This window comes from Athene noctua, chromosome 6 (genome assembly GCF_965140245.1).
Source record: "Athene noctua chromosome 6, bAthNoc1.hap1.1, whole genome shotgun sequence".
Lineage (NCBI taxonomy): Eukaryota > Metazoa > Chordata > Aves > Strigiformes > Strigidae > Athene > Athene noctua.
In genome coordinates, this window is record NC_134042.1 from 9,211,681 (window position 1) to 9,461,439 (window position 249,759).

The 249,759-nt window shown below is 41.9% G+C and overlaps 6 protein-coding genes across 33 annotated transcripts; 3 read left to right on the top strand and 3 right to left on the bottom strand.

Annotated features, from left to right (window-relative positions):
- The first annotated feature begins 6,811 nt into the window (after nucleotides 1-6,811).
- On the top strand, nucleotides 6,812-71,273 carry MYBPC3 (myosin binding protein C3). The gene is made up of 35 exons (XM_074909441.1): nucleotides 6,812-6,966; nucleotides 16,015-16,281; nucleotides 18,883-18,978; nucleotides 19,245-19,331; nucleotides 19,479-19,627; nucleotides 20,593-20,710; nucleotides 22,092-22,140; nucleotides 23,390-23,434; nucleotides 25,792-25,848; nucleotides 26,568-26,570; nucleotides 30,921-30,944; nucleotides 31,684-31,850; nucleotides 32,645-32,777; nucleotides 33,011-33,013; nucleotides 33,445-33,569; nucleotides 34,181-34,286; nucleotides 38,356-38,522; nucleotides 38,911-39,076; nucleotides 39,998-40,104; nucleotides 40,435-40,464; nucleotides 40,632-40,768; nucleotides 42,328-42,405; nucleotides 43,652-43,811; nucleotides 44,883-44,987; nucleotides 48,436-48,624; nucleotides 50,663-50,797; nucleotides 51,990-52,157; nucleotides 53,498-53,586; nucleotides 58,417-58,612; nucleotides 63,837-63,976; nucleotides 64,706-64,865; nucleotides 65,429-65,565; nucleotides 68,071-68,257; nucleotides 69,348-69,390; nucleotides 69,901-71,273. Exons 1-34 carry the CDS (start codon nucleotides 6,942-6,944, stop codon nucleotides 69,356-69,358), a joined length of 3,816 nt encoding a protein of 1,271 aa, XP_074765542.1. The 5' UTR covers nucleotides 6,812-6,941; the 3' UTR covers nucleotides 69,359-69,390; nucleotides 69,901-71,273.
- Nucleotides 71,274-79,530: 8,257 nt separating this feature from the next.
- Nucleotides 79,531-156,116, bottom strand: MADD (MAP kinase activating death domain). Of its 13 annotated transcripts, none has more exons than XM_074909448.1 (37): nucleotides 156,026-156,116; nucleotides 142,173-142,365; nucleotides 138,823-139,437; nucleotides 135,849-136,152; nucleotides 135,375-135,506; nucleotides 134,033-134,146; nucleotides 133,232-133,312; nucleotides 130,469-130,647; nucleotides 129,633-129,868; nucleotides 129,118-129,274; nucleotides 128,029-128,132; nucleotides 126,955-127,148; nucleotides 126,021-126,301; nucleotides 125,242-125,381; nucleotides 123,887-123,988; nucleotides 121,904-121,963; nucleotides 121,342-121,444; nucleotides 120,117-120,303; nucleotides 119,792-119,942; nucleotides 117,147-117,353; nucleotides 112,224-112,277; nucleotides 109,059-109,156; nucleotides 108,629-108,712; nucleotides 105,473-105,631; nucleotides 103,673-103,781; nucleotides 103,057-103,119; nucleotides 102,557-102,677; nucleotides 101,315-101,420; nucleotides 98,814-98,924; nucleotides 97,988-98,095; nucleotides 97,740-97,904; nucleotides 96,374-96,446; nucleotides 94,419-94,525; nucleotides 89,243-89,251; nucleotides 88,921-88,990; nucleotides 84,019-84,065; nucleotides 79,532-82,280 (listed from the first exon to the last, which is right to left on the bottom strand). In XM_074909448.1, exons 2-37 carry the CDS (start codon nucleotides 142,232-142,234, stop codon nucleotides 82,173-82,175), a joined length of 5,001 nt encoding a protein of 1,666 aa, XP_074765549.1. In that variant the 5' UTR covers nucleotides 142,235-142,365; nucleotides 156,026-156,116; the 3' UTR covers nucleotides 79,532-82,172. The 13 variants fall into 13 exon arrangements, 12 of the variants coding, with proteins under 12 accessions (XP_074765548.1, XP_074765556.1, XP_074765549.1 ...); XM_074909442.1 differs by lacking the exons at nucleotides 89,243-89,251; nucleotides 121,904-121,963 and adding exons at nucleotides 122,995-123,033; nucleotides 131,403-131,459 and having other exon boundaries at nucleotides 126,021-126,352; nucleotides 128,029-128,135; XM_074909447.1 differs by lacking the exons at nucleotides 89,243-89,251; nucleotides 103,057-103,119; nucleotides 121,904-121,963 and adding exons at nucleotides 122,995-123,033; nucleotides 131,403-131,459 and having other exon boundaries at nucleotides 79,531-82,280; nucleotides 126,021-126,352; nucleotides 128,029-128,135.
- A 2,147-nt stretch (nucleotides 156,117-158,263) lies between these two features.
- NR1H3 (nuclear receptor subfamily 1 group H member 3) lies at nucleotides 158,264-188,708 on the bottom strand. Of its 7 annotated transcripts, none has more exons than XM_074909472.1 (10): nucleotides 188,553-188,612; nucleotides 174,880-174,991; nucleotides 170,366-170,615; nucleotides 167,255-167,521; nucleotides 164,167-164,375; nucleotides 163,738-163,917; nucleotides 163,237-163,336; nucleotides 161,549-161,662; nucleotides 160,619-160,713; nucleotides 158,264-160,228 (listed from the first exon to the last, which is right to left on the bottom strand). In XM_074909472.1, the coding sequence occupies exons 3-10, from the start codon at nucleotides 170,481-170,483 to the stop codon at nucleotides 160,082-160,084; spliced, it is 1,230 nt and encodes a 409-aa protein (XP_074765573.1). In that variant the 5' UTR covers nucleotides 170,484-170,615; nucleotides 174,880-174,991; nucleotides 188,553-188,612; the 3' UTR covers nucleotides 158,264-160,081. The 7 variants fall into 7 exon arrangements, with proteins under 7 accessions (XP_074765573.1, XP_074765575.1, XP_074765576.1 ...); XM_074909474.1 differs by lacking the exon at nucleotides 188,553-188,612 and adding an exon at nucleotides 188,193-188,358; XM_074909475.1 differs by lacking the exon at nucleotides 174,880-174,991 and having other exon boundaries at nucleotides 188,557-188,708.
- Nucleotides 188,709-188,799: 91 nt separating this feature from the next.
- Nucleotides 188,800-198,258, top strand: ACP2 (acid phosphatase 2, lysosomal). Of its 4 annotated transcripts, XM_074909465.1 has the most exons (11): nucleotides 188,800-189,027; nucleotides 189,107-189,202; nucleotides 189,280-189,366; nucleotides 191,686-191,838; nucleotides 192,194-192,292; nucleotides 192,450-192,539; nucleotides 194,807-194,939; nucleotides 195,016-195,104; nucleotides 195,709-195,815; nucleotides 196,032-196,207; nucleotides 196,290-198,258. In XM_074909465.1, the coding sequence occupies exons 1-11, from the start codon at nucleotides 188,926-188,928 to the stop codon at nucleotides 196,424-196,426; spliced, it is 1,269 nt and encodes a 422-aa protein (XP_074765566.1). In that variant the 5' UTR covers nucleotides 188,800-188,925; the 3' UTR covers nucleotides 196,427-198,258. The 4 variants fall into 4 exon arrangements, with proteins under 4 accessions (XP_074765566.1, XP_074765567.1, XP_074765568.1 ...); XM_074909466.1 differs by lacking the exon at nucleotides 192,450-192,539; XM_074909467.1 differs by lacking the exon at nucleotides 189,107-189,202.
- A 109-nt stretch (nucleotides 198,259-198,367) lies between these two features.
- On the bottom strand, nucleotides 198,368-218,240 carry DDB2 (damage specific DNA binding protein 2). Of its 3 annotated transcripts, none has more exons than XM_074909458.1 (11): nucleotides 218,161-218,240; nucleotides 212,630-212,813; nucleotides 209,682-209,812; nucleotides 208,399-208,590; nucleotides 207,396-207,541; nucleotides 203,641-203,740; nucleotides 202,098-202,275; nucleotides 201,290-201,435; nucleotides 200,842-201,006; nucleotides 200,471-200,516; nucleotides 198,368-199,799 (listed from the first exon to the last, which is right to left on the bottom strand). In XM_074909458.1, exons 2-11 carry the CDS (start codon nucleotides 212,799-212,801, stop codon nucleotides 199,549-199,551), a joined length of 1,527 nt encoding a protein of 508 aa, XP_074765559.1. In that variant the 5' UTR covers nucleotides 212,802-212,813; nucleotides 218,161-218,240; the 3' UTR covers nucleotides 198,368-199,548. The 3 variants fall into 3 exon arrangements, with proteins under 3 accessions (XP_074765559.1, XP_074765558.1, XP_074765557.1); XM_074909457.1 differs by lacking the exons at nucleotides 207,396-207,541; nucleotides 218,161-218,240 and adding exons at nucleotides 205,488-205,654; nucleotides 213,706-213,932; XM_074909456.1 differs by lacking the exon at nucleotides 218,161-218,240 and adding an exon at nucleotides 213,706-213,929.
- A 6-nt stretch (nucleotides 218,241-218,246) lies between these two features.
- PACSIN3 (protein kinase C and casein kinase substrate in neurons 3) lies at nucleotides 218,247-239,520 on the top strand. Of its 5 annotated transcripts, none has more exons than XM_074909459.1 (12): nucleotides 218,247-218,408; nucleotides 230,036-230,119; nucleotides 231,643-231,743; nucleotides 232,182-232,338; nucleotides 233,130-233,365; nucleotides 233,771-233,926; nucleotides 234,455-234,630; nucleotides 235,447-235,567; nucleotides 236,024-236,160; nucleotides 236,827-236,892; nucleotides 237,399-237,559; nucleotides 239,207-239,520. In XM_074909459.1, exons 3-12 carry the CDS (start codon nucleotides 231,690-231,692, stop codon nucleotides 239,320-239,322), a joined length of 1,380 nt encoding a protein of 459 aa, XP_074765560.1. In that variant the 5' UTR covers nucleotides 218,247-218,408; nucleotides 230,036-230,119; nucleotides 231,643-231,689; the 3' UTR covers nucleotides 239,323-239,520. The 5 variants fall into 5 exon arrangements, with proteins under 5 accessions (XP_074765560.1, XP_074765565.1, XP_074765562.1 ...); XM_074909460.1 differs by lacking the exon at nucleotides 218,247-218,408 and adding an exon at nucleotides 218,616-218,731; XM_074909464.1 differs by lacking the exon at nucleotides 236,827-236,892.
- The last annotated feature ends 10,239 nt before the right edge of the window (nucleotides 239,521-249,759 follow it).

Here is a 249,759-nt window from a genome sequence, read left to right on the forward strand (position 1 = left end):
GAACCCACTAATCTCGTACTACAGTCAAGTGGGCAAAGAGCTTTGCTCTTTGAAGCAAGTGTAATGTAGCTAAAACTTCACCAAGTCTCACCTTTCCTCTCTAACAAATTTGCATGTTGCAATTCAGTCGGTTCAGTTAGGCCTGTGGTATTAGGGAGGTCTGTATATAACCCAAGTCCTATTCCAGGAGCTGGGGAATGTAAACTTCTTCCAAAGAACATGAAAACAGCAGTAGGCTGCAGATATTCTTTCTCGTCTCCTCCCTCATAACTCATCTGTGTCTGCTTTCACCCCATTTGTTTCTCTCACAACACTTCACATCACCACACAGGAATAGAGTCACTTAAGCTGGAAGGGACCTCTGGAGGTCACCTCATCCAACCCCCTACTCAAAGTAGGCCAATTAGATCAGGTTTCTCAGGGCAACTTTCTTTCCATTCTCTTTCTTTCCATTCTCTCCACTCATACAGCCACATCCCCCTTCTTCATGCCTTCAGTTCCCCACAGTGTTGCTTTTTACTACTGGGGAGCCAAAGCAGTACGTGAGAATGAGCAGAGCAGTCTATGGACAGGAGGAGAATGAGGATGTGGTAGAGCAGATAAGGTTTAGCAGGAGGTGGTGGAGGAGAAGGAAGGGTGGGAGGAGGTGTTGGGGAGACCAAGGTTATGCAAAGGATTGAGGAAGCGGCTTTGTGGTAGGAAGGAATGCAGTTTCTGTGCTTTAAGGGCTCCCTCTGAGCTTTTGTTTTAACTCCCTAGCAGCAGAGCAGCAGTGCTCTTCATCTGAGAAGCTCTCTGACCACTGATGCCTTTGAGCAGAATGCACTAATTCCTCTGCCTTATGCAAAGTGAAGAATGTTTGGGTGCTGAGCTGGGCATTTACATATACAAATCAGTTTGGTTTTCTTTTAGATTTAACTAACTAATTTTCTGAGTTTTGAGTGTTTGCTTTTAGAAACATAATTCTAGAATTCTTCTTTAGACATTCACTCTTCCACTTTTTCCCACCCACCAACACTCTGTTTCTTTTTCAGCCAGTCCCAGATATCCACTCCCAGCTCTTCGTTCAGCTTTTCTCCATCTCAGCCACCAGACACCTCCGTATTTACTAGATCCCAGTTGCTTTATTCTCAATGTCAGATTTCAACTTTTGCCTGGCTAGTCTTCCTCTCAGACCAACTTTTCTCGCATGTGCCTCCAGTCAGCTTCTCTTTATGCGAATGGTTCTCAGTTCCAATATATTCGTTCAGCCATTTATAGTTTTCCCATCCCACATCCTCTTACAGTTTCAGTCTTATCACCTACTGACTCCTAGTTCTCTTCCCACCCTCTCATTTGTACCCCAGCTCCCCATTCAATGTTCTTGCCCTTTGAAGATCTATTTCAAACCCCTCCCACAACCTCTACCCTCAATTTTCTTCTTCCCACCTGTACCCTTCAATCACGTATTTTTATTTCCTTGTCCTGCTTTACTTGCTGTGTTCCCTTCTCTCTCTGAAGGTCCAATTCATTGCCCCCTCACAGCTCTCCCCTCCATTTTGTATGGACCTGAAGGAGATGCTATTTGGAGAACAGGACATACATGCTGTTTGCTCTTAGTTCAAGAGTGTGGATTCAGGCTGAGCCCTGCAGTAGCCCAGATGATAGAAATGCAGAGTAAATTCTGCTGATCCCTACACTGGACCCAACTGACACAGTCAAAACTTCTTCAGAAGATAAAATCTAGAAAGTTCTCACTGAGCATATGCAGACTGTTTTTTTTCCTGTAGTCTAGAATATGGAGCAACTCAGGTTGGTTATCATAAAGCCAGTTAAAAAGGACATCCCTAAAATGAAAGCAAGTTAACTGTCAAATGTCCAAAAAGATCTCAAATATGGGGCATAAACTGTGGGGATGCAAAATTGTTGCACAGAGGGAAGCTCAGATAAGCAGGATCAGCATTACTCAGATCTCGTAAGCTCTTGTAAACTCAAGTTCTGTCAGTGAGGCCAAGTGCATTTGCACTGTACACCCCAGAGCTCTGTGTTTCAAAAGCACGAAGGAAACAGTCTGCCTGGTTTCATGGGGTGCAGCACTTCAGTAAATGACTTGTGCTGGACCTGTGCTCTTCACTGAGTCAGCTCAGTTATCCTACCATTCACACCAGTAAATCTGCAGCCCCTGGAACTGAGAGTTAATTATACTACCTTGTCGTCAGAAACTGCTGAATCATGTAGGAGGTGATATTTTCACAAAACAAAACTAAGAGGCAGAGAGACAAATAAACAGAGACAAGAAATCAAATGGCATGACAGAAACTAAAAGCAAAAAAAAACCCAAAGTAGAAAAGTAATATATAGATTTTCCGCCTGGATAGCTACATCTGGGCAAAGTCATAACCATCTAAAAACGTAGCCTTTTAATAGGAAGTTGGATAGTCTTATTAGAAGGAGGTGCTGCTAACTTTGCCTAAAAATAATAAATCCTCAGGTTTCTCTGCATAAGCTGTGCTGCATCTATCCAAAATCAGGAAGATACATCACATGACCTGTCACTGCAGGCCACTTATTACTGTCATTTTTGAACCTGACTTTGAACTACATGATGAAAGCCACTGTCCGAGGCACAGAACAATAATTTCAGACTTGCAAGATAATTCCTCTGACAAGGAAGGACACCCTTTTCCTTCTCATTCAATTCTTTAGCAAAGCCCCAGAGACATTTATTGTTGCTTCACTGTGCTTGTACATCAGTTTCATTCTAATATAGGATGAAACTTCACACACTTTCTAAAAAATTGGGTAGTGTTGCAGTGCACTAGTTAGTAGTTAGCACAATCCACTACACATCTATTTTGGGCCAGTGTAGCCATCGCTATCATACATTTCATTTGCATAGCAGTTTTGTTATTAACAGCAGCTACATAAATAAATAAATATATAAAATGTAGAAAATGCTAGAAAAGTTTACTATTACAACAATGCTGCCACCTGGTAACCAAAAGTGTAATAGCAGAGAAAACATTCATTTCACTCTGCCTTGAAAATCCAGACACTATTTTAAATAACATTTAAAATCACAAAAGCTGCAAAGTTATAACTGGAATAGGATCGTTTCCCTGCATCAGGTTAAATGATTCTCGTGGCTCTGTTTCATTGTGGGGAAGAAATAACTCATACCCTCCCCAGATTAAACATGATTTTGAATCCTGGAAAGTATCTATGGAGAATAACCAGCTAAGGGACTGACTCACCACAGCACTTGAAATAAATATGCTTGATTCAGAGCACACAAGTAGTCAGAATTAAGTCCGCATTTAGTTATTCGTGTCCTCCAGTAGCTTGCTGAATTAAAACTATACCACTAAATGTTTACAGAAAGAATCAAATCTACAGTGACAAAGACATGGAATAGATAAAATTAAATCCTGAGAAAAGAGAACTAAAAGAAATAAGTTACCAGGTGTTGCCATGGGTGGAAAATCCACTCATGAAAAGGAAAATGCTAAACCACATTAAATAAGGAATATTTATTTAAACGAAGAAAAAATAAACACATATGAAGTTTAGGAAACATGAAAGGCATTAGGAAAAAGGTTCCCAGGCACTTATGAGAGTCAATATCTCTTCAAGTCTAAAATAGTTTCTAAGCATCTGTGATAAAAAAGCAGAAGAGAGTGCAAAACAGACTAAACTTGTTTACGTGATCCCAGCAAGCATCGCTGAGATGAATTCCTGCACACTGTACTCCCTACATTAATAAAGTGAATATATTGTCTAACTTTCCTTTCTAATACACAGTGTAAATGCTTCATTATCTTATTATTTATTTTTAGCGACCTATTATCCTAGCATATTATGGGTTTTAGATTAGCATAAATTTCTTTGAGATTCCCTAGGAAATAATGGCTCATAGACAGCCACTGGGATACTACTCTCAAGCAACACATCCTTAGAATTCAATCTAATGAATGACTGTATCTCCTTTAAGTGGCAACACGCTTTAGATCATCTCATCTATTTCCAGAGAAATTTATGAACGCAGTTATTCTGCAAGCCATGCAATGCTTTGCAGGACCCTTCCATCGCTGTCCAAGTGATGAAAGTGACCTCTTACAGACAAGTCATTGTCAGACACATGCCTGACAATTTTACAGACAAATACCTGACAATAAGAAAGAGGAAAACAAAAGATGTCCCGTATGTAATGTCAGATTTTTAAAAGTTTTAATGTAGATTTACACAGCTGTATTTTTTGTCCTACAAAGGTGGAGGTGCTGTGACAAAAGTATAGAAAACAACCAATGTTCAGACACTGACTGAATGGCAATTTCTCCCAGAACAAGAGGATATTCAAATTAATAGTTGGAAAATACAAAATCAATAATATAATTCTTATTTTTATGTGTGTTTCAACAGTGGAATCGCTACTATTGTAAATTATTGAGTCCAAAAAGTTAATGTCATTTTGGAGAGAAATGAGTATTTAGGTCAATGAATAATATTGAGAGTTCCAAAAACTTAGAAGAAATATTTAAGATTTGTTTATGCCAATATCTACTAGCATTCAGAATGAGTTCTGTGTTAGGTATGCATTATCCCATATTTAATTATTCCAAGGTTCTCAGTTCTTGCTTTGAAGCACCTCCTACTGGACACTCACTGAGAACAAATACAGTCTTGGATAAACACTATATGCCTGCATTTTAAAGAGTTTGAATGTAAGTATATATTTCCTTTAAACCCATACAAATTCCACTTACACTATTTTAGTTAATGGTAATAAAGGCCTATGGTGCTAGGTGTAAAAAAACCTTCAGAACTGAACGATCTTTTGAATCCAAATCTGACATGTCAGAATACTATGTATTTTATCAAATCAAGAACCTCGGAACATAGCTTATAGGCTTTCCCTAAAAGTAATTATTTGCTAATAGGCGAGGGAGAAAGGATAAAGTAACAAAACTAAATTATCTATGTAAAATTATTCCTGAGGAAGATTAGTACATGCTGATGGCAATTCCAAGAGGTTTATGTTTTAATTACTGCAGAATTGACTTCTAGGCAGCTAATTTTCTTTGTAAACATAATTTCAAGGACACATAATAGAGAAGCAACTAAGTTGAGAAGCAGTGTGGCTCTGATCATAGTCCACCTCTGGATAATCTGCGTAGATTTTATTTTCTTTCTCGCTATCAGCCCGTGGCAGCTCTGTCTCCTGTGGCCTCTGTTGTCTGAGGTAGCAGGGAGACAGCTCTCTTCCCAGAAGGGGTCTGGATGCCATTCCTTCAGAATGTTGCAGATCAGCTTTGGAGAGAAGAGGGAGTTAATGGCAGCTGTCTAGTAAGGAGAAATATTTAAGAAAGGAATAATGATTTTCCCTAGTTGAGTGACAGATTTTTCATACTGTGAGATGCAAGCCCCTTGAAAGAGCTCAAGCCAAAGCAAATACCCAAGATTTCCTGACTCCTGGTGAAAAGTCTCAAGCAGAGTATAGTAAGTCAAAAACATATAATGCTAACTTGTGCTCTACTGGAAACAGAGGCAATGGAAAATGTACTTAGGTGACATACTCCCATCTTCCTCACTCATATGTAAAAAAAAAATTAAAAAATTCCTTCAGAGGAAGAGGAGGAAGTATTTGGCCCAAAATGAGGAGAGGTAGCAGCAGTTGTTCTTGCATGTTCACATTTGTACTCTCAGTCTACCCAGAGAGCCACATGTGAAAGACAGACACAAAGTACAGTGACTGATGGGTTGTGTGCACGCTCATTTATTGAGTTCCCTGCCAAAAGCAGAAATTAGATATAAATTTTTACAGACTAGTAAAACTGGAAAGCCACGGGGATTTTTTTAATTAACTAGTGGTAGGTAAAAAGTGCTAAATGCTTAGCCTACAGTGTTTCTCTAATGAAGCTCAAAACTCAAAATGAGACAGAGAAAAGTGACAGAATATGAGTAAAACACCAAGTTAATAAAGAGACGATTGTCTACAGTCTACTATTTTGACATATACTTCTTAAATAATTAAGAAGCAATGACTGGAGCATGAAATTACAATACCAGAATAATTTTCTAGTGAGATTTTCCCCAGATCTTTTAAGCAAAATTAAAACCTCCAAAGGTATGAAATAGAACCTTGGAACTATTTTTCAAATGGTAAAAAAAAAACAAAAAAAAGGTTTTCCATTTTTTAAATTGAAAAAAAAAAAATACTTGCTATTTCTCAAGAAATATATGCTGTGGATCAAGTGGGTGGATGGGGAGGGAGGACTCAAACTATTTAAGTAGTGTCATGCTTTCTGGTTGTGACTGCAAATGTCAGTAATGTATAAGTGTCTCTGAAAAAGAAAGTTCTTCCCTGAAGGGGGAACATTCAGTTCTACAGTCTTTGGTAGAAGATTAAAAAGCCAAACCAAAACAAAACAAGAAAAAAGCTCTCTGAGGGGCTGTTCAGTTCTGAGACAATTATAACAATAACAAAGACTAAAATAGGTAGCAAGAATGCAAGCAGATGCACACTTAGAGTAAGTACAGAACCCGCATACAGGGGGTGTAACTATCAGATCCAGTTTGCTGAATGTGCTATAAACATGGCAATGTAGGAATCCTTAACGCAATATATACATGAAGCTGGAATATGTACTGTATGAGTGTGCGACATCAGATTGTGCTCTGGTTTTTACCAACAGATCAGTGGTAGCCAGTCTTGGGTGGTTTGAGCTCTCTGCCTCCTGGAACTTGGCTATATTTATCCCAGCTGATGTAGCCTGTCAAGCGTGTCCTGCTGTTGATAAGGTGCCATACTTGACAACAGTGAGGGATCAAGGGGGAGGAGCAGGATGGGGGCTTCCACGGAGTGTCTCTTTAGGGGGTCTCAAAAGCCCTGCAGTCTCATTCCTGTTTAGCTCGGACCCTGCTCTTTAGATACAACTGGGAGCTTCATCAGAAACAAAGTGAAGATGCCAGAGCCACTAAAGAAAACAGGTAAGGATCATCACTGACAGATAAAAACCTAAGAACAGCTTGACAGGGAAAAATGTGAGTAGCTTTTGTATGCTTGAGAAATTAGATGCCTTGGTGGAAAAAAAATAGAGAGGAAAAAGAGATGATATTTTATGAAGTTATAAATGTAAGAGATGCAGAGAAACCAGTAACTACTTTGGCAACCCTCAGCCACAGAATTTTCTCAGGACACTTTGCATGAGGAAAGAATAGAGATAAAATATGTTTAATTCTCAGATTCTTTTATTTTCTCACTTCCTTTTCCAGACACCTTTAGGATGCCGAAAAAAAGCACGTCATCTCTCTCTTGAGCAATTAATCAGTATAAACCTCTCCTGCTTTTGTTTTGGGTTTTTTTTCCCTGACAATTTTGAGAAAGCGTTATCGGCAAACTTTGATGGTATTTGTTGTTAGTGAAATCTCTGTGAAAATGAAAGCAAATGGCACCTGGTTCAGAGCTTATTCTTTTTAGTTCTTCCAGCCAGTGACAGTAGAACTCTAGGAAAAAAGAAGACACCATACTGTAAAGAATATATGTGTATTTCTTTTCACTCACTCTCCTCCATCCTTTCCCCTTGAGGGATAACTAGCAATTTTCAGAAAGCCAGGGTCACAGAGCCCAGTGCAAGTCCTGCCCCACTAGAAAAATATCAGGAAAATATTTCAGATTAAGGAAAGTTCTAATTTAAAGTTGAGAAATAAGGAATCACTCAGCAGCTGCCCACGTAAGAAAGAAGGGGAGGCCTAGCATGGGGTGTAAAGTGCAATGGATGTCTTTGAGAAGGAGGAAGAGAGCCTGGGAAGCAGAAACAGGAAGAGTTTAACTTCAGGGTACCTGTGTGTGGATAGAGGAAGATGTCTCAGGAGCACTTTGTGTCCACAATTAAGTCTGTAAAAAAAGTTGTCAAAAGCTGAAGTTACGATTCTTTGAAAAGTGTGCGCATACCAAATACACAGGGCTGGAGAAAACTGTACTAAATCTGGAATTCTTTACTTTCAGAGCTCTCACTTCACTGATGCCAGTGCATACCCAGAATCACTACTACCTAAACGTACAGCACAAGGTGCATGCTTCTTAATAACATGCAGTTTGGAGTTAGTCAATAATAGCTGTTGATATTGATGTAGGCCTTTGAGCTCTGCAAAGGACTGAACAGGCATCAGTCTCCTGTTAGGCTGGTCAACGGGAATATCTGCTGTGGTCACCACAACAACAGAAGAAGAATTTGTGAAGAACTTCCATTTTGGCCAAAATATTTAGAATCAGTCACTGCCTGAGGCAGAGCACAAATCCAGCATGTATCTCCCATTAAGAACTGCAAAGCTTGATTAATTTCAACAAGATTTTTTATGTTTCCTCTATATGATAACTCTAAAGCAACAGTTGTGTCACCAATCCTTCAATTTTATCACAGCTACACCACCATTTCATGTCCTTAAAGCTGCAATTTCTGAAAACAGATGGAAGTAAAATAGTATATAAAAAAGTAGTATATACCAGACCTTGTAATTGTAGAGAAATCCTTGAAAATATAAGATGTAAACGTTCAGCAATCACCCCCAAAATAAGATGTTCATAATCATATTCTATTTTTAAAGTCACACAATTTTTGAGATTTATTGGAATGGCTAATGCTTGTGATTGACAATGATGATAAAAAAGAAATATGAGAGAGTAGGCAAAATTTGACAGTGTGATCAACTAGGCATCGTGACTTTTGATTTCTAATGGTTTAACTGTCTTTAAAACAACATTTTCAGTCTCTGTGGGTGAGAGGCAACTTCTCTGTTGGTGAAGATGATGCCCACCTTTGCCAGTGAGTGGTAAAGAGAAATCCTATTCCATCTTATTTCTCTAAAGAAATCTAACAGGTGTCCAACATCACTAGTCCTACAGAATTCTTATGAACAAACCAGCCCAAACACTGTCATTATCACAGCAGGGGGAGGAAAAGCTCTCATCACCCACTCCGGCCAAGACAGAACCAGTCACATGCCCCATAACTTCTAGAGGGGATCTTCTCATTCTCCCATGAGACATTAATCCCTTTGGTTTTCTATTTCATGTTGTTTATATAGTTCAAACGATTTCAAGATGGGATAATGTTGAGCATAATCTCGGGAGGGATGAATAATCATCTAGCAATTTATTCTCGCACAAAGCACAATTCCTGCCTTTCACATACCATAGAGTTAGAATACTGAAGAACCCTAAGAGATCTTTAGTCTATATTACTGAAATTTGGGCATCTGGTGTATAGTTAAAGGAAAATGCTTCATGCCCCAGAATGATCAGAGATATTCTGCCTATATCTACTGTTTCAACAAACCTTTTAACATGTTAAAAAAAAAAAAAAAAAAAAAACAAAAAAACCACAAAACCTGAAACAGTGAAGTAGATTTTACAACAGACATTCTTTTACTTTAAAATAACTAAAATACTTCAGGATAAGGCACTGCCCTGTTTATTTACAGAATACCAAAAGAACTGTCGTAGTTTTCCTGAAAATCTATACACTCCTCAAGAGCAACAGAATTTAGAAATCCTGTAGCATTTTAGTGTCAGAGCAAACAATCAAACATTGAGAAGCATCACTTTTTGCAGGGTTCTGTTGCAGACACTTTATGTTCTTCTCCCTTTGATTTAAACATCTCATAGTTAATCTCTGGTCAAAGGTTTGCTTTTTTGGAAAGTTCTGATCGCTTTTTTTTTTGTTGTGAAAATTCAGAAAGGTTAAAAAAACCCCAACCATTTCCCTAACAATTATTTGTGACATTAAGAGGAAACAGCTGACCTTTTAACACCAAATTTAGCAGATAAGTGGGACTTAATGGGAAACGTGTGTATTACTATATCTGGAAAAGGAGAAGTCTGGTATTACTTACCTTCTCTGACAGTCAGTCCGTTTTTTTTCGTGTATTTTATAGATTGAGGAGTCTAGATTTGGCAGTTCAGACTAGGAAATTTTATCAAGGGTTTATAAATAACCAGGCTTTTTAAGCACACAGAGGCTTTTGGCATTAATAATCAATGTTGCAAAATGAAGAGATTGGACTGTAGAATTTTAGTTTGAATATAAGCTCATTGCTTTACATTTGCAAGCACCTAGCGCAGTAAAGTACTGCTCCATGATAATGAACGTCTGTGCACTATAGTAATGCAAAAATAAATAATATTTCATATAGATATATTTTTCTCTTTTGTAAATTAAGATTCAAAGCAAGCTGAACATTATTACCCCCATTTTACAAAAAGTATGATGGATGCATAGATAAAGAGGTGGCTCTACTTAGTGAAACTATTCCTCGCCTGTTGCTCATGTTACAGGAATTTACAATCTCAGCTGCTGAAGTAGGCAAGGAATGATAAGATTGAGTAGTTCAATAGCTTTTGGATCACGGAATGATTAAGCTTGTAATTGCAAGAAGCCACTTAGGTCCCGACTGAGGAATGCACAGCATCTTTATATAGTTCCTCAGCAAGGAATTTACAAGCTCTGTTACTGAAGTCTGCTTATCCACAGTTTGGCTTTTAACTCAATGGAAGAGCAAATGGTGTAAAAGGAAAACTAGATGCCAAGTCTAACTACTAAGGCAAAGATAAATTTTCAACATGAAGCCTTAACAAATTAAGGAATTCCAAAAGCTAATATTACTTTTGCAATATTCATTAAATACATTGACCAGATACATGTTTTAATACCAAATACACAGAGTGGGCAGTAAGATAACTCAGCTTTCCCGGAGAAAACCTGTGATTTTTTTTTCAAATTACACTCCTTACAGATTTCTGCTGGAGTCTGTAGCACATGCATTCAACCAGATACATTAGATTCTCCTAAAACATTTATAACTTTAACAGGTTTTCTTTCAGAAAGGCAGAAATATAATTTGAAAGCCTTATCTAACATGCATTCTCCTTAAGTGCTTATCTCCCTCTCCTCTATGTATATATCACAAATAATGAATGACGAAGAGCTGAAGTCAGAGCCACCACTCTGAAAAGCAGGATGAAAATAAAAATAATAATAATAAAAAACCACAACCCAACACACCAACAAGAGACTATCTCTCCTCCAACACTCTATCGAGTTAAAATCAGTCTTGTGGAATTCACACTTCTTTCTCACTTTCACATAATTCACACACTTCACATATACTTTGAAATTCAGTGATTTTAGGAAAAGGTTTTCACCTCATGATTGTGATTCTTAACAAGCCAAATTATGTAGAGAAAGTAGCTAGGAAGTTAAATTATTCCAGATATTAAACATTATTTTAATACATGTCTCTTCTCCATTTTTCTGGCAATAATCAAATAGGAATGTCTCTTCTAGCTTGTAATAGAAATTTTTATTCTTATTAGGGATACAACAGTACTTAGTAGCTACTTACTAACAATCAGATGCTGTACAAAGACAGTATGAACAGTGTCTGCTTCAAAACACTTGCAAAATAAAATCCCAGTAAATAGATAGATAGTTCAACAAAAAAAGCAAAGAAAATAATGAGTAGTACAATACATAGAAACCTGGGTAGCATCTTAGCCATTTTCTAGTTTTTTGCATAGAGGAGCATGAAAAACTTTTGAAGCAGAATAGTAAACTACATTGATGGTGGATGTTAGAAGGAGATTGCTTGAAAGCAGGTCAGAAAGTAAGGGAAAAAAGCATGACGGTGCTAGTATGAAGATTTAATAAATGGCAGCAGTAGGAAGGCAGAACACTGGTCTTAATATTTTATTTAGGTGAAAAGTGAAAGAAATTGGGCTTGGAAGTTTAATTCTTTCATTCCAGCTTAATTTGACCAAAAGCAAATGTATTTTATATTTCTTCAGCCTCCTGATTGAAAGACTTACTAATAAATTATTATCAAAATGAAATCTGATCATGGACCTCCAAATAGTGCTTTTTATTACTAACTAATGAAGCTGTAACTCATGTAAAATACAAAATTGTATGGCTGAGGTGTACATCCTCAGGTATTACAAGACTTTTAAAGGATGGGTGCTGCATGCAAGTTCCAGTAGCAGCAGCATTAGCCACTGAAAAGCTTTCTGCAAGACTACTGCAGACCACACGAAGCCTGCTTCCTCTTCTGCCTGGGGTAGAAATATGCTGGTTTACATTACTCAGAAGTTACATGAGATTCTTTGCACTATGGAAGCTAGAAGTGATTAGGAAGGGCTGGGATATGAGAAATAACATGCTGAAAAAATGGGTTAGTACTAAGTGGCCCTAGTCTCGTTTTCTTTCATTAGCTCCACATCCCTCTTCTCTCCCCATGGTAACTCCCCACAGCAATTCCAATTCCATCCCTCCAAAACACACACCCACACAGCACCTATCACTCCCCTTCAGTAATTCCTGCCCTCATCTCACTGGTAGCTCACATGCATCTCTGCTCTCTCCCCAGAATTACTATAGTATGTTAGTACTAATGTCACCTTCCCTCCCTTTGTGTGGGGTGGGTTAGAATTTACTGGGAAACAGAGAGTTAACAAAGTGGGCAGCAGAGGACATGGGCTACTTGGTCATCAGGTGCCCCAGCCTGATGGCTCCTAAGTGCATGTGTGACTGGAGTCTGGATAAACATGTGATAGTGTCTGTGATCTGACAGGCACGAGAGCTGTAAGACATTCCACAACATCACATGAGAGGTGTCACAGTCGTTGGGTTTTCCACAGCCTGATGGTTGTGGTTGTATCCAGGAGTGTTTTGAGTACGGGATGGATAGATGGAACTCAGAGGGGTGTATCTGGGTAGAAGCCAAATGTCAAAGTGAGAGAGATTGTCAAATGAGGAATGTGTTTCTGATAAAAGCAGGCAAAAACGAGGCTCTCAGGACAGACAAGAAGTTTTGAATCGTGGTGTTTAGGAACATTCCCAACGAGGAAAGAGCTGGATTAGATTGCTAAAACTGCATGAGAAAAAAAAAAAATAAAATCTGCTGGTGAACTTCGATTCACGTGTTACTTCAAGTAACAGCCACAATGAAGGAGACCAGAAATAGCTGATCTCTCACTTCTCTTTCTTCTGTTAAGCAGCCTATTTTTCCCCCAGAAGGAAAAATGATGGCATTCTCTTCACACACTCGTTCAGCAATCTCTTCTACAACACTTCCCTGTAAAATCTGCAGCTGTACATCACTACTTTTTCTTTGCAAATATGAACAGTGAAAGATTAAAAGGAATACAGAAGGATACAAAGAAACAGTAGTTTAGACACTGTCACCCACCGACTCTGAATTCTAAATGTAGGGAAATGACTTAAGAGTCTTCATTACCTGTGAAAAAGTGGGTTCTCAACAACTGTTCTTGAAGGCCTTTATCCTCATGGGACATTTTGGGCTTTTCCAATTTGATGCTTTAGTCAAAGTATTCACAATTATTTTAAGTTGGAACTGAAATGAGTCTTTTGGCAGGAAAGGAAGAGAGAGAAAGAAAAAAAAAAAAAAAGAAAAAGACAAGGAGACTTGTAAACTTCTACATATGTATTTAGATTTCCCAAACGTCAGAAATATTATGTGGTGGTGGAAATTTCTCACTGTGCTTGTAGTTCTGGTGAACAATCTGTTTTTGTTGAGTCATCTAAAGTAAATGTAAGAAACCTAATCACTTTGTAGGGTGTGCAGCAGATCAGAGAGTTATTTCCAAGTATGCATGTCTTGAAACCCTGCCATTTGTAGGCTGGAACCTTTACAGGCCACATCGTTGTTAAGTAATTAATATATTTATAGATTCTTTTGTGCTTAAATAGAAGAGTGATGATGATAGCACTCGGAGACAAAAACCATGCCTCCTGGCTGTTTTATCTCTAATGTCCTAGGGAGAGGAGCGGGATAGTAGGTATTTCAGGAGGGAGAAGTGACAGGGCTCCCCACCATGTGTTAGCCTGGCCACCTTTACATGTCTTTGGAATTCTGTACTTCAAATCTGCTTTCTACAGCAACTCTTCTGCAGTTATTCATGATACACCGCATCAAAGAATACCCTGCTTTTTTATTTACTGATGTATAAAACTACATCAGAAGATGGGCAACTGAAAACAGGCGTTTGAGTATTATGCTGTAGTATAGAGCCTTATGTTCTACACAGTACTATACTCTGTTTATGAACAATTACACCACTTACAGGTCTGAGGTTAGAAAAAAACTCCAATAAAAACATGCAGGGACATTCCGCTCCCAGAGGAAATTCCCCACACTTATACCTTAAAATGGAAGAAGAGCGTGCAGAAGAATACAACAGGAGCTCAGTAAAGGCTACCATAGGCTCAGTGCAAACCAAAACTGTTTTTTCATCAAATATATGAAATGTGGGGAAAAAAAGAACAAAGAAAGATAAAAATGTAATTTGGGGGTTTTTATACAACAAAGGCAAAACACAATCCATACTGAATTTTAAAAGTATTTGTATTTGATACTTTGATATTTAAGCAGCTTTGAATCCTTTGCAAAACAATGCAAGAAACAGGAACTGTATCATGACTAAAGTCCAAAGGCCATCACATGAAATCTTTGCAGATGTAACCCCACTGAGGTCAATTAATTTATGGAGTCTGAGGACACGCTACGGGAATGGAGATTTTGTGCAATGAACTGATGGTATTATTAGTAATATACCATTTATACTAAAGCACCTGTTCAAACAGAAGTATAAACTATTTCTTTTAAAATATTTCAATGCCACGTTCCCTTCATTTTTATACAGCAGAAACAAAAGTTTAAAGCTAATTATAACCATCCTTGTGGTGTTTGGAAGAGTTCTTGTTGCTGCCCAAACAGGAGAGCCATAGACAATTTGCCACATAGGGGACATATAATTAAATGAGATGGAATTACTAATATTTTGTAAAAGCATGGTTATGCAGGCATAAGTCAATAAAAAGATGACATAATGATGCACAAAAAACATTCAGCGTATGAATCAGAATGTTAATTACTGGTATTTTTATACATAAATATAGCTCATGGCAATTAGCAAAAAGATAACAGACTTCATTAAGACCAAAACATAAGCATAAAATGAAAACCTTGATTCAAAATAAAGTTGAAGAAATCTAAATAAATAAAGCAGGGTAAAGAAAATAGTAAAATAAGTTACCTTATTAAAATCTAATCTTGCGAAAGATTGGGATAATCATGGACCAAAATCATGATACATTGCTTGCTTCCCAAATTCCTATCTGCTGTGGTTACATACGAACTAAAACATCATTTGCTTTATGCTTGTTCACCCCATCTATTAACAGTATCATTAATTCTCATTATAAACATCATAAGTGCTTCTTGACACATAGAGGAAACATTTTGATCCAACTTGTAATGAATTAGAAAACTAGTTGTAGAGTTCTGCCTAGGCAAGTACTTTAACTTTCAATGTTGAACTAAACATTTGAATGCAAGCAACAATTGATACTGGTTTAGCTGGGATAAAATTCCAAGGGCCATCATACAAACATGTATCCCATTCCATTAAAGCCTTGATAAGTCAAAATAGAAAGACTAAAGATGAACCATTAATTCATTGTGGTATATTAGGACACAGGTTCGTGCATAGACTGCAATTTTGTTGGAGGAACAGATCATGATCCTCTTTAACAGCTGTATTAAGCAACTGTTCAGACAGAATTAATATTTCTAAATAAACTTCATGGCAAGTTAAGATAGAGAGCCTGATATGTAAGAATACATATCTTACCATCTTGTCAGAGATCAAAACATTCACTTATGAAAAACCTTATGAGAGCTCGTTATGGGGGAAAGAGGAAGATGGACAGTGAGATGAGTTTGCTATCCATTCCATTTTATTTCATGACAACATGGAGAGGATATGACATCTCAGTCGGTGACAGAACTCAACAAACACAAAGACAATTCCACAACTTCTCTGTGGAAAGTGTTGTAATTTATATCTTGCATGGGCAGATGGAAGAGAAATGAGACAGCTGTTGTGGCTGCAACAGCTGACTACACCAGATATGCCACAATTGCAAAACAGATTTTAGTGAGCCCTCTCTCTTTTTTTAGTTTCTGCATTTACCAAGAAGCCAAAGACAACAGAGGTGACAGCCGGAAGCACAGCTGTGTTTGAAGCAGAGACAGAAAAAGCCGGCATCAAGGTGAAGTGGCAGCGAGCTGGCACAGAAATTACTGGAAGTGAGAAATATGTCATCAAGGCAGAAGGAAACAAGCATTCACTGACAATCAATAATGTAGGAAAAGAAGATGATGTGACATATGCTGTAATAGCTGGAAGCTCCAAGGTCAAATTTGAACTCAAGGTCAAGGAAGCAGGTACAGCGATTCCTAAGCAATTCTATTTTCATCAGTATTTCCAGTCCCATACGCAAACTTCATGAATGGGGCCCATGGAAATTAGCCTAACTGAACACTGTAAAATTTCCCTACCAGCAATATACCTGTTTTGCCCAGTTATTTTAAGCTACTCATTAATATTAAGCTGAGGAATACATTTCCTGTGGCTGAGACACCCATTTCCAGATGTCAGAAGTCCACACAGTGGACTTCACCGAGGAAATTGCAGTGTGAGATTAAGAATTTAGAATTCTCCATCAAGATTTTCAACTTAACTATTGAAAATCAAAGCAAAGCTAGTCAAATCTAATCTGACCTAAGTCAAGATGCTGCATCTTAGGTCTGGTTTGGGTTGGGGGTTTTTTTAAATTATTTTATTTAAATAAAAAAATTGTAACAATTGACAAAAAATTTACAAGTTATGCTGTAACGTTTTTGGGAGCTCATACGTTCCCAAAAACTCTCTCAAAATCACCTGCTACAAAAATACATATTTCAGGAGGGACTTGAGTACAAAATTAGCCTTTGTACAATTTGTAGATCACCTATCATTGCTATCTCTGTATGCATTAAAGGATCAGTTAGATGGGAAATTGAAAGACTTCCCCAGGATTTTCCTAGGAAAAACTATAATGAGCCAAATTCTCTGGAATTTTCTCATGAAAAATGTCTCAAGATGCTGAGGATAGATGAAATCACTCCTTTTTTGACACATTTTGACCTTACTGATCCTTTTTTTTCCCCTCCAGAATGGTCCCAATTTACCACTTCTGGTATTTTAATTTTCCCTTTTTAGTTTGGTGAAAAGTTTTAAACTCAGATTGTTTATATCACCTCCTCTCCTTTGCCATCACTGTTTATTCTAGCAACATTGTGTTAGTGAGATCTTCTGGTCAACTGAAAAATACTGGTGAATATTTAAAAGGAGACAAGACATTCTGTTCCAGATGAAAAGACAGTGCATGACAGGTTATGAGGAAGGGGAAATTTAGCATGGATTAGGACAATTCAACAGATGTCAGAGCGCGTAAAAGTGTGATCCTTCTGACTATCTCATCCTGGAAGTAAACAGGTACATATTATACCAGTTATATCTTCCTCATTGTCTTTCAGATTAGTTGCAGGTAGAGCCTGGTACAGGCAGACAGCCTACAAATAACAGAATTACTGTATCTGAAAGTGTAATCATTACCTAAAAGCAATATACCTCTGACAAGCACACGCTGGTGATGGGGATATGAGGGTGCCAAAGGAGAGATCATTTTCCTGTATACATTAGATATTGATGCCTCAAAAGAAACCTTTTCTAAAGAGCTACACATTCAAGCTATGGAGCATCTATGCTACATTAATTAGAATAAGGTTTAGTTCTTCCCAGTAAAAATTAGTTGAAATTTATCTGGACAAGATCCAATGGGAAACCTTCTAATTAAAAAAAAAAAAAAAAAAAAAAAAAAAAAGGTAGAATTTGATACTTAAATATTAAAATAATACCAATTTAAAATCATACTGTTTTCTTTCAAGAGACAAATATAGTTTAGGATAAAAGACATACATTTTCTGAGAGTGGGATTGACTCATGTTCGTATGTTCACAGATACTCTCTTGTTTTTCAGACCTTACTAAGATTAGATTGCCAAAGAGTAACTGAATCACTCATTTTTATTTTCACAAACAATAATAATTTCAGCTCTTCCTTATCAAAAAAATGGAACCCTAACCTGCCCAGACACAACCACCTGACCCCTTTGTGACAGAGGAGCCACTCAAATTAGTTATCCCATGGCACAGCAGGGCCAGAAATCTCTGGTGGAAAAGACATTGCAAATAGCTGGGAAACTGCATGTGGCGCTCGTGTGAGAGGTAGGAAAGGCCCTTTCGAAGTGGCTCTGCTACCTATGGGAAAAAAAAAATAAATCCTTCTGCAACTGATCTGTTTCAAGAAATTCTACCTCCCTCCATCTGCCTCGGTTGCTGACTCCTACTTCCTTTTCATTCATTTCTATCTTCTCCATTGTGCCAAATGCATTTGCCTGGATTTGGCTCTGAGGTTATGGTTTAATTGAGATGCCAAAAACCTCCACAATCCAGAGGAAGAGATGATAGATGGATTTTTTAAATACTTTCTCCATATTAATTACTAGCAGTGCCTAGAGCTTTTCCCAAGCCACACACAACAATAGTATTTGAAACATTACATTCCAAAAGCAGAATTTAAAAAAATCTCAGGAATAAGCAAATTTTTACAAAAATAATAATTGCATAATTTTTCATTACCTTTTCTTTTTAGACCACCAAAGTTAACATCAAATAATAATGTTATTCTTCAGCTGACAAGTTTCTACACATCAAGACCATAGAATTTAAAAACCCAGACATCAATTCTTTCCAAGCTCAGCAAAAGAGCCTCATCATCCAGCTTCAGCAGGCCCCTTCCAGCACATCCTCTAAGTTCTAGAAAATCACAGCTAATTTCCCTGCATTTCCTAAGATATATTAAAAGCTGTTCTTATGCAAAACTTCTTCAGAAAGGAAGTAGAAACATGACTTTCGCTAATCTTGGCTCACATTCATTTCCAGAAAAGAGTGAGACAGTCACTCCTGCTGAAGCTGCTCCAGCTCCACCTGCCTCAGAGTCACCTGCTCCACCAGTAGAAAGCAGCCAAAACACAGAAGGTAATAGAGAATTAACGCTGTTATCAAGTCTGGTTCATCAACGGGAGGGAAGAACAGGAACAGGGAATCCTTAGAGTCAGTGAGGTAGAGACAGTAGTTGAAAGCACACCACTAGTGATGAATAACAGAAAATAAAGAATAAGGAATCTTAAAGACAGAAGAAATTTATTGAGATATTTTTAAATTACTTAACATATTCACTATATAGGCTGAAACAGAAGCTGATGCAGAAAGTTCTACCTAGTTAATTCTGATGTTTATTTTAGTTTCATCTGCTGGGACTGAACCAGAGGAGCCTCTGGACCCTATTGGGCTCTTTGTGACACGACCCCAGGATGGAGAAGTTACCGTTGGTAGGTACAAAATGTGAGTCCAGTGATGTTTGCAAACTGTACCTGTTGCTTGACTATTTAGCTCTCCATGTACAGGATGACAGCAGTGATAGAACAGATAAATTAAACACTATTCATAATCTTATCTAAAACTACTTCCCTTACAAGGTGGAAATATCACATTCACTGCCATAGTGGCAGGTGAAAGCCTGCTGAAGAAACCATCAGTGAAATGGTTCAAAGGAAAGTGGATGGACCTGGGAAGCAAAGTGGGGAAGCATCTCCAGCTGCATGACAGTTATGATCGAAATAAAAAGGTACAATGGGCAGAGTAAGGTTCTCACTCTTCTAGATACTAATCTTTAATCTTGAGGAAATAGAAGCTAATATAGGAATTTTTTGATATTAAGGTACCCAAAGCTACACACAGTGCTATAACTATGCCTAGAAATCTATGTTTTGACCATGCAGACAAGAAACAAGCCCTACATACAGATTCTTGCATACCTTATCTATAATGAAATGAGCAAATGTCTGGAGGACTAGGGGAGCGGTTTTGCACTATTTACCGCAGTATTTTTTCCATCTTCCTCTCAATTAATAGATAGTCATTATATTTAAAAGAAAACAATAAATCAGACAGATATTTAAGTATGGTCTGTCTTGGTTTATCATACATCAAGCATTCAGCTATTAACGTTGGAATTAATTCTTCTCTTGCATTGTCTAGACTACTTTAACTAGTTAAGATCCATTTTTACCACAAATGCGTTCAAAGATACCCAAACAGGAATACAAGAGTCTGTAACACGACGTCTCATCCTGTGTGGTATATGAAACACTACCACCCTCTCCTGGATGGAACAGAACAGACTTGCTCACATTAGCCACTCCTGCTGAATTTTAAAATGTACCGCATACATTCTGGGGAGAGGCTGTATTTGTTTAATGAAAGCTCTAGTCGTGTTTCCAATGTACACGCATTTAGTGTATAAGACAACTGCACACACCAGGACACCAGCATAGTCTGCTAATACAGCTTTGTATCCTCTGGAAGACCTGTACTAATACTTTTTAGCTGTTCCTACAGAACTGGGGGGATATATGCAATTTTTATGACAGTAATGAGTTCCATATTCAGGAGGTTCTTAATTCTAAAAAAACACAGCAGTGTATTTCATCCCTTGTCTATTTGTCTCCATGCCTTAATGTGCCGCATTCTCTTTCTATTTCACCATTTCATTATCTAACTTATGAATCATATCACTGGTGTCTGTTCTAGGTGTACACCTTTGAAATGGAAATCATAGAAGCAAACATGACTTTTGCAGGAGGCTACAGATGTGAGGTGTCGACCAAGGACAAGTTTGATAGTTCTAATTTCAACTTGACAGTCAATGGTAAGACGAATTCCTGCCACCTTATTTCTTCCTTTCATCGTTATTTTTTTCTTCCTGTATACCCACCAACAATTCTTTCTGGTACATAGTGGCTACTAGACAAGGATAGATCTGAACAGCTACAGGTAGACTTACAGAGCTCGCAGAGGATGACTGGGATGGGCTGGCAGAGATATAGAGCATTAGAAGTAACACTTGGATGTCACTCAATTCAGAACTGTGATGCTCTCAAAGAAAGCATACAGAAAGATGCAAAATCAGCCCAACTTTTCTCTGGCTTTATTCTGATTTCAGATCCATTCTTCAATGATATTTAATTCCACTAGAATAAAAGAGAGGTCCATTCTTACTTTGGCAAAAGTTCAGTACCAAAAATGGAGGAAAGGAAAGAGGAAAGGGGAAATAAAAAATGGAAAAATTTAGACATCTGACACTACTATCAACTCCTGTCTTCCCGATAAATACACACAGAATCACCTTGGGATATAAAATTGCTTTAAGAACAGATGACTCCTTTTACATAATAAATGGTGCCACCCTCACAACTGCTATACTGAAAAGCTTAGCAAAAATTGAAAAGGAACTACGTTTTAATATCAATTTCCCCCTAGTGTAGAAGAGTTTAGGTAAAACAGTGTAAGTATGAACCACATGAAAGATTTGAACGTTTGGACCATTTCCTGTTTCAGTGGTTCTGTTGCAGGGACGGTAGCGTGACTTTGCCTTCAGCAAACAATGAGCCTGATATGCAAAGACACAACTTTATTGAAGGTATTCAGTCAGCAGTGTTCATTTTTGAAATGTCACCATTTGGCTGTAGGACTCGTAAGACTTAGGAGCTGTGACTGACAACAGTTTTTCTCCCAGTAGCAGCAATATACCTATTAATACCAGCAGAAGCTTAGAACAGAGCAGTTAAGTTCTCTTTATGCAACATCCTCAATGCAGTTTCTGTACAGGACTTTACCTTTGCTTTCAGAGGATGGATTACAGTTAATTAGTAGTAATAATATTTGGTTTATATCCAGTGTTTTTTCTCATTAGGGTTTAAATACCCTGTGAAGCCAGTATTGAAATAATATTTACCAGCAGGACAATTGACAGGCAAGAGGTAAAAGAGTTTGTCATGCTGCAGGTTATTATGAAGCATGAGACAGAATTAAGTTATACATGAAACACTGGATGTTGAAAGCTAATTAGTGAAGGTTACACATTTAACGATGACACTTCAATCTCTCCATATGTAATTGATCACAATTTACAACATAAGGGCTTTAGAAAAAAAAAAATCTGCAAAGGGAAGGCTTTAGAAATAGCACTGTATTTCTGCATTATTTTGACTTGCTCTCCCATTCCTGTTCATCACCTTTTCTCACATCAGAAGCACCAATAACTGGAGACTTGGATATTCGTGCTGCCTTCCGACGCACGTGAGTATGTACAGTAGAAGCTTATGTAGATCAGATTACATTTCCAGGTGAAATTCGTTACTTTCCCAGACAAAACTATCTAAAAGCAAGGCTGTTGTACAAACAAGCACAAAGATAGGGATGTCTCCTAAGAAAATATTACTATTAAAATACTATGCAACTCCTAGAAATCATCTAAGAGTTCAGTCTTTATACTAGCATAAAAATCATGCTTGTCTTCAATAATGCAATTGATAATGTTTATAATTCCACCAAGAACTTCAGCACTTTTTTTCCAGACTTGTAAAGAGCACTCCAGACGTAGCCAGTAGAGAAGGAGAAGATTCTGTTTACTGTCTACTCTTGATTTGATTTGGCTTGAGGAATTACATGTACCTTAATACAAACATTTGCTAAACGAAGTGGAGTTTGATGTGAGCACTGTAAGCAGCATGTCACTGATAACATTAATAAAAGCATTTTGATTGTATTTGTTTTCATGTTCTATAATCATATGAGCTTAATGAAGACAACAATACTGTAAGTGTCTGTGTAAAATCTCAAATGTATATAGATCTTGGATATTAAAGACTGCAAGGTACTGCACTGGTGTTGAAAAGGCTGTTTGCCCCATATCTTAATACTGTCTGAACTGATATATAACTTAATGGAATAATGTTCTCCTCTATTAGTAAAATTTGCAAAATTGGTTGGTTTTTTTTTTTTTATTTAAACATTAACAACATGTGTTTTTCACTGTTGAGTATTTCTTCTCCCTTTGCGTAATCCAGTTTCTGTTTTAGTTTTTATATATTATTGCAAAGTTACTAGACCAAGAATATTCCAACAGACACAATTTCTCTAACATAGGACACAAATCATCTGTGGCAACTCCCTGAGTTTTTGCCTATAAGTGCTATTTTTATACAAGTTGGGGTTTTTTTAACATTCTATCACAAAGAACTAAAAAAGGCTTGCAGAATTTATGTACAGCCAAATCTATAGGTAGCTGACCAGCCTCGCTGTGATGCCTGTTAAATAGAGGATGCTCAGTGCATAGCTGCATTGTGTTATTTCACTGCAACAAAATTAGACTGCAAGAGTTTCTCTTCTTGCTAGCACAGTTAAAAGAATTTAGAATCAGTACAGAGGAAGCACAGTGTAAGCCACTTCAGGCTGTTCAGATTTTCAGTTTCTTCTGTAAGAATAGAGCCAAATTTTGAACTGAACTGTTTAAATCTGAAGCTTTGTCTTTGATACCCTCACTCAGGAGCCTGGCAGGAGTGGGGAGACGGATGACTTCAGCCTTTCTCAGGTAGTCACTGTGCGTGTCAGCAGACAAATTCAAGTCTGACAATGGACTGTCTCTCTGCTTAGGAAAAGGGGGGGAAAAAAAAAAAAAAAAAGAAAAACCCCCACAGAACTAGCTGCTTCTTAAATTTCTAATAAATCATCAATTATAGTATGTAGTATTTATATGAGACAAATACATACAAGTAGTAACGTAAACTGAGTATAAATAATGAAAAGGGTATTTTGATAGTTCAGTGAGAGGCAGATGGATCTAGAGAAAATGCATGTGTTGGGCAAGTGGCATCTTCTCACCATTGTTAGAATTAAAAAAAAAGTAACTTGAAATTATATGCATGTCTGCCCCCTCCGTTTTACATGTTTTCCTCTCTACTGAGCACATCCTGACTAAAACTGCCACTGCTCACTGAAACATACCAACACACACTTATATGAAAATCTGTTGTTTCCTGGCACACTCTTTATCCTAGCACCGTTACATCTCCCACCCTATCCCTTTTGGCCCCAGTGTCTTCTACCATAATGAAAATAGGAACCCTGAGATTAGATTTAATTTATGCATGTGAAAGCAATTATTAGAGTCTTATTCTTCAGAAAAGCTAAACATTGATTGCTGGGCTTTCCTGAAAATCTGATTTAAGTATCATCTGGGAAGCAATAGGGTGACTAGTTATTCTCCCAGCTGTAAACTGATTTTCTGAATATTTGATCACAAAAAGCCCTTTTCAAATATGCAATTATACTAGTGATTTTTATGTACATTTTATGCCTGCAAACATTGAAAATCTTCTGAAAGTAGGGAACAAATTGGCCAAAAATACACTTTTCTGTTGAGCATTTTACCCAGAAAATTAACCTTTCCAGTAGCATAATGTCTTGAAAGTAATCACAGAAATAAAAACAGTACTTTGTTAATAAAAAGACCTCACAACATATTAAAAATTACAGCGACTCAGAATTGTTCCATATTCTCACTAACCTTGCATTGTCCAACAGCACAAGAAGTTTGGCACTCTTCCATTTTATTAAGAGTACTGTTAAAATGCCCATCATTTATCTGTTGAGGCTGTCTTCTTACTTTTAAAAATATCTGTTCCTGCAGTACTGAGTTTTTCTGACATTCTGATTTACACTTCTACAGACAGATTGATTTTCTATGAAGCAACTAGCACTGTGTATTGACAGAGACAGCATTATGGGCTACCACTACCACCAGTACAACTGAAAAGAATAATTTCTGTGTATAAAATAATAGTGTAAGGTGTTGCTACTAGAAGAATCTGAATTCTGTGAGATGACATCACTAGATTCTTATACTCAAGACAACAGAGATGTCAAGGACCAGCTGAACATTGATGATGGGAGACTGACTGAGAGGAAGAAAACCAATTTTGACTTTCTAAACCCTATCTGAATGCAAAAAATACTTCTTTTTTTTTTTTTTTTTTTTTTTGCTAAGTTGATTATTCAATAGGCATGAAATCCAGTGTAACTCTCAATACTTTCATATCAAATCCCTGAAGTGATTTTTTAGGAATTAAACCCAAAGAAGTGATTTTAGGCTAAGATCTGTACTTCAAATGTTCAGAAGCACGGCTAAAATACATTTGATTCAGAACACCAAAAATAACCCTGTACATTCCATCTGAGGTCACCATATGTAACAGAGAGAATTACACATCAAAAAACTCATGCTTGCTGCTTCTTGTTCTCACGAACCAATTAATCACAACATTGCTTGTCATGATGCTTGTTGAACAACCGCATATTGAACCTCATCTCAGAATCAAAGTCAGACCACAGAATTCCTCCTTTAACTCTCCCAAGCACCAATGATGTGACACTCTTTTCAGCTTAATAAATTCTGGAAGCAAAAAGAGCCTTAAGAAACAATTACAGATGGAATAATACTGGGGGGGGGGGGGGGGGAATTTATTTTAGATTGTAACAAGTCCCACAAAAAGGTGGGTTAAATGCTGTCCCACACTGTAAACAATACCCACATTCCTGAAACTACAGCTTTCCAAAAGCACTAATGAGTCTAAAGGAAAGCTTCTGCATAATCTTTACAATAATGAATACATTCCAGGTTAATATGACCACCAAATTAATACCCTGTATAACTTTATCCATAATCAGTACAGAAAAAATACAAGTTAATTAAATAGATTTCTTAAACCTATATGAATACCCCTATGGACTAAGAGCCTAATTAAGTCACCTTCCATGTGAGTGTACTTTCTAAGTAATTCTAAACCCATCTACTACTCCCCTATAGAAATATATCACCTACATGATATAGACTCACAAGTTATTCCCATTCCCTTCTGAAATTAATTATACTTTTCTGTTACTATACAGTACTGAGGGACATGAAGAAGGTGGAGAGTTTAATTTCAGTGCCCTACTGAAAAAAAGGTGAGTAAAAATCCATAGACTTAGGCAAATAAAGTAACCAGCTTCTGTTGAAACTCTGAAAACACTGAAACTAGAATAAGTGGATGTTTCATAAATTCAGAATCCTTGTAGTTTTCCTAAAGCAGCTCTAACTGGAAAAAGGATGACAGGTAATTATGGCAACTTCCACAAATACTTAGCATTTGCTGCATTTCTCTGCTAGGTTTATACTGGAGGAAAAAAAAAAAAAAAAAAAAAAAAAAGAAAAAAAGATTGATCTTTCCCAAGATAGAAAAGGCTGTGATTAGGATAACTGCATGCTTCCACTAGAACTTTTCATTTAAAAAACCCAAACTACAACAACGATTTACAATACCTGTCTACAATGCTGCCTTATTAAGAATTTTCTGTCCTAAGTTTTCACAATACTTCGCATTAGAGAGCTGGGAGGACAAGCCTTTTTATTAGATATCTAAAGATTACTATTACACTATGCAACTATATATTATATAGCTGTTCATCATATATATAAAAAGATATATGTTGTACAAATATTTTATAAATATTTTCTACTGTTCTAATTCTTATTTCTTGCTTTTACTTTCACTTTTTTTGGTGGAATTTCCTCTCCCATTCTCATCCTTCCTTACCACATCTGTTTTCATAACCTGTCTACTTATGTTTTTCTCCTTTTACCACCATCTTAAACTGGATGTTTTGGATTCTGCTGTTGCCAACAGAGAGTAAGATTTCTATTTAATTTTATTATTAATGCATGGGTCAGACTGAATATAAGAACCATTTGGTTTGAAATAATGCATGGATCTTGTATCTTTCTTATGTGTAGAGCATGACAAAAATTAGATAGTATGAAAGAAAATGATCAGCCACCAATTTTTGAGACAGAAATGCTTTTAAACAATTAGTAAAAGTTAAGGGTGGACCACTCAATACAAATCAATGTATTTCTCTGAATGTCCTTTGGTTTTCACCATCACTTTCCTTTGTAAACAGTTTTAAATTGCCCTTGAATTTCCAGATTTTCTCAATAATTTACTGCTTTAAATTCCTGTTGTCATAGAAATTAGAATCAGAAAAATAATTTGCACAATATGTCTTCTCATGCCTATCAAATATGCACTGAAGTTTTGGTCCATTCATCCTTAAACATGTTAAGTGAGAGTATTACTGAAGTCACTTATTCCATAAATGTACAGGCTTATCTGTTACAAAACATTTCTTTTTATTCCAAGTTTCCATTGCTCACTATCATCCCATTACTCCAAGCACGCTTCTTTCTGTTCATGGTCTTTGGATGCTTATTCTGATTTTCCAGCTCCTGAAGATACTACAAGCACTTGTCACTAGACTCATGTTGTGCAAATCCGAACTTACCCAGTTTAAGTTTTCATAACCAACTACCTGGGTGAATACTGTTGTGAATCTGTGTTCAGTCTCTGCTCAGGTATTGATAACACTATTTATAAAAAGTGCTTTATTTTCACAAACACTACAGGATGATGTGGACATCTGAAGTAGTTTGGTTATGAAAGGCAATAAAGCCACAATAGCCCCATGTTTCACTCAGGTTAACTCACCCAAATTTCATAGGGCCAAACAAGGTACACAAGGCCCTAGATTATGCAATATGCAACGTATCCAACTAGAAGTGAATTCTGGCTTTGCAGTAGCACTAGAACCACAGCTCTCAAGGGAGCCAGCTAGACGAGACAGAAAGAGCACCTATCAAACTTTCTGTAGCTGACATTGGTATCAAAGTTTCTTGTTTCGTTATGAACCTCAGAGAAGTTTGAAACAAAAAGCGCATTAGAATTTTTTTGTAATTCTAAAGTAGGGAAAATTTGCTTTCTGAACGATGACAGTAATCAAAACTGTACTGGTTTGAGAGCTGAAATAGAGTAGCTGTGCACACTAATTTCTAGAGAAAACGTAAGGCAAAAAAGAATTGTTGATCTCCTTTTAAAAATTTCAAGTAAATGGAGGCCAACATGATAATATTTGCATAATTCTATACAGTAACTCCAGCTGGAATGAAGTGCTAAGTACTGTGAGCCCTCCTCCTAGTGCCTTTCCCTTCTGCTTTCATAATTAGTTTTGAGCAGTGATAGAATTCTAAGAAGTAGTAAAAACCTCCAGTATTTCCAGAAATGTTCAATTTCTGGGTTTAACTATTCCTTATTTGTTAGGCTAGGAATATAATTCGTTAAAAGAAGCTTATAAATTTCACTGCATTTTATCAGGTTTTGACCTTTCGTGACTTACAAATCTCTGTTTAGTAAATTCAAGCATACTGATAAATTCACTGCTGCTAGTTGTTTTTCACAGCTGCTTTAGAAGTAATTTCTGTATCCTTCGGGCTTTGCATGCCACAGGTTGAAGACCACTCCTATATTAATGAGAACTGATATGCACAAAAGCTTATCATGGAATGACAGTATTCTCCATTAAAACAGAATAGAAAAAAGGACCTCATGCTGAGGAACTCTCAAGAGCTATGCAGATTCAAATAGAATTTTAAAGATTATTCTTTTGCCACTTCTGCTTTGTCCCACCCAATTTACAAGTGCCTCTCAATCCAGAGGTAATGACCATTCCAACTATAATATAGGGAGCTTCATTTAATACTTTATCTCCTATCTGTAATTTAATTAACCGGTGTTGACATACAGATGTCATGGGCCAAGGAGAGGTCATTGGGAAGAGGAAGGGAACAGCTGTCACAGAACTATTAAACGGGATAGTGAGCAGAGACCTTGAAGGAGGTGACAGCTGACAGGGTCCAATCAGTTGACAGTAATGGGATAGGGAGGAACCATCTCTGGGATGTACAAAACTATTTTTAACCCCTCCACATATGTTTAAAACATATCAGCTGCATATTCCATTTACAGCAGGTTCACTAAGCTGCATCTTAATGCCCGCAAGTGCATAGTTAACCTATGAGGTGATCACTCTGAATAAGGGCCCCCAACATCAGGGAGAATAACATAAGGGTGGGAGAAACTTCAGGAGTCCAAGTGCTCTATTACTTTTCGTACACTGCTTAGTTCCTATGGTAGTGATAGAGTACAGCCTAACTGTGGAAACTCTGTGTTTTTATAGGATCAAAGAGAATGTTTTAACATATACAAACTGGCGAGGAGGAGTATTGGAATGGAGAAACTTGCTCAGAGGCAGAGAAACACTTTTTTTTTCTTTTTTGTTTCAGAATTCAGTTAAGCACTATACAAAGTAAAACCTTTAGCCTTTAGTACTATTTTACATGCAATTTACCAGCCTTTCCCTGGAATTAAAAAATATTAGTATTTCCAAGGCAGAAACCATACTCTTGCTTATGATCAAATTTCAGCTTGCATACACCAAAACAGTATTGCCAGATATAACAATGGGATGACACTGAGTAATGGAAAAGCTACAGCAAAAATTAAGGAAGTCTTCTCAACAGTGAGATATACTAGACTGTGGAATTGCTTCCAAATTGGAAATTTTTTCTCATGATGTATTTAAAAACAACTCACATAAAATATTTTTGAAAACTCCATGAATAATCCTAGCTGCAAGTTTTCAGGTAAACTGGTGTATACAGATGACCAGATGAGTAGGCAGATAGACAGAGGCCCCACCAATATTTATATAATACATGAGGGAAAATAATAACATTTGAATCTGTTCAGTTTTTCTTATTTTCTATGATTTTGTATTTCCTGTTGAGATACAGTTTGCTCCACAGAACATTAATTGTGCTACTACAAAGAACTCAGCACATATTAGAAATATTACATATTCCTAGTTTTATGTACTTACAAATCTATTCCAGTTTATATGTATTTAGAAATATTTTAAAGTTGCTCATTGATATGATCAGGGCAACTAGCCCTAGAGCCACTTATGTTAAAAAAAATCTTGGTCTATTTGGCAAATCAATTCAATTGTCCTGCCTTCTTTTAGGCAAAACTACAAACCATTTGTAGCTGCCCCAAACTAAACAAGCAATATACGGAGAAGAGGAATCCCGATTAAATCCGTGGGTGATGTTGATGCACTGTTATGACAAAGCAAATACCCAGTAGGCTGCACTTACTGCAAGGAATCTAAACTTCAGATCAATTCGATGAGCGCTCGTGAGGGTTTAGTGCTTAGTGAGTGCTAAACCATTCCAAAGACATAAGATATTGCATGCCATATTTCAGCTCGAACTCATTGAGCTGAAATCCTCTTCTCTTATTTCCTTTCTGTTCAAGAGCTACAAAGGTGATGGAAATCCCAAGCCTGGACTGCAGTACTTTAATAAATGTAGGGCTCTTGTTACAAGCAAGCCTTTTTGAGGCAATAAAAGGAGTACCAGAAATGTTTGGTTATACCTGCTGTCTAGACTGACAACAGCCACTCTTTCTTAAGTAGTAATATATCTCACAGGCTAATTTTTTTCCTGGGGAAAAAAAAAAAAAAAAAAAAAAAAGGGGAAAAAAAAAAAAAAAAAAAGAAGGAAATATGCCCAATCATTGTCCCCTTTTCTCTGCATTACCTGATGCATAACTCGCCTTCTTGTTGGGGTTTACCACCTTCATTATAAGGCTACATTCTGCTGCATTGGAATCTGCTTGGTCCTTGGTCTGCTTGAAATGGGAGCCATGGAAGTTCCTTTACCTAAAGAATTTTTTAAGAAATTTTAAGAAATTATTTCTTTCATCCTTTCTCTGTTTACCAAAATGCAAACTGTGACAGGCAACAACTCCATGACGACAGGGCAAAGTAGAGCTATTTGTTTCCCTGTAAGGCGACCAGCCATAATTAGGGATAAGCAGAAGTGCTTACACTTATAAATTGCATAGTGGAACTGTACAAAGTGTGGGAGTAAGTTTGGTTTCAATAGCGAACAGCATTTTTCTTAAGGCTATTTCAGAGCTTTTGCATGAGTTCCTTCATGTCTCTGGTACTGAAGCACAGGCTTGTTCTGCTAAAGGTGAAGGTGACACTCATGGCTCTTTTGTTTTAACACGATGCCCTCTTTCTTGCCCATTGGGATGCTGCATGTTTTTCCAAACGGTTCTCTGCATCATTCTGGAGTACAGCAGCTTCTTGCGCTCAGTAAATCGGTAAGGTTACATCAATCTCTTTTTCTATTCATGATCTTTTATACAAAAAATATGATGACAGAAAAAAGAATGCCTTTCCCAAAGCCAGACAACCAAATTTTCACTTGATTTTGCTAAACCAAACATTAATGCTTAGTCACTAGTTCTTTGGTTAAACTATAAAATAAGTAGTCCAATGTAAATATTGTCTTGTTTGCCACTACTCACTCTTCTATATATCCTTATGTTTTATAGATTACTATAGCCAACAACTGTCTTTACAATAGATGACAAATATTTTAATCATCTGTGGTTCATTTTAGTGAAGTCAAAAATCATCCTGAGTAGAAAAGGACTTGTTTCTTATTAATATAAACCAACCGCCTTACTTCTAAGGCATTCTCAGGATATCAGTTCAGTTCCTTGTTTTGCCACATATTTTGTGTATGACCATCATACACAATAAGTCTCCTTGTGATTCCATTACCCATTATTAAAGGAACGTTAATATTTATTTGCTGTGGCTGTTAGAAAGTAAACCCTTCGGTACAACAACTGGATTTTAATCCCTGTGTATATAAATAGAACTATAACTAGTCACCAGTTTTACTCCATTATTTGGGGTATTAATATAGCAAAAAGTTAGACTGCTACATGTTAAGAAATAGCTTAATCAAGCCAATATATAGCTTGACAAGTCTATGGCAGTTTTTAAATCCTCTCAATAGTGGCATTCAGATACTCTAATCCCTTTCTGCAGAGGTGAAGCAAAATCTGAATCACACTCTGATGTCGATGTCTGGGAAATCCTGAGGAAAGCTCCTCCTTCCGAATATGAGAAAATTGCTTTTCAGTATGGTATCACAGATTTGCGTGGGATGCTGAAACGCCTCAAACGCATAAAGAAGGAAGAGAAAAAAAGTACAGGTTGGCAAGCTGTATTTATTCCAAATATATGTGCCCATATCTTCCTCTTCAGGAGTTCTTCAAATACTAACATCAGCTGGACAGCAGTCAGATGCAAGAGCATGAGAAATAGAAGTTTCCTATTCCGATTGTTACACAGATATGCCCAAAGCTCTGAGCTACCTTGCTCTGAAACTCCAGATATTCTGAACCTGCTCATTTTACTGCTTTCTTCTGCTCTGCCCCTTATCTTTCCCTGAACACAAAACAACACCCCCCATTCCCCTCACTCCCTGAACTGGTCAGTATATCAGGCACCAGTGATACATTTAAAGAATTTCATTTCCATTGGGATGATACATTTGGAATTCTTGAGCTTTTTATGGTCTTGTGAAATATTAGTTACCTAATTTTAACTAACTTGTTTTAAAAGTCTGAAACAGAGAAGGCAAATTGCCATTCATTAGTACCAAGAAGACCAGTGTCATTTTCCAACATGGGTAGACATAGCTGTAAGTCTGTTTAGGATGTGTTGAAGCACATACTCATATCCAACTTAGAATATTCTACTTCGCTTAGTTTAGCTTATATCACATGCTATCATCCTATGTTAAGGAATAACAAAAAACAGAACAGGATGAAGAACAGACAGAAATGGTAAAAATGCAAACAGGGATGCAAAAAGTGGGGAAGGTTTAAGATGATGGTAAACAACAGGAAAGGGAATAAAGATATACTTTGCTGACAAAGAATGTAAAAGAAAAAAAAAGTTTAAAAATCAAGAATTTTTGTTTTTAAATCATTCTTCATCATAGCATTCCTCAAGAAACTGGATCCAGCTTACCAAGTGGACAAAGGGCAAAAGATTAAATTAATGGTCGAAGTTGCCAATCCAGATGCTGATGTGAAATGGCTGAAGAATGGACAGGAGATCCAAGTGAGCGGCAGGTAAACTAGAAATATGGGAAATCCATAAAAGAATGTGCTACAGCTTGGACAAAGTGGAAGAACTAGCTTTTCTTAGAAAGAAAGCAATAAAATAGGGAGAAATAGGAGCTGAGAAATAATCTACATAGTGCTTTGGCTCAGGATCAGTTTGCTGTTCTCATGACTGTTTCTTTTTCTTCCCTTTGCTCTATCAACCTACACGTGGAACTGGATGCTTACATCTGCCTACTTAGCAAGTAAGTCCTCACATTGTATTCTGATCTTTAAGTGTATATCCAGTGTTCAGAATTACTTCCTCATGATATGGGATATACTTCAGTGTAGCTTGTTTGTAAGACCAATTTCCAGTTATTTTGTGCTGAAGCCGTGACAAGGCATTTTTATCAGTCAGGTTTGTTGTACAGATAGATGTTAGAAAAGCATCCAACACCATTCACAAGAGTTTTTGTGTCTCACACTTGTATGAGGAGTTCTCCATAATTTCCTATGCTAGTTTTTCAAATGCTACTTCCATCACTGAGACAGGGATATAGGGCTTGAGTCTTAACAAACCTTGCCACTGATGCCAGAAAAAAGTAGGAATCTTTTTCTCCGCTAGGCAGGGGGAAACAGTGACTGAGCCCGAAAAAGTTACTCTCTGATTATTACATTTAGTTTCTCCTTTCAGATATATTTTTGAGGCTGTTGGAAATAAGAGAATACTGACCATAAACCACTGCTCTCTGGCTGACGATGCAGCATATGAATGTGTGGTAGGGGAGGAGAAGAGCTTCACAGAATTATTTGTAAAAGGTGAGCAATGGTAGCAAAAGGAAAGAGATCTCCCTTAACATGTAACATTGTACTACCATCACCTTCTCTACTGGCAGATTAGTTAATTTTGTAGGAAAGGAAATTCTCAAACATATGAATAAATTCTGACATCTATTGAAGTAGATATTTTTCTTATAGTTAAATGAAGGAAAATTTTCTGTGTAGCTGCGACTAAGAAAGCACAGGAAAACAGCACAGTAATAATTACCATTAATTCTCATTTGGAAAGTGATTTGCGTCTTCCCAACTACAGGGCTAGAAACTTAAAAAATTTCAAGATAAACATGTGCCTCAAGCTCTACAAGCAGATCAAGTAGCATAGAAAACTAATGCCTCCAGTTTAGAATTTCAGAATATATATATATGAAAACTAATTTTGTGTTTGTATTCTGCCTCATGAGGCAAAAACCAAAAGGTCACTTGATAACATTGATAATGTGATCTGTCATAGTAAATTTTAAGTTCCAACACAGAAAGCATCACCATGAATTTGGCATGGGGTTCTGCCCGTGGAGTGCACAGTGATGAAATCTACCTCTGGTCTTCAGTCTTTCAGGATACTGTTTTAATAAAAATCTCTTCATTTCCAGAACCTCCAATCCTGATCACTCGCCCACTGGAAGACCAGATGGTGATGGTTGGAGAGAGAGTGGAGTTTGAGTGTGAAGTGTCTGAAGAAGGAGCTACTGTGAAATGGTAAGGGAATAGAAAAGGGAAAAAAGCCCAAACAACATCAAACCATATCCTTCTATGGGGCATTCTAGGACCAGTGTTTGTGGACAAGAATTGCGGAATAAAAAGGAAGAAGGCGTCTTATGTAATTGTTTTCAGGAAAAGATTGATCCTCCTCTTATATGTCAAACATTAAGGAAGAACCGGGAGGCCAGAACATGGCAGAAAACAAATTAAGTACAGATATTTTATAGTGTCTCTAGAATTTCTTGTTCAGTGTTTATAGGATGCTACTGACTGTACCAAGCTGTTAGCTTTCAAGTTTTCTAAACACTTGACAAGTAATGTCTAGCTATTGTCCACACTAACCAGATCCGTATTGGGACTAGGTCACTATACTTAATAGAATCTTCAGGTCTTCTCAACTGCAATGAGGTTGAGGTTTCTTCAAAGTATATTTTTCTTAGGTAAAAAGTTAGTGTCTTAAGACAGAGAGGGGAAAGTCATTGACTTCTTTTAACCATCTGTTGTGGTAATCCTGCGAAGCTGGTCATTATGCATATGCAGCAGGCAGGATTAAGATGACAAACATTCAGACCATCGAATCCATTTTGTTGGGCATTCCAGCTGAACGGAAGCTGGAAGGTTCACGCTGCTTGGGCAGGCACACTAGGCAGTGCTCACATACCAGGTCTTAGACACACTTCATTTCTCTACGAGACGAAATTCTCCTCTGCTTGTTAACAGCTTTAGGCCCATGGTTATCAACTGTTCCCACAATGCCCGTTACATTCCTGGAAAGTGCCAACCACTCATCTGCTCTTGCAAAGGAAGGAACTGAGAAATTAAATAGAGCCCAAGAGCTAGTACAGCATATGCATTACACTATTAAAGCCACATGCGCAGGCATGCTATTGTTCAGGAACTGCTTACAGATGCCTGGTCACAAGAGATGGGGACAACCAAATCTGTCCCTCTCAGAGCACAGTGCAGCTGCCACACTTTGATCCTACGCCTCTGAACAACTCCCATACATCTTGCAGAGCTGGTATCTGTGGGATGGGCATTTGGTGTGACAAGGGCAAGTCAGCAGCTGTCTCAGCCTGAAATGGAGCAAGTGGTCAGAGAAACTCTTCAAATCATAGCAACAGAAAACTGAGCACTTAGACATTTACACTGTATTTCATTGGGTTTATTCTGTGAGAGTCAGTCAGTGCTCTTTGGCAAGGAAGGGAGCATTTTGGACAATGGAGACAAGTGCCCAGGGAAAACATGAAAGACAACACGGAGAGAGTTTCAGGTTTATGGCTCATTAGGGAAATGCTCAACAGTTTAAGCCAAGTAACAGGCACTAACTCAGGGCACCTGTTACAGCTCTTGCACCCTTTAGACCTGGGATATGAAATCACAAGCACATGAACAAAAGCAATTATGTGACTTGCACAAGACAGAAATAAGGCTTACAGCCTCTTAGGCATGGCCATCAGATTAGGGCCTGGAGAATTCATTATGTGGGTCTCTTCATAGTAATCAGGAAAGAATGTTCTCTTGATCACCTGGAAAGATCTCACATTATTATTATGCAGTACTATGAAACAGTTATTTCTAAACTTCAGATGGTCTTGGAAATAATATAATTCTTGAAGAAAAAGATGTAATAAAATACATATTTTTGACCCGATTTTTCCATCTCTGAATGCTGGGTGTATCATCAGCTCCAAAAGAAAAGAAACTATAGTAATGAAATAATAATAATAATAATAATAATAATAATAATAATAATAATAATAATAATAATAATAATAATAATAATATCTGTGTGTCCCCATTATTACATAGTACCTACATCAGTGATACCTCAGCAGACATTAACCAATTTATCCTTAGAATCTAAACAGAAAATAGGAAAGCCATTTCCAGACAGGGAAAAGAGGCACTGAGGGGGCAAAGTTGAGAACAGATATTTGATCTGGCAGATGTTCAGGACTCAGGCAGACTAAACCATGGCTGTCCTACCTGTTATTGCACTAGTTCTGCTTCAAGTGTGAGGCTGGACAAAATTACCTGTGGTGCTCTTTAAACCAGTACTTCTAACGGTTCTATAAAATCCTCCACTTACACTTTAATTTCAACTGATTCTTCTACTTCATTGCTCTAGTTACCAAAGGGAGGCCTCTAATATTACCTTATATTAGGTTTTTTGCTTTTCACAGCAACAGTGTATTATTTTAAGCCAAATGATATCTAGGAGTTCTTTTTTGAGGTTTACAGTTTTATCGCTCCACTATTTGTCAGTACATCCCTCTGCAAACACTCTACTCATACACAACATCAGCAATGTGCTAGTGACTAAGGCAAACACCAGTTAAATATACTATTCCCTTCCCAGAGATTTAAGACACTAGTCATTGCAAATAATCCATTTTCATTATTTAGACAAGATTTCAAGAGATATCTTTCTTACCAGCGGCTGAATAGAACATTCAGATATCTTTGATGAGCCATGTGTCAAAATACATCACTGAAAAATAAATTTTAAAATTCAGCTTTGGAACACTAGCCACAGTGCACGTGCCTGGTTTTGCCCAGCAGGCCACTGAACTTCGGGATTACAGCCCATTCTCTGCAGTTCAGCAAAGGTTTATGCATTGCACTGTAATCCTTGTTCCAGAACTAATCTGCATGAATGAGAATATCAGGTTTAGGAGAGCACCTTGCATGTGGCCTCAGACTCTCTCCACTTCGCAAGCAGAGGAAGCATTACCCTGACATAACACTAAGCACTGTGTTTTATGTCCTTGTTCCAGGCATCCTCTGTTTCCTCCCTTCTTAGTGCTGTAGTGCTGTGATCTGGAAGGGGGGAGAATGTTTTTCTAAACTAACTATAAATTCCAAGAAGCTGTGCTGCAAAGAACAGTTAGGAGAGAGTAACCTATAGGTATTCTGAAATGCAGTTGCAGCAGGTACATCTGAATCACAAGTTGTAGGATTCCTGTCTCTGCATAAAGTTTTGATTTTGTGATTTACTTCTGCAAACTCTAGAGGCAAAAGGTTATCTTGCATGCATCTACCTAAAATTTGGAAGTATATTATTTTAATGAGTCCCTAAATAGCATTTCAGTTTGCTAACCTGTAAGCTCATTTGTTAAGCTGAACAGTCACTGGTAACAAATAGAGCAAATAACACAAGACAGAAAGAAAATTCTTACTCTATTAAAAGCATAACTTCTCTATGTCTTTTTTCACATGAGTAAGTATCAAAACCATTTTCATTTACAAATTGATGCAGTATTCAAGTAGCATAATATAAATATATTCAAATAATAATGAAAATACAAAATGCTACAAAAGGAGTAAGTTGAAGAAACTAGTTATTTTCTTGCAGTCTGTTTATGTTACTTAGGATTAGGAAAAGGAAATCTTTAAAATGTCTTATGTATTTTTGTGACCTTGACTAAACAGCATGAATCCTCTCTGCTGATTTCCCTTCATGACGACTGGAAATTACAATAATTAAATTTCCTCTCAGGCTGGAGAGTGAAGCTTAATTTAGTAATGTCTTAAATATACTGAAGTGTATACTTGAATGGAAAGCACCGCAAACTCCAAAACACATCTTCATCCTTAAATTTTCTTCTTTTACTGATGCCCACAAACCATGAATTTATACAGTTATAAATCATATCTGGAAAATTAAGGCCTTCAAGTCCTTTCCCAACAAGTCCCATTTACTTTATGGCAGCATTTAAGACAGTAAAGTTCCTCCTGGTGAAGCATGTCTTCATCCCTGAATCTTCTATGGCATTTAACATACTTCCATGTTTATCTATAACATATAAACAGTAACAATCTAGTAATTCCTTGTGAGTGAACTCTCTTGAACCAGAAATCAAGTATCTAGTGAAGATTAATGGTCAAGCTAGAAGCATTCTAGTCATGGTTCCATTAACATTTGTGCAAATGGTTTCTTTTTTGCTAACTGAAATTCTACAAGGATTGGATTGATCTTGTGTCTTCCAACCTCTAGTAACATTGAGCTGACTCTTACTCTCCCAGTCACAGAAAAATGACTCAACACTATTTGGCATTGCAGGGAAAAGGATGGAATTGAGCTGACACGGGAAGAAACATTCAAATACCGATTCAAGAAAGATGGAAAAAAGCAGTATCTAATTATAAATGAGTCAACCAAGGAGGATAGTGGACATTACACCGTGAAGACCAATGGTGGGGTATCAGTTGCTGAACTAATTGTACAAGGTAGGCACAGGCAACCTCACAGAACCAAAGAAGCTGACAAATGAAAACAGGCTGAAGGTAACCTTCTCCAGGATAGTGCACAGGCGTAGCACAATCCTCACGCCAGGGAAAAGGAAGGCTTAATAAGGGGCACAAGGTTTGATAATAAAGGCCTCGGTGAGAACTCAGGCCTGTGTGCCGGATGTAACAGATACCCTGATGATAACAGGTGCTTCGCTATCAGTCCTGTTAAAGCCCTGCATGCTGTGGATTTCCCTTCGTATTTCACCTTTCCACAAACAGCTTGCTCAGCCCTAGCCTTTTCTACTCGGTAAATCCACACCAACTGTTTACTTACAGAGCTATTCCGATTTGTTGATGTCTATATCGATTATTCTCACAATATCAGAGAAAAAGCTGGAAGTTTATCAGAGCATTGCAGACCTGACAGTGAAGGCACGTGACCAGGCAGTCTTCAAGTGTGAAGTTTCTGATGAAAATGTGAAAGGAATCTGGTTAAAAAATGGAAAGGAGGTGGTCCCGGATGAAAGGATAAAGATCTCCCATATTGGCAGGTTAGTCTGTTAGTCTTGTTTCAGAAAACAGGTACAGGCTTTGGTACTGAGTTACAATCCACAGGAACTTTTATCTCAGGGGATAGGAATAAAAATCAAGACTTTGTCCTGGGTCCAGCTAAAAAGAAAAAAAGTGTAAAACCTCCTCATATGCAATTAACATTAGTCACAGACTTGCTTTGGCATGTTTGCAGTCTTTCTGTGTTGGTACGTTTTACGTGTCTGACATATAGTGGTATAACAGCAGAATTCATTCCCTGTTTTCATTAGGATTTCATGTTTCTTGGTATTCAAACAATCTAGAAAACATATTGTTGTTAACTTTAAAATTAGCAGTAATATTTAAATAGATTAAGATAGCACTTACATAGAAACCCCTTCAGAAAAACTAGTGTTAATACAAACACATACAGTTGCGCAGTTCTGTGCTTAAGTTACTCAGCAGTCTAGCTACTACTGGAACTGGAGACCAAGAAGCTTCAGAAGATGCCTAAGTAAAGATTTCTTTATACTCCCTTTCTGTATTCTGTTTTGAATTTACAATAATACAGATGTGGAGCATCAGTTTTTAGTTTGTTTCTCCAAAATTTATTGCAGTCACAGTCTGATGAAATTAAAGCAGTCAGCAGTGTTACAACTGCCTTTGTAAAGGTAGAAGACCAGACTAAAGTGGAGAAACTGCTTCCTCTATTCAGACTAGACTATGCATCTACCTTGACAAGAAAAATTCATTCATAGACAGCATGCTGACATGGATTTGCTTGAATACCAAAAGTAGAGCAGTCTACAGCCCTGATGGTAGGACAAGGGGAGAAGAAAGAGTAATGTCTGTTAATAGCCTGTACCTTGTCTCTTGAGACAGCCCTGCTTCTCCTGGAGAGGTAAGGCAAGAGAGTGCAATATATCTGTTCATGTTTCCAGAATCCATAAGCTAACTATTGAGGACGTAACACCAGGTGATGAGGCTGATTATTCCTTCATCCCTCAGGGATTTGCTTACAACCTTTCTGCCAAGCTTCAGTTCTTGGGTAAGTTATCTTCGAACACGCAATGGGCATTCAGAGGGATAAAGTGATGGCATGAATCATGGTTATACCAGGAAAGGGTATGCAAATCTCATTCCTCATACGTCAATATGAGCACGTTGCTTTTGCCTCTTATTGCGCGTTATCATTATCACATCGTTTTACAGAACTCATTTTCCAGTTTATTGCACTAGTCTGTATCTCATAAGTGTATGACTTATGAGATTTTAATGATGAATATTTTTTAAATTACTTTGTCAATGCAGATGTTATGTAAATTCTGTTTTCTGATCTATTTCTCCTACCCCCTCTCCCTGTTTTTTTTTCTCCCAGAGGTCAAGATTGATTTTGTACCAAGAGAAGGTAAGAAGAGCAGTCATTATTTATATGCAAGTAAACATGTTTTCAATAGCAAAGGAAGCAGTGTTTTCATATTTAATTTAATGTATGAATATTCACTTTTTTTTTTTTTTTCCAATACAGAAGTCTCACACTATATTTAAAACTGATTTTCTCTGCCTTTGCTATAGAACCTCCCAAAATCCACCTTGACTGTCTGGGCCAGTCCCCTGACACTATTGTCGTGGTGGCTGGGAACAAACTGAGATTGGATGTTCCCATATCAGGAGACCCAACACCCACTGTGATCTGGCAGAAAGTAAACAAGGTAATGTGTAACCTGCCACAATGTCCAAGGCCAGAAAGTCACAACAGGAATTTAATTTTCTTTCTCAAATCTTACTTTGATTTACAATTCTTAGCTACAAGTATTTTCACCTTCCTTTCATTTTTTTAAACGTCAAGAAAAAAAAAAAAAAAAAAAGAGGAAATACCCGAAATGCAACTTGGGATTTAGTTGGTTTTGTGAGAGTCATCCTGAATTCTTTTTCTGAACTGTTTGCTGTTTTTCTATCCCAAAAGAAGGGGCTGAGTATATGTGAGTAGAAATATGTACATGTAGAGAGTAGGATACCATACACGTTTATTCTCTTTCTACCTCAGACAAAAAGAAATACATGATGAGTCATCTCCATCACCTTCACCTGATAGGATGGACATGTCATAGGATTGCAGCTTCTTTTTTAATCTTTCTCAAGAATTCTACAGTCTGTGAAGAAAATGTCTTCTTAGCAGACCGCTGGGGTAAAACTGTATTTGGTATAATGAAAATAGAGGATGCTTACTACTTGCCTTACCAAAGCAGTTCCAAAACATCAAAGAAAGAATTTAGAAGCTAGACAAAATGTTAAGTGAGCTTCCTTTCTGGCTATCTCAGAACATCCCACCCCTCACCATCTGTGGGCTCTTGAGCTATAACTAGCACAAAACACAGAAATACTTTGCATAATATTCTACAGCATCATTACACTTCCCACAGGCATAGATACAGGCAAAATAATATTGCCTATTATACTAACTTCCTCAATCTCATTTCTTCGTGATTCTGCGACATTCTTTGTTCAGGTTAGTGTATTTAATAACGCTTAGGACTCTCCTCTGCAATGAAGAATTAGTATGGAAACAAACAAAAGAGCCATTTGTCTCTCTTTTGGGAATCAAGAGAAATAAACTCTCTCGTACAAAAGTTTCTCTGATAAATGATGACGGTGTATCAGAAAACCCCTATACAGTGTTAATTCCAAGGTGTGAGCTCTCAGCATATGAGTAAAAGAAGACAGCCTTGATTTGAAGGATGTGTAACATACACTTACTAAGGAAATCCTAAACAAACAGCAGCACAGCTTCAGAATACACTGATGTGTATTACAAACCTGACTGTATTTCTGAGTGTTAAAACATTTACATCAATTTACTACCTCATTGTTACAGGAAGAAGTAATCCTAATTTTAATCCTAATTTTTGTAGCTACACAAAATGAGTAACTAGTACCACAGGACAGAGATTCACAACCAGTTACAATTCTACTGCATGCATGTCATGCGGCTTTGTTTGTTAAGCTGTAAATTCAGTTTTGCTGATTTATCCTTCCCTTAATTCACTGCAGTCTGATACAAAAGTAAAAATCAGAAACGGAAATAGATGTACCAGTTGATTTCCTTCCCAGGTCTGCTTGCTGCCTTACTTTGCTCTTCGCTTATCTCAAACCTCCCTGTTCAACCCCCCTAACAAACTTACGGACTCTTGTCCTCTCTCCTGCAGAAACAGCTTTACTGCTCTGCTCAGAAAGACTTAGCTGACTTTCTGTGGTTTCTTTGCTTATCTAGAAAAGTGACCTTGTTCGCAGTAATGATGATTCCATGACTACCTCAGAAAACAGCAGTGATTTAAATACTGATAGTAAGGTAAGTCCCTATTTATGCAGACACACAAATATGCTTAGTATTTTCCAGATAAAAGGTCATATTCAGAAGGAAATAAAATTAAAGTCAGTAGATATTAAAACTGGTGAAGCAAACAGCACATCAGGCCCAACATCCTGCCTCACAACGGTAATTACAAAACACTTTGAATGGGCACAAGAGATCCAGTGAGTAATTTTAGAGTAAGATGCTGACTGAGGAAATCTCTAATCACCATCACATGGTGGCTGGATTGCAAGGAATCAAAGCAGTTGTTTGAAAACTTTTTTTAATATATTTATGAATGCTTATCCCCCTTTTTCCCGCACTAACCTGTAAGCTTCAATAACTAGAGGAAAAAAATAGGACAAAATCTTACAGGACACAGGGAAAGATGACAATGGGTCAAGAGAGTGGACTATATATGGACAAAACAGTGAAAGAGGATTTGTTTTCCACAAGTTTCCTTTTTGTCAAAATGAACGTTATTTATGATAGACCCAAAAATATTTTACATTTATTATGCAACAAGAAACCTTTCTCAGGGTTAAGATTCTACTGTACTAGTCATTATTCAGGCACATATGCTTTCTAATGGTTCCTGTTCTAAGTCTAAAGATATGCAGGCACGTGAAGAAAAAAGGAGTTATAAATGTACAACAAAGGTGTTGTCGATATGTTTAGACCTCAGCTCAGAGAAGAGTAGAAAGTTACCCCATATGACATTTTTGAGTGACAGAAATCACACGGATGCCATTAACAGTTACAAGAAACATGATAAATTTTTTAGAGGGAAATTGTTCAAATCCACATTATCTGCTGCAAAAATGTAGATACTGTTGATCAGGAATGTTTGCTCAACCATCTGAGTTTGAATTATCAAACTTTCTTGAATTTACACAGTACCCAGCTGTTATCCATGAAACTCCTTACATGGATACCAGCAGCTATCCCAAGTAGTAATTTGTGGAGGTACTTAATAACTTCTTTGAAACATCACTGGTTATGTGTAACTAACAATGAATCTCAACAACCTGCAGACTTTCAGAACCAAATGTTATCTATGTGAGCCACTTAGTCTATATTCTCTCTCTTCTACATACAAATAGAACTTGAAAAACTTTATAGCTTTTCAATAATTTTTATAATATTCAGTGATCTGAAGATTTTCACCAGCTTACGTAGAGGCTTATCAGGCCATCCCTGGCACAACTTACAATGGTTTATCTGTTACTTTCATTGCCCACAGCTTCTGTTTGAATCTGAAGGCAGAGTTCGTGTGGAGATGCATGAAGACCACTGTGTCTTCATCATTGAAGGAGCAGAAAAGGAGGACGAGGGAGTATACAGAGTTATAGTTAAGAATCCAGTAGGAGAAGATAAGGCTGATATCACAGTCAAAGTTATTGGTAAGTGAAGGAAGCAAACAGCCAGAGCATCCAAGCATCTTGAGTTCACTGAAACTCACCCTTCTCTAAAACTGAGGCAAGTTCTGACTTTATGTTTAAAAAAAACAGAAGAGGATCATAAAGGCAGGAATACTATCAATCACAAAATTTGGCAGAAGGATTCTCCACAGGTAGTTGCCTTCTGTGTGAAAAAGATAAGAGAACAACTCCCAGTAGAAATCCATATATTTCCTTTTTATATATTTCCAGTTTCAGGTGATCCTATCATTTTATAGATGACATTCCATTCTGAAGTACACACTTCATGCTTGTCTGAGATAAGAAGAACTTCTTGTCATTTTGTTGAGGTTTATATTTTTAAACAAAGATTACTTCATCCTACAAGCAGTAAATGGTTAATGGAATAAAGAGATATAATGTATCTGACATAAGATAAACAGGTTGTCACTATGAGTCACAGAAGAGCTCATGGGAATATGATTTTGAGTCAGCAATTTCTATAGAATTTTTCATAATATTTAACTTGTTTATACCCTGCCACACATATGACAGAAGCCCAAGTTATAAGCAAACATAGAAACGATGAACTAAAATTTCACCTACAGTATTAAAGTTTAGAATTCACTGCTTAGGCGAATACTAAGTCTCTTTTAATCTTTTATAAATCCTAAATTAGGATATTTACTACTAATATCTCCAAAATAATAACATGTGAGATATGCGACCATTGTATTTTATATAAAGTTTACTCTAGAGAAAATAGGAAACCCTGGAGCAAGCCTGTTCTTACAGATCTACCTTGTTTTTGCAAAAAAGTTGATTATGTCTGGAAAGAACAAAGGGAGCTGCATAATCAACAGTATTTAAAGGAAAACCAGCCTAACATAGAAGCATCAAAGAGCAGGATTCACTTTAGACTAAGATGATACATTCTCAATTGTACCTACTGTTGCTATCTGACAAAGCTGTGACAATACGATACGGAAGAAAAGTTACAAAAAAATATCCCATTGACTTGTATACAGAAATTCAAACAGTGACAGCTCTCATTCATTCTCACACTTTCTTCAGATGTTCCTGACCCTCCAGAAGCTCCCAAGATCAGCAACATTGGAGAAGATTGCTGTACTGTGCAGTGGCAACCCCCTAAATATGATGGTGGGCAACCAGTGCTTGGTAAGAAGTGCTAAAATATAGGCTCCAGCTGCCTTGCCTATCTTTTTTTTCTGCTCCTTTAAAATGGCACAGAAGGATTCTCTATGTTTATTCACTATAGGAAGGCTGACCCTCAGAAACTAATTAATATAGTGAACCCTCGTAACTGGTCTAGATTCTGGCCCTTCAATTTTAGGGAGAGAGTGCCCTCTACCCGTGCTGTTTGCATCAGAGAAATATTTCAGCAAATAGTTACCAAAGCACAAGATGATACCAAAATTAGTTAAAGCTAAACCTTGTCATTCAAGACTGAAATTTTAGGTCAGTATACAGGCCTTTGGATTTATGTAGGAATACCGAAACAGATCTGTGTCCACTTCAGTTATCAACTCCAGTCGTCTGCAACTTCAAGCACTCATGCAATACAAGTTTCTTTTAGAAAACTACTTCATAATTCTACTTCATATAGAACCACACACCACGGGTCACAAAACACTTATCATTCACTTTAATAACCTTAAAATCTGCACTAAAAACTAGAGTTATCATGCGATACAGGAAATGAGCAGAAGCAATCAAGACTATCACCAATACCTCTGCGGAGCATGGTTGTTTTTAGATGAAACTCCCTATGATCCTCAGAAGGAAAAGAAAGTAATCTGTGGTCTTGGTCAATTTTAGGGAAAGTTCCTCTGGACTCCAAATCTATCAATTTGTTTAATAAAGATCACTGAGGTTTGAGTTTCTTTTAAAAAAAAGATATACCAAAACCTACATGGACTCCCATGGGAATTCCAGGGCTAGAAACATTCTAAGAATCTTTTAACCCACTGCATAATATCTGGAAGTGAAAAGTTTGTATTTGCTTTTGGATATTTGGATTTCATTCACTTCCTCAAGAATAATCTCATTTAATTCAACAGAATTTATCTCTCCTGGAGTAAATAAGATACTACTGGGAAAGTACTTTGTGGTTTCATCTTTTCTGTCAGGAAGCAAGCAAGAAGTTAACAATTTAAACTATTATGTGCAAAGATATATACCAATAGCTGTCCTGTTAGTGTAACCAATGCCCCCTCCCCCCGCAACTATGCAAAGCCCATGATTTGGTTTTGTGGAATTTTCAGGGTACATATTCTGTAAAGTTCTTTATTTTGTTTCCACTGTCAAAGGAAGGATTCTGTTAATGGGCCACTAACAACCCTTTGCACTACATGAGGAGGTTTCTTCATCTAGCACTGGACTGTAGTACTAACAGAGCTAGAATAGAGCTAGAGTACTAATAGAGCTGGAATCCCCCTAGAGGGGAAAAAAAAAAAAATAAGCCAAGGTCCAGCACTACCCATTCAAACAGAGCTTTAAAAGCAAGTTAAAAAGGCAGGGGAAAAAGACATATGTGTTCTTATCTGTCTCCATATTGTTACAGATGGTATTGTAGGCAGTCTACTACAGTCTTTATTAGCTACATCCAACAGATATAGCAAATAAATTCACACCTCATCTTTACTGTTACACGAACGTTTCATAGGGTCTCATGTACTTTTTATATTACTAAAGCATTATCTTTATCTATCGCACATTCTGTGCATTTGGAGAAATAAACTGCTTTATGAAATGTCACCAACAGTACCGGTATTGTCTTTTTACCTCTCTTTTTTTTTAAGTTGCAATTTGGTATGCCACAGTGAAGTGTCTCAGTTCTGACAGGAAACTATGCATATCTAGAATGGCAGAAAAACAGAAAGTGAGTTGCTGAAACTTCTCTCAGTTTCATAGACCCTGCTAAAGATTTAAAAAAGCAGGAATATGTCAAAGGAACCATAGGATCTTTGCTTACAGCATTTAACCTTGTTTAAAAGCTACTGAAGAAAAGTATGCCAGGAGTAACTTTATACATTAGAAGTGATGATACAACCCATCAGCAAAAAGGTACTTCCAGCACTCATGTCCCAAAACATTCTGTAGACTCCCATGCTGCTCTTGCTATTCCACATAGACAGGAAAGGCTCCCGATGCAGGACATCTGGGCCTATAAAACAAACGTGCCTGTTGTTCTCCATCTCCCTTGAGGTGCTGTAAGTGGGAATCATACTTCCCAGTATACGAAAGGGACATCTGCATGTTTGATAGCCACAGCCCTTGTGAGTGGCAGGGACCTATACAGCTCAATTCATAATTACAATGCGTTTGCTATAGACTTAGGCTGTTGTAGCTGACCACTGTTAGAGACATATCCTCTGTAGACTGTGGGTAGAAACAGACATACAACATACAAATACCCAGGATGTGTAAATCACCATTCAGTGTATTTTCTGATTGTTCACTCCGTACTTAAAAAATGAACAGCTTTCAAAACAAAATTTGTTTACAAGAAGTCTACATGCATCACATCCAGGCATACCATCCGCAACACAGAGAAGTAGCATCCTCCATGTTAAGGATCAAGAATCACAGATTCCATTCCTAGTTTGGGGAAATGTGAAGTTTATCTTTTAATCTGATAACCCAGCCTGATTTAGTCATTTGGAAAACCAGCAGAGAAAACCAGTGTGAGAAAGGCCGGGAATGTTGAGGGGACGAGGAGATGTACTAAAGACCTGGATTCTGGGCATACAGACTACAACAGATTTGTTCTGCAGTGTATCCAGCTCTCTTGGTTCTCTGTAACCATACAGGTTCACTTTCCTTAAAAAAGGGAATCAGAGCAAGACAACTGGTACACAGCTGGGACTCACTCAATTATAGGGCTGAAGCAGAGCTGGGATCTGCACTGCCTTGAGAAGCACTGCACAGTTCCTCCACTTAGCAACAGACATAGATCTAACACCAGTTCTCTGACAAATCATATAAAAAAAAACCAAACACAAAACACAAAAAAACCCAAAAAAAACCCAAAGGGAAGTGTCAAGCTGTTGTTCCAACTGATTTTGCTTTGGGATTTATGCTGTTAGTCAAGATTACCGAATTGCAGCGGAATATAGGAGACAAATTATTTTTTTAATTCTATGTTTCTTCTTACATATTTCAAGGCAATTTCTCCTTCACTGAAAGGGCTATCTATTGAAATGCTGTTTCTCTGCCATTTAGGAGTGCATGACTGCATTGTCACCAGAAAGGATTTGCATTTAAACCAGTTCTGTTAGTATGTCTTTGCATACATCTAAATACCTTAATAGTAGCATATAGCACATAAAATGTGCTTAAAGCCTAATACCAGACATAGACAAGTCTAAATAACTTCTACTCTCAAAAGTATCATTGTTGAGGTAAGAATGTCAGATAGAAGGAAAGTAATACAAAAGGAAACTGCAGGAAAGTGTCAAAGCTTCACACAATTCAGCTATATGCAATAATTCTGAATCACATTTGCCTCTTTCACGCCATTGGAGAAAATAAAATATTTTCTTTTTTCTTTTATGTGAGATGATAATTTGCAGTTCTTTCACATCATAAGAGCTATCCTTTCCAGGCTATATTTTAGAGAGAAAGAAGAAGAAGAGCTTTCGATGGATGAGACTGAACTTTGACCTTTTAAAAGACTTAACCTATGAAGCCAAGAGAATGATTGAAGGAGTGGTTTATGAGATGCGGATCTATGCTGTGAATTCTATTGGCATGTCCCGGCCAAGCCCTGCCTCACAACCCTTCATGCCAATTGGTGAGTTTTAGCACACTCTACAGTATTTCTAGGACAAAAAACAAAGCAGGACAATTTTCGCCTCTTCAGCTGCCCTTACAGCTACAAAGAATGTGTTAGGAAAGAGGCTATCGATCATCTCTATATCCTATATTTAATCAACCTTTTCCTTTGTAATCTTCCTCTTCTCTACCTCTCATTCCCCTTCCTGTGAAGCGCAGAGGTTCCAGTTTCATGAAATTGCTGATGAATTTTTAGTTGTTATAATTAGAAGTGTGAGTGTCAAGCTGGATCTGGAAAGGAGGAGAACTAATTGACAGAGATTTCCCTGTCCCTCTCAGCTTCCACCATTCCCTTATGGGTGCAAATATCACAGTATCCCAACTAGTACTCCCTTAATCCTGACCCTCTGCACAGCTAAAAGGAGAGCTGATTAAGAAAATATTTGAGGAATGATTTCCTATAAATAATCCTTCCCAACACAGCAGTGCAGTGTCTTCTGCAGTCCCTGAGGAAGGAGCAGACTAAAGGAGTCCTCAGCCTGCCTGCTAAGAGCTTTAAAAAGAAGACCCACAAAAATACAAATAGCTGGAGATTAAAATGACCAGAGTTGCTAAATCTGCAAATATCAGCGAAGGCGGACAGCCTGCTGAAGGAGATAATGTAAAAACAGATGATGCAGTGAAGGGGTCAGAAAGAAAGGATGAACTGCAAGAAGTGTCTCTTAATTCTGGATTTCAAACACACAACGGCTGGTCTACAACAAAAGAGGGCAAACGAAAACCATCAAGAGGAGCTACTGAGAAAAAAGGTCCAAAGTTTTCATGGGATAGGCAGAGTTTTACTTGATTAAGGATAAAGTTCACACTTACTGCTTCAGAGAAGAGGTTTGGGGTCTTGATCTTGTCTGTGTGGCTATGTATGCTACCAACTGCCTTTGCCTCCTGCGTGCTGTTCACAGTCCTTTTTGCCATTTATATATGAAAAATTTTGTCACAGCTACAAAAAGGAAACTGGGTGATATTTTTTAATTTTTTATTTTTTTTTTACAGTAACTTTGGGAACCATGATCAGTTTCAGTCAGTTGCACAATTTATAAACCTGTATTTAACTTATATATAAAATATTTCTAATATGTAAAATCTGTTATGCATATTCAAATGATTTTCAGTTTAATACATCTGCACAGAGTATGACAAACATACATTTCTTTAGCATGATTGCTTTTATGTCATGTGTACTAAAATTTATGTCCAGCACTCTAAATGTTATTTTGAAAAATTTATCCTCCTGTTTGCTTTTTGGAATCAATGACTTTAGAGCAGCATTTGTGTGTATTTGGATTCTCCAGTAAGGGCTTTTTTTGGTTGTTTTTTTAATTAATAGACAACAGCCATGCTTAAGCCTGAATTTAGCTAGTGGTCTTTCTGAACTATGGATTTAAAAATAGCCATGACACTCATGTTCTGAAAAGATATAAAATAGCTATATCTAAATGAAGTTAATATTTTTCAGCCCCCAAAATATTTTTCTCTGGCATGTCTGTATTATAAATGCGCAAAGCAGAACTGGTGTTTCTGTAAATATCCAGTCGTAACTTTTGGTCATTTTCCCCACTGTTAGAGGAAAATCAGTGAAGTCAGATTTAGCCACTGATGAATTTGGTCCTCTGGCTATGTGAATTTTGTCTAATTACAAATCAGGCTGTAAGTACAGCATACAAATTATATGTATTTTTATTTCTAAACTTTTCTGCAGACTTCTGCTGACAATTTGACACCCCTCTACAGCTCTTGTTTTTTCATTGGCTTTTACCCATAAGGGAGCATATGTGAATACAAACTACTATCTTAACCTCTTGTTCCCCTCCCTATTATAGGAATCTTATGCTACACTTCTACTGAAGTATTCAGTGTTACATTTTACAACTGTGCTTCAGCTAAATTTATTTTATTAAACCAGACAGTGGTATATAATTAGGACACTAATCACTCCTTCTACAGCCTTTGAATTCTCACAGTTATATTCCCAGAATTTACTTGTACGTATTTCCTTACAGCTCCTCCAAGTGAACCAACCCACTTTACAGTGGAAGATGTTTCTGACAGCACCGTTGCCTTGAAGTGGAGACCCCCTGAGCGGATTGGAGCCGGGGGATTAGATGGTTATATTGTAGAATACTGCAAAGATGGATGTAAGTAAACACGAGTACTAGGCAGCAGCAACTGAACAATATTAAAATACTACGATTGCAAGAGCTTCACTGCAATATCCCAATAAATTAACCATATCCAGTATCATTAAATTTGAACTCTAATCTATGACTAACATCCTTGCCAACCATAACCCAGACTTACCACAACATGACTGTAAAACCACGAAAGTCACGTCAACCGTAAAGTTTATGGTGATCGTGAAGATAATGTTAATACAGAAAAGTACTACAAAAATACCAGTGCTGTTCTGTAGTCACTACTATACTTTCATAACGTTCACAAATTGTGCATTCCTTAAAACCAATATAACAACATGACGGTTACATCAAACTTTCAAGTAACTGTTCCCTTATCTCATCTAATACTTGTGATCTGATAATAAAGAGTGTAACTGCACCATTTCTACAACACACAATTTACTGTGATGCTACAACATAAATGTTATGTCATACAAATCACAAAACAAATTTAGAATCACGTCAATCATGACATTTTCTCTGACACTAACCTCAATTGCCATACAACCTAAACTAGGGTTTTGCAGGGTATCATTTATCCAGAACTAAGTCATAGTCTCTAATGAGATATCATCATGGAATTACCAGAATCCCTGCGTTATCATCATAGAAGCATGCTTGTCAATCGTACTTCTGTGTTGTTAGAATAACTAAGGAAGACCTAAGAATTCTTCTCTACAGTGTCAATTGAGAAGTTAATAATAAATTCCAAGTTACGTTCTCTAATACGGTTTTCAGCACATGTGGCTCTCACCAATCTATTTGGACACCCACAGGAGATATTCTAGGAAAAAAATTCAATTAAGGCTTCATTTTCTTGCTAAAAATTATTCCAAAATTCTCTCCACCTTGCCTATAACTAATGAAAATAAATGTAAACTCTAAGCTCTATGAAACAGAATGCCAAGGGAACTACTCAAAGATAATTCCCTTACCCTTAGCTATAAACAAAGTATATACATTCCATAACTCCATGTGTAAATAACATCTCCTAGATCCAGAGTTCTCTTTCCAGATTAGTTTATTCCCTTTTAAGTGTGGTATTGCTCATTGAATTCATTTCACTCTAACTCAAATTTACTTTCAATTGTAGACAAGGCATCAGTTTGGAAAAATAATATCTTATTACAATATGCAAATCCTGTACTTGCAGCTACAGAATGGATTCCAGCTCTTCCTGGCCTCACGGAGCGTACATCTGTGCTGATTAAAGATCTGGTCACAGGGGACAAACTTCATTTCCGTATAAAGGCTATAAACTTGGCTGGCGAGAGTGGAGCTGCAATAATCAAAGAGCCCATTACTGTTCAAGAGATCCTGCGTGAGTATATATACTGAATAAATTCTATTCATCTCTTCCCTCTGGTCAAAATTCTGATCATGTACACATCCAGGAAAACACTGGGACTGACAAGCCTGTGCCACCTTCTGACAGTAACACCCAAACAGCTTTCACTTTAATGAGGTGCCCAATATCTTCTGATTGTGAGAACATTACTATACTGTCCAGGTCTTATATTTCTAAAGCACAACTCTTAAAACAAAATCCTACTTTTTACTTTCAAAATATGGATATTTCACCTCTTGTAAGGGCACTGTCAACATTTATGAGACATTTTTTAACATTTAGCTCCCTGCTAGAAAAGCTGTTATATTACTGAAAAATGACCGCATTGGTTACAGCAAGAGATCTCTTTAAATAAAAGCAGTTATCTGTACTTGATTGTCCTAGGATATTAATTAACACCCTGCGTATCACCCGACAGCAGTAGATTATAACTCATTTGACTGGAGTCCAAAAGATATCAAGAGCTGCTAATAGTGGATTCCTCAGCCTTGACTCACACGAAGTGTCAGCCAGAGTCTCAATGACAGTAAAATGACTCACTGTAAATGAAATGAAGTTGTAATGCATCTCAAAACCAAATGGACATGAAGACAGATACTCCAACTGTACGCTAAGAAATTCTTTCTGTAAATTACTTGGAAAAGAATAAGGAGCACATGGAGAACACAGGCAGCTTTCCAGTGAGGTAGAGGAAAGCAGGGACTGGATGAAAAAACAGGCACTAAGGTCCTCTTTTTGTTAGTAAGTGAGCTGCTACAATGAGACTCCACTCCTTCCACCTCAAAGAAAACATAAAGAAAATCCCCTGAATGCTCTACCTTCTGAGTAAATCCATAAATATCTCCAAATGGCTATCTACAAGGAGCTGTGGTATCGATATAGCAATAGATTAATCGTAGTCTATAATCCTTCTTTTACTCCAGCACATCCTTTGTCCTATCCCTTCTACTGCACTGATAAAGTTCTCCAAAGAAACAAAGTCCTCATAGAAGGTTCATACTCAACCGGTCACCCAAATCTGACATATCAGATGTGACAGTTTCACAAATTCTGCTGTCACTGAAACCTGCTCAGTTGTAAATATATAACTGATATCTGCTACTAAATTTGTATTCAGTAGTCAAACACATTTGAAAGTACATAGAGAATTAGCTACTCTCTAACTGTATAAACAGTATAAACTCTTTGTGCAATTTTCTTATGCTTACAAGTATCCAAGCCTCTCCTCTTTGGTGTTTAGTCTTATTTCTGCTAGAAGTAATATTTTGAATTATCAGAAGCTTTGTATTTAATGTACTAATGCTTAACTGCAGAGCGTCCCAAAATCTGGTTGCCACGCCATCTCAGACAGACTCTGGTGAAGAAAGTGGGTGAGACAATCAATATTGTGATCCCTTTTCAGGTATGTATCAGTTTCTGTTTTGTCATGGTTGTTTATCATTACTTACCACAAGTAGTTTCCCTTATGCAAGTTCCCATTGCTTCACTGCTTAAGCAGTATTACATAAAGTATGGCTGATGATTCAAAAAACCCTCTCAAACATTAAAGAAAGGGGGAAAAAAAAAAAAAATCACTCTTCTTTCAGTCACAATTTATTTACAGTAAGAGTTCCTTCCCTCCTTTTGGGGAAGGATAAAAAGTAAGTGCTGTAAGTAACTGCAAGCCCATTTTTGCTTACTGACCATAGGATGTATCTTAAGGAGAGAAGTACACAAAAACATAAGAATTCCACTAACTGCTCTTCTGGAGCCAAGGTACATGATGTTACTGGGCAACTTCTTTGCCAAAAGTATGTATGTTCATGTCTGAAAGGCTGACCACAAAAATTAGAGTTGGTACATGAGCAGAATATCACAAATGGAGCTATATAGAAACTGTGTGTATACAAAGAATGGCTTGGGTATTACTGTACGTGAGCTTAAGGTGTAAAAAACAGAGCATGCCAAGGAGTATCAAGAGTGCGTGCATGTAACTACACATGATGCTATGGCATGCACGAAGCTGCTAAAATACACACACACACAAGCTGACCTAACCAGTTAGCCTGTCTTTGCATTTTCTACAGCCGTATGAGCAACTGTAATGATTATTTGTAAAACACCACAATCATTTTCTCAGACTCAAGGCTATAACATCAATACAGTGCAAGAAAGGAAAGAGTTTTCTGAGCGAGATGTAGGAAAAGAAATTCTACATTGCAGAGTCTGGCTCTAACAGAGAGTCTCAGAAATAATAGATATATCATTTAATCTAGTCCTCATTTATAATTTGAAGAAATTAAAATTTCTCTGCTATCCAGAGTTGACAGTTATGAAAATGTAATTACTGTTATTTGTGAAGAGTTTTGAAATTCTCATGTAAAAGATGCTGGAGATATTCAAAACATTTTTCCAGCAAGGGAGACTTATATGACACATATGCACACATTACTTATATTCTTTTATTTGGGGAGTAGCAGCAAGGAAAAAAAATAAATTATGTAAGAGTAAAAATCTATGTAAAATAAAATATAAGTGGCTTTTGCTCTGTGGTTACTGGGTTACATGAAAAGTTGCTTTTTCAGAAAGATGTATCTAATCAGTAAACAGTTGCAAACCAATACACAGAGTAACTGCCTTGAATTGCATGCTTGCACTACTCTGACATAATCACATGCTTATTCTTTTCTTTCATCTTTCTTATCTCCAAAATTGCTAAAATGGACCCTTCACTGAGGTCTAGCCACATGCAAAATTCAAGATTTTACATCTGATATTTCTGAGTTATGTAAGTCTTTAAAAAAAAAAAAAAAATTAAAGAGATATTTTTGCTGCTTTGGTGCCTGAGTTTAAGAAAATTTGCACAAACTTGACAAGCTATCCCACAAGCAGAGGAACCGATAAAGTTCCACATTTTCTAGATTTATGTCTTATTTCCCCTATATCACCATTTTCCTAGCACAATCCACCTCTTTTGCTCAGAGAAGCCTCATTGCAATATTCCCAGAAATTTGCCAGTTCCTTGCCCTACTCCCCTAGGTGACATGTCCTCAGTTCCCCAGGCCAGAGAAAGCACACGTAGCAAATAATCCAGAGCTTCACTTATCCTGGCAGATCACTCGGCTGTTGCCAAACAAAATGGATAAAGACCAAGTCTTCCCTGACTTCTTCTCAGTGGGGACTCTAACTGAAGTTTTGGTATTTCACCCTGTCATCAGTTTTCACAAAACCAAGTTTTAGCCTGAGAATAAAACCGGAGTATTTTAATTCGAGAGGTATGTTTTGAGTGAATTCAATTTGTAATAGTGTTGAATTTCAGCTATAGCTACAATTCTTAATACTGCAAAAGCTGTTTGGAATATGCAAAACTGAGAATCTTAAAAAAACCTGATCATTTCTACTGAGGAAAAAGACTTTAAGTAGACATGATTGCAATGTACAAGTTACAAGAAGTGTATAGTAGAAAATACATAGATACTGGAATTACTGTGAACACTGAGCTAGGGAGCACAAGCAGGCAAAATATTATCTAACTGAGGTGTAAGACGGTGTCTTATACTATTTACAGTTTCAGTGCAACCCTGCCAGTGATGTCTGTGGTCACTACCGTGTCATTTAACACTGAAATTCTATTAATTCTACCTTGTCAAGGTATCCTGGGCTAAATGCTATTTGTAAATCTACTCAAGTCTTTAGATTAAAATGTACAGAAAAGAACAAGTACAACCTATGTCCAACCCTTTTTCTCTCGAGTGCATTAAGCAGGTGGGACATTCTGCTGAAAGGAAGGGAATCAACACATTCTTGTTTCACAATTAACGACACCAACACACGACTGAAGGGATATTATTCATAAAATTCACAGTATCACTGAGCAGTCTTCTTGCCCATCATATATGTGTGAATATAAATATCTAAAAGCCTTTAAATTTGTTCTTCCCTGGCAGTAAAGTCCCTGAAGTTTCTCTGGTGTGCTATTTACCCACTCTGTCACTCACTGTTCTCTCTCGGGTTACCTATTACACATTGCAGCAATCCAATCCTCTGGGCTACGCATTAGGAACATGCTTTCTATCTGTTAATGATTTTCACGGTCTATAAATATAAGAGTATATGAAAACCAACACTTTGATCACTTGCAATCTTTCACTGGCACTCACAACACCTCAAAAGAAGAGGTGCTGTGAGTGAACATATCTGATCAACCACAGCAGAATACCAGCAATAGCAAAGCTTGATTTATAGCCAAGGTATTTCCTATAATAATGATAATCCTATGGTTTCTCACGCCCATTTTTGCATGGCCCATATTTAGGGCCAGATCCTTGATTCACCTCATTACACAATCCATGAAAAACTACTAAATCTTGTAATCAGTCTGAAAACCTAGCCAAAGTATTTGTCTTGACAAATCAGAAATTTATTTTGAAAGCATTCCCCTAGCCAAAATTTTCAAGCAGAATCCTCATATTTTGAAATATGCACATATGTGCAATGTAAAATACAGTCAATTCTTGTCAAGTTCACCAATTATCAGACATGGATATCGGGGGGGGGGGGGGGGGGGGGGGGATGGGACACGACAGACGGACGACGCGACGACGGGACGACACAAACACCCAAAACACATTATTTGACTTGTTCAAGAATTTCTACTATACATTCCAGTAAAGAAGGGAAGCCTCTAATAGATTTTTGTTAGTGTTCTATGAAATGAGACCAGGGTAAAGGTCTGGACAATTGGATTAAAAATAATCTTTTATCCAATATTTCAGAGCTACAGGCTTGAGGTGACTATACTCGTTGGCAGAAAGCAGTAAGAAAATCAGTTACCAGATGGGGAAAATGGAAGATCCAAAAATATTATTTATTCAAGGTTTATTATCAGCTCTAATGTAAAATCAATTACAGTAATCTGATAACTTAAATGCCAGAGAAATGAGTAGGTATTAAAGAATAGCAATTTCTAGGTATTTTAGATGTACTTTAAGTGTAATTTTGGACAGATCGTAACCTGACTCTTATAAAAGAAGTTTTTTTCTAATACCACAGAAAAATAAAATGACACTGCACAGACTTTCTGAGCAAATACCAGACAAACCTGAAACAAAGGTGTAGCAAAGCACAGACTTATTTTTATTCTGCCTACATTTAGGCACCTAAACCAAGAGTCTGACTATCCTAATCTCCCTTTGTAGCCTAAGGAAAAAGATACAGTCTTACAGAGTAAATTCCAGATACCCCATGAACTGAGGAGCCTTTTATAGGTGCTTTCTCTGCTGTTTACTAAAGGCAGAGGGCAGTATGTGTCCTAATTTCAGTGCGTTAGACTTCAGTTCCAGGGCAGCCTAAGCAGACCTGACTGCTGGCTTGGACCATCCCACTTTCCCTCCCCACTCATTTGAGCTACACCTGACATTCATCTAGCCCTGCACTGTGTTTTTTCACCATGCTAATCTGGCAGAAAATTAAAAAACCCCATTGAGTTATTTTCTTCTAGACTGACTATAAAAACAGCAAATAAATATGATACGGCCTTTTTCTGTTTTCTTGGTTTGGAGCTGTACTATGGAAGTAACAGTCAAGCAACTTTTGAAGAACTAAATATTATCTACCAATTTTCCTGGAAATAGCTGAGTGACAGTGATATAAACCACAGATATCTTACTGATTCCACAACGTCATCTTCCACGGGTGTAGCAACACTGACTGTTTAGGTTGACAGTCACCAAAACAGGTTTTGCAATGCAGAAAGAATTATACAGCAAGTTTCACATCCCAAAATTTCAGGACTACCACATTTTTTCAAAAAATCTTAAAAATGCCAGGGGATCAAGAATCAAATGTTTTAAGAAAGGGAGGAGAAGGGTAGAAAAAATTAATAAGCTACTCAGATATTAAAGACTTCTGTTACTTAATGATCAGCTCAAGCCAGATCAACTGTAGGCTTCGCAGATGTCTGGGAAAAAGTACCAGACCAGCACAGGCATATTTTTTCTGGATTTGTTCTCAATATAATTTCAGTCTCTTCTCTAAATATAATTAAATGGTATCCTCAGGGCATGGTGCCAGTAAACCACACAGACGTGAGCAAATACTTGCCCACAAGAAAACAGAAATGGTAAAATATTTAGACAGTTTACCATCTCAACTCTGCACGTTAAATTAGGGCTTCTAGACTGAGAAACGAAAGAATGAAAAATGGAAATCTATTAGAGCCTAAAAAAAAAAAAATCAATTTTTTTCTCTTCAGGGTAAACCAAGACCCAAAATCATTTGGATGAAAGATGGTCAAATTCTAGACTCCAAAGATGTGGGAATTCGGAACAGCAACACGGACACAATCCTTTTCATCAGAAAGGCAGAGCTTCATCACTCAGGAGCATATGAAGTCACTCTTCAGATAGAAAACATGACTGATAAAGTCACCATAACAATACAAATCATAGGTAAGAACCTGACAACATCAAAATTTTAAGCATATCAGACCAAACAAAATAGCGGCCATGCTGAGGCAATCCGAAGATCCAACTACCGCAGAATCCCTTCTCTGGCAATGGTTGATGGCAGATGACTAAGACAAAGAGCAGGGCTAGCATGTCACTTTATTTTCCTAGTATATTTTGAAATTGATCTGTGGACTAAATTGATTTGAAATGATCTGTGGACTAAAGACTTTCAGAGGGAGAGGGATTATCTGTGTACCCCATAGCTCTTGAGGGATTTTTTTATTGCATGATTTTATCCAGTTTTTTAGTCCAGGTCTAGTTTCGGAACGCAAATATACTTTTGTAAGGAATTTCAGTTTAAGTGCATGTACAACTATGTATTTGCTTTGTTTTGAGTTTCTCTCCTGATTTGATGTCCACACAGTTTTTATCAGAAAAAAAAAACCAAACATGGATAATCATTTATTCACCTTTTCCATGCTACTCATGATTTTATAGCCTTCAGTCATACTCTCCTCAGTTAAACTTTCTCAAGTTTTAGACTCTTTGTTTGTTTTCAGAAAGATGTCATTCCATACCTTTGATCATCTTTATCACCCTTCTTTCTACCACTCTGAGAGTGGTAGAAAAGAATTTGAGAGTTCTGGTGTTCCTGCCACATTGTCCTCAAAGAAGGAAATACGAATCCTGGAATGGATATACTCTTATTTGGTTTCTTCAGCAGATAAGGACTGTGAAGATAAAATCATTGCACTAATATACCTCTACTGCTCCAGGAATTAGAAATTACAAGATACAGTCCTGTCGCTTTGGAAAATTCACATTTAATGCCTTACTCAGTGTTAAGAGTGTCTAGTTAGCCAGAGGCTTAGTGGAGGCTTATTCTCTATCATACAATTTCTAGTCTCTTTTCTAGTGTAATTTTAAAGGACTGCATTGCCAAAGTTTCAGTAACTTCCCTTGGGATTCTGTGAGATATATTCTGGGATCTTGTGTAGTCAGATTTTATTAATGTTCAGCCAGACATCTACTTCTCCTCATTCCAGCTTTACGTAACATTCTTGATAATTGTTTTTATTTCTCATTCCTCACACTTTCACACTGTCATCCCAAATTTCCTCCAGTATATCAAGATATTTTTAGAATATGTATCTTGGCACAAAAAGAGTATTTAAACATAACTCTTAATACTTTGGAATTAAAGATATAAAGCTGACTGTATTCTGCTTGAAGTTTTATAAAATAATGTTGGAAGAACAGGTATGCAGTGGTGCAACAGCAAACAAGAAAGGCGTAACAAATTGGAGCAAATATGTCTTAATACCATCAGCTGCTTATGTTCAAGAGGATGGCTGCAGTTCGGCAACAGCAAAATAAGTAATTGGCAGCTAAAATAAAGTAACCCCAAGGGTAAAGGGGAGTGGTTCAGCCTACATACCAAAACACCTTTCTGAAGCAGGTTAGTGACTCTAGATTGTAGCACATTGCTCTTAGAGCTTCCACCCATTGTTCGCTGGTGTAGAAAGGCATAAAAACGCATACATGTACCACTGACAAAGAGTTATTTCATATAGAAAATGAATGGTTGAAAAAAGCAACTAATCTTATCAGATTAATATATGTCAGAATTGGAGGACAGGCATTAAACCTACTTCTTGGTCACCTTGCTCAAATGAAAAGGAATGAATAAATTTAATTTAATTCCTCGCCAAGAAGAGAAAAGGCTTGTAACATACACAAATACTTTGGCAACCAAGGTTCTACTTTGATTGTTGATTCTGTCACTTTTTCATCAGAACTACTTCTTTTCAATTCCGTCAACAGCACTTTTTGGTCTCCGGATTTTATATTCTCTTTCTCAGGAGTGAAATTATGGGTGATTCAGGGACTCTTTCTATACTACTAGGAATGCTCTGGGTTCTGTAGAACATCATGTTGAAAAGCCAAGCCAGCTTTCAGAGCTATAATAAATCAACCAGTGATCTTTTGAGGTGTCTGTTCATCAGTTAGCTTCCCCTAGCAAACACCTACTTGGTGGAGTAATGCTTGTAGCTTCAGCCCTCATCTTTTTTTTTTTTTCTTGAGTAAGGCAAGAATATAAGTAACTAAATGCTCTGCCTCTGTGATGAGTTACCTATCAGTTCCAAACAGGAGGAAACACTCATAGTACTGCCATCACCTGCCCTTATTGCCAAAACAATTGCTGCAGTTTACTTGAGAACTACAAAATATGGACTCAGAGAAAGGTCTTAGATAATAAAAATGTCTCCAACCTCTGAAAAATATGGTTCCTCCAACTTTCCTCCCCCTAGTGAATCAATAAATATTGCCTTCCATTATGCCTTTTATTCATCAAATCAAACCTCTGTTCTATATATTTAATTTTTTTAAACTGGATTTATTTATTGTTCTCATTATTTATTGTTTGAAATTGTAAATTATCATTGCTTTTTGAAAGATAATTCACACTTTATCTCTTCTTCCATTCCATAAAATTCATTAATATGCAAATATCCTCAGATGTGCTTGTGCTGGGAGTAACAGAATATTTCCCCAGAATATATTCATCCACTCTAACACAGTGTCCTACAAAATAAAATAATTTGCTACAGATGCATCACTAGGATTAACTTTTACCATCCTCTGTTCACCAGCTAGAGATGTACTGGTTAGTATTGAGAAAGGAATATTCTACAATTCTATGAAGGAATATTGAACATATATTCTTGCAGGTTGCATTATCCTATCAAACCACAAAGATCACGATTATAAAAATCCATTTATCAAATGTATCCATCTCTACTTTTTGTAAGATTTTAATTTAGAAAGCCTTACAAGTATTGAGGCTTTCAGTACACTCTTTTTCTTTATTCCATCTATACCAACATGGGTAGATGTCATAATTTATTAAAAATTAAAAAGGAATTATTTAATACATCGAGTTGTTATCACATTAATCTAATAGAAGGTTAAGTCTTAAAGTGTTTTTCTGTTAATAAAGTCATAATCTGAAATTGTTCCTCACCAAAACCATATCTAGATCTATGTACATACAGATATATACACACACATTCCTGAAGTCTAATCTATTCCAGTAATTCTATTACTGAATTAATGAATGACCTGCTATCCTATTGCTTTGAGTTTTGAAGGGGGCTTCCCAGATAATCGCTTTTGGGTAACTAGGAGCAATAAGGCACTGGGTTCAAAATCTTACTGTTCAGTAAGGCCTTCACTAAAAGTGGATTGTTTTTTAATTTTCTTGCACCTGAATCTATTTTTCTACCATTTATCAATCCCTTCCTATAGTATTTGAACCAACCACCATCACCAAGATGTCCCCAGTTTTTGACAAATATTGTCTAAGTATCCCTTTAAAACAAAAAACAACTCTTGCGTAGATGTACCTGTAGGTAAGAACACAGGAGAAATACTTGTAAAACTAGACAGATACTGTGGAGGGTTATAACAGTAGGTAAAATTGTAAATAATTAACAAATTTCTAAACATCACAACATCTGTCTACTACTAGATTATAATACATTTATTCAGGGATGGTAGAGCTTTGCTTACTGACGCTGTTGCAGCTTTTATACCCACACAGGTATTCATATGTGGTAACCGAAACTCTTCTCCTTAACTCAGAATAGATTAACTGATTTCTGTATAATGAAGATATGCATCTAGAAATATATATAGATTTTTTCTTTTAAGTTGTGATTCAAAAAAACAACAAATACATTTCCATATCTTCATAAGTAATGTTGTTCATTTGATGATGCATTACCATTCCCTACCTCAGAAACAGGGAAGAAAAAGAAATAAGGCTTTACTTGAAGTTGGTAGCTGTTGAAAAACACAGAAGATGGCAGCTTTTTCTCTGAAATGTTAGTGTAAGAGAGGAAGGAAGAGGATGATAAATGGAATGAGAGCAATGCATTCCATATTCCTTATCAAACTTCATACAGTGTTCTAGTTGTCTCCAGTGTTTAGCAATTTGAAGGAGGACAAAAAGGATTAAAATCTAATTATAAAGCAGACTTTGATTCCAAAGTATGCCCATCCATGAAAAGAGAATTAGTACATTATACTTTGACATAGGAAGTCATAGTTCCTCCAATAACAGTCAAGGCTGGTTTATTACTGCTTTGCATATCCTTCTTTAAGGAATTGATAAGTAATCTATAAATTACATTCATTTGTGCTTTGCTCATCTCAAACCTACATCCATCAGATAGTATTTTCTTTATTTTTCCAGTTTAGCTACAAAAAGGGAATATCATTCCCATTTGGCTGTCTAGAATGTTCCTGAACCGTCCTTCACTTACTCACAAGACCATCTACCTTAATGATCATCTCCCCAACAGACCCTGTAACTGTGAGCAACAATCTAACATATCAAAAAGGGGAACTAGCATCTTCAAGTTAAAACAGACAGACCCTGTAACTGTGAGCAACAATCTAACATAACAAAAAGGGGAACTAGCATCTTCAAGTTAAAACAGACAGGAATATTACTTAATAAATCAAATTTAAATGTTACAGCACTTGACTAAACAATATTGGTATAAATGCTAATGATCCTTAAAAGAAGGAAAAATGAAAATTGATATAATTTTATTATATATTCTTTGATATATTTCCAGGTATCTTAGAAAGGACATGGACTTCTCTACCTCTTTGCAACTACTTTTTTTTTTTTTTTTCCTAGCTATTACAGAGAAATGTCACTAGTGGGCAAACTGACAAGCACTGAGACAACAGGAAAAAGAGTCAGGTATATTACCAAATGGCCAGCCTTCCTTAGCTGAGAGGAATATATACCCAGTTGCCTTTGTTGTTTATATTACTCTCGGTGTACCTTAATGTCTGAGAAATTGCACCAAGGCTACAAAGCAAGTAATAAAACTTAATAAAAAAGTTAATCGCATCCATCCAAACAACACACACTTCTTAGGAAGAGTTTGTCTGGTTCCTATGTTACTAATTTTGCTGTGTTTCCTATTTCTCAGTAGGTTTCAGGTGTCTCAGAGAGTATTAAGAGGGTATTTGAAAGTTTCCAACATTCCTGTTTACAGTTTCAACTTCACATATATGAAGTGCATGACTATGGAACAGTTATAGATTGCTATTAATTTCTGTATTTTCCCTGCATGGGAGGAAATTACAAAGCTCTTAGATCTTGAATTAAAAGCTAAGGATTTTTTTCATGTCTCCTCCGCAGACAAGCCTGGTCCTCCTCAGAATATAAAGCTTGTAGACGTTTGGGGATTTAATGCAGCCCTGGAGTGGGCACCTCCACAGGATGATGGCAATTCACAGATCGTCGGCTACACAGTCCAGAAAGCAGACAAAAAGACAATGGTAAGAAATTGCACTGAATCAGTGACTTTGTATGGTGTTTCAACTACTACCTGCTCCAGGAACACAGAGACTTGAGCTAAACAGCTGAATTCATGACACCTTGTGTGTCCAAGGTGTCCTATGGCATATCAGATGCAGTTAAACATTGAAGAATAGAATCTAAAAAGAACCAAAAGTCTAAGTTTAGAATTGTAGAAAATGCCTGGTAGACAATGTAAAGAGAAAGACCTAGACTGTCCCATCTTTGGTGGTGACTCAGAGTAGAATTATATTTTTTATTTGGAAATATGTTTTTCATAAATGTAGGGAAAAATTGAAGGGGAGGGAGGAAGAGTTAAACTTGAGCTCAGATGCTGGGCATATATGGAAAAGTATGTATGCCAGTCAAACTGGAATACGTCTTTCTCATGGAAGTCCCCATCAAGTAGCCACGTTCTGGGGACACATCCTGTATCAGGTTCCCCAGGTATGAGTAAGTGTAAAATGTAAAGAGTTTCTTTTTCTCAAAATGCAAGTATTCATACATCTATCACATCAGCCAGAAAATAAAAGTAAGAAAAGAGATCAGCTGATCTTAATGGGAAGCAACATAACGTTCATTTCTCAGGCTAGTTTTAAATACCTGTCTACCTGTCTTTTCCTTGTAGCAAGAAGGATCTCTCCATACCAAAACTAGCACCATGTGTGACCTCTCATAGCATCTTTCTAAACAGTATAGTCTTGTTACAGGAATGGTATACTGTTTTTGATCACTATCGTCGCACAAACTGTGTAGTGTCAGACCTGATTATGGGAAATGAGTATTTTTTTCGAATCTTCAGTGAAAATTTGTGTGGATTGAGTGAAACTGCTGCAACCACCAAAAAACCTGCCTATATCCAAAAAACAGGTAACATATTCTTCAAAACAAAGATCACAAAAGCCACTAAGTACCAGAAGTAATACATTGGTAAATGGAAAATGCAATATTACTAGATGTGCCACTAGAGATATTCTAATTACTTAGTAACTAGCACTTATAAACTGCTTTAGTATCAACAGCCCTTACCTAGGTAGATCTCCTGTACTAACATGAACATCTGTTAAAAAAATATTTAATCACACAGTCTTTCTAAACGATGTTATTTTAAGAAAATAATACAACTTGGGGGTTATATTTGCATTCTAGGATTAAAAGTTTAAATGTTTGTGGTGAAGACTTCCCCTGCAGACATACGGCTTTCATATTTTTAACGGAAGCTGAAAGCCCTTGATTGCCAGGGCCTTTTACTTTAACTAAAGCATTAAACATGAGATGTGTTTTAGAATGAAGTGAATTTAAAGATTTGTGGTAAATGCCATAGCTTTGAAGCTTCTCTAAATCAGAGAGGCAAATTAAACGACAACTAGGTTGTACACAAGTCAACAGAATTGAAAACACTGTTCTTAATATTTCATTTCTTTGAATTGCAGGCACCACTTATAAGCCACCCAGTTATAAAGAACATGACTTCTCCGAGCCTCCTAAATTCACTCACCCTTTAGTAAACCGTTCTGTGATCGGAGGATACAACACCACACTCAGCTGTGCTGTAAGAGGCATCCCCAAGGTACAGGTTGCATCAACTGTCATTGATAATGTCTCAACAAGCCAAGATGCTGCCTTAGAATTCACATCATTTCAGTGTGGCTGGAGTGTAACATATATATTAAGAAAAAGTAAAGGTCACCCAGTTATCTCCCACCTCACCCCTAATTGATGCTTAACCAGAATGCATGGTACAAGCATTTGTGTGGTTGTGCACAAAACCAGTGGGGCAATACAGGAAAGGACAGTCATTGCTTATGGTAACACCACGCCATTGAAAATGTACCATGTGTACATAAAATCTACTCACTGAAGAAGGTAAACGACAACAACAAGCAGCACCTTCTCACAATGTATATTGTTCCATTCAGTCTTTCAAGAAAACAGCAGCTAAGGTAATATACTGTTCCATTAATCTAGATGATACATAGGAACACAAGTTGTCCTGTTATGTCAGTACATCCACATAACTTCTTGAGAGTCTGAGTCATTTTGCAAAATTAACGAGAATAAGACCTGCTGTAGTGTGTGATGTTTTGGGGTTGGGTTTTTTTTTTAATTTCACAGGCATATTTTCTCAGTCTAAACATATTTATTGAAGTCTTTTCAAAGAGTACAAAAAGATGTACTTCATTGTTAGTCAGGAACAAGCAGTAAAAACTGTATCAGCTAAGAGCTAAATTTAGGTTTCTCAAAAAAGGGGAATTAGGTTTTTCTCTGCAGTGAAGGAGTTTACCATATTATGACATAATCTTGTCATAAATTTAAATTAGTACAATCACTAAAAATGCTGTACCCTTTTCCCTTCCTCTTCTGCCTGCTTACTTCCAGTTCCTCTCCCTTCCTCATGCCTACACAAGGATCTGATAGCTACACAGCAAAACATGTAAGATAATTGCTCAAATTAATTAAAAAAAATATTATTAATGCAATACTTTGTTGCAGTTTACTGGATGAAGAAGGAGCTCCAGAAAAAATTCAAGTATAAAAAGGAAGCATACCCACTCAAATACCTGCAAAAGAACATTATAGAAGAAATACTAGCAACTGTTGGCATAATCTATCTTCCAGTATTTGCCTCAGCTTAGATTCATTATGAAATGACAGGGCTAGTAATGATATTTTCTCTTGGTTGACTGGCCTTTGTGTGCATCTGTATCCACTTAATTCAGCTTCCATGGTTTTAAGATGATTCTAAGAAAATCTTTGTATTTTACAGCTGTTAAATATAGTAGTCACAGGTTTTTGAATGTGAGCATGCTAGCTTCCACATTAGCCGGAAGGATACAAATAATCCTCATCCTTCAGTACACCTCATACTCTTAAAGCAGCTTTTCCAGATACTTTTCTCTACTTGCACTGCCCAAATTGACCTTAACAAAAAGTTTCTGTACCTACTGCAGAACTCTGCAACAAGTCTTTTTCACTGAGAGTAGCTGTGTTGATAGAACTTTCCAGTTCTGAATAACTACAGATTATCAAGCATACCTCAGATATGATCATGTATGACATGAAAAAGTTACCACTTCAGGCAGAGCCAATATTCCTGACCTGGTAGCAGTGATGAAATAAAAGAAATATACCAAGAAAGATGAAGAAGCTATAGAAAAGAAGCTAAAAATTTTGAGACAGAAAAAAATCCAATTGGTATCTTTAAAGAAAATTAAGCATGGCAACTGGGATGCACTGAATTGTGTATCACAGATCAAAGACACAACTGATTCCGCAGATTTGAATGCAACAGTCTTACCTTTTTATGGATGAAGAAACAGAAGATGTCAAATTCTGAAAGAAAAACAGATGAAAGCAGAGCTTGTTCTTCTACTCTTTAAAGCCTATTTCTTCATTATATGTACCAACAAGCTTGAAATAAACAAAAGCTGTTTGCTTTACAATAGATTATTCATTTTCAAAGTTTCACTTATAAAAATTGAAGGCACATTTTTAGGTACCGGAAACAAAACACAATGGCTTGAATTGGTACAGAGCCAACCACTTTATTGCTCAGCTGAAGCCAACAAGAACTTTGATTCGAAATTGCTGAAGTTGCTAAAGATATGCTAAATGGTTTGTAAAATCGTTTCCCAGCCTAAACCTTGGCATCCCAAGTTGGCCACTCAACATCCGCAGACCTTTATGGCACTTCTGCTCTAATCATCTGTGCAGTTTAATTCCCCTTCTGTGAGATACTTTAAGCATTCAAAAATATTTTAATAAGCACAATTAAATAACTCCTAACAGAATGAATTTGTAGCCAGTTTATAGGTTTTTTTAAAAGTTGTGATAAAATAGGTTACAGACCTATTCTTTACATGCTATTTGAGAATTCAATACTTGAATGTTTGAATTATCAGTTTCATGAGTTTGTACTGAATGTGGAGAGGTTCCTTGAAAAATTAACACTGCTGTGTAATATATAGCCTTCATAATTCATAGACCTTTGATGGCTAAAGTAAAGCTGTAAGATCAGCCATAAGTCTTCCATTTTCTATCTTATATTTTAAAATTCTTCTTTTGTGTTCTTCAGCCAAAGATATTCTGGTACAAAAACAAAATGGACCTCTCAGGGGATGCCAAATACCGCATGTTCAGTAAACAGGGCGTGTTGACCCTGGAGATACGGAAACCCACTCCATTCGACGGGGGCTGTTACACCTGTAAAGCTGTTAATGAATGTGGTGAAGCTGAAATAGAGTGCAGACTGGATGTCAGAGGTAATCAGATGAATTTTATAGATAACACTAATACTGCAATGAAGAAAGTAACAGCTAAAAAGAAAAAAAAAAATCATAGTTCTCTTTTATCTGAGCCTGACTTCTTTGGTGGTATATAAAAAAATCTGCTAATTACACCAGCAAGATTGTGTTCTTCATTCTAAACTGTTATGATAGAATTAGGTTACTGGTGACCACGTGATACTGGTCTAAAGGCAGACAATTATTACACTTCTAACTTAATATTTCTAGAGAAGATACTTAGCACTGGAATGGATGTCTATCTATAGACACTGCATTGTGGATAATTTTATTATCCTTTGTGCCATACTCTGCAATTGAAATTAAGTCACTGGCCATTAGACATATGTAAAAGATTATCCATGTGACTTCACAAACGTTTTTCAAACATTGATAATTTTGCTTGTTAAAAGGGCTGGGGGCGGGGGGGAAGTCACATGCTTATAACACCGTAAGAAATACTGACTAGATATTTTTCGTAAAGCTGCTTAATCATGTATCTATTTGTCAATATGAACCTATGTAGCACCACTTTAAATGCACATCAAACCCAGAAAAAGCTAGGAAAGCGACCTGCATAGCAGCCATTGATGGAGACCCATCTTCAGCACGGCAAGCCTGAAGGTGTTTCCACACAGCACAGAGTTCAATATTTTACTCAGTGCTAAGTCAGGAAAGTGTGCAGAGTGCACCTTGCAGTACTGAGCATCAACATCCTCATGGGGGTCTTGGCAGCCAGCAATATAGCTGCATTAGTATGGTGATGAACTCGGACTAAGAACTCTGAGACGTCTGGCTAATCTATGTGGTGGCTTATTAAGACACACTAGTTGCAGTGGAATGGCTAACTCAAGTGTGTCCATGCTATACCGTACAGCACAGATGGCTCAAAGCTTAATATTGTCATCTTCTGAGGCTTGCTTTAGGAACATTAAATCTCTTTGGAATCATCACATAAAGGCAACTACTATAAAGCTTCTATATTTCACCTTCTGCACCAAGTTGCAATTTAAAATTAACATCAGATAATAGCTTCAAATCTTTTTTTTTTTTTTTTTTAATTCTCCAGCACCTCAGTAAAACTTTGAATCTCAACTCCTCTGCAAGTCAAGGTATGAATCAAAATAACTCGGCTGGATAAAGGCACAATGGTTGTTTGGTTAGAGAGAAGATTAAACAGTTGTTAGATATTCATGTTAAAGATTTTATGAAATTTTTATGTTGGCGGGGGATGCGTGTACTTGTTTTGACTTCTGTTTGTTTCTTAAATAATCATACTAAGATCACGCTCCCGCAAGGTAATTGATTTGGTTTATTTTAGAGTTGGGGTTTCATGGGTCTCAACCTTTACACTGGCACAGCGTATTAAAAACCTGTAAGAATAACTGAACACTTTAACTTTTTTCCTTAACTCACTACAAGCCCTCCCTCTAGGAGACTATTATTGAGCTAACTAGTAGCACTAATCTGTGTGCATTACTTCAGCCAAGCAGAGTTAAAATTACAATGCATCTGGAAGTGTAATGTACATTTTAGACTTTAAAAGAAAAAAAAACAGAATAGCTATAATAAACTATAAGGTAATGCATTTGACAAATTCTTCTCCCCATTCTCTGTCTCAGCATTGGACTGGAACTTGAAAAGAAGAAAACTGAAGAAGTTAATGAAGGATAAGTTCAGTTACATTTAGGAGTCCTGTTCATCTTAGAAGCCATTTAATATATGTGTACTAGGAGGTGGCAGTGTATTGTAGTGTCCTGCTTACTCAACATATTTTCAGACAATATTTCCTCTTTTCATGCATCTGTTTTAGTTACATTGCCCCTATCTCCATGTGAAGAAATTCAGGAAAATCAAAATAAACCTTTGCCCCCATTACATACATGATATGTCTGAAAAAACCCTAAATATTCCAGTTACGTGCAAACCCAGACTATTCCTAATGTCTGAAATAAATTTCCTACTTCTACAGTTCGCTCCATTTTTTCTCCTCAGAATTCTGACATTCTTCATAAGAAGCAAGTAGCTCAGAATAATGAAACAAATAACTTATTTGCCATATTTAACCACTTTTCATTATACTGGTTTCTGCACACTAGAAAGTAACCTTCATTTCTACTGCTTATCCTGTCAGGGCTTGAAATAGCCACTTCTGCGCTCTTTAGGGGATCTTTGCAGAACCACGTCCAAAACACACCATTTGGGAATCTCTGGCTAAAGCTACTGTTCTACTTTATATAGATAATAGTTTATTTCATAATCACTCACTACTGGTTTTCGAGCTTTTTAAAAAGACACCAACATAGAAGTCCAGTCATTAGACATTTCTGCAACCAATCATAGACATTACACTAATCTACGGAGATAATTTTGTACATCAGATGAAATAGCTAAAGATGTAGCAAGGCACATAAATAAAAAATTTCTAAACAAAAAAGCTTGTGATGAATGCAGTAAACTCACTGCCATCAAATATTATGGGAGGCTTTTAAAAATATGAATGGTATGTATGTATTTTTGCAGATAAATTTGTCTAATTGAATGACACAATAGCATTTCTGACTTCTCACCTACTAGTTTGAATAGTATTTGGGGTGAGGTTTTTTTTGAACCTACAGTAGTTGTTAGTAGTTTCTCACTGGAAAGTACTTTTTAATGATCACAGTACACGAGAAGGTGGGAAGATGAAATTAATCCAGGAAGCATTGCCTTTCGGAAGAATCAACACAAAGGAACTGAAGTAATACTACTCCCCTGCCTCCACATGCCAGCTGAGATGGGAAAGCGTGTCTGACACAGTGTGTTAGTTATACTAAACAAGCAAATACACCTTCACAATAAACATCTCGTTATCATCAGTGTTTTTATTTTGATTGTTTTATTACGGTATCAGAACAAAGAAGGGTATTCCTCTAAAACCAAAGTCCGTTTATCCAAGGTTAACATTTGTTGCACATTGTTATTATTCAACAAATAAAAAATTATGGAAGAGCAAGTTTACATTGTTTTGTACTTTTGTTTTATGACCAACACAATTATTTAAAAAAATACCACACATGAAAGTTGGAGATTTTCTATAATATAGAGAACCTATGATGAGAACTCAGTGGACTCAGAGGATCTCCAGCATCTGTGGGACAACATCTATTGAAAAGCAGAGACTGAAAGTGCTTAGATTACAAAGGACAGTTTACCCTAAGGAACATTAGGTGATCTATCAAATATAGTCTATTATCAGTAAGGTGTTTCACAAAGAGAGCAGATTTTCATGCTATAATAGGGTACGATATTGAAAGAGTGTAAATTAAGTCAAGAATCACTAAGCAATTAGCATTTTTTGCTCAATTCTTAGCTATACAACATGAGTACAATGTTTTTGTGAACATTTATTTCACCTCCCAGCTGTGAAAAGCAGTATATTGCAAACTGATGCCTTCACTAGATGTTAGTCAATCATTTTTTCATGAAATGTCATTGTTCAAATAGTCTTCAAGTATGAAATTCTACCATATAGATAAATAAAACCACTCTGTTTCCCGTGCTCACAAATTTGCTTTCTACTGTTTTGAAGTTCTCAAACTAAAGACAATCAAAGAAACGCCTCTTCAAAAAAACTGGTCAAGATGCTACTTCTGGAAGTACTTCATGCAGGGTAGTGCCAAGTAGAATCTAACTCTATAGGGCCTTCTAAGATAATGCTGTGCTTCTACATGAAAAATACAAATTAGTTTTAACTTCTAAAACCTTCAATGACAAGGAGTGAACCAAATCCAAACCTGAATAGTTACAAAAAAGCAGCACACACACTAGTTAGGTTTCTAAAAATCATTACTAAAAAGGTGAATTCTGAAAATTCAAAATGCTAACTGCTTCTCATACACTGAAAAGAGGAAAAGAGTGAAGGTGCACCTGCAAGATCTGAAAATCCTGTGATTAGTTCTAGAAAGGTCTTTATAAAACTGTAGGTGTTTATTGATATTTTGCAACATATAGTATTGCCATTTATTTGTTCCATGACTGATACTGAATGTATAGTTCACTAGTTGCCCAATAATTATGTATTGTTAAGAAATAAATAAATTACTTTCATCCCAATCTGATTAAAACTACATAAATTGAGTAGTTTCTCCCAAACCTAGCTGGCTAAGAACAACAAAGTACCTCCCAATTTTTTCCCATCACATCTAAAAGACTACTTGAAAAAAGATGCTTTTGACTCTCTCTACCTATGTGGTATCTCCTCTGATGAAAAAAAAAACAATAATCTCATGGACTTATCCCAAAATGTCATGGTAAATGTTCTTACCTTGTAGTTGTTAAATTCTGTTAGAAAGAAGGGTGCATGGTAAGATCAACAGTAAAAAAATTATTAAAACAAGCCATAAAGATAAAAAATTCTTACCGACTAGCATTCTCTTTTGACATATAAAGTGCCTTTCACAGCTGAGAGCAACTATCAAAGACAACATTCCTAATGAGGTCCTTTCAGTAGTTTTCCCAAGACAAAACACTGTTATCAATCAAGTAAAAGATCCTTCCATGTGAAACTATTTGTAACAGACAAAGATGCCTCTTCAGGCATATTATTTCAATGCAGTTGGATGTGAAATTAACTTTTGATGCTACCACAATTTCAATTTAAAACCTATCGATTCAGCCTGCTTGCTGGCAGTTCAATGCACATGCCTATCCTTCAAAGGAATTATTATTAGCTCTATACCAGGGATGGAGATACTTAAGTGCTTTAAATTAACATACGTAAGACTTAACTGAAGTGCAGGGGCACTGCAGAGCATTACTAAGACACAGTATCATGTAAGTTAGCCCAGTGTTTCACTTGAGCTAGGATACCACTTACAAGAAACATCAACTTACCAACTAACCCAAAACCCACGAGGCAGCAAATAGCACTGCTGGTACTCCTGCTAGCCCACTTCTCTCAGTGCGGCAATGCCTGCTAGCCAAACAAACCCTCAGCTGACAGTTTAGCCCAGGGTAACACATACTTCACACCACAGCATCCGTTCTTCTGTGTTTCATCCTGTATTTCTACAACATTGTGTAAATACTGTAAGTAAACAATGCTTACTTGCTCCTAGCAATGGAAAGCTTCACTTAATACTCTTTATAAAAGCCACAAGATAGAATTAAACTGCTAAATGCAAGGAAACCTCACCAGAACACTTCCTTTGGTTACCTGAGATTGCCTTAGTGCTCAAATCCTGACCATTATTCTATGGGCAAAAAATAATAAAATGAGTTAGTGGTTGATCAATATCTCATAAAGTAACAGTAAAATTAAAAAACAGCATATGAAAACCAGAAGGAAAAAAACCTCAAAAGCCAAAGCATACCATAAATTTTAAAAACTATCTTTTTCTTCAGATATAATTCTGAAATTGAGTAAACTTCTTAAAGATGAAAAATCAGCTCCTTCAAGGCTGTATCAACTATTCCCTTACTAATCTGATTTTAAAGCACCTCCCAAATCTTACTTAAAAGCACAGCATGCTCACAGACTGAACCTCAAAACAGAAATGAGGTTTTTGTGCCTTAGACACCAGTACCTGAATTTTGGGTAGTGGCTGTAGCAGGATTTGAGGAGGATTTAAAATCCACCCCTCCAGGCCCACAGATGAGAGTAGTTTAGGATGTTTTGGCAACATTAGTTGTCCCTCAGCACCTGGAGCTGCTGCTTCTCCCACTCGTCCCTGCTTGAGCCCAGACATTATTGCCCAGGTCTGTAAAACCTGAAGAAAATCACTTTAAATTATGGTGTGAGTGTTGAGGATTAAGGCAAAGCGTGCTGGTTTTCGTCCTGTTCCTCTTCTAGTTCTAACTCAGCGGGTTTAAACAGAAGCTGTCAAAGGTTGTATGTGAATTAACTGATGGTCCCTCACAGAGATAATTAATTCTTCAAATGAGAAGTGCATCAGTTAGAGCTGAAGGAGGAAATAATACCCATGTCCACACTGAAGCCATGACAGTGTCTGTGTTTGGTGGAGTTTCTCAGGTTGCAGCCTATTTTGTATTCTGCTATCATAAATACATGACTGTTAGTTTAAAACTAGCAGGAATATCCATGGTAACGGCTGCAGGATCAACATGCTCATGGTTTCTTTCTTTCCTGAGCATTAGATTTTTGACTGGTTAATAAAAATGCAGGTAGTATTTCATCCCCAATCCACTGTAAATCCAGGTACACCCTCTAGTACTAGAGCAATTCTTGTAGAAAGGGTGCCAACTACTAAATATATTTTTATAGTATCCTCAATGCAGGTGGATCCTTGTGTGACCGAGGAAAGGTAACCTGCGTAGTAAACTATGTTTCATCAATGTGAGTATGTTGTTGCAGATCAGGTATGATGCATTTTTAGATATTCTGGTTAGGATTAACTACACCAATCAATGGTCATTGCTGTAATTTAAGGTGCACTAGCATAATTATACAAATATTGTAAAATGAAAAAGTCCTAAATTTTCACACATTCACATGTTTGCTAATAAATCATTGCTTGGAAGATAATTCTAATGTTAGGCAGAAATCAAAGTAACACAAAGAAAACTACTTGCCTTCAGTAACATGTTTAGAAAAATCTCGCTTTTCTTAGTAGCTTGTATATTCTAAATGTTGTCCTTGATGGATTGTTTCTGTTTAGATGATCGCTTCAGTCAGTGCATGACCAGATTTTAGTACAAACTGTCTGTGCCCCTGCTTTGCTGCTTGAATTACAACACTGAAGTGATACAGTGGGGTGAAGTGAAATTAAACACATTGAGCTCAAATTGTCCCAAAAGAACATTTAAAACAGTATAAAGTGCCTTACGTGTCATGAGTTTATCTTCCTGTTGAATGGCTAGCTTTATTGACCTTTTCAGATTTGTCTAAGCTTATTATATAAAATGATATATAAAAATTAAATTCTACTTGTTGAAAATCTCAGTGAGACGTCAAGAAGTTCCCAGGTATTACTGCAACAAAGCTTTTCAAAGCAGGGCAAGACACATATTTAAGATTGCTTCAGCACACCTCACCTGTGGGTTTCATTCCTTCTAAGAAAGGATTATTGTGCTGGCTTTTCCAAGGGAGATCTACAATTGAGTAGAATGAATAAAACCACAAGAAAATACTTGTTGATAGCATTTTTTTTCCCTTAATTTAATCATACAGTGGCTATTCAAATGATACCAGCAAGAGAAAAGACGTTTCTGGAAGTCAGAAGTCATTCATGTTGCTTTTATCACAATTTCTTTGAACTAAAATCCTTACGTCTGTTTAGGAGAGGTTTGTCACTAGCATATCATCTTGGAGCAGGTTTAGAACTACAAGCCATTCTTGTCTCCTGAGAAATGAATTTTGTAAGAACAGTCTGCTGAGATTAAAAATAGCCCCACTGATACCTTTCAAGTGCTTTCCAACCGCAGAACTCTATTTTAGGGAAACAAAAGCTGTCAGGGAGATATCCTCTACTTGTCTTTGCGCAGGGTCCCCACATCAGTCTGCATAAACACCTCTTAAAACAGGTTGAACTGATGAAAGTTTAAAAGAAACAGATAAAAACAGCTTCATTTATTAGGTCCTCATATGGAAAAAATAGTCGAGCATCTGCTTTCTGTGCCAGACAGAAATGTTGACAATAAGCAGCCCTAAAAGCACAGATAACTGTCACAGCTATGAACACATTTCCGCTGTAATTCTGTACTAGGATAGCTTTGCAGGGACAAATAATCCAAAAAACTGACTAATCCGATATGTATAAAATATCAGTGGATATGAAAATGCATGGAAATTGAAGTAAGGTGTTAAAATTACGTGGCAAATGTTCCCCCTTTTTCTTCTTCACCATAGATAATCATCTGAACTTGATTTTACATTCATTATGGTTTTAAAAAAACATAAAGAATATCATACTTAGTTTTCACTGTTTTGCTTGGAAGTATAAACTGTGGGATTCAAAGATATGAACCCGGATTGTGGATGAATGTAATTTAACCTTCATTAAGGTTGCATTTTCTTAGTATCTCTCATAATGCTAATAATTGCCCCTGTAATCCAGACCTGTTCCAGGAAAAGTAAGATCACAAAAAGGCTAATTACTAATATAACTCAAATACAGTTTTGTTGTTTACATATACCACATCCCACACACCCCCCAAAAAAATGGCCAAAAAAATCCAAGATTTTCTTCTGCTTTGTAGGTCAGTTCATGTATATGTTGCCTTAGAAAAACCCAAGTATGGTAGATTTTGATCATAGGAAAGTCCTCAAAAATTTCTACCTGGAAGCAGGACTTGTTCTTCCTCACTGGTAATAAGTGGGGGCTAACAGTACTACATATTTACAAAGCATGATGTTTCCTCTTACGCTTTTCCTATAGCACCAAGAAACTTGAACAATTTAGACAATTTGTTAGGTCACAAGTCTGTTTTAGACAAATCTATTTATTTTTAATATCAGATTAAATGGTTGAGCCATTTCTAACAAGGAGCGTAGGGAAGAGCTGCTGGGAGCTATCAGAGAATGGCAGAACTAAGGGTGAAAATCTTCTCTGTTCCCTCTGTAGTACTCTTCAGCCCTCCACAAAAAAAAATGTTTTATTGAAACTCAAAGGGAGTAAGAGTGGAATGAGGCTGAGGGATGAAAGAAGATGACAGACTGTTTGGTAAGAACAGAAGAGAGGAAGATGACTATGACTGGAAGCTGGAAAGGGGCAGAGACTGGTTGAGCAGGAGACCAGGGAAGAGTATAGGTCTCAATTGTTTGGGCAAAAAGGATGGAAGATGATGATGGTCAGAGAGGCAAGAACGTATGAAAAAACACTAAGAAAAACAGATAGAGATATCTGATGGGAAATTGAAGTGCAGAACTGAGCCTGACTGACTGAAGAGAGTGTCAGAAACTGTGAGGAATCCAAGCAGGGAGACAGGTCAAAAGGGAAGAGAACACTTTGATACCCAGAGCTGTGGGTAGACTGACACTCACTGGAGTTAATAAGAGAAACTGAAAAGGCAGAAAAGAGGAATTTTCTGGCAAGAAGGCAGAGGCAGGAAGGAATGGAAATACAAAACTGGAGTTTTCATATACTTGAAGGAAGCAACTGTTTAGAGTTTTACTGGTGTTTTTCCTGCCACCGTTTGTTCCTTTTTATGTATAGCTATTTTGGGAGAAGGGGATTTCTATGTCTATGTAGGTTCCTAAACCACGTTTATCGCTATAGTAACTGTTGCAAATAGAAGCAGGACTGTTTGCCCTTGGCTGTTGTATGGATGATTCTTTGTTGGACTGATGCTCTAAACCAAAATTAGTCAATGCTAGAATTACTATGCTGCAGAAGTTTCAAAACACTGTATGCCCGTAAACAGAAAATTAACTTATAACTTACTGAAAATTAACTTTTGACGTTACTAACATTGGTATAAATGTTGAGCTGATTTTTATCACATCTGATCACAGAATCTGCCTGAAAGAGGTCCTAAATCTGGTTTGTACTCAACTGCACTCAAACCTCATTTGTCACCAACATCAAGCTTTTAAATCTTCAGATACCATGCTGGAAAAAGGGGTCACACACCCACTATTATTAAAGCATCATCACATTTCTACTAATTTAGTGAAATAGCCACACTGGGCACGGCTGTAGGAACTCAAAGCTTTTGCTCACACTGAACCACTTCCAAGAGTGTTACAGGGTAGGGCTGTACGTGAAACCATTGTTGCTAGCAGAAGCAAAGTAATAGCACGCATCTGTTGGGAAATGTCCTGCCTTTGTGAGAAGCAGATGGCTCTGGCTTAATTGTGACTTCTGGAAGAAGAAGATGCTCTTTCACATTGCCTTTTGTGTGGCAAGGTCCTTTGCACAAAGCTGCTGCTTCTCGGTCTAATTCTCACTTCTTTAGGGGCTAGATGTTGTCTTTCACCAAAACCTGGCTTGTCTAAGAGCAGTGACTTGGAACTCCTATATACCACTGGACTCAGGGCTGAACAGAAGCCTTTTTTTCTCACAGAAGGAAGATCTCACCACAGAGGCAACATTTTCTGGCCTTCACCCATTTGACAATCAAGGGGAACTGGGATGTAAATACTGCTCTTTGTGAGAAGCTTTGCTTCTATGTTCTGTCTAGTTCTGAATTCAGTGGTAACAGGAGCCGGTGGCTGACACAGGGGCAAGCAACCGGTCTGTTCCCATTCTAGGCAACTGCTTCCTTATTAAAAATACACTCAGTGGGAGCCAGAAGCCCTCCTCTGGCATAGGCACCATGATTTTAGAAATATCTTCAATACCTTTGCAACATAAAAGTTTCTAATAAGGCTTAGAATCATAGCCACATTTTTCCATCCACTTTGATCACTAAGATAGAACTTTAGTTGGAGTCAAAATGCTTCAAGATTTGCATTTACTAGCAATTTAGATTTTTGAATACCTGGATGAACATTTTATCTTACAAACTCTGCTATCCTGAAAGCGTCAAAGTAGGAGGGTAGGGGTTATCTGAAGCTAGGAATCAGGGTGTAGGAAAATTTTACAATGGTTTTCTTAAAGTAATGAACTTTGAAATGTTCCTTCAACAGACATATTCAAAGTTTTTTCCCAGAAAGTTATCTTTGTTGTGACACTTACTGATGTTAAAATTTTCAGCCTTTAAAATGTGGACTCACCCATATTAGAAACTGACACTGCACTCACAAACAGAACAAGGGTGTTCTTTTGAAACATCACAATGAAGATATGCAATCCAGAAGGTAGATCATTTAGTAACCTTGGTTCCACTTTGAAAACTGCCAGGAAGACTACTCGCAAACCCCAGTGCTTGCAGAGAATGCTTAACAGTCATTTTAAAAAACAAATTCTACAAAAAAGGAATTGTAATAGAAAAAGAAGCTTGTTCAGGATAAGCAAATACCTTAAGTTTTAAGGCAAGTTCATGAATCTTTGTCACGTTTGTGTAAGTGCCTTAGAAATACCGCAAGTGTTAAAATGAAAAGGTCATCTTGGAATACTCAAAAACTAAGACACAGGCTCCTCCTGGTGGTAAAAACGGAAGGATTAGTCATTTTGTCTAAAGCTTCTAGCACTGTTTATTATTACCAATTCTTCTCAGTTAGTCTTTCATCTGATTCCGGAAGGTTTAGAAGCCTCAAAGTTCTTACTGCTGCTAAGGAATTCTTACCTAAAGACCAAGATAAGTGGGACATGACAAAACACTTGCAAATCGCTTTATTTTTCTCCCCAAAAGTAAAGTTCACATACCTCTCAATGCTTAGGAGTGATGAAGTAAAGATGGAAAGGATGAAAGACTACAATCCAAAAGACCGAAACTTTTATACCAAATTTTAAATCCAGCCTGCGTTTGTGTCCAGAGAACAGCACTGTGTATTTTGTAGTGGAAACGCTGCATGGTCTTTGTCTCAGATGAATATGCTCCATTCCCACAGTCAGCAGAGCACCTGCCAAATCACCATCATCAAGTACGAGAAAGATTTTGTACATTTCAAAAAATTCTTCCATTTTGAAGCCAAGGCAGTTGCTTTCACCTAAAGAGCAGAAGTCCGATGTCAATTCACTTGCTGAGGTTGTTATTCTTCCTTGGCATCGAACAGCAAGGGCTGTAACTACTTAGCCACACCTGTTCTTTAAAAAAATTTTGTCAAAAGGGACAGAGGGCCATTTTTTTTATCAGGCCCTTTAAGTCTTATTCTGGACTGAAGTGGCTCAGCAGTCTAGAACGTACAGTAGTTTATGTAATTTATTACTTTAAGTCCCAGAAAAATACAGCTTCTATGGGAATAAAAAAGGAGCTGTATATAATAAGTGATGCTGTGCATTGAATTATTTTAAACTCTAATCTTCCCCTTAAAAGTTAATGGTTTGAATATGTTAATAGGCTTGTTAACATAATTACAATTTTTAAATTAAAAGTGTCTATCTAAGTGGGACTCAGTACTGCAGTAAATGGAACATCTATTGTAGACCAAAGTGATTTCAGTCTTAACTGTACTTGTAATATAGTAGTGTCAAGAATGCTGCAATTGCTAAAAATTCAGATAGTCTCTAAGAAAATTTACAGTGTCATTAGACAAAGAAAATAAATTAAATGCAAAACAGGCTAATTTTAAGGTTTGCCAACTTCAGTTTTGCCTTTATACTAGGAAAGGATGAACTCTTTACGTGTTGCTTCCATTTGCATGTGTGCCAAAAAAAAAAGTATTTTAGATGTGCCTGTTTTCCCAATTCATGGTTTTTTAGACTTTTTTTAAAGACAAATTTCATGGATGTTATGATAGAAGGAAAAAAAATACTTCAACAGCTTATGTGCAAAGAAATTCAGATCTTCCATTTACAGTCTTCTCTTTTTCATTATTTCAAATATGTATATGATGTATTTGGTACATAATTACATTAATTTCAGAATAACTTGTATCAATAGAGAAGCACAGGAGGATGAAAACCAGTTGCTGGTTGAATGACATTTTATTTTCACATTCAGACAGCTGTACAGTTTCTATAAATAGATGTGGTACTATATTATTTACATTATCTCCTCACCCGTTACTAGTGTATTCCATTCAAAACAGTAGATACCCTGACCAAGCCAAAACAGGGTTATTTCTGGGTGCATTTACTCAGAATTCTATGTCAAAACATACAATACATCAGTTTGCATCAGAGCATTTTTTTCAGGTATTTTACATGTAACATTATTTTCTCTAGACAGTCTCTCCTTTCAGCATCCTAAGAGCTTTCCAGACAAGTGCAGTACAGTTCAAGAACAAAAACAGGATGCAAAAAACATTCATATTCTGCCTACTTAAAACAAGGAATGTGATGGATAGTTTTAACTGCGGGAGTTTCATTATACAGTAAAACACAGTATTTGCAAGATTCCTTGATATACAGGTACAGATTGAAAAAAAAAAAAAAAAAGCAACAGCTTAAAAAAAACTGGAGACAGCATAACCCTTTAGGGTCCTGAACATGTTCTGCAGATTGCTACAGAAATATCTTGTGTAGAGTACAGTTACAAACCCAGACATACATGGGTCTGCCATGTGCTTCTTCCAATAATGTTTCCAAGTTTTACATTTCCTTATTCATTTTCTAATCCCTGTGATTAACTGCTTTAGGTAGTGCTTACATGCATCTGTTAACTCCACTGTTGGGATATCTACAAACGTTACCTAAACTCCCATTTGAAAATCCACACAATCCATGAGGAGTCAGGGTTTTTCACAATACACTGCCTTCAAAGTTTCTCTCTCCGCTTCTTTTCCCACTTGAGAAGCAGTCATCTCTACAGTTGGACCAATTTAATAGCCAAACTTCAATTGTCACATGGTATTTTAAGACTACGGTAGCTAAATTGTTCACCTCTACCAAAAGGCTCTGAAGAACTATCTGCCAAGAACTACATGTTGGTGGGTAAAAATTAACAACACAGAAGGAAAACAATAAAAACACTACATTTAAACAATATGCAGGACCAGACTGCTTCCACTGTGCACATACCAGAGAATCTGAAAGCAGAAGCCTGCAGTTGTAAAGTGATTAATCTGTAACAAGTACCACTAGAAACAAAAAAACAACCGAACTGAAGCTGTTAGTCATCTTAAGAGGAAAGGAATTCCAAAGGAATGGCCAGAGTGGGTCACTCACAGCCGGATGCTGATGCTCAAAACTGTCTGCTTAACAGCTCATATAAAAACTCCATTAAGGATGAATTCAGAAGGAGACTGAGCAGTGAAGTCCTAGGTTTTTCTATGGGGAAAGACTTGCAGGGTCATACATAAATAATCAAGTTCTCATAAAAGACAGTAAAGAGAGCTCCAGTAACTGCAGTAAAAATGGGAGTACTGCATGTCAACGTGCCAAAGGGTAGGTACTGCCCAATATCGTGATCAACTAGAAACCGGTCGAGGTGGTTTGCTTTTGTTTTCTGCCTCTTTTCCACGAATGGCAGCCACGTAAGAGAAGAGACACAGCACGGAGTAGCAGATCTCATGAGCCTGCAAGAATTTTAAAAAGGAGATAATGAAATTCAGATGATTTAATGTTTTACAAAATCCACTCCACATTTTGTATTTTGCTGCATGTCCTTCATGGGACAACTACTCTGGCTAAAGACAAAATCAGGAAAAAGTGTCTCATACTACCTTCTACCTGAGACAGATAGAGAAGAAAAGCCTTGTAACAAATTTACAAACCTCTTTTGGGATAAAAACATGAGTTGCTTGACAGTATGATTCTAATCATTTTTAAGAACAGTACGCTAAACTAGAAAGTTGGTCAGCTGGCATTAGAAAAAATATCCTACATATTTGGTTTTGGCCTGTTGTATGAAGTTACAAGAAATTTTCTGGGAGGGGCTAAAAGAGCTAAACCGACCAACTAAAACTAAACATCCAATACTGTACCTTGACTCATGAGATGGTGGGATTCTTCCTCATTCACAACTATCTTTTTATGCTCAAAAGTACAAGGACTGATAATCCTTGTAATTTTTAACCAATGCTAGTGAATCCATGGATAAGATTTTTTTTTTAAATTAAAAAAACCCACAACCTAACATTGCATGTTTCATATGAAGAATACCAAGTAATTTTGTCACTACATTAAAGCAGAGGATTTCACATAGCATTAGCAAGATTTACAATTATTGCTTTTAACCAATTAAGTGTGCTATTATTTAACAGAAAATACTCTTTTAACATGCAGCTGGCAGCACAATTCAGTGAAGGTAAGACTTAGACTTGGTTTATATCTTAGTTCTAATACTGGCTATTCTGGTGATCTTAAAATTTCTTGTCCTGTAAATTGACATTTATAATCTTTGTAAAGGTAATAAGCATAACAACGTGTTTTGTTGTACTATAGCACAAGCTAAAACACTTGTGTAAAATATAATTAATTTTCATTAAACTGGCTTTTCTTATTAAAAGATACAGCCTGTCTGCTTCTTGAATTACATATGTTCTAAGCATTTTGTTTCTAAAACATTTCTAGCTTCTTCAGGTGATTTTTCTCTGTCTCCTCTTGAAGGACTTTGAGTTTCCATGCATTCACCAAATGTACACACTGCACTTCAGACAAAATAACTGAAGAAATTACAGTTCTGAGCATAATCACTGGCTTCAATTCCTTCCTCAAAAGTGCATATAAGCCTGATAGAGCTAATATGTGTAAAAGTGCCAAGTATCATTATCAACTGCTGGTGCTCAAAAAATGTTATAAAAACTGAACACTAAGCCACAGCAATAACTCACCTACATGGCAGGAATCAATACTTCTACTGTTCTCTTGCATCTCACTGCTTACTTTCATGAGGAAACGGGAAATTTACATAAATTCAGTTAGCAATCGTTTTTTGCCCAGGAACTAGTCTCCCTTTCCATCTATTCTGTGGATTAACGACTGTGTTCTGCACAATCTTAAATTTAACAGTTTCAGTAGCTCTTATTGTGCTAAAATTCATGTCAAACCAGCCACCTTGCACCTTTATCTATCTTAACAAAAGAGATTGCGCTTTCTGCAGTACTACCTGTGCGTTCCTCTAATTTCATAGAAATACCATTCACCGAGTTTTGTTGTCTTCCCTTAAGGAAAACTATCATACAAGAGCAACTGGTGCTTCACTGCAGTATTAGCATTGCAAATCCTGCAATCTCAATGTAATTCTTTTCGCCACATGAAAATGTAAAGATATATCCTCTAAAGAACTACCAGAAGGCATCACAGTTGACTCACCATTGGCGTCTTGTACTTGTGGCTCACCACTTCTTTAGTTTCAGGAACTAAAACCGGACGGGCAAGAGACAAAACAAAAAGTTCAAAAAACGAGAGGAAAAGGGGAAAGAAATAGCACAATGTTCCCATAGGAAAAGGAAGGGATGCACACAGACAGCAGGTGCAGGTACAGGGCACCTTACTATCCCTCACTTCTAGATACACTTCCTTCTCTTCATTTACATTACATATGTCCTCGAAGATACTGCTACGGTCATAATAAATTACACAGGTTGGCAAAAATATTTCACTGCCTCTGTTTGGAAAACCACAGTAGATATTTGACGGTTCTTACACTCTGGCTTTTCTCGTACCACTTATTCCTGCTAGACAGCAGAATTAATGACAAAATACACTTAATGACAAAATATGCCTAATATCTAGTACAATAAAACATAAACTAACAATTCCATAGGAATTTGTCAGTATACAATTCCTAAAATTTTATCCTTTAGATGTTTGAATCCTTCTCTGCTGAGTAACAGATCTGAAAAGAACTGTTGGACACTCTGTAGTAGTTACTGAAATCCAGAAAAGAAAAAAAAAAAAGGAGCTGAGGAAGAAAATTTTCTAAACTGGAAGACCGTTTCCCAGCTCTGTTTAAAGTTTCTCAAGACGTTCTTTCTCCTGTCTAGGATGTGTGTGATGGTATTTACCTGACATACTCACTGAAAAGAGTAATTGCTTTTGAACAAGTTGCCTTAAAATAAAATACTGATTTCAGTTACACATATTCTTAAAATACCAGGGTTGTTGATTTCTAGAAGACTTTATATATAGAAGGATTAGGACACTGATGAAAAAAAAAGTATTATTCAGAAACTGCTCCCTTGCACTGCCTCAAAGTAACAGAAAGGAAACAAGCATAACATAGCTAAAGAAAATTTGCCTTTTGTTTTTATTGCAGAATGCATAAAAAGCAAGCTGTAACCATCCCATTAGCGTGCATTGCATCTGAACTGTGCCTTTGACCCACACTTGGTCTACAAATATTGTTGTGAACAGATACCATGGGAAATCATCAGGAGAGAACAAAGACCACACTAAGAACACACAAATGGCAAATTTAAAATGTTAAGATCAGTGAAATACCAAAACCAACTTTGAATACTTCCCTTTCCAGAATAACTGAAATTTGCCATGGAATTTCTGTGTCACAACAAAAAAATTTAGAAGAAGCAATACAGAAATTATGCGAAACCAAATCATACCAGGTTCACAGAGGAAGGGTAAATGTTTTATTACACATAGTACTAGTGACAAGAAAAGAAACAGAGGCAGATGAGTTCAGTATGAGTAACTAGGAAAAGTCCACAACAAAACCTATCCATGCAGATGTCATCTTTTCAACTATGATGTGACACAGCTAAATGCTGGAGAGGGAGACGGATCACACTCTAAGGGGCCAAAAGTAGGCAGTGCAGACTGGGTTTGAGAGAGTACTCTAAATATAAACCAGTGCCTCCTAATTCTTGTATGTCACGGTATTGTCATTCTTGAAGAAAATCTAGTGAAAAGTAGAGAGTATGATTGTAAAAAGTAATGTAAATTTTTTGTTTAATTTTTCAATTCTCTTTTCTTGGAGTTGGCAGTTACATTAAGGACTGAGAAACAGGGCAAGTGCATACCCAGGCTGCACTGCCACAGTGATACCAGCAAGTAGAACTGGGGAGATAAGGAGGTGCACATCCAAGCTACCTTACCCGTTGGCACCAGATGTTCCAAATTAACTCCATGTCACCAGGGAAAAAAGGTGGGAGTGAGGCTGGTGCACAGCCAAATAGGGTAGGACTTTTACAGCTGTGTAAGCCTCACTGCCCACTGGATAACATAAAACTGTTCATATACTCTTCAAAAAGCAGGAAGGGAAAGCTGTAAGGACCTTGTGCCACGAGGGAAGGAGAGGAGGGAAGCTGTAAATCCTGTATCATAATTGAGAATAGGAAGAGAAGGAACAGGAGACCACCTAGGCAAGGTACTGTCTCCCCACTTCACAGTCAGTAAGTTGCCTTGTCTTTAAGAAAAGTATTCCTTCATAGTCCTTCCAATGGGGAAAATTCTCCTGAGAGGACTGAGTTAGGGAAAGTAAAAAGAGTGGGTTTGGATTTACACTCAGAAAAGTAAAGGTACTACTGCTGCAGAATACAAAGAAAAAAACAATAATAAAAAAAAAAAAAAAGACCCAAGCCTCAAATTAAGAGATTAGCAGAAGCACTCTTCTTCTAATATTAGAAATTATTCCTGATGCTGTTGAACTAAGTGGTTGAAGGGAGTAAATTATTAAGCACCATCCTGCAGCCTTTGGTCCTGTGAATGAAAATATGGCGCTAGCATAGCATGAGTTTAGGGGACAACACTTTACCTGCTGGAGAATGAAGGTTTTCATAGCAGCGGCGGTGAAGGGGCCACAAGAAAGTAAAGCACAAGTACGCAGCAGTAACTCAAATTCCAGAGGGAAGAGCCTTACATTTCCTCACTTACTTAAATCTCCAATTCCATTTGTGGGCAACAATTCCTGAACTTCTTGCATCCTGCTCTGAAATCACAATTCCAACTTTCATGCTGCCATCTAAAGCCAGCATTAACACAAACAGACCTGTAATTTCCTGACACAGTACTACTAAACTCAGAGCACTCATGCTTGGCAAAACCAGACAAACACATCTTGCACTGAAGTACTTCCCACCAGACTGGAGTATGCACGCTTACCACTCTACTTTTCTAAGAGGAGATAGTACTTCAGTACATTCCTGCTGAGTGAATCTGACTGCAAGGTTCATGATGTTTAGCACAGCTAAATAACTTTGTTCTTAAGTCCAAACAAGTTCTTGCTGAATGCCATTAGTTTACTATTAATATGATAATTTCTCTTGAACAGGACAGATTGGCATATCTTCTCATCTTTATAACAAAAAAGCAGCTCTGAGGCAGTCTCTCTTCTCTGCACAAGAAGAAAGGTTAGCTCCCCTGCAACATCCTTCTTCCTTTATTCTTTTTCTTTAGTAGCTGGATGGGCAAATTATAAATCTCATTTGGTACATTCAAATTGGTTCTTATCTGTGACCTCTATTTTGGGAGGAGGGTATTTTTAATTCAATTGGTTTAATTTCTCAGTTTTTGCTTGTAGTGTCCAACTCCCAGTTTATTTTTAATTACTTCTTAAAATTACCCTTTCACAAGTTCCACATCACAATTCTAGATTTGCAATAGGCCCTTGATTACAAAATTGTCTGTAAAAAAGAAGTTCTTTTTCTTACAGTTATTTCAGTCATTAGGGGCTAAACGCAGTATGAGAGAGTCATCAACAGAAGCTGACTGGAAATACTAAGTCCAACACTGTCTTTCTTCTTGTGCAATATAAACGAACTATTAAAAGAATTACTTTGAGTTAAAACCTCTCAAAAAATGATCCAAAATTCATGTCTGATCCAAGTAATTTCTTTTAAGTTAAGGATTTCAGAAGCTGAAGCCATTCTTTAAGCTAATTCTATGGCTTCTGAACTCTCACCTTTGTGAAACACATCAATAATCTTTTACAGCCTTAAGCAATTTCTTTAAGTAGTAAAATGAATTATGCCTGTCAGGGTGAAAACATGGTATGAAAGGAATATGCAACCATAAAGTGCAGACAACTTCTGAACATCTAAACTATTATAAATTTTTCAAGGTTTAAATACACTGATCCAACCATTTGAACCATGAACACTATTTTCAGAAAAGAGGAAAAAATTGTTCACAAATTCAAATCCCAGACTTCTGGGAGATTAATTTGTGGCAAACTGCAACAGTCAGAAAGGCTTTATCATCTGAATACCTTATGACTTTTTATCACCAAAAGGAAACAACACATTATTATGGACAAAGACATTAATTTCAACAATCTCATATTAACTGTTTTTTTATACTCTAAAAGAGAATCCCTCAGCCAGAACATTCTATTCACAGCACCAAAGAACAATGACAGTCATAGTAAAGGGGGCTGCTGATTTAGATTTTGATTAACGGCCAAAGTATGGATGCTGATCTACCACGGAAAGAATGTTGTAAATTTTATCTTCTTTTTAAATGGCTCATGCATGCACCTAAGCCCTAGACAAATGTCTCACAGATGGGTGGAAGAATAAACCAATACGGGTTTGGGGACTATTTCAAGAGAAGTATGTGATTCACTCTTCTGGAGACCTGCATCTGAAGTCACTCATTTTTTCAGACACTAGTTAAGAACAGCAAGACTGACACTAACACTGAATAGTAACCCAGATTTTCTCCCATACTAGACTGTAGGCAGATTATATGTAATAACTGACCAAAGTAGCATAAATTCTCTATTCTCCTTAACCTTTGCTTTTCCACTCTTTACCAGTCATGCTCTGAAACCAAAACCATAGAATAAATAAAGTGGAACCTGACAAAACATCTTCTGCTCCATACAACAAAAATGAAATTCTGCATAGAGCAAAGAGGAAACTTTGCAATTAACAGCAATTCTTTGTCATGAACGCATAGTGTGTTGAGAAAGATCAACTCTAAGTCCTGCTTAAAAATGTGGTTTCTCAGACGAAAAAGGAACAAACCAAAGAAAATTCCTACACACATCCAAGTTTAAGTGTTGTTTTGTTTGCTTCAGAAGACTCAGAACATCTTCTCTGTCTATTAATAAAAAGCACCTAGGACACAAAACTTAATATGATGAAAATTGATGTTTAAATTTTTATGTTAAGTCACTCATCTTGGGTGACTTCTCACATGCAATCTATCTTTCTCTCCCATCTTTGAAACTGCAGTGCAACTCTGAATCTGAAGACTGGAAATTTGAGTTACTGCCATGTGAGTACGGACCTAATATCAAAATAATGTAATTACCAAATTCCTCCAGGACAAAGACTCCTCGCACAGTATTGCACTTTTTAATGTGATTCAGCTCTATGAAAACCTACAAAAACAGGAGGAAAAGTAACATAAAATTAGTCAGATTTGGGTTTTTTAAACTAAAAAGCCAAAATTAAACAAAAACATCACAGCAGATACAACCTGAAGTGTTATAGCATACACTACCAGTTCATTTACAGTTTAATATATAAATAAAGGGTGAAATAAATATTCAAAAGACAAACTTGCCACAATGCTAGAAATCAACAAATAACTTAAAAGTGCTAAGAAGCGAAGACAGCAGAAGATGAAGTACCTTCCGCTCCTTGCAGGAGGAGAAAGCATGGAAGAGAAACGAAGGAGTTAGTAACTCTGACATATCCAACATTGCTACCCCTTCAGGCACTCAAATGAGTTATTGCAAAAAGAATACCAACACACCTGAAATACAACAGAAGAGGGGGACGAGAAAAAAGCTGGCTCCCAAATTTAGCACGATTTGTAGCCTCTGATCCATCCCAGTCAGTTTCTGCCCCTCCATGCATCCTCCTCCAGCACAGAGGGCAGGTAAGGGGCACTATACTTCCCACCCTGACACTGATCCTCCTAACCTATCCAGTAGTCAGATTTAATCTAATGAGGAACCATTAATCTTCCTTCTCCCCGAGAGCCTTGCTGTTTAAGATTTTGCTACAGTTTATGAAGCAGTTATTTAGCTACAATTTATTTAGCTACACTTTACAGTTTATTTAGCTACAGTTTACCTGCATACTTACTCTTGGAACTGTCTCCTTTATCAGTCAGTACCAGTTTTCTGCTTTAAGCAGGATGGGAGAGTTTGGACCCTTCTCTATTGTTTGCTCACTTCACATATGGCTGCTGCCAGCTGAACAGTCACTTAGAAAACAAACCCGCTTTGAACTTACATTTTACATAGGTGAACCCCAAAAGACAAAACCAGTTGAACTACATGACTAGGTTTTTCAGTCCAGAACCTAGATGCCAAGACTGCAGGAATAAACAAGTTCTCTGAGCATAATGAGTTTGTCGAACATCCAATCTATTTCAAGATACAAAACAGTCCCTTCTTACATGCACATCTCCAAAAGGGTCAGAGTCCATACACAGACATAAGAAGCTGCAGAAAGTGCTGTGAGGAATCAGTTCCATATTCCAGTTTCTAATGTACTTGCTTTTTCAAGGCAAGAGAAACACTGAGAGCAACAATTGCCCTAACATTCAGAGTAAGTCTATGTCCGGTACCTTGGAGAGACCTCCGCAAGACCATATTACAATGGTCTGGACTGATACGTTCAGTGCCTATAAAATTTACAACACCATGATTTCAGGACCCTTTTAAAAAAATGTTACGAGAGAAACTTCATTGCCTTGGAAAGAAGAAAAGAGAAAACTCTGCAACCCCTCTTGAATCCAGTATTAGCAACACCCATGTAATCACAGACGACATGCTACCCAAGAAAGGCAAAGGAAGTCAAGACCAGAAAGTGTTGTGGTTTTTTTAAGAAACAGGCTTTCTGTATCAATAGAGATCAGTAAATGCACTGCTGGTTGATTTTTCAAGTCAAAGTGGTTTTATTGTTATTGTTATTAGCAGAGAATAGAATTAACAGACTGAGGATATTTTTTGCTCAATTGAAAAAAACCTGAAGTTCCACTTACTTAATCAGAAAATCTGAAGCTTGCTTTCTGCTTACATTCAAGCACTCAAGGGAAAGGAGACTTAATCCCATCTTTTTTGTTTGCCTGTTTTCGCCCATGTTCTGCATCAGTTTAGTCGGTCAAAAACATTTTCTTTTTCGAGGAACAGTTACAGAGTAAACAAGTCAGTAACAGAACACTTTCTTCATTGCACTTAGTTTCCTTTTTCTGTAATATTTTCTGTGAAAAGTTTTTGCTAGTAGTCTAAAGTATAAAAGTCAGAACTTCTATAGAAAATCTCAGGTGAAACATTTGTTGTTTTATCCAGTAACAGTAAAGTTGCCTAGAAGACTTGACTGCCCCAGGTGCTCATGACCTGAGTATAATGTTAAGGAGTGAAGCATTTCCACAAGAGCTATGAGCAAGATGAGAATTTATCAAGTTTGTCACAATTACAGTAAGTTATCCATTTTCAGAAGACGTATGAGTTGATGGGCAAGTTCTTGCTATATTGTTTAAGGGACAGAGATGCTCTCCTCTCACCCAATCAGAAAACAAGCGTAAAGGAAATAACAGTTACTTACCCTAGGGAAACTGTGGTTCTTCAAGACAGAGCATTCAGTGTGGATCCTACTGTAGACGGGCATGTGCCTGCTGCATTTTATTAAATTTCCATCTATGTTTGACACAGATGAATTCATAATGGGGACAGAGTTACCAAGTCCCAATATTGTAACATAATTTTTAGACATAAACTCAGAATAATTTGCCAATGCCACAGGTATGTTTGATTCCCTCCCTATTCCAAAGGATCTGCTAGACACAGATAAACTTGAACATTTTTTCTTCTTAAGCCTATGGGTGCTGTTCGCATGGTGAGACAATCTGTGAACACTAAAGACAACTATCACGTGTGAACAGGCTGGCCCACTATGCATCTACAACATTTCCTGAGGAATTCACAAGGTTGTAAGAAAATATACACGTTGCAAATCAAGAGCCTTAAAAAACAGATTCATGAAAGCAAGCATCATTCTAACACTGAAGCAGTATGTTCAGTCTTCTCAGGTAGGACAGAATAGACTCCATTATTTATCTATTTTTTAAAAGCAGAAACACCTCATCCTATGTTCTAAATTAATTACTTCTATGACATCCAACCAAGCTGAGCAACAGAAATCCCTCCTTTTAGTAAGTTGCATTGCTGAAAAGAATACTTGGAAAGAGGGCCAAGAACAGGGTCTGTATGTGGAGTAAGGAGAGGAAGATGAAGAGAAAGCTGTGCCCAATAAGGTCCTGTAGGCATTTTTTGGTCAGTGTCCTCATCCAAACTCAACAGAAACAGACAAAGCCATTTTCAACACAGAGAAACGGCTGTAGGATCCTGGGTTTAAGTATGCTCATAGACATATTCTGAAATCAACTGCCATAGGGAGCAATTTATATAATTTATGTGAAAACTGGAAAGGACAATTCTTCTAGAATAGCAGACCTTTTAAGGAAGCAGACTGGCTGATGAGTGTTAGAATAAGAATGCAAACATCCTTTAGCTCCACAGAATATGAAATTCAAGGGGATTTTTTTTTTTGTATGGTGCAAGTAGTAGGAGTCCTTTACGTAACTGTTACAGTCGTCCACTCCATACAGAGCCTTCAATGGTAGACTTTCAATATCTGTCTAGACACTTTGTTCTGAAAAGGGAAACAAGGATATGTCTTAGGTCCACTAAATGGTACTGAATGCCCTTACCAGCTGGCAACGTAAATCTAAGAGACCAAGAATTAAACATGTCAAATAAATTGTGTATTTTCTAGAACTGTACTTGTTTCAATATCCATCAAGTAATGGAAACTCATCTGACTACAGCCTCATTGGAACGTGATGAAGAGGAGGAATAATGTGATGAAGAAGGGGAGACAGCTGGCATGCTTCCTGGGTCTGACCTGCACAGACTGCCTTCCAGAAAAGATGCAGTAATTGTCATCACAGACAGCAAATCAGAACACCCTTCTCTGTAAGGAAAGATATGATAAAGTTAGTACTCTAGGAGTGCTGGTGGTAGCAGAGGACTCAGCATTTCTGATAAGAAATTCAACTGTTGATGATCCTGACATTCATATAACAACCAGTGACGATTCCCCCTTCAGAATGTCATGCCGATCTTTCAGGGGAAAAAAAAAAAAAAAAAAAAAAAAAAAGGCTTTGAATTTAAGGACAAGTGTAAATTCTAGGATTTGGAGTTTTTCTTTTGGACAGCAGTATGTGTGTTCACTATGTGCTTAACACTGAATGTCTTTGTCTTGTGAAGATGCCTGTTACACTTAAGAAATCTTGATGATGATGATGATGTGGCCATCTTCTTATACATCTTTTCTCACTGCAAATGCATATATGCCTGGCTGTTCATTTATGAAACAGTCATCTCCATAGACTGTTCAAGAGATTAGGAGCTTGAAGCCAACATAATTTTTGACTTCTGTCAAAAGAACAAAAAGGAGAAGCAAACAAAACATTCCCTATGGTGCGTCTTTACCTTAGGACAAAGTAGTTTCTATTACATCCAACTATTATGACATCAAACTGTTGCTTCCAGACCAGGGTTTAATTTTCAAATACTTTAGACCTGCCACTTCCAGTAACTATGAAAATCCATTCCGTACTACTGATGAGTTCCTCTTGTGGTTGTTCATATTCTGGCATATCGAATAAAAGGTTATAATCTGTAACTAAACCAGGTAGACTGTTTCATCACAGAGTAGGTTTGAAATACTACAGCAGGTCAGCTGTAGTCCAGATCTACTCCGGTAATAGATAGGAAGAAAACTGAAGGAGGTTGACAACTCTCTACTCTCTATATTGGCAAATACGAACTCAGAGGCACATAGTGCTGCTGTGACCTTGGGAGAAGTATTAAAGATTCTGAGCATGTGTGTTTGAGATGCACGTGCACTTCCAGTGGGATCTACACTGATGTATCCTCAAAGGAAGAACAAAGCTTGCGTGGGGAGAAAAGTCTAGTCAGGAGGAAAGGAAAAAACACTCCACAGAGGACTGACAGAAGCTTTTCTTTCTCTCTCTCACACGCACACACACACACTCTCCCCTAAAAACTGATTCTACTGTCTAGCATAGCATGCATTTAATATCATATGCAAAACAAAAAAACACAAAGCAAAATAAAAAACAAGGATCAAAGGAAGCAACAGAAACAACATCCAGAGAAAGAAAGAAATGGCAATTCTAGTTGTGTTTCCTCTATGCCCACAAGATCTGCTATTTGGAAGGAAAAAAGAATTAGTAATTTTTTCTTATTTTTGTGAACTACAGCAAGAGCCACTTTCCTATTTTATTTTCATACTAAATACTCCAGATGATTTCTCAAATTTTAAAACAAGACAGATTAAATATGACACAGCAGGTTGCCTTCTGTACCTGCAATATTCAAACACTGTATCTATAAGGTTGACTGCTTATGCCATCAGGATATGTTCAGTGTGATGCATTATGGCAGTTTAGATTACTACTGATCACTTTTTCTGTCCCTTAATATACTGGCTACCATTTGTTTTGTGCTTAGACAATTCAGACCACCAGAAACAAGAAGCTGAAACCTGTATCAACATTTTTCTTCAGTTGATTATAGTTTTCCTGAGGATATTTAATTTCAGTGTATTTTTACATACACATATATATTTATATAAGTGAGTCTGTCCGTGTGTAAATATACATATGCTTTTTTTGTCCTCGTTAATACTCCGGGAAGAGGAAACACATATACAAGCGTGCTGCAAAAAGCTTCATGCTCGCAGTCTCCTCACAGATTTCCCTCATACCTGACTGTGCATAAATTTCAGGTTAATTCCTTCCAGTGTGACCTGAAGAAGACCTCCTTCACCGGTTTTCATATCCTGCACAGGGAATTCACCACCCAACTCAGGACCTGTGATATGTTAATTAAAAAAAGAAAACATCAAAGAAAAACAAACAAAAACATCCAGAGAAAGTGAGTGAAAGAACAGAGAGCCATCAGCCACGTCATGATGTGCGGAAGGGAAATATAAAACGATAAAAACATAATCTCCATTTGATGTGCATAGCAAGAGGACACTACTAAGAATAGTAGGGAGCGTTCCAATAGAGTCCACTCACTAATGACAGCCTTCTGAGAACCACCAGTCTTTCAAATATCGTAACAAATTTCATCCTGGTTACATGAAGGGACATTGATGTCAGCTCAGTCTGTATTTATTGTCGTTCATATTGTGATTTTGTTCATTTGTTTTTAATTCCACGTTTCATTTCTGCATGGTAAGACACTGCAATCACATAATACCATAGACAGCCCAGTCTTAAGTACAGACACATAAGCAAGCACAAACTAGGCTTGCATTTTGAGCTTGATGATTTTTGTAGGGCACTGTTTTATGCTTTCAGAAATGAAAAAGTCAACATGGTTATAACAATGAAAATTTAATAGAGGACATTAATAGAAAACAATCCAGGTATTTTCATCTAGTTTCTTCTGCATCATTCAGTTCAGCTAGAAAATGCTTTCTTATAGTGATTTTTTTAAAATTATCATTTGTAGAGAACCAGTGAATTCTGGAGAATGGCTTTCAAACACATTTTTAATACTGCATTATTGCCCAATTCTTAAAATAGCTTTCGTAGACACTTTAGTCTCCTCTACCCTCAGTGATAGTTCAGTCCTTCCTCTCCTTCCTCAGATTAAACTGGACTAATGGCAGGAGGAAGAAAATGGTGGCTGCTCCAAGCTCCTACAGCTGGCTGAGGGTTGAACACCTTACAACGCTAGATTTAAACATAAGTCATTTTCTCATGCCAGTTACGAGTATAAAATGTAAATCCCTTAGATATGGCATTGAGACACACCTAAAATAGGTTCGTGCCTCAAAGCATGGCTCCCAGAGTCCTAGGATCCACTTGAAAAAAAATAGTTGCCACAAAAATCAAACTTTGAAAACATAAAACCACAGTGAACCTGCAAACAGACTCCAGCAAGGCAGAAACCACCACCTTATGAAGGTATAAAATAAGCCACCTTCATGTTTGTTACCCAGGTACACAAAGCACATGCTGCTCTCTGGAGAGTAAGCAAAATGGAAAATTCCCTTCCAAGATCTCAGTCTCCCAAAACTGCAAATCCACTTTTCTAGAGTTTTCGACTCAACAGGAAAAGGAAAGGGTGTTTGCCAAGAAAAATTCCACCAGTGTAACTATACTAACCTGTCCCAGATTATGATGTGAAACTAAGAAGAATGTCTACACCGGAGAAGTTGTACTGATAGGAGGACTGCACCAGCACAAGATCTTGCAACACAGAAAAGGTTTGTGCACTGAAAGTCTGCAGAAAGCTGCAGATTCATCACGGTAGATTCACTAACACAAACAAGCATATTTATTAACCTCCATTCTGAACACAAAGTGGACAACAGAGTTCTGTGACTCAATCAGGAATATAAGGAGCAGCTTGCCAATCACAAAGTGAAGCTGAAGTCTCATCCTCTTTCCTACTTATTATTTTACTAGCAGCTAGTCCTTATATGTAACACTTCTTTATATGGGTGTTTGAGGTTAGTTTGTAATTAGAGTGAGGTATATGGGTGCAAGCTAATGGTAACACTAAGTCTGCTACACACACACAGATGTACAAAGCTACCCTAAGATTTCCAAGGAAAAGGAGATTTTGTTCAAAGATGTTATTAATAAAAAATTTTTATTGATTGCAGGTTAAACAACAAATGTTCCCAACAAGCAAAATTTGTACCTGGTTTAATGCTTTGCTGTCTTGCTGCTGCTCGCTCCATACTGTCTTTTACACAGTAGTATAATTCCCGACACTAACATACAAAATAAAGAGTAATACAGTGTTATTTTTTCCAAATTACTAAGGGAAAAGAACTGCAAGATTCTAAGATTATGCAAAAGGAACAAGCCCCATGTGGTACATAATGACAAAAAGCCTATAAAATTCAACCACAGCTAATTACTAGATGGTATTTATATTGCTTTTGCAAGTTGACAGAGAAATTATTTCATATAATTTCATAGCACAATCTAGTGAAGAGTTCACGGCTTGGCGCACGCTCATGACCAATCTAACCAAGTTTACCCAGTCTCCTAGTATAGAAAAAGCCTCAAAACAATATCACAATCCCCCTCTTTCTTTCAGCTTCCAGCAATCAATGTTCCCGGTCAGAATCATATCTGTCATTTTGTTATTCCTATCTATTTCCTTATGCCATATTCTTCCATTCATCTTCCTCCAACTCCCCTGTCTAGTATCAAATCATGGTTAAGCCATAATCTCAGAGTAAAATTTAAGAAAATTTTCTATCCAAAGTCCAAGATACATGCAATTAACTTTCCAAGTAACTTCTGCTGCACACTTCTTTTGTCCTCCTTTCTTTTGTATTCACACCTTCATTATGACACCCTGATCTATGTAAAATCAATTTTTTGAAGCAGAAATGTAATCCCTTTATATATCTCAAAGATAATAACCTTTCAATATATTACTACTTGCATTTACAAATCTTTACCTTTTGTTTGCTGGTCATTGTGTAGGAGTTACCGGAGTTTTCCTGGTAGGTTTAAGCAATTTCTTTATATTTGCAATTAACCATAAGAAGAAAAGGGCTTTCACATTAGTGGAGAATGTAGGAATATGTGAAATAAAAATCAAACACAGGCCCATGGAGAAAAATTTTTACCTATTTTGTCAGTTTGGGTTTGCCATTAAAAATGCCACAATTAACTCAATTACTAAAGACATAGTTTTATTTAGCTTTTTCCCCATAAATCTGCCACAGTATTTTTACTATCTTTATAAGCCTGCAAGCTCATGCAATATTTAGTAATACTGATGTTTTCCTTCTTCTAACTATAAAAAACAGGTAGAAGCTACCCACATAATTTCTTAAATTGCATCCCGCTGTACTACTGACTTCAGGTAAATGACAAGGCATAATGCCAGCTTCAGATGTCAGTGCTGCTAAACAGCTATTGCAATTCAGTGACCAGTGCTGGAGAGGGGATGTTATTTTTTGATTAAAACCAGAAAATGACACAGGAAGGATTTGTTTGTTTTCTTCAGTTTGACCTCAGTATTGTGTATGAAACAAGATGCATACCTTCTTGGTGTAGAACTTGTTCAGTTGTGTCTCCTGGCCATTCCTCCGCCAGAGGCACAGCACTTTTGTTTTGGGACAGTAAGTCATGTTGATGAGTTTCTCATACCACCAACGTTCATACACAGTTCCAATGTTGCTTCTCAGCACAATGCAGTCATCACATACCTGGGAGCACAAAATATTACATAAGATTTCTAACATTCTTTATGGAATGCTACTGGTTGCATTAATATTATTCTTGTCCCTACCTCCATGAAAAATATGTCTCCTGTCGTGTCTGTCCCAGCATGTACTACAAAGGTCTGCTTCTTGATGTGGCGGCTGCCACTGGGTCTCACAGGTAGTTCCCGTCCATTCTAGAACAAAAAATATGCAATCATTAATGAACTTTGAAACCAATTTCTCCTGATCTATTGAAAAAAAGTCCACTGGGTGACATGAGAAGCATTTTCAGCAAACGAAAGAAAAAAGAAGTTTTTAGCACAGCTGATGAGAGGCAATTTTGGTCAAAGCCTTAAGCAAGATACTCTAGTAAGTTTAGTTTCAACTAGAATGACAAGTTTGGTTTCAGCAAGTGTGACTGTGAGAATTATCACACCCTACAACAACATTCATGCTGGTACCACAGTATGAGATAGTGAGGTGTCTGGGTTCCAGTAACACTGCAGTAAACTGGTCTGCTTTTTCCCAATTAACTCTAAGATAATTTTGTGTCCTTTCTGTGCATAAAACCACATTCCAAATGTAAAAATACTTCAAAAAATTAGCTTTCCAAGGGCCTAACTTGCATCCACCTTGCTGATGGCTGGGTTAAAAGCTGGCTAGTTTTAGTTACATAGGTGTTAGCCTATAATCTTAATGAGGATTACAGGATGTAAGGTTTATTCTGCATAAACAGTCACATAATCACAAGATTTATTTTATACGTGTGAAAGCAGAATTTAGTAATTAAATTTAATTATTTTTAATATTTTAAAATTAGTGTTGCAGAGCATTTATAGAAGAATTTTCAGATAGTTTTTTTTCCTGCACTGTAGCTCCCACAGATACACCACTCATCAGTGTTTTACTTACCAGATTGGCAAGTTTGTCTAGAATATCATTTATTTGCTGGCTGTGCACCAATCCAATATGTGATTTTCCCATCAGACGACGCACTTTTTTCCTAATATCATTCTTGTTCACCTAGAAGGCAAACATAATGACAGTTACATACTCTATTTGCAGGTGGCTACTCCTATCTCTCAAAATCAACATATCTTGGTTTCCATTGCTAAGACAGCAAAACAACTGATCAGTCATGCTAGGGCCTCTTTAGCCCAGCAGTACAAGCAGAAGTTGCACATACACCACTTTTCCCAGCTACTGGGCAAGGGATACTGTGCACAACAGATTTCCTGCCTACTCTTGCACAAGAGCAGCAATTCCACTACCAACCGCTTCCAACTAGTTTATAAGCCTCGGTTCTCCATATTGCCACTTAGGTGATGAGTCTTATCTGCCAGGCTAGTTTCTCCACCTCTTCCTCTGAAAAGCATTGATTTTGTCAGCTGTGGAGCCCTCAACACAAGAACTATTAACACAAAGGCATGATCTCTCTCAGAATTCTCACTCTTTCATGATCTGTTTCCTGGTCACTGGGCCAGGGCTCTAACAAACATTTCCAGACAGTCCTCAAACAGCAGCAGGTTCCTCCTGAAGATGAGCTGCAGGGAAGCTCAGAAGCAAAACATTTTAGGTGCCTCAGGTGCCATTTTAAAAGGCTATTATGAATGCCAGGCATGATACTAAAGGATTCACGATACTAAAGGCTTCAAGACGGTACACCCATGCTTGAATGCTGACTTCAAGCTAGACTGGAATTTCTTTTTAATCATATTGTGATTATGACTTTAATGCTAGGGAGCATACAAACCAAACTCAACCCACTTCCTTCCTTTGACAAGAATTCTTTGCACTTGAAAGAAAGAACTGTATTTTTCAAGAATTTTTTAGGTAAGAACTACCGGGCTCTGCTATCCCAAACCAAGAAAATAAATTAAAATACCAGGGTGTTGGGTTTATGTTTCCCTTGATAGCTCAGAAGAATTCACCTCTCTAGTAATAGAAGGCCTTCCAACTTTGCAGTTTCTACTAGAAGCTGGTCTAGGATGAGACACATTGATACAGTCTTTAGTCTCTTAAAGCCTTCACTCTAACTGCTTGGAAAAAAACTTACGTACAAATAATATATACCAAATTCTAGATCCACCACCTTTTATCCCAAAACTGGTAACTGAGGCAGGGGGAAAAAAGTAACCACCACAATAATGAAAAAAACCCCACCACCACTCCACAACCCTTCTCTTGCCCAGTTCTTCATCCCATCCTCACTTTTGAGCATCTGAAGATGCACTGAAAAAAACAATGTTTTTATCACAACTCTCAGATCCCCTGTATTCCCTTTTCATCTATAAACCAATAGGCCCAGAGTGATATAATTACAAAGGCTTAACATCCCGTTTGTCTCTTTATCTCTACATTCTTTCCCTCTGGGACTAACTCTATCAACATCTCTCATGAGACAGTCTTTTGAAACCAGTATTATTTACTCTCCTCTTTTACATCCTATGATGAAAGTAGCTGCACTGGTTATCATTAGTTCTACTGTAAGTTGCAGCAATGCAAGTCCTAACAGCTAAATTGCAGTGTCTTCTGCCGAAATAAAACTCATTCCAAATATACTCAAATCCCCTCTTAAAACTTACTGTCATATTCCATTTCTGTCAGGAAAAATCAGTATCTTCTTTCTTTCTCCCCACTCCACCCCACCCCAAAAAATAAATGACATACAATAACTTCTTCCACTGTTTGGGTATCACATATATCCCTTTATCTAGGGAATGAAATTTCATCTCCTCATTTAAACAGTGAAAACTATCAAACTATCATCTGTGTACAGCTATTCTTACTGCCAAGCTGTTGCACTGGATAGCACAATTCATCAAATCTGTTACAGGCAAAACCACACACCTAAGCTGGTTCTAAACGTGACAAGAAATTTTAAAAGACTGATTCTTCCACTGACTTTGAGGGAGTATTTGGACTACCTAAGAAATTATTTAGACTAAAAGATACTGCTCATAGCCGCCTGCAGCATTAAGGTGCATTTAGACAGCCAGTGAATGAGAAAACAGGGTTGCTTACTAGTAACTGAAAATTTTATGTTAAGTTATCGATACACATATTCACAATCTGCCCATGTTCGGAATTTGCAGCTGTGAGGAGATCAGATTAGAAGATGCTCTCTACTAATGTCCTCTAAAGTTACTAGCAGAAATAGTAAATTTCTATTTCAAATGGCAATTTATATCATACCCACGGCATAGAACTGCATAAACTCTGACAACATATCTCAAAAAATCTCCAGGTACCAAAGCAATATTTTCATTAAGATCAGGAGATGTTTTATAACATTCTTTTATACTTCACTGTTCTGGGATCTATGAACAGAAATGTATAGTTTCAAGACAACACCAACAAATTACACGGCTTAAATCTGAGCAGCAATCTGTTAAAAAGAAAAAAGAAGTCACCTTTATCATCAGCATATAAGAAATCATATTATGCAGCAGTGTAGCCAACAAGCGGTCCTCATCATCCTCCAAACGCTTTCGATCATGTTCTCCCAGGGAAAGATACCTGCAAGAAGAGCCAGATATGAAGCAGACTGACAGACATTCTTCATCCAACACACCAAAGCACTGGCACAGAACAGTTTGTTTGTAAAGTATGTGGCAAATAAAACCTCTGAAAACACTAAGCCAAACGGGCATTTTCCAGTAAAACACTGTGATCACTAACTAAACATTTCCATTAGTAACTAGTTAAAGTAAATAACATGCTTGGTGGGAAGGTTCTCAGCGGTCTGCTGGGCTTAGCCATTTCCTCTTTTCTGCAGCCACAGCTCCATGACAATGACAACTGCCAGAAGAGGAACACATAGCTCAGTACAAGAGCTACTCGCCTTGAGAGCTTAAATGTGGCTGCAAGGCAGAAGTAAACTGATGAAGGAAGTGCACAGGCACTCTTTTTCTAGCAAGGCAGGTAGTTTGTGGAAAAAGAAACAGCTTTCAAACTAGCACCCCACAAACTACTACTTATTTTGGTTACCAGATCCCACATTACATGATAGCAAGGGTGTGGGTGGTACAGCTGCAGGTGGCAGAGCAGAGAATAATTGGGTATTAGCGGAGCTGAGGGGCTAAAAAAAAAAAGTGAGCAGGTAGTGAATTCTGACATCTTAGAAGTAGTCTAGCTTCAAGCAGCCAGGCAGGTATTTCTAGAAAGTGGCTCCCTCCTGGTTTTTTTGTTTGTTTCTTTTAACACCAAATTGTAAAGCTAAAACACCTGTTGAGAAGGCTCAAAATGCAGTTTCTGAAGACATTTAATTCTTTTGCTTTACGTCAACACATTGATATCTTCCTTTATTCAAAAATATAGTCAACTTGCCACACAAATCTTTTGCTTTACTACTGATCTAGTCTATTCCATCTATTCATACTGTGATTATGTTTACATTACCCATTTCTCTGGAAATATCAACTTTCCACAAGAGTTAAAAACGGTATATGTCACAACTGCAGATAGTATTTCAGTATCAAGAGATACTACTGGCCAGCACAGAGACAAAAGGCTCACTTTGGAACAGTCAGGTATAGTACCAAGGTTTACAAAGTGACAACAGCATGTTCAGCAGAAGTAAAATGAATTTTTTTTACTATTTCACCCCCAGATAAAACAATGAGGAGGAAAGATGTCTACTGAAAGAACTTTACCTGTCAATCATCTCCTGAGGTCCCTGGTCCATCCCCATTCCTTCTCTCTCTAACATCACAGCATCCAAAAAAGCATCTTCCCAGAACTGCATCTGGTCCCACAAAGTTGAACGCTCTTTGCCTATGCAATGTATACAAAAATTGAGCATCTATTCTGTTTAGTCCAGCCAACTACTTTAATTCCTGTTCCTTCCCACTCCTTGAAAATACCATAAGCCAACACACAATTAATCCGTATTTTTTTAAAAAAAGTTACTTTTAAACCACAAGCAGTATCACAACTGAAGAAAAGTGTAAAAGAGAACACAAGAGATATCTCTCATTCTAATTCATGGCATAATCTTTACAAACTCTTACACAAAAGTACCTCTCATCTCTATTCTTTAAGGAGGCATATACTGTTCCATATACTGTTAACACTGCCTGAAAGAGACAGGAAGATCTCACACAAACACAGATCATGGCAAACACAGAGAAAAGTGGAAAGAATAGATTATTACTCATAGAGAAGGTTTCCATTGCAGCATCCTCTAACTGGTCCCAGACAGATCCTTTATCCCTACCTGCACCATTCCAAGCAGGTAGGAACGATAAATGGAAAGGATGAAAAACACAGGAAGAGAGAGCTCTTGATTAACAGCAAGTCCAGACGAAATACGTTTCAAAAAAGCCAACATACTCCTAATTCAAGAAAACACTTGAAGGCCATTGGTATTCTGAGTTTAGTAGCCCCCTGTTCAATGACTTAAGCTGAAGGATCTTTTTTCAAGATCAGTGATATATTTTAGCCATAATGCATGCTTAGCTAAGTAAGTTCCTTCTCCCCTTTTTGTCAATAGTTTAAGGAATTCATATTCAAGAATGGCAAAAGAATTGGACAAACTACATTTTATACTAACTACACCACTCACACCCATCTCCTCTTACTCAATTTCCCCAGCAAATCTTTGGCTTTCTCTGAATGGCTTGATGGCTGTCCTATTCTACCACTATGGACAACAGTTAAGTGGCTTTAAAAACAGCCTCTGGAAATGTAAAAATTCCAGTCTGCCCCAGACATGACCCCACCTGAACTTCAGTCAGAAAGATCCTATCCCCACAAAAAAAATAGATTACCCAAGAGTCCTTCATAGAGATAGACACGTTGGTTCCCATCCTCTGGACCCCTCCCTGGAGTGCTGCCTTTACTGTCCTTCACACTCTGCTTCAGGTTGTGAGACTTTGCCTGAAAATAATACAAGATGTGTCAGACAATTTAACTCTGTGCCCTGCAGGGCTGCTTCTTGCAGTCCACCGTTGTGCTTAACAGATGCAGTTTGCAAGCTATACTTCATAGATGCTTCTCCCACAGATGTTCCCAAAACAAATAAACTACTCTGTTCAAAGACCTGAAAAGTCCAGAGTCAGACAAAGAAAAACCAAAGAGAGGGATAAATCAAAACAGAGGAAGCAAAATGCTTCCCTGAAGGAAAACTGAGACCAAAGAAAAAAAAAAAAAAGTAAATCTGAGACTAAGGGAAGTTAAAGACCTTCTGTTGTCCCCCATATTTCATGCTTATGCAGTAAGTTTGCCCAAATTCTAATAGTATATCTTTCCCAGTGTTTAGGAAATAGCTAAAAATCACTCTCATTGTACATACTGTGAGAAACAGAACAAATACCCAGTCTTCTAAGGACTACACAGAAAATGAAGATTCACAAGCGGAATAAGATTACCTGAGCTTTCTCTCACATTCAAACATTACAGGTTTTTCTTTCATTTACCATTCATTCATAAAGGTCTGACATTAAGCAAACGATTACATATCATCTGGTCTGAAAAAGTGTGTGCTGGGACTATCAGCCAGCAGGAATTGTGACAATAAAGCTGGTCCATCTATTTCTCTACAACCAGGCAAACTATGATGAAATACTTGATGTTCATCATGCATCATGTACACCCATCATCTTTGTTCTAAATCTGTGGCAAAGGTTCTACTTAGTTTCATTAATCAAGTAGAAAAATGCAGAAAACAAAGTGTTTACAAAAAAAGTCTAACTCTTCAGTAACTGAGAAGACACCCTCTTGCTTGCTAAGTAAGCCAACATGGTCACATCACTTTCAAGCTTTTAGAAGAAATCTGCAATGAAAAACAACGATTTTGCTTGTTGATTAAAATTTGAAGCCCTGTAAAGGCTTTTACAGTCTTATCAGGATTATAAAATAATGAACACAGTGAGATCAATCTTAAGGCATTGCAAGCTGTTTTCATATTTGGCTAACAGCTTGATTTAGCCAAATTGAGTATATCATTATTTTCTTGGTCAGATTTATGTTAGAGGTTATACCCAATAATCAAGGACTTTAAAAAACAAAATTAACAAAGAAGCGCTCTCAGATAATCTGAATTTTACTGCATACAGATCTTCCAACTAGGAAAATATATTTAAAAGTTAGGATTATACTTCAGATAGAAATAAAGTAATGTTTTAAAGAAACAGAAAGGCTGCTAAACCTGCGATGGGTCATCCTTCTCCTGCATCAAACAGCTGCTCCTAACCAACTGGGAATCTGTTCCTCTTAGGTAGAACAATGCCTAAGCTGTTTTGCCTCTGAAGGGCAATGAAATGTCCATTTAATTGAGAGAAATATTGAACAAGGGGAAATTAAATATTGCTAGAGCCTGTAACACGGTATGAAATGTGAATCTACTATTCTCAAAGAACAATATCTTGTACAGGAAATGAAGGAAGGCACGTGGATCCATACAAAACTACATTTTTAATATTTTAATATTGTAAGTTACTGCTGATTAACCCTTAGAATCAGAGATACTCTATCACACATGCACACACATTGAAACTGCTACTGTACAAGATTTAATGATTAAAAAAAACCCAAATAAATAAAAAAAGGGAAGTCTGCAATGCCCTTACAAAGATAGAGCTAGTAGCAGAGTTTGTCTCAATTTCACTGTCTGACACAGTGCCTCTGGATCCTGTCAAATTGCCACCATTTTCCACACTCGGGCCATCGCCAGCATTGCTACTCAAGTCACTGTCTGCTCCTAATGTCTCTCCGGAACTGTTACTAACCTGTGGAGACAAATAAAGCCGTTACATTCAATAGACAAAGACACTGTGGAGAGAAAAGTTGTAAATGTTTCTTCTTAAGGCACAAAATAAAAAGCCGTACATCTGAAGGCCACATTTGCCTTTTCCCCTTCAGTCTTTTCCTCTAATCCTACTCTGCAGAAAAAGATGAAGAGAGACAAAAAGCCCTTCAGAAAAATCACAGAACTGTTTAGGTTGAAAGGGATCTGTTAAGATCATCTATAGATGAGCGCCCCTGCTCAAGCAGCGTTAGCTAGAGTACATTGCTGAGTACCATGTTCAGTCAAGTTTTTACAAATCTCCACAGAATCTACAACTTCTCTGGGCAAACTACTCCAGTGTTTGACTGATCTCAAACTAGAAAAGTGTTTTCTTGCATTAAGATGGAATTTCCTGTGCTTTAAATTTTGAGTTGACTGCCTCTCGTCCTGCCAGCGGGTACTACTGAGAAGAGTATGGCTCCCTTGCCTTCATTCCCTTCCATCAGGTATTTATACCCATTGATAAGATCCCCCTTGAGCCTTTTCTTCTCCAGGCTGAAGAGTCCTACCTCTCTCAGCCTCTCCTCTCATGAAAGATCTTCCAGTCTCTCAATCGTCTTTGTGGCCCTGAGCTGGACTCACTCCAGCAAGTCCTTATCTTTCTTGTACTGGGGAGCCTAGAACTGGACATAATGCTTCAGATACAGCCTGACCAATGGTGAGTAAAGTGGAGGGATCACCTCCCTCGATATCCTGACAATGCTCTTCCTAATACAGCCCAGAATACTGCTGGCCTTTTCTGCTATGAGGGTGCATTGCTGGCTCACACTCAGCTTGTTGTCCACCAGGATCCCAAGGTCCTTCTCAGCAAAACAGCTTTCCATCCCGTCAGCCCCCAGTGTGTACTGGTGCCTGGGGTTATTCCTCCCCAGATGTAGGCCTTGGCATCTTCCCCTTGTTGAACTTCATAGATTTCTCTCTCACCAGTTCTCCAGCCTGTTGAGGCCCCTCTGAATGGTGGCACAACCATCTCCTGTGTCGGCCACTCCTCCCAGTTTTATATCATCTGCAAACTTGCTTTGTACCAGCACCCAAGTCATCAGTGAAGATGTTCAACCGTACTGGCCCCAGTACGGACCCTGGGGGTACACCACTTGTCTCCAGCTGGACTTTGTGCCACTGATCACAACTCTCTAGGTCCAGTCATTCAGCCAATTTTCAGTCCACTTCAGTGTTCACTTATCTAACCCATACTTTGTCAGTGTGTCTGTTATGTTACAGGACTGTCTATGTTGCAGGAGACTGTCAAAAGCTTCACAGATGTTGAGGTAAACATCTGCTGCTCTCTCCTCATCCACCAAACTAGTCATCTCATTGTAGAAGGCTATCAGGTTGGTTTAGCAGGCCTGACCCTTTGTAAACCCAGGATGACTAGTCCCATTCACCTTCTTGTCTTTCATGCATTTGGATATGTTTTCCAGGAAGACTTTGTCCATCACCTTTCCCAAGGACTGAGGTGAGGCTGGCCAGCATGCAGCTCCCCAGATCTTTCTTGTTGCCCTTCTTGAAAATAAGAGTGGTATTTGCTGCCTTCAAGTCTTCAGGAACCTCTCCTAACCACCATGACTGTTCAGAGACAATGAAGAGCAGCCTCGCAATGGCATCAGCCAGCTCCCTCAGCACTTGTGGCTGCAACCCCTCAGGAAACACAGATTTACATATATCCAGTTTGTTGAAGTGCTCCCTAGCCTGGTCATCCTCCACCAAACATGCTTCTCATTCCAGACTTTTCGTCTGGTCTCGGGAGCCTGGGATTCCTGGAGGTCAGTCTGACTGGTAAAGAGTGAGGCAAAGAATGCCCCAAGTACCTCAGCCTTTTCTACCTGTCACCAGTTCCCCTGCCCCATTCAGCAGCAGGGCCACATTCTTCCTAGTCCTTTCTCTTGCTGCTTATGTACTTGTAGAATCCTTTCTGTTTCCATTCATATTCCTTGCCAGATTCAACTCCAGGTCCAGGTCATATCGGCTTTCCTAACCCTATCCCTGCAAGATGAGACAGCAAATGTGACCTCCTAGGTCACCTGCTCCTGCTTCCACCTCTTGTATACTTCCTTTTTATGCCGGAGTTCAGTTAGGAGCTCTTTGATCATCCATGCAGCCTTCCTGCTGCCTTCGCTTGGCTTCCTACTTGTCAGGATGGACCTTTCTGGAGCTTGGAGGAGGACATACTTGAATATCAACCTGCTCCTCTAGACTCCTATCTGGGGCAGAATCCCACAGAATACAATTTCTGGGTCCATTAGCAAAAGACAGAGTATTATTCTTCTTACAGGCTGGGTAAAAATCATGGAAAGCCAGATATTCACAGCTATACAGCAGTTTAGAGAGAAGAAAAATCAACAACAACAAAAAGGAAAGTTCATTGGGTTCTACCCCTGGAATATACCATATCAGATAACATGTGCTGGGGAGAAGGCTCATTATTTTTTTACTGAATTCATTCCTGCTGCCTTTTCCCCCTAGGCCCTATATTTGCTCTGAAAGCAAGCAGACATATTTTGATACGATTCAAGTGCTTTATGGCAATATATCAGAAAGTTTGTTTTTGTTTTTAATACATCAAATGATCTGCCTTTTTGGCTCTCGGGTTACATTTTTAAACTTGTCTTCTTTATAGATGTTTTATACACAGCTAAGGCTTATTTATAAAATTACTGCAATTCACCAGTTCCATAAACACACCAATATGGAGGAATACATAACAGCAACAAGCACCATATATGAAGGCTGCAATCTGCCTATAAAGCACTATGTATGTATGTTCTGTCACACACACATGCTTGCCACCCACTCAGAGGCTCTGGAGAGAGAACTCAGACATACATTATGCATGTGTGACAGTATGTGGCCATACCACACAAAATGTAGGCACAAAATGCCCTCCCCCACTTTATCAAGCAGTGAATCACATCAAGATCTCACTCTGGGCATATCCTACCACTGTGCTAACTTCAGAATCCTGGCTTGTACTTCGAACCATAACTGCTGGTCCTCCACTGGGAACAGAGTCGAAATCACTCTTCTGCAATCAAAACATATAAAGGACAAGAAGAAAGGTCACATTAGTTTTTATTTTAAGGAGAGAACATCACTTCCCGTTCCTTTGGAGTCTTGAATCACTTGTCTTACACTTCCCTGGTTTATTTAGCCAGCCAAACAGAAACTGCTGCCTGCATGTCAAAAAGATTATAGGGTCATACAATTGAGAAGTTTGCAAAGATTAGTCCCATGCAGGAAGGAGGGAAGAAATTTTACTGAACTAGCCTTTCAAGAATGCTCAAACCCCAGAATTCTTGCCACAGTTAAGAAGTGAATAGAAGAATCCTCTCTCTTACCACACAAATAAAGCAAGCATAGGAGCCACTGACCTGAGAACCTGAGGCCAAACTGAGGCCACTGTCTGCACTGATTTGGGATTTTTTTTCATCCGTTTCTCCCAAATCAAAGTGTTTCACAGCTTCTGGCCCTGAACAAAGGAAAAAGTAAATCATTACTGTACCAAGAAAAAAAAGAATGGCAGAAAGCAGATGACAGACTGAAAGCAGGAACAGTACCAAGAAAACAAATTTGCTTTCTCATTCCTTTGATTGTTTTTTATTCCTTGGTACTGTAAACAACAAGGCCAGCAGGACACATCTGCCATTCTTCAAACATTAGTTTGAAACTCAAATACTCCGAAGGCATAGTCCAGGAGTGACTATCACTAAACAGTACCTTTGTTAGCCATTCAAGAGAGAAAAGAGGACAGACAAAGATCAAGTAGCTTCCAGTTACACTAACACATGCAGAGCAGTTGCCATTCAACTCTAGGAAGCCACTTCCTTTATTCCTGGTAAAATAAAGGATACCTATTTACTTAAAGTCAGAATCCTTTTTTAACAGCTAATTTGATCAAAGTCTTGGACTGAGTTTGTTCAGTTGCCCGCAGCAGCTATCTAGGCAAAAATCAGGCAACACAAGAACATGAACAGCAACAATTGGTGTTACACCAGTAAGAATTTCAAGGAAGCAGCCTGTATGATGCTGTACTTTACAACATTCCCCAATTACATTAACAAATGGCTCTCCAGAGTTGGCAATCACATAGGTCAGTAGTGAGGGAGGAATCAGCAAGCTTTAAGTCATGCATTCATTAATCCGCCAATCCGAAAACAAAAAAGGGGGGGGGGGGGGGGGGGGGGGGGGGGGAAAGGATAAAGAACTTTATGTTCAATTTCCCATGCAGTTCTAGAATCATATCATCTATTATCCTCTGACGGGATGGTAGAAGGAAAAGAGAATGATAGGGAGGTAGAGCCTGAAAAGAAACTTGGATAAGCACTGAACGAGGTAAATTACGAGGCAAGAAAAGAATGTGTTATAAACTACATAGAATGTCACTACTCTCAGAACAGGGAAGAGACTGAGTGCAACACTTCTGCCATATCCATATCTGCCAACTATTCAGTAACAGGAAGACATGATCAGCAGCTGGAATATTTGTATTATATACCCATGACTATATCCAGTATCTCTAAGTAAACAATGCCACTATCTCTTATAACTGCTGACCACAACCACCTGGAAATTATGAACATGTTTGTACTATATGTAATATTAGAGAGGGTAAGACAGTGAAAAGGAAGGAAAAAGGGAAGGGAGGAGAGAGAGAGAGAAGGATAATATACAAAGATTTGTGGGAGTGAGTTTGAGATGGTATGTAAACTCATGAATAGCAAAGCCATAAGCTGTGCAGACCATAGCTCACTACTCAACCACCAATTCTCCACGTGAAGTGTTTTACAGGAAGTGTTCTTCATTTGTTATAGTATTCTGCCTCTAAATCCATATGCCTTAGTTATTGTAAATCAAATCATCAAAGATTCTAACACAGCATAAACAAAATTTACAAAAAAGAAAAATAACTAAAAATATCCTAAGAATTTGGAATCTTATTTTCCACATTGCTCACTTCTGGAGGTCTATTTCCACTCGTTCAAATGGCCACCATTTCTAGTTCTGAATAACGATGCAGTGAAAAGGTTGTAACTCATTGTTACAGCAAGAATGCTAAATTTCAGCTATTTTGTTTTAAACAATTTAAGAGTTCCCTGTCCCAACACATAATGCAGATATATTTCTGGCAATTTGACTTTTAAAACAAGTGAAACTGATTGAAGCAGTTCAGTATCTGACAGCTGTGGGCAATACTGGTACCTCAGTTCAAGGAGCACAATAACCACAATCACATTGTTGTCGGTATCAATTTACAGACACTTACAAACCTCCCTTTCCCTTCTTTATGGAGTTCTATGTCTAATATACAAAAACCACAGAAACCTCAATTTATCCCTCCCAACGCAGGCACCTACGTGAAAGGCCTGGTTTGGGAGAGTAGGTGTGTGCATGTGCTATGAGTCTGTCTCACACACACTCCTACCTCAGCAGAAAGCAATTCAGATCTTAAATGTAGGAAGCTGTACTGCGGAGGTGCCCCATTTGCCCCATTCTCTCTGAACTAACTCCAGATGCTCACTTGCACTTAACTGAAGTATTTAACTCAACAGCCTAAAATTAATGTGGCAAATCCAGGCCTAGTCAGAATGTCAGGAATGTTCACCCATTCATCTCTGCTATTAGTCCTCCCCGACTTTCAGTCTGTATAAGGGGCATCAGCTCTACAAAGTAGAAACTACACTTATGGTTAGGAAACACCTACCATATCACGGTTATTACAAACTAGCTATTGTCCTTATGTCATATGACCTTATTTACAACAGTGATAACCAAAAGAACAAAACCTTGTACTATACCTGCAGATAATACGTATTCAATATTATATTCAACATCGTATTTCAATAAATTTTAAGATTTGTGTAGATTTAGACTACTATTTAGGCTTTGCAAACAGCCTCAGACCACTTCACTCCTCCTTCAACATGGGATATAAAAAACAAAATTAGGTTGATTCCTTCTTATGAGGCTAATCTCTAACAGCCATCACTAAATACAATTCTTCACATATACCTTCTCTCTCCCCCTCAAAAGTATTTCTTGTTGCAGCCTGACTGTGGTCATAAACTGTTCATGGTTGATGACAGGTAACAAAATTTGCCATCCTGTGGCTTCAAAGAATAGAGAATTCTTCTTTCCAGTAACATTCAATCAACCAATCAAGCTATTCATGTCAAAGACTTGTTAAGCAAAACTGGTCTTTTAACTTTTAAGAAAGGAGATGGAGTATCTTGAAATCCTTCCATATATATCTGATACAGTGAGGATGCAGAATATCTGCTTCCCCTTTTGAAGAAGGCAACATTCAGTGGAGGAAAAAAAGACAGGAAAAAAAAAAAAAAAGAAGAGACATTTGAACAGAATTTCCCCAGGGCAAACTGATCTGTTTGGTCTCCTCTAACGTAGCTTTCTTGACAGACCTTTGTTCTTGTGGGTATAAAAAACTGTGTGCCATAGATGCAAGCTCACCCTGCACCTGGGGAGTTGGCAGTTATGGGGAGGCTGGAGGAGTCAGTTTCTACGTTTTTTAATTTCCTTACTCGTTTTTTCCAAAGATTTTTGCTTTTTCACTTCCTGGTGCTTGTTCCACAATTCTACCCAAGATGCATTGAAAGCAGGAGAGAAAGAGAAAGAGTCAGCGGCTGGTCAGACAGGTGAAAATGGGGAAAAATTTTGAAACAAAAAAACCCACCCCTTCATCTCAAAAAAAAAAAAAAAAAAAGGCAGAAATTTATGACAACTATTGAGTGAAGGGTTAACACCATTTTACAAGAAATCCATGTTAGGAATCCAGCACTGCATCATCTCTCATTTACAGAATTCAAATGTTAGAGATGACTTCAAACAGTGACCCAACTAAGGAAAAACAGCTATTATGAACACGTATAACACAGTTAATCACCTTTCCTGAGCCTTTAAGACTGTCAGATATTTATTCCTCCAAAATGTAGTCATCACAGAAGCTCTAATTAACAGAAACATTTTAACATCTCTAGTTTATATCATTGAAAGGAAAAGGCACAAAACCAGCAGCAGCAATTCCAAGAAAATTAAAACTGTAGGTTAACACAGTATTTAACCAATATATATCTTAACAATTATTGCAAAGTTTACAAGCACAAGTTATTTTTGACCTGACAGCATTCTCAATAAATGCTTGGCTCTGCCTATCAACCAGTCCTACATGCAAAAAGCTGAACTTCTCCGCATCCACTTGTTCTAACAGGGTATAAAGAATGGAAAATAGGGAAGAAGAAGAAAAATGAGCAAGCTATCAGTCATGCTTAATGCCAGCTTCCAAAATTCAAATTAGGTCACAGCACTCCAATCAAAGTCAAGGAATTCCTAAGACAATACAATGCAGAGAAAAGGAGAAAAGTCTGAAGTCTGCATGCATTCGTTTGGTTTGAAGCACAGCCCTGAGACAAAATAGTGATGAGGCACTTGCACTCTTCTATCACTTGCATTCCTGAAACCTCTGAAGTGTGGTCATCTTTTCTGCTCAGAAACATCAGATCATTCCAGGTGCTGGCTTGTTGGGCAAAGGAAACATTACAAGCTGACACGCTGAACTGACTCTGAATGCTGGGCACTGTCCTCTGGCACTAGCACAATTAAAGCTGGGAATGCTACACAGGAACATACTCTTAGAAAAGTGTAAAGGGAAGGAAAAAGGACTACAATATTCTTGTACTGCTCTTCAAGGAAACATTCTGAGCAACTAAAAGGCCACTTGAAGTGTGTCAGAAACCCATCCCACACTGCAAATGGCAGAAATTAGGGCAAGACAGGCTCTGAAAAAGTTCTATTTAGCAAAATGTCTACTGAAAAAAACATTTTAAAATTATAGTGTTATGACTGTGGAGGAAGGTTCCAAAGTATTATCATTAAACGTATCAGGAGCAAGGCAAATGTAGCAAGGGATAAAAAGCTAGAAAGACAGCTGCTAACCAACTGACTTCTTTATCTGCTTCATGATTGATGGATGTTCCTTCAACTTTCATGAATACACAGATGGATAGGATAAAATTGCTTATGGATCCAAACAGCATCCCATAGGCTTATCTAGCTGAGCACACACTAACACAGATAACAACCTCTAAGATGGATTTTGTTTGTTAAAGGGCTTTGAAAACATCTGGCCTCTTAAGTGCTCAGTCTATACGGCTTTACTTTAAAAACCACCAGGCTGCAAGCTACAATACCTGCCATTAAATTACTTTTACCTGACTTGCCTGTTAATTCAGGATAGAGTATATCCTAGCGCATTAAAATGGCCTAGATTTTACTCTCAACTACTCTGCCAAAGAAGAAAAGGAAAACCTTCAAATAAACTCAAGGAGCATAAAATACTATGCCTATGACTGTTACATGAGCCTGAACTAAACACGATAGCAGGTCCAGAAAGGATCTGATGCAGACAAAGCAGGTAGCACAATCTTTTCTGTTTCAAAAAACTGTCAAAATAAAGTGATCTGCCAACATTAAACAATTATGTCAAAAGCAGTAATGAAAACTTCAGTAAGTACTAACATTTTCATTAACAGTTACTGCAAGCATGCAATAAAACCAAACTAACCACTAATGTAAAGGGGGAAACAATTAACTATCAACTTTAAAGCCACTAGTGTCCTAACAAAAAGGCCAACACTACAGGTGATGATCATGGACCCTGAAAGACCCCAGAAGTAAACAAATACTTTGTTTCTTAAGAGATCATCAATTACCAGAAGCATCGTCTTCACAATTAATTTCCTAGCTAAGCAATTAGGTATTAAAGCACAGTGAAGATCAACCCTGAACTGATAAAAATCTATCATACTTCAACTCAGAAATAAGAAGTTTGAATACCAACAGCCTTCCCTGTTACAAGGAGCATGCTACATACTTCAGAGGTATACAAGAAACCATAAAGTTTCTGAAAAGTAAACAAGAAAAAGAGGTCAAACAGGAACACATCCATCCTGACCTTTGGAAAACTCCTTGAAGCTCCTAGCTCTAGATCTCAGAGATGCAGTTTAACCACCACACTAAGATACACTTTATGTATAGCTATTGCAAACAGTACCACACGTGATTTTACTCCATCATGCTGATGACTTGTTTTTCATTCTAGTATCACCCCTTGTAACTATGTCAAAAGGGTAGCAGTCCAACTTGTATTCTGTCCATACGATATCAACAGATTCACTGAGAGTTTTACATCCATATTGCAACCTGAGGCAGTAAGGACCTTCCAAACTTCACAGAATCAAGGAACTGTTGAGGTTCAAAGGGACCTCTGGAGATCATCTAGTCAAACCTCCCTGCTCAAAACAGGGTCAACTAAAGCAGGTTGTCACAGGACCACATCCAGTCAGGTGTTCACTGTCTCCACAGATGGAGAATTCACCACCTTTCCAGGCAACCTGTTCCGGTGTTGGATCATTTTCACGTAAAACCATTTTTTCTCACGTTTAAATGGAATTACTTACAAATACTTTGTTATTTCAGCAACATGTAAATCTTTACCAAATGTTTCTTCCCTAAAGAAGTTAGTTTTAATGAGAAAGTCTGCATTTCACCACTGAAGGAATTTTAGCCTGGCCGTGACTAACTCTGGAACTGTCTATCCAAAGTACTGTCTTAGACTTAAGCTTCTATAAAAGAACATAAAGGAAGTATAACAGCCAAGAAGCTTTAAATTATCTTGCTGCAACACAAAAGAAATTCCCTTTACTTCTAGATCTCAAGAGTCAGCTAAACATGGACTCTACATTGTTTTTAGAGCCTGATTTCTTAAAGCCTGACTCGCATACTAGTTCATGGTTCTTGGTGACAGGCAAAACAAGTTACCAAAAAAAAAACTTCAGAAAAAACATTGAAGTCTTTTAAAATTTGATCAGTTTTGGTGAAACCATATCCTACTTGTAACTTAGTTCCACAGAAGACAAGTGGAAATCGTTAGAGCATCAGAATCACCAATAAGCATTTATCTGTTGCCTGCCCTTGAAGACTGTGAATTGTTTAAGGCTAATATGCTGGCAACAGCAGTTAACATATTAAGCAGGACTTCTTTTGAAAAGCAATTCTTACAATGCTTCACAAACATGGACTGTCTAATCTCTATGATTTCCATTTCTATGAGGCTTTAATTTCATCTGAGGGAAAGGAGCCCTCTCAACAATCCAATCAAAAGATCTCTCTTCGTTCTTTAAAAGAATGCTGGCCTAATGTCTGCTTTATTCTTAGTTGTGTCAGAAGCATACTTTCCTTTTACTCTTTTCTACAAAAAATAAACACCCAGAGCACACCAAACTACTAAACTGAAATGCTGTAAATCTGAATCTCTTTTAGCTCGCTGATAGATTTTCAAATAGAGTGGAAGGATAGTTTCTGAGCAACTGCCTCCATAGTTTACCTCTTGAAACAAGAAAGCAAATCAAGTCAGAGGGGCTCAGAACCACTTCAGAAGGGCTCAACACCACTCAGCCTGCAGCTCTTACGTGGGTATAAGAATGAATGTCTGCTCTCCTGACATGTAAATGCCCAATACACACATTTCCTTGTTGTATGCCACATACTGCAGGTACAGCCTCATAGTAGCACGTTGCTTTCAGAAGATTAATCTTCCATTCAGTGATTCCATTAAAAAGTTGTTTTAAACAGGCTATAAGAAGCAACTGCTAAAATTTAACATGACATATCTTTGGAGTTGACAGAGAATTTCTCTCATATGCTGATGGTACTTGTCTCTTGTTTACAATCCACAGCAGGTTGGATTCAACAAAAATATTTTTTTTTCACCAAAAAAAATAATCTGTAAAGTCCTTTCTAGGTAAAACAGTTTAAAGCCTACCTCTAACTTTTTCCCAGACATAGGGAAAAGCCATATCAGCTCAGAAATTAGACTGGGAAAATTTCCAGTGACCAGCCTAGCAGATGCTGTTTAGAAGGACACGCATTCTATTTGCTATTGCATAGAAGGAAGATCCATCAGTCCTGCTCACTGAAACTGTAACACTACAACTAAAATCTTTTTGGCAGTTTTTGTTATTAAAATATCCTGGGTCCCACTTCTATCAGGATGCAATCCAGATAATCTACAGGTAGTCAGCAATGACTAGAAAACCTGTTTCATGTAGTCCCTTCCACAGTGGCCCTTTCCAAAGTCCTGCTGGCCCTGTTTCCCTTTTGCCATTTCCTGTTCCTTGAAAACATCAATCACAGAGCAAAAAATAAAGTTGTCTAAAGTGTAATGAAATTCAGAAACAATTAAGATTAGAAAGCTTCTGGGAGAAAACTGCCCTGAATAGTTTATCCAAGCATAGAGTCAAAACACATATGATTGTTCCTTGTGATCCAAGGTGTAAATGAAGCATGTTACAGCAGCAATGTAGTGTGTTAAAATGGAGAGAATGCAGATAGAACCTAATGCCAAAAGAGAAGTCCCTCCTGCACCTCACATGCCTCTCAATACACACCAATGGAAGCAATAAAATTTTCTTCCTTTAGACTCCTTGTGTCAAACTCCCTTGGCCCTTTGTCTGCAGGGCTTGGTGCCTTTGGCATTAGCTGAGGTACCGGCAGCTGCATCGCAGGTTTTGGCTCCAGTCTTGGGGATGATGCAGGATCCTTGCCAACCGGAGTGATAGATCCATCCGTTGGGCTTCGTTTTCTCTTTTCTGGTTCTTTAAAGATAAAAAAAAAAAAAAAAAAAAAAAAAGTGTTGGAAAAAAAAATAAGGAAAAAGGAAATGAGAGCAGGAAAAGAAAGATGAGACAGATGGTCTCACCTAAATCATTAAGCCTGGCACTGAAACAGCTCAGTCTCACATTTGTTCCCACAGGTCACCATGGCTTGCAGATAGTCTGACACACTGGTGGAAACAGTAGAGGAGAAAGCCAGAGTGCTGTTTTGGGGATACTCAGATTATCTCCTTCCTGTATATTTGAAACCTAGGAATCTTCTTTGACACAGTAACTGTAATATCTCTTCTGCTGAGCTTGTAAAATTATACAACTCTGCCTGAACTAACAAGAACATCACTTCTAGAATATAAGCAAACTCCTCTTGCCATGAAAAGATGACAAATACAATCATCTTTGATGGGTAACACCATATGAAACTTGTTAGGAAAAAAACCCAAAAAACTATCAGTTATAGTTCTTCCATTATTCTTCAAGATTTCCTATAATCATATGTCCCCACGGGCAGTTTGCATTAGTTCTCTGTATCAAACTTCAGTTTGAATTACAGCAAAACTTTCAGAACAGAATTAGGTTTTCCATAAAGAGCCTCCTGCAATCCTTCACAAACTGTTCCAATAGCTGATGAGGCTAACAGTCAAAATTTCATAACCTAAATTTGTCATACCACTAGAACGTGCGATAGCTTTGTCCAGTACATTAAAGGTTCTGCTATCAGCAACATCTTTCCATTTAGATAATTGAAAATGAACAACACCTAACATTCAACAGACTGACACCTCCATCTTTCTGAGCAAAAGTGTTTTCCCATTTCCTTGTGGGTCTTTTCAGAAATCTCCTCAATTTTTCAAGATGTGATGATCAGAACTGGAAGCAGTACCTCTGATGTGGGTCTTGTTAGTGACATATCCAGAGACAACACAATAGCTGCATCCCGAATCTATATTCCCAGGATAATACAGCGCGCCCCTCTCCAGTTTCTACAGACACAGCGAACAGTGGGATGTTCACACATAGCTGCCATTTTCAGAGACACTGCTTCCTAAGGACTAGTTCCCAGTCCTGCTGTTCTTGTTCTTAAACACAAGTCCTTAGTTTGGCCGTATTAAAATAAATTAATCACAATAAATTATGCTTTATTAAGATTCAGCTTCCTCTAGTCAAATAATCTATACCTGTATCATATCCTATTCAAACAGTATGCATCATACACAAACTGAACAATTTTAGGACTACTAGATCACTACTATATGTTAAATAACTTTAAGATAAGCACTAATCTCTTTTAGTTTCTAGAATATCTAGAGTTGAAATATCTAGATCAACTCATTGAAAACAGGTAAAACATATTAAAAGGCTAAAATTTGGTTATAAATCAAAATGTCATGCAATAATGAGAGAAGTCCTTCAAAGATGTATTGAGGCTTTAAAAGTTTTTATCAGATTTTGTTTATTGTGACCACAATTAATTTACCAGGTAAACTCCACTTACCATCAAATTACGGTATCTGGCATTACATTAGCAAGACTTCACTCTAAAACCACTGAGTTTTACAGCAGCCACTCTACAATTTTGCTTAGGATCAGTGTCAGGCTAAAATGCTTATAATTTCCAAGATCAGCCTATTCCCCACATTCAGGACTGTGACACCAGCACAACCTTCCTTACCTCCCTCAGCATTCTAAAAATAACTGGAAATGAACACCTGTAACCCACAGGGCATCTCAGCCAACTCATAAAATCTCTGATGCAAGCCACCCAGAACACCAGCTATAACGTGTTTAGTAGAAGTTACTCCTCTGCTACAATGAAATAAATAGCTTTTCATCATTTGAGATTACAGCTGAGGCAGATATTAAGCAGGGAGGTAGCTTTTTGTCATCTTTTGCTCTTTTTCCTTACACATGTATTTTCTGATTTGGCATTAAGAATCAGATTTTAAGAAAAAGCTGAAAAATAAAGAGGTATTTTCAGACATCCCTCTCCAAGAGTATTTAGTGATATAAGAATCTGTGTGATGCAAGGTGGTTGGTGAGATGTAAGTCTCCTCCTATGGTTTCACATTAGAAATATCTCCCTCCCTATTCAGGTTGTCTGCAATAACTTTCCAAGACTGTGATTGGGACAGTGTTAGCTGAATGCCCAACATCTCAGAATTTCCACTTCATCTGTAGAAGTCCCAGGTTTTGTATCTTGCTGCACAGTTTCCATTTTCAATCACATATCAGTATGGCCATTATTTTGTTTTGGCCTGGTTACATGTGTGCAAGAAAATGTAAAGTTTCAGTAACAACAGTACACTTCTCACCTATAAGTGCTGTAAAACCCCGGAAATATCAGAAGCCACAAGACAGCTACCTTCACAAAAAGGATCTTGTTTGGCTCATAAACACTATATTCTCATAAACACTTTTCTTACCTTTGTTGTAATAGTGAGTATGTGCTATCTCTAGCAGGCCAAAAACGCTGGCCATGCCTCCCAGGCCAGCATTTGCATATGACTGCTCCAGGCTCAACACGGTGCACTTCAGCAAGTCCAGCATGCCTTTATAAACCTTGCGGCTGATCTCCTGCAGTGAAAATCCCATTAGCATCACTATTTCAGAAGTGAGAAAGTAATTCAAGAACATCAATTCCAAAACTGCTCTAACATCAGCTTTTAGGAGACAATTTATCAAAAACTTTCTACAAATTGAGCCTCAGCAGACACTAGACGTGAGGACCCTGATGAGTTCAGCACTGACCACATCCTGTATGACATCCTGTCGGGCATCTTCCTCTGACTGGATCGTGCGATTCAGCTTGCTTAGTACAAAGACACGGAGCTGCTCACTCTCCAGCAGACGTCGGACTCTCTTCATGTTCAGCCAGCCAACACCTTGCCCATCGAGAACATTGTGTACCACCTCCTTCAGAAACTGCTGGTTCTCACTGATGGATTTAAGAGAAAGCAGGCCAAAGTTAGCCCTCTCCTTATCTTGCCTTGCACGGGAAGAGAGATAGGGCTAGGACACACACAGAAACACATTTCCTATCAAGGCTAAGTTTACAAGAAAAGAAATTCATATTTAGCTAAGCCTGCTTCTAACATAACTGCACATAGCTCAAGCTCTGTTCTGTAGGTGTAATATCAAATATTTTATTTTGTCTGCTATTTCCTATAATAAGCCATAATCAGATGTTCCTCTAGTCCCTCTAGCTACCACCCCACTCCTCACCTTCACAGCAATCCTCAGAATCCATAGGAATCCTCTATGCCACAACCTTCTCTCACCGCCACCTCATGCTTTCCTTGACGGGGGAAAAGCAGCACTACTAATAGCACCACTGCACCAGCCTTGGCACACGTACTGCTTCAGCTTGTTTTGCCACAGGGGAGGGAATGGTAAGGAGGAGGGAACTCCTGTGCAACCTGTTGCATTCCCCAGTCTGAGATGCAGTTACCGTTCTTGCTTTGCTTCCACACCCAGCTCAAAGTAAACGTCACTCTACCCATGACTGCTACATAAGAAAGGGAGGACAAAGCGCAGACACCAGTCATGTAATGTTTACTTGCACCATTCTGAGTCCCTTCCCAAGGCTGAGAAAAGCATTTCACATGAATTCACGGAATCAAACTGCTTCATGTGACTCGGCTGATCCCCTGCATGCTGCACTAAAATTCCACGGGCTAGACTACCTCATTCAGAACAGACTCAATTACAAAGAATAAATACTGAGTTAAAGTAGGGACCTCGAAATTTTGGATCTCAGAGCGGAAGAGGATACATGTTTTTCTGTGCTCCAAAATGTATGTGCACTATTAACTGTAAGACCATCCATACAAATCTTTTCAGACAGTAAGCGCAAGCTTAGTGCCACAGAAACGTACTATTTAGTTTTCAGTAGCGAGACTTCTGAAGAAACATTGGCCAAGAGGAAGACCAGTCTAACAACAAGTTATACTCAAAAAACAATGCAAACTATTACCTGGAATTGCTAGTTCGTCCCTGAGGTGATGGGGATTCTCTCTTCACTGTTGGGCTGTGCTTAATGACTGAAGACTTTTGATCCACAAGGGCTCGTCTGTTTCCTAAAGAGGAGAGGAAACAGGATGAGAGGAAGGGCTGGGAGGAAAACAACCTGATCCCAGGACAGTAACAAGCAATGCTAAGGTTGGCTAACACACCTATTCGAATTACAGGTAACAGACTTCAAACAAAATGGAAACTCCAAAAAAGCAGCAGCGTATATCATATTCTCGCATCACACATCGGCAGAAAACAGTAATGGGAGTAATGCAGAGAGAAAAAGAGAAGATGGTAATGGGAGCAGGAGGTGAAAGGCAGGAAAAGTTTGGCTGCTCTGCATGCAGTTCCACAACAAGAACCATCTTCAAATTAGTCACTATATGTGAAAGCATAATGCATTGGGGGTGACTAGTATAGATCATGTGGTACTGGTTACCCAGTGAGAAAGGTAGCCCAAAGTCAGGCATAGGGAATGCTGGAAATTGTTGTATCATGCACAGCTCATGCTGTAGGGAACCCACCTTCATTGCTTACTGGGCCAGCTTCAGTAATAATCTCCATTATAGTATTTAACCCAAATACTGGGACACAAAATACACAATTAGTAGTGTACTACAATATCTACACTCCCCACCATCAGCATCAAAAGAATCCAACTACCAGCTTCTTCCCAGCCCTCCCTCAAAATAAAACCCAAATGATGCTAGAGCAGGAAGGATGCTTGAAAGCCCAAGACAACAGGGCCAGCATATTAATCTCAGAGATAGTGCTTGACTTGAAATTTGGCATCGTGGAACCAAGGTATTGCATCTTCAAGGACATTACTGCACATACTGTATTTCAAGGGCACTATCAAAACCATCTGCATCACTGAGGAAAAAATATCAATGGATGTGCATGAAATAGAAATTAAAAAGGAGGATGGAAAGTGGTCAAACAGCAGCAATGAGATGGAGTCCCAGCATCATTTCCCATTACAGTTAGATACATAAGGTACCACACACACTTGGTAAGAGCAAGTTAATGCAGCAATTTTATACCTGTACAACAGAGACAAAAACATTTAAAAACCAGTGAAGTGCCCAGTGGGAATCCCAGTGAGCCAGCATGCACATGTAAATGAACACGAACACATACGCACACACACACGCTTGCACATGCATAAAACAGACTGAGCTACTCCGCGGAAATCCCATCCTCGTATCTGCATAGTAGCATTAAAGGCCCTACAGGATTAAAATAGTCAAGAAAAGAACACCAAAGTGCAGAAGATGAGGCGCAAAGCATGAACGTGGAATGGCAAACCCCATCACTGTTTTCTTCCAATGCATGGAATCAGTCATTAAGTTTACCCATGGAAATAACCCTGACATGAAGCATGTTTCTTATCCAGTACAATTGGACATGAAAACATAATCAACTGGTAAAAGGTTGTCAAAAACAGCTGTGCAGAGTCTCTGCTAGTGTTTTCACCCTACCAGTCCTGTTCCTCCTCATTTTACACACAGGGAATGGTTACTTGTCTCAAAAACAAAGTCCAAAGCAGAAACAGAAAAACAGCTTTGGGCCTTTGTTTCTACAAGGTCAAAGGTCAGCAAAACATCATACCAACCTTCATCCACATCCCTTCCCACTTCCAGATTAAAGTAATCTTTACCGATGAAAATGATGAGGAGGAAAAAATAAATGAAAAAAATCAACATATTAAAACAAAAGCAGTAAGCTCTAATCAGATAGAGTAACTCAAAAGGTAAAATAAAACCTTTCCCCAGTTTAGCAACTGAAAAGCTCTCAACACTAAAACACCAGCATGTGTTTAATCACCCTTCTGTGTAATAATCTGGTACAAGGATGACCAGGCTGTCCAACACCCCATGGTAAGGGGGACATTTCTCTAGTGCCCAGTCAGACATGTTACTTAATGATACTGTAGACAAACAGGAGATGTTCCAATGAAAAGACTGTGCACATGTTAGGATCGATCTTCACTCTGAATGAGCTGAAGTATGGTTATAATTTGATTTTGATCAGAAATGTTCTATCCAGTGAACAGAAAAGACTTTTGAACAAAAGACTTTTGAAACCCATGTAAACTGCAGTCTCCATGGGAGTTTGGCATTATACCCACTTACAGAGGCAACGAGTTACCTAAGGCTAATCATGAGATAATAGCTTTACAAAAGCAGAACCTACCTCTTGGTTCCCATTCTTTACACTAAGTACTTAAAAATAAAACAAAACAAAACACAAAACAAAACCAACATTCACAGTGTATCTGTTCACACAGGCTAGACCAGCCAGTGTCCCATCCCAACACAGCCCAGTTGGTGGGAAGAAGTTTGACTGAGAAATATGGAGACAATTTACTGTCTTGATACTTAAGACAGGTACCACCCAAAATACCAAAATGTGTCTCCCCCAGGATTCCTGTTTAGGGGTAAGACCTCAGACTGCCAAGTCACAAGAACTGTAAGGCTGTATAAGACAAAAGGGAAAATGGTTACCTTTCAGGCTGGGAAAGGGAGTATTCTTGTCTCTCCCAACTTTGGTTGGTAGGGCTAAGTTGGATAGACTGAAACTTGTGCTGTGGTTTCTGTACAGGCTGCCTATGACAGAAGAAGAAAACAATTAAATGCCTAATGCTCACTGCACAGACTCAAACTTCCTAAACTTCCTGTAATTCATCCTCTTATTCCAGCTCCTTAATGATCAGGTTCTTCCTTGTTACCCAGAAGTCTCACAAGCATAACACCATCTCACTGACATTTCAACCACATCTGCAATCAGACTATTCCATATTGTACAAAACATAATTCTTAGCTTTCATGTTACAACCACTGCTGTTGGTTTTCTTGAGTCTTAAATGTAACAGCAATATCCACCTGTCTTCCTGCACTTAAACTGGTAACCTCACATCAGCTGCATCTTCTAGTTTGATCCTCTTTTTATGAGCAAATGAATGGTAGGAGCCATATGAGAAAACAGGATGAGGGAAGATCTCCAAAAAATTGTAATTCTGAAGTGAGGATTGTGCACTGTGCCTTGTAAAACACTATAAATCTGCCACAGAAGCATGCTTTAAATAGAAAGTTTCCATTTATTAGGAGAAAACAAAAGTTCTTCCTAGTACAGACAGATCTTAAGAACACAATAATGCATCGTCATGTGGTTGAGCCTGCAGACAGCCTGAAAGCATCTCATGAGTGTTAATCAGCTCGTGGATCTACAAGATGTTAATTTAAAATGTCACTGTACTATTTCAATTTGCTGTTTCTTTTTTTTTTACAGTCTTATTTTAGTAACAATAATTTTACCAGAAACATCCAATATACTTTCCCCACTGCTGCAAACTTCTTGCACCACTCCCCACTATAGTGCAAGACTCAACCGGCTGTATCTTCTTTCATTCATTAAAAAACTCTAGATTAGTTTTCCACACCTGGTGATTTTATTATTAAAATATAATTGAAAATAGGTGAGCACAGTCAAGAAATTGAATTTAGAACCTAAACACAGAAGATGGAAGGCACACTGCTGGTAAGATTTTTGTTTAAACTTCATGAAATTGCACAGACTTTTATTTATAAAACTGAAAGAATTTCTGATCTGTGCCCTAAAGTGCCATATAACTCAAGGGCTTAACCACATAACCGAAGTCCTTCTTACTGAAAAATACATGAAGCAGTAGTTTTCAGTAATATAAGTGAAATAGGTCCCGTGGCTCCCAACATGACTTCTGGAGAGCTGGTAACAATCTGACAACCAAGTCATTCTCCTGACTAGCCAACCCTCTGTTCCACCTCTCTGCAAACTCTAATACAATATATAAAACCAGCTTAATGAATGTATTAGTACATACTTGCAAAAGACATGATGCCCCCAAAACCTTCACTGCTGTTGTTGGAGACAGTAGAGTTTGGGGAGCTGGCCCTGGAATCTGAATCTGCATCAGAATCATTGGCCAGTTTTAAACTGTTTGGACGGAGTAACTTCTGAGACCTTTAAAGAAATTAAGTACAACTGTTATTAGCATTCCCCCTTCCTGCCCCAAATCAACATGTTGTATGATTGTGGGAGATCAGTGCTGGTCTCAATCCCCATCAGTTTTCACCACACTACCCTTACCTTGTGGGAAAGAAAAAAAGAACTAAAAAGAAAAAACAAGAGAATTGAAGCATCTTTGCATGCTGGAGGTTTTTATTACCTTTCAGGGCATGCTGAAAAGTTGTCTGCAAAAGGGCATTGGTGGATTTGGGGGGCAAAAGGGTCTGCTTTGAGAGCAAAAACAAGAAAACCCAATATCATCAATCACTACAGTATCTTTCCCGCAAAAGACAAAGCTTCACCAAAAAAAAAAAAGAAAAAAAGCTCAAAGGTTTCCAGAAATCAGCAGGTGATATACTAGAACTTTTCTAGGAAGAAATGATAATGCTGTTCTTCCTACTGCTTACATAAAAGCGAGGAACTGAGGGAAATGAGCAAGTGCCTTTACTCAAACCATATTAAATTTCCATATTAAATGGAAGCAATCATCAAAACGTTCCAAGTGCAAAAGACATTTCAACGCATGAACGTTAAACTACATGAAGCAGACGGAAACCCCAACAGTGCAGAACAGGGCAGGAGACAAGGACTCGCCTGCTTCCATTGAGATTCTGGTTAAATCTCGGGGTGTAGCTCTCTTCCTGCTCATCATCTTCATCCTCCGTAGGAAAACCATACTGTGGTTCAAAGTATGGATTGTCATACTCTCGCTTCCTCACCACCCCTTCTGAGGAGCTCATGCTGCCAGCTGCGCTGTCGCTCTCACGACGATCCAAGCTTATTTTAGGAAAGCTCGGTTGCAGTGGCAAGGAAGGGAGATGGTTTGAAAATCCAGCAACCAATTTCTCTTCCATTTCTGCTGAATCTGCTGACTCCTGTGGACCAGTCAAATCATTGATCTGTTCGCTAATTTGCGTTACATACAACTGAAGGGCAGGACAAGAACAATTATTTCAAACTGGGAAGTCTGCAGGGTCCTTGCTGTTTGATACTGCCCCCCCACACCCCTCCCCACTATCTGTGGCTCTAATCTAGGATTTTATATATACACTGCAGTATTTGTGTATTGTTCTTGGAACATACCCCCCTGTAAAACTGATCTTACTGTTAAGTGTCAGATAGGATAACAGCTCTCTATTACTCTGTTTTGTGGTTACGCAAGCAACTTCCATTCTCCCTAAATGACTACAGATTCCTGAGTTTCCCCACCCCACTCTCTGTTCCTCTTAATGCATCAGGTCTTTCCAGACTCTGTTAAAGCAATTTCCTGCAGTCACAACCTGGACCACTGCTCTCTGTTAATGCTGCATTTTTCAATGCACGGGAGCTTTTATGTACAGGAATGCTCTATCCTAGCATAAGAGGGTACCAGTAAACTCCACCTTGCTGAGAAAGTCCAGAAAGAGCATGCAGTTTAATCTGCGCATGGTTTCACAGTCCTATTAGCTTTTGCCCTTCTCAGAAGGGCATTCTCCCATTCTTTATATCCTAATACTGATCTTGGGGCTGAACTCATCTCAGTACACACATGATTCACTCCATGGATGACAGTGCTGGGGCTGCTACTGGCTGTAGTACTGGAACTTGAACGAGGCTGGTTGTTCTCTTGAGAGTTTTCACTGTCCATGGCCTGTTCATCCAGATCCCCTGAATATTCTTGAAAATCATCAAATTCCACTTCACTAGCATCACCAAGGGCTGCGTGAGTCAGGGGGTCAACATCTGCAAACACATAATTTTGCATTAAAGAACACTGTCTGAGGAAGGCACAGCCTTTATTCCCATCTAACTAAAGATCCCTAGCAGGTGAGGACTGCTCAGCAGAATAAACCTGCATAAAAATTTAAGTTGTAAAGGGGTTTTGGAGGTCATCTATTCCAACTCTCTGACCAAAACAAGGGTGACTTCAAAGTTAAAGCAAGCTGCTCAGAGCACTGCCCCACTGAGTTTCGAAAGACTTCAAAGCTTGACAATTCTATTGCGATCCTGGAAACCTGTTTAACTGCACTAACCATGAAGATCTTTTCCTTACGTCCAAGCAGTTTCTTTCACTGCAACTTATGATTACTACCTCTTGTCTCTGGGACACGGGAAATGTGTTGGCACTCCTAGATTTAGTTTACTGAAGAACGTGAGATTTTTCCACTCTCATAAGAGAAGCTGCAGCCTCCGTGTAAGCCACAGAGATAGCATTTTCCTGTCCCCACTAGGACAGAGTGACTCATTAAAGCCAGCACTGAGAACCAATACGCAAGGGCACAAGAAAGCTCGTACTCTGCTGCCCATATTGCACAGTATCTACTGGCAGCAGCAGGTTGTTTCTAGATCTAGCCAGTTTTGTTCAGCAGCACCTATTTCTGTTCCTCTTCCTTCCAGCGTCCTCCGGAGGGCATTGTTTATAAGCAGAAGAAAAGACTTTTTTCAGCCTACCCCTGGATATTGAAGGAGTACAGAAAACACTTTTACCTCAGAACAAGACTACAATGGAACAATACTTTGCTCTGATTCAGGGACTTATGGGAGGCATTCTTCCCACAGTACAGATGAATAGGGAAGAGGAACCTATGTGGACCTCATGAAAGCAAAGCTCAAAGTTACTCACTTGGGGTATCACCATTAATGTCACATTTCATCATCTCACTGACAAAGTCACCAAGGGAGGAGTAGGAGGAACTTGAGTCGTCATAGTCGACACTGTCACTGCCACTGCCACGAAAGTGAGAAAGAGAGATGAATGGCAGCATAACAGCAACAGAGGGCCTGATGTTTCAAAGATGTGAATCAGTATTGTTTTCATGGGCCTTTTAAAAATATCAAGATATTACAGTCTCTACAAACAAATTTCTGGCAAGACCCAGAAGCCAGCTTCATGAAAGGACAGAGAAAATGAAATAATTTTGAGGTACGTGAGGAGACAATATGGGAAGACATTCAAAGGCTCTCAGCAAAGTTAATGAGGTCAAGCACAAGTGAGCAGGGAGCAGTGCATTAGTTCTCAATGTGTGTGTGTAGGACAACTTCAAGGGAACTGGAAATCACAAGTAAGAGCGTTCCCTCTTTATGTTAATGATAAATCACACTCTGACAGGACCACTGGTGCTGTGTAGAACATAAAACATGTGCAAGTCCAAGCCTGAAAGATCTCACAGGCTAGCAGAGAATGAAGAATAATAAAACTACATTCCATACTCTGGGAAATATGGCCAAGACTACTATAGCAAAAAAGTTTACTCTCATTTTACTGAGCACAGAAGGAGGTCTCAGTCAGTGGGTAGTACTAACAAGCTTCACATAACTATGTGCACTGAGTAGAGATTTGAAAGAGTGGTAGGATGGGTGGGAGTACTTGTAGTACTGCAATAAAAATAACCGGAAAAAGGACAGCATGGAAGAAAAAAGCATTAGGGTGGGAGGAAATACCAAATGTCAAGTGGTACACAGGTAGCAGAAGAAAACAGGAAAATAAAAATGGAGATTCACATTAAATGAAGGCTTGAGAAGACACTAGCAAAGGGTTATAAGAGGTTGCTGTAAGGAGTGAGAAAATTTACTTCAGTGTCAGTATTCTGCCCAGACAGAAGAAATGAAACAGCAGCCTGGCAGGCTACAGGAAAAGGCTGCAAACAAGAAGTAGGAGAGGCCAGCAATCTGAAGTAACTATCATATGACTAGGGTCATACTCCCTACTAACCTGTCATCAGTGAGATCAGAATCTGTTTCTTTCTCTGCTGGGACATTCAGTGCTTCGGCCAGTTGTGAATTACTGTCATAGACACGATAGTGGATGGGCTGCAGCTGGTGAGCATACCACTTTGGTTTGTCACCAATCAGCGCTGGGTCAAACATATCTGCACAAAAAACAAGGGGAGAGTTAATTGAACTAATTTATTGGTGTCAAATGCTTCATTCGCATTGAGGCTACCTCTACTAAGTCTTGCACAAAGGAAGGTACAGTCCCTACTCTAAGATGCCTACAAGACTTCTCCATAACCAAAGACGAGGTAAAATTAATTGGAGTGGCTAATAGCAGGGCTAACTTGATAGAAACACATGATAACATATAAAAATAGAAAAATGTTCTTTGAACTGCATTTCCCTCCCCAGAAGGAGTAATATGATGTAAAACTAAGTCCTTCCCTAGAATCTCTCTGCTTCTGAAGTTCCTGCATTACATCCAAGTGCAGGAAAGGCAAGACCAAAACTTACTGTTATGAATTCTTTGGAAAGCATAGTTAGTAGGGTTGAGTGACCATTCTCCAAAGTATTCTACTGCCTGTGTCCTGGAAAGCTTATCTGCAAAAGGTGTTTGCTTTGGCCTAGAGGCAAGAAAAGAATTTGCCTGAAAGGCCACCACCGGTCGTGGGAAGAGACGAAGAGTTCGAGTATGCATCTGGAAACCTTGCAAAACATTTGGCGAGTTGAAGAACCTCACCATAGCAACCCTAAAACGAAACAGAGGACAATGTATCAGATAAAAGCAATAACACCACAGAAAAGAAGACAGAGAGCCTTTAAAAGGTATGCAGTAGGCAATGTTTCAAACCTTTGAGGAATGGCAACCCAGTACGAAAACTAATTCTTCTTAGAAAACAGCTGTCTTTAAAGAAAAAAAAAAAAAACAAAACCACAAGAAATCACTTTGTTTTAATTCACCACCTCAACACCAAGACACACTCAATGAGGGACATTGTTGTCATACTCGCTAGCTGAGGCAACAACTGTCTCCAGCTTTTTTTTAGTTGAAGGCTTGTGATTTAAGTTGAGAATACAACATCAAACTGACAAGTCCGGGTAAACTGGATAATCTATATGAAAATGCAAGAAACAAAACACCCCCTCAAGATACAGAGTTATGTTCATGTAGTTAATAGATTGAGATAAACACTGTAATTTCTGCTCTTTTTTTTCCCCATGATGTAAAGTAGAATTTGCTGTAGAACCTGAAAAATGCTGCTTCCACCACAGGACCCAGAGAAGTGTCTGTGCTGCCTTCAAGTGCAAACTTTATGAAGACTCAACAACACCTTCCCGTTCAGCCTCACCTGGTAGCCACATCCACAGAGTCCACATCATTTCCGTAGATCAGAGGGTTGAATTCTGTGGAAGGAGTAGACTGCAAATCATTCTGCGGTCTTCCCAGCAGCAGTGGCACCTCTTGCCCCTCGTGGAACTTCTCTAGATTAAGAATGGGCTGAGTATTCAGACTCATGCTGGCCAGTGCCTAACGAAGGACAACATTATGCACACATTCAGCAAGAAAAATTATTCAAGGGACAAAAGAGAGATCAGAGCTACCCTGCCCTCTAGGCAATTGCAACAACTGTGCGTGCTCCATTAGTTTGTCTTAAACCATCTCCTACACTGAGTCAACAAATATCTCCAGGCCCTCCTTTATGTGGATTGTCAAAATGATCTCCTTAATGATGAAACAGTCCTGGAGTCAGGCAAGGGGTAGCACAGAAGTCCACTTTGATAGATCACTCATGACATGAAAACAGATAGTCCAAATTGGACCACTAGTAGTATGGCACTGTGTACAACTTATTGCAGTTATTCCTATGTGCAATTTGAAAACATCTTGGGATCTAGTGGCCTTGAAACCTGCCTTGCAACTTGGCCATTCAACCAGTGAGTTTGATATCCCAGGACAAAGTGGAGACACCTTAACACAGGCATCTGCCTGTACCCCTGCAAACCTCCACTTCCCATCTGAACAAGGTCTTCTTCTCTCTATAAAGCTACCATCCTCTTCAACCCTCATAACATCTTCAAGGATATGCACTGGAGCAGCACAAGTGGTAAATAAGTCCTGGACATCCAGACCTATCCTAAATCTTCCTCATTTCTCCCATTTGCCCCTGAGTTTTCACCTTTTTATTTCAAAAATAAATAAATTTATAAAAGAAAACAAAAACCAAAACTCCAAAGGAAAAGGGTAAAATGGAAAATTGAGGGGAAAAGAATAAAATAAAGAACCTTGTTGTCAGGAGTGAGCAGCTGTTTCTGAGTGATTGCAGTCATGCTAACCAGACACTGGAGGCAAGATGGAAGATCATATGATAACACCAGCAGCCCATCAGAGCCAAGACGGACACATGACCACAGAGAAACAGATGGAAGGAAAAAAAAAATATCTATTACTACAAAATATCACAAATAAGAGGAAATAAAAGGGACCACAAAATAGACACATCTTGGGAGAGACTTATAACTGCCCCACCCCCAAACATTCACATCTGGCCACTTTGGAAAGTGGGAAGGCTGCTGTCCTTAATTGAACTTTCTATTGCAGTTGAAAAGCAGATATCCTGAATTATATTCATTGACACTAAGACCCAAAGGCACACAAAAGCATTCACCTTAATGATGTGGGCCATAATTTAGTCTCTCTACTTTGTACTGCAACCAGTAGCACTCTCCCTCGCCAATGGTCAAACCTTAATGATAATGCCTATAGGAATACATAGGGACGTAACCTGAATTTGGGTGAACACTGAGAATTTTTAAAATGTCTTGAAGGAAATTGCAATTTGTTCTTGTCATATCCAACTAGTGAGAGAGTTTTGCTGAACAGTGCCTGAAATTGCAAGGGGGTGAGGCAGAAGCAGGGGAAAGGTGGATCTAACGAAACTCCAAGCAACACATCGCTTCCATCTGCGCTGACAGCAGGTACTGGGGTATCACAGAGGTTACACACTTTGCTCTCCTGGTCTACAAGGAGAGAAAAAGAGCAGACCTCATCACATTAGTAACACACTTTACCTTTAGATACTGCATGCAGCGTGCATAAGGAAAACAGAAATAAAGAGATAAAACCTGCTTGACACGATCAGCCAGGATGACCCAAGCTGATTAATGGCTTAGCAGGACCTGAGAGGAGAGACTGAGACCTCACACACAGATCTGTGAATGGAGGGGAAACAAAGATGATCATAGCTTGATGGATCAAGTCAGAGTTTAAAGCCCACATGGCAAATGTAAAGGAAGAATACGGAACTTTCTGCACCGACTGGAAACAAGTTAGCCCCAAACAACAGACAGTTGTAACTGTCTGCTAAAGTAACAGTAAAAACAGAAACCATTTGTTGCATCCAGGAGAATTTCAAATTATCCCTCACCTTCAGAAATTAACTGAAGTTACAAGCCTCAGTGACCACTCACTTTTCCAAATTAACTCTCTCCATTAAGATAGAAAAGCAGCAGCTGGATACCTACCACTTAACATCTGTATCAACTGATACTGCTTTTCAGGCTCAAAATGCTGCTGTATTCTAACATGGGGCCAACTAACTGAAAGAGGCACCTTAAACAGGTTAACAGAAAATTCCTAGTCCTGTGCTTCCCCTACAAGCGACAAAGGTGGAAACAGCAGAGACAGCAAAAGATGAAACGGGTAACAAAAGTCACAGTGAAGTCCTCTGGAGAAACTACAGAGAGATCTGAAACAAGATGAAAGTCTCGGATTTAGCTTAGTTAGAAGACACTGTTAGGAAGTCATACAGCTCAGGGATCTCAAAGACATGCCTATAACTTTGTTTAATCAACCACCCTATTGATTAGCCCACCTCACATTCAGAGAAGGAAACCTCTCCATGACTGACCAAGGGGCACTTTCTTGAACAGTATTCTAGTAGTCTGATACATTTTCACATCCGTTTGATGAGCCAGAATAAACACCTGCTTTCAACACATTTTGCTTTACATTTGCTGACTTGCATTCTTGTCCAGCATAGCAGAAGAGTGCTGCAAGACCGCATGTGCTATGTTCTACTGAATCTGAGTCCTTTCCCCAGAGTGCTTATTACCTGTTTCAAATGCTTTTTCAGCTCTGAAGCTTCTGGTTCTGGCAGTGCTGGCAAAGATTCTGCATTTGTAGGAACGATCACCTGGAATTAAGCACAGCAACAGACTCAAAATTCCCCAGGTGTAGTAATTTCCAAACCAGAATCTCCTGAATCTCCATCATGCCAGAGACAGAGGAATAAAAGCCATGAAATAAAATAATAAATTCAAAAAACCCACAACACAACCCCCACACCAGACACCTGCATCAATACTCTAATTTTCACTTCTTTATGGTTGTTATTGTTTACAATATCACAAACAGCGGAGGAGTTACTTTATCATTTACCACAAAAAAGAGAAATCTGAACAAACCCACACTCATCCTTTGGAATTTCCATGAAGTAGAAGATGTTATATACATTTCCCTTAAATTAGCCATGCTCATGCCCCAGTAGAAAGCAGGATATATAGTTCCATTTGAATCATGACAACCAATGCTGCCAGAAGGCTCTTAACAGACTGGGTTTCTTAGGTAGGACTATAAGAGATAAGGTCACAATTACTCAAACAACATCTTTATCATTTTTTTTGAGGATTTATCTTCTAATGTTATGCCCAGATGGATTAACTGAAAAAGGTCTTATGAGGAAGGAAAAGAACTGGGGACCGTGAGACACAAAAATGAACAGAATCGTGAAGTTAAAGACAGGAGTGGCAAAGGCAGACTGAGGCCAGGTATTCTTAAATTCTCAGTGGGTACACTGAAGAAAGTGCACAGTTACTTGGAAACAAAGCCACAAGTCCTTATGGGCACCACTTACCCTATTGGTATCCAGGTCAATAAGCCATACATCATCAGGCATTTTAAAATCCAGTTTGTAAAGGAAGAAACTTGCTGGAACACCAATGATGTAAGGTGTAGGGGCTAGAAGCAACTGAGAGAAAGAGAGACTTTAACAAGGACAAGATCTGCATTTGATATCACCATATTCTTCCAAAATATTTATTAATTAACTACAATATGTTAATAGCAGAGGAGACAACACACAAGGCATTGATAAATTGGTAACTAATTCCATACAATAGAAACATTAAAAAAAAAAAAAAAAGCTCCTGCTCACAGAGCTTCTACTTTAATCTATAAGAAAATAAATTTCCACCTCCTGTGTCCCCCCACTCCCAGGGATGTAATTTATATGGCTGCATGGCTCTTTGGAAAAAACTTAGCTTGTCTGACACCTTGTCACATCTATCATGGACCAAGAAAAAAGACGTTCAGAACAGTAGCCTAACTTAGAGAAGCAGCAAGTCACAGATTAATACACTCAGCTCAGACTGAGTCTGTGCAATTGTAAATAAGGCTTTACCCATGCAAGGGCTTTAGCCTTACCCTTGTAATGGTAGCTGGGTTTCAAAACAATAACATCTCTAGGTAGCAGAAGAAATAGACACATTTTTTCAAATGTATGTGGAAAACCTAAGGGGAAATTCACGTTGTTTGTGATAAAGGAAGCAGCAGGGAGAAAAGGTTTAAATCAATAAGCACATAGCAGCTTCATACAAGTGGCCTGGGAGGCTAATTTATTCTTTAAATCTAGAACAGCTGGTCACCTCCAAGTGTGGTGCAAGAACAAACCTGCAGCATCAGTTGCAGGATAGCACTGAAGTAGTGAGATGGCCTGAATTCTATCTTTCCAAGCAAAATAATGAGCTCCTGCAGAGAGCTGACTATTGGCAAAACCCAGGTTCCCAGCTGAAGTAATTCAACACTTCATATTTCTGAGGAGAATAAATTGCAGGCAATAGTTTCTGAACTCTGAATCAAGAGCCCTCAAGCATCCTTAGTATCACTCTGGACCCTCCCCAACAAACCCCAGTACTCAGCTGGGGGGAGGATGGGGGGGTAAATACTCGTCATAATATTGTGGATCTGTGGCCTCTCAGTCCATTGCTTGTAAGCTACTGCAAACTACTGCTTTGAATCTTACTAAGCATGCTTTCAAGATATCCTAAGTGTTACCTACAATTTAAATAGTGGTGCTCAAAGAATGTTCTATAATCCCTGAGAAAACAGCAGGGAAGAAAACAAGGACTACTCCCATACAAGTTTCAGACATCACAGAAACATACTTTGCAAAAGACCAATAAAGGAAAAACATGTACCTGTTCTGCAGAGGCCATGCAGGTGGGAAGCAGAGGGATGACTGGGAACATGTACTCTAATGGGTAGATCATAGCCACAAAGGCCATCACAGACATCGAGAGAGCATTGTAATCTCGGGACTGCAATACAACCTGCAACCAAAGAACCTCACGTTAGTGCTGCAGCAACCATTCACTTCTAATACTCGCCCCCAGGGTTATACAAAGATCACAGCCTGCAGGCCTCTAATTTGATGGCTGTGAACTGGATGACCCTCCATTAATCTGACTGAAAAGAAGCTTCAGGCGCTTTTTTTGAGTGAGAGCAAAACTTTTCAAAACAGAAACCTTGGAAGGAGCTATTCCTTCCCCCCTCCAGACAAATTGATTCCAGGCAGTGCAGGGGTCAGATGTTCTACACAGCCAGCCTACCCTGGTTTTGAAAAGGGCAGAGCTTCCTACATACCTATCAAAGATCAACTCTTCCCTTCTTACCTTGTGCTCCAGAAGGATGCAGGTCAGCACCTGCAGGCAAGCATCCACTCCCAACAACTCCAAAGGCAGATGTAATGGAAAATCCACTAAGGTGAAGCGGGATGGATCAGGAAGAGCAAAGGTCAAAGCTGGCTGCAACTCATGCGGCAAGACTTCCACATCCACCCGCTTCTGACCAGCAACAGGCATTGGTGAACGGAGCAGCCGGTATATCCAGGCCTCAATCTCCCGCAAGTCGTGTAGCAATGCGCTAGACTTTTCCTCCACCAGGAGCGAGCCCGTGAAAATCCGCCACATGGTATCCCTGTCCAGGGAGAACAACAAGGTTAATACTCCAAGAGCTTCACCTGACAGCCATTCCGCAAGGCTCTTCCAGGGAAAAGGCAAGATCCACCAAGAATTAAAAGATGCAGCTAACAAACATCTGGTCACACAGAGGAATGGAAGGGAGGGTTTGAAGCTTACTGAAACAAACACCGTGGGGAAGCATAAATCTTTCTGTGGCAAGAATCAACACAAGTACATCACTTCCACCTGAGAGTTCATTCATTCATTCATCCAAGGGTTCAGCTAGGTCCAGATTTCTGAAGATGTCTCACAGCCCTCATGCTTAAAATTCAGCACGCACATAGGATACTCTCATATCTTGTCCAGAATTGCAGCGGACTGACCAGCTGTTAGGATGCTGCTTCCAGCAGTTCTACAAACCTTTGCAAGAATAGGAACTACACCTAAGATAATAAAAATATGCCACACCAAGATCTCCCAGATGTTTTGGCATGATAAAATACTCTCCTTCATCCTATCTTAAACTGCATTGTATCATCCTTAAGAGCTGAATAACCCATGGCAGAAATGGATGCATTTCAGTGGAGAATAGAAATTTCTAGAAAGTATTTAGGTATGTTAGCAAAATAAGCAGCAATTTTTCCATGCCTGAAGCTAGCAATCTGCAAACTTGTGGCTCACAGACAGGCTGTCCAAAACACATGTACAGCATAGCTCAAAGCCTTCAGAGCTTGAAAACCTGAAACCACATCTGACAAGGGAAGCAAAGTGGCTTGTCCACTTCAGTGAAGGCTGCAAACCTGCTGTAGCCATTCTGCAAAAAACTTCAGTCTGATAAATATCTTCAGTTACTGTGATACCTTAGAATGGTATTGGTTCAGATTAGGGGTTTTACCTTACAGTTCACAACTTTAAAAAAAAAAAAAAAAAAAAAAAAGGAAAAAGATTATGACACATGGAGGCTTCAGAAAGGAGAAAAATTAGAGAAATTTGGAGGGGTCAAAAGAAGGGCAATTTGAGATGATGCTGAGTAAGTGATACACCTCTCAGGAACTGTGATGCTTGTCATCCACCACTCTTCCTTCAGTTACTTGTAATACACAGGACATTAGGTTGTTAATGGGCATGCTCAACCTTTTGCTGTAAGGATTCAGTTTCACCTTTATTCTGCCACCTCTTCAAAACTATTCTACTTTTCCAGGTCACAGCCTGCAAACCACATGGTAATTCAAATTTGCTGCTTTACTTTTCCCAGAGATGTATGCTAAGCATTCCTTCTCGTGCCCTCCTCATCTGTCACTCAGTTCTTTTCTTTAAGAATTATGTCCAGCAAGAGCAAATTTTTCAAATACCACATGCCATTCAAACACTGGAATACTTCAGCACCAGATAATACTTTAGAATTTTGAAAGGATTCAGATGAGCTCACAGAGTTGAAGAAAATAATGAAATTTAGCTTTCTTCTGCCTCAGTAATTATCAGACTAAACCAAGTGACAAAATAAGCTCCTTTAATACATACTTCCATTGCAGGGCTGGGGGGAGAAAAAAGTTTGTTCCAACAGAATCATTTTTTCCCCAACAGCCAGTGGATTCAAGTGACAAATCTGCTAAAGTAGGATTCAGTCATAAGCCTAGGACATTCTCCTAGAACTATCCCAGGGTAGTAAACCAAGAAGGAGTCTACTGCTCTGTGAACAGGACAGACTTCCCCTTTCGTACAAAACGTAAAGGCTTATAAAGATGAAAATGATCAATGTCCTGTCATTTTTTGCTTTTGACAAGTTTAATTTGGAGTGTACCAAGCTATTTAACTCACATTATGAGCTATCTCACAGCTCCATCCCTCTTACTATTGAGATAATCTCTTTCTCCAGAGATTCATTTTATATTTTCTCTTTTCACTTACCGTATTGGAAAGGAGAATATCATCCTGAAATGTAGGTGTCAGGCACAATAGCACAAACATACATCCATGACTGATATACATAAAGACAATGTTCCTTCCGTACCCTACCAGTGCAAGAGCTTTTGTTCCATACCCAACATTGTAACAGCAGATATGTAAGATTACTACATTGCATTAAAAATACACCAAGTTCCTGTTAATTTGCTGTTGCCAACCCCCATTCCCACATGCTTCCTAGACAACTCCTTTGTTTTCTACCTCTCCTCCCTCTCCCCTTCAAATATTGTACTTTGAGCTATTTCAGCCGTTCCAACTTCTCTAGTCTTTTCTCTCCCACGCTGAAGTTCAGAGCATTTCATAAGCTCATTAAGGACACATTCATTTCCCTCTTGTCCCAAGTGGCAATTCTGTTATTTCTTGGCTGTTTCTAATTTGCCAGAGAATCAGTCGTGACATACACTGCCACGGAGCATATATGCCAAAGCAATAACAGCATCAGTGCTCAGCTTCAGAAAAGATCTTGCTTGGTCAGTTGTTAGCAGGATAGTGCCTCCTTAGGCGTATCAAAAATGAAAATCATACCAGATTACAGAATCAGACAGAGGAATTTTAAAGAAATCATAACAAAAATTTCTTTTTTCTACTGTGATACTGGGTTAACACAGCAAAAAGGTCAACCACTGGTGTTTGGCTGCTTCTGCAACCACACCATGCAGACAATTGCAGCCACGAACACAAACAGCACAAGAGAAGAGTTGTTTCTTTCCCCTCAACATACCTCTGCACCCCACGAGGAATCCCCAACTTCTTGCCCAACAATCGCTCACTACAGCAGTCCACAAGTCTCTTGAGGGTGTACAGACATTCACGAAAGGTGGAAAAGAAGGGATAATGACTAAGGATGCACAGAGAAGTCAGAGTGCTGTTCCGAGAGCGATGGCTGCCTTTGGTCAGACGCTTACTGCGTGGTGATCGATTCACATCTGGGGTAGACTCTGTACTTGGGGCCTGCAGTGAAGAACCACTCTCTGAACTCTCAGTGCCCGCTTCCTCTGGCGGTGCAGATACATCCCCAGACTTGGGGATTTTCTGTCCCTCCCGAGCTCGATGTCCCCCTGTGCCTTCTCCCTTCTCCTTGGGTACGCGCTTCTGGAAGGAGCGGTAGAAGTTGACACAGATTCCATAGCGAATGACACCTGTATCCTTGTCTGTGAGTGTGAAGACAAAGGAAGTGTCATCACGGAAGCTCATGCGCTTTTGCCGCACGCTCAGGCATCCTTCTGGCTGGCAGAAGAATACAACATCAGGCGGTAGAGGAAAGTCCACGTGGTCTTCTAGGGGGTAACGCCGCAGCAGTTCAGGAGTCTGAGCAACACTATCACTGCTTGGCTGCCTACAAACAAAGCAAACAAAAAACACATACATAGTTGACTAATGACAATAAAAATTTTTAGGATCTCTCTACTAACGTCTCAGGAGCTTGTTGGCTCAGATTCATCTTTGTTTCTTCTCTCCCCTACTCTCCAGGGAAAGCGCAACTTCTCAGTCAGTAGCCACAATGCTCAATCACTAGCACAAGGCCACAACTGCAGAAAGGTTAAATAAAAAAGTCTGTACCATCATTATCAAGGCCCAACGAGGAGCCTGTTCGAATCTGACTGAGAAAAGGACTTTCAGGAGTATGTTGCTCCCAGGAGAACATCACAGTGTCATGTTTCCCTGACTTTGATTTCCAAAATTAATTTAACCGCACAGGTCTCTGGGCAACGCTTAGATAGGGCATACACTGTCCCTCTCCAAATATACAGTCAGATGAAAACCCCCTGGATTTCAGCCATTTATGAACAAAATGAAAAATTAAATGAGAAAATCCAGTATCAATTCCTAACTGAGAAAAACAAGAATTTGCTTGGAAAAAACTCAGAAAAATAGTGGAATGATATGGACCCCATCCTATAAAATTTTCATTAAAAAGTTCAGCAATCATAGATACATATATTTCTGTGTTTGATTTTCAAGATGGATTTGAAGTGTAAGTTACTATAAAAGCTGGGTAGTAACATGCAGACCCATTTAACAGTGTGGGTCACCAACCTTTGTACCACATATCACTAATAGAACACAAAGACAGAAAGGCAATACTGTTTATTCCTAATTTTCTATCGGAAGAACAGATTCTTTCAAGCTATTAACTGTTTCCCTACCACTACTTTTCCATGAAAATTACTAAATAACTGCCAGAGAAATAGTATGAGATCCACATAGTGAAGGAAGAAAAGTATGTCCACAGAACAAGCTCTCTTTGGTTTGACTCCTTTGCTATAAAGCCTGATCTCTCACCATTTACAAAAGTAATTAGCATTTAGTATCAAGTTTACTAAATGGGATGTAAGAGACCTGGCTCCACCACCACTCTCCTATGGGATCTCATATAAGACTTTTTCTCACTTTGATACTTTAGATTTGCCCATTACAAAATACAAATTACACTTGCCTTTCTCTGAGAGGTGAGAAAACCCAAACAAGTAGTAATAGAATGTTTGTTATTTACAAAAGAAAATCACTGGTGTAAATAGCTCTGCTGACTGATTCTCCCAAACTAATACTTTATTAAAGTAAAAATGTGTTAGTAATAAAGCATAAATTGGTAACAAAATTTATACTGCTTTTACAGTTAAGTACTGAAATACTGTATGAAAAAATAAACCCTAAAAAGCTTTTAAATATTAATGGACACAACTAATGCATCATCTGCTGAAGAAAAAAATGTCAAATAATGCTGGTACTATTTTGGCAGTAAACGGTTTAAAAAAAATGCCATCAAAGTACTAGTGACTGTATCATCAGTTCATGCCTTTGCAGTCATATTAGCTACAGGGTCTTCTCAAATGTTTAGAAAATCTGCACCTAATAAAAGGGAATACTTCCGAAAGGCATTGCTATTTGTGCACGGTGGATAACAAGATCTAATGGTAAAGGCCACATGGAGCTCCTAAAGACTCTGCAGTAGAAGCTACTTCAGCCAGCTCCATGTCTTATCACAGGCATTTGTTGAAGTGCCTAATGAGACAACAGACCTCTGAGCATTAGCAATCTAGCTACCACTGCTCAGCAAAAAGCAAGAGAACTGCAGGAGTCCAGAAATGATGCTAGCAAATTTCTAAGTGAGAACATCAGACACCATAAGCAACACAACAGGAGGCAACTTAACACTTCTTCCTCCTTTTCCTAGCCAGTGACACACATATGGAAAACTTAGTTATTTTTCTACAGACAGTAAGAAGTAATTAAAGCATTAAATTATTCTGCCCGTAAAATATAATAATCAAAATAATTACTGATTAGGATTATGTCACTGCCCCCACTTAGGCTATTTATATACTGCACTTAAAGTATTCTGAAAGTGGGAGGTAAAGTAACAGGCTGATACACATAAACCACTGATATTTAGAAATGAAAGAAATAAACCCATTAAATAAGACTGGCAGAAAGCTACTGCATAAACTCTGAACGAAGAAAAACAACATTTACTGAGCACCTGTGTATTTGACAAACAGCACACATTTCAACCCCACATTTCATATATGCCTTAGGTAAATAAGCATAACATTTTATCTAATGATAGTTAATAAAGACTTCAAAAAAAGAAAATATTCATGTCATTCCTAGGAGGATGAATGAGTATTAGAGGAAGAAAGAGCCAAGTAAGTCAAGTCCAGATAATTTTTTTTGAAAATGAGTTTACAGACTACACTTCAAAAGCTAGAAAAGCAACCCCATATTTTACTTGCATGCAGCTTTCAATTGTGAATCCCCCTATCCTGATGCCAGTGGAAGCAGAGAAGTTCAAACACAGAGGCTACCAGAGAGTCATAAATAAATTGGCTTTTCTTAGTCACCCTTTGCAGACCCTTGAAAAGGAGTCTAAAGACCTCAAGTTAAAAAACTCTGGCTGCGTTAGCATCTTTCAAAAAGTGCCCCAGCCCAAGCAGATGCTCCTGTTACAGCAGCATTCTGCACACATTCCAGACAGCTCTTCCTCAGCACCAAGCTTTGTCAGGGATGCTAGGCTATTTATCCCCACTCTACTGTGCAAGCAAAAGCAGTGCCAAGACTCTTTCACCTTACCTGGCTCCAATGATCACAAGATAGTCTAGTAACCGAGAGCAGATTTTCTTTTTCTGTACCATTGTCCTTGACGCCCCTCCCTATGTCATCTCAGTGAATTTCTGCTCATTGATCCAGTAGTCAGTTATCCAATCAGCTGTGATTGACTGCCTCCGGGAAGGGAAACTGCTTGGAACCGTCTAGCAAGTCCAACCTATGATCAAGAAAAGCAACAGTGTCAAAAGCACAATCAAGAATACCAAACACATCCAAGCCACTTCGTGACCTTAATCACATTCCCCAAAAGCCTCAGTGTTCTGTGCAGTCATGGCCACCCACACATCTCTTCACTCTCTTCATGAGTATAAAACCACAACCACAAGTCCACAAAAGCAGAGAGTGCTGAAAAACACACAAAATGTACAATAGGATCTCAAGAAAGACCACAGACGAACAAAGCAGCGTATCATTGGCAAAGAGGTATTCATGAAATGGTTCGAGGCAAAAGTATTGCTTAGGCAAATCCCTGGGATCCCTACAGTGCTTGGGAAAAGAGCTTTACTCAGCAATTCTGTAGAGCAAAACATGACCCAAAAAAACCCCACAACTTGAACTTTAGCTGTCTGATAAACAGAATAACTAAAGAAGGGGTAATATCAAGAGAAATCCAATTTGATAGAATGTACCTCACCCTCCCAAACCTGGAAGTGGCCTAGAGCAAGAACAACCTTCACAGCCCCCGACGACTGTGACTCCAACACTTTTTCTGTGAAGATGTAGAACTGCTGTTCTATAGAATTGCAATTTGCAATAGCAGAAGTGCTTCTTGTAAATCTTATTGTTTCTTTCACTTACTTCATACAGTTCCGTTTATCGTGTGTATCTTCACCATTTAATCTCAATACCCATGTCTCCTCCAGCTACTTTCTCTGTCCATTTTATAATAGAAAAACCCTCCTGGCACAACTGATACTGTAGTGCAGCATTACTATTTGCCCATAAGTATGTTTAGTAAAGATCCAGAATTCAGTAAGCATTGTAAAATTGTTTTTTTCCAATCCCACCATTCTCACTACACTGAATTCATGAGAGGAAAAGAAAAATCTTTAAAATTAATGAGGTTCCATATCACAATGTTCCCCACCTACATGTGAAAACCATCTGAAAACAGAAATTTTCTGAAACAGAAAGTTCTCAACAATTCTAAAACCGGAGATACTCAGCCTGTACTACAAGTTTACTGAGCATACCAATGAAAGCATTAATAAAATGTTATATTTAAAAATATATATTTGATTGCTTTTTGGAACATATTTAGAGTAAGGTTCATGTTTACATCCGAAGGCTATCACAGAATTCAAAGAATTATTACTATTGTACTAAAATCTTTAAGTTCTGCAGCATAAAGTTTAGATTTTGTTTGTATAAAAGTGTAAGAGATTTACTAACTGTAATTCTCAGCAAAATTTTATCATTTTCTTGATTGCTCTCTCATTACTTCACAACCAAAAGTTACATAAAGTCACTGTAACTGTCAGCATCAATCACGTTCAAAGTCTAGCAACACAACTGCTTTTTTCCCAGTCCTTCACATTCCAGGTACAGAGTTGGGGAATTTTGTTCATTAGCGCGCCAAATACCTCTAAAAACACACCCAAAAAAAAGTATGTATATGATTTACCAAAAAAGGAAAATCATAGTAGTCAGTAAGCATTAATTATGAATTAATAAACTGAAAGAAAGCTTATTCCTCACACACACAAAACCCCACTTCGTGGCATGGTTTTAGCAGATCTTCAATTACAGTCACTGCAGGTTCCTAAGTGACAGCACTATGAATTATCTTCTCTGAGAAGCAATACTTTTACTTTTATAAATTATCTCCTCTGAACAACAGACAAAATACAGACACAAGAAGTAAAGCTCCCGTTTCTTCATTTTAGTATTACTGAAAACACTGTTTTGCAACAGCAACTGATCCAACATATTCTGCAAATATCTTGGTGTAGATAAACTGGAGAGGAACAAGAAAGCTGGGATGATCAAGTGGAACCTTTTGCCTTCTGTTTGAAGAACTACTTTATCTGTTTTCTTTCTAAACAGCATTATCCAAAACTTTTTAAGGAACTCACTGTTCAGTTACAGACACAGGCACAGGAGCAAGTTACCACAAGGTAACCTAGAAGTATGACTTTGAGGAACTTCTGCTATTCAGTGGTAACCAAACATTATGTTCTTCCTCTGTAACAGAGACTATTCTACCCCTCAGTGAAGGTGGAGAAAGTAAACTGTGTTTACAAAGGAGTAAAAACATATGCAATGACTAGAGAGTAACTGAGAGGCTACCAGACCATGACCTTAGCACACCTTTCAGTAACTTGTCCATACCCTGGGGTTTTTCTCCTATTCTCTAGGCTGGAGAACATCTCTTAAGATTGCAATTTATTACACAGCTTTCTCACAGTTCTGCAAAGGAGCTAGCCAGGTATGCAATATGAAGACCTCCATCAAAACCATAAAATTTTCAAAAGAGTAGCCAAGCAGACCAGTACAAGGAACATATGCAGGGCTTCTGAAATGGCTGAAGCTGCATCCTAGTGATACATCAAAGTTTCTGTCCGCTTTAAAAAAAATATATCTGAGCACTTTCTAAGATTTCTGGTTTCTACTGCCACACAGGGAGACCAGACTGATGAAAATATCCTGCAGAGGCTTCTAGAGTCTCCTTTACTTGGTTACTTATTTTCAGCAAGGCCATAGTTACAGTGAGACATTAAGAGGAAAACGGCTTGCTTCTGGAAGACAAAGTTTTGTTGGTTTGAAGCAAGAGGTAGAAGAATTAGAACCAAGTTTAAGTTTTTGCCTTCCCCCATTCAATCTCCTGCTTCTTCAGAGATCTAGTAACAGCTCATGACAGCAATTAAAGAGCAATTAGATCAGTATTTGCTGAAATTCGCCTTCCTACTCCTGGTTGAAATCAGACACCACAGTTGATCTGTATAAACTAACACAAACAGGCATTACAGTCCTGCCTCTCCCTGCCTATCTGCCAAAAACTTGCTTTCAGGCCAGTGTCATTCCCTCCTCTGTGCTGGTAAAAGTACTCATGCAGTTACACGGTGAACCAGATTGTGGAATTGATATGGACTAAAACTAACACCCTCTCTTCTCCTCCCTTGCCACTTTTGTTTTTACTGTGTTATTTCTATGACTTGGTTCACCATCTGGCCACACAAACACGTGTGCAGGCACAAAGAAAAGGTAGGAGTAAGCAACTAAGGGAGTCTGGAAAATTTGATTAAACATAGTATGATCACAGAACTACACATGACAGCTTCTCTATAGGCAATAAAGAGGTAGTTTCTTTCTCAGATTTGCTACCATCCTTCTAGCTCCTAGATTTTACAGACTGAGTACTTTAGAACAGAAAGAGATCAAACAAGCAAGAAATACTTCCATTTCTCCTCTTTCATGTTGGCATTTGGACCTGAACTGAAAGATTACCTTAACTCTGAGATGGTATAGGTTTTTACATTGATGGTCTCCTCTCTCTCTCACACTGCTTTAACTATAAGTTGCTTTTTCTGAAAAGGTCTTCTGCAGCGTGCTTTCTCTTTGAAAAACATCTTGGAACCAGCCCTTTGAAGACTGAATCCTCAAGCAGTGCTTGAGAAGAAACTTCCTGTAATTTCAACTCAAGAAAAATAAAGAAGCGAAGGCCACCACAGAAACATACTGCACAAGCACATCACATACCCAAGAACACCACAATTTAAATAAGCACTCACATGTATGGTGAACAGGTTGGTGAGAACTAACACTACCCACATACTGTAGCAGCTGTCAGCAATACTCACGAACTAGTAGAAATCGGCACGGTAGCCTAGACACAAAGGAAAAGGCCACAGCCAGCACTAACCCACGGCCTACCAGTAAGTCAAGACAAAAAAGTGTTCAAAACAACACTTCAATTACTGGCACTACTCTACATTTCAAAATTCCCCAAACACCCACGTTTTAGGTTGTAGCACAACTTCTTGAGAGGACAATCTGCATGGTATTCTGCCATTTAAAATCCTCCCAGAAATAAAAGACTACATAAACACACACTCACGAAAACCACCACACCACAGAACGGATATGGTAGCATGAAAGAACTGCAGCAGCCGTTCTATCAGCTTAGAGCCATCTGTGTCAGACCAATGCCCAGAATTAGTTCCGAGACATGAATTGTGCAGTATACCCCTGTCTCATCTACCTGTTGGAGTCTTCAGTCTTTCTTAAAAAAGTCTCTTCTTTCTAGCTAAAGGAACAAAGCAATTTAGTCAAAGAATAACTTGAATACAACAAACCGTTAATCCAGTTTGGCTCAATTACAGTCATTTTCCTCACACAGAAGCTTCCAACTTTGGTAGGTCAGCCTTACATTCAACTGTGTGATAGTCAGCAGGTATTTAAATCGTTGCTGAAAAAATGATATGGAGACAGCAGATTATTTTCCAACAGGTAGATGCTAAGACCTGCCATCCTTACAACTCTTCCATAGTTTTGGATGGTACCAGAGAGGCCTCTCATTATCTCCAGCTTTTATCTGGTACAAGGATCATACTGAGCAGTTCACCGGTGCATGGATACCTTTAGAATATAAATCAGGGTCATACAATTCAATTTACTGAGTGGAGAGCATACAGCAGAACATTAATTTCTAAGAGAAAAAAGAGGAAGCCATGAAGGAGACAGCAAGAATTACAGGAGAGAAGCCACATAAATTCTGGTTCACTGAAATCTCACCTTGCAAAAGACCAGATTTCCAGCCATGTCCAAAAGAAGCTAAATTTTCAGTTCCTTGGAACATCCTGAATTTCTGTTTATTCTCGGCCAAGACAGTCTGTACTCAGTTCAGATCTACAACCACTATGCCTGACCTTAGTGCATTGTTTACTCTGAACGCAAGATCCATACCAATCGGACCAAACTGAAAGCTGAAACAAACACAAGTAGGGCCAGGAGTTTCAATGCCCACTTGGTTGATTTACGTTTCCTCTTCTCACATTACACCCCTTGAGTACGCTGAGACAGCTATCTGCTAAGCTATGGGAAATAGGTGCAAGTCCTTCATGACCAGACAACCCCCCCTGTGTGGCCAAGAACCTCACTTAACTCACCGTAGAACTGGAATCAATGCAGTTTGAAGCACAATATGAGCTATTCGTGGTAGCTTTGACCCATCTTTAGACATTTTAATAATCCTTATGAAATTTTACCACTGAAATTTTGGTTACCACTTCTTTCAAGTCTGTTTCAAGTGGTTCCAGCCACTCTCTCTGGTATAGTACATACTATTTTTGCTTGTACTAAGAAGCAGACAAGCAGCCCCCATCTCACAGGAGCCATTTTACACTTTCCCTGCTTAACAGCTACATTAACATTAAACACTGCTAGTAGTTTTATACTTTAAAATATGCAACATTCTAGGAAGCCTATTATCCCTATCATCCAGATACTACAGTGGTTCTGCTAACACAAGCAACACAGATGACTGCGCAGATGAGTTGAAAACACCACCCCTTCTCCAGAGCTTGAAAGAATATGGAACAATTTCTAAAGTCAGACCTGGATGGACTTGCTATACTGGTGCAGCTGCTTTGTGTGTTACCATCCACCTTGGCAAGGCAGCAGTGCATGCCAATGCCATGACTCCTAAAAAGATACTAGCACTTTGGCACGAAAAAAAAAAAAAGGAAGCATTCTCAAAGTATTGCAAGCATGCCTAAAACAGACAATGGCATATTTATCTAGTATGATTAGTCTATAATATAGGTGCGGTTCTGCGAAATGCCTGGGGATAGTTCCAAGCATAAGAAATCACCCAGCAGGGAACAGGACTGCAGGCAGATTCTAAAAGCATCCTCCCTGGAGCACATGCGTCACTTGAGTCAGTAAGAACTCCTTAAGGACGAAACAGCTGATGTATCCCAACTGTTTCCACTTTCCATCTATCCGTAAAGCTCCAAGGAAATGACAGAATAAATGAGATTAAGGAAAATCAGAGAATGAATTGTGAAAACAATTTTTGGTAATACAAAAAGATATCCTTGGAAGCCCTTCTGAAGAATAATAATTTAAAGATTTCTTCCTTTCCTGCTACAGACTGATATTATCTCTTTGTCTTCTGAAAACAGTACTGACACAGCCAAACATCTTCAGCCTCCGCATCAGTTTTCCAGAGCAAAATGGAGGTAGCATGGGCAGAGATGCCAGCAAATAAAATTGAACAAATTAAGATCTGAACTAGTTCACAAACAGAAGTATGCCACACTGACAGGAACCTTTTTGCAGCATCAGAGAGCAAAGCTGGACCAATTCAGGTTCTCGGTTGCTATAGTAACAGATTTCCCCATCCTTGTCATATGCTGGCCCTTCAGCATCGCCTCCTCTCTCCCCTCTGCTTCAGTCAAATGCTTAGCTAAAGCTGCCTGCTGTACATGCAAGACCACACAGCCACCACATGTGCACACACTGTAAAAACAGACCCACAGGTAATCTGATTCAGATCAATCTCCATAGCAACCCAATCTTTAGTCCCTACATCTTAGCCTGTCGGGTCTATTTATAGAGCAGCTGCAGCGCTCCACCCCCTCAGCTCCCAGAGCTGCCCACACAACAAACAAGCTTCAGCCCAGCACCAGGACTGCCTGGAGCCAAGCCTGAAAGGTACCCCTCCTGGCACCCACAGGCCCCCGAGCTAGATGCCAGCGTATTATCTGCAACACCTGAAACGCCTCTCAGTCAGTGAGGTTCTCCATATTCACAAATACTACAAATATCTGAAGTCGCTATTGCTCACGGAAAGCTGAGTACCAACAGCAGCTGACAAAATCTGCTTATCCAGGTACACGCAAGATACTTCCACAGACATCCACGGCAGCCGCTCCTTTAGTCTTGCACAAAAAAGACATGCAAAAGGACGTGCAAAGCGTGCCAAAGCAAAGGTGCAATCCTAACAGGAAATTGCAGGCAGCAGCAAACGCAAAGGAGTGGTCCCAGCAGTACCTGCCCCATAGAAGCACAGCTGTACCCACCAGTAGATATTTGAAAAACATGCGACTGGGACATTCACCTACCAATTGTTTAAAAAAAAAAGAAAAACAAAAAGAAAAATCAAGACCGAGGCCTTGAATGAGCCATGAGAGATAAGCACATGAGAAACAACAGCATGCAAGTACTGTTATCCATTTTATTTTGCTACACTCTTGGGGAAACCCATCAACAATAAACTAATGGAGGAGAATCACACACTTTTAAAGCACTGCACTTGCTAACAGGAAGAAGATGACAGATTTTAGCCTCAGCCCCAGTTCATTTCACACGCTTTAATTTAGGTTAAAGACCTTATTCTCCTCCCCGCCTCCTGTACTGCTTGAAACTCCTGGCTCATGAGCCCCCCTGCAGCTCCTCATAGTGCAGGGCATGCAGAGCACCACTCACCATCTTCTCACAGAACATAAATTCTGGCTTAAAAACCCTCTGTCAACCTGGGCAGTTCTCCTGCTCTACACTGTTAGGATTTAAACTCATCTTGTATTTAAGAATAATCTCCAAAGATTTGCATGAGAGAACAGTAACGCAGGAGATTTGATTCCCTGCCCTTCACTCTTTTCAAGTCTGTCCTTTTTTTTTCCCCTCCTTGTGTAACGTCACCATCATAAAATACAAGAGCCTTCTCATCTATTTCTACCTCATCAGCTTTCCACTGATCCTCAAAACTCCGGTAGCAGCCGTTCATAAACTTTGCAAGGGGGATAAGAAGGCAACCCAAAACCTCAAAACCTACACAACACCCCCGAACTGAATTAGTCTCACCACCTGCAACCCCTATGGCAGTACATTCTTTTCCAAACCAGAACTGCTTTCGGCTCAAATTTTGAGCTGTGAGACTTTCTCGCTGCTTTTGAGCACAGCCCAGATCCCATCACTCACAAGATGCTTCCATTCCCAGCCCTCTTGCCCAGTTCCCCTTTGAGAAGTAGGCCACAGTTCCCACCACGAAGGCACCAGCGGATTTTTTTTTCCAAAAGCCGAACACTGCAAATATACAGCCATAAAAAATTAACAAGAAAACAACAAAGCATGTGACATGTAAATTGAGAGAACTGCTGGATGCAGCTGCAACTGCTGAATTATTCAGTGCTCTCCCTTGCCACAGCACCTCCCCCAGCCACTGAAAGCAGCTCTAGGCCAGGAGCTCAGAGTAAAGACTTGTATAAAAGGACAGCAGGTAGAAAAGACACAACGCGGACAGAGAGGAGTGTGTCAGTGACCAGTGGCTTCTCCTCTCACATAGGTTTCAACTATTCACCTACTCATTTGACAGGTGACATCATTCATGGCACCACCATCACCAAATACAGGCACATTCAACTCTCTTTCCTGGAGATGGGCCACACAGGGACAAATGACAGGCTTGCTGAGATCCCAACAACAAATTCCAGCCATTTATAAGGCAGAAAAGGGGGACACTCACAATCAGTGTGGAAACACTGGAATATTTCTCAGGATAATGAGAACCTGAAAATAAAGAGAAGGATTTTAAATAATCCAGTTATTTGGCTGTCGTTAGCACCACAGAACTGGTACTCAGAGCCTCACATCTGTTTTGCCTCATCTTAGAAACACTCAGCCTGTCTCCCTGTGTGTGTCACCTGCCTTGTTATCCATTCCCTCTACTCGCCTTCCTCTCCATCAACTCTGTGGAAGATCAGAAATTCCTACTCTCTAAATTTTGGTGATAAACCATAGTACCAGCTGGTCAGAACTGAAAGGAAATCAAAGAGAAAAGCTCGTTTTCTCTCTGCTAGAGCTCTAGGACGTTAGAAGCACGCTTTTGGCAGACTCACCCACACGTAAACACTGGGGGAAGCAAGCTCCGAGAGAAGAGGGGTAGGAACACCTCAAGCGACTGTGAGGGCTTGAGAGGACCTTCCAGACATCGGCAGTCACCACAGCAAAGGAAGGAGAGAACAACACCTGCTGGATATGTCTGAAGACTAATGAAGGAAAGAAGGGAGAAACGAGGTGGCCCAGAGGACAGAACAAGCATGCCCAGCCCGTAGCTCCAGCAGAGCACAGTTTAACCGCTATCAAGCGGAAACAGGCACAGCAGCAAAGTGGCTCAGTGTTTGTGGGTGAGGCAATTTTAGTGAATAACGGGTTTGATTCTTAGTCATCTTTATCACAAAAAGCACTCCTCTCCTCCTGCTATCTGTTGAGATGCAAACGGGCAGAGGCAGAACTCCCCATCTCCTTTCCAGAGCAAGTACAATACACCCAGGTAAGCAGAGATCCAGGGAAGCTGGTGTCAAAGCTACAGAAAAGACGATGATCAAACATTTGATAATGACAGCAGGAGATTCAATTAGAATATAAAAGGAAGCAGGACACAACCGTGGCACTGAACTTGCAGACTTAACAAAGAAAAGGAACAGATCAAAAAAACCCCAAAAACTAAAAAAGGCTGCTCTGCTGGTAAAGATAACACACAGTGTCTGGAGGTCATCAGATACATTACTGTCAATCTGGGTATCTTTGCCCTCATTGTGAAAAAACAAGGTTAATTTCCTGACTCTCACAAATACCCCTTAACACAACTGTTTAGAAATTAGTTACAAACGAAACAAAAAGGAGAGATCTGACAAACGTTAGGGGACACATCAAAGGCAACATGATGACCAGCCCTTTTTTTGAGGGCTGCCACTGCTGTGAAATACTGAAAGCTGTGAAAGAAACAAAACCATGAAACTTTGTTCCTTGCTGCTACACTGATGCATTATTTCTCAGAGGCACCTGGAAACACAACAGTCTCTCGCTGAACCGCAATGCCTAGGAACACAGCACGAGAAGTGCCTCAGCATAGGTAATTTAGGCATATGCAAGCAGCGCTTCTTACTTTACCATCACTGCAAGGGTCCTGTTAGTAGCAGTAATTAAAAGTAAACACAACCTCTCACAATTCAGTGGTTTCTGAGCACCAAAAGGCACAGTCTCCCCATTTGGGAGTTCTCTGGTATAAAGAGATTTTTGAACTCCTGGCAGTACGTAGGTCATTTCTTCACATTTTTGCTGGGTTTGGGGTTTCAGTTGGTTGTTCTAGTTCCAAGAGACAAATCAGGAGTATGTTTCTCAATCATCAACAGTAATTTCCATGTGGTCATGACAGGTTTAAAGGCCTCCAAGTGACAGAGAATCTGATCACTCTAAAATTATTTTCTAGCTCAGACAACAGAGCAAAGACCAGCTGAATTATATAGGCTGGGTTACAGAAAGTGAACAGTAGGTCGTCGTAACAGTTTTTCATAGCTCTTGAGGTGGAGAAGGAAAAGCAGCAAACCCTGCCATCATCAAAAGAAATATCACAATTATCCATAGATTAACAAATTATCCCACTAAAAACCATTCCCTTCTAACTGATGCCTCATGCTGCTCATTTTTATTTCACTTTGTGTCTCACTAGGTCACTGACAATGCTTTTCCTTCATGAAAATTTATACCTCAAGATAGATGGAGATTGCTTAAACTGGGGAAGTGATATTAATCTTGCATATCCAGCTCTTTCATTCCTGTTTCTAAATCCTTTCCTCGTTGCTGCAAATCCCCAATCAGTAGCTGCATTCTGTATTTTCTACTAGTGCGTTGAATAACTACGTCAAAGCCTTTCTGCCAAGAGCTGCCCAGAAATCTAATGCAGGGTATCTTAAATGCAAGGCACAACAGGGCCGAAGGACACGTGCAGGAATTAATCTGGGTTGTAACATATGCATTGCTTGTCTCCAATTCCTTCCTAACGGAAAGTAAGTGAAACATTCAACTCTGTACTTGGTTTTAACAAAAAAGTATCAATTTCCATCTTGTGAGCATGATGGTAGTACCACCTAGCTAAAAAAACTACAGCGTGAAATGACAGCCAAGTCACTAAATTTTACATCATTTGTTATCCACTCTCATGCGCTAAATCTCTTACAGTATTTTTTTCCCCAGAAAAAGTCATTTCTCTAACAAAAGTATCTTTGAAACACCAGAGAAAATCTATTACAAGTGCTGTAAATTAAAAACTGTGAAGAGATTTATTCCCTTAGAATTCAGCAGTACTCGTGACTTGCTAAGAATACCAAAAATTTTCATAAATATTTGGTTTTTCAACTGACTCACTGCAAAAGATATTAAATAGACCAGACTGAACATCTTTCCAGAGGTACTTCTAGTATATTCTGTCTATACATAACTTGAATATTTGATACAGCTTGAGGTGAGAGGGAAAAAGCTATAAATGATGAGCCTCTGTGCTCCTCACCCCAAATCAGATAAAATCAAAGCCAACATTAATTTAATTTAGGAAGATGATATGAACAAGTGTTTCTGGAAGACTTGAGATGCACTGATGCCTCTATCATTTCTACTGAACCATCTATCCTGATACTCCAATAACTAAAAAGCTACTTTGGCTAGGTGAACAAGGCTTAGTGTTAAACATCCTTGAAACTTTTATTACTCCATCTCCATAATCCTTCTGAAACAGACTGAAGTTGGTCTTCATTACATACACATCCTGTCTGCTTTCAAAAGAGTTACAGAATGGTATCAAGGCTGAAGAAGAAGTTTGCCCTCTAAAATATTTACTTTATGTTTTTTCATGAAAACTTTAAACTAGAAGACCTATTTTGTGTCCGTTGCTACACAGTCTTTCATGGCTTCAGTATGTAACACATCATGAAAACCTAACTTGGCCAAATTACGTATTTTGTATGGGCAACATTCTTTCAGTGTGGACATTATTTTCCTTTTTATCCATCCAGTCAACCTAGAACTGTTTTAAAACTAGTAATGGTGTGGAAACTAATGCAGTAGGACTCTGAAGCTTACAGCCTGAAAAGTGCTAATTTGGTAAAACCACGGAAGTTCAGACTTGTGATACAACAGCAGCACCACTGGACAGGCATATACAAGACCTTTCAGTGCTGACGAAGCTATACTATTTTTCAAACAAAAGCGTACTAGAGACTTGCTGATGATTTTACATTTTATTACGCACACAGTAAGATGCTTAATGAGTGTATAATTAATTCCAGGGTATATTAAATTGGGTCCAAGAGCTATGCATTTTCTAACAATACAACAGTAAAGCAAAAGAACTATTTTACAGCTGGAATAATCAATCTGTTCAGTATTACATAACATGCTACGAGAGGATGGCCAGATTAGATCCTGCAAAAACTATATTTTAGCTATGTTAGATGTCCAAGGTGCTCTCACTGATGTGTCAGGATTGCAGATTTTCATTAGTGCTGAAAACAGCAAGTACATCTTGTGCCCGTCCAAAACAGTTCCCAAGGTTTGAGCAGTATGAAGTCCAAAAATGGAGACACTTCCCAAATAACCTATATTTGGATGACTTTGGTTTCGTTACGTGACCCTCAGGACACCACAGTACATCTTCCCTTCCTTGCTTCTACCAATAATATCCTTTTTGCAAATAAGTGATGCTGCAAAGAGCACAGCAAGGACACTTGAGAGGGTACCAACAGAAATGCTGACCCAGAGTTGCACTGAATGTAGAGAAAATGGCTGGCTTGCCTAGGGAAAGCACAACGTATAGCCAGATTCACCGTCCTACCCCATCTCCATGGGGCTGCAAATTTACAACATATGTTATTACGTCTGGAAACATTGTGGTATAGGGGCAAGTTCGGGAAAAAAGGGAGAGAAGCAAGCCAGACAACAAATCACTTTCCTCCAAGGCTTATCATTTCCCTAAGCACCTCTTTATCGTGACTCCACACAAAGAGTAACGCAGACCAAGCCTCCCTCCCCTCCTCCGCCTGAAAATAGAAGTGAGCAACACAGCAAAGCGGTGACACCCATTTCTAAGGGGAAAACGGTCTTGATTTATAGGTTACTTCATAAGAAATTGCCTAGTCCAAAGTGGATTTGCTATTCCATTGTCCTGGGGAGTAACAGGATCTGCTGTTTACAAACCGAGGAGTAAAAACACCTTTTCCAGTCACATCGCTGCAGCGACCGACCCCTCCACGACGCTGCACACCCAACACACACACCCCCCCGCCCCAAGGGGAGTCCGGCCGCCCTGCGCCTCCTTTCCCCCTTGCCCCAACTGTCCTGCCCGCCCTCCTCCCGGCGGGGAGCGAGGCAGAGCCGCTGGGCAGAGCCGCTGGGCAGAGCCGCTGGGCAGAGCCGCTGGGCAGAGCCGGACCCGGGCCCGGGCCCTGCCCTCCCCGCTGGGCTCCCCGCTGGGCGGGAGGGCTGCGGGCCCCGCGCCCTCACACCCGCCGCCGGCCGAGCCCCCCACCACCCCCCGGCCGGCCACGCCGCCATTTCCAGGCGCCCCGAGGTCCCCTGCTCCGCTGCAAACACGCAAGCGACACCAACAACCCCCCCATACACACACACCCCCCATCCCCGCCCTCGGGGGCTGCCGCCCGGGACCGCTCCGCCACCGGCCGGCCGAGCCCCGCGGCGACAGCGCGGCCACGGGGTCCGGAGCCCCGGGAGGATGGAGCAGAGCTGGGGCGGACCACCCCCCCCCCGCAGTGACCTTGTGGAAGGGGCTCGCCGTACCCGAGCATCACCACAGCGCCCAGCCGGGCGGCTGCGGCAACGCCAGCGGCGAGTGAAGGCGCGGGGGGAAGGGGGGGGGGGGGGGTGCGGACACCCTACCGCCAGCTGCCGTGGTGCGGCTCGCCGAGCCCGGGCGGCCGGCGCTGCCCTGCCCGACCCACGCGTGGCGGCGGTGGAGGAGGCCCCTCGCTTTTGCCGTGGGCACGCAGGCACCGGCCCGCACCGCCACCGGCCCCCGCGCTCACCTGCCGCCTCCCGGCCGCCCTGCGCCGCCCGGGCAGTTCCGCGTCCAGCGCCGGCAGCGGAACGCGCCACCCGCTGGGAGACAGGGAGGGGAGGAGCGGAGCGAACCATCGCCCCGACGGCGGGGGGAGCCACCGCAGCAGCCGCCCGCAGCGGGCAGCGGCTCCCTCAGCCGCGGGGCCGGGCCGCGCCGGCGCTCCCGGGAGGCCGCGGCGCGGGGTCCCGGCCGCTGCCGCCGGCCCGCTCCTGCCCCGGCGCCATCCCAGCCGGCGGCTGTGACCCGCGACGGTGAGGGGCAGCCGGCAGGCCGAAGGCAAGATGGCAGGGAGGAGGGGGAATAAAAGCAGCTCTCCAGAGCCGGCTGCGTGGAGAGAAGCTGCAACATTTCAGGCCCGTGGAGCGCCGGGGGACGGCGCTCAAAGCGCGGCCGGGCAAGCAGGAGGTGAAGCCTCGGAGCAAAGCCCGGCGCCGGGAGCCACGGGGCTGAGCGAACGCTGCCTCACAGCAGGGACGCACCGCCGAGCACTTCCAGGAGCTACTTGCCGAGTTCCTACTGGCTTCATAAGATGACAAGAGAATTCGGTTCTTGAAAGCCTGAGAAACAGCTTTTTAAAATTCCTTCCAAGCTGCTATAAACCAGTACACTGGCACATCCAAATCCATTTATAAACAAAACCAGGATTCCCAAAATAAGCCCAAATTCAACCAAAGATAAAAGTAGGCCAATGGTTTTGAAAAATAATCAAAAATAATGAGGCGCAATACTTGATTTGATATTCCACCTTACAGCCTGCGTACTGTAGAGGAATTGGGATTTCACAAATACACCCATTTTTCCTTTCTTCCAGTTGATCTGAATAGATCGTGAGCAAACACAGCTGTTGCACAAGGGTACAGCCAACAGGGAACACCTCCGGAAAAGTGTAGTTCAAGCACCCTGTGATTTCTTTGAAACAAATAAGAGTACAGAGACTTAGAGCAGCAGGACCAAGTCTCAAGCCTAGATAGCATTTTGCAAATGTGAAAGTACAACAGGCCACTGATGTCAGGGAAGGCTCTTCCCCCACACCTGCTTACTTGAGCTCCCTGGGCTAATGTGGGAAGCTGCTAAAAAACAAAAAAAAACCCAATTCTGTACTAGTTTGCACTTAAAAAAAAAAAAAAGAGATTCTGAATATGTAAACAAGGAGCTTACATTTGATGACACGATAATGAAAAGGGATGGAGAAGCCAGAGCCAAGGAAGATCACCATTTTCACCACTGCCATCAACCACAATATTATGGATTGTTACCTTGAAAATATCTCGAGTTTACATGCACTTTTTCTCTTCAAAATAATAAAAATGAGATGCAGCTTAAAATGAAGAAGCTAAAAATGAAGCTGCGGCTTCAGTGCCACTGCCTGTACTGATTGTTGACAGCCTCCGTCTTTAGTAAATCCTCGGACTACGGCCCAGCACCCTCTAATCCACCCAGGCCCAGCTTGAGCTGTCTCACTCTGCTCATTACTCCCCACCTCATAACCCGCTGCAGTGTCCTATAAGCCTATTCTCTGCTCTTCTGGTTTAGTAGTTTCCAATTTAAATTTTATATTCTAAAGTAATGCAGGGAGTTCGGCAGAATAGCCTGTGGAGTGGAGCCTTGCTGAATTGACAGCTGCTTTCCTTTCCCGTTGGGGAGCAATCAAGCACTGAGGAAGCAGCTAATGCTGGGCAGCTCTCCGCTTCCTGTTCTACCCTTCCCTTCAAGACGACGGCCATGGACAGCTATGCCTGTTGCTTCTCCTGAGCTGCTCATTTCTGATGTATTCATGCCAGGTATCTGCTGCGATCCTCCTGAAATCCACTGCACAGCCAGCGGCACACTGGACTCCTATTTCAATTCTGGTGAGCCACGATAAGCAGAGAATGCAGAAAGAAATGCAGAAAATAGCACATGGATTCTGAATGTAGCTCTACAAATCCAGGTGAGGCATGTATGGATAAATCATTGTCTTCATGACACAAACTTTATCTCCTATCTGCCAGCTCTGGCACACAGCAAGGTGTGTAGCGAGCTAAAAATCACATAGCAGAGGCCCAGAGAAACTGCCTGGGGTTGCACTGCTGTTTCTTTTTCACCACTTCCTGCTTCTCCCCAACCTATATACTCAAGTTTGGTATCAACTTTGAGTTTGTTACATCAAGAACTTAATCCACCCTCCTCCGGTCTAATGACAGCACATCAGAGAATGTCAAAATCCTGTGTTAGGCTTTATTCTTTTATATAAACATTAACATTTCTCAAACAGATTAGTTAAAAATACAGATTTAAACAAGAAATTTTGCAATTGCAATGAGTTATAAAAAACAACAGATTATTTTACAGATTGTTACAAGTGCTTTACAAAGGTGCAGAGTGAAGGCCAGTGGCAGGGGACCAACCTTAAGTGCAAAATGGACACGATACCCTCACCACGGGCATAGCGCTCAGATACACAGCCAAAAAAAAAAAAAAAACAAACCAAAAAAACAAACAAACAAACAAAAAAAAAAGAGCCATGTGAACCTAGGCTCTTGGGATGCTCACCGGGCAAGCAAACATAGACCCCTATGACAGAGAAGACTCATGAGACCAAGCTACCGGGATACTTAAGGTTGCATCTCTGAGATCAGCCATAAGATGTTGTTTCTTGGAAAATAAGGAACGTGTTTTACAACAGTGTATTTCTCTTCTGTCAGACAAAATATTGCTGTAAATCCTAGAATACTTATGAATGTAGATACTTAAGAACTTGGGGTGTAAATCCAGTGTGGATCTCACAGTGCCCAAAGTGAAGAAAGGATACAAGACCCAAGTGTCCTTCTAAAGCAGCTGGCACTCCTCCTACAGGAGGGACCTCCACATCCCATGACCACCACTAAAACCTTGAGCCAGTACCTTGGAAAGACTTTGGCAAAAGGAAGAAGACGCAAGTGAATCTGGTTATACCCAACATTCCTGCAGCCCATGATCTGAGAGTTGTGCAGCCCAAAGCTTAACACAATGCCCACGTATTTCACTAAATGCAGTGTGTCCTCTCTCCTTGGCCGATACATCTTCACACCCACCTTGGAACACATACCACAGGCTCCAAATTCTTGGGAAGTTTTTGAGATCCTTCCACCACACCTACCTTGCCTAGATACCAGTCCTTCTCACCTATCTTTCTTCTATTCCACCCCCAAAGATAAAATCTATGCCCTGATTTGTTTTGAACTAAAGTTTTCCAGCTGTTAGCAAATCAAAGGCAAAGTGAACTGGCCGAGAACCACCATGAGATAAAACTGCAATATATTACATTTTTTAAAATCCACTACTTTATGCCTGACATCTTTCTGATGTACAAATGTTCCCTACCTGGAGGACCTCCCCTGTTAGAGAAAGGGCACTACACATTAGAGGAATCCTTTTTCCAAAAGAGGGCCAGAATGAAAGGGCGGCTCTAGAGATGAAGTCTCATAATAAAGAAAGAACGGCTACTTCTCTTGGAATCATCGTAAAGGGCAGCACATACAAGAGATTTTATTTATAGGAAACCCAGTGAAACCCCTAGAACATCCACATTGACTTCCCTGAGCTCCTCAGATCCAGGTACACTGGGGACCCTGCAGAAGCCTTTTGAGCTGGGTTACTCTCAATAGAGAGGGTTTGGCAAGTTCCTGCAAATTCATTTCCATAATCAACAAGAGGAGAGGATCAATAGGCAAGCCCTCAGGACATGCTTAGAGAAGAGAAAGACTCTGAAGAAAGAGGTTTATGTGTGAGGGAGGGAAGGTCTTCATTTCTACCGTTTTCAGATGTTTCACGTTATTCCTTTGGGGTATGGGCACTACATCAAAACCACCCCCCCCCCCCCCTCTGATCTACCCCAGCTGCCTCCTGCATAGTCTCACGACAACATTGAAACCCCAGGCTTATCACTCCCTGCGCTGCCTAGCCCAGAGTTCAGTGCTCTGGAGAGGGGAGGCTGGCTTCTCATTAGCAAAAGCTGGGAGATGGCATTCCGTCAGCATGTCAGTGCCCTGGGAGCATGCGGTCACTCATGCACATCCCAGATTTCTGAGAGCAGAGGAGGGAGTTTCTTGTCCTGCAGCCGAAGGGCAAACACCTGCTCGGAGTGGACACTACTTAGTGTCCGGAGACTGACCAGCTTCATTAACATCCGTGGAAACATCAGGCGGTCCTGCAGAGTCAGACAAATAGACAGCTGTTAGTAAATTCACACTAAAACTTTCTTAAAAAAAAAAAAAAATAGAAGTTACCACACCAGATGATGCATTGTAACCACAACCCTGACTTCCTCTAAACCTGGCATTCTTCAGGAGGCAGCTGTGTGGAGGAACACAAATACTACACCATGTCCCAAAACTCCAGACTTTCCATGCTGGCTAAACTACGGAACATGACACAGGACAGCAGGCGGTGACAGCTGCTGCCAAACAACCACAGAAGGGACGAGCATGACAGTACAGGCAGCAACAGACCTGTTACAGACAGTACTGCAGGAACTGTGCCTGCATAAACTCAGAATCTGTTTGTATCATTGCTGGAGATGTTCTGGTCAGGCACTTACATTTGGTCTGTTGATGCAAATGTAAGAATGAAGGGCTTCCACATAGGTGTGCTGCAGCCTCTCCACCAGGGACTGGTCCTGCACATTCGGTCGGTCTGCCAAAAATCAGGTTAGAAGTAATAATAGATAGCCCCAGGCAGCTTCATTGGCCTTGCTATCTCTGCCTAACCCTGGTCCCTCAGTATGGTCTCTCCCCAAAACCTCACCCAGCACAGCTGGGAATGTCACCCATGACCATGGCAGCTATGTCCATTTTCTGTAACTGTTCTTTCTCAGAGATGTCTACTGCACATGGGGAGGCTGATCTGACCTATAGAGATGCCAAACAGCACTATCTGAGCATGTTTGGTCTCACATTCCTGTCCCAGTGAAGACAATAAGCTGCCCATTCAGGAGGGAACAAATGAGGAAGGCTCTCCAGCAGCTGCATCAGGTAGAAAACAGGAACAAAGAAAAAAAAAAAAAAAAATCACCTTTCAGGTCACAAGACAAAAAACAGAAGTAAAGAGTAGGGGTGGCTCCTTTGCCGAGCCCAGAGTGATGCCAGCCTCACATAGAGGCCCCTTTACGTGACCACTAGATGTCACTCGTGGCGTGGGACCCGCATCACAGTGGAGAAGTGCCACGGACATGAAGGGGACAGTAAACCAGCGATTTCTAAATGAGGAAGATAAGTAACGGCTGCTTTTTCTATATGCTTTTCCAGCAGCAGAGAATCTGATTTCCTCTGGAGGTGGCACTAGAATCAGAATATATGGCACAGAAATTCAGATTATAATGGATACCCTAAGCAGAAGTAGTAACTTGCTCCCTTCATCACTAGACCCTACACTCTCTATTATGCCTCTTCAGCTTGTGACCTTCCATAACTCTAGTTTCTTTGCCCTCTGACTCACTGCTGCAGCTCTTCAGATCACCCTGGCTTTTTACCTGCAGAAAAAATGTTGATGGCAATTAAAAGTGCATATTCAGCATCATTGAGCTGTAGCTCATTCATTCCCTTTGAGAACTCAAAGATGGGGTTAATGAACTCAAACTGCAGACCTGCAACAAACAGAAGAGAACAAGGTGAGGCAGTGGCAATTATCTCATCTTCCCCTCCCTCCCTCTCACAGAATAAGCTGCCAGATACCCACCGCAGTACACCAGGGAGTGGGGAAGACAGGCAGGCAGAGGGAAAACCCTTACATTATGTTCCAAGCGTGGCTGAAACCTCCCTTTACATCCCAGCATTGCTGGTGAGCGCCAACAACAGCAGCTGAAGAGTCAGGCTCTAACAATAATATGACGCTATTTCTGGATTTTCTTAAGAGCCTTAAATGCCCCACGGCACATTACTAGGCAACAGCTAAAGGAACATGACAAACTATAAGATGAGTCTGTCAAAAAATCAGAAGACCACAAGTACAACATCTACGCTTTTCCACTCTCACACCATCACCTCCAGCAGCCATCTTGCCATCAAAGAAAGCTTTAATCCCATGCTCCAGCTTCATCTGAAGTCCAGCTGAGCTGAAAATATATAGTTCCAAGAAGTCTGAACTATGCTGTTTCCCTCAGCTCAAAAAGCTGGGAGAGCTGAAGCAGAGCCTGACTTAGGCTTCCAGTCACCTCCTTCAATAAATGCAGTCAGGCAGGATTACATTGATATTTACTGTCGTAACATACAGAAGCCAGTGTCAAATCAGGTCTCTTTGTGCTGTGTGCTATAAAATCATGCTGAAACCTTGAGGCCTTCTCCCCAGAACCACATCCAAGTTTGTAATTTCCTGCAGTACAACCGCATCAGAAGAAAGATGAACGTGATAGAGGGAATCTTTCTGGCTGCCTGCTTTCTGCCTTCCTAATAATCTAAAGAAACAGCTACCAGGAAAAGCATCAAAGAGGAAAGCTATATATAAAAGCCATCTCAAGTATGAGTGGTTAAATAGCTATGCAGAATTGGGAAAAAAAAAAAAAAAAAAAAAAAAAAAAAATCACATGAAGGACAGACAAAGTCTCATTTCCATAAATGCTGAAGATACGCATTTCCTGTTACTCCATCTGAAATTGTTCCTGGAACAACAGACTTCAGAAATCACATCACCACAGGCCATCATATACTGAGCTGATGACGTGTCTAAAGCACTCTAAGGGGACCGTCAGCACAGTATAGACCTCATATCAACTGTAATGTAATCACACTGACATCATCACTCAAAGCATGCATCCAGATTAGCAAGTGATATACTTGCAAAGAAGACTGGGGTTTGGTTTGTTGTGATCTGATACAGCTCTAAGACCACATGTCCACGTCAGATCTCTACCAGGCAAGGAAGTTCACACCAGCTGCTAACCCTAGGTGCACTCTTACAGCAAGATTTTCATGCTGCAAGAGTCCAAATTTTCCAAAGCAAGTTCACACCTAAAAAAAAAGAAGACACGAACTGAGCTAGTATCACATGTTAAAAGCAAAAATAGTTTTGTGGGGCTATTGGTCTGGTCCTATTCTAAACCTCTCACCTGACTTCAGCTTTAAGGCGCCACATACTATTTCCAGCTGGAAATTAGCATTAAAAAGGAGAAGATGAAAGAACACAAGACACAGGGAAGGAAGAAACACCTGTCTAATGCACCACCTGCTTTGGCGAAGTCATCCCGATTATAGCTCAGGTCCTTAAGAAAGGTGATGCTCTCAATTTCTGGATTGTAGCGCCGAGATGTCTCCAGCAACATCACCTGAAACCAGAAATAGATACACTTGATTTGAAAACAGGAAAGAATGTTACAACATTGGTAATTTTTTGAGTGTTAGAGCATCTCTGAAAAAAACAAAAGACCAAACAAAAACCCTCCAAACAGTCCCTCTCAGAGTGCTTAAAAATTCCAAAGTAAATTCTGCTGCAACCTTTGTGGTCTGTTTCTGGGACATGGAAATACCTGCTTACCACTACCAGGGCTCTTGCCTCATTCTCCTCTATGGCCCTTTGCCAGTATAGCCTGGCACTGCAGTAATGATCCCATAGTTGAGGTCCTTCAGCCTGCCATCCCAAAAAAAGGGATGGAACCAGCTCTCCAGGTGGGCACTCCAAATTCTGCCATCTCTGCTACTATATATTGTGGTGGAGCCAAACTCTCACCTCTATGGTAGATGTCTTCAATAAAGCGATCTGATCTTCCCTGGTGAGCTCCAGGAAGCCAGGTAGTTGCTTGGCAAAGTCCACAATCTCTTGCACAGAGATAATTGCAAGTTCTGTAAAGTGAGCAAAACGCTGCTGCCTTGCTTCACGGTTATTTGGGTCAGGAACTTGAGGCCATGGCTGCAGGAATGGGAAGAGACAGCATATATATGTGAAAGATGGTGCCAGGGCAGAAAGATAAGAATGAGACACATGAACAGAAAGAGAAAACGAGACACATTGAAACATCATCCTTTGCTATTCTCTACAGAACTTTAGCCCGCAGATGCAATGCCTAAAGTATCTCTATTCTCCCAAATAATTTACCCACAACCCCAACCCCCTAAACTTCACTTTTTCTCATTTTGGGTACACTGGTAGAGTTCTTACCGTCACTTTGAGTCTGTCTGTGAATGAGCGTTGGTTGCACTGCTGCTGAGCAGCCACGAGCTTTTTTATCATGCTCAACTGTTCGGGCGTCAGTTTGTGGGAAGGGCTTGGCGGATTTGGAGGGTTTGGGTGCACCACAACTGTCCGAGCCTGATCATCTTCCTGCTTCTTCAGTTTCTTCAGTCGGATCTGTTCTTCAGACAGAACATCTAAAGCAGGAACAGCCAGAGATCAGTCATAACACAGGAGCACACTGGAAACCACACTAAGCACAGGGTAACATGCTGTGGATGGAGAGGCAGGGGTCACGGCTGCCTCTATCTGGTGTATCAGTGTACACAGCACAGACAGCGACACTGATACTTGTCCTTTGTTTCTCCCTCTCTTCTCCACTTCAAGTTGTTCCATTGCCTTTCTATGACTCATACTGTCATGCAAAGTGTTCACAAAGGACAGAAGCTTCCTTCATGATGCCCTGCAGATCTCAAAGACAACAGCGACTTACCCCATTGAGCAATTCCCAAAAATGTCATGTTATAACAGATCCCAACACATGCTCCCTTCACATGCCAAGGTGTGCCCACTGTATTTTTTATTATCCTGCTGTTGTGTTTTTTTCAGATATTGCTGAATTAACAGCTTGTGTCATTTCATCTTCCTCCTGAGAGGTCAGTCAGTCCTGAATGGAGTCCAAAAGTGAAAGGACAACTTTCTATACAGCCCATCTGTAGCAGACTGTCAAGTAGTAACACACCACAAGATGAATAATGAAAGAACAGCTTTGCAGAAAACAGATGGAGGACTGCAAGTCCTTCAGGAGTAGGGCTAGAAGTGTTCTTCAGCTGGGAAGTCAAAGGATATGCCCTTTAAATGTAAGGAATAAAACAATTCAGAGGCATGAGTTGTGAAAAATCTTATTGTACCAACTGCTCATTAGTTAATTTAAATACAAAAACCTGTTAGCAGCCTGTAACTAAGTCAACTGAATAATTCACTGATTTGAATGTAGAGGAGGTTTGCTGCTTCCTTAAGTCAAATCTTCAAGCTGCATCCGAAAAACCTGAAACAACGAGACATACCTGGATTCAAGAATTATCTTCAAGAGAATCATCCCATGAGTTAAGTGATGAATGAACAAAAAGCAGAAAAGGAACTGATTGGAAAAGAAACCATGTCTTCGAAAACAAAGATTAAAAAAGTAAAGCTTGACTTTGCAAATGAGACTTTAAAAGTGCTGAAAGATTCTTTGGCCATTTTTTATGTACAGGTAGCAAGGAAATACGGCTGCTACACAGGAAGGCAGACCCCAAAACTGAACAAGTATATCCTTGCACTTCTCAAAAAAATCATGTTAAACACTAAGACAAGAAATGGAGCACTACTGTGAGAGTGTGTTCTGAGATGGACAGTCCATGGCATTGGAGGGAAAGATGAAGAACGTGACACATTCAAGCCGAGAGTAATCTTTATCCCCAACTTCCAACAGGGACGATGTGCGCACAGGTACACACATGCACAAAAGTTACAATTCTAACAGCAAAGACATTCAATACAATTGCCAAATTAAGGGGGATCTGTAAGATTAGAGAATGCTAGTCACAGTGTTAAGTTTAAAAGGGAAGTAACTGATCCAGGTGATTACAGTCCCTCATCTTAGACTCAGATACACAGAGAATTTATAGCTGAGTAACAAGTTACCAGATATTACTGAATCTTGAAAACTGCCCATGTGCAAGCTTCTACACCATGCTAAATTCAAAGCAATCCAAGTTACTCAGTTTGCCATGAAAGAACTATTTAACTTCATGGTTCACACTGGCTGAAGAACAATAAACTGGCCATGAATAACTTCAGTCTGGGAATTAGAAGAATGTTTCCAACAATTAGTAAAGGGAAGTTCTGGAATAGCCTTCCAAGTGAAACAGCTGGGGGAAAAAAGCTTTCAGTTTCTGTCAAGACAAACAAGGCGAATTTGCAGTGGGGATTACAGTGATGGCAAAAACTGCCAAGCACTTGATAATAATAAGCCAAAAATTCCTTTTGAACTAATTTTCCTGAACTGGCTTCAACATAAGCAAGGAGTAAATGCAGAAACATGGTGAGGCTATCTAGTATCTACCTGCAGCAGAAGAGTAGCAAGGTGGACAGACAGCCTTGCTACATAGCTTTTCAATTGTATCTGATTTGTAGCTCTCAGGAGCAGAGGCCAATGGGGCAAAACCCGATACAAAAAGTGTGAAAAGATACTGATTACATGTTAAGTGTGCCATGTTTCATGTTGAAAAAAACCAAACAGCATGTTCCCTTGGTGCAGCTCAGTAGGACTTACTTTTTGCAGAAGTATTTTTATAAGATGTTTCTGAAACATCCTCTGTTCCTCACTGTTCTGGGTGCTGGATGTCAGAAAAAGAGACTTTACACAGATCTAACATTAACCAAGCATCTGTTTGGTCACTCTTGGCCAGCAACAGGATGGAACCTGGATGCCTTGGCAGAGGAGGCCCATTCCCATATGTGGGCAGGAACATTGTTGAATATTCAGAAACAGCAGCCTTATGGCTTGTATGAGAAAAACAGATTCACTAAAGGCAGCAATGAGATTGGGTGTGCACAAACACAGCTGCAGTACTGTGGTGCTGCCCCTGACCTCTATCAAGAGCTCACAGTACGAGATAAAGGAAAGTGCCTGTTGTTCAAGGAGCACGGTGACCAACCTTGCAGTCCTGATCACAAGACAGGCAGAAGCCTGAGTTTACTGATAGAGTTGACAGCATACTGAGGAACACAGAAATCTTCGCTGCGAGCCTTTCCTCCGGTGTCATATTCCACAAGTTCTTACAAAAGAGTGTGTTCAAGGAATACAGTAGGGCCGGGACTCTCCGCACACCGGTGCTGTTCCACTGACAGCCTCGCCTCTCCACGCCATCCCTGCCGAGCTCTCAGTGACTTCCCACACACATGTCACAGGCAGCCTGCATGGTTCAGGGGTGACCCCCAAACACTCACGCTGCCCCTTTCCTTACCCCCAGTGGCCCCCAGCCCGCCCCGGCTCCGCGGTGCCCCCGCCAGCACGGCCTCCTGCACTCACACTGCTCCCGCATGCCCGCCTCCTGGCACTTGCGCAGCCGGCACTCCTGGCACTTGCGACGCATGTACATGTCCATCTCGCACTTGCCGCCGTTCTTGCAGACGTACTGGGCACCCTTGATGATACTGCGGCGGAAGAAGCCCTTGCAGCCTTCACAGCTCAGCACGTTGTAGTGGAAGCCGGAGGCCTTGTCCCCACACACGCTGCACACTTCATTTCCAAGCATCTTAGGGGCTGGGCCCTTCTTCCGCTTCAGGGGGGGATTTTCTACCAAAACGAACAGTACCAAGGAAAAGGGAAAGAAAAAAGAAAAGAAAAACCACACGCATGAGCGAAGCATGGTGTTTGCAGCTAACTGCCCCACTCCTTACAATAACCAATTATCCTCACTCAAACCCACTATCTCCCAGGCACATGGATGAAAAGATTAAGTCTCCCATTTCAAAGACTCCCCCTCCTGGGCTAGCATATCTTCTGCAACAAACCAACTACTGACATAATCCAAACAGTTTCACCTCAACTATGTAAGCAGATATATTCATACTCGTTCCCTTCCAAAAAGGGGTGAAAGAGCTAAACCACGCTCAGGCCAGATGTTCTTCTGAACTTTCCATCAGCAGGAGAGACAGTTAAATTACCAACGTGAGAAAGAGCTGCAAAAAAGCTGAGCTGAAATCAAGACTGCAGAAAGTAATTTTCTTCAGAATTCACCTCCAGTTCTCTTACCATATTCATTACCATTCTCTGCCATACTCATGCACTCACAGATGCATCTGTCACACTCATACTCATGGATGGGGAAAAATGGTTCAGCAGTCAGTCACAGAAAAACAGCGCTGAAATTGTGATCGTACAAAAAGCAGACCAAGTGGGCAATCCCCATAACTGCAACACCTGGGGAAACTGGCAAGACAGAAGACAGCAACTTCATGAAGTTAGGGGCAGTAAGCAAGCAAGCAGCACACTGCACAAGCTCTGTGACCCTTTGGAACCCTGAAGCCACCATTTCTTCTTCAAGAAGAATGCTCCCCACTCCTAAAACTGAAGCACTCTCATACTGACAGTTCATTTGCTAAACCTTGTTATTCCATCTGAAACATGGGGCCTTCACTGCTGTCTCACATTTCAGATGGTCTTGTGTGCAGCAGGCCCCAGCTCTTCCTGTGTTATTCCGATCGATCTTAATCTTGTCACTGGCTGCACGTTCTGAAAACATCTTTGGTCTAATCCAACGCGTCTCAACTTAAACTCCAACCAAACGCTTGTCAATGTTATTTGGGTATTCCTTCCCTATTAGCCATATCTCTTTTCATTCCGTTTAATTCTAGCCACATTGACATCTGACGTCCTTCTGCACAGCTCACAGTGCAAGTATTTCTCTGTATGTCATTCTTCTATGACAGCTCTTCTTGATAAATCTCCAGATTATGTTTAGATATGCCTGGGAGGCCTTTACACTGAAGTCAATCCATAGGGATTGGTTTGCAGGGCAAGGCTGCTGCGTTTCCTGATCAGCATCAGGGTTACAATGACATGTCTTATTTTCATACACACGTTCTAATGCTTCTATACTCTGTTATGGTTACTATTCTGCTCAAGTTCCTGAAATGGTAAACAGTTTTAGGTCAGTCTCAGAAATTATTATTATTATTGTTCTTCACTACATATTGGTTTTCAGAGTCTTAAGTATCTCGGTGTTGATTTTCAATCCCATTGACTTCACAGAGGTCTGGAGGTCACTCATTTTGGCCTGCACTTCTCGTTGCAGGTTGGACAGCAGGAAAATGTCATCAGAAAGGTTAAGTCTCTGATATACCCCTCTCTTGTTCTACTCTATTGCTCTTCACACAATCTATTGCCAAGAGAAAATTATGCAATGCCTGCAGTTATTTTTATATTACTCAGTCTGCCATTGCATATATATTAAGGGGTATAGTAACTCTGCAGAAGCCTCAAATGATGTTCATATGATTGAGGGACAGCAGAACAATTCAGTGACTTCCACAAGATGGATCTGTCTGTCTTGTGGATTTCTTAGCTGTCTTTTTAAGACAATACATAAATCTCCGATTACCATTCCTCTGACTGTTTCATTGAGATAGATAGGCTTATTCTTTGATCTATGCATATTATTTTCCATCTCTGAACATTAATCATTTTAGCTGTATAACTCACTATTGTCATTTTCTGTAGTCAAAGATAACACAGAAATAATTTGAGATGTATGAAGCATGAATGCCCTCTCTGCACCTTTAGCTCTCATTAGGTTCCTCCTTCTTTGGTAGATCCCCTATTTAATAATTTTTTCCACATTCTGTGGCTTTTTTTCTCTCATTTTTGTAAGACATTCATCAATTGTTTTCTTTTCCTGTCATAAAATCTGGTTTAAGGACTTTTATTGGATAATAACTCTTCACTTTTCAACTACGCTCTTTGTTTCTACTCTACTGATGAGTCCTCGTTCAACGTTGAGATCACCTCTTTTTATCAGGGATTGCCAATTGTCTCACTGTTCACCACACACATTTATTTGTCATATTTTCATTAAGTTGCTAATACTATGCTGGTCACCTCGCTTGCACTTTTTTTTTCCTGTTACCCATCCAGAGATGTTATACTACACCTTCTTACAGTTTGAGAGTGTAGGATCATGTGTGTCAGCAGCAATTACACCCGCAAAATCTCAATCCTATTTCCTGATACTCTTAACCTCAGTTAACCTCATAAATCTGTAGAGGAAACTTCTACTGTCTTTCCATTATATGAATCTGCAAGAACCTATTGTTTCTTTGCGTCACTAACCCTTGCTGGATTTTCACCTGTAGTAAAGCTTTATTGTTCGTCAGCTTTTGATAAGGCTAAAAAAAATAAATTCATTTTACTGCCATGGACCTAACCTCTAGAAGGTGAAATAAGCAAAATATTCATCACCTGGATAAACCCAGGCATCTTCGACTATCCAGAACTGATTTTATTCTTAGACATTCTCTCCAAGTGCCTCAAGCACAACAGAACTCACCCTAAAATTCTGCCAAGTATCAACTCTGCTTGCAGTTGGAAGAATGAAGAAAGCCTTTAGCTTGCATGGATTTAGTATGAATTTTTCCATACCTGCATGTTCAGGGGGGTTGTCTGAGCCAGGGAAGAGCGAAAGCCCTTCCTCCTCCATCTCAAATACACTTGCCACCCTCTTCCCATGATCCCGTGTGCTGAGTTGAGTGGGACCCATGGAGGCCACACACAGGAAGGGCTCGCTATAATCTCATCGCTGCAGCATTGTTACTGCCAAGCAAGGGGCCACAGGTGTCTCTCTTCAAGGTCTTTAATTTCTCTCTGCTACTGGAAGTCCGAAAGGAAGTACCTGTAGAAAAAACACAGATGCAAGAGGCAAGAGTTCAACTACTGAGGCTGTTAACTCCCAGGGCCTATTACAAGCTGCATCACAAGCAAGCTTCAAGATTTTGTTTCCTTATTTATTAAGAGACAATTAACTTTGTTTTATCAATGTTTATGCTCTTGTAACACAGCATTTTAACAAATGGTGGTAAAAGGTACAAGATTAACACACCAGGCGCAAAACCATCTTTATACTGCCAAAATATCTATCAAAGCAGGACAAGTCTTCATTACTTCTAACACCACCAGGGGACTTCAGCCCTGACCTCTCCAAATGTCTAAGAGGGAAATTCCAGACTTCACAACTGATGGCCTTTGTTAAAGCTTCCAGTAACAAATAGCTCATTGCTGCCAGCTGCCCTGGATTTTGTGGCATGTACTGCAGAGCACATAAAAAATTGTAAAAGGCAATTTTGATACAATTATTTAGCAAAGACTACAATAGACTGAATTTCTCTACTCGTAACAGTAGCCAAAGACTGTGCCAACGATCAGCGATGCAGCAAAGATGAGGATGACAAATTCTTCTTGCACCTACAGCAAGAAATCCAGCATCATACCTACAGGAAACGACTGTTGTGCCACCCTCAGGAAACAGACTCACCACCAACCTTCTGAGGATACCCTTTTCTGGAACCTGAAAACATACTGAAAAGCATCTTTATTATACAGCACTAACTCCACTACAGAACCTGAATTTGGAAAGCGAATCCAATCGCTTTTTCCAAAAAGCCCCATCTGCACAGAAAAAAGCCTTACTGGTTTGACTGCACAGACTTAGTGAAACTGATGCAAACTGCTAATGTAAACACCCCTAATCTGATTGACCATGCATTTGATCAGTTGATCTTAACTCAGTGATTTGCCAATGCAAAGTAAAGGGATTAGCTGATTTAAAAAGCAACTACATTAAAGGCCTGTACCAGTTTAACTTGAGTGACTGAGTTCAGGACTGGAAGCCTGCCACTCTCTGAAAGACAAGAGGTGACAGAAAGCCGTGCAGCACCCCAGATACAAAAGCATCAGGTAAGCAGGGGCATGCCTCACACACTGCAGTGCTGACTGGGAAGAGGCAGAGGACCACAGTCCTGAGTCCCTGCTTCCCTTCTGGTTATTTCGACCAGACCACGCATTTTTAGAATGCCAAAGGCAAAGATGAAAGCGATACTTCACTACCCCCTCGCAGTACTCTGAAACAGTCCTTCATACCGTCAAGCCTGCTAAGCTCCTGCCATCTCCCATTACACTACGGCAGATAATAGATGCAGGTGTTAAAAACCACAGGGCATATTAATTCACGTGACCTTTGTAAACACAGCCTCAGTCTGTATAAGGAATTTGGAGCTCCCTTCCCTTTGGTGTATGCAGCCACTGAATACCTGCAGAAACAGACTATCTAGGATAAAAGCAGTAGCAGAAAATACGTAACTCTAAGCCCTAGAGAGGAAGCAGTCCTGTTATGGGAGACTACAACCTAACTGGTTAGATTTGCAACCAATTCAAAGAGATTCCAGTCCTCAAAGGAACAACATGGCTACCACAAAGAACTTTTTTTTTAAAAAAAAAAAAGTCTCCATGGTAAATCCTGCAGCAACTGAAAACCTCGTAGAGAGGCACAGAGCATCAGATGGAGCCAGGAACTTCACTGAAACAAACCCAAACCCAATTTTTATTCCTAGTTCCATGTAAACTCCTCACAGATGCTGATATCAGATGTACCTGGACATGTTTGGGCATGAAACAAGACAGCCAAGTGTACTGCCTCAGTGCATCTCCACATTCCTTTAAACCACGCAAAAGACTCGCTCAAACGTTAATCATTGTGCAGAATGAATCACCAACAGCAGTCCCACAGTAACTTTACAAAGAATGTGATCCCCCATCTGATGGATCAAGTGATGGTGTTCAGGCCCCACTGCCTTCACTTCAGTGACCCATCCTTGCTGCATCCCAGCCACGACTGAGATATTTTCTGGAAAGCAAAAAAGGATGGTACAACCCAACGGGATTTCAAAACTTTCACCCACACAACCATGACTGATATTGCAAGAGCAAAACTTGCTGTCGGTAGGACATCTGGAGCCCAAAGGGGAGTTTCTATGAGACTGCAGACTTCCCAGCAATGCCCAAGAAGTCTGCAGCTACCAACAGCGAGGGGAGTGTAAATCCATGTGCACACCCAGGACATGGCAGGGAGTAAGGCCTATCAGCCACTATCTCCATGCTGTAAAACCAACCCACATTCTCCTACTTTGTGCACCAGCCTCCAGCCTTCCCAAAACAGAATGGGCCTCTTATCTTCTCTGCTCCAAAGACACAGAATTTTTTAGCGTTGTAGATCAGTAACAGTTACAGGCTGTGGAACACTGACCTAACTACAAACAGCAGCACTCTGGTGCCAGGTAAAGAAACTTAAACCAGCATTTTTCCCATAGGCGCACAAGTGAAAGGCTGTATATGCCAAGGCCAGGAAGTTTTCACAGAAATACATGAGGATTGTTTTCAAATGACTAAAAAATCTTCTTGTTTTGTATGAATAATCATGTTATTAGAAGTTCACATCTTCTGATTTGCACCATCACTTGAAGTAAAATTGTAGAAGGGTGATGGAAGCCGTAACTGCAAGAGGGAACACTGTCTTCTTGACATAATCTGTTGTGCTGACTCCCACTGTCTGTCTCAACTCCATCAGTTTTAGAAACCAGGTCTGGCCAAGTGACAAAAGATGAAGCAATCGCTTCTCTCTAACGCAGCATCTAGAACAGGAACCTAATGAGCAGACATACTCCAGTGAGGAAGCACGTGTACATGAAAGGCTAAGGGAAACAATTTTCTGCCAACCCTTGCCACCCATGTCTCAAATAAGACACTAAACACTCCTGAAATGTGTCACCACCAGCTCTGCCCTACTGTTTCTTCCCTCTCCCTTTCTTTTCTAAGACAACGGAACAACTCAGATACCGACGGTCTCAAGATCAGGGAGGGCTCTTGCAACAGAAAGTGCTATTAACAGAGACTAGAGGTGGCAGCCCTGACTCTTGCACCTCATGCTAAGTGACAGAAATGTTCACCACTTCCTCCAGCAACAGTCTCATCTCATCCCATTCCCTCAGCTGAGTCCTCTTCCGAGCCCAGCTGAAGCACTTATGCACTCTTCTGGAATTCTGTGATCTGACCTGTCATCAACAGACACAAGGCTACAGAATATGCCTAATTTCTGTCCCACATCCATTGAGGACAAGTAAAGGAGATATCATTGGGAAGCACAGCACATAAAGAAACCAAATGAGCCAGATGCAGTTACTGTGGCACTTCTGCTAAACAGATCTCTTCTCTCCCTGGTGTTTCTTGTTTGGTGTTTTCTGCCAGAATTTTAAGGATCAAGAACCAGACCAGATGCAACCGCATCTCTGAAAAAACTGTACTGTGGAGTGCAGGAATAATCAGAAGAATAGCACAACAATCCCTTTACCTTCAAATACTGGATGTTCAGAGGAAACAGTAGCTTTTTAGGAAGTTTGCACATGTCTCTGGGATCTTTCAAAACAGGATTTACTGGTCAGACCCCTTGTCCTGTAAATTACAAAATCCTACAGCCTTCTGCCAAGGTAAAATACATGGTGATTCATTACAGGACTGAAACATAACAAGTGTGCACTCTGCAGCATGTCAGCATCAGCAGAAGAGACTTTATATTTGTATACATATGTTAACATGACTGTGCTCATGAGTCACACAGCTGTGTGTCAGCAGCATGCCTTTGTGCATGGGCCTAACAGGCTGTTGGTGAACAAACGCACCTGACAGGAAGGGCTACCTTTCAAAACTACCTAAAGCAGGGACATAGTTGACCATCTTGGCTTCTCAATGTGTTCTGACATGCAATACAAGTGCCAGCACCCAATCTGAATCTACCTCTGAAAGCTGGGCTCACAACAGTGCATAAGGGTCTCTGCTGAAATCTAAATACACAACTTGCACAGTAGTGATGCTACCTGGGGTATCAAAAGCTGGCTCCAGATCCAAACAGCCAAGAAAAAAACCTGCTGGACTGAGATTTCACAGGACCCTACAGCACCAGCACAGAACCAAGCCCCTTAGGAGACACCGCTGTTCCAACCCTTTCACAAGGAGTAACCAGTTTTTTGTGACCTAATGCTCTTCCTATACCGTCCCTGGTGCAGCAGCCAGAGTATTTTCACAAACCTTCCCAAGGGACTTGGTACTACCTTGTAGCTGTCTCAGCGAAACAAAGGTTACTCCCAGCTCATGTTGGCTCATTCCTCTTCCTTCCCTCTGCATCATCACATTTCTCAAGAAATGCTGGAGCAGCTAGTAGGTCTGTAAGCAGGGCAAAAATACACATAGAACAGGTTTCAATTAGGAAGAAGTTGAAAGAGACACTTGTATTTTTCAGGGTATCCTAGGAATCCTATTGCAAATCTGTCACTTTGAAAATGAAGTTAATATTACATGTGAAAACTGTTAAAACTCATGAGGAAAAATAATCAACTGCAGATTGTCAACAGGAAGGACAAACCATGAAAATGCAAGGTGTGCCACGCAGTGCAACAGGACAGCATAAAGAACCATTTTGAACAGTATGTTTGCAAAGAACGGAAAGAATGGTTCTGTAACTCTCAGGAAACAGAGACTAACTCTGTGCCTCTGCTCTAAATCCCTCTCTACAGAGAACCACAGGAACAAGGTTTGAAATCACATTATCCATTTCAATTTCTCAGAAGCATAAAGACAACCACAAATTGGAAGGAGTCTGCAAGCCACTGTCAGTCCCAAACTGATTAAAAAAAAGCTACAGCCTTCTGATTGCTTTCATTTGCTGTCAAGCTAAGCTTCAGCCAACCATGAGCAGCTCCCCAAGTGCGCAGCATTGGCCTACAAGCCTTGCAAGTTGTCACCACCTCTGCAAAGAGTCCTACCAGTCACTCCTGGCTGCACAGCCTGCTCCTCAGGGATGGGCAGCTGCGTTCTGGTCTCTTGCCTCCAAGTTAAGGGTCTTATTTCCACCTCTGCCTCTCTACTGTGAGTTTTAAAGCTCACTCCCCCTCACCCCCCCTTACTTTGGGTTTTACTCCTGCTGCTGACCAACTCCTTTATTACCCATGACTTTGCTGACTGCTGGCATGGCCATCTGTCTCTTCCTTTAAGGTGGTGCATCCCTGAGCTTGGTTGGGTTCTTACTGCAGCACCCAGCTCTCACTGTGAAGACTTTCTTTAGCTTTAGTCTGGTCTCAACACACAGCGTGCCTTCTCCCACCCAGCTCAGGTAGAGATGCCATGGCAGAATTCACAGAACAGCAAAAGTGACTAACAACTGAACAGATTAAAATGACCAAACTTGTGTCACCTGGTTGAAAGAGAACTGGGAAGCAAAGCAGGAAGATGTAACGATGGTGCACAGCAGGATGAAAGGTGTTATTCTGAAAGATGGTACGCCTAAAAGTATAGAAGGAAACCGAAGAAGGGAAAGTCAGGCTATTACAGAAAAACACCCTAAAGGTGAGTTCTGGGAGACTGGAGGGCAGTCTCCCTAATTTTCCTTCTAAAATTAGACCTTCTATTACAACCAAAATGCAAAAAGGTCTGCAGACATTTCCAGATCTGAACCTAACACAATTTAAATGCTCTTGACCCACAGAATATGCTATTATAAACAAACAATGGCAGCAACAGAAGTTTCAAGTCAGTTCCCCCCTACCTCAAGTAGGAAGGAATACAAGACTGAAACAAAAAAGTCTCTCCATTGAACAAAGTGGTTAACAAAGTGACTTCAGATCATAAGGCACAACTGTACTACCAAACAACACAGTAATTCAGGACAGAATGAGCCCAAAGTACTTTTGCATAAAAAAACCAACCAAACTCACTCCTTGTCTAGGATCTTCGGAGCACAGGATTTGTTTCTTTCCTGCACAGCCTGTGGATCCCCTCGTTTTGGGATCAGGACTTCCCAAATTGTACATCAGATGAAGACAGAACGTGCTGACTCCGGTCCCACCCAAGAACCTACAAGCTCTGCAGAGGACCTCCTCACCCCGAGAGCAATTGTTTTGCAAGAAGTCAGCTCTCCTGTTTGCATGCCTCATCCAGCAGGAGATGCTCCCTCTCACCTGCCTCTCATTATTCCTTGCCTGTCAAAGGCTGAGGTTTTGGGTTTGCCCTTGTCTTCACCTCTTGGTTTCTGCCTCATCAAATAGTGCCATGTCAACACAAGGAGCAAGAGGAAAAGAGATTATACGTGTGACTGCTTTCAGGGTGGGTAAGATCCTGAAATGGGCCATGGCTTTGTGTTTCCTCCCTCCCTCTCTCCTGCCAGATGCCCTTGGTCCTGCAACTGAAAGGAGGAGAAAAGAGCCGAGGTTACTGAAGTTCATTCACTCTGAGCACAGGGCTGCTCTCGCCTCTCTTCCTGTTTGCATGGAAGTATCAGTCCCTCAGACAAAGGGAGAGAGAAAGAGGCCAAGAGGGAGAGAGAGAGGAGGCGATGGTAAGAGAAGATAGGCTCTTCGCTGGTTAATGAACTGGAAATGAATAACAAGTGGTATCAGGAGTGATGTGGCCACCTTGCTGCCATGAAATTCCTTTAAAGGCCATTGACACAAGTTCCCTTGAACTCTGGAAAACAGCACAAACCAGGTCTGAGTAACAAAGCTCCAGTCTCTTCTAACGCTTCTAGGCTTTCTATCACCTCAGCTTTCAAGCTCCTGGCTAACCCCGAGTATAATCATCTCAGAAATGGCAAAAACTAGGGCATGCACTGGTTACTGCAAGGAAGATGTTAGAGTAGCAGCATCCCTCCACCTTCCCCTCTCCTCCAAGCCATCTTGTAAAATGACAAGTCATCCTTTCTCAGCTCTATCTGGCCAGATGAGCTGTGGAACCAGTGCCTCAACTTGGGGAGCAGACAGAGCACAACCACTTTGGAGCAACACAAACTTCTGCAGCACCCGTGGGGATGAACATGAGCAGAACTTGCCATTTATAGCTGAACTACAATAATCCCCTGTGTCTGGCTGCGCATCCAGCTCATCAATGGCTCAACACCGCTATCAGCACCGACCTTCAGATGGCAGGAAACACAACTGAGGCTTTGACAGGGGCTTCCAACAGGAAAAATCCCATCTGTGCTCCTCCCAGGAGGATGAAACACACAAAGCAGAGCAGCTGCCCCCTCCTGCTAGCAGAGGAGCAAAGGGCAGCTCTCTGCCTCTCCTTGGGAAGAAGGGGAAGGGAGGGGATCCAGCCTGGAGATTGTCTGCAGAATATGTTTGCCAGCATCAGCTATAATAGCAAACTCTCCCTATGGAAACTCACTTTAAAACAGCAACAGCATTCTTTTGCCAGTACCACACACAATTTCCCCAAGCAAATTAAGCTATCCTACCACCAGGTCTTTTTTTTTTTTTTTCCCTTGCACATCTAAATGTATCTACGCAAAGGTGGTTTTGGTTTGCGTGCTTGTTGTTCTGCCTAGGGCCCTTGTATTGGCTAATGGTGTCATTCTGTTGCAGTTCTAACCACACACCAGACACACACACAAAAAAAGTCAAAATGAGAAGCGATCAAGCAACTTAGAAACTTCCTACTACAAAATAATCTACTAACTAGCAAAGCCCTGGTTTGGAAAATTGAGGTGTTTGCAGCTCATTATTCCCACTACTGACCGGCTCCTACACATCCTACGTGCAGCGACAGCTCATCATGTCCTACTTGAATGCCAAAGATGAGATATGACCCCACCGCCTTAGTTTCCTTATAAATGCTACTGCATGGCAGCACAGAAAACATGCCCACAGACTCTTGTTTCTTTCTGGATTCCTTCTCTAGCTTTACTCAGCCATCAATACCTTGTTCTACACAATTATACATAGCTACCCAAAACGTAACAGCCAGCCATTCTTTGAAGCAAATTTTAAGATCCAGAGTGTCCTTAATCTTCCCAGAAAACAGGGTTTAAGAGACAGGAAATAAAACAGTGTCATCCAGATCAGAGGTAATGGCAATAACTAGCTAGGTTCAAAACGCTGTTTTTTTAAAAATCAGGTTTGCACAGAAGGGGGTTAAAAAAAAAAAAAAAAAAAACAGAAAAGAAAAAAGTTAGAGAAGCCTGTCTCTTAAATTACTGTGGTCTTCCACAGGGGCACCACATCACAGAACAAAAGAAAACTCTACCTTAGATCCTACATTCCTCTTTTATGACCCTCAGTCCCACAGACGTTACAGCCAAGTCTGACTCACGGTAGATCTGAGTCGTCATTCTAATGCCATCTTCAAACTGAAGGGAGAGATCAGAACTTTTTTTTTAAGAGAAAGAAAAAAAAGCGGCAAGAATGAATATGCTAAATACCATCCTGATAGTGGAGATGCCAGGGCAAAGGGTTAAACCTAGTCCCTAAGCAATAAGAGAACCAACTAGATTATGCCTAGAAGAGAGCACTGCAGGCCTTTTTTCTACATGTAGGAAATTATGATGACAAACAATCATATAACATACTATTTACCTGATTGTTTCCTTAAAAATAATTTCATCTCCACTCAACTATGCACTAATGGAATAACATTTCATGACACATGCCTATTCTAGCCAAGTGTCTTTATCAGCTGGCATTACGAATGGGAAATCCACTCAGCTCCCCAGGTTGTCTCAGCCCCATCCCTTCAACATCAGTACCCCAAACCACTGCGGACTCCTCTGAGCAGAAACACGGCCCAGTCCACCGTCAGCACTAAACTACTACTACAACAGATAAGAGCAGTAAGAAACAGCTGCAATATTTTACCAGGAAGATGACAAGGAACACATAAAGCTGTAGGATGTATCACAGCAAAGCCAGAAGGAGAACTTAAAAGCCCTCAACTCCCAGCCCTTGTCCACACCACCTTCTCCTTCAAACTGGTCTCTCTCCATCCTCTAACAGCTATGAAATAAAAGAACATGAAGAACAGAAGAGAAAAGACTGAAGTGGAGGGCTGTTTACAGTTCAATTGTTTGTTCATTTTTCCAATTTCCTCCTTTCCTCCCACCCCAAGAGTACTTTTCTCAGCATGCTGCACATCACCATAACTGATACAAGATTGTTTCTGGGAAACAGCCTTTTCATAAGGTATCTATATAGCACTTTGTATCCAAGCACCATCTCACCTAAAAGCATCAATCAAAGCCAGTACTACCGCTCACAGGCAAAACAGAAATACAGTACTGGATTGCAAAACACACAGGAAACTCATTAAGATTCCCTTAGGGGCAGTAGGGGAAAAGTACCGATTCCCATTCATAGAAATATCATCCCTAGATGTAGCACAGAGGTCAGGAAGAAATGACAGTACTACAGAAATACCCATATAAAGAATACATTGGAGGGACAATGGAATGGAGTTTTAAATTGCTTCAAAGTAAGCTTGACTCTTAGTCTATTCCCCACTCATCCATTACCTGGGATATATTTGGCAGGTTTTGCTTACACTGCTCTTAGAAGAGCTGAAAAGAGCCAGGGGTTCCCACCCTGCAACAGGTGTACGTATCCACACCTAGATCAGCCAGGAGACTGCAGCAGAGCAAGAAGAGGGATCAGAAGAGCTGCCAAGAAACACAGTGAAGACCAGCATAGGGATGCAGGTCAGAATAAAGGACTATTAAGAGCTCTGTTGCAAAGTACACTTGCCCTGCTTTGACTTTATTATTCTGGATCCTGGCCTGTATGGTCTGTTTCTCCTTTGCGGGTCACTGCAACTAAACACAAGGTATAATAACAGTAAACAAGGAGGAGGGATTTTTTTTTTAATAAACCCACAGGGTGAAAGGTAGGAGGGAAGAGTTAAAGGTCTGAAAATGAGAGAAAGAGAATCTGTGTGACAGGAAGGGAGCATGTGAGAGGGCGTGTGACAGGCTGGGTAGCAGAATGCGTGTGCAGATCTCATTCCCTTCGAGGCTCTTGGCCAAACGTGGAGCTGAACTTTCTGCAGACTTTGTCCTGCCAAGTCATGTTCCCTTCTCACACTGCCTGACATCACCACAAATACTCAGCTGGAAAACAGTCCAGAGCCGGACAGAGTCCACTGCTGAACCACCAGCCAGTGAAATGGCTGCACTCACGGCACACCCACCAAATGAGAAACCAGAGCCACTGACTCTCCTCACAGGTTATCTCCAAGTGCCCAGAAGGCCCATCCTCATCCAGGCAGAAAGAGCCCTAACAAGGCACAAAGAGATCGGAGATGCTAACAGACAAAGCCCAAATAACATAGCCCAGAACTGACTGAAAGTCTTCACAAAGGCTCTAATAGGAAAAAAACCCCAAAAGAATGTAATCATCAGATTGTCAGGGTTTGTCACAAGCAACATGCTTCAAGGAGCCCACCCCATTCCCAACTCCAGTGCAACCCTGCCGTGAGGGGAAGGAAGCCATCACACACGACCCACGGACGAACGAGGAGCCAGTGGTTCTGCAAAGACCGAGGCTCCAGCAGGGTCTGTGTGAAGCAAGCAAGCAAACATTACACTGTCAAACAACTCGTATCATCTGACTTCTCAGAAATAATTGCAAACCCAAGATCAGCACTGGAAAACGCAAGCACGTGTATGAGTGTGTGGGAGCGGGCAATGGGGCTAAGCCAACAGGTGGCTGGATTTCCTATTTTGATCCATGTATCAAGGGAGAAGGGTGGGGATGGCCTGCCAGTTCTGGGACACTGCTAAAGGCACCACCCAGAGCAAGTATCAGGGAGTAGCAGCTGGAGATGATACTAAAACAAGGGAGGACAAAGTCTGCAGTCTCTTCTTGTTTTATCTTCAGCCTTCATCCCCAGCCTGGTGCTTAAAAGCAGCTTGATAGAAAATGCCCTCAAAGTGCAGGTGACAGGGACAAAAATCATGTTTTCTTCAGGCAGAGGTATCTGCTTTCTCCACTCCTTTTCTATTTCTAGGAAAACAAACAGCAACTTAGGAGCTTTCTGGAGACAAAGGGAAAATTTTCTTCACTCCCATATAGCCCAGAAATTTAAGTCCCCTCTTCTCAGACCCACCTAAACAACAGAAGCTACATTACGTGATCTATACTTGTCAGTATTTCACAACACTCCTCACAACTGAATTTCCCTCTTCCTTTGCTAAGGAAGAGAATCTGATGCCTTTCTTAAAGGTCTAGCAGTGCAACCTTGCCTGTCCACATGCTATATGGACCTTAAATCATATCCGTAGGGCTGCCTGCCCAGACTTGCAGGTGCCAGAGAATCTTTCCCCCTCACCAGTTGCAAACACAGAAGCCATCTTTTCAACTTCTTCCTGGGCCTTTCACAGAAACCAGAATATTAGTCCTCTCCTGCAGACAACAGCCAAGGGCGGGAAGCAGTCAGTCAGAAGACCAGAATCACAAAGTTAGGTATCTGAAGGCAAGGTGATGGCTTCCTCCTTTTACCCTCGGAGCACACAGCTGGATGAGCTGCTCTGGCTCGGCGGCAGCGCTCGTGCAAGCCGAAGCATGCTGCCGAGGGGGACTGGCCACAGGACTCCCTGCACCTGCATGTCAGGGCAAGCACCACCAGAGCAAGTCTCCAAGGCTGTTCCAGCACAACTTCATGTGCCCACAAAGACTTGCACATGGGTTCTTGCTGGTAGGTGCTCAAGCTGCCACTACACGTGTGTATCTGACAGCCTGACTGTGTAAGAATCCTCCATGAAAAGTCACTGGCATGGTACATGGAACCCTTTGGGGGCTGGCACGTTTCTGCACGTATGACCCTGGCAACCGAGATATATGGAGCTGTTGCAGAAGCCTACCTCTTTGCCCTCATTTCATAAGGGCCCTAAATAGACTATTTAAGTTCCAAACATTTTCCTTTAAATGGATTTTACACACATTTTTCACAATTACAGTCATTAAGTTAATGACAATTTATGATAAAGTCTGAACCGGTCATTTAGACAAACAAACGCACACTCAATCCAAGCAGTGCATGGTTGTTGGAGAATGTTCAACGGAGCATAATTCTTAAATTCTAGAAAGTCACTAAGTCCTCAGAACCAGAATCCACTGAAGTACCAAACAAACTTTTCTCAAAAAGGGCAGAAAGATTAGTTTCTTCAATTCACTTACTAAATTAGTCAGTTCACTCAAAATTGGGGGAGGCAGTGTAAAATGGGCAGGGAACTGCTTCTCTTTTCCAATCTCTGAATAAAAACAAGACAAGGGAGGATGAGCTATGCTCATTCTAAGATCTGGAAGGACACCACAACCAAAAACAACCAGTTCATTCTGCTAAGTACAGATAACACTACCCTGTTAAAACAAGTCAGTTTTAATAGCACACACTCCAGCAAAGCCTATCAAGCGTATTTTCTCTTATGTATCCAGGGTGTGATTTGTGTGATCATAGCCTAATTATTAAAGAAACTGCATCTTTAATTTGACCTTTTAATTGAAATGCAGCTTTGTACAAGTCATGAGGAGAGAAATTACTCACCTAGTAAATACAAATGACCATTTTTCTAATGTAAACATTTACTGTGATATAATAGCATAAACGGGTGTATGCAGATACACTGCATCATCCTGTTTAGCAGGCAGCAATAATAGATGAGCCTAACCAATTAGACTAAACCTTCCTTTTAAGAAAGCATCAAATGAAAAACAAAGCTTAAATTAATTATTTAAATCAACAACTTTAATCATGATTTAAATCAGCAAGTGGGAAGCCTTGATTTAAACCAATTAGCTGTAGTAAGACCAGCTGGCCAAGACTGCCCCTCTCCCTAGAGGGAGAGAGGATACAACTTCCACGTCCAGTTCGTTTCAACAAATTTTACAATTATATTTGCCAAAATTTTTTTTAAAACCTTAAATCAAACTAGAAGAACCCACATGCCAGGAGACACCTACTCTCTTGTCAGTCATCTGCTTTAGCAATCGGTCTGATACACCTAACATCTTTTATTTACATCTCAGAGAGGTTTCTGTGCGTACACAATACAACCTGGCTCTGCAGCATGGCTTTTAAATTGCTTCAATCCTCACATCCCACGAGACAGTTTTCCTACTTAATCCTACAGACACTAGTTCTGGTCTGTTCAAAACAAGACTTAGATTTCTCATTGTCTTAACAATGTTCTCTTCATTTCTCCATCAACTTCCCACTAAATAAACATTTATCTTTGTCCCTCCCTTAAACATACTGGAGTCTGAAGTGCTCTGCTCTCCTCTGTTCACTACCCTATTTAGCCTTTGCCCTCCCAAAAGATGACACTTAAAAGCTTGACAGTGTATATTTCAAAGCAATTTATGAAATTAAACCAAAATTAAGTATATCACCTTAACATTTTCTTTTTGACACTCAATAAGGTAATTTTGCTTTACAGAAAATCTGTTTTTGAGATCCCCACATCTAAAAGTGCAAGTACACTGGCTCTAGGAGAGTCTCCTCCTTAGTGAGGACACAAGAAAGGAATTTGTCTATGCTCCAAAAATGGAAAAAAGGTACTCTGTCCTGAGTGGGAAGTCACAGCGCAAAAACCACACAGGAGTGCTAAGGTAACCCATCGTACCACTTCTAATAGAGGCATTTTTAAGATCTGCCAGAGTATGAACAGCCTTATCTAATTTAACAATATTATACGCATCTCTCAAACCCAAACTGACCACAATACAGCTTCCAGCTGCAGTAACTGCAATGAAAATGCTAAGTCAACTTGTGTATTAGCAGGCGTATGATCTCATGACCAAGTTCAACCTGTTTGCAGCCTGAATGCAGACCTGTACCTGTCAGCAGAAAGCATTCCCCTAAATTCCCTCCTAAAATGAGAATCCTTCTTACTGAGACAGTTTCCACAGCCAACAGAATGTGATTCTGTCCCTCTAAATTATTACGCTGTGAGGAAAACAAGGTAACACATCCTACTTGCAAACCCACAGAACCATTTCCCCCAATGAAACAAAATACCTTTGTCTGACAGGTTTCACCTCAGTTCTGAAACACTGATTCTTCTCCAAGATGGTCAGGTTTGTGAATCTTATTACTGGGGGGGGGGGGGGGGGGGGGAGAAGAGCATGACACACAATCTGATAATCTTTCCTATTCATTATGCAAAGACTCACACATTTGTGACAATGAGACTTTCACAGCAGCTGCTTCCAGAGCAGAAAGCAGGCTCATCCTTCGATGCATTCAAGACAAAGCACATTATATTCTATACTCTTCCTTGGGCAGATGGGAACACAACTTCTGAAAAACAGCAACAGTTAAAGACCTTAAGTTCAAAACTGGAAACTTTGAAAACTGTCAATCTTGGTAGCCATACAATCAGATTTAATTAAGAGACACGTGACTTTCGAGGTCTGAGGCCATCAGCACTGAATCAACCATTTAACAACAGCAAAAAATTCAAACTTGTGTTTACCACAGAACAAGTGCTGAGTTGTGAGGACTAATCCTAGAGAAAGCATCCTTCCTGGAAAAAAAAAAAAAAGTCACAGCAATCAAATGCACTTTAAAGCACTGGAGACACGACTCTTCCTGCAGGTGTGAGATCAGAAGGCAGCAAACTCACACTCTGTACTTGCAGGGCTGCACGCCTGTTGTGCACACCCTCTGCCTGCCTCCTCGTCGCACAGCAGCTGGTAAAGGAAACATGCTGACAAGCGCAGAGAGCTACGACAGCAGTAACTGGAAACAACCGACGACAGTAACCCAAGGCACAGAGCCAGGACACACTAATTCTGCGATAAAGTTTCCTGTTTCTTATTTTTTTAGATTAGGCAATTTATATATATAGTTCCTGCTATAGTACTTCTCCTTGCATCCCTTAACAAATAGCTGCAGGTTTCCTCTGGCAGCTACAGAACTCCCAAGCAACTCCACAGTGACCCATATACTGTCCTAACTGAGGCTGGTTTGGGTTTATTCCCCCCACCTTTTTTTTTTTTTTGCGGGGGGGGTGGTGGTGGTCACTAATTCTTTTCACCCCTGCTTTTCTCCTGAAAAATCTGGCCTTTTCTTATGAAGTAAGATGCACGTGTGTACACACATATGAGAAAAAATATCACTGAACGCAGCACTAGATTTCAAAACAGGGTTACAGCAAGAAGCCACGCCGCCAGTCTGCCCTCGCAAGTCTTGCGGCAGCTGTAACCTCCCGGTGAACACGCTACAGGTGCGATAGCAGACATGCAGCGTGGCCAAACTCCATCGGGGCCTGGCACAACACGTACCCCATCCAATGCCCTCTTTCCACAGCCCAAAGCAAGGAAGGGCTGCGCTCAGCAGCACCATGCTGAAATTTTCAAACCTCATTTGCTTCCCTAACTAAACACAACATTTTTTTCTGTTACTACCTCAGCAAGGGGGGGGTTATGTCTCGATTAAGACTCACTCACTCCACAAACCAAGCCCAGCACTCACTAAAAGAGACACCTTTTCCTTCTGTATGCCCTCAGGTATAGACTTCTCCCTGACACCAGAGGGGGGAACAGCAGATACTCCACATACTGTGAAACGAGCAGCAGAGCTGAGAGGACACTTCCCTACAAACATAACCTGCAGTCATAGACAGAAACTGGCTGACACACAGGGATCCAAATAGTTAGTCAGAAATGTGACTCAGTCTTGGAGACTCCCTCAAAAAAGCCTTGCAGTGAAGTGCCCAGCTGTGCCTCCAGGAAAAAGAAAAGGGGAGGGAGGAAGTTTCCGAAGAGCAAGCATTTCTCTTGAACCAGTGATCCAAGGTTTGCTTCTGTCTCATAACAAAATACCTGTTTTGAGGGATCTGTGGGCCCCAGCACAACGAGCATCAGCAAAGCGAGACGCTATCTGGAGTCATCCCCAAGGTAAGCAAGGTTACCTTTTAACAGCACCGTGCAAACTGCGAGCTGCGCAGACAAGCCTGTGCCCCCGAGAGCTCGTGATCTGAGTTGACAGGATGCAACAGGTGAATGAGACAGAGAAACGCAGAGCTGAGCGGAGGAAGCAGGGGAAGAGGAAAGCCAACGAGATACCGCAAAGCGAGCAAACATCTCCGTGCTGCACCTGAGGGCATCTCCGGAGACAGCAAACTCAGGGCTCTCTGGATGCACGGTTACAGCCACGGGCAACCGACACACCGTCCTTAAACGCCTGGTTTACCTTGTCAGGCCGCCCTGGGGCGGTTTCTGCCCTTTCTCCGACCTGTTTCGCAGAGGGACCCTCTCCAACGGCGCGACTGCGCAGCCCCCGGCAGCCCCAGCCGGCAGGCCCTGCCGCCGCCCGCGGTACAAACAGCGTCCGGCTCCTCGCCCCGCCACGGAAGCGCAGCCCTCCCGCCCACGGCGCGGGGGAGCCCGCCCGGCCGCTCCCGCCGGGCCGCCACCCACCCGACCCGCACCCCCCGCCAGGCCCGGGGGGCTCAGCGGGCCGGGCCGCCGCCACCCCCCTTCCTTCCAGCACCTTCCAGCGTCGCCCGGCAGCACCGGGCCGTCGGCACCGGCTCCCAGAGAGCGCTGCCGGAAAGCCGTGGGGCCGGAGAGCGCGTCCCCGTCCCTGGCCGTGAGTCACGGACGCGAGGAGAAGGAGGCGGAGGAAGAGGCGGCGGCAGCGCTCGCCCCGCCGCCCACCGCAACCAGAGCCGAGGAGAAAAGTTACCGGCGCGGCTCCTCGGCGACGTGCCGCCGGCGGGGAGGGGAGGAGCGGCGCGGCTCCTCGGCGACGTGCCGCCGGCGGGGAGGGGAGGAGCGGCGCGGCGCGGCCCGTTGCTGGTCCCGGTGCGGATCCCGGCGCCGCGGCCCAGCTGCCGTGATGTCACGCGCGGCGCGGGCCCGGGTCACGTGCAGGCGCCGCCCGCCCCGCCCCTCGGCCCCGCCCCCCCCGCCCGGCGGGAGGCGCAGGCCGGGCTCCGGGCTCAGCCAAACCCGGCCTGGTAATGGCGAGTCCCCGAGAGCTGCCCCTGGGCCCCGCTGCCTCCGCCCGGCTCGGAGCAGAGGAGCAAAGCCGGCGGGAGAACCATAAAACCAGCAGGTGCCCGCAGCGACAACGCGCCGTCCCCGCCCGCGAACAACCTTTTCCCTCCGGCTCCCAGCCGGTGGTGCGGGACCAGCACTAAACAACACAACTTCATCCCTTCCTAGAGGCCCGGAACGGCGCTAGTTCAAATTCACTAAGCGTCCAGCACCAGCAAGTTAAACACACCTTTCCACCCAGCCAAACTTCGTGTGTTCCCCCAAGCCTGCCTCGATGTAAACAGCCCCCCCCCCCCCCGCTTCATAAACAACTCGGTTCTCTGAGATGCTGCTTCCTAACACTTCAAACTACGTAAAGCTTTGAGCAAATAAAGACATGCAAACGAGCTGATTTTTGAGCCGTTGGGCCTCATGATTTCTTTGCAAACACAAGAGCCGCGTTTCCTACTTTTCTTTAAAAAGTCAAAGCTGTGAACCCCGCATAATCACCTCCTCTACGCACTAGGGGGTGGAGGCTAAATGTCACGAAATTCGCTTAAGCACCTCTGAATTTCCCCTCTGAATGACACCTACCACGTAAACAGCGACCGACGGGCACGCACCTGGCAGCGAAAGCCGAGTTCCCTCACACGCTCCTGCAGTCCCACCGAGGTTGGCAGGGAACCACCAAATCTGGGAAAAAAACCAGCCTCTTTGGCCAACAAAGCCAGCAGCAACCGATTTCTCTTTCCAACCCCGGCACCCTCCGGCTGGCTCAAGGGCTGAGGCGCTTAACGACCCGCCAAGCCAGGGCCCGTTAAACTTCACCCGGAGATCACGGATGACGCCAGAACAGCGTGAAACTTGTCCCGTTTTCAGGAGAAGGCGCCGGGTGACCGCGTGACCGGGCCGGAGGTGGCGCTTTATTCCCGAGGAGCCGCCCCACAGCCAAACCCCCACGCTCCCACCCCCACGCCGCGCACCTGCCTGGGGGAAGCCCACGGGGATGCCACCGCGGAGCCGCCGCCGTTACCGCGGCGGGCGCGACCCGGCGCTCCGGCGGCAGGCCGGCGGGATCAGGAGACGTCTCAGGAGGCGGAGCGGCCCCCGCGGGCCCGCCTGGGGCCCGCCCCTCTCCTCCTCCTCCTCCTCCTCACGACGCCTCGGCCAGCCCCGCGGAGCGCAGCGGGGCCGCCCCACACCACCCGCCGCTTCCGAGACGCGTCCGTCCCCACGGAGGGGGGGGCAGCGAGGCGGGCCCGCGGCGCTTCCGGTGTGCGCCGGGAAACCGTGTCCGTGCGGGCCGGCGGGCGGCGGCGGCTCGGTTCCGCGCGGCGGCGGCGGGAAGCGCCAGCCATGGCGGCGGGGTGCGGCCGGGGAGGCGCCGCCCTGCTCCTGCTGGCGCTGTGCTGGCAGCCGCTGCCCGCCCGCTCCCGCAGCCTCCGCTTCGTGACGCTGGTGAGGGGGAAGGGGGGCGGCGGGAGGGCGCCGGGCCGGGCCGGGCGGCGGGGCCGGTGTGACGCGGTGCCGCCCGCAGGTGTACCGGCACGGAGACCGCTCGCCCATCAAGGCCTACCCGCGGGATCCCTTCCAGGAGAGCGCCTGGCCCCAGGGCTTCGGGCAGCTCACGCAGGTGCGTGCGCGGCCGCGGCGGGCGGGGCGGGGCGCGGCGGGGACCGGCGCCGCCGGTAACTCCCGGTACCGTTGCAGGTGGGGATGCGGCAGCAGTGGGAGCTGGGCCAGGCCCTGCGGCGGCGTTACCGCGGCTTCCTCAGCGACACGTACCGGCGGCGGGAGGTCAGTGCCGCCGCACCGGGGCTCGGGGCGGGGAGGGGCGGAACGGCGGCGGCTGCCGCCCGCAGGCTCCGTTCGGAGCCGGGCCGCGCCCGGGCGCTGCCCTCGGTGCGGGGAATCCAGGCGGTCCGGCTCTGGAGCTGCTGGAGCCGCCTGCTCGGCACCCAGGGAGCGCGCCAGGACCGCCGCGTTGTAGCTGGTGCGTGTTTCTTACTCGAGATGGTGAGACTTCACTACTTTTTTTTTTGTCACACCAGCCGGCAAGAACGCAGCTGTGTTTGTCCTGCCCTCCCCAGTGCGCTTTAGGGACAGTCTCGTGGGAGCCTGTACACATAAGCAGTTCCTAACCAGAAGCGACTCCCTCATTTGTTTCCACTTGTAAAGTATCGACAGCTTTAGTCCCCCAAACGTATTAATTTTTCACTCTCTCACCGGCATGTTGCCACACTTTATAATTGTTCTTGAGAAACTGGTAGGTTTCATTTATAAAAAGTTAACGGAGCACTTGTGGAACCATGTGCTAAGCACAGGGGAAAATTTGAAAGATCAGAGAAAACTAAGGGAATAGAAAATCCCCCCCCCCCCCCCCCCCAAATACCCCTGCTGATTGATCCGAGAGGTGTGAGTCAACTGGAACATGAACAAGTGTGATGACGAGAGCCATGCTGTCGCCTGGTTCAGAGGGACAGCGGGCAGCCGAGGCCCCTTGCCCCGCTACAGGCTCTGCATCGGTTCAGTTATTTTATCAGCGCTGACTCCAGGTGATTGACCAGATGGGGCAAACTGAGATTCCCCGTATAATTTTCTGTCTTTGTTTCACCCCCTTTTTGGGCTCCCTGGTTGCCATAGTTAATACCCAGCTAGCCAGAGTTCAGGTTACATCCCTTCTTTGAGATTTGCTTCATCAACAAAACTCCCAGCATCAGCTCAAATACAGATCCTTTAACCTCCCTTAGTAGTTCCTTTCCAACATGCTTCACTCTTACAAAGCTTTTGCCAGCTGAAACTGTTTTCCTTCTCTTGCTTGAGAAGGAAAAACAAACCAAGGCATATGCAAACAAAAGCTGTTCTGCTAACGAAGCCCAAACCCCTGCTCAAGTTGAGCAACCTCCCTTATAAGAAGTGTTGCCTCAGGGTGACACCGTATGACTGTCTGTCACCTGACTCAGCGACAAGCTGGAGCCTGGCAAAAGGTGCTGAAGAAAGCATGTATGCTCAGAGCTCACTTGGGGTTTTTATGACACTTCTAGAATTAGATCCTTATCTTTTAAAATATTTCCTTTCTCTTCAGAGCTTACCAAGGATAAAACCAATCCTGTCCAAGGGGTATAGGGTCAGTTATTTTCAAGCCACAGTTAAGAGGTAACAGTGGGTAGAAATTGTCAGAGAAAAGACAACTTTTTTTTTTTCCTCGTGGCTGAACTTTTGAGATGCACTTCATGTGGGACGCACTATACAGAGTAAGCATATGCATTTTGTCTTATGTTTCTCATTTAACGTGACAATGTCAAGATTTGGATTTTTTTAAATTTCATTCTTCTGGGATTTTATCCTTGTTTCAGATTCAACATGCTGTTTTCTAGGACATTCTTTCATGATTTCCTGTGTGTTCCTCTTGTTTGATCACTGGTTTCTCTCCAGTCTCCCCCTAAGTGTTTTCAGTATGCAGATACCAGAATACCAAACTTTCGCCGTTTTGACCTTCTGAACTTTGCTGTATTTTTCTCATTGATGTTTCTTCTGGCTCAGATCTTTATCTGAGCTCTGGAATGATAAGTCTTGGCCCATTAATCTCAAGAGCTCGCAATGGTCAAATAGAATCCAAGCTCCCTTCTTCTTCTTCAAGTCAGATCACTCTTGTCTTCATTTCTCAGACAGAAAAACTGGGGTGTGGAGAAGCCATTTTCTTTTTCATGAACACAGCAGGTCGTTCCTAGAACTGAATGCAGGAGTTTGCCCCAGTCCTGCTCTGTAAATGTGGTGGGTTTCCTACCTGTGCCTGTCATTACCTGCATCTCTGTCTTGCTCTTCTCTGACCCTGCTATTCAGACTTCTTTCTATCTGTAACCTCCACATCTGGCTATCCCCACTGATCCAGAACAGACCGCTCCAGCGTTACACACCAAATTGTCTTTGTGTCCGTCCTTACAGTTCTGACCAGGCTGACATCAGCAGGCTGGGTCACTTCAACTCCGGTTATCTCGTTACCCATGAGCAGCCGCAGGGCACTTGGCAGCGTTCCTCGGTGCACGCATGGTGCTGCGTCCCAGCGCCACCGCTTACCGTAGCGTTGCTAATGGCGCGCTGTCCCTGTCCTGGCAGATCTTCATCCGCAGCACCGACTGTGACCGGACGCTGATGAGTGCGGAGGCCAACCTGGCAGGCCTGTATCCCCCAGAGGGACAACAGATGTTCAACCCTAACATCTCCTGGCAGCCCATCCCTGTGCACACAGTGCCTGAGTCCGAGGAGAGGGTAAGTTAGCCTCGAGGACATATACTGACTGCTCAAATACTCTGTTGTGCTGACTTCTCCAAAAGTCTTTGCTTCAGTCTCAATTCAGATCATCTTGAACTTCTGGGATCTACTTGGCAAACATTCTTCTGTTCTCAAAGCAAGACGAGAATTTGGGGGCTGCGTTCACTCAACACGTTAGCTGCAACCCCTCAGCAGAGCACACACAATCTGGAGTGTGCTAGAAGGCAGGACTTTAGGCTGTTTCTAAGACGCATCCCACTAGTCAGGGTTTCATTACGGTTGCACGTGTTGACTGCAAGTTCTGTACTTCAGTGTACTCGGTGACCTCGCTGCTCTTGTTGTCTCTGCCCAGCTACTGAAGTTTCCTTTGACCCCCTGTCCACGGTATGAACAGCTACAAAATGAAACACGGCACTCAGCAGAATACATAAATAAGACCAAAGAGAATTGGGTAAGTGACTGTTTGCATGAGATAAGCTGGTCTTAGGCTTGTAGTTAAAGTATTATCACCTCTGTATAATCAGAGCTCTGAGAAAAGGGTAGGGATACCGGTGCATGTAATGCAGATTAGAAAATTGAAGGCCTTTCTCTTTTCTCATTACCGACAGCAATTCCTGCAGATGGTGGCAAACAAGACTGGGATCCGGGATGTCTCTCTCGACTCTGTGTGGAGTGTGTATGACACACTGTTCTGTGAAGTAGGTTTGGCCATCATCTTACAGCCACAGGAGTTTGGTCTTTCGGGCTCGCTGAATTTGGTAGAAAATTATTTTGCAAAATCCCATAAAACAACTTTTCACCATTCCCATCCTACAGTTAGAAGTAATGTTCTAATTTCAGAATAGCAGCAGTTTCTACTTGCTAGAGGCAAGAATTACCTACTTTTTCACCGTCACCTCCCACTCTGTAGTTTAGATATACATCATGCCAGAGCCTGAAAAAGTCCCACCTGCATAATAATTGGCTCTTTTGAAAGTCACTACAGAATGACTGCAATTGGAAATCTGTAGATCTCTATGGACAAGTCAGAGTCAAGTAAGGTAGAAATGAGATCTCTGGAAACTGAGGAAGCGTTAACTGTGTGATTCAAACTGTGAGCTTAAATTAGGACTATTCCTCACTCTACCTCTACTCCTCTATTAGATCAATCACATCTCTTTCTCTGTTTCTGTTGATGCCGTCTCTAAAAGAAAATAATGCTCTTCTAGGTTAAGTGGGGCTCACCCACATCTGGTTTTTGACCTGTTATAAGGTCTGTTGCCAGAGACAGACTCTGGAGACAGATGTTACCCTTTTACTGTCTGGGGTGAGGCACCAAACTATATTCACGTGGAGTTTTGTCAAAAGCACAACTCAGGAAGGCTTAAACAAAATCAAAAATCAGGCTAGCTGTGCTGTGATAATGGTAAAGGTCACGTACCCAGGAGATTGCAGCTGTTGCACACAAGTTTATCTGTATAACTGTACAGTATGATGAAGTAAATGATAGAGATCCTTCATGTCAGACTACCTAATTGTGGAAGAAGCAGTAAACCCAAGCATTTTGACATGGTGTCATGCTAATTCTATGGAGGTGCAAGACTACTTAACTTGTTGGCAGTAGTATACAGTGGTACATATTATTTTGGGGATGTAAAAGATAAATCTGCATGGAATTGCATTTTGCTATGTAAAGCGGCAGCTTGAGTTGCTGCAAGCTGAGAATATTCCAGTCCAGAGCGGCGTTGCACTATGTAAATTTGCCCTTTGTATCACAGACCTGATCTCCTGTCTTCTAACAATCACAGTGAAGCAACTTCTGTTGGTAACAAAAAATCTGGTCAGAGAGATCAAGAAATTCAAATTATCTTCATTCTCAGGACTCACTTAATGAGCTTGCAGATTGGGCCCAGAAGGCTGGCTGACAACCACTATAATCCCCAAGAACTTGCAGAATAGTTGACTGTCCAAAAATGAAAGCAGAACATTTTAAGGGCAATTTTACTCTCAAAACTCTACCCTCAGGCTGACTGGTCTCTTCAGCTGCTTTGGGCTTCCTTCTTTTTTCTAACTCATACAAACAGTGCCATGAAGAGGATTGTTTTTCTCATCTCAGCCAGTAGACTCATTCTACCATCTGGATGGAGAAAATAATGAAAGTCCAAGAAATAGCTTAATTTACCAGCTATTCTCTTTATAAATTAATTAAAAACTAAATGTCTAAGTTGCTGATGGGAATTTTTCCAAACCACTCAGAACGGGCCCTTAAGGATATTCAGCCTCATCTTCTGGCAGTTTAATGGGATGTGGCATAGAAGATTGCTCTGAGTAATGCCAAGGAACCACAACTGCTGTTTGTCTGCCAGTATAACTAATCCTTTCTTGTAATGGGTTGGCTGCAAAGCAAATTCTTCTCTCAGTTCCCAGCTCTGTGTATTCTGGGTTTGAGTACCGGGCCTTGCCAGCGGTGCATCCCAGTATTACATCTGCAGAGCGCTTGCTAACTTTCTCCAATATGCTTCAGTGTTCCTCAGAGCCTCCAGGAAAATGGTGCTGCACGTACACCAGCAACCTTGAGTTTGTGCTGTCTCGTTTACTGGGGTTTTTTTGGTGGGGTTTTTTTTTTGACTGCATGCCATCTGAAGGGCGGAGTCAGCCACATGGAAAGTAAACGCCCCAAGATTATTGTCTCGGTGTTACGACATAAGCCTGCACTCCAGTTGTCCTTTCACAGAAATGCAGCTCCTAGATTTTAATCTTTATGCTTCTCATTCTTAGTTTCTGAAACAACATTAAGATCCACATGTATTCTTTGTACGCAGCACAGCAGTGTGAGGACAGAAGCATACGTAGGAAACGGGCATATTTAAAATAATACAGGAAATCAGTAGTGGTATGGGCAGGACTCCAGACACCCCCACTGTCATTCTCTGATTGATCCACAATCCGTGCTGCCTGCAGATGAGTATTCTGTTTCTCTTTCTAGCAAGCGCACAAAATGGATTTGCCTGTATGGGTGACACCAGATGTCATGGCTCGATTGAAGCAACTAAAAGACTTTGGGTTTGAATTTCTGTTTGGGATCCACAAGCGGGTAGAAAAAGCTCGTCTGCAAGGCGGTGAGTGCACGGGGGAGGGAGCTTCATGCTGCTCTGTCTAGTTTTTTGCCTCTTAGCAGCTGCTCCCTTTCTTCAGGGGTCCTGCTGGATGATATAAGGAAGAACCTAACCAGAGCAGCAAATGTTTCTGCCCACCTGAACCTGAAAGTACTCGCCTATTCAGCGGTAAGTCAGAGCTTGCAGGGCTAGCTTTTATCCACCTCCTCACAGGGGCTTGGTGACAGTTTTAACCCTCTCTGGCTTCTCTACAGCCCATGCAGTGATCAAGACATGCACCTCTGCCTCTGGCTGAGTGGGCTGTGCAGTATCTGGCATCATTCCTCTGGGGTCCCTGAGGAAAATTCCCAGTTTGCACTTTTTTTCAGCTAGCTCAGGCTTGTGGATGAGACTGGCAGACTTTGGGGAGCAACTGCTGTATTTCTTTGGTAGATGCGTTGATGTGACGTTTCCTCAGGGTAGATACAGTCATCCCCCCCCTACCTTCCATCAGCCTACTGACTGAAAAGTCGAGCACCTCTCCCAAATTGCTCCCTAGAGATCAATTCTTCAAGAACAATTCAGGCTATATATGGCTGTGGTTTTGCTTCCTCCCCTTCTCTGGCACCATCACAGATCACCATTCTACCAGTATAGTTCCTTTTACCTCTTCCAGATGGAAGTTACAAAGGTGACATCCCCTCAGCACTGCCCTGTCTGTTGCTGGTACGGTCTGAGCTGCCCTGCCACATCCATAAGGGTGACTGATTTGGTTTTTTTCCCTCTTTCTCAGCATGACACCACACTCGTGGCACTGCAGATGGCTCTAGATGTCTACAACAAGATTCAAGCACCATACGCCTCATGTCATTTATTTGAGCTGTACCAAGAGGATGATGGGTGAGGGCTGCAGTAGACGGCTGCTGTGATTTCATCTCGAGGGTTAGAGACCGAGGCTAGGCTCCACCCTAGGGGATGCAATCTTGCTCCTAGTGGCAGACTCTTAGGAGGAAAACTACCACCAGAATAGAGGAAAGGGTGTGCACACTGAATTTTTGGGAAGGGATGACTTCAGCTGGAGAAAAAAGCAAACATCTAGCTGTGGCTTTTTTTCAGTAACTTCTCCGTGGAGATGTTTTTCCGGAATGAGAGTGGGAAGGAACCTTTCCCACTGACAATCCCTGGCTGTCAGCATAAGTGCCCACTGCAAAGATTCTTGGAACTCACAGATCCCATTGTTCCCCAGGACTGGAAGCAGGAATGCCAGGTAGCAAGTACCATCCATGACACAGGTGAGCCCAGGCCAGACAGCAGCATGGCAGAAGGGGAAAGCTTGGATGATACCATGTTGACCATTTGTTTTCTCCCTTGCAGAACTGTTTGTGGGTCTGGCTGTGTGTGGATCCATTCTCCTTCTCCTTATAATCCTCCTCTTGACTGTACTCTTTCGCATACAGTCTCAGCCCCCCGGCTACCGGCACGTTTCCAATGAGGGAGAAGAGCAGGCCTGACAGTTGCTTCAACTCCTTCGCAGGTAGTAGGAGGGAGCAGTGTTGTCCCTAAGGATGATTGGGCACCTGCAGTTACTGAGCATTCTTCTGCTTTGGCCACTGCTTCCCAGAATGAAGCTGGACTTGATTTTTGGATGCTTTCTAAAGGTGATGTCCCAGAAAGAGAGGACTGAGCTACTCTAATGAAAATTACGTCCCAGAAAGAGAGGACCGAGCTACTCTAATGGAAATTACACCTTAATTCTGAAGCTGCGTGGTGTCCCCAGTCCTCGTACAGCTTACCTAGTCTGAGATTCCCACCATGGCCAGCTGGAGCTGGCCAAGAGTTTTCCTGCTGTCAAGTGATTGTAGATGTTATCGCTCACCATGACTGGCGGAGGGCCTTGGGCCTCCAGCAGCTGCCACATCCAGTGCAGTCAGGAGCTGTGTCTCTCTTCAGGGTCGATCTGCTTTGCGTGCTTTTCTCTCAAGCCATTGGGCTGATGATGGTGGGAAGGCTGGGCTCGGAGCAGAGGGCACAGCTCGCCAACGTGCACCCAGACTCATCTACTGTCCATGCAGAGGGAACTGCTGCGGATTATGGCAGACATAGTAAAAAGTGTTTCTGGAGGCTGCTGCCAAGCAGTTGCTGCTGGCAACTGGTCACTTATTCCCTCCTCACATTGCGGTTCAAGAGAGAACTGGCCTGGAATCAGGACAAAATGGAAAACCTGGCAGTAGTTTCTAGGACTCAGCTCAGGGTAGGTTACGTATGATCCAAAGAAGCTCTAAGAGCTTCATCGGAGAGATGAATTCCTGTGAGCATAGCAAACCTGCACTCAATTTCTTGTGCAATGTTGGCTCTAGAAAGGAGAGTCCTTTTAGATAAGAAACTTGGGCCCTGTCTAGAGATTCAGCCTTTGAATTTGACTTCCCCACCTCTGAATTTCAAGTACCTATTACAGGCAGTATCCAGTACTGCAGGCAGCTCCGATTTCAGCTATGAGCCCAAGGAATATGCTTTACTAGCAGAATGCTTTTATGCTGTAATTAAAGAGATTTAGCAGAGCTGTTTACCTAAGACTAGATTATATGCCAAGTTCTGTAGTTTTCCATCCTATCTTCCCTACTGGGTGGACAACAAACAAAGGAAAACCCATTAAGAATAGGAGTTTGCCAGTGACTGTGGATCCCCTTGTTTGCCACACTTTGGCATTTTGTCCGAAGTGTGACTCTTTCTCCAGGCTGGCCTCAGTGCACACACTGCAGCTGCTGTGGGGAACTTCATGCCAAGCGCTCACCACCTGCCTTCTAGCTTTTGGCAGAAAATGAGAGACTGCAGCAGGCACCAGAAGCAGAGGCTCTTCACATGGTGATGCTGCACATTCACTTCCCACTTTTACTTCCCTTTCTGGTGCGGTTCCCTTCCCCTCTTGGTGGCAGAAGCCAGTTCTTGGGTTACAGACGTTTCCTTTTCTTCCCCTATGGAGTACCGTGGGGACTTTTCCCTATACGATAATCGGCATCTACCAGCATGGGAACTCTAGATCAGCAGAAGCAGCTTGCTGTTCTCAGCATCTTCCTCACCTTTTTGTCCTCTGAAGATACAATCTAGGTCCCTGCACAGCAAGCCAGTCATAAAGAAAAAGCTCCTGCCTGTGAGAACAGGCACAGGAAAGATGTAATAGAAAGTGCATTTAAGAGGACCAGACCTGTTACTTTTTAAAGACGGCAGATTTTGCACACACAGAGGAAAGGTTTCTATGATGATTTAGACATTTTGACTGTGAATGACTTTCTGTAACTGTTCCAATACATTTCCTTTTCATTATTAAAATCAAATTCACACTGAACAGTACTACTCTTCTTCTCTAGGAGTTCAGAGGGCCAGCACCAGCATGCTCAGTGTTGGAGAACCAGCAGAACTTGCTGCAGTATACCCCTTCCCAAAGGAATCCCCTGATTTACAATCCCTTTTGCAGCAGAGTGAGAATTGAATAGATAAACTATTTCTGGCTGCAGCAATGTAATGCAACCCGTCCAGCATGGAAGGGTCCGCTGCAGACACAGTGCTATGACTGATATTTCCACCCCTGTTCTAGGTCTCTTAGCCCTCCTGCAGAAAGGTCTGTACCTTCCTCCCCCATACAAAAGCAGTTCAGCAGAATGCTCAAAGTAAGCCACTCTCCGTATCAAAGAATTTTAGTTTAGTACAAAACTTTATTAATACCAATACTGCGAAACTGTAAAAGTGAACATAGAGAACAGGCCTGGAGTCTGTCCCATCTATCAACCTCTGGGACAGCAGCAAGGCTTGCCTTGTAAACAAACTAAAAAAAGCAAAACTTTTCAGTTTAACAGCAGTCTTGAAACCTGGCTCTGAGCAAGGGTGTTTGGAAGAAATCCCTTGTTTCTGCTTTACAACACTTTTATCCAACATTCTGAAGCACATAGGCATGAATGAAAAAAATTAACTCATCAGTGGCAATAAAAAGCCTAGAGCTCTGAAAACAAACTACAGAATCAGTAGGTTCCCAGCACTATATTGCCCTTGCATCCCATGAGGCAGGTAAAGAGCTCTGGCATCATCATGTTCTTTGTGGTCTAGTTAAATAGCTGCAAGCACAGACCTGAGGTCTTGACAAATGCACATTCTGCGAGAAGCTTACTTATGGGAGAGGCTGGTGTTCCCCAGGCTACCCAAGTCACCCATCACCTCACCCCTGTGAACAGTCTACCTTTGCAGGACGTTAATCTTGTTAGCAAAGGGTTTCTCAGCTCAGTTTGACTAGAACAGGCTGGGGACCCTGTCACAAAGCTGCTCTGCAGCAGACTACAAAGACGGTAACCTCTGACAAGTGATGACAAGCAGATGTGGCAGGCTGGAAGCTGTAGCTTCAGCAGGATCTGAGATCATCTTTGAAGTTTTCCTAGTGCCTCAGAAAATGGGTGGTAATTCCACTTGGAGAAAGAACTGAATACTGACACAACTTCTCAGAAGGGGAATCAAAGAGACTCAGGAAAGCCAAATCAGATCCAGGGAGGAAGGACAAAGTAGAAGTCTAATGCCCTGCATGGCTCATACTGCCCATTGCCAACACTGAATTTGTACCCTGTGATCCTGAAAGGACCAAAATACTAAATCAGTTCTCTAGATCCTTGCCTTTCTGCTTCCTCCCCTGTGATGTAGAATCGTTGCTTTTTGTTCTATCTCCTCCAGTTCCCAAGACAGTTAAGTTAGCTTTGCGTTTGCTTGGCCCAGGGTTTGACGGCCTCTGCCCTCCAAGTCTGGGCAAACTCCAGCCTCCAATCCTCCGTTCTATCATGTCTTTCAGAAGATGTTCTTGCTTCCTGGTCACCATCTCCTCCCGGCTCCAGATCAGAATATTAAAGCCTGAGAGGAAAAATTGAGCACTGTGCATCAGAAACTCTACGCTAAAGACAATACCTTAGGCTGTGCCACTTAAATGCCAGAAATTCAAAATTCTTTGTCTGTTCTAAGATATTTCCAAGGTTACAGAGGATGTAAAGACATTTATCACAGATGCTATCTCCACACAGCCATAGAAATTTGATCTAATTAAGAAACATAATCAAGTCATTCCTAATCTCATCTGTTACAGGTCTAAGACCTAAATCTATAGCCAGCTCCCTTAATCCCATACAGCCTGTGAAAAACAGAGTAATCTTGGCTCTGCAGCCTAGGAAATGAGATAAACGAAACGAAGCCCGGCAGGAAAAGGCTGTGTTCCGCCCAGGCCATCCTTTTCTGCTGCCGTGACAATGCCGGCAGATGGCAGCAGCTCCCTGCTGCGGGGAGGCTGCTCGCTCCCCCGGACTCCACGCTCCCGGGAGCGTTTCACAGGAGGTGACTAGAAACCTGTTCCCTAACTGCAAAGGTGGAACATTTTAAAGAAGGTCTCGATCTCCTTTACATATGTAGGAAATTATAGAGGGATCTGGGAAACCCTCACTCACAAACTGCCCTAGTCCGGAGAAACAAGCCTGCCCTTTTCTGGGACTGGAACGCACCCCTGCCCCATGCCCTGGGTTCTCTTTGCTTACCCATGCCAGAAGCCAGCGTGTCTCCCATAGGGTTAAATTTGTTGAGCTGAAAATGGAAACACAATCAGAGTCTGTAAGAGCATCACTGGTTATATAACAGTCATAAGAGCACCAGGGCTTATGTAACAGCAACAAACCATCTGGAAATGTTCCCTGAAGAGTAACACAGAAAGAAAACCCACAGATGACCACAGACCAGCCCCGCTCAAGTCAGCAGCTTCAGCCAGCAGCCATACCCCCCTCACCCCCCCACCCCACGAGCACCAGTCTGTCACAAGAGGGGACTCCTTCCTGTTCTGGACCCTAACCCGTACCTCTCACCTGCGGCTCAACACGCGACAGGGTCCTTTTAGCTGTAGTGCTCAACTCACCGAGATGATACCGGAAACATTTGGATCATGGAGTTGATAAACCATCTGCCCGGTGTTTCCATCGAAAATGTCAACAGTTCGTAGCTCATTCACCATGTGCCCTGGGAACTTAGGGTCTGGGTAGCGACCTGCTACAATGAGGTCATAGCGAGGGTGCCATGTTGCCTAGTCATGGAGTAAAGCGATGGGGAGTTAAGAGAAAGGAACAGAGCTCATACTGACACACACCAGACAACTGCCAGCGTGAGCAATGCTTTGTACATCCCACCCCTGCAGCTTGAGGAACACAAGTATCCTCAGGACAGCGCTCTGCTGGGAGTCGCAGCAGTGTGAACATTACCCACCAATGTAGCAGTATCCTGACCAGAAATCAGACCCGTTTCTGATTTACAGCTGACTGCTAGCACCAGGCATGATACTCCTCTCAGACTGCACTTGCTTATCTCACCTTAATAGGCGTGAGGTGCTGAAACTGCCGATGGGGATGTGGGATCAGATGCTGTGGCTTGGTCCAATCTGAAGATGAGTAAACCCTAATTTCACTGTGCTGGTCTGTGCTCAGGAGCTTGGCACTGTCTGTTGGGCTGAAGTGAGCTAGGAGAGGGGGACAATAAGGCAAACAAAAGATCACCGTGCTGTGACTGACAAGAAACATAAAAGTCACATTTCTCTGATGGGAAACACATTGCTATTTCTTTAACAGGGATGTGAATATGGCCACGTGTCCCAACATCAAGACTTTACCTGTCTCAAACAAAGCTCTTACAAACAGTAAACTGAAACCTACAGCACTGGGTTGCATAGGGAGAATCACTATTCTCATTTTAGAATCACAGAAAGAGGCACTGCAAAGAAAGGAACTTGCTCCTTCAAATGAAAAGTTAGTGAAAAAGTTGGAGATAGACACCTGCAGCTTGGACTTCCACGGACTGGTAAAACTGCACCCCAGAAACAGAGGTCTGAGTCCCACGCTCTGCTTTTGTTACAGGAACTGCCCCAATAAATTCAGTTTTCTAATCTCAGCCACTGCCGATGCTTCCACACCCGCCTCTCGAGGCCCAGTGCCACAGGTTGCATGGCAAGCCTACGACTGTGCTGCAGCTGCCCTATCCACCCCCGTTCCCGACGCCCTCCTTGCTTTAACACTAGCTACGGCGCAGCTTCAAATCTGAGCGAAAGCTGCCACTGCCACAACAGTAACAGCTGAGCTGAGTGGGCTCTCTGCAGACATCCGTGCTACAAAATCCTTAACTCACCTGCATTGACAGGCTTGTCATGAGGAAGCACATGAAGAAAATTCGTTTTGTCTTTGATGTTTCTGAGGTCCCATATTTTGACTGTCTGATCCACAGATGCTGTGGCCAACAACCACTCACAGCGGGAGTTAAACTCCACGTGAGTCACTTTCTTCTTGTGCAATTTCAGCTTCCAAATCTGCAGCAGAGGAAGCAGAAAATCATACAGAAAAAAAGTAAGGTCTGTAGTAAAGAAATGGACTAATAATCTACTAGTGCAGAATAAAGAGGTCTCACATTACAGAGTAACAAAACATCTAAAATACACCAAGAGTTTATCCACTGCAAACAAGAAAGAAGAATGACCTTGGGAACTAACTAATTCTAGGAGAACTCTGTTCTGCCAATTTATTACAGCTATAAGAAAGGAAAGCACAATCCCTGATTCCTGGAGGGAAGTATTAGTGGCACTGTACAAATCAAGATCACATCTGGAATACTTTATGCGATGCCAGTCTTCCACCTACAGAAAGATTAAAACAAATTGGAACAGGTACAGAAAATGTACTGCTGAGAGAATAATAATCAGGAAGGGCCTGCTTTGTGGGAGAAGACCAAAAGAGCTTGCTTTGACTATTTTAGTAAAAAAGGTGAGAGGAAATATAATTGGCTTCCAGAAATACATCAGCAAAGGAAGATGAGGGTAGGAGAAATAGTTAACAAGAATAAACAGATATAAACTGGCCATGAATAAATTTATATCCAAAGCTGAAAGATTATTTCTAATCAAAAGGGTAAAGCTGGCCCATCCTCTCTACAACAATGGTTATCTCCCAAGTGCAGAAAAGACTCGCACATTCTTTCGGGAGAAAAAAAGGAAAAGAAGCAACTAACCTCGGAGCACTCCTGACTCGGCCTGCTAATTTACACAGCCGCCTCCGGGCACAGCACACTGGGTGGCAAACTCTTACAGATGTCACCCTTACAGGCAGGAGAAAGGGTAATTCTGGTGCGACGGTACAGCAGGTTCTGGAAAGCCGGGCCCACTCCAGCTATTCTCCAAAACGTTTCCGTACTAGCTCAGCCTCCAAGGTGCAGCCTGCCTGTGCCTGCCCTCTCCTGGCTAACGGCAGTAGTGGAATTTCTATCCCAGCACTGGCTGAACCAACTGTTGTGGACCCTTCTCCAAGGCCACGGAAGGGGCACCTCAAAGCAGGCTCTCCTAAACGACTCCCATCAGTGTGGGAGTGTGAAGGTCGTTGGCAAGGGGTGCTCACATCTTCAGGTTACCCTATAATTACTCTGGCCAGTAGAAAATGCTCATAGGGAATGGGTAGCACATGGCACAGTCCCTGCTTGGGAATTATTACCACTATACTCCACAATGTGAAAATGTCTAATGAATGGCAGAAGTGGAGGCCTTCTCACCACCTAGGCAATGAGTAGACTCCTCTCCTGAGCTACAAGGTACTTGCTCCTCTTTTCAGGGTCCCTGTAGTATAGGAAAGCACATGAGCCATGAAGATTCCCACAGAGGAGATGCTGCATGGGGTGCCATACAAACCTTGTCACCAGAAGTGCTGAGCAGGACCACGTTGCCCACATTATCACCTGTCACCACTGAGCGGCAGCTCGCAGAAACATCAACGCTGCAGTACCAGCAACTAGAGGGAAAGAAACATCAGTGCTGCCTCCCACTGGGAAGCAAAGGCAGTGGAGCTCTGGTTTGCATCTCAGAATCACAGAATCATCTAGGTTGGAAAAGACCTTGAAGATCGTCCAGTCCAACCATTAACCTCACACCGACCGTTCCCAACTCCACCAGATCCCTCAGCGCTGGGTCAACCCAACTCTTAAAGATCTCCAGGGATGGGGACCCCACCACCTCCCTGGGCAGCCCATTCCAACACCCAACAACCCCTTCTGTAAAGAAATGCTTCATAATATCCAGTCTAAACCTTCCCTAGCACAATTTGAGGCCTTTCCTCTTGTCCCACTGCTTGTTACTTGGTTAAAGAGATTCATCTCCACCTCTCTGCACCCTCCTTTCAGGGAGCTGTAGAGGGCGATGAGGTCTCCCCTCAGCCTCCTCCAGACTGAACCCCCCCAGTTCCCTCAGCCGCTCCCCATCAGACCTGTGCTCCAGACCCTGCACCAGCTCCGTTGCCCTTCTCTGGACACGCTCGAGTCATTCAATGGCCTTTTTGGGGTGAGGGGCCCAAAACTGAACACAGGAATCGAGGGGCGGCCTCACCAGTGCCGAGTACAGGGGTCAGATCCCTTCCCTGTCCCTGCTGGCCACGCTATTGCTGACACAAGCCAGGATGCCATTGGCCTTCTCGGCCACCTGGGCACACTGCTGGCTCATGTTCACCCAGTTCTCCCTCACAAGGGAGACTGCAACAGACTGTAACCACAATCTCCTGCCTGATGGTGCGTGCGGGCCTGAGTAACAAGGGGGACAGCTTCTCAGCAATGCTTTCTGCTGGTGACTGTGGAATAACTTCCGAGCCATCCGCGGAGCACTTGCTGGGTGGGGCGTGACACACTGGGACAGTGGAACAGAAGAGGCCAAAGAGCCACTTGGTGCCTGCATATGGACACACCTTGGGAAAGATCAGAACATCCTTGTGACACTGACAAATGTACAGAAACAGCTTTCAGATTACATTTGCCACAAAACACTGAAGCAGCAGTAAAGAAAAGACAAAAGCACTGGCCTGGAAAGTCGCACATCAAACTGTCTCAACTTCATGCTCCAGGAAACAAAACTGAATAGAGACTTATCTGATAAAGACATACGTCTTAACGCCAGCTCTGCTGGGAGGGGAAGGGCAGCGAGGGTAAAGCTGGGGTCCTTTGGTAACTTGTTGCAAAAGCTTCAATTGCAAAGATAAATTATTCTAGAATTCAAGGTCATGGAAATAAGCATGGTGAGCCTGAGGCCTCCAGAAGGGCAGCAGGATAAACTCAATAACCTGAAACGCAGATTGTGCAGGAATGTTTTGTGGCATTCCTATGCTACCTGAGCTGCTACAGACAAAACAGAACTCTGATGACAATGAAGAGGAGGAAGTGACCCTGCTATTCTCACCTCACACTTTATGAAGTGAAAGGCTGTTAGTATCTGCAAGACAGGAGATGATATTACCAGAAGCAACACCAGAAGATGCAGGCAGCATGCTCAGCTACTCTAAAAGCCTAAGTAAGAGCCCTGCGGCCACCTGGCTCCCCACCCACCCTGCAGTGCTGGGGTTGGGACCAGGAGCCTGTCTCCAGGCTCCCTCAAAGGATCAATTCATACCAAGAGTCTCCTAACACTGACAACAATAAAGATGTTAGAGAGCACAAGAAACAGCGAGCATTAATGCCAACGAATGGAGAATCAACCTTGCACTGCTCCCTTCTCACAAAACATTATGGTGCTCGTGGCCACAGTCCGGGGCACGGGAGATGACCTGCACCGCTCTGCCCTCAATGTCCTGCAGGCTTAGGGTGCCATCCTCTGATACCACATAAAGCTTCACTGCCTCATAAGGACTGAACTTGACATCTCCAAGAGTATCTCCTGGCCCTTTCTGGAATACACGCAAAGCCAAGAGACGTCACGATTAGAGTAGAAGACAAAATCCTAAAATAATGCTCACCGCTCGGAACACACTGCTGGTTTCCCTAGGTACAATGTACTGCTTTCTGACAGGGCATGTGCATAAGAACTCTTTCTTCCTTGTTTGTTCCCAATTTTGGTACATAGATTATGAGCATCTAAATTCAACACCGCCCCTTTGGGTTGCAAGCCTCACCAGCAGCATTGCTGCTTCTGCTACAGGGGTAGAACTGATCTGCAGTGAACCACCTGGCTCAGACCAGGCTTAGGAGATCACAAGCAAAACCAGCATCATTCCACGCAGAAACCACATAAAATGTCATGACAGCCCTGCACCAAGCTTTTCTTACAGACTTCATTCACCAGTTCCCTACAGGCTGCTTCCAGTGCTGTATCTATCTGGTCTTTCTCAAGGTACCAGCAGGTAGGATGAGAGCAGTGCAAGGAGAAATCCTACCTGCTAACCCCATGGCACAGGAATCTTATTTCCATTATATTGGTTTTGTTATGTTGTTTTGTTACATCGTTTCCTCCCAGTCTGCCTGCTGAGGAAACATGGAAATCCTACACAAAGAAAAGAAGGATGCTAGTTGGGAGTCCCCAAACTCTTTGATACTCAAGTGCACTCCATCTGCTGCTCATAGAGCAACTACTTAGCAATGTCTCACTGTAAATACCAGCTTTCAAAAGCCAATAAAGCAAAAAAACAGTCCCGCCCAGAGAGGCTGCCTGTCCTCACAGCAGGAGGAGGACAGCATGACCTTTCAAATCCAGGCATTGTGGCTGTGACAGGCATCCCACTGGGATACGAGATCTTGATGTCCCAGCCCCAGTCTATCCCTCCCTGCTCACCTGGCCAGTCATCCCAGCACTACTTGGGTTCACCTTCTGCCCTATTATAAGGCTGCAGCTGGAAACAGCCAATTTGGAAACCTGCCACGAGAGCTGCCACCCAGAAAGAATCAGGTGGGGAAAAGTAAGGAGGAGGCCAACCCAAATTCCCTCACTAACCTTTAAGCATTGAACTGAAGTAACTAATAGAAAAGCTCAGGCTTCCTCATGATTCCACAAAGCAACAGTCTGAGAGGGTGATTATAAGCGTAGGCAGAGCTGCCTCTAACGATTCATCTCCTCTTTCCACTCATTGCTGAAGGAGCCCAGACTCCTAATTTTGGTATTTTAGATAAGCACCAAAAATTAGGTGGGATGAACTGGGGTGATCCTTGTGATACACGCCACTTGAAGTCAGTGGCATTTATGGGGAAGCACTGAGGAGACTATAAATGGTCCTGTGAAAACCATCTGACAACAAGTAGCATTGCTAGTAGGTGAAGAGGTTCGAAGGTCCCCAGCTCACAGACCTATGGGCGGTTTAAAACCAGACAGCTGAGGAAATCCACTGGCACCCCCACACTCTCCCATGTACAATATAACAGCAAGTAAGCAGCATCAGAGTCCCTCCCCTTCATGAAGAAAAGCTCTCTCCTACCCACCACCCCATTTCAGAGAAAAATAAAAAGGCAGAGTGAGCCTCCCTGGAAGGTCCCTGAAATTCAGAGGATAAAGAACATGTATGTGGAGAAGAGGAAGCTGAGCTCCCACATACTGGAGACAAACATCTCTCTCTTTCTCCCTCTTTCTCTCACTCTCTCGCTCTGTAGCGCTCCTGTCAGCAGGACACAGAGGCCCAAAGCATTGCTGTTATTTCTTACTCCCAGTCCTCGGTGCTGGTGAAGACCTGGACAGTATTGCCATTAAAATCCTGCAGGATGGTAGTGCCAGCAACTGACGAAGTGTACAGCTGACTAGGGTTAAAAGGGTTAAACTTCAGTCCTGTGATGGCCCCTCCTGCTCCCACCTACAAGGAAGGGGATGAAAAAAAGAAAAATCCACTGAGTGATGGCAAAGGAGAAAAGTGTGTTCTGTAAGTCTGCATTCACTGATATGTCCTGAACAGCAACAATGAAACACACCACAGCCCTTCAAGGAGGCAAAAACAACCAGGTCCTCCCACATGATGGCTGCCCAGACAGCTGCTCTCCCAGAGGACAAATCTGCAACTCCTTCAGTCCCCAGGCAAAGTATTCCCTGGCTGGCTGGCACCACACTATGTACAAAAAGAGAAAGATGACTCTGGAATTTGTGGAGGGTAGACCTCCTCCCAGTGTACACCTATATTAATTTAGAGGGGATAGAAGTTACAGAGTCTCTTTGAGCCCCTGTCAGAATGGGAGCAGCTGAATACAGCAAGAAGGCATGCCAGCTATATAAACCACTCGTTCTACCTTAGCTTCTCACTTTAGATAAAGGGACTTTGTTTCTCCCCACTCAGAGATGTTTCCTCACCTGACACAGACTAACAGGTCAGCAGAGAAAGATAAAACCTAAACCAGACAGGCTCTCTCTGCCTACTTGTTTCTGGCATCCCTTTAAGATAACTGTTTTGCCAGCTGCTGTATTGTTTTTCCACTGAGCACACACCAAATACCACTTCATTATGAACTTGATCAACACGCCCCAGTTCTCCCCAGCACTATAGAACAGTCTGGGACTTAGGAAGAGACGATGTTGCACCTCAGCCCTGCCCCATTTAGCTAGCTACTCTGCAACCCAAGACCCTTAAGTGCTTCTCACAACAGACCTCAGTTTTGATCTGCAGTATTTGGTGGTGCTCCAGTTTTCCCTCCCACCCGTTCCATGCACCCAGAGGCTTACCCCTTTTATGAAGTAGGTTTTAGAAAGTACTTCATAGTCCCAAAGGATGATGTCTCCACCTTTGGAACCGACAGCTACAGTACTGGGGTGTGTTGGGTGCCATTCCAGGCATGTCACTCTCCTGTCAAAGGGACTTGCTATTCGAAAGATGCGGTATGAGGCAAGAGAACGCAGAAAGGGCACCTGCAGGCACTGTTGAAAAGATAACGAGAATTAGGACTTTTGCAAGGATGCCCCGAGGTTCTCTGAATGAGGAGTACTAACAATTTCTAATTGCCGTCAGCGTTAGTACATTCACACAAAATTCTAAGCTTCTCTGTGGAATAAAGAGAACATGCTGTCCCTGAGGGAAAGCCTGTGACCACACAAACCCACATCAGCCACAGCACTCAGAAAGCAACGGAGGACTGAGACACCACACTTCAAATGATGTTTGGGGAGCTGAGCCTTGTGGGCTGAGCTAGAAAGGCTGGATAATTCACAGGGGAGAAGAACATGCAGCCACCCCAGTAAAAGTTCTTATGGCTATCTATGTCTTTACTGAACATCCCAAAATGCTACACATCATCCAGAGATACAACATTACAGTCCTCGATCCAAACTGCCTGCAGCTCAGCTGTGCGGCACAGGAGCGAACAGAACACTTGAAACAGGGAATGAGAAACTATGGCACAACCATAAGGGCTATTCAGCTGAGAAATAGATACTGCTTAGGCAAGCTTGGCAATTCCTTTATCATTTGAATACTTAAAACAGATAAATAACCTGGAAGATAAGGCTAGCCCAGGTGCTTCCCACCTATGGATGTTACAGAAAAAGTTGATTTTCAATTGAAAGGACTATGGCTCTGAAAAACAGTAAAACATTATGGACTTGATGGAATACATCTGTGAAGAGGAAAAATCAACTCAACATTAAACCTGACATGATTAGCAAAGTAGAGTGGATACAAGAATCAGTATGACAAAACAGCTGGATCAGCATGAAAAAGTAGCACTGTGCAACGATTCAGTTGGTAGAGTGGGTAAGTTTAAATATGATTTAAGGAAGCACAAAATTAAGAGGATAAAATGTAGAGCAACAGGGTCAGGTCAACCAAAAGGGAAAGCCATCTCTGCTCTTCATTTACAGGATTAAGAAACATAAGGGTGCGCCATACTTGGAGCCACAAACTGTGTATGTGAGGAACTTTAAGCCCCCTAAAAGTTTCCCTGCTCATGTTGAAGATCTTTCTATGTAGGGAGTGGAGATGTCCCCCAGGTCATGAAGGAGAAACTCCTCACCTGCCTGAGCCGTGCCCGAATGGAGCCTCCCAGCATGTTCTGGTAGACATAATGAACAATGCTGCGCTGCTGCTCTGGCTGATGGAAAAGCACTCTGTTGTTTCTCACCATGGACCCACCTCTGCTCCAACCTGCCAGAGAGGAGAAGAGTAAAACTTACAGAGAGCCAGCGCCCATCATGCTCATTCACTAAATATCACAGGAAGACTGTAGCAGCATTTGCTGCTACATCCATGAAAAGATTCAGCCACAAGATTAGAAGTCTCTAAATGATTCTTACATGTCTAAGGTGCAGCAGCATCTGCAATTATGGAATTCGGTGCTTCCCATAGCCTGCCAGAGCTTTGTGTATGTTTCCTCCTGTTAAACCTTCCTTCTCCTTGCCAAAGATTTATCAAAAAGACAACGGGAGAGAACTAAAGCAATGCCATGGGTGGAGCATCTCTCGGACTGTTTACAGTTTGAATGGATCATACCCAAAACACAATAATGCTATCCAGAGCCCCAACGACTTGGAAATATGCCATGGGAGGCGGTAAGCCCCTGGGTACAGCAAAGGGAAGGTCAGACATGTGACCAGCAGAAACGTTAACACCTGAAAATTCTCCAAGCATAGCAACATGAGTTCCCACACAGTTCCTGAAATGCCCGCTTGTGAATCAGAATTTTCGATCTGCTTGTGCTGTAGCCCGTACAGTCTACGTCCAGCACTGCGAGTTTTGTTTTTGATAATAGACTTGCTGACGCCTCATCGCCTGAAAACCTTTCTGTTTGGAATAATTTTTGCTGAGAGTACAGCATGCTTCTACATTTTGTTCATGTTCCAAGTTTTTATCTTCAGGGACCTTTACATAAAAACCAGATCTGTTCAGTCCCATATCTGTGATCTAATCATGCCCACCGCAATGGTCTGTAACACCCCAGGGGATCCAGACGTCAAACACGCTTCTTAAGAAACAAAAATGCTATTTTCATTCAAGGATATTTATTTAAAAAAAAAAAAAAACCAACCAAAAACAGAAGACCGAAAACACAGGGGTCATTCTATATGATTAGAACCTAAACTAAATCTTTCTTTAATGCAATGCTGGAGCCTAGAAATGCACAGGTATGAAACTAAACATGCCAACATAGTGCCAACACTTGTCACACCTGTTGAAATAGGTATAGAAGTTTTTTTTTTTTTTTCCACAGAAAAATTAGCATCCACAGTTCCTTCTTTAGAGGTGGCGGAAATGGAGGTATTTTTTCCAAATTCCATTTTATTATGAATGATAATTTATTAAGAAACAAACTTCAGGCCTTTGCAGAATCTGCTGAAATAAACCCTTCAAAAAGGTGTTTCAATAGCAAGAAACTGAACCAGACTCCCATCCTCAGGAGAAAAAATATTTTTTTCCAAAACACATAAAAAATCAAAACTGGAACGTAGAATGGAAAAGCTCAGATACAAAGGTCTTCATCTTTTTAAAAAAGGTTTATGGGAAAAGTATGATTGGCTTCTTTTTTCCAAAGCACTAGCTACATCAAATTCCCTCTAAATCTTACAGGAGCTGCATAAAAATCAGTCCAGGAAGTTACAATGAAAATCATGTAGCTAAATTAACTACAGAAGATGCTTTAACTATCCACAACTATAAACAGAACTCCTTTCAAACAGAGTATTTTGCCTCCACATCCACTATTCACATTGTCAACTGCTTCCAGTTTGGAGTTATACACCAGACAACGGAAATGTACAAAACCGTAGAACTTCTGTTATCTCTCATTGTTGAAAAACGCTTCAGCAATTTCTGGATCCTTAAAGCCAAATTTGTACAGGAAGTGTGTACTATTTCCACACAAGACAGTAACTCTAGTGATCTCCTAAACAAATGATGGAATTAAAAGTTTTATCTGAGAAAAGGAAGCTGAGAGGGAGACCTCACCGCTCTCTACAACTACCTGAAAAGAGGTTGTAGCGAGGCGGGTGTTGGTCTCTTTTCCCAAGCAACAAGTGATAGAACAAGAGGAAATGGCCTCAAGTTGCACAAGGGGAGGTTTAGACTGGATATTAGAAAAAATCTCTTCACCAAAAGGGTCGTCAAGCATTGGAACAGGCTGCCCAGGGAAGTGGTTGAGTCACCAGCCCTGGGGGTGTTTCAAATGTGTGTAGATGTGGCACTCAGGGACACGGTTTAGTGGTGGACTTGGCAGCGCTAGGTTAACAGTTGGACTGTTAATGATTCTATGATTCTATGAAAATAGTCCTTGCTATAGCTGAAGTCTACACAACTTTCTTGATAATGCAAAGCATTAACCTTTCCAGTATCCTGGAACTTAATCACCTCTCCTTGTTATATCAAAAATCTTCAAGAGATTTTTTTTTTAAAGTTACACACTAAAGGAAAAAAAATGCATGAGAAGTGATTAGTAGAAATTCTGTCCAGTCTAATATAAACATAGAGGTAGAAAGTTTTCCTACTTACTGGAGCAAAAGTTACAATATCCAAAGAATTGGGTGGAAATGCCAGTTTAGACTGAATACTGTAGGATATCAACATTACAACTATGAAACTGCATTACGAATTGCATGGGGAAAGAATAATGTATTCTCAAGATCAGTCTGTCCTACAACAAAGTAAATGTCTGGTAATTCAGGAATTCCATGGAACTCAACAACCCTCAAATAAGCTGTGACAGCATCTTCAGTGAGCAGGCTTCTACCAAAGGGTACAGAGTCTCAAAAATGAAACACACATGCATGAGTGCACACACACACTCACTAGACAGATAACCTGAGGATGTACTTCCCCAATACTTGTCTGTGTATCACTTTGATATATAAGCCTATCTGAACACTCATGTCTGAACAGGCTTCTCGGCATTCTGCCTCTTCAACTAGTCGATGCCTGTCATTTAGGGTAAATCTAGTTGGAAGGAACAGTAAGGATCTGAGGAAATGTTACCGATTTTCTCTGGGGATTTGGATGTTTTTCTCACAAACAACCTCTTTGCTAGTGGCTCATTCCCTAGTTCCTTGTAGTCCGGTTTCCTCTTCCCAGCTGATTTTGTCTCTTCCGACAAATACTCATGTGTCCTCTCATGCTTCTTGTCCTTTGGCTGGTTCACTGGAGCCATTCTGTCTGACCACTAAAAGCAAACAAAGCATGGAAGGTAAGACCGTCATACACTTTTAACTAGAGGACAGAGAGGAAAACTGGAATGAAACATATCCCAGTGGTCCGAAAGTAGTGATTATACCTGCACCCTCTTTCATCAGCATGACACTAGCTTTTTGTTGTGCTCTGCTGGAGAGGGGAACAGGTTCAATAAACTCTTCTTTGTTCACATATGAAAATGAATGTATCCTAAAGCATTAGAATATGTTTTGACAGATGTGCTTCTACCGAACTTTTAAGCTTAAAACCCACAGATCTGCATAAAGTACATCTGTGAAACCACATAATACCCTAACTGTTTCTCTAGTAGCTCACACTGAGCTCTTTAGATTCAGCTAAGAAAAAGGTCAGAGCTTTTATGACGATGGCCAGGGCCGACTGGTCTTCTCCCAAACGTGCTCAGAAGGTACTTCCTACGTAACGGCCCCTTTTTTTTCCTCACAACCACCACCTGGTATTTGCACCGGGCTCTTCCACGGGCTGGCAACCACGCCTGAACTGCTCTTCTGACCGGCGGTGGGACGCAGCCGCTCGTGTCTCGTGTTGCAACGACCAAAACGCCTCCCGGCCCCCGAGGAGAGGCGCGGGCCTCCCCCCGGCTCCCTCGGGGCTGGCGGGCCGTGGCCACACGCCGCTCGCAGCCGCAGAAAAGCTCCTCCGCCACCAGCGTCCCACAGGCTCGTCCCCTGCTAGCGCGAAACTTATTTATAATTGGCGGATGGCTGTCACGGAGGGATCTGCCCGTGTTAAATATAGCTCGGCACCCACCGCGCCAGCTTCCCCACGTAGCTGCCCCCCCGGCTGTCCCGCAGGGCCGCCCCTCCGCGCCGCGGCCTGGGCGGGAAGGGCCGCCCCGCTCTCACCTGCGCTCCGGCGGCCTCCGCTCCCCCGGCGCGGCCGAGGACGGCGGGCGGCAGCCGGCCCCTCCCCCGCGGTTTCATAACCGGGGCGGGAAGCGGCGGGTGCTCCCCCGCCCCGGGGCGCAGGCCTGCCCGGCCCCCGCCGGCCCTTCGCCGTGGAGGGGCCGCGGCCCAGGCGGGAGGGGGTTGCGGGGAGGCCGGGGAGGGCCCGTCCGCAGCCGCGGCGGCGGGAGGCGGCGGCCAGGCCCGCGCTGCGCCTCTGGCCCGGCCCGGAACACGCAGAGTCCGTGCGGGGTCCCTCGGCAGCTTATCGTCCTTATTCTTTTCGGGGCAGGACCTACATCCTTTTAGTAGTTTCCAGAGCACCAAACTGGCATGTTACAGCTGCACGGTGAGGGCCCAAAACACCGAACAGCAACCCCCCAAAAAAGGCACATTGCAAAACACAACTTCCACAAGAAGACGCACCTGGTGTTGGAACTCAAAAAAAAAAAAAAAAAAAAAAAGGCACTTTAAAGGCAGATAAAAAAAGTCACGGCAAGATCAGCTCAGAGACTACCGCTTTTGCATGACGAAGCGGACAAGAATGTGGAAGGAAGAGCCCTACCAAGGCAGCTGGACGTACCAGCGCTTCCCCCTCCACCTGCGAGGGAGGCTGCTGCCTCCTGGCCACGCTGTGCTGTGGCAGCACCTCCGCTCCGCAACAGCGGGGCCCCCTGCTTCAGGCCTACCAGTAACTGTGGTGAGTAATTAAGGTCCAGTCATCCACACAGCTGGCTATGAACACCGGTCCCAAAATACCTGTACATAACCACGCCTCAAATTGTGGGGCTTCAGGGGTTGGTTTTGGGGGGTGGGGTGGGGGTTTTTTGCCCTATAACCATAGTTACCTATGCATTTCCTCACATATTAGGAAATGCATAGAAAAACTACTGAGAAAAACAACAGAAAGCCAGACTATGCTTTTCTCCTGAACTGTAACAACACTGTAGTAGTTGCTACCATACTCAGAATATCAGAATGACATACACAAAAACTTATAACCACCGACAGACAAAGTCTGGTTTTGAACACATACATCAACCCAATTAGCAAATCCTCAAGTCTTATCAAGCACTTCTGTAACACAAAACTGTACCCACTGGCAAAAAATAGCAAGAGGAATAAATGAATGTAGCACTTCCCTTCTTCCCTCTGAAGCCTCGAAGGCTTGATTTCCAGGAAGGGAAACTACTACAGAAAAAGATCCTTTTTTTCCTGACAGCGATCAACAGTTTCATTTATAGGTCTGCAGAAGTCATCATCATTGGAAACAGAATCTATGGAGTTCGTCAGGAATCACCAACAAAACACGTTACGTAAATCTTAATATCTTTTGGTCTTCATATCCTTTAAAAGGGGTACATTTCAAAATTTGTAACGGAAAAAAGGGGTCCATATACCAACCTACTTAAAGCAGACTGAAAGACTTGTATTGATTTCAGTGTTCTATCTATTAATCCCAAAGAAAACTCTGACACTGTCACCCACATTATCTCCAGCAAAGATGTGCACTTCCTGCCCCTGCTCCATTTGTCTTCCAGCAGTAGCATCCCTGTGCAGAGCACACACCCAGTAACCTACACGTTTCCCTCTTGGGAGATATCACAGTTAGCATTTTTTAGAATGGAATGGAATGGGCTATTTCAGCTGGAACGGACCCACAACGATCATCTTGTCCACCTGCCTAACGAATTCAGGGCTGATCAAAAGTCAAAACATGTTATTAAGGGCATTGTCCAAATGCCTCTTAAACACAGACAGGCTTGGGGCATCGACCACCTCTCTAGGAAGCCTGTTCTAGGGTTTGACCACCCTCTCGGTAAAGAAATGCTTCCTCATGTCCTCAGTTTTAACCGCCCCTGGCGCAGCTTTGAACCATTCCCACGCGTCCTGGCACTGGATCCTGGGAGAAGAGATCAGCACCTCCCTCCCCACTTACCCTCTTCAAGAAGGTGTAGAGAGCAATGAGATCGCCCCTCAGCCTCCTTTCCTCCCAAACTCTAGACACGTTGGAGGACCTTAACATCCTTCTTAAATTGTGGGGCCCAAAACTGCACACAGTTCTCACTGTACTACACACAGTACCCAAGGTGAAGCTGCACTGATGCAAATACAGCACGCCAAGTACAGTAATTTCATCAATTACTAACACCAAATTTGCTTTCTCTCTAGAGAATCACCAGGTATTTTTGTCATTATTATTCACTAAGGACAAGCATAGCAGATAGCACACAAATCACGCACAGAAGAAATGCCACCGGCCCAGGGTGACACAGCTCAGTGTCTGTACAGTGTCAGTACACTGAGCTGTCCATATGGTGCACTGAGCAAGCCAGAGAAAGGCTAATTTGAGAAAACATTCTCATGTGTATTTATAGTCTCACACTCTTCAAACTACAGTATGCAGCAAAGTCAGAGTATAATTATGAGTGGGCAGGATATTAGGCTTATTTTTATGATGCCTTTTGTCTGACATACAATTATGTTGAGGCTCTGTCTTAGTTATGGGACGTGGTTCTCTACCACAGAATAAAGTTGTCTTGTCACTGGGTCTGGTAAAGCTCTGTTGTGACTAAGATGATCAACTTCATGCTATTTGTAATACCATTAGGTATTCTGCCTCCTCATTGCCAGGATCCGTGTCCAAAGCATGAGTATTTTTGGCTACTCTAGTCTGACTAGTAATGTGAAAAGTACCATTAGCAACTAGAGTTTAGCACGCATATGAAAACGAGCCTATATTCCACTAAAAAGTAGGAAAAATATATAATCCTAAAGAGATAAGAGAGTAAATATTGTGCTGACCTCCTTCTATCCCATGACCACTAATAAGCGGCCCTGCACCAGGAAAACAAACAAAACTATCACTATTGTAATGACCTCATTTACCTGAGCACCCCACTTTCCCTAAGCCATTCCAGCCTCAGAGGGAAGAACTGCAGCAGCCATGCTATGTAGTACCCTCGCCTTGTGATCGATACTGGGGGCAACTGGGTCCCAGATGCAAAGCGTCTATCTCAGACACTCAGCACGTGGGCTACCAATACCAAAATCGGCATGAAAACATAACATAGGGCAAATGCTGGATATAGAATATTAACATATGACAGATGTTTGCCTTTTCCATACTCCATTAATGTACATTAATTTGATAATGGAAGTAAAATCTCAGAGCGGAATTGCATTAGGGAGTATCTATGCCAAAGAGTTGGGTTTGGTTTTGTTTCAGTAAAATACAAAGTTGATCCTTATACTGTCAACTACAATTAACTTTGAGGACAAGGTAAGTATCTTGCATCACTTTCTGAAAGGATGCTCATGGTCACACCACACCCAGCGACCTGTCATGGGCGCCCACCTTCCCGGGACCCCCACGCAGGTAAAAGTGAACAGAGGATTGGCCCCAAAACAAATTAAATGGGATAGTTTCTGATGTCCGCTTTCCAACACAGCAACTCATCGTGTCTAAAAGGGCATCTGTACAGTTATTTTTCTGGCTTCTATGAAACCTGGGGCAGTTGTAAAGGGAGAGAAAACATCCCAGTACTGCTCCAGAGAAGTGGGAGCACAGATTTACGGCACTCTCTTTCCTCTTCCTCCTGCAAGGCTCTCAGTCTTTTCGTTTCTCCACCGATTGAATAAACATCACTGCAAACCCACAGCTGGTCCTTGGAGTTGTGTCCCAAGTCACTTGGAAGCAATCGAGAGGAGAGGGGCCAGCAGGGCCTGCCAGTGCTCCTCCGGCAAGCCCTGCCCAGCGTCACGGGGAATCACACCCGGGGCCTGGCATTCCAAACGGAAACTCTGGCGGGCAAATTCCCTGGCATTTAGAAAAAGCTGGTTTCAACCAAGAGGCTCTGAGGGCTTAAAGATGAGCTCAGGATGATTCGAATAAAGGTTTTCGGAGGAGAAGGCGAGTGACTGAACAGAGTCAGCATGATCGGGCTGAACGAGAATGAAGGATGCCGAGCCGAAGCGAGGCGAACGGCCGTGGGACCCCAGGCAGTGATCCACGCCATGCTCGAAAGCCGGGGCACAGCTCCCGGCTCGGGTGGGAGCAGGGCTCAGGAACCTGCTGGGCCTCCTGCTCCACACGCCAGGCTGGCTCCGGGCCCTGCGGGTCAGCACGCAAAGTAACTAAATAACTAAAAACTCACTAAAGCCCCAAATCCAGTGGGCAAAGCAGAAAAGGGCCCAGTCCCTCCGGGTGGGCCGAGCGCGGCCCCGGGCGGGCAGCTCCTCACAGGGCCGCCTCCCTGCCCGCTCCCGGCGCCCGCCATGACGGGGGGCGACCGGCCGGGCCGGGCAGGCCTCCCCCGAGAGCGGGCAGCCGCCAGCCCCCTCCAGGCCCTCCCCGTGTCGGGGGGCCCGCGGCGGGAGGCAGCGCTGCCCCCCGAGTTCCCCCCCCGGCCCCACCTGCCTGCGGCGGCCGCCCGTTAATTGGATCAGGAGCCCGGCGGAGGGGGCGGGGAGGTGGGAGTCTCGCCGGAGCTGCCCCGCCGCCACCGGAGCGCCCCGAGCGCACGGGCCGGGCCGGGCCCGCCCCGCCGGGAGCTGCCAGAGGCGGGGCGGGAGCCCCCCTGTCCCGCGGCTGAAATAGGGGGAGGGCCCGGCCCGCTCCCAGCCCAGGTGGCCGCTGCCCGCCGAGCCGAGCCGCCTGCGAGGTAAGCGGCGGGGTCACCTCTGCCCGGGCCGCGGGCTCCGCTCCCCCGGGCCGGGCCGCCTTTCGGACCCGTTCCCCGTGGGGTGCCGGGGGTCCCGGCGGCAGAGCCCGGCCCGGTCCCGCCGCCTCCCCGCGGTGGGCAGCGCGGCTCCGGGAGGCGCTGGCAGCTGCGAGGGAAAAGTTTCCTCATGGAAAGGGGGCGGGTGGGGGAGGCGGTGCCCGGCCGGGCGCTGCCTGTGGGCAGAAGGGGATCGGGAGGCGACTCGGCGCCGTTCGGCTTGACGCGGAGCGGAGACACCCCCTACCCCTCTTTCCCTCAGCCCGGTAGGCGCGGGGGCCCGGGGGGGGCGGCGGGTCCGCGGTCCCGGCAGGTTGTTCGCGGGGGGCGGGGGGCTGTCTTGGGTGAGCTCCGGTCCCTCCGCGTCCCTTGCAGCCCGGCCGCCAGCCTGACCTTCACCGGGTGCCCCGGAGCCGGCCTCCCCGCGGCCGGCCTGCCGCTGGGGGCTGCGGAGCCTCCCCCCCCTTCCCTCTGGAGCCGGCGCCTCCGCTCCGCGGCGGGGACAGGGGCCCCTTTGTGCGGGAGCCGCGCTGAGCCGCTTCCCGCTCTGAAACCGGAGCCGGGGGCGCTGTCAGCGCTGTGGCGGGGCTGGGGGGGCGTGAAGCGGCTTCGCAGGACCCCCTGGGGGAAGGGGCCTCGCTGGGGCCCGGGCTCGGGGGGGGCTGCACCCCTTGGTCTCGGGGGTTTGCCGGTCGATGAGCCGGGCTTCTGCCGGCCCGGGCGGGGAGTACGGCAAACGGGACAGCCCTGGCCCTGCTCGTCCCCTTCCTCCCCTCGGGCTGCCCCCGGCAGGCTGGTGTCGGGGAGGGGAGGGCAGGCCGGGGGGTGCTGCTGCCGCCCTGGCCCCTGGCAGGCTGCTGGGGTTACCGTGTCCTCTCCAGCCCGGGGCAGGAAAATGCTGATAAACATGGAGGGTATTAGTGGGCCTGAACATCCACTGCTTGAGAAGACAGTCCATGATTTGTCGCTGCGCACGGGAGGAGGGACCCGCGATCTCTGCAAACCTATTGATAAGTGAAGCTAGCGTGGCCCAAACGCGTTAACCAGTTTCACCGCTTTCTGTGCCAACTATGTGTTCTTTGCTTGCTTCAGTTCTTCAGGCTTGCAGAAGGCTCAGAGCTTGGTGGCGAGGGGGAGCTTAGCTGACCCCCTCTGGACACTTGCTCCTGGCCTAGGAAGCAGTCTAGCCTTTTCGTTCACTCTTTAACCCTCCTCGCCCAACCGGTGCTCCCTGCCCCCTGAAATGGGAGACGAGCCTCTCTCCCCTTCAGATCAAATGCCAGTCTAATTGGCACAAAGGAATCTCTGATATGATGGTAATTGATGGCAGTACAGAATCCTAGCAGAGCCTCCCACTCCACCCTGGAATTCAAATGTCACCAAGAAGTCACTAAGCTTTACGATGACTCAAGTCACTCTCGATGCGTAATGGCAGCAGAACGCATGCTGGCAGCGCGGGGGCTAAAATGACAGGGGCCAGATACTCCTTACTCCAGGTGTGAGCTGGTCTCGGGGTGGAGTCAAAGTGGAGCTTCTCCCCATGCGTTGCACAACTGGGCACACTTTCCGGCAAGGATTCACCTTTCCGTGAAGCGCACAACGTGCTCTGTGTGAGACTGAGCCTGTTCTGCTTTGACAGTGTTCTGTGTTATTGTGTTTCACTAGAAGTTCCCTAAAATATTTACTAGATTGTCCTTCGAGTTGCAGCTTGGAACAGAATAAATGTGTGAGCTGGATCAGCTGCTTGCTGCCTTCCCTATTCAGTCTCTCCTGTATTGTATTGCTTTATTGGCTTTTTTGCTTTTTTTCTTCTGACCTGTGAGTTTGAGCTTCTCTGGCTTGTCTGCACTTGTTCAGGTGAAGACTGTCTCCTTCTCAGGCTGCAAAAAGTAGTAACCTCAGTGTGTCAGCTATGTACACGCCTGAGAACAGCTGCCCACCTGGAGCTCCATTATCAGACATCAGTGAGTGAATAAGGATTATGTGTGACTGGACTGTACCAAAATGCTGCAGGTCCTTGGCAGACTGTGTGCATAACCAAGTCATAAAAGCCTGAAAAGCTTATGGACCCAAATTCATTTCTTCACAGGACAATGACTGGTGCTTTTAGTCATCTTTGGTTATTGTAGATTATACAAGAGCTAGCCTGAATCTTCTGGGCTTTCCCTGGATGATCATGGGTTTCCAAAAAAAAAAACCAAAACCCAACAAATATATATATATATATACATACACACATCTCTCTCTTTTTTTTTTTTTTTTTTTAATTCAACAATACAGTCAGGTATATTTGTAATGTGACCACTTTTCTTAGGAAATGCAAAACTGTGAGAACACATTAGTCACTGCACCAGGGCAACATGAGCTTCTGTTAGAAACTCATATGACATCACTGAGTATGGCAAATAATGTATATTCTTTATTCTGGCTATCTTGAGAGCTGGAGATTATTCAGTTATTGAAACTATTTGGTCTGTGTCATGGCTGGCATCCAGGGATTGAACTAGGGACCTCAAAAGCCACAAGTATCTGCCTGTAGCCTGAGTGGAAAAAACTATGCTCTTGATCAGAGAGCATTAATAAATGTCTCTATTTTTGCCATCAGCTGATCAGTGATGTGTGAATTTGGGCTGTTTTTGAGAGTTCATGGGGAAATGCCTAAACAATAGGAGAGCTGTTTAAGCCCTGTGAGGGACCCTTATCTTTTTAAAACAGACTTTCTGATCAGACAAGCTATTTTATCACTAGTTACTCAGTATGATGAGTGTAAAGGGTAATGTATGACAGGGAACTGTGTCAGATAGATTTAAAAAACCCCAGCCACCTTAATATCTTCGTCTAAGGCCTTAGTGGGTGGGACAGAAAACAGTGTAATTTAGAAGTTTTCATGAAGAATTCAGGATTTTGCTCTTTGAAGAATAACGAAAGAACTTTACATCCTTGGAGCAGTTAAGAAGCTGTTCAAGAGGCAGCTTTTTGACACTACCTTGTGGCGTGGTGGCCACTGTAATTTAACATCCAAATGCACTCTGACTGTTGGAGCACAAGTTTTTCCAGCAGCACAAAATGTAATGTCAATGCAAAGAGCCTGGTGCGTCCTCTGCTGTAATCATCCAGCTTTGTTTCAGTGACTGGTACATTAGTTTCATGTTCCTTCAAGTTGAAATGTGGGCTGAAGCTGGGCACTGCTATAAGGCAGTATGTGTGACTGGCATCCTAATCATATTTCAGCCTTCAGTGGTTTCTCTTTGCTGTGTATGGTTCAATAGGAAAGAGCCTTTCAGACTTGTAATAGTCAGAATTTGTGTGTTACATCTATCGGTTGTCACTGGGCATTGTAGTTTGTTAAAGAGGCATGTGTGAGATCTCCATGGTACCAGGGGCCTGGATTCAGAGGCATTAGGCTTGTGAGGGATTTTATACTCCCTTAGTAGGTGACTGTGATAGGACACTGTTTATCGTGATCTGTCAGTAAGTTGTTTTTTCCTGGCTAGAGAAGTTAGAATTGTTGCAGGCAACCCACAACTAACAGTGTTAGCAAGTCTTCAGCCTCCTCAGTCCTGTCTGTGCTATGAGTTTGCCCAAGCTGTGTCTCTTCTGTTTGCAGGAAGATATGATACTTGCCTCTGGGGCTGCTGAGGACATGGTCAGTCTTTCCAGTTGCCTGTAGGTGCTTATCTGTTGGCACTAACTTCCTCCTCTCTCTGGGTATCCCTGCTGCTAAGCCAAACCTTTCCTTCTCCTGAGGGTGCTGAGCTGTATCAGCTGAAGCACTGCTGTGCAGAGCTCTGAAGTAGGATCTCTGACAAGGGCAAAAAGGAGGATTGGGAGAAGACGCAGCATATTTCTCTTCTTGAATGATTCTAGATACTTATGTTTGCTTCTTGGTGTTTTCAGTCAGCTCTTCCTTGTACCAGGACTGCTGACCTGTGGAAACCTGTGTTTACTCCAGCAGGATTCCACCCCAATGCAAGCAAAAAACTAGGGGTTTGAGCTGTGGGATAGGAGCTGCTTCAGGAAGCCATTAGGGGAGAAATAAAGCCCAATGGATTGCTCTGTCTTTGTGTTTTAAAAGCCTCCCAGTGATCTTTCCTCAATGTCAGGTTGAGTTCTGAGTATCAGAAACTGAGATTACTGTTTTGGGCAATAGGCTGAGGAAGCAAACGATCCAGGGGTGTGTGTGCCCTTTTGGCTGACTGTCCCACTTGCTTGTGTTCTCTTGGAGCCTTGTGGATAACACCTGGGATATGGAGTAATTTATATTAATAGTCCTGTTCTTCAGCTTGAGATCCAAAAATTTATTTGAAGAGGCACTACTGATACCAGAGAGTAGATTTTGTGCAGAAAGTATGAAAGTAGATAAAAGTTGCTCCATGACACACAGGATAATGAACTTTAAGAACGCGTGAAGTACGAATCTCCACAATGCAGGCCAGCTCCTAATGGCTGCCCTACTTCAACCTTGTATGTCCCTGGGAAATCTGTCAGGCAGGCATATGAGTATCTGTAGGAACAGCATACCTACAAAATGATTGAATCTGCCAAACTCTTCTTGAACCAGGAGATGTTACAAAGGCAATCTAAGCTACTGAATGTTCTCTCCAGTCCACAGAGTGAATGATACTTTCTTTTTACATGCCTGGTCCCATAAAAGACAGTGCAAAATTATTCTGTGTAAAAGCTGGTCTATAGTTCTTACAGTTCATACAGTGCCCGAGTCTGCCTTACAGTTGCAGTTGTTCTTTATGTTGTTTTGATTTTCCTGTGAGGAAGCAGTTGAGTAAACCTAGCTCTAGTGGCAAGGTGAACAAAGAGCCTTGCCATCAAAGTGGAGGAACTGACCACAACATGGAACAGAAGCAACGGGTATGATGCTTTACCTTGTTCTCCTCCTTTGCCATCAGAGGTGTCCTAGCACTCAATCTTATCTTATTCAGCTCTCACTTCAGAAAGTTGGTTATACTACCTTCTACAGCCTGTTTGGGACTCAGAACTCTGCAGGGAACTGGTTGAACTTCAAAACACCTTGATGATGCTCTTCTTTCAGGTTCTTGTCTGCATTATATGAATATTTGGAAGGGAAGTATTCACATCATAAACAGTTTTAGTAAATCAGCTTTTACCAAGTAAACCCAGAAACCTGTTTGATGCAACCAAAGATAAATTCTGTACTTTTAATTCATTTGCTATATGATTGCCACACACTTGGTCTGAATGACAAAATACTTGCCAACTCTATCTCCCATTCCCCCTTCCTCAGAAGACAGCTAATGGAAAAGACAACTGTTGGTAAAGTGAAGCCAGAAGTTGCAGAACTGCAGCTGGGTTAAAAAACCACTGTGACTTCCAAATGGGAGGAAGGGGCAGGCAAGGCAGATTGGAGACATCTGACTATCATGCATTCTAGTGAAGCAAGACACCACCAGAAGCTCAGTGTTAGAATGTAGCTGACTGGCTCGTGGCTCCTCTAAAGGTTGTTTGGTTGCATAGATTGCAGTCTGTTTCCTTAAGACTTCTTAATGCATGCAAGTAAACCTGATCCCTGCTCTGGGGGTTGCAAGGTGATTCAATCACAGAAGGAGAATATTCCATTGACAGGGATTTACAAGAATTTGCTGCCCCCCCCCCCCCCCCCCCCCCCCCCCGAAACACCCCTGACCACCACCTTCCATTATTTCTTTCTTCTTTGCTCAAGGTTTGATGAGGCTGGGGCATTTTGTTCTGTTTGAATCACTGCTGTTCACATAAAGATCTGAACAAAACAAACATCTTTACTCAAAGCCTGGTTGGAAGTGGGTGGACTGGCTCAGCCCGCTATTGCAGTGAGTTACCTTTACTGAGTTATAGGCAACTGTGTTACAGGATGGATTGCTGATCTTGTCTTGCCAGTCACTGAGCGCAGAACAAAACATGACCAGGTGAAATGTAGATTAAATCCTGGAAAAACTGTCCACATCTAGTGCAGATTGAGACTGCTGAGGAGGGATATAATAGCTTTGGCTGGAGCTTTAAGCACATGTTTATCAGTGATTTAGGAAGAAAGAGTTTCCAGTTGCTTGGGGTCCCTTCTGATTAAACGGGAAGAGCTGATGGCATGTATTTGCTGGCAAGCTTGGTGTTTATTTGCAGAGATTGATGCAGCAGTGTAGGAAGTACCCAGCGTGGAAGCAAACAAGAGGCTCAGGGAGTGGGACAGTAGAGATTACAGGTTCTTAACATCTGCGTGGGTTATAACATACATGTCAAGATTATTCCAGGAACCATCTTGAACACACCAAATGAACATGGCCTGTTGCGCTTTAGAGTATGGTACGCCATGATCCAGCACTAGTTTCCTCTCTCCTTTAAGTCTGTGGACATTTGAGATTGTAATCAAGTTTTTAATGGAAAGAACAACTGGGGAAAAACTAACACAGACCTTGATAGGCCAGTACCTTCCTTCACTAACATTGTCTCATATTGTTGTGTTAACGAGGATAGATCTGTGTTCTACATCATGTTGGAAAAGAAAGGAGAAGTTTTGCTTTTCTTGGTGAAACAATTTCTGCCTGGTAAAGCTATGTCAGTCAGAAATCTTAACCCTTAGATCAGCAGCAATGTGTTGGCAAAAGCCTGTCCTGTAGCCTTGGCCTCTGAGAACCTGACATGGAATAACTAATAAATGTGTAAAGTGTTCAATTCTGAATGAACATTTTGAAAATAACTTGGAGTAATGCATAGGGGGATGTCTGTCTTCGGTATATTAGCTTGGTCTGAATGTGAAGACGACCAATATAAAGAAACTATGGTCTGAAATAAGAGTGATGAAGCAGTATGTAGACTCAGGAGGTCAGCCCTTTAAGTGGAAGAAGATCTTGTCTGTATTTTAGTACTTTGGTATAATTATGGAGAATTTCACTAGCAAACATCTACGTGATCTCTAGAGAATCATTGTCTAGGAGATGGGCTTCTGTTACAGGCTTGCACGTAGCCGAAGTGACCTTTGTGTGTAGTTGCTGTTCTGCCTGATGTCTCTCTGACCTCTCCCTGGCTGGAGGGATCGGCTAAAATCTTGCTCGAAACTGCATTAGGCAGCCCTGGCAGGCTTCGGTCCTTAGGGAGCGGCTGGGAAACACTGGCTCTTAGTCCCTTTCCCAGTCAGGTGACTCTACCAAGGGCGTGACCACAGCAATAAGATAAGTATCTCTGAGGGATGTTTTGGAGGATCTTCATGTTACTTGGCATCTTTTCTAGCTGTAGAGAAGAACTGGTCCCCCTTCAGAAAGGTGAGTACACCTGTAAATATTAGTCCTCCTGTACAATGGCAGTGCCTTTACTGGGCAGTGTTACAGTCCCTGGTTCAGAGCTATTGGATGTGCACCTCTGGAGATGGTGAGGCTGGAAAGGACAGCCTGCCTTACGCCCCAGTTCATTCTCTCCATCAGGCACCTCCCTAGCACTGCTCTACCAGCAACAATCCAGTTCATTACACGGCTGGAGTCACGTGGAACCTCCTGGCTCCAGCTCTCTAGTTCTGTCTGACAACAAGTTAACAGAAAAATAAAAAAGGGGGAGGGTGTTTTCATGTGTGTTTCTCTGTAAGGGGAGGGGGGCTGTCATCCTTTTGTGTATTTGGATTGTTCAGATAGAAATGTTTACCTGCAGCCTACACTAGAAGTGCCCTGGAGTGAAAACAATACCTTCACCACTGCCTGCTATACAGAAAAGTGACTCTGTGAATCAAACAAATTGGCTGCAGAAATCTCATGTTGCTGCCTCGTGGTGTTAGTGTTTTGAGGTGGAAATTAGTAGCAGCCCATTCCTGAGTAAAACTCTTGCTTAGCATGGCTTTAAGGCCTATATAGAAATTAGTCCATAATAAAACCATGCCTCCATCAAAGCCTCAGTTAATAGATAAATATAACTCGACTTGTTCCTACATCTGTCTGCATCAGCATTTGCTGCTGCACTTGGGGAAAAGGAGTTGGGCTGAAGGCCTTGTCTGGCACAGTGTACAAGGGCTGTTTCTGTGGGTGAATTCCTGCAGGGCTGCACGCACCAGCCCTTTGAGCATTTGTGGAGTTCAGAGGCTTGTTCTTGGCAAACTTAGGAAAACAATTGCTCACAAGGAGTCTCAGGAGGCAGTTGAGCAGTGCACAGAAGTGATGCCTTGGGCATTTGGAGGCTGGAAGTACTGGAGTGTGTAGAGGGAAGAGGATCTGTGGTTTACTGGAGAACAGTGATTATTACTCTTGGGCCTAGAGGTTTTATTTGTGGATCAGGACCCTTTTGTACTCCTGTTGTGTAAACATGAAACAAAAACACACTACAAGGTATGCCTTTCCAGATTCACACATGTTTTGAAAGGTAAAGTTTTAGCCCAACGGCAGGGATCTGTGGTCTGAGATGTGTGACTGAGTGGAGCTAGGGCGAGACTAACAACGTCGTGTTAAAGGTGGAAACAGCTCTGCCGTGACAAACCCTCTGGCATTTCCCCGGGTGGAGCTCAGTACCAGTGAGGCAGTCATGAGCCATTCTACCCTTCTGCAGCTAAAGACCAAGAGCCATTTTTTGATAACTTAACAGGGAGTTGATAGCAGGTGTGGCCTAACAACTGTGTTGGTCATAAGTGAGAGCAGGTATCTGGGGGAGGGAGGGGAGTACCTTTTTGAACGCTACTACCAGACAAGAGTTGTAACTCTGCAGAAATCTCACTTGCATGGTTCAGTTTGTCTTCCTGACATGGCTGGTTGTAGCGGTGTCTGTGATGCCCTCGTCCGTACCCCTGCAGAGGTGTGAAGTGACTCGAGATGTAGTCCCTCTCTCCCTCCTTCTGAGAGCCTGTGCAGGAGCTGCAGTGAGGTCTTAAGTAGCTCTTAACTGAGAGCTGAAGGAGGAAGGTGGGAAGGCAGGGATAAACATTCCTTCGCCCTGCAAATATGATTTGCTAGGTATCCTTCTCTTAGCAGAGGTGGCAGTGGCGTCAGAAGGAGTCTTGTTTGTGGTTCTGACCCACATATAACTCATTGACCTGATATAACTCCAGCTGTATTGCTCATACTGCACAGGCTCTGCCAGCCCTCCTGAATCACATGGTGGCTCTCGCTATACCAGGCTGCCCACAAGGTAGCCCTGTCATCCCTGCTTTGCTGTAAAACAACCTCCAGGCTTTGGCATGTATAACTCATAGATTTACTTTTCCTGGCAAACTCGGGGTTTTCCCTGATCTCAAGCTCTTGGTGTCTCACAACACATGTGGTGTTTCAGGAATAACTAGGCACGGAGGGGTGGAGTGGCAATCTATTTGCTGTCCTAGGGCTCAGGGTGACAGCAGCAGCTGTGCTCCAGCCCTGTGTGCAGTACCGAGTACCTTCCCTAGGTCTGCATGCAGATCCAATTTGATCTCCTGACTGACATGGGCTCATGGAGTATGTAAAGTCCAGAAAAAGCCTGGCAGAAAAGGGTCCTCCTTGTTCTTTGACCTTTTTACTTCTACCAGGCCAGGTTTTTCTGGACTTCTCTAAAGTCTGTACAACTGCTGTGGAAATAGTATTCATCTGGCTGCGGCTTGGGTCATGGAGCCTGTAGAAATATTATACTACTTGATTTTATTCTCCCACCTAGCTACTGTGTTGATGATTTACAGTGTAGCCTTAAGCTGTGGGATACTTTGTCATGTGATACTGTGGATGCTGAAAACTCATGTGGGTTCAAAAGCAGATTGGAGAAATTAATGGAAGAGAAATTCATTGAGTGTTACTAAATTCATAGGTGCCACATCCAGCTCAGGAAGTTGCTGTCAACAAATGGTTAGAGGCTTGGAGAGTATGCAGGGAGGCATCATGTATGCTTGCTCTGTTCTCAAAATGAGGGAAGGTATCTGCTCTTGGCTGCTGGCTACAGAGGCTGTGAGGCTACGAGAGTCTGATCCAACACAGCTACTGTTTGTTTCAGAGCCTGCTGATCTTGGTGATAGTAAATCCAGTTATTTAGGCTTGTAACTCCTGAGAAAATAAGTAGGTATGGCTCATTCTAGTGTGGAAACTGCAGAAAGAATGGATTCCAGGGTTCGGTTTTTTGTTTTTTGCTTGACAGTCCCTCAAGCGAAGAAGCACACACTGACACACAACAGCATTCCACATTTACCCCCAAAGTCTAGCACTGTGTAGTCAGCCCAGATTGGAAACCAGAGATGGAAGGCATGTTTGTGATTCATTACCTCCTGATAAAGTGGGGATGGGGGTGTGGCATGGAAAAAGTGATATGGCCTTCATGTGTCATATCTAATTGATCTATGTCTTTATCAAGAGAAGGAAAGTAATGGTCTGGGGCAGTTTTAAAAACTTTAATGAACAGTTATGTAAAAGTATACTTAATCTTAGCAATTTCAGGAATGTGTAGTCTGGTTTTACTGGGGACTACTGGGAAGTCTTAGAAGGTTTATAATGAGCTATAACCTTTTATCCAGTGGCCTGGATTGTGCAAAAGTGTCCCAGATCTTCCCCCACAACCCCTTCCTCACCAAAGATCACTAGTCTGTTTGCAGTAACCCAGTCTGCTTTGCTTTTTTTCCTCTTTTTTTCCCACCTCACCTCACTCCTCCAAAATTGTCTGAATGTCTGGCTAAAAATCCTACTTCCAGCTTTTGGAGCTTCTGCTCTCAGCTGTATTAACTCTCAGTTGCCCTAACCTTCCAGCCTCAGCTGAGTGAATATTGGTGATTGAGAAGCAGGTTTTTTTGGCTTGTCTATTTTTCTAAATAAATAGACTTTTGACATTGAAGTAAATCTTCAGGGAAGTGAATGTGAGGTAAATGCCTCTTTCTGCCCTTGCTTCTCTTAGCCTCTGCAAGGTTTTTTACTTCCCGTTGTCTGTGAAAAGTTAATGACATCTATACCATAATGGCAAAATAAAATGTTTCTGAGACTGTGATGGGGACAGCTTACAGAACCAAGGGACAAGAGCACCACCTCCTACCAGGGTGGTGCTAGGTGCTCTGCTACTAGGCCTCTTGACTAGAATGTGCATTTTTGTGAGTTTTGCTTTTTAAATGTAGAGTTATCAAGTCCTTTATCTTGTATATACAAACCCTCTTCATCTTTAGTAAAAAGGGACTGGAGAAAGTGTATGTCTGTCCTTCCCTTCTTCTCCCAAAGCTAACTATGTGTAAAAGTGTGTGCAGCAGCGGATGGAAGTGGTGGGGTTTGCTAAACCGGACAGTGAGAGGGGACCAGGCCCCATGTATGGTGCCTGGGCAATGTGCTTATTTTAGGCCTTTCTGCTCCGAGCTGTTGCCTTTGCTCAGCTGTTGTGATGCTACCTTTCCCGTACAGTGCTGTCATGCCGCCCTAGTGTTTCTATTTTTAACTCTCTCTGGGACTAGATTTTGTGACACAAGGATTTGGCATCTCTCCTACGTGCTGGAACGTGGCATCTCTGGAGGCACAGTGGCTGCAGCTGCTATATCAGAGGGTGCCCCTCCTAGTAGTTGGCAGAAGGGGGACACTCCTAGGATTGCCATGCATCAGAACGGGCATCATCCCTGCAAAGGAGCAGCAGTGTCTAACCGTGCTCATCTCTGTCTCCTCCAGTCTTTTTCACAGAGTTTGAAGAGCTCAGGACATACTTGCCAGCTGCCTGCTGCTCCCCGGTGGCATCTCACTTTCAGCTTTTAGGTATGTAGTTACTGGGGACAGAGTAGAGCTGTGTGCCCTGGAGGCACGTAAGATAGCTTTGCAGCCTGCTGGCGGATGGGGGGAAGGGAGGACAGGGACAGCTGGTGGCATGGGTGGAGGTATTCTTCAGGTTTCAGGGTTCGTGCACCTGCGTGTCACATCCCATTTAACATCTTGCTTCAGTGGCTGGAATTCAGCACTTTCAGCTTTCTGGAGAAACCCAGAGGTACAGCATTCACGTACTTCTGACACTTTCCGTGGGATGAGATGGCAAACACAGCCAAACAGCTTCCAGAATAAATGTAGGAAATTCCTACAGTCTGTGTTGGGGTGCTTCGTGGTGTGGCTCATGCCACTGACAAGGAGTTGCAGGAGGTGGGAGATGTGGACTCTTGACCTGATCTTCTTCATCTCTGCCGTGTGCTCTGTAGGCTGGCAGAATGAGCAGATAGTTCTCTGGGGTGTGAGGGAAGCTTTTTATAACTAGGAATGTGCAAGAGGAGAAGTGGCAGCAAAGGACATCTATGCTGCGTTAACCCAGGCTTGCCTAGAATGGAGCGGGTTTGTGTGCGAGGGACTGGGCTTGGGCCTTTTTCCCTTACTCCCTCTCTCATTCCTGCACAAGAGCAACCCTGAACCTCTCCCCAGGGAATTCAGTGTTGCACCATGTCAGGAACAAACTGCCAGCACAGACTAGCACAGGGCGAAGGGCAGAAGTTCTGAGACAACAGAGGATGAGGTGAACCATTTGCCTTCTAGCCCAGATTTTGAGCCTAATGCAGTGAGACAGTTGAGAGTAAGGAAAACGCCAGCTCTGTGGGGACGTTTCCAGGGAAGCGGTGCTGCTGGGGAACTGGCATGTGTGCTGCAGTGCCATTTGGCTGGGTATGCCCCAGCATGTTCCTCTAGTTCTGCTCAAGCCCAGCTCCACTGGTGGGCAGTTTATAGGGCTCCTCCCCATTCAAGACATGCCTGCCTGCTGACTGCTCAGCCTTGTTTTCTCCAGTCAGTTGTTGTAATCCCGTAATCCTGAGTCATACTGGGAAGATGGAGTCGTTTTATTTAAGATAAATAAGTCTTATTTAAGACTTATTTAAAGTCTTTCAAGGCAGATTCTAAATAGCTTTAGCTACCTCAGTTTCTGTAGCCTTTGCTACCCTCTTGAGGGCTTTGGTTAAGAAAGGACCCCCCGTGGAGATGCGGTGCTGAAGGGCGTTGGACTCACTAGCATCTCCAGTATCTGTACAGCTGAGGTTTGGCAAGATTGTTCTCTACAACACCCTTTCCCAGTGTGCCACAGGCCTGCCAAGGAGGCCGTCTGTCTGCGGGGAGGGAGGAGGCAGGTTTGGTCCTGGGCATTTCTGCAGGAGAGCAGCAGCACTGCTGCTGGCGGTGCAGTGATGCCAGTACTTGTCTGCAGGGCAGCCAGTTGGGCTCCTCCAGCTCCAAGAGTCGTGCAGAACTGCGCTCTCTGCGAAGGCTCAGCCAGTGCTATGTTAGAAATCACTTTTCTCTCTTCTCAGCTTAACTGAAATCTGCAAAAATTCTCTGCTGCAAGAAGACAGGGGTGATGTCATCAGAAGATGATGCTGGCGGGGAGGCTCCTGGGGGCAGTTTCTGGGAGGTAAGGAAGGAAAATCAGAGTGTGAGGGATGTAAGAATGTCTTCTTACCTCCCACTAGTGGAATTAAGGGTTTGAGTTTCAGGTTCCTGGGTGACATGTTGCTCTTGGGGAGTGGGAGGAACTGTGGGGAGGTTCAGTAACAGGTTGTGTGTTACTGCAGGGAGGAGGTGACCCTTTCCTTCACAGTTGCTGTGGAATAAGAGTTCCTTGTTCAGCTGACACTGATCTGAGCGGGGAGAGAGGCAAGGAAAACATCTCAGCTTCTTCCTGCCACTGCCATGCCTGCCTGAGAGAGTGCCAGAGGAGGGTCTGAGCCCAGATGCTGGCCTCAGAAGGGCCTGTGCTCCCTCCCCATGCAATGATTGACCTGCTGATGTCTGTTCTGAAGAAACATGAAACTCAGTACAGTATAAATGGTGATGTTGTGTGAAATTTCAGGCTGGAAACTACCGACGGACAGTGAAGCGTGTGGATGATGGGTACCGGCTCTGCAATGACTTAATCTCCTGCTTCCAGGAGCGAGCCAAGATAGAGAAGAACTATGCCCAGCAGCTAACAGAGTGGTCCCGTAAGTGGAGGACCAATGTGGAGAAAGGTAAAGTTGGCAGGTTGGGCTGGGAAGAGGATGCAGTCATTGCACTCTCTTCCTTGAGTGCTATCTCTTACTGAGGTGACTCGGGGGACAAGCTTTCCTTCTCCAGGAAGAGGGTGACTTTCTTGGGTGTCTTTTTCTTGGGGGTGTGTGTGGTTTTGTAGCCAGTTGTCTGATTCGCTTGGAGAGGTGTTCTCTGCATTTGTCAGGTGTTTGGTTACCCCCCCAAAAAAAAATCTATTTGTTTAGTTTGGCAAATCCTTGGGCAGTACAAGTCTTAAACCAAGCTGCAGATCTCCCCTTTTAAGGACAGCTTGGCTGTCTCTCCCCCTTCTCCTCCAGTCAGACAATAACTACTAATGCTGTGATTTAGTGGCATTGGGCTCAAACCAACAGTGTCTCACAAAGTAATGGGAAATAGTGGGACAGGTGCCCCAAAGGAGCTGCTGGTCTGTGAAGCAGCAGCTTAGCCTCAGTCGTGAACTAGTGTTGCTGTCTGTCCCAAAGCTCAGGACGGATCTGTGGAGAGAATTTTCTGCAGAAACCTTCTCTTAGCAGGCACCATCTGGGATAGCTACGGCTGCCCAAAAGAATATGCCCCTCTCAGCCAGCTGTAACAGCCAGTCTAGATGCTGCCTGCTGGGACTGTGTGGAGACCAGTCAATGCTGACTTGTGTGATGGGGAGAGTTAAGGAAGTGACTCCATCCTGATAGATGTGTGTAGGAGGGAAAGAATCTGCATTTCCTTCTATGGGCAGGAGGTGTAAGAGCTCCTCTGGTGCTTGTTCCTGCAGGTCCACAGTATGGTACTCTGGAGAAGGCCTGGCATGCCTTCCTGACGGCTGCAGACAAACTGAGTGAAATTCACTTAGCTGTCCGGAACCACCTGGCGGGCGAAGACTCGGATAAGATCAAGGCCTGGCAGAAGGAGGCCTACCACAAGCAGATGATTGGAGGCTTCAAGGAGACAAAGGAAGCAGAGGATGGGTTCCGCAAGGCCCAGAAACCCTGGGTGAAGAAGATGAAAGACGTGAGCAAAGTGTGAATGGGGAAGGAGAGATAAGGGCAGTCGAGCTGGCTGCCTCTTTGAGAGAGCCGCTGGGCAAACAAACTGGATTTAGCCAGAGTAGCAGAGAATGCCAGAGGGAGGGATGTCTTGATGGTCTCTTGGTGGTTTTGTAGCTTCCTTCCTATGTGGGAAGACTTTGGTAACAGGCTCTGTATTCCTGCATGGCAGGTGAGCACTGAAAAAAGAGCTCATTTGGAGGTACCTCTTCCCTTTGGAGCATGGTTTACTAAATGCCAGTTCGGCATTCCTGTCAGATTGTTCTGAAACAGTTGCTGCTGAAGGTAACAAACATGAACGTGTCCTCTCTGACTATTGGAGGATTACCGTGGTCAGGATCATGCCTTTCTCTGCATCCTCCTCCTACAGGTGGAGACGTCTAAGAAAAACTATCATGCAGCCCGGAAGGAGGAAAAAACAGCCCATACAAGGGAGAACCATGCCAAGGCAGACTCATCTGTCTCACAGGAACAGCTGCGCAAGTTGCAAGAGCGTGTAGAGAAGTGCACTCAGGAGGCGGAGAAGGTGAGTGTGTGTTGTGTGGACATGGGTCAGAAGGATACTCCTCTCAAGGAGAAAGCACTGAAATGGCTCTTGCTAAAGTCTGTAAGAAGATGTGAGATCTCACTGTCTGAGACTTTAGTGAGTTAGACTGAGGCTTCAATAAATAACTTTGGTGTTGGGTAAGATCTAATTTATAAGTAAATTTAAAAAAAAAAAAAAAAATTGTAGGGGATTTGGTGCAGGGGGTGGGAGCTGCAGAGCCGAAGATTTGGCTACCAAAAGTGGCTGGATTGCCTGCCTGCAAGAGTGAAAGTGTGGAAGGGCCTCTATAGAGGAGGTTGGCAAGGAAGAACAAGGAACTTGCAGGACTATTAGGGAAACAGTGGTGTGGGATACCAGCTGTGGGATTTCTTCTTCTGTGGTGTATTTGTTCAGCAGTGCAGGGGGAAAAAAAAAACTTGTTAGTCCCAAGCCAGAGCAGGGGCAGTGTCACTGGTTTGACATCAGGGCACCATATCTCACCGTTGCTGTTGTTCTGGGTTGATACAGTGCAAGGATCAATATGAGAAGATGTTGGAAGAGCTGAACCGCTACAATCCCCGCTACATGGAGGACATGGAGCAAGTGTTTGAGGGCTGTCAGGAAGCAGAGCGCAAGCGATTGTGTTTCTTTAAGGAGATGTTCCTGAATCTGCACCAACATCTCAACCTCTCCACCAGTGAAAGGTACCAGCCCTGGCACAGGAGGGAGTCCCACCAGCCTGGGGTGCCCTGGGCTCTGGTGAAGGCTGCCAGTGAAAGGGAGCTGCCTGCTTGTGTCTGCCAGGTCTCGCTCTTTCCCCTTCCAAGTGTGTCTTAGGACTAGTGTTGGTCCCTTTGGACTGACCAGTGCTGGGGTCTCTGATCTTGGACAGTGCCAGGCTCCCCAGAGAAGATTCATTCTGCCTCTGAAGCCGTCCTCTTCCACTGCTGTCCAGTACTGTCCCGTGGGTGTGTTTCTACTCTGAAATGCCTCCATGTTGCTATATGAAATCCCAGTCTGAAGAATGCAGCTCTGTTGCCTTCTAGAATCTATAGCGATTACACCCACTCTGCCCTGAGTAAAGAGACCTTTAGTGAGATAATGATAACTGTAAGCATACAAGTTACCCTTAAGTAGGGGTTACATGGGGGAAATAGGTGCAGCCAAAAATCTGTGCTCCTGTACTTTTAAGGTGGAGGCAACAAATCTGAGCCACCTCCCTGTCTCTGCACAAGAATGCACCAGGCTCTTTCAGTGCTCTTGTGATGAGCTGTGCTGAGGGCTGGCAGATGTTAGCTGCTGCCACACCAAACAAGCCCATCCCATTTGCCAGACTGACACTTTTGTATGAGTGGCTGTTTTTCCTAGAGCTGAGCAGGTGCTGCTCTAGCGTCCTTAATCCTGGGGGATTTTGGATGCTGCGTAGTTGTGCATGAGGTGGTGCTCTTCCTGCCTACTTGGCTTTTGGGGAACTGCTGAGGGACTTGGTTACTGGTGGTTCTGTCTGTTCCTGGTCATAGCTTTCATGCGTTGTATCGAGATCTCTACCAAGTCATCATGGCTGCGGACAACCAGGAGGACCTGAAGTGGTGGCGCAACACTCACGGACCAGGCATGCCAATGAATTGGCCTCAGTTTGAGGTGATGTAGCATTCTAAACTGTATTATTACTATTTCCAAACATCTAGCTGCTTTATCAAAATTGGTGGATTGCTAGTCTTGTGTTGGAAAGACTATGTCCTTGCTCAGCAGGCTGTTAGGCTTTCCTAAAATTTTTGTTGTGTTGCAAGCTCTCTGGTGCCCAAAGGGACACGTGCAACCCTGCCAAACTGTAAATAGTCCAGCCATCCAGCTGCAAGGTCAGAGTTGGTGCTCAGGGCCTCGCGACCTGTTCCTGTTCCAGTTTTCTCACAGCTCCTCCAGTTGCCCTTTGGGGCTCAACAGGAGTGAGCCTGCTACGCCGGCAAGGCCATTTAGCTGACCAGCTCAGCCACAACTGAAGTATGACCCGGTGTTCTGTCCTTCTCTATGGGTCAGAGGCACACAGAGCTTTTGTATCTGAGTGGCTTGATGGTGTAATTGTTCTTCCCTGAACAGGAATGGTCCCTCGAAACACAGCGGCCGATCACCAAGAAGGAGAAGAGTGGCAAGATGTCTGATGATGTCACGCTGACCAGCATTTTGCCAGCACGGGATGGTGTTGTCTCACAGACCCCTCTGCAGACAAGGCAAAGGTAAGGCCTGAAGGCTGAGATACATCAGGTTAGGAAAAGTACAGTCCTGCCTAGGGTCATGAATGAGTTGGATTGATAGGAGTGATCTCTTCCTTAACTTCCTGTCTCTTGCCCATGGCCTTTCCTGTGCCACTCCGGAAAAGACAGGGTAGAAAAGGGGGTTTAGGGTAGGTGGTGTTTTTTTGTTCTTCTTGTGTCTAGTAGCTACTGCCATACAAGGTGCCTTCCTTGCAAAGATCCTTCTAGTGATGAGATTTGGCCCAATGCTGTGTGAGATTGACATGCATTTCCCCAGTTCTTCCTCCCAGATAGTGAGGAGAGTTGGGAACTGGCAGCTTTGCCAGTTAGCTGTACTGTTTCCTAAAAGCAGGCATCAGATATTTTGTTGTGGTGGTGGTGGTGGTTTTTTTGGTTTGTTTTTTTTTTTCCAAGCCCCAGTGTGGTGCTGAGTACTACCTGACAAGTCTGGGTATAGCTGCTTCCCTTGCCAGGAAGCAAACTGGAGTATGGGCAGAGGCTGGAGAGACTTAAGCCCTACAGTTTCAGTAGCCATCCTGCTTTGAAAGGTGAACTGGGCAGAAAAGAAGGGGAATATAGGGATGTCTCAAGGCCACTACTGTTTTTCATAGTCTATTGCATTCAGGGGCCCTGTTTGCCAATCTACAGGTTTTCCTATCAAGAGGAGCAGAACAGCTTCTTCTATGACAGCCTGAGGGCACCCACCCATGTGAAGTTAGTATGGAATGTAGCCTCTTCAGGGGTTTGGGGGTTCCAGGTGCCTGTCCTCTGCTGCTGTTCCCCTCTGCTCTTGTTCCTGACTTGGAAACCAGCATTCTAGGCATCTCTTTGGGATGGGAAACATGGCTTTGTCTGTCTGTCTTACTCTTGGCTGGAATAACCCTGGCCACAGCTGGGCTCTCCAGCTAGGCTTCCCTTGTGTGAAAGGGTCTGCTAGAGTAGGGTGAGGTCATCAGGAGCGTGCATGGCTGAAAATACCGTGAGAATGAGTTCCCTCCTGGCCTGCAGGGCTCTAACGGTGGGATGCTTCAACCAAATCTAGTATCTCCTGGCATCTCTCCTCTCTGTTTGCCCTCACTTGGCTGTTGGGCCTCTTGCACCTTGTTCTGTAGTGTACCAGTCTCCGGGGGAGTCAGGGTGGTGCATGAGTCAGGAGGAGCTGGGTGAGAGATGAGTCCACTAACAACCGTCTTGTCCCCTCTCTCCTTCCACGTCCAAAGCGGAGGGAAGGAAGACATTTCGGAGTGGTCAGATGAGGACACTCCCAAGAAGTGCCTGGATGCCAACGGGCACGAGGAGGACTTAAAGGTACCAGGTGTACGGGTACGAGCGCTGTATGATTACACAGGACAGGAGGCTGATGAGCTGAGCTTTAAAGCAGGTACAGAAGCACTAATCTCTTACTAACCTTTTGCTGTCCTCACTCGGGCTGACTGAATGATTGAAACACTCTAAGAACTGGATGTTCCCTTGGAAACTGATACTTGTTATCCTTCCCCTAACCTGACCCATTGCCGGCTGCTTTGAGGTGAATGATACACTGAGGATGTGTATGGATGATACCCTGTTCTAGACTGAGACAGTGAGGCCACAGAAAAACAGACTGCCTAGGCCTTGGTCACAGTGTAGGGAGAGCAGACCCCAAGTGGGAAAACCGATCCTTCCTGCCTCCCCTTAAGGCATTGTATCTTGAGACTTTATTAAATGCTCAGGATACTTGTGCAAAAACACAATATCCTTGTGCTATGGATATAAAAATTATATAGGTGGTCTGGCTTGTCCTTTGACGTAACCAGAAGATAGATGTTTTGAGAGAAAGCTCAGCTGACTGATCTGCACTACTGAAGGCAGAATTCAACTGGCAAAAAACAGCTATGCAAACTGTTGCTCAAAATAGGTATCTTGAGAGTGGAGATCCTGGCTCGCAGCAGAGAATTGAGTAAAAGAGAAAGCTGGAGTGAACAGACCCTTCCCCTTTTCTTCAGTTAAATTTAATTTGCATGTGCCATCTTCTTCAACTCCAAGAGAACATCTGGATCTTGAGAGTGTCTCTAATCTTGCTTGTTTTGAGTCTTACAGTGTATCTCTGTGCTATACCTCTCCAAAATAGACCTGTTTCAGCAAGGCACTGAAGTCCGTCAGTGGCAGGGGCTTCTGCCTGAGGCCAATATCTATCCTGCAGTGTCACTGTACTAGTAAACTTCCTAACACTAACTTGTTGCTCTCAAATATCTTATAAGATGGGTGCTTTAGAACTTGCCTCTTTGCTCTGTCTTTCCACACAGCAGATGCAAATGAGGTATGACTGGTTAGCTTTAGTCATCCCCTCTTTGAATCTGCTCTGAGCAGCATGCACCAGTAGGGCTTAAGCTTAACAGCAGATGACTTTCTGAGCCTCTGCCAGTGTCGGGTGTGCCTGTTGATGCAGTCAGACTTCCCTCTCTGGCAGAAGTATGACCTTCTACTAGTGGAGAAGGGGACCTCTCTTCCCCTTCCCAAAGGAGATGTGGGAAGATTAAAAGCTTTTCCTGGTGATAGTTTGAGAAATGAGTTAATTCCATGCCTAGCTGGCCAAACGATACACTCTGTCATGGAATAGTCATTTTGGGTCCTAACAGCCAGAGCTTAGCAGCCTCTTATATTTTCTTCCCACCTGCTGCAGAGGAGACACTAAGAAAGAAATCTCTGAGATTGTTCTGATCTCTCCAGCTTGTATGCATGTACTTCCTGGGGAAAGAAAGCAGGCAGAAATATAGGTCATGAAAATATTTCTGATGTTGAACAGCAGAAGTGAAGGTCTGTCTCTAAGTTCCTTGGCCTAGAGGATGGTACTGAGCATAGATACTGAAGTGATCAGTAACTCTGGCTTTGATTACACTGTGCAGTATGATACAGAGCGATAAGGGCTGAAAAGTGTAGTGATTCAGACCAATAGTTCTTTCTTTTTATCCACTCGTCTTGAGGCAGGGAAAAATGCCATATGCTACCTTTCCCAAGGCTGCTTCCTAATGACTGGTTTTGCCTTTAGGTGAAGAACTCATGAAGATCAGTGAAGAAGATGAGCAGGGCTGGTGCAAGGGCCGACTTCTCACTGGCCAGGTTGGACTCTATCCCGCTAACTATGTTGAGAAGGTTGGATCATGATTGCTACTGCCCCACTAGTCTTGCAGCCATACCAGCATCTCCTGCAGAGGTCACTGGGTCCCTGCTGGCCCCAATCCACCTTTGCAGTATATCCAGCAACTCCTGGACTTTGAGGGCACGTATTCCATGTAACTAATGCTTCATTTTAAAAGCCTAGACCTGTAGGGATTTTCTAATAAATAAACAAGGATGAGTAAAGATTTCTCTGACTCTGAGTACTGTAGGAGTGCAGAAGGGAACAGATCCTCTTGACCTGCACTTGGGGAAGGGAGAAAAGTGACACATGCAGCTCTTAAACAGCATGCAGACTTCCTTGGCTTCAATGCACATACATCCATAGGGTGGTGGGGACTGCCCTGCCCCCAGGCTTCCTGTTCAAGGAGCTCTGGATAGTCAGGGTAATAGGGAACTTGTAGTATTGCTTCCCCTTTTTGGCTCCATCAGCTGACAGGCAGAAATCTATTTATTCTCCCACATCTTTCAGAAGTCTGCAGTATCCTTTGACCAGATGCCCTACCAGGGGAGCTAACATGCCTGCAGGTGAAGTGATACAGCCTCAACCTGGCTGTCCCCTCCCACTGCCTTCCAGTGACTGGGATAACACCAGGAATGAACAGCAGCATAGCTTGGGGACAGGAGAAACAGGCTTCCATCTCGCATGATGCGGCTGTTCAGGCTAACAAGTTGTGAACAGAACTCTGTGGCAGCAGGTTGGAGTAGACTGAACCTGAGCTAGAATGGGCTTTGAGACACAGAATCACAGAATCATCTCGGTTGGAAAAGACCTTGAAGCTCCTCCAGTCCAACCATGAACCTCACTCTGACCATTCCCAACTCCACCAGATCCCTCAGTGCTGGGTCAACCTGACTCTTCAACCCCTCCAGGGATGGGGACTCCCCCCCTGCCCTGGGCAGCCCATTCCAATGCCCAACAACCCCTTCTGCAAAGAAATACTTCCTAATATCCAGTCTAAACCTTCTCAGGCACAACTTGAGGCCATTCCCTCTTGTCCTATCGCTTGTTACTTGGTTCAAGAGATTCATCCCCCTCTCTGCACCCTCCTTTCAGGGAGCTGTAGAGGGCGATGAGGTCTCCCCTCAGCCTCCTCCAGACTAAACCCCCCCAGTTCCCTCAGCCGCTCCCCATCAGACCTGTGCTCCAGACCCTGCACCAGCTCCGTTGCCCTTCTCTGGACACGCTCGAGTCATTCAATGGCCTTTTTGGGGTGAGGGGCCCAAAACTGAACACAGGAATCGAGGTGCGGCCTCACCAGTGCTGAGTACAGGGGTCAGATCCCTTCCCTGTCCCTGCTGGCCACGCTAGTGCTGACACAAGCCAGGATGCCATTGGCCTTCTTGGCCCCCTGGGCACACTGCTGGCTCCTGTTCAGCCGGCTGTCAATCACCCCCCCAGGTCCCTCTCTGACTGGCAGCTCTCCAGCCACTCCTCCCCAAGCCTGTAGCGCTGCTGGGGGTGGTTGTGACCCAAGGGTAGCACACCAAAGGCTGGCACTGAAAAGGCAGCCTGAGCTGCCAGTGCTGTCCTGCTTAGGAATGTGCTAGTATGGGTTGGGGTTTCTAATGCTTCTAGATTATTTTGGCTATACCTCTCTCCTTGAACACGCAGTGCACAGCAGAGACCCTCTTTCCTTTTACATATTTTTGACTTAGGCATGCTACAAGTGTGCTCCCTCTTTTGCCAAAGGTTGCAATGAAGGGTAGCGGAGCATGGAAGCTACCTGCTGGCTGGCACAACATTAGCTATAGAGGGATAACTCCTCTCCTGGTCCCAAATTGCTGCATGTGTACTTACGCCCAGTTGTTAAGTGCCATTCAGCAGGGAGGACCTATCAAACCTCTCTCTGGCCTGTCTTTCTGTACTTGGAAGCCTCTGAGACTGCTGAGACAAAGTGGGGTCCTGATCCTGGTGCTCTGTGTATTCAAACATGAGGACTGATGCACATACAGGATGAGTCCAAGAGCTTGAAGGAACAAAAAAAAAAAAGAAAAGCTACCATTTTTGGGAAAACAAAACCTAACAATAGTTTTAAAATGGTTTACTTACTCCATGTGCTTGCCACTGTTGTTGAGATGCATTGTGAGTTTGTAGTAGCCTTCTGTAGCGATATTCTTATTTTGGGTTAGTGCATGTGAGGAACTTTGTTAACACAGACTTGCAGAGCACAGTCAAGCCTCCACCAACCATGCCAGGGCGAACTGATCCAGAGCTGTTTGGAAAAGGGCTGATACAGGTAAGGAAGTCTGAAGTCACAGGTGAGCATTTAGGATTAAATAACTGCAGAATGTTAACAGCAGCTAGTGACCCAAAATGGATGTTTAACAAGTGAAGATTGAAAAGGAGGTGGGGATGGACAGATTCAAACACTTAATGAGAGATTAAAGAAACACAAACATCTTGTTCACTGCCTGCCAGACAGAGCAGAAATTAACCTTTTACAGCACCTTGGATGCCTTGAAAGGTTGTCTGCCATGGACAGAGAGATCTGAGACCAAGGCTATTTAGTACTTTTGTAAGACCACAGAAATGTTATCAGCCATTGAAAGTTCTTGCTGAAAGTATCCCTAGTACTATATTTAATGATTGTGGGGGAGAGGGGTACAAACCAAAGAAACAAGGCTAAAGCGTTTTGTTCTGAATCAGTAATGTCATTTCTCAAGAAAAGTTAAAGGCAATTAAAGATCTAAGCAACAGACGTTAAAAAAGCCTTGGTTTAGCTATGAATTTACCTATTATTCTGAGTACAATATTTGGAGAAACCTCTAAGGTTATGCCACATAATTAGAGGTGTTTGTGTATAAGCACTTGGATTTATTTAAAGATCCAGTCTCTGTTTTCAGTACTCTGTCCCAGGTAAAGTATCATCAGTGTTGTACAGTAATTGAAACTTGCTGACCCCCAACCGTGTGGTTTGTTGCTGCTTTGTCCTAACACATGAACATGCAGAGAGGGTGCCTGCCAGGCCTGGGAGGTAACAGAGACAAAAAGAGGGATAAAATCACCTGAGATGTGCTGTAATGAAAAGTGAAATTCACCTTGTTAGTCTGGATATTTTCAAATGCTAATGCTAGCCTTTTATGCAAGGTTAAAAAATTCTAGAAGGGAGTTACAAAGGAGAACATGGAGGCTTGACTTCAGTTCACCTCCTGAGTTCTAGTCAGGCTATAATTAGGGACGGAGTTAGGTGTGGCCAGAACCTGCTATGAGGATAGAAATGTCCAGCAGACAAGACCTCTGATTACAGTACAAACAGCCTGAAATTCCACAGGACAAAGTCTGAACTGATGTATTTTCCTAGGAAAACACGACCACCTCATCATATTGGGCTGCTTGAAGGTTTCCAGAAATAGTGGCATACTACAGTTTGTGTGAACAAGTCCCCTAAAGGAATGTTTGCAGATCAGAAATTCCTGCCAGGAGCTTGAGTAATGAACAGGAGACAACACATTGAGAATGAAGAATTGCTTGGCTGGACTGTACCTCATAAATTTTGGCATGGCACTTGGCTGCCTGACTACCCAAACCTAAGTGGAATAGTAAAAGAGAGCTTGTGTAGTAAAGAACCAGCTGAAGGGAGAGGAAAAGAAAACCCAAACACATGTAATGATCTTCTATTAAACTAATAGCTCTGCCTGGAGACTTAGTTTTCCACAGAAGCAAATGAGGATTTGTTAACCACAAAGGCTCTAGTTGAAACTTGTCATCTGTGGCATGCCAGAAGTTTTGTGTGTGAGTGGAGACGTGCACACATGAACTAATTGGTGTGCCTGAATTCCAGAAGGCCAGCAAAGCCTGTTCTTCCCCCATGGCTTCTGTAAAAACATGCAGATGTATCTCTGTGCCTGATGGGCAACACAATGAAAACATTATCTAGTCATATTTTATTTTTTTAATGAAGCCACCCCTTGTGGAAAGCTTATACATCTGTGTTTGGCAAATAATTAATTTGGTCCTGACATCTTCCTGAAAAAGAACTTCTGAAGTATCATGCAAAGTTTGGCTTTCCTGTTGATCATGAATTTTCTACGAAGAGGAAGCTGAAGATTCTCTATGACACCCATTTCCCCAAAGCAGCAGCTGAACTTGCTCAACCCACTAATGATCCTTCTGCCCTGTAGGCAAAATCTGGGCGGCAGAGCCACAGGACAGCTGTGGTCAGTGATGGCAGCTGAGAGTTGTGGTTAGCTACTAACTCTTGGTGGCACTCCTGCAGCCCCATGGGGAGCTTGGGGCCATTGGTGCTTCAGTTCACTTTCCATCCCACTTCCCTATCCCCTGTCCTTGTTTGCGGCTGTTCTGCTTGGCAGGAAGTGCTGAGGCAGGTGCAAGTATGTGGCAATCCTGCACAGAGACCCTTCAGAGCTGTTGGAAGCTGTCCTGCACTCCCTTGGCTTCTGCCCTGTTCGCAGGCCCGGCCCAAGGCTGCAGCTGTGTGGAGCTCAGCTCTGCTATTCCAGGCAGGTTCTCCTTGACTGAAGCACAGGCCCTGCATGAACTGGGGCTGCCTCCATTGCATTTCTAGAGCTGCCAGCATTTGCAGCAGGCTGCAAAATTCTCTGCTTGTGAAAAAAGCTGGTGCTGTGGTTAAAATGGGCTTGAACACTCCCCTCAGACCGGTAGGTGATTGTTTGTAGGGTAACTGCACAGAGACTAGTCATGGGACTGAACCTGACACAAAGCCAGTGCCACAAACTCCATCTTGAGCCATGGAAATGTGCTTGGAAAATACCCACCACAGGCTGGTGGGAAAGGTTGTGCAAAACAATCAAGAATAGGAAGGCTGAATGCTATGAAGCTAAGTGTCTTCAGACAGACCTTGCACAAAAAACCCCACAAGAAGACTTGTAATCAAGTGTTGCACAGGCTACAAGGAGCTGGGAAACTCAGGGGCTGCAAGGGAGTGCGACTGTACTAAGCTACCTAGATTCTTAGAAGATCAAACAGATCCATCTTCTGATCAAAGGGGGGAAGAGGGGGCAACAGGGTAGGCTCTGTAACTGGTAGAAATTGGCTGGTTTTCTGTTGGAACATCTTGACTATGCAGAACCAAACCAAATTTCAGGCCAAAATACCCCAGCCACTTTCAGCACATCCATTTTACTGACCCTGTCCTCCTGGTTTTTATCATTCAGTAACCCTGCTTGCAGAGGTTCCTGGTTTGTCAGTCTCTCAGCTTAAGGCAATTACAGCTGCAGCTTGAGACCTTTCTCCACAAGCAGTGCAGTGGTGGTCAGCACTTCTTCCCCTTAGCGTGGGGGCCCATAGTCTCTCTTCACTCTCAGTGCTTTCACTGTGTCCAGCTATTTACAGATCCAGTGGTCCCTTCCTCCCTTAGTTTCCTTTCTATCCTATCAGCTGGAAGTCTTCTTCCAGGTCCTGCAGTCTCCCCCTTTGACTTCACTACCTCCTTCCTTCCTGAGTCTATTGTTCCTGCTTTCAGCAGGAGGTTGTCACCAAAACAGTCACTGCCCCCAGCTGTGACCACACGAGCCCTTTCTCTCAAACTCCCCTCAGGGCTTCCCCACAGGTGCCACATAATTCCTAAGGAATGCTGCATCCACAATCCCGTGGATGTTTGTCTCACCAGTGACCCTGCATTCCCTCTACATACTGTGGCTACCTGCGGAGCTGAAGCACTGCTACCTACTCCCTCTCCACTCAAATCCCTCATAATAACCCGTTCAACAGCAGCACTTGCATTCTGTGGTAACTGTATGTTTTCAAAAGAGCGTTATAATAAACCAACCACTTTCTCATCTTGCCTTGCTTACCTTGTTTTATCGTTAGCTCTGCCTGCCCTGCTTTCATGAGTTGGTGTCTTCTGCTTTAGCCTTGTTTCCTACGCTTGTAGGGGCTGCAGGCAACTAGTCCCTGTACTAGAAGGATTCAGTTTAGAAAACTCGAGCAAGTAGGGTGGTCTGCAGGGAAGAGAGATTGTGTGTCTGCTGGAAAATTTGGAAGGGTCATGGCTGATAGGAGGACGGCCCTGCTGGCTCTACCTCAAGCAAGTCAGTGTCTGTGCTGTGGACTGCCCCCGAAGGAGGGTGAGGTAGCTCAGGGCCTGCTCCCTGCCCAGTCTCTGCACCTTGCTTCCATATCGTGCAGTGAGCATGACTTGAAGCTAGACATCACTTGAGTGATTGTCACCTGCCAAACAGCCTGCTCCTGGCAGGGACACCTGTAACATCTCCAAACTGGCCATTACAGCAAGGTCTAGAACTTGTCCTCATATCCTGGAAACCCCAGGGCACGTCTGCCAGCTCGCCCCTGCTTTGGGATACCCTAAGTCCTGAGCACCTGCCAGTCCAGTCAGAGGCAATATTACTGGACATTTGAAAATAAACATTTGATTATAATATTGGAGTTACAAAAGAAAAACCTGAAGACACACATATATGCACATGCACATGCTCAATTCACAAGTACTCGGCAGCAATTGGAAGCAGTGTGACCCTTCCCTGGCCCCACACTCCAGTCACCCTTTCCATCAGACCCCAGTTTTGCCTGGCAGCATCGTCCAGCACAACTGAAAGGGCTAGTCCTCTCTTCTCCCTTTTGAACCTTCCTAGCCCTTCCCTTACTTGCTTCAGCAATCCCCCAAGCAGATCAGCTCAGCAATGCAATGACAATCAGCATTTGAGCAAGGCTCAAATTTGACACGACTCAGCCCACGGCTGCCACTTGCCAGAGCGGTTGCAAGGGACACGCGTGCAGCAGGCCCGGCCTTTCGGCTGCAGCACAACCCCAGCTTAGATCAAGCCAGCCACGACTGTGCTCCTCAGTATCTCTTGAGTTAGCCATCCACTGCGTTCCTTAATTTGTGTGTTCCTGCTACCTTTGCTGGCACTTCTCCAGACCACAGCGTTTGTAAGATTGCAGTAAAACTGCGTAAGTTGTAAACCTGAACAAAATACTCTACACATAGTGTACTACCTCCTTATCTTAGATCTTGCTGGAAGCACTGCATGGAGCCAGTGTGTGACATGACGGCCTGCCTCGGTGCTATATTCTTTCCTAAGGGCAGCTACTAATTAATTACACTCAGTCTGACACACTGTCAAGCTGGTCACCCACGACCCTCAGCCAGCTGCTCCCTTTGCATCAATCTTAGCAAATATATAGACTTAGGGGAATGCAGGGCAGCCTGCTGATCTGACAGAAACCTAACCCAGTGAAAGGAAAAGTTTTCTATATGATCCCTGAAACCACAGGAAATTGGGAGCATCTTCTTACACTCTCTGGGAAGCAACATACCTGCTGAGAACCTATCCCTTGCTTCAGCAAGAGGGAACACACTTTCTATCTGATTCTCTTTTCCTCCACCTGTGGCTGTGCTTGCACTTTCCACTACTGGCAATAGCCAGGCTGCCCTGAAATACCGAGCGGAGTTCTCTCCCAGGGTTACTGACTATCCCAAGGGGAAAACATTCAGATTAGTTAGTGTCTGTAAGATGCTTGGTAAGAAAAACAAAACAAAACCACAACAAAATCCCTTGTGTTAGGGAATTGCTGCTCTCCCCAAGGCATCATTGTAGATTCCTGGCACCCCACCACTCACACTGTGATCTGTGGGAAACTATAGCTCCCAGTTATTTGTTGTGTAGTTTACTGAAGTTGCTGCCCCCTTCCCTAATCTTTTTATTCTGCAAAAGCATAACGCCAACAGTTCTGAGTAGGGGAGCAGGACTCAGCCACCTCATTCCCCTCCTGCACAGTCCTTTCACCCACGTTCTTTCGTGGGTAGTGGGAAGAGCATGAGGCCCCTGCTCCCCACTGTCACCCTGCTTCTGGACAGACTCCCAGAGAAGAACTTTCTCTTCCCTTCGGCTCAGACCTGCAAGTGCAGGACAGGTTTTACCCCCATCCAGCACTTCACTCCTGAGCCTCTCCAGCTGTCTTTCACAGTAACTTCATGCCCTCAGACAACAGGACTTCTGTACTGAAAAAGTGTTCCTGGTGGTATGGCAGACTCCAAGAACAAGGCTGATCATCATCCTTTGCTCACTTGGATGATCCTGGGGACTCTGTCACTGACAGAGGTGGGTAACAGCAAGGCAAGCTCTGATTTGGCAGCTACATCAGGCTCGGGATCTGGTGTCACAGCAGTCAGGAAGAAAGAGGCAGATGTCAGATGTGATGTAGAGGGACAGGGAAGTCGAGGGCCAAAGAGCAGTCTGCCAGTTTGGAGCTCAGAAATTCAGCACCAAAGCACATGACATGCAAAAGAAACAGATGCAGGAAATAGCAAGAACTGTGCAGTGACAGCAAGCGCTCGAAGGGAACAGCCAGCAGCAGGAGGTCTTTCCTGTACTGACAAAGGCAACAAAAAGAAGCTGACTGTTTCTCAGACTGGCAGCATGCTCTTCCTGCTGCTTTTATGTAAAACTGATGGACAGGATCAGCAGCCTTGCCAGGACTTGGAGCAACCAGCATGGGCTGGAAGGCCTGCAAGGGACCTAGCTGAGGCAGAGAAGTTTGAGTCACCCTGCTACAGCAAGACACCGTGCAGTGAACAAAAAGCATGCACCTTCCGCAGAGGAGAGGAGTCTGCACTGTATCTTCCCGTGTCTCCTAGCACATACAGGCAGACAAAGCCTGACACCGACCTGTTGCCCTCTGAGGCTGCCTTGGCTCCTCCTACACATATGCTGTTTTTCTCTTATCCCAAGCCCCAGCAGGGGCAATGCCAGCCCAAACAGACTCCATCCCTCCTAACCCCTGAGTGACATCTCCATCACACCACCAAGCACAGACCTAGGAAGAGCAAAGCCAGCAGAGAAGGGGAGGAGCACTACACACAGATGGTAACAAGGTAGGAGCAAGCAACTCAGGTTAAGACTGCTCAAGCCAACATGAACACCACCACTCCCTACACACACTCATTACTTGAACTTGCTCCTCTCTGCGACAAGATGCAGCTTACACAGACTCCACCCTAGCACCATACACTCCCTCTCCTGTCCTTCCATCTAGCTTCACCTGCCAGGGCCCTAAGTGCACTAACAGGCCTTAAATGTCCTAAGCAGCCTCACTTGGGACCTCTTACCCACACCCCCTGCCCATGGGTGTGGGTGTGTTTTCATTTAAGCTCAGCCCAGAGCCACCAGTTCCTGTCTAAGCTAAATTGGAGGAGTAGTGTTCTCTCTCTGTGCCTTGTTGCTCCTGACCTGTAGGCTGGCTTACCAGGCTGACCTCAAGACTTGCCATGTCACCATAGATGCACCTTACAATCCCTGGGCCCGATCCTGACCTGTGGTTTGACTTCCCAGCTTGACCAGGCTACCTCATCACCAAGAACTTGCCTGGCTATCTCAATTCTTGGTCAAACCTGGCCCTGCCTGGCTCTCCTTGCTCAGGTATTGTGGGAAGGGTCATGGCTGATGAGGGCCCAGGCCAGGTGGCTGTGGGAACACCCCCCTTACAGCTCTCCTTCTCCTGGGGTGCAGCCAGGCCTTGCTGCACTCTGACATTGGCTCTCCTGGTATGACTGCCAGGACAGCTGCACCATGAATGGCATCAGGGAATTCAAATGGCTTAAAAATAGCTGTGAGGAAAAAGCTATCAGTTACTTTTACCTGAACTGATTCCCCAATACTGCTTGTGTAATCCCAGAAATGGGCATATAGGCACAATTAAGGTAGTAGAATAAGAGCAACAGACACTGGGGCTACTTAAGACAAGACTGCTGCCAAGAACGAGCCCTGGCAGGCTAGATCAGGCTTCACTACCCAGTTCATCTCAGACTAGCTCGAATCAGCTGTGTCAGCCAGAAGCCTCTCATCTTACTGCAAGGCAATGTGCCTCCCATATCAGGTCTCACTCTGATCATGTAGTTAAGAGCTTTGCCGATTCCTGGAACACAAGCCTTCATACCCCTGCTAAACCTGCAGGGGATTTTCTGCAGGGTGTTTTTGCCCAACAACTCAGTTGTTCCTGACTGCATTGGTATGTCCTAAGGCTTTATGGATCTTGCTAAGATCATGGGTCCAAGGTTCCCATTGCAATGAATTCTACTGTCTACCTTACATATCTGTGGAAATGTGTGAAAGGAAAGCCTTTAAATAGAAATTTGTCTTGTCCAGATATTGGTGCATTTAACTGTTCCTTGTAGTGACAAGCTGGTGCTACAGAGCAATCTCCTTTTGGAGGTAAGGAAATCCCAATCTAATCCATTTTAATAATACCATGATACTGATTAGCTTTTGTTGTTGTTGCCCTTCTGAACCTCTCATTGCTCTGCAGTTGCTTTTTTTTTGGCTTGAAACAAAGAAATTGACTCGACAGTAAAGTTTTTTACTGTTCAGCAGGTATTCTTAATTAGCAGCACTGGCGTCGCCCTGGGGATTCTCCACCATAAGGGTTTCCCCCAGTTAGTAAGGGACATCAGTTTACACACATAAAAGTCATATATATTAATT

Coding starts and splice junctions, on each gene's coding strand:
- MYBPC3 (XM_074909441.1), top strand. CDS start 6,942: ATGCCAGAGCCACTAAAGAAAACAG. Junction 20,711..22,091: donor TTTCAACTTGACAGTCAATG/GTAAGACGAATT, acceptor TTCTCACATCAG/AAGCACCAATAACTGGAGAC. Junction 50,798..51,989: donor AGAATACTGCAAAGATGGAT/GTAAGTAAACAC, acceptor CTGTACTTGCAG/CTACAGAATGGATTCCAGCT.
- MADD (XM_074909442.1), bottom strand. CDS start 142,234: ATGGTACAGAAAAAGAAAATCTGCTCTCGGTTACTAGACTATCTTGTG. Junction 129,869..130,468: donor TCTGTGGATGTGGCTACCAG/GTGAGGCTGAAC, acceptor GTTTCGTTTTAG/GGTTGCTATGGTGAGGTTCT. Junction 82,281..84,018: donor ACAAGTACAAGACGCCAATG/GTGAGTCAACTG, acceptor AAATTCTTGCAG/GCTCATGAGATCTGCTACTC.
- NR1H3 (XM_074909475.1), bottom strand. CDS start 170,483: ATGGGTCCCACTCAACTCAGCACACGGGATCATGGGAAGAGGGTGGCA. Junction 167,522..170,365: donor CAACCCCCCTGAACATGCAG/GTATGGAAAAAT, acceptor TCGTTTTGGTAG/AAAATCCCCCCCTGAAGCGG. Junction 164,376..167,254: donor GGCGGGCATGCGGGAGCAGT/GTGAGTGCAGGA, acceptor TTCCTGCTTTAG/ATGTTCTGTCTGAAGAACAG.
- ACP2 (XM_074909465.1), top strand. CDS start 188,926: ATGGCGGCGGGGTGCGGCCGGGGAGGCGCCGCCCTGCTCCTGCTGGCG. Junction 189,367..191,685: donor ACACGTACCGGCGGCGGGAG/GTCAGTGCCGCC, acceptor CTGTCCTGGCAG/ATCTTCATCCGCAGCACCGA. Junction 192,293..192,449: donor ATAAGACCAAAGAGAATTGG/GTAAGTGACTGT, acceptor CATTACCGACAG/CAATTCCTGCAGATGGTGGC.
- DDB2 (XM_074909457.1), bottom strand. CDS start 213,783: ATGAAACCGCGGGGGAGGGGCCGGCTGCCGCCCGCCGTCCTCGGCCGC. Junction 212,814..213,705: donor CGGAGGCCGCCGGAGCGCAG/GTGAGAGCGGGG, acceptor GTTTGCTTTTAG/TGGTCAGACAGAATGGCTCC. Junction 203,741..205,487: donor CACGAGCACCATAATGTTTT/GTGAGAAGGGAG, acceptor CTTTCCCTCTAG/TTGCTGGTACTGCAGCGTTG.
- PACSIN3 (XM_074909459.1), top strand. CDS start 231,690: ATGTCATCAGAAGATGATGCTGGCGGGGAGGCTCCTGGGGGCAGTTTC. Junction 236,161..236,826: donor CCTCTGCAGACAAGGCAAAG/GTAAGGCCTGAA, acceptor GCCAATCTACAG/GTTTTCCTATCAAGAGGAGC. Junction 236,893..237,398: donor AGGGCACCCACCCATGTGAA/GTTAGTATGGAA, acceptor CCACGTCCAAAG/CGGAGGGAAGGAAGACATTT.